Source organism: Drosophila mojavensis, unplaced genomic scaffold (assembly GCF_018153725.1).
Source record: "Drosophila mojavensis isolate 15081-1352.22 unplaced genomic scaffold, ASM1815372v1 contig_136, whole genome shotgun sequence".
NCBI lineage: Eukaryota > Metazoa > Arthropoda > Insecta > Diptera > Drosophilidae > Drosophila > Drosophila mojavensis.
This window is the reverse complement of record NW_025318667.1, coordinates 24,377,438-24,617,118: the sequence shown is the minus strand read 5'-3', so window position 1 is coordinate 24,617,118 and position 239,681 is coordinate 24,377,438. Positions and strand designations below refer to the sequence as shown.

Sequence of the window (239,681 nt, the reverse complement as noted above, 5' to 3'; positions counted from 1 at the left end):
TTGTCTGTTGGCTAATGTCTCTACTTTGACATTATCGACTGTTTCAGCCAATTCGTTTCTTATTTAGGTACTTTCGAAAATATCCATGACCGAAGAGCATTTGTGTCAAATCAAAAGACGTTTTACCATGATTTCCCTGCTTTCACAGCTCTAAATCGACAATTCATTTTTCTGTCCATCTTCCACACCCCTTCGCATGCCCATCTTATCATCTACTATGGGCTATGGTTTGCTGTCGTATGATCTTTATTGCCTGTTCCGAGAATACTTATGGCACATGCACATATTTGAAGGTAAGTATCACCTTCTGAAACTTTGATTATGAAAGTACATCCATAAATAAACTGTCCTTCACTATCCCCCAACATAACAACATAATGATATTATCATAAATAAAATAATTATCATATACAGTAACCCGGTAATGACTCCGCGTATAGCGTCTGTACGGTTATAGCGACGAAAATTCTGATCCCCAGACAAACTTTTATGAGCAAACTTATATGGATAAAGCATCCACCTGGCATACCGACGGTCCCTTGAGCGTCCTTATAACCGGATATGCATGTGTTGCTCCTTATGTATGTACAAAAGGAGTGTAGAATGATTGGAGCATCAGCTCCTTGCAGCGTCCAGGGCATTTTCTAGTTGAACAATCTCGGCTAGAGCTCTCCATGCTTCTTCAGCAGCATTTGCTCTCCCTTCGCATCATCATCATCGCATTATACTGAAATCGTGTATACCCAGAATATACCGTAGCATTTAGAATACAATTTTGACATTGCTTTGAAATCACTTTTTTTATTTTCTTTCTTGCATTTTTGTTTTCTTTACACATTTATTGAATATATATATATATATACTATATATATATATATATATTATTATTTTTTTTTTCATATATTTTCGTTACTTATTTGTGTTTGTTTGTTTACTTTTGTTGTTTGTTTTTTCTTTATGCTTTTAAAATTAAGTTTACCTGTTACAATTACAGCTAAAAGATGTTCGTTTTCTGTATTTAATTTATGTATTGTTTTATTTTATTTTATTTTACTTTTTTGTTTTTGTCTAATCAAACATTTATAATTTGCAATACTCCCGATTTGTTTTTATATTTATGTTTACTTTATAATTAAGTAAATAAAAAATATATAGCATTTCTAAAATGAAATCGTTAAGTAAAGTATAGAGGCTTAAAATAAAGTATTATGTTCATTACTTGGCTACTTATCCAGGTAGATTCATTAAATATACAAAAACAAAAAAAAAAAAAAAAAAGGTGAAACATACTAAATTAATTACTTAATAAACAAACATATAAATATGCAGATCTTCAAAACGAATGAACTAAATACATTTTAAATAGTCATGTCAATTTTTTTCTTTTAATTTTTTTTTTTAGATTTCATTGTTATACTTTTTACATATATTTTTATTTTGTTTTTAGCTTTTGTTTTGTTTTTTTTTTTTTCGTTTTTAATTTTTATTAGAACTTACAGCTACGCATTTTACATATACATTTCAACATTTACACAAACATTTATGTTACTAAAACTAAGTTCTTGTTTATATTCCCATTTTTTGTTTTTGTGTTTTTGTTTTATTTTTATTTTATTTTTTTTGCATTTTGAATTTTAGTTAAGCTTATGTTCTCTTTTGAAAATAGATTCCAACTGCGTTGAATTTTTTGCTTTTAAAAAATTTTCCTGGTGTCAAAATAAATTTTAATTTCTTTAGTTTTTCGTTTCTCTTTCTTTTCATTTAATTTTAATTTCTCTTTTCCTATCATAAATGTTATTTTTATTTTATTTATTTATTTTATTTTTTATTTTTTTTTTTTTGTTTTTCCTGAAACTGAAATATTGGAAACTTGCCTTAAAATGTTAGCACACATACATGCACACACATATACACATATTTATGCATATGTATGTGTTCTAAAAAAAGTTGTCTACTGTTTTGGAAAAAAAATATATACAAATAAAAAAATATCAAAATGAAATTTTATCTAATATATATCGTATGTTTAGTATAATGATTGTATTTTTTTTTTTTTTTTTTTTTTTTTTTTTTTTTTTTAATTGTTTTTTTTTTAGGCTTGTTTTTCTTATTGCCCATTTTCATCAGATTCTAAAATTTCTTCTCAAATAAAATTGTGTTTTTCTTTAAATTAATTTTTTTTTATAATTATTCATGATTTTACATCGATTTTGTGTTTTGTTTTTTTTTTTTTTAGATTTATAGCTACTTTTTGTCGTTTTTTTTTTTTTGTTTTTATTTTTTATTTTTATTTTTTGTTGTTTTCATTGTTTAATACTTTTTTCTTAACTCTCTCACACACACACTCATACACACATACAAATACACATTGAAAAAATGCTCGAAAATATAATATTTAGTTTTGTTTTTCTTTTTGTTTTGTCTTCTGCCTTAAATTTCAAAGTTGTGTATATATAAATATTTCATACAAGTTCTTCATATTCATTATTTGTTTTTGTTTTTGTTTTATATATATATATATATATATATGTATATATATTTATAACTGTGACTAAAAAATTACATTAGATTTTGGATCAGTGATTAAAGTAGAGCTCTTAAGGCGTTTGTTCAGATTTCTACTCATCTTTAAAAAATATATAAAAAATATAATAAAGAAAGGGTCGATTTGGCCGTTCAACAAACATTTTTGCAACATTTACCACTAAGGTCGATGGATTAAAAAAAAAAAAAAAAAAACATATAACCTTTAAGTAAGCAAAAAAAGAATTAGAATATACATATATTAAGAGATAAATAGAGATAGAGAGAGAAATTCCTATTGCTTGCTAATGTGTGAAGAGCTGAAGAACCAATTCTTAAAGAATATATGTATATCGCCTGTGTGTAGCTTGACCAATGGGCTAATTAATTAATTAATATATATGTATTACTCATTCATATATATATATATATATATATATATGTATATATATTGTCTATTTGGGGGGCTACGTGTTAAGCGAAATCAACTAAAAACATTCTCAGACTCTGCTTGCGCTTCTATTAGGGGCATTCACTGTAAGTAAATTGACCTACAATCGCTATGGAATTAAACAGGTGAACAGGTGAATAGCTCGAACTAAACCTGGATGCCTGAAGAGTGCTAACGGCCTTAGCCACGTGCCACAGGATCGATGTATATAGGCATTAAACATTATTCATGTGAAGCTTACTTAGTAATGTCTGATAAGTCTATTGTTGATATTGTATTTCATTGTTTTATGTATATTTTGTGTGTTGTGTTGTGTTGTGTTGTGTTGTCTGTTGCTTATTGCACTATATATTGTTTATTTGCTTATTTGTTGTTTGCTGAGACACGCGTATCTAGGACACATTGCTAATGTATGTACGAGTATATGCGAACAACTATATATCACTACAACAACTACATATGTCTATATGGGTCTAATCAACATACATACATCAAATACATCATCATATATGTATCATATATGTAATCATATACGTCTCTATACACACACACATATATATGCTATACAACTCAAAGAGAATACAAAGTAAAAACGAAAATAACAGCAAAAAGCAGCTTGTGATGTACGAACATAGAATGAAAAAAGAAAGGATGTAAAAGTTTATTTTGATTTCGGCCAGGGACATATGAAACATATATAAAGACTCTTTATATATATATATATAGAGAATTTTGTTGGTTTTTCTCAAAAGGAGTTTTCGTTTCTCTCGAGCCCATTTATATATTAATACGATCTAACGGGGGCAGGGATTTATTTTTACTTATTTTTTTGTTTTGTATTGTAATTGCTCTACTTGCTCATTAGTTTTTGTTTGGTGTTTTTCGTTTTTGCTTAGATGGTTTCGTTTGGTCATAGAGTACACAATTGTTACAATGCTAACACTCACACACCCATGCACACACACACACACACACACACATACACAGTTGTTAATTGATTTTTGCACATGGCGTATATAAATGTGTCTTTAATTCGACATTTTTCCCATCTGTCATACATAAAATGTTTGCCGAAAAAAAAAGCACACGCACACACACACACACACACGCACACACACTTAGAGTTTCTTCTTCCATAGACTTATACAGAGCTATAGCTACACACTCACATATATACATGTACATTTTTGAATGTGTGCATACATCATATACCTAGATATGCAATGTAGTTTTATAAAGCGTTACCCATTTGGTGGTTTCTGTTACAACAGCGCATATATAAATACGTTTTCATTTTGTTTTTTATGTTACTATTAATTTCAGTTTGTGTCTGTGTGTGTGTGTGTGTGTGTGTGTGTGTTTGGTATTTTGTTGGCTCGCTAAACATACAACATTTATGTGATTTTTAGTTGTTTTTTGTTTTTCTTCTTTTCTTTTTATATAGATTTTTTCTAGATTCTCGTTATACATAGAAATATAACTATATGTGTTTAGATACATGATAGGTGGCTAAATATTTGTAATATATACATATATATTATATATGCATATATATATATATATAATAGATCTTATATAATATGTTTTCTTTGTGTTTAAAATGTGCGATTCTCTCTCAGTGTGTGTGTGTGTGTGTGTGTGTGTGTGTGTACATATGTGTGTGTGTGTGTGTGTGTGTGCTGTTGTAGCCCACTAGTTGCATTTGTTGTCTGCGGTATTCTACATCATCTTCTTCTTCTTCATCTTGTTGTTGTGTTTTGTGTATAAAATTATTTATTAAAAATAATTTTCTCTTTTCTTTAAATATGTATTTTTCTTTGTTTCTTTACTTTTTATAGTTTGTTTTGTTTTGTTTTGTTTTTGATTCTCAATATCGATGCTTGAATGTTGGGCGGAACTGTTATGCTTGTTGCTGTTGTTGTTGTTGTTGTTGCTGCTGCTGCTGCTGTGTGCGATTGTTGTTGTTGCTGCTGTTGTTGTTGTTGTTGCATGACAGAAATCGAAAAAACATAGAGTTGAGTACAAGACGCTTGTCTAATTGTTTTGTTTACTTTTCATTTTCCTTTTTCCTTTTCATTTCTTAATTTGTTTATATATATATTTTTTTTAGTTTTTTATGTTAATTTCTTTTAATTTCTTACATTTTGTTTTTTTTTCTGTTTTTTTTTTTTTTTAAGGTGGGAGCTGTTGCACACAATTCAGTTGTTGTTGTTGTTTTAGTTGATTTACGTTTATTATTATTATTATTATTATTATTGTTGTTGTTGTTGCTGCTGATTCTGTTGCCTCCTACTGCGCCGCAGTGCCGCTGCGTATCAAGAAATTGTAGTTGCGATCCTTGTCCGTCTGATGAAAGCCCGCCCCGTGCCCTGAAAGCGATTACAAGAGGATTACAAATTGCTTCAGATAGATATACAGATATATGTATGTATGTGTATATGGGCTGATTCTGTGGATCGGTGGAGCGCTTACCATTTGCTGCGGCCGCATTGGGTGCCGTTGCCGTTACAATGGTGGCGCCACCGCTGGCCCCGCCATGGAACTTGATGCTGGCGCCGCGCGTGCCGCTCATCAGATGCGCCGTCGTCTGCTGCAGCTGCGCCGGCGGCGAGGAGCTGGCCGACGAGGCGGACGACACTGATGAGCTGGACGACGATGATGATGAGGACGACGACGAGGACGACGATGAGGAGCCATTGAACGAGGACGACGACGAGACGCCGCTCGACGAGGAGCTCGGCGACGGCGACGGCGTCGATGGCGTTGGTGAGCCACGGGTCGTTAGCGTTGTGCCGCCCACAGTGGGGCTGCCCGCTGGGCTGTGCTGCTGCGGCGGCGACGATGCTGTGGGCGAGCCATTGTTGTTGTTGCCGTTGTTGTTGTTGTTGTTGCCATTCTTGAGCAGGTTTATGGCAACGGCGGCGCTATGATGTAGCAATGTGCCCTGTGCAAAGCCGACAATATTATTGCAATGCTTGACGCTGTTCCCATTGTTGTTGTTGTTGTTGTTATGACTGTTATTGTTGTTGTTGTTGCTGTTCTTAAGCAAGTCAATGGCAGCTCCATAGGCTGTTGCGGCTGTATACCCATTCTGTGCAAAGCTGACGGCAGCAGAGGTCACATTGTTGTTGTTGCTATTGGTGTTGGTGTTGTTGTTGCTGTTGTTGTTGCTATGCTGTTTGCTGCTGTTCGCGTTGCTCTTGCTTATCACAGATGATATGGTCGTGGTTATAAGCTGCATAGATGGTGCGAGCGAGATACCAGCATATGGAAAGAGAGAAGGAGAACAAAGTTTAGCAAGCTTCCACATAGTGTTAATGCAAATTTTACAACAATTTGCGCAATCCGATAATTTAAATACTATTCTTAAGCGTAAGCTCTACCATATATAAGAGTTATGTATATACTATATATGTATGTTCTTTTATGAGCTATCAAAGTTACCAAAGTATCTCTGCTGAATTTTATATCATCTATACTACACTAAATGAGCTTTGGTATTACCCAGAATCTTTCTTTTATATGTATATAGAATATTGAATGCATAATTCTATATCATGGCATAGTACAATATAAAAGCTCCAGTAATCTTAAATGGATTTGAGCACTAATACAATATTTTTATAAACTATATATAATATATCCACATATGGCAAAAGGTATTGGATAAAACTGGAGAATAAGCCATTTCATAAAATATTTTGTGAAATAATATAAATCGTGTTTATTATACAGGGTTATTTATACAGGGTTATCCATATTCGACGAATCCATCTGGCAACCCTTATATCTTTTAACAGAGCCGTGCACAATACGCCGTATAGGCTCAAGGCGGAGTGATATAATATTAAAAAAATGATATAAGCAAATTTGCTTAACCCAAAGAAAATAATTATTATTGACAATATAAACAAAAATTGTATTCTCTTTGATCTTGCAGGGTTGCCAGATGGACCTGTCGAACATGGACAACCCTGTATATATGAGTTATTCGATTCGATAAGCTGTCTTAGCAGTCAAGTTATTTAACAACAATATGTTCATCTATTTTCTCTTTTAGAGTATTCTTATCATCACAAAAATTTTGCTTTAATATTTAATAACTAATATTTCCATGAATAGATTATATTTTTAGCTAACCCTGTTCCTGAAGATAGGAGCGTATGATATTTAAATAGTCAATTCATCAATTTATATTTTTATACCCTGAACCTATGGTTGAAATGTATGTAACAGGCAGAAGGAGGCGTGGCAGACCCCATAAAGTATATATATTCTTGATCAAAGCGACGAGCTGAGTCGATTCAGCTCTGTCCGTCTGTCTGTATGTTTGAGCGCGTCGATCTCAGAAGATGTTAGAGCTAGAGACTTGAATTTTTTTTCCTAGGTCCGTGTATAGCACGCGCATATCGAGTTTTGTTTCAAAAATCGATAATTTGCGCCATTATTTTGTTATCGATTAAAAGCATTATCGAAAACCAGTAATAAATGTATATCTCAGACATCTTTATAGCTAGAGTTATAAAATTTTTAATGTAGTTTTATATGTACTTTATGGAACTTCGATTTTTATCAAAATTTACCCCCCACCCTAAATTCACTCCCTCACCCACATATTTCTAAAATGAGTATTTCAAATACTAGAGACTTGTGCTTTAGCAAATACATGCATATCTATATTATATTCATAATCTGAAAGTTTCATGAAGATAGGCCATCCAAAAGAAAAAGTATTAAACAATTAAGTTCCCATAGTAAATCACCACTGCAGCCAATGCGTGTTTATGCGTGCGTGCGTATGGCTGTGTGTGTGTGCATATGCGAATAATTATTGAAATATCAGTTGCTCGAAGGGTTCTCGTAGTCGGGCAGTCTCGACTACAGCTTTCTTACTTGTTATATTTTTAGTTCATTATTCATACAAACTTTTATATTTAAATATATTCATATAGAAATAAATCAAATTCTCTTTGTATATTTAAATTAACTTTGACAAACAAAACGACTTAAGACTCAAGAAAAGTATATTACATTAATTCAAGTCATTATCCGAATTGAAATGCATTATTTACACGTTTCATAATTGCATCAATGCGAACTAGTTCCACTTCTAGTTCCAGTCATATCATTATTTAATGTAAAACAAGTTCTTAAGGTGATTTAAATTAGGTGCAAAATGAATTCTTTTAAGAAATATGTATTTCTTGCACAAAAAGGCATCCAAAAGCACTTGAATAAATTATAGTTTCTTTTTTTTAAAGCAATTTTTGTATCTATTATCCTCTAAAACCAGTCGGATATGAAGATTATATTAAGTGTAGAGTTTTATTCATATGGGGAGCTTCGTAAAGCCTCCCAAAGAACATTCAAGCTAGTTCATAAAAGTTATATAAAATATAAAGTTGCTCAATTGGCAAATTGAAATTCCTGCTGGAGCTGGAACTGGAATTGGAATTGGAGTTGGAATTGGAACTGTCCCTATAACTGATTCAGCTGACTAGTTCATTATATGACATGCATAGCTCGCTTTTCGAGTTATATGAATCGGTTGAATAGAGAACTGGTCTTGGTTTAACATAAATTTGCAATTTATTGTATATGCTAGACTCGACTTTTGTCTCAAAAAATTTTATTTTTTTTTATTTATATTTTATTTATTTTTATTTATTTTTTTCATTGTCAACTTACACCAGCGGCAGAGACGGGCGCCATGCCATCAAATAGAATGGGCGGGGCTGCGCCGGCCACTGACAATGAAGATATCGACGCTGGTGATGTTGATATTGATGATGATGCTGATGATGATGATAATGATGATGATGACGACGATGATGGTGATGCTGATGACGTGGTGTTGGTGCTGACGTTGGCATTGGTGTTGCTGCTGGTGGTTGCCAGGCAAACGGCTTCATTGGCATCTGCAAGAGAGAGAGAGAGAGAGGGATAGAGAGATTTAATGAGATTTTAGCCAAATTTTTGAAAGACGTTTAGAATATAAACAAATATTTCAAATACACAAACTGCAGCTGAAGATCAATCGATCGATCCATGCGAATCGCACGATCTGTATTGCATAAGCTGAAGGTCGAGCGGGACGGGCAGCAGCGGACCAACTGCAGAGGTGCTGCAAATGATATGCAAAACTTGAGCTACTTTTCGCAGAGCGCTAATGCAAATTGTCAACAAATTGTCCAGTCTCAAGTGTTTCGTTTCGCATACTCGCATTCGCAGTCGCTGTCGCTGTCACTGTCGCCGTCGCAGTCGCAGTCGCAGTTGCAGTTGCAGTTGCAGTCGCAGTCGTTGCACAAGCTGCGCTGTGTTGTCATACAAATGCAGATATATACAGATATATACATATATATCTGTATATATATGCATATTTGTATATAATACATATTATACAGTCTATCAACATTGTCTTCGTACATCAACAATCTTTCTCCATAACCTAGATTAACCCAATATTAAGACCTCTTTCAGTTTTCCCTTGCTTGATATTGCTTGATCCGTTTTAGATCAGAGTTCTGTCCAATACATTGTAATATAATGTGTAATTGTATAATTGTATTACATTTTAATGTGTAATTCTAATTATATTACATTGTAATATTAGTGGAAATAATTTTTACTTGGCCCAGAGCCAATGAAATATCAAAGATCATAAAATTGCTCATTTAGTCTATGCCAGATGCTATACCACTGACTGTAGAAGCTCATACGAAACTCATACGAGCATCCTAGGCGAGCATTATCTGGTTACCCAAGTCGTCTCGTCATTTATATTTGAAGAGCTTAGTCGATTTCTTTGATTGTTGATTTAGATATAGATCCTTAGAACTGTAGAGCTTAAATTGCTCAATTTCTGCCCAGAAATTCTATGGCTCAATTTCTGGCCAAAAATGGAGGAGTTTAAACTTTACAGTTCTAAGGAATTATTATTCAACTTTTTTCAAGTCCAGTTGGTTATCGAATGTGATCTATATAAATAAGTTTTAGCCTGCCTCTAGATAGCTTCCAAAATTCTTGAAAGACTTTATGGTAGTTGAGGATTTTCAAATCATGTCGCTGTACGAAGATATTATTGATACACTGTATATTCATATACATATGTATATATAAATCCAACTGCTTCCACACTGCCAATGAACCAACCTTTGTCGCTGAGTGGAATGCTCTGATCCGCGGGGCGTTTTAGGCTGCTCAGGCGCTTCTGCAGCTCAATCTTCTGCTTGGACAAATTCTCAATCTCCACCTCCTGCTCCCGATTGACCTTTGCCAGTTGCTGCACAGAAGGAGAAGAAAAGAACTCGATTAAAATGAGACAGAGTGGAGGGGAAGGGGTAGTGGGACTGGCACATACCACAACAGTTTGGTGCGCCTTATCGAGTATTGCCAAATTGGATGTCTTCTTGCGATCCTCATCCTTGAGCGGCAGCTCGTTCTTCAGCACCTCGTAGCAGCCCTTTAGGTGGGCGCGCCGATTCTTTTCCAGCTTGTTGTGCACCTCGCGCGTGCCCGCCCTAAGAGCAGAATTTGTTGTTCATTGAATTAGTTTCTATACAAATGAAATAAGGCCTAAGCACTAGGCTCTCTATAACTAGAAAGCCAGAGGAAATTTGTTATAAATTGATATCGCCAAACTTATTGATTGCTCGATTGAGGAACTACTTTACGGCTACGTTTGATATAGATATAGTATAGGTATATAATATAGATATATCTGGTTATAAAAAGACATATTAAGGAAACCCTAAAGAGCCAATCCATATCAAATATACTTTATATATACTAAAACATACTAGCACGAATGTGTTATGAATGGCTACACTAAAAGATATTAACTAAAAGGAATATTACGTATTTATATACTAATATCAATTACTGCATATACATATAAATGAAATATATTGTATATATACTAAATGAAATATCTATCTATACTAACTGAAGTATACTGCCTATGTACTATAGGGAATATCAAGTATACACATACATGTATATCAGGTATATCATATATACTAACACCAATATACTGTGTCTATACTAAAACCTGTGTATATACTAAAAGAAATATACTGCATCTACATACTGTCTATGTATATATGTACATACTAAAAGGAATATACTATTTATACATATACTGTACATAAATATGTCATGTATATATACTAACTTGAATATACTGTCTATATACTTCATGAAATATAAAGCAATATACTGTATATGTACATACGAACAAGAATATACTATCTATGTACATATGAATATACTAAAAGAAATAAACTTTTTATACATATACTGTGCATATATGGCGTATATTATATATACTAACACGAAAATACTGCGTTTATACTAAGAACTATGTATATACTAAAAGTAATATACATACTGCATCTAAATACCGTCTATATACATATACATTATACTGTATATCGAATAGAAAGGAATATACTGTATATATACATTCTAACAGAAATATACTGCCTATGTATATATGTATATACTAAATAGTATATACTGTCTATATAGTTTAGAAGTAAATATACCCTAACTATAGATACTAACAGAAATATACTGTATCTATATACTGTCTACTGTATACATATAAACTAACACAAATATACTGTCTATATAACTCACTTTATATGAAATAAAAATAAATATATGTACTCTGTCTATACATACTAACAGACATATACTGTTCATATACATATATACTAAAAGGAATATACTTCATCTACATACTAACAGGAATATACTGTATATATACTTTACTGTCTGTCTGTCTTTACTAACAAAAATATACTGTCCATATGCATATATACTAAAAAGAATATACTTAATTTTTATACTGTCTATATACATATACACTATACTGTATATATACTTTGCTGTATATCAAATAGAAATATATTCTGTATATACATACTAACAGAAATATACCGTCTCCATGAATATATACTAAAAGGTATATACTGTCTACATACTGTCTATATACATATACACTATACTGTATATATACTTTGCTGTATATAAAATAGAAATATATTCTGTATATACATACTAACAGAAATATACTGAAATATACTAAAAGGAATATACTGGGAGAGAGACTCACCCGTTGCTGTTGGAACTAATGGTGCGTCTTCGACCGCCGTGTCCGGCCAGCTGAGATCCCGCCACTGGCGCCGAGCTGGAGACGGATGTGGATGCGGCCTGATGCTGGCTGTGGTGGTGGTGGTGGTGGTGCGGCTGCTGCTGCGTGTTGAAGATGGTGCGGTACGAAGTGGCTGTGCCGGTCGAGGCCCTGCCGGCGAGCAGATAGCTCTGGGACGCATCCTCCAGCCCGTGGGGTTGCGCTGAAATTTTATGGGAGGGCATTGAGTAGGAGCGGATTCGGGCCTGCGGCTCAATCAATCGGCGTGTGGCCGTCGGGGGCGGGGTAAGCGTTATTTGCGATTTGGGCGTCGGGCATGTCAGCGGCTGGAAATTGGCCAAGGTTAAGCTGGCTGCAGAGCCAACTGTTCCAACTGCTGTTGCTCCTCCAGCTGCGGCTACGGCACCAGTTCCGGTTCCGGTTCCGGTTCCAGTTCCGTTTGCAGTTCCAGCGCCGGCTATTGGCGTTTGCGTTGAGCTGGCGCCCTTGGCGTCAGCCAACACCAAATACTTGCACGGTAACTGGGAGCCAGCGACCGCTGAGAGCTTGTGCTTCAGCGGGGGCGTGGTCCGAGGACTGCTAACCACAGCCGGCACCTGGACCTGCAGCGGCGATGAGCCCGATGCCAGCACCACAAACGTGGACCCATCGAACCGCCCAGAGTTGGTTGATTTTGTTGCAGTTGTTGTTGTAGTTGTTGTCGCTGCTGCTGCGGCGGCGGCTGCGGCTGCTGCTGCTGCTGCTGCTCTGCCTGTTGCTACTTGTTGTTGTTGGGGGTAGGAGTTGGTTTTGGAGGAGGAATTTTCATCCTCTATAACAAATAAATGAAAAGAAATCAAAAAACATAAATAAATGAATACAGGAAAAAGCAACAACAACAAAACAAGAACTCAAATTATAACTATTTATGCAAGCGCAGGTGAGAAAACAAATTTCTATGATATATGCATATGCATGTGTGCATGTGTGCATGTGCATGTGTGCGTGTGTGCCGACAGCATGACAAATGGAGTGCGCATTTAAGGGAAAATATCTCACATCAAATGAAAATAGAAATGACAATGGAAATGCAGTCCAAATAATTTAAGAGCTGTTCCAGAGTTAGTTGGCATGGAACGATGATAGCGGAATTTATGTACATCATATCTGTAGTATAGTAGATATTGAGTATATACATACATATATCATCTATCTGACTACATCTTTCACATTACTGAAACTGTTGAACCTAATCTGTGATTACATTAATCTTACATTCCTTTACTAGTTCATTTAGGATCACGAACTCAGTTCTAATGAACGACGTGCTGCAGACTGAATGAAAATTGAGCTACAGAACTTATTCATTGAAGAGAACTAGAAGCCTCATTGGCTATATAGCAGATATTGACAACTTTCTATATATTACTATATCTTTCTATCTGACTATATCTGTCACAATCAGCTCAATTGAACTTGATATTATTCAAATTACATGGACTTGGTCTGTGAAAATACATGTATTCATTTGTTCACTAGTTCACTTAGGTTTATGAACTCAGTAGAATGAATGAGAATTAAACTACAGAACTTATTCATTGAAAAGAACTTGAATCCTCATTGGTTATATAGTATATATGGAGTGTCTTTAACTTTCTATATATTATCTGACTACATAATTCATAACCAGCTCAATTGAACTTGATATCAATCAAATAACTAGAACTATTAAAGTTGCACTCATTGGTTCACTAGTTCACTTAGGTTCATGCACTCGGCTCGAATGAGCAATATTTGCTCTAATAATACAACTGTTGTTCATCAAGTGCTGAATTGCGGAATGAAAATTGAGCTACGGAACTTGTTCATTGAACTATAACTCAAATCCTTAACTGTCTTATACTTATACCGACGAAATCCTCAATATATCATGGAAGTTCTTTAACTGTATATATAATTAAAGAACTTCCGTGATATCTAGCAATTCATCTGGTCTTAAAATCGAACATATATCAATGAGTGAATGACATTTGAATTAACTTAAAAAAACAATACACACACAAAAATGAACGAGCAACAACAACAACAATAACAACAGCGACAATAACATTGACAATTGCCCCACAAAAAGTATATGTATATAAATTCTTATATGTATGTATATGTATGTTTGTACATCTGCATGTACGTATCCATAATGTACATATGTATCAGTGTATGTATACATATAGTATCTATATAAGATATAGATGTGTATGAATTTATGCATGTATCTACATATGCATACATACATTCATCTATTTATGCAGAATGAATTTAGATGATCTATTCGGACCTGCCCATAGATCGATCAATATAAGACTGTATCTAGTAAGTTCATATCAAGTTAAAAAAAAAAAAAAAATCACAAAATAAATCAAATCGAATCAAATTCAAATCAAGGCTCATTATTTCAATTATATATGATATGCGACACCCGTTATATTGTTGTTATAGTGTATGCAATTATGTAAATTATGCAATTATTTGAGCAATCAATTGTTTTCCCAGCTAATAAACAAATAATGGCCAATCAATATGCCATGCGATTCACGTGCTGCGACAGGTGCGTGTGCGTGTTTAATTATTGAAGCCAAATAACACATAGAAAACACATACCCAACACCCTATAGACATGTGTATGTTTCTTGTATCTATCAAATACATATATCACAGTAAATTGAAAAGCTCTAATGATTCTATGATTTATGAAGAATTTGCAAGGCAGAATTCGAATTTTAATATAAATATCAAATATCTATAGGTATCTATGTGTATACATATACATATACAAGTACAAGTGCATACATATATATGTACATAGAAAAGATTTTATAATATTACTTATTATTGTAATATGTAATTCATAATATTGTATTACACAATGAACAATGAATTATAGTGAAAAAATCGTTGAACAGAAATGTCTCATATCCTATGCATTTCGCATAGATACATATTAAAGTAGATACATATATACTAAATATAGATTTACATATATATGTATGTATATATAAACTGACGTAAATCTAACAAAGACTCTCTGTTTCCCCTTTTCTCTACAAATTAAATCGATTCTAGCCATTTTAATATGTATAAAAAAGAAATAACATTAGCATTTCACATACATTGATATTTACACATATTGATATTTAAATATACATGCATACATACATACATGCGCATATACACGTACGCATATGCACATGTATCTGTAAATGTATAATTTATGTAAATAAATGAACCAGCAAAACATAACTAAACAGGTCCACCCACATTATGATCTCTCTATACATAAAAGAAAACAGAAAGAATAAAACAACAACAAAAACTTTTGAAGCTGCACATTTTTGACACGCACACAAACGCAAGCTCTCTTCATCGCATTCCCTCTCTCTCTCTATCTATCTCTCTCTTTCTCACGCGCACTCTCATTCGATCGCCACGTGCGCTTTTATCACGTGGTATATTACACACATGTACACACATACACACACACACACTCACATACCAAGCCGATAATGACGATATATCCATTTCTTTTTGGGCGGCGCCGCTAGCGTCGCTGACGTTGACTGCGTTTTTTGTGTTTGCGTTTCCAACTGCGATTGCGTTTGCGACTGTGACTGCGATTGAGATTGCGACTGATGCGCCAACAATAAAGCTTGAAGTGCGCTGAGGCGGCTCAGCAACTCTATTAGTAATTCGCGCTGCTCTGTCGGGCACTCTGTGCTTGTTTGTTGTTGCGTTTCGTTCTGTGACTGCGACATGTTCGTCATGGAACGGGTCTTGGAATGCGTGGAGCCCAGCGTCCGGCAGCCTTAGCACGCGACTAAATGGCGAATGTATTTTGAAATACTCGCGCCGCTGGCAAAGCCAACAACGAAATACATAATAATGCAAATTGACAACAACAAACACATGGACCACACGCATACGTTAGCATATTACAGTTACAACAACAACAATAATAACGGCAGCAGCAACGCTGCATCTATCTCTAAGCAGTAGCGCAGAGCTGTACCGTTTCATTGCGTGCTTTTAGGCGAAGAGTGTAAAAAGGGGGCGAGAGTTTGACAGAGCGATTAGCGCATATGGAGAATGGATAGTAATAGCTCTTCGCACATATAAAGAGAGATAGAGAGTAAAAACTGCATTTAGCACAGTCGAGGCGCAAGCAAAAGCAACAATCCCGTTGATTGCACACTAATCCATGTGTATGTGTAAGTGGCAAAAGTAACTGTATAATTGTGTAGATTCTTACGCAAATGTTTACGCTCTTAGTATGTATGTATATATAAAATTAAATTAAATGTATAGAAACATGATAAGCGTTTACCTAAATTTATTTAATTCCGTTTATTATTGCATTTGATTAATTGAAGCGTAAGTCTAGAAACTAATGTCAGCTGGAGCAAAGGCAGATTCATAATTCACCTACTCAAAAACTCAATTGTACGCTCTTTCATTTGCTCACTCACATACACACACAGGGAGACTCGCATACACACAGAAAGACACACACACACACACACTTGTACATGTATGCAAGCTTTGTGTTGCATAACATTTGCAGATGCCTGCTGCCCATTTATTGTTTTTGTTTCTGCGGAGCTCAGCTGAGCGCAGGCTGACTGACAACCAACACAAACACATACATACATGCATGCGCGCACACAAGCTCAAAAACAACAGAAACGGCAACAGCGGTAGTAGCAGCAGCAGAGCTAAGACAGCTGTCCAAATATTACAAGCACCAAATAACGGGTATGCAACAAATGCAATAACAAATTGTAAGTGTAAAGAAAATAAATATAAAACATAGCATAACATAAAAAGAAAGGCAGACGCTAATAAAAATATGAACGAGCTCTGTCCAAAAAGCAACAAAAAATAAAAAAATGCGTACAAAGTTCATTGACTTTGCTGAACACAGCTGCGGCGTGCAAAAGAAAAAGAGAGTGTAAGAGATGCGAAGAGAGTGACGAGAGCCTCTCTCAGCTTGAATATTGTATTTGCAAAGAAAAAATACAAAAGTAAAGAGAAGCTAACTAAAGAATGCGCTCTCCCTCTCTCTTTCATCCGCTCTCGGTGTGACGCTCACGTGGGGCTGCGCTCACATAAGTATTGCTGTTTGTTTGTTTGTATGCGTGTGTTCATTCTCTCGCATCTCTCTATATACTATGAATGCTATGACTAATTTGCCTGTCTGTTTTTTATGGTTGCGCTTGGCTGGCGACAAAGAGAGCGCACAAACAAACGAGCGCGCGAGGGACTGAGTACCAACATGACGTGACCCCAAACAACAACAGCAACAAGTACGAGCGTACGTGCAAAAAGCCAAAGACAAAATGGTAATAACACAAACGTATGTATGTATTTGTATAAATACAAATGTTATGTATGTGTGTATATAAATTGTTTTGTATAAAGCAGCCAAATGAGTACAGCAACAGCTAAAGTGTAAGAATAAAAACAATATTGCTGCTTGGCTTCCCTCCCCACCTCAGCATTAGCTAAGGAAATGAGAGCAACAACAACAACACCAGCAGCAGCACTAAAGCTAAGTAGGCAGCAAATTTAGCACATGCATATTTGGCTGGCTTGAGCTGAGCAAACAGAAAGCAACAAAAGCGCTCAAAATATAACAGTACCTGCTACTGCTGCTGCCGCACATGCACTCTGACAACAAGAGTATGAGAGACGGAGAGAGAGAGAGAGAGAAATTGCGATCGTGCCCGCGAGCTCATATTTTTGTTGTTTGTTTTTGGCTGTACATTGCGCGCCCACACAAATGCACAAATGTTATTCGTTTGGTGGCAATGTTATTATTTTTATTATTTTTTCTTTTGTTGCTGCTGCGTTGCTAACAAGGTCAAAGTAAGTTTAAATGCAACAACACTGAGAGAGAGAGATAGAGAGAGAAGAGAGCGACCGAATCGAAGACAAAAAGGGAATGCACATAATATTGTAAAGTGAATAATGATGATGATGACGATGATGATGCATGATATTGAAGATAGCTTAATTCTAAATGTTGGACACTCACCCGAAATGATGTGACTTTCGCTGCTGCGTCCCGTTACCCTCGCTGGCGACGCCTCCAATTGCCCAGGGCTGCCAGCAACAACCACTGTGGTGGCGGCGCTACCAACGCTAACGTCGTACTCATACTCCACAGTCGCTGCAGCGATACCGTTAGTAAGGCCATTATGGCTGTTTACGATGGCGGGTGTTGTTATTCCTGTTAGCGCTGCTGCCGCTGCTGTTGGCGTGTTGTTTCTGTTGTGTTGGCTTGCACTGTTGTTGTTGTTATGGACCATGCTTTCGCTGCCGAAGACATTGCTGTCGATGAAATGCTGCTCACCAATACTATTGAGAAGACCGCCTCCGCCAACCTCCAGATTTTCCTTTTCCTGCTGCTCAATGAAATGAGCAGCATCCAGTAGCGTTTTTATGGAGCCCGATGACATAGCCGCGTCTCACACAGCCGCCCACTCTCTCACAAGCACACAACACACACACACACACACACACACACACACTCTCACGCACGCACGCACAGACACACTTGCAGATACACTCACTCACGCAAACACACACACACACACACGCGCGCACACACACGTACTCGCATTCACACAAACAACGCACACGAAGAGAGAGAACAGACGGCCAACCGAACGAGAGAGAGAGGGAGTCTTTTAGATTTGGGTCGACACGTTTACAGTTGAATTTTTGGTAGGTTTGTTGTTGCTTCTTTTGGACTTATGCTGCTTCTTTTTATTGTTATTGTTGCTTGCTTTTGGTGTGAGATGCACTTTAGTTATTATTGTTCTTGTTGCTGGTTGGTGGTTGATTATTGCACTGGCAATAGGCACCGTTGTTTTTGATTTATATTGTTTATGTTTTTATGTATGTAAATATGTGTGCTGCAATGAGAGTAAAACATATATTAGGATCACAGTTGGCATGACTGACAGAGAGCGAGAGAGTACATTTCAGTAATTTGTAAGCTCGCCAACCAACAAAACTAACATCATTGAAAACATACATATGTACATATACAGGGTCGGATTAACCCTTGTTGTACATTATATAAAGGCAGCTTTTCTATGACATAAGTAATAATATATAATAAACCGAAGAATAAATGTATATTATCTATATGAATGTATGTATACACAACAAACATGATTTATATTATATAGCAGCTTCACATTTCGTATGGGAAATTGAAAAGGAAATAATTTGTGTAGCGTTGAAAAAAAAAAAAAAAACTCGGTCAGAGTTCATTTATTATTTATGATTTAAGCGAGTTGCATTGAAGATTCACAATATTAAATTAACTTCTAACGAGCGCATCCAATCGAAATGTGCTCATTTTGTTTGTATAATTCACTGCATATATAAACGTATTTAAGAGATCGAAAAATTAAAAATTTATATGGAATCAACAAATGAACATAGTGATAACGACAATTTTGTCGCCTGCGTTTGCAAGCAACTTAAGAGAACGCCGCGTCGCAACGCTGCGATCAGGGACAGCTGTTGTGTTTACGCTAAATGCGCACAAATGCGTGGCGACCGTAACACACACACATACATATGTATATTCACATAACACAAATACAGGCGCAAACACAAACTACAAAGACAAAGAGCGAACGCCACAACAAGTTGCAGAGCCATGAAGCTGACGTCGGCGTCGACGTTGACGCTGACGCCGACACATCAATGAAAATTACATCGAGCGTGCGCGAATTCGATGTCGATGTCGACGTCAGCTGCTGCTGCTTTTATAATGTGCACGTACATTGATATTTGTATGAGTGTGTGTATGTATGAGACCATTGACAACTAATGCTGCATTGTGTTTTTGTCATAAGTAGCCCCCTGTTCATAATTCATAAAAAGGTCAAGGGTCGATCCATTCGACAGTCAACACCTGGCAGGCAACTGAAGGATATTGCAGCCGGCAGCCGACTACAAAGCTACCCGAAGAGAATGACAGAGAGAGCAAAAGAGAGAGAGAGAGCGGGAACTAGGGAGTTACAGACAGATGTTATTATTACAGGCGACGCAAGCTTTTTAGCTCACAGGAGCTTTATTTGCTGTACAGCGTGGGCGGCATTATTGTTGTTTCTAGTCGCCAGAGTTCTTGCGCTCTCTCTCTCTCTCCTTCCTCTTTCTTTTGCCTTGACATTAAACACAATTTGATGGTGGCCTGAGGGTTGGCAGGAGCAAAGCTTTGCCGCTATATCATGCATGCATATATGTGTGTGCATAGATATGCACAACGTCACATACATACACACACATGCACACAGTTGTGTTTTGGTTTTGACAGGGTGCGCGACAGTATGACATTTTCATCTTGCAAACTGCAAAGAGCGTAAGAGAGTGCTCGCAGTTGTAATGCCTTAAGTGTGTGTGTGTGAGAGAGAGAGGATGGACGTGCGTGCGTGCGTGATAAAGGTTGACAAACTTGCGCATGGAAAAGTTCTATTAAATATTCAAATGCAGAGCGCTTTAAATAGAATACAATTCGCAGTAATTGCCCAAGTTAACAAGAATAAGAAAGACCACGATTATGACCACCACCGCCCACACACACACTTAAACCCCTAGAAAACCTCATACAATGGAACCGTGCTGCGGTCACCGTTGGTAAACGTGACTTATACATATTGGCGAAATTCTGCTCGATGACGCGGCGGCGACTGCCTTATCAAGAAGTCTTTTTGTAACCAGTAATCGACCCCGTATGCGAAAAGAACCAACAACAACAACAACAACAACCCCATGGGCCAAGGGTCGTACCTTAGACGCCTCATCAGATTTCCAAATACTTTATGGCCCATTGTCGTCAGTCGACAGGCTTTCTTTCCATCTTTCATTCTTCCTTCTTCTGTGAGTGTGTTTTTTTTTTTTTTCGGGTGAGAGCATCGTGTGAAAGAAACCTTGCGAGCACAGCTCGTACCTCAGCAAGGGGAAGGTAGAAGCGGAAGGGGCTGGCTGTTGGCTTTACGAACCCAGTCAAACTTTACCTATCCGAAGCACTTAAACCGGAACCTTTTTCCACAACATCTGAGAACCAAAAGTCAAAAGGAAAAAAAAAAAAACAAATTTATTTTTAAATCGAAATCATTTCAATATGACGATCAACTATTAAGATAATAAGACATACTTTATTTAGCAGTGTCGTTAATTGATAATTAAAAATCCACGCTGATAACTAAATTAACAAAAACTAAGAAAGAGATAACTAAAGACACATGTCCCTATGTATGTACACATATGTATGTATATTATTTATCTACATATGTATGTGTATAAACAAAAAATACTGTAGATCGTCGCTATATGGTCACTCGATACGTTGAAACTTAATACGTTGAAGTACTCAAAGCACAACAATATAAAACAAGTAAGAAGGCTCCAGTCGAGACTGCTCGACTGGGAGATACCCTGAACCCTCCAAGCTGATATTCTAATCATTCTGCACTTCTTCTATGCACACATAGATACACATGCACTTATAAGCACGCGCTCTGCTAACTGCGCAGTAAGCAGCGGCTGCGCTTGGGCTGCGCTGCAATGTGGGCAATATTATGAGAATTTATTAGTTGAATAATTTCTCTTGTAGTAAGAGTATCTTTATGAAACTTTCAGAATGTATTCATATAGTTAAAATGTGTGTACATTCCAAAGCACAAGTCTCTAGTACTTGAAATGCGATTTTTACAAATTGGGGGCGAAGGGTACGTGGTATCCAAAATCTGTAAATTACAAAATCTTTGTATCCATTAACTCTATATACAACGCAAATTTGAAGTCTCCAGGTTTAAAAGCGTTCAAACTAGGCTGAAAAAACCAAGTCGATTTTTCGATTATTCTCGATAAAAAAGTTATCGAAAAAATAAAGCAAACTCGTACTGCCTATGGTATACACGAGTATGCATGCCAAATTTCAGCTCTCTAGCTCTTATATCTTCTGAGATCCTTTTGCTCATACGGACGGACGGACAGACGGACAGGGCTATATCGACTCAGCTCGACGTCCTGATCAAGAATATATATACTTTATGGGGTCTGCGATGATTCCTTCTGCCTGTTACATACTTTTCACAAAACCATTATACCCTGATTTCCCATTTTCAATGGGTTCAGGGTATAATTATGTACGTAGCGGCTTCTGTAAATACCCCAATTATGATACAAACTTACATACATACATACATACATATATGTATGTACATATATGTTTGCAATGTATATGCGCATTGCATAAAGGCCAGATAACACCCATATACGAGTGACGATGATTCACAGATAAACCGATTTATCTCAGATTCAAGTGTTTCGTAGGTGGGGCAGAAGGAAGAAACTGAAATTCACCTTTGATTATCGATAAACACAAAAGCTTTAGCTTTGCTTCTTTCTATTTACGGGAAAGTCCACGTTTATAAATATATCATTATCTATACATGTACATGTATATTTGTATGCGTATAGTAATACACAGGGTATATTTATTTGTTGTTTGTCTAGATTTCAGTGAGAACTAAATAACAAAAGGTTGTTTTTTCCTAATTAAAAAATACATAAATAGGGAGCAAGTCAAGTTTATGTTTTTACCAACATTCCCCAATCAAAATTTCAAACAACAGAAAAAGATGTGGAGTACTTTGAAGTCGATCAAACTCGTCTTCTGCTTGCCCCATCAATATTGATATTGATCGTGCGTGATCTCATGTGTATGCTGTCACGTGGCCATCTCTACTTTCAAGCTTGTTATCGCAACAGATGCAAAATATATGTATGCACGTACGTAATGTGTGTGTGTGTGTGTACGTGTATGTGCGCTATGCACGTACATACATACATAGGTATGAATACATGTATATCTGTATGTTTGCCAGTAGTTCTATGCTGAATGACGCATGCATACATACACAGATACACACATACACAGATAGATACATATGTGTGTACATGCAAGCCACGGCGCCAGTTGCTCTCGGTCTTTTGCTTTCAAAGTCATTCGTAAGCAACTCGTATGAATGTACAAATGTATATATTATATGTACTCATAGATCTCTATTTGCATTGGAGCTTTCTACGCACGTTTGTTATTGTTGTCATTTTTTTGAAGTTTTGAAAAGTGCAGTTAAATGCGCCTGAAGTTGGGTATGTAGAAAGTGAATTTGAAAACAACATCATCATCATTGAGCAACTGAAGAGCTTATAAAAACAAAAGAGAAGCTAAAGCTTAAAGCGCAAAAAACGCAAAACGAAGAAAGCAAACAACAACAAAAAAAAAAAAAAAAAACACACACACACACACAATTAAAAGTTCTACGAAGCGAGGGTTTTCTTTGCGTTTCAGATTCGCACACAGCAAGACACGCAGCCAATGTGGGGAGAGTCAAAGATGGAGCCAAAAACAAACGCACATATATGTATGTATGTATATACACATATATACATACATACACTGGGACCCACACAATCTTAGCCACGCACTTTCTTTGAATTTCGTTTTAGCGCCAGTTTATTATTGTTGCTAATTTCAAAAAAAAAATAAAAAAAATAAATAAATAAATAATAATAATAATAAATAAAATACAAAAAATAATTGTGTTGGCAGTGTGCAAGAGAGAGCATGAAGAGTTGCTTTTGCAGTTGATGTTTTTGCTTTCGGTGCCGCTGCTGCTGCTACTGCATATAAAAATAGCAAAGCGATTGTCTAGCGACCGAGAGAGTAAGGCGCGAGAGCGATGTTTGCGTATGCGTGTGTGGGTGTGGGAGTCGGATAAAGGACATTGCCAGAGAGAGAGAGAGGGAAGGAGAAAGAGCGCGCGATTGAAAGAGAACTGGTTGAAGTCAATGTCAGAATTGTGCCGACGTTGGCAGCGCTGCTTTGCTAATGTTGTTGCCGTTACATACATACGTATGTATGTTTAATTTACACCATTGAGTTTTGTCATGCTTATAAAATTTATTAAAAACAATATAGCACACACACACGCATATACTGCGACAAAGACGACAGCTGCATGAGCCAAGGCACGCGCTTTGTGGTATGGGCACGAGAAAAAAGCTTACACACACACACACACGAGAAAAGCGAAAAAAGCTAAACCACGAATTCGAAAATCTCTGTTTGGTTTTTTACTTTATTTTTATTTCTAATTTTTTATATACACTTAGTATACGTATTTTCAAATTGGGATTTTGTAATTTGTATTTTGTGCACCTACGGTATTATTATTATTATTTTTTTTTTTTAATCTTGTTGCCAAAATGGAATTCGAAAAAAATAGATTGTTATTACTGACGCAACGGACTGACGTCGTCTGCTGCTTGCTGCGACGACGACGCGCACGGCACGGCTAAACAACGTATAATGAAAACGACAGGCGGCAACGCAAACGTTGACAAACTGCCAACAGCGCCAACGGCGAGAGAGAAAGATTACTAGGCGAAGAGAGCAAGACGGAGAGCGAAAGAGGAAGAGAAAGAGAGCGTTTCATGGAGCTTGCGCGTGCTTGTACTGTTTTTTTTTTCTTCTATATGTATGCATGCGTGTGCATGATGTATGTGTGTGTGTTTTTAGTGTGTAGGTGAACAGGGTGAAGCGCAAATTTGTATGTATGAGAAAAGCACACGCGCGACGTACAAAATGGGTCTGTTGTGCATGCTGGTAGCGCCCCGCCCCACCCCGTCAAGTAAACTAGCTAAACACACACGCACACTAATATATATGCATGTACATATATAAGTACATATATATGTATGCTATGAGCACGTTTGAATGTATTGCGCTCTGAAAGGGCACATGCTAAAAACAAAGCCAAAAGCTGACGAACTGGTCCGCAGCAGCAGCCAAAATCGACATCGCTGCGCCCTGCACTTTGAACCGAAATTACTTTTACACTGACACACACACAAACACACACAGAAATGTACACAGTTATATTTATATGTATGTACATACATATGAATGTCGAAAATGCACGGATGTATGTATGTATTTACATATATATGTGCGTATATATGTATGTATGTATTTGTTGTTTTGTATTTACCATTGATATTGTTTGTTGTTATTGTTGCTTTCTTTTACACACACACATACACTTGCACAGTTGAAACTATCTTATAGATACACTTGAAAAAAATATGCGATAAATTTGCAAAAATTAACAAAGGTTCTTTTAGCTAGCTGCTGGTTTAGTGTGTTGTTTTGTATTTTGAATTATTTTTGATCGCTCGCTCTGTTACTCAGCTTCAGCTCCTACCCGCACACACTGCAATGACACAAGCAAAAGCAAACTAAAAATGCTGGCCAGCCGATGGCTTTTACTTTGGCACGGTTGCCGTCGCAGTCGCAGTCGCAAGCGTTGCGCCAACAGCCGCAGCAGCAGCCGAAGCATTCGCAAAAACAACAAAGGCAAACGCACAGTGCAGTCACTGAGTGCGCGAGAGCGAAGAGCGTAAGCGCGAGCGCACGTGACGTGGTGCCGTTAAAATACGTGTGCTTTGTGTTTGTGTGAGCGAGAAACAGGAAGAAGAAAGAACAACAACAACAGCGGCAGTGGCCGTGGCTGAGGCAGAAGCAGCGGCAGCGGCAGCGACGCCAGAACTATGTATTTGTAAATAGCGGCAGCGAGAACATTAGGGTGGCACCGCAGCGGGGTATTAGACCAAATGTGCTCGAAATATGAGCGAATAGTTTATTTTGTAATGAACTTTAAGGCGAACTGATAATACCAAGTCGGTAGGCACTAAGCAGCTGTTGTTGGGTTTGCTAATTGGGAATTGGGTTACAATTACGGCACTTGTATAACACTTGGAATTGTTTTAAAGCCCCTTATACTTGCATATACAAATAAAAATACTCTGAAAATATATTTTGTAAGAAAATTCAAATATTTTATTTGTATTTGTATTTTTTTTTTTTTACAATAAATAATTTTCAATTGTAATGAAAAATCTGTAAGTATTCAAAAATTTGAAAATAGTGTTTGAGCCACCCTAAGATGTTATGTTTATGTTGAGACGCTACGTCTGCAAAGCCAATATCAACTGCGACTGCGACTGCAACAGCGACTGCAGCAGCAATAGCAACAGCGGCAGCAGCAGCAGCAGCAGCAGCAGCTTCTTTATGCTGCGTTCTCAGCGTCAACAGTTGTAAGCTATTGTTTTTTGTTGTTATTGTTGCTGCTGCTGGCGCGCTGCAGCCGCTTTTTATGCACTGTTTCGTTTTCCAAAATGTTTTCTTGGCTGGGCTTTTGTTATTGTTATGATGCGTCGTTGTCGTTGTCGTCGTCGGCAATTTCGAAACGTGCTGGCATTTGTGTGGAACGGAACTTGTTTTGATATGCATGGGCTCGTCATAGCGGCAGCGCTGCCAGCGTCGCAACGCGTAGTATGTAATAGCTGCAGCGCAGCGGCAGCAAACTTGCAGCCGCAAACAACAGCGACAGCAGCAGCAGCAGCAGCAGCAACAGCAACAAAAACAGCAAATTGTTTGTTTTTACAATTCCTCTTGCATTTTACTTTGTTGTGCGTTTTTCTGTATATGTACAATTTTGACTATATGTATGCATGTATGTATGTATGTATGTATGTATATACTTTATGAGGGGGCAGCTTGTAGCATAGCCGCTGTGCGTTGCGCTCGCTGCCAGCGTCGCTCCCAAGACAGTGAAGTTTGAAGAAGGTTCATTGTACTTTTTTGGGTTTCATCTCTGCCCTCTTTTGTTGCGCTTCTTCTAAACATCTTACAGATTTTGTTGTTACATTCCGTGATGCGCATTTACCCATACAAATGTTTACGTGTACATACATACTACGTACATACATACATATGTATATTGCTATGTATGTAGGTGTGCGTATCTGTGTGTGTGTGTGTATGTACATATGTGGGTCAGAATGTGTTATTTGAAATGCGTAGTTATTAGTTTTAAGTTTCTTTGTTAGAGTGCGTACACAAAATATATGTAAATATGCATATGTATATGTACATACATAAGTATGTATGTACTTACTTTACATATGCATGCATGCACATCCAAGCCAAGATATGCATGTATGTATGTACTTGTACACATATGTATGTATGTATGCGTGTGTGTGTGTGTGTTTGTACATGTGCACATCCAACTGGCGAAACAAGTTGTTGACGTGCCAACCAAAACAGGAATATGAGGCCAGCCTCAATAGAATGCAACGAAAACTGGCTAAAATCTTAACTGATAACTACTCGCATTCTAGATATCCCAAAAAGAGACGTTATTTGATATACGTATGCATACCCTATAAGGGGAGTTGTATATGTATGTATATGTATGTATGTATATGTATATGTATATGTATATGTATATGTATATGTATATGTATATGTATATGTATATGTATATGTATATGTATATGTATATGTATATGTATATGTATATGTATATGTATATGTATATGTATATGTATATGTATATGTATATGTATATGTATATGTATATGTATATGTATATGTATATGTATATGTATATGTATATGTATATGTATATGTATATGTATATGTATATGTATATGTATATGTATATGTATATGTATATGTATATGTATATGTATATGTATATGTATATGTATATGTATATGTATATGTATATGTATATGTATATGTATATGTATATGTATATGTATATGTATATGTATATGTGTATAGACATAGATATTGATACTGATGCGAATACTTTCAAGAACTTCCTTAATCACTATATAATAAATCCTATCCTAAATCACTATATAATAAAGATGGAATAGATCTAACGCCATCATATAGGTATGTATGTACGTATGTATGAGGTGAAGATCTTAGTGATATATATGTAGATATCAATATTGATATTGACATACGGAATTGTTGAGCACGGACTATATTTATCCAATAGGTTAACTTGACTGCGTTCGATTTGCTTAAAAATTAAGTTACAATATATTTTTATTTATAATATTATTTATTTGCTCAGTTGTGGTTGTTTGCGCGCGTGCACAATCTTTTTAGTGCGACGGGCCCTATAAAACATGCAAGTTGGCCTCTGCGAAAAGCAGTTTTTGTCTTCACGCCCAGTGAAGGGGTAGAGGAAACTATGAAACTATTAGTGGGTTGTCTTATTGGTAATCTCATATACATATATACATATATTCATATATAGTAAAGTACCCAAGATCCGCTAATTGTTAAACATCCATTCTATCAGCGATCGCGGTGCTTCTGTGCATTGCTGATCTCTCGTCAGCCCAGTGCCAGTGCGAGGAAGCTACCAAGAAGCCGCCTCTGGCCAAGAAGCCACCTCCAGGGAAAGATGTGGGCCAGCCCATTCCGACTCCCCCTCGCCCACCAGTCGTTGCAACTTGTAGAAACAAGAAACCAGCGATAAAAACAAAGAAGACGACAAAAACATGTACAGTGAAGACAACAAAAAGAAAGCCAAAGAAGACAAAATGCAGGACGAAGAAGACAACCCGCAAGCCAAAGAAGACAACGTGCAGGACGAAGAAGACAACCCGCAAGCCAAAGAAGACAACATGCAGGACGAAGAAGACAACACGCAAGCCAAAGAAGACAACATGCAGGACGAAGAAGACAACCCGCAAGCCAAAGAAGACAACGTGCAGGTCGAAGAAGACAACCCGCAAGCCAAAGAAGACAACATGCAGGACGAAGAAGACAACCCGCAAGCCAAAGAAGACAACGTGCAGGACGAAGAAGACAACCCGCAAGCCAAAGAAGACAACGTGCAGGACGAAGAAGACAACCCGCAAGCCAAAGAAGACAACATGCAGGACGAAGAAGACAACCCGCAAGCCAAAGAAGACAACATGCAGGACGAAGAAGACGACAAGGAGACCGAAAAAAACAACATGTAAACCTAAAAGGACAACAACACGAAGGACGAAGAAAACGACAACATGTAAACCAAAGAGGACAACAACATGTAGACCAAAGACGACAACATGTAAACCAAAGAGGACAACAACATGTAGACCAAAGACGACAACATGTAAACCAAAGAGGACAACAACACGAAGGACGAAGAAGACGACAACATGTAAGCCAAAGAGGACAACAACATGTACACCAAAGACGACAACGACCACAACAATATGTCGAACAGCAACTACAACAACATGTCCAGCAACAACTACAACAACATGTCCAGCAACAACTACAACAACATGTCGAGCAACAACTCCACTACCAACAACAACAACCACAACGACAACAACAACAACCCCAACGACAACCCCAACGACAACCCCAACAACAACCCCAACAACAACCCCAACGACAACCCCAACGACAACCCCAACGACAACCCCAACGACAACCCCAACGACAACCCCAACGACAGCTCCAACGACAACAACAACGACGACGACTACTACTACAACAACAACAACAACAGCCCCAACGACGACGACTACTACCACAACAACAACGACAGCTCCAACGACAACAACAACGACGACGACTACTACCACAACAACAACCCCAACAACAACCCCAACGACAACTCCAACGACAACAACAACGACGACGACTACTACCACAACAGCAACAACAACAGCCCCAACGACGACGACTACTACCACAACAACAACAACAGCTTCAACGACAACAACAACGACGACGACTACTACCACAACAATAACAACAACAAGAACAACCCCAACAACAACCCCAGCGACAACCCCAACGACAGCCCCAACGACAACACCAACAACGACAACAACAACAACGAAAACAACCCCAACGACAACAACGACAACACCAACAACGACAACAACAGATCGTCCTACAAGACCACATAAGCCCTGGAATCCGTGCCGTCCCTGCGGGCCAGGTGGTCCACCCTGCCTCGACTGCCCGCCCCACCAATGGCTATGCTCCGAGCTTCTGGCCCAAATCCGCGAGCTTGAGTACGTGATACAGCGTTGCGTGTGCGGACACCGTCATGGCTAGATGACTTGGAGAAGAGCTCCTTATCGTAATGGCAAAGCAAGAACTTTCCCCTTTTAGCTATTGTCACTGACACTTGTTGATTATTTTTCCATTTTTTTTCATTTTGTTTGAATTTTTAATTTAATAAAATATATGTTTTGTTTAAAATATTTGACATTTTAATGCTTCATTTCTTGTGGTTTATAGATTGAAATATGATCGATATATCTTACTTGAACGGCGTTGTCCAAGTCTGTCAAGTCTCCTTTGAATCCCTATTCAACATTTAGACCCCATTCACTTTTGTTATATTGGTGGAATGATGACGACGTCTATAGGACTGCATTTCGGCTAAGTTCATTCCATAGAATTCACATAATACTCGGCCTAGACCTAAAATCAACTGAATTAGCCAACTAAGTTTCAGCTGCCTTATCAATGCAGGTGTAGCGGCCACGATTACTTCAGGTGATGCTTGGTTTAAGGTGTAACAAGATGAACGATAAGTCTTCCATTCCTTTGCTAAACATTGATGAAAATCCTTATAGAACTTCAGTTATTCATATATATACAAATACACAAAATATTTATATATAATACTACATATGTATATGTATATCTAGTGGATGAAGGCTCTGATACCAGCAAATTCCAGTTAAATCTAAAGCTAGTAGGTCTTATTATTGAAAACTATTGTAATCCGTTAGGGATCCATCTGATATTAGTTTTTAAAGATTTTAACCTTATGTTCCGAAATCAATTTTAATAAACGAAGAACATCTCTAAAAATATTCTATAAAATAATATGAGTGCGATATTCAGACATAAGAAAAATACTTATGACCTGAATTTATTGATTTAGTAATTACTCTTTAAGTTCCGATGAAAACCAGATTTTTTATACCCCTGATTTCCCATTTTCAATGGTTTTGTGAAAAGTATGTAACAGGCAGAAGGAATCATCGCAGACCCCATAAAGTATATATATTCTTGATCAGGACGACGAGTTGAGTCGATATAGCCCTGTCCGTCTGTCCGTATAAGCAAAAGGATCTCAGAAGATATAAGAGCTAGAGAGCTGAAATTTGGCATGCATACTCGTGTATACCATAGGCAGTACAAGTTTATAATATTTTTTCGATAACTCATCCGATATCTTTTTTATCGATAATAATCGAAAAATCAACTTGATTCTTTCAGCCTAATTTGAATACTTTTAGACCTGGAGACTTCAAATTTGCGTTGTATATAAAGTTAATGGATACAAAGACTTTGTAATTTACAGATTTTGGATACCACGCCCCCTTCGCCCCCAATTTGTAAGATTTTGATTTGTAAGTACTTGAAATGCAAATGCATTTTTACAAATTGGGGGCGAAGGGGGCGTGGTATCCAAAATCTGTAAATTACAAAATCTTTGTGTCCATTAACTCTATTTACAACGCAAATTTGAAGTCTCCAGGTTTAAAAGTGTTGAAACTAGGCTGAAAAAACTAAGTCGATTCTTCGATTATTCTCGATAAAAAAATTATCGGATGAGTTATCGAAAAAATAAAGCAAACTCGTACTGTCTATGGTATACACGAGTATGCATGCCAAATTTCAGCTCTCTAACTCTTATATCTTCTGAGATCCTTTTGCTCATACGGACGGACGGACAGACGGACAGGGCTATATCGACTCAGCTCGTCATCCTGATCAAGAATATATATACTTTATGGGGTCTGCGATGATTCCTTCAGCCTGTTACATACTTTTCACAAAACCATTATACCCTGATTTCCCATTTTCAATGGGTTCAGGGTATAAAAATATTTATAAGGTCATTTATAACTAGTAAAAAAATTCAAATTGAAAATTTTACAATACAATTTTGTTGCTGTCATGCCATGCAGCGAACGTATATGTAAAATAGTATTACCTGATCTTAAGCGGGGTCCTACAATGGCTACGTGCTTAATTTGGAATCTCTAGCTTTATGACAGTATAGATTTTTTTCGACATACCACGCACCCAAATGCGCAACTCAACTGAGCAATCAGAGCTATCCAATTTTCAAATTGATCTTTTTTGAGAAAAAATAATTATAGGAGATGTCTAATATGAATTTTGAAGGAGAAATCCAAGATAACAGCTTAGTTTAATTTCACACTGTAACTGTATCAGAGATATGCTATAAAGATATTCTATAAAGATATTCTATAAAGACTATCAGATAGAACTAATATTCATTTTCTACGATATTACGGATGCTGCTGAGAGAAACTTCATTATCACTTATAAGTGTGATATATTTGTCTATTGACTATCCACACAGAGAACGGCATAGGCTAGGACAATAGACAATAAGAATATATGTAAATATAGAATATATTAATATAGTAATGTATATTAACGCAGACCAAGTATCAACGGGGCACGGTATCCTGATGACGCGCATAAGTCTTAGTATGTATAAGTATACTTTAATGTGTGAATTCAATAAGGAAATCAAAGGTGAATCCGAACCCATTAAAAATGAGAAATGACGGTATAATAATTGTCCGTAGGTGTAAAGGGGTAGTTCTTGGATATTATAAAGGCTAGACTCTTGATAGTTTTTCTTAGGTATTTCCGTTTTAATATTAGCTATTGACATCCACTATCCAAATTTTGCATTTAGATTTTTGTGTAGTTTATACAATTTCGATTATTGGTATATTTTGGATTTCGTCAGATATGTACAGCTGTGTGATAAAGTTTTTTTTATTTCCATTTTTTCAGTAAGCGTTCACGTACGTATAGTATAATATATATATTCAAAATATAATAAAGAAATAAATAGTTTTTGTAAATATAGGTTTCTTTTTTTTTTTTTTTTTACTTTCAAATCTTTAAGGCATTCAATATATTGAACATATATTCATTATTCAATATATATTAAATATAATCGAATTTATTATTTGTAGTGCTTTGAATGGACGTGATAGATCTCTCTAGTATTTTTGCAAACGTAGGCTGCTAAATGTTCGATATTTTCGATTCTATTTGAAACCGTAGATTCATGCGGAAAATGTTGAAATAACTAAAATATGATATATGTAAGATAATATATGATATATGAAAGAATTGGAGTGAGCTTTTAATGGAAGTAAAAGAAGACATACTTCCTTGTTGCCTTAGAAATTGCGTATGCGAGGACCAACAGCCGTAAGGGTCTACGGACAGATGGGGTATGGGCTATAAAGCGCGATCGAGCATCGTTACCTTTTAAATGGGTTTAGGGTCTTATTAATAGGTCTGTTTTACATCAATAATATTGATAAACATACAATGACAATATAAAGTATTACAATAATAATACATTATATTACTATTTGTATCAGTTTTTTATTGCCATTAGTCTTATTCGGCATGAGTTATTCGAAAAATTGTAAATTCGGCTTTCTATATTTAACGTGCAGCTTGCCACAAACTGGCTTTGCAAATATTTGCGGATGAATTTAGTGGCATGTATTTACGCAATTGTTCTGTTCTAAATTTAAAATGCAACGGCAGCTGGACGAGCCCTATAAAATGGGAAGTTCGGCTCGGTAAAGGCATCAGTATCCGCTTTCACTTCTGTTCGGTGTGAGGGTTGTCTAGGAAATACATCGATATGAATTTCATTTTTACCTTCCTGATTGGTAAATTCATATCATTTAACCATTAAGGATTCGGATAAACAGTATTTTATCTTTTTTTTTTTTTTTTCCTTTCAGCTTGCACGGTGCTGGTCTGCTGTGCTAGTTTCAGCTCAGCTGACTGCGGCTGCCCCTTAACTACCAAGCGACCAACAACTACAACGTGTACGACAAGGAGAACAACAACATGTAGGCCAACAAAACCGCCACCACCGTGCACAACAACACCACCGTGTAGGACAACAACCACTGCGTGTCCAACAACGACAACTACCACAACAACAACAACAACAACAACCACAACAACAACAACACCTACCACAACACCAACAACAACAACAACAACTACCACAACAACTACCACAACAACAACAACGACAACAACAACAACAACAACAACAACAACTACCACAACAACAACAACGACTACTACCACAACAACAACAACGACTACTACCACAACAACAACAACGACAACTACCACAACAACAACAACGACTACTACCACAACAACAACAACGACTACTACGACAACAACAACAACGACTACTACGACTACGACAACAACAACAACAACAACACCGCCCACAACAACAACCACAACAACAAGGAGAACAACAACAAGGCGAACAACAACAAGGAGACCGCCATGCCGTCCTAAGCCATGGTGGCCAAACAGGCCATGCGGACCCGGCGGTCGGCCCTGCCTTGGATGCCCGCCCAGAGCACAGCTTTGCGTCCAGCTGCTGTCACAGCTGAAGAGCCTTGAGCGCAAGATCAGGAAGTGCGTCTGCGGCCAGTCACTTTACCTCTTGCCTTAAAGCAAAGATTGACCCATTATTGTGACCGATAACACCGACCGTTGGCTACTACCATTTGAATGCTGTGAATGGATTTACATTTGGATTCGTTGATTAATTTTTTAACGATTGTTAAATTTTTTTTTATCTACTTTAAATTATATACATATTTTGTTGCATTGACGTGAAGACTTTTTACTGTAGTTGGAATGAGGAATTCATTTCAGTTTTGACTGAGATAATCTTACGTATGTATGTAGATAGTACGACTCTAGATAGAAGATATGAAAAAGACTAACGACCATTTTCCTAATCAAAATTATATAATTGTATGAAATCCTTAAAACAAGGAACGTGTATCTAGTCAGGAATATTCTGTAGTCTTTACGGCTCTTTTTCTTCTTATCCTCAACGAGGATCTGGTCAATGAGACTATGGACCGAAGAAGCATTCGAAACTTGAGTCTAGCCAAAAGATGGAGCAGCTCAAAAGGCAAACTTAGATTAAATTTATTTATATATTTTTCTTATTGAGGTCTGTTTACTCAATTGCTCCATACCTATTGGTGAATATCGTATACCCGTTTCATTAGGTCATCATATTTTAAGTTGACTGATTCTGTGGGTTAGAAGAGCTAGAAGACCTAAGTAAGTACAGTGATCCATATCAAGAAACCCTGGGGATCGATTCCTTTAGTGAGAGACAATTTCGTGAGACAATTTCAGCAAAGCGGTTCGAGGCCAGTACGATTACGATTCTATTAGCAGGATCCACAGTAGCAAAGGGAATTACAATATTATAATGACGTCACTCTTAGCATAAACAATACCAACAACGATGACAAGAACAACGTGTTCAGCAAGAATGGAAACTATCCTAACTACAGCAACAAAGCGACGTCGACAACAGCAACAACAACAGCAACAACAGCCACAGCAACAAAAGCAACAACAGCAACAGCAGCAACAACAACAATAACAACAACAAGAACAGCAACAACAACAAGAACTGCAACAACAACAACAACAACAACAGCCACAACAGCAACAACAACAATAGCAACCACAGCAACAACAACAACAACAACAACAACAGCAATAGCAACAACAGCAACAACAGCAACAACAACAACAACAACAACAACGGTAACAACAACAATAGCAACCACAGCAACAGCAACAACAACAGTTACAACGACAAGAACAGCAACAACAACAACAACAACAACAGCAATAGCAACGACAGAAACAACAGCAACAACAGCAACAACAACAACAACAGTAACAACAACAACAACAACAGCCACAACAGCAACAACAACAATAGCAACCACAGCAACAACAACAACAACAGTTACAACGACAAGAACAGCAACAACAATAACAGTAACAACAACAACAACAACAGTAACAACAACAACAACCGCAACAACAATAACAGTAACAACAACAACAACAACAACAACAACAGTAACAACAACAACAACCGCAACAACAGCAACAACAGTAACAACAACAACAACAACCACCTGTAATGATGCCCATTGATTGGCATTTGATATTTGAAATTTGCATTGCTGCGTTAGAATAACATGCCAATCTACGTATGTATGTTGGTATGTATGTACATATATATTTTACGTTGATAACTGTTTTTACGTATTGCATACTACCTTATGTTAGTTTAATTAAAAGTACGACGAATAGGCTGTAATTAAAGTGAAATCTTATGGAATGTTCGATATACAGGTCCGGTTATAACGATGCTCAAGGGACCGTCGTTATACCCGGAAAACGCTTTAGCCGTATACGTTTGCTCATATACATAAGTTTGTCTGGGCAGCAAAATTTTCATTGCAATCACCGTACGGACGTCATAAGCGGAGTCGCTATAACCGGATTTTCAAATCAAGACCTGGATCTCGTTGTTCAAAGATGTTTCGAAGTAACCAATACACATTTTAGCCAGGTTTGTCCTATGGGACATGTCCACCAAGGAATTTGAAAATGATTAGTTAACATTATTCCGTTAAGAGTGAGCAATGGGCTGTTACGAAAACGATTGGTCAAGGTCCCATTTTGCACAATTTTCATTGATGCGATATAGATATGTAGGTATGTACATCTATAGGAAGCATCTACAGCACTATTATTCTCATGAGCAGAACTGTAGATTCATAAAAAAAGGCTGACAAATCAAAGCAGATCAAGTGAAATTGAATGTATCGATAAATATCGATACCTAACATTAATATATAAATCTCTGCTGTGTATTTCTTTTCACTCAATAAAGTCATTTGCGGCTATATAGAAAATGAAGCCATATGTGGATGCGAGACAAATTTTTGGCAAATTGGTAAAAGTTCAATGTGTCGATGAGAAACCCTGAAACACAAGCGGAAGCACAAGCGACGGTAACGGCAAACGCAAAAGCAAACCTAAAAGCAAAGGCAAAAGCAATGCGCAATTATCAGATATCAAGCGTCAAAGCTTGAGCGCTGCCTGCACAAGACAGGAAGGAGTAGCAGCAGCAGAAGGAGCAACAGAGGCAGCGCCAGCAGCAGCAGCAGCAGCAGCAGCGGCAGCGGCGACGGCAGCAGATGCAGCGTTGCAGAGAGCGCTTTATTTACACACATACATACATACAGACATACATATGTACATGTATGTAGAAGCCCAAGTGAAGTTTATTGTGAGGCAATCAACAACAAACCTAAACACAAACAGGCAGCAGAAGGCAAGAGAAAACGGTTTATTATTGACACTCAGAGAGCGTGAGTGGATGTTGGGTAGGGAGAGCCAGAGAGCCAAACGAAGAGCGAGAACGAGAGAGTGAGAGAGCGTGAGCCTGACGAAAAACCGGGTGAGTAAGGAGCATGGTACGAAAACAATAACAAACGTGCGTCTATCGAGAGCGAGCAAAGTGGATTGAGAGCGCTTTCGGCTGGCGAAAGACAGTGTGAAGCAGTAGTTAAGAAAATGCGTCGCAAAAACACGGCGCAGGTGCGCAGAGTGCAAGTCATGGCTGCCGGTCAGGACGAACGGAAAAACTGAAGCGAATGTCGCCATCGAAACTGTATTGACATTGATATGACATGCGGGGCGTGCGACAAGTGGGAGAGCAACAAAAAAAGAACTGTAAAACCGGAAAATAACTTCAAGAATACGACAAATAGCACACACACACACACACACACACACACACAGAGACAGCTGAATCGGCAACAATAACAACAATGTGCAACGTGCGTACGCAACAGAGGGCACAGAATGTGAACAACGGCAAAGATGTGGAGTAGGCTGAAAGAGAGAGAAAGATAAAGAGAGAGAGATAGACACAGGGGGGATAAAGAGAAAGAGAGAGCGAAAGCAAACGACAGAGAGGGAGTGAAGCCAGAGAGAGAGAACGCCACGTATTCGCCGCGATATGAAATGTGAATGAAAACAGCGAAACGCCAGCGTCAGCGTCACCGTCTGCGTTGGCGTCGTTGCTGACTGTGCAACAATTTGTTGCCGCAACATGCGCTCTCCAAGTGTACGAGTGAGTGAGCAAGCAAGCCATGAACAGAGAGAAATACAAGCAGTCAGAGAGGAAGGAAGAGAGGATGGGGGTGTGTAATAGCAATAACAGCAACAACAACAAAAACAACAACAACAACAACTGTTAAATTGTGCAATGAAAGCAGCAAATTGTCAACGGTGCGACGCCTCGGCAGACATGACGCAAGCAACGACGCCGACGGCGCTGCGCTCACCCACACACACACACACATAAATTAAGCCGCTTCGTTTGGCTGCATTGTCCTGGGGATTTCCTTTTGCTACTTTCGCTCTAAGTTCGCGCGCAGCTCGCGTGCGCTTAACTATTTATAAAAATGTCCAGGCACCTGGACTCGGACACGGACAGGCACCCGCACCCGGACCCGAGCTTGGACTCGGACATGTTGACGTTGTCGCTGACAGCCGGAACTGCAAGTCGCAGCCCCCACCCACCCATCCACTCCTAGAATTCTATACGCTGCACTGCGATTGCAGAGCCATTTGTGCAAGGCATCAACTTCAAAATTCTACACATAACTATTAAATGAGAGATAATGAGCTAAGTGCCCACCTGTTCGGGCACTTTGAGGACTCTGAGCACTTTTTGTTCATTTCTAACGCCAAATCAATAAATGTCAATATACATATATAGGTAAATATCTGACAAACCTCTTCTAGATTTTCTTTGCAGCTCGAGAGGTTAAAGAAAGGATCCAATTTAGCCTTGGATAAAAGGTAAAATTTGGTAAAACACTGTAATATGACAAGTGTGACCAGCTACAAAAATCGAAAAAACACATATTTCTGACTTACAAAAAAATTTGCCATACCACTTTCTTGATACCCATTGCGAAATAACTCAATTTAAACGGTATGTTGCAGATATGCAACAAGGCCGTATAAAAGGTTAATAGCTGGAGATATCTTTAGTAGACTAAATTTGTTTGGATAGATATTTAAGCTATTCTTCACTTAAGTACCTATAGACATAGACGAGCTTATGATAAATATACATATATCTACATACATGTATCTAGTTTTATCTAGCATACACAACCGTTCATTCTATTCATTCAGGAATTGAGAACGTACATATATTGCTTCTGTGTGCTTTTCTATCAGTTCGTGCACCAACTCATCTGTCTATCTATCCATCCCTTTTTCCTTCTCTCTGTCTATTCCATTCGATTATTCTTCCGTTCGCCTGTTTCCCTGTATAAAGCAATCTTCTTCTTATATATAGTAAGATTTGAAATGGAAAATATAGTCATGCGCGCTCTTATCTGTGGCGTGGCAAATCGGATCTGACTATCTAGAATTATGTACAAATTTCGAATTATTTTAATCAGAGTTGGTCTAAGAGACTTGAAATTTAGAATATATACTAGAACTCAAAACCCAAAATCAAAAATTCAAAAATTTATATAAAACCATCGAGGACGATGCATGCCTTAAAAAATCTATATCTTCTAAAGTTGTAGAGCTAGAAGCGTAGAAATTATGACACTGAGCTACATCTAACCTGATTAATTGATGCATTACAAGTTATATATACTTATGTATATATGCCTATATACCTCCTGAGAAGTGGCATATTGGAAAAAAATAATTGTTTTAACTCTTGTAGTATGCAGTTGGTTTACTTCAGATTCCTTCGTGTCGTCTTTAATTTTGTTGTAGATTTCAACATTTTAACCTGTTCTCAACTTTTGATTTCCAGCGAATTGATCGAAGTATTCATTATTAAAGATTCAGCCTTTTGGCTTGCTATTCATTCACATTCCATTTTATATTACAGACGTGGAATTTCTCGTAAATATCGAACAGTAAACACCGAAGTTATTCAATAACACATTTTCCCATTTCCCAAAAGGAGTCTCAAGGAGGTGGGGAAGAAGCAGGCGGCGGGAACAGAAGCAGCCGCAAAAATAAATTACGCAGTTTGCAATGTGCGTGCTTGTGTGGGTAGCTGTGCGTGTGAGTACGAATTCGAATGTGCGTATGTGTGTGTGTGTGTGTGTGCTTGTGTGACTTCTCGCTCGTGCGAGTGTGTGGATGTTGTAAAGGACAGCTCGAGCTATGCCTGAATAGGATGTGCGTCATGGCATTGCTGGTTACAAGGTATCTGGGAGCCTGTCAGACAACAGCACACCATTCCGTCTGCCTCTGAAATCATACGCGTCTAATATTTTATTGTATTACGGAGATCTGAACCAATTACAAAGTAATACGCAATCCCAAACGACAATTATCGAATGGCTTTTCTTGGATTCCATTTGCTCAGATTTCTTTTATACATCCACGTTATGTCTTAGCTCCCACCTGGTCTTTGAGCTCACCTGGCCTTTCAGGCTTCACCTCTCCTTCAGAAAACTTCAGTTTAGCTAACACAATTCCATAACGCAGGATGAACAAGATTGCAGAATAGCTTACGTATTATATATATATGATTATGCAAAAGCATTCTATTTTCAAGATCGAATTGTGTTTTTTTTTCTGAAATCTAAAGGATATTACGTACTTAATTTATAAGATACAGAACCATAGACTTTAAGAGTCCAAAAATTTATGGCTAGACAGTTAACGTCGTGGCAAATTAAAACAATAAGTCTTAATGTGAATATCTGAATATATATAATGTGAATATCTTGCAGAAGCCAATATAGAGATCTATTAACTCTCTTGAGAGTTAAGAGCTTTCCATAACCCACTACACAATGCTCGTTCATAATACTAAATATGTCAGATATCAAATATATTCTGATTATAATTTTAGAATCTATCAATCGATTCTGAGCTGATGCAGGAGTTAATAGGGGAATATAAAGGTTTTTATGTTAATGGTAAAAATGAGAGTTTTTCTTTTTCGTTTGTCACGCCTTCAATGATTATACACTCAAAAACATTCTATTGGACAACAATATCAAGCAGAGACTTTTCCCGATAGACCTTCAGCATGTTGAGTATTACTAAAAGCAAATATACCCTAAGCATTAGTTTTGTGAACGAGCATGAGAATAGATTTCAAAACATAAAAAATTATAGAATTTTAAATGAATTTTGCACATGATTTTTATAATACCAATATGCTCGTTTTGAACGGTATGAAAAAACAAAAATCTTTCTAGAGATCTACCAAAAAGTTAGATAGACCATAAATTTGTTCACAATTTCGAATAGAGGAATTCCTCTTGGATTCAATGTGCATGTATTATGCATCTATTAGTCAGTCAGTCAGCCAATCAATCAATCAATCAGCCAGTCAATCTGTCAATCAACTAAAATATGTTGACTTTCGAATAACAGTTTAGGCAAGAGTATTTAATCTCTGCTTGCTTGCACACAAATTTCACGCTTGTTATACCCTAAACTCATTAATAGAAGAATTTCATGGGGCATACTGGAAGCGTTGGGGAATACGTTGCAGAGAGAATGAATTTCATGCCTATTCTATGACTTTTGAATGTGTAAACATATTTTTAAGCAGCATCTCAGCAGTCACTGAAACTAGATATGCTATATATGAGAATATATAAACCACGTTTCCTTTCTTTTTGATGTCCATCTTATTGCTTGGAAACTTTGACTCGGTTCTTTGAGCATAAAGAGCATTCGAAATTAGGTTTCCAGGTTCTCTATCTCAAGTTTCTTGAAGAAAATACCAAAACTAATTTCAGGTAGTAGTAGAAAGTTATCATAGATATATAGGGTATCTGCTAGTCGTGGATTATTTGCGACTGCGGCAGTGCCTTACTTGCTTTTCGTTAGCTGTTTAAGTTTTTTAATTAAAATTCCATGGAATGGCAGCAGCTGAAGCACTTGACGTGACTTTGCACTTGTTTGTTGCTCTTGTGGTTGTTGTTGTTGTTGTTGTAGCTTCTGTTGCTGTTGTTGCGGTTGCTGCAATTTGCACTGCATTTGTGAGGTTTTATTTGGCAGGGCCTTGTTACTCATACGCCATGTGACCCTCGCAAGGGTTGGGCCCGAGCGAACGGGTTGAAGTAACTCCAGTAAATGCCAAGCACAGTGCTCGCTCGACTCTTGCCAAAGAGATGAGCTAGACGTAAGTACATACGTACATATATTGTACTTGTTTGGGATATTACGAATATCTATCACGTGTATCGTTTGTCTTACGCAAATGAGTGCCGTAGCGCTTAAAAGAAATAAATAATTAGTTATAGGTTGAAGAATGTGCGGATGGAGAAAGTAATATGAAAGAGGAGTTGAATGAAGATGAAGTTCTTTAACTATATTATATATCTGTTATATCCTTCGGGTAGATCCATTTACAATCTACATTCAATATCTAATTTCTTATGTGATTCCTCATTCGATAAATTAAATTATTAAATGATGAATCTTAAAATTTGACATGCAGTAGAATCCGGCTATAACGACTCCATTGTGACGGAAATTCGGGTCCCTAGACAAGCTAACATGAGTAAATCTATATGGATATTGGATCTTCCGGATGTAACGACGATCTCTTGAGCGTCGCTATAACCGGATTGTATTTTATGTCCATATAAACTTATCTATATTTCGCTTGGGCTGTAATATATAATCAACTAGGAAAAGTTTAAAGCTAAGGACAAACTCTGACTTAAGATTATAGAAAAAGAATATCTAAAGAAATTTTTTACATAAACGATATTCAAAACCTTTCTCATTAGATGCTTTCAGTCTGTTTTTGACTGATTGATTGACGTTAAGAAAGATTTTCTAAAGCAAACAAATTGAATCACCCATGCTCCCATAAATTCAGTTGTCGAAAAAACCTCTGAAAATTGCGATTTATTGAAAATATTCTATGGTTAAAATACGTTCCATTATACTTTTTCAGTGCATGCAAGTTGAACATTTGTACATTCATTTACAGAGTGAAAAGAGTATATAGTCTCAGATCCTATAAAAGTATTGTGAATACGTGTCTGTACAAGCTACTGAAGCTAGGGAGTACAATTACATATTGAATATATTTTTATATCTTAACTTTGAAGTCTGAAGCTTATCAGGAAAGTATACAAAGGAATTTATATACATATATACATTTTATACATACATATTCTCGTTGTACTTTGACTTCATAGCCTTAAGATTTGGATATGTTCACTGAGCGCCTAGCTTATCGAGAGTAGATTATTTGTTGTAACTGCTAAAGAGCTGCTCGTTTAATCACAATACCATATTAACTCAAATATTGCAAGTGGTACCAATACTAAATAAATCTCGAGATAGAAAATTTTTATATTCTGCAGCAGGAATTTCGTTTTTGTTGAGTTCCTCTATAGCTTTACAAAAACAAATTATCTTGGGTCACTTTTTTAACAAACCCTCGATCAAAGACATAACGAACAAACTATCAACAATATGTCAGTAGTAAGTAAGTAAATGTCCTTGAGTATGTATACCTGTCAAGACTCAAGAGAATTCATCCATTTGGTTCTCTTGATGTTAATATTGTACTTCGGCTAAAACCCTCGTCAAAACGAACACGAACAAGTCTAGTTTCCTCGTCTTATGAAAATTGAAATTCACTTCAGTTGCACGAGTATAGTTTATGAATCGCCCTTCTCCTCGAGGTACTCTATATATAGACCTATGTAGACTCAAAATATATTAGCCAATGTGCTCTACTTTCTTATCAGCAAACATATCAATTTCTTGAAGAGTTTTCTAGAGTCGTGGGAGCAGGCCCATAAGAGATCCATTATAAACAAAAATTATTCTTAGCTTCTCATATGATATATTTCTCGATTGCAATCAAATATTTTGTTGCTAAGACAAAATTCCCCTTATTTTAGCATTGTAAAACTTAATCGAAATTGATATTCCATGGGTATTCGCAGCCAGAGTCCCAGGCACTGTGTTTATGTCATCATCGTATATCATATTTATGCAATATCAAATTAGTGTCAACCAATTGAAAAGGTATGCGAATAGCTACATAGATGTCTCCGCATTGCATTGAACTTGAGCGGTCATCGCTCGCACTTGTTTGCCCATAATGCGATCAGCTTCAGTCTCAAAAGCTAGATGCGTGTTATATACACACATACATACATGCATACAAACATATATAGCATTCACACTTAATGGATGCATAATGTACATGTATATACATGCATATATGTGTGTGTGTATCATATATAGGCGTGCTAGATGATTTTATGCAAGCGAACAGAGTGAAATATCATATCAGATCTTTGCTTGATGGAAAGTTACCCTATATTCTTTTGAAAATATACTGAAATGTCTATTAGTTATTTTTAAAGCGAGTTACATGTGAATTTTAGATATTATGCCTTTGTTAGCTCAAGAGCCAAGTCTTTCTAAGTAGCTTTAAGATGGATCGATAGTTTAAATATTGTAAAAATTTCACTGTAAGTTTAGTTTTTTAACATTTTAAAATCTGGAATTCATATATATGAATAAATATACTAAAGTACCTAGAGATTAGTTATAGTAAGAATATTTATTTAGCATTTGCTTTCATCAGATCAAATTTCATATCTTTAATCTCTTAAAAGCTTTCAGAGCTTTCATATATGCCTTTAAAATTTTGTATTTACATAGGTATGAAATGATGATTGGAGATATATACATACATATGTATATATACAAAAATTTAAAACATAATATTTTGAAAGAGCTGCCAACAACTATTGGGAATAATATTTGTTTCCTAATTCTCATGAATATGTCACAAGCTTTCATTTAATTTAAATTTTTTTAACATAACTGAACATCAATAGATTAAATATATTGGGTCGTTCACTAAGTAATTTCGTTTATCAAGAACAGCGGATCGTATTGCATTTTGTCACAGCCAACTTCACACTTAACAGTTTTACCGTTACATATTTGGACAGCTTTTTTGTAAACATTTCAAATTGTTTGGAATAGTTTTCGTTTGGTGCCGTATCGAAGATGGAAGATGGAATACTTCTAAAATAAAACTCTTTAAACGGTTTTTTAGGTCTAATAGGCTTCCCTTTGTAATTTTTTGAAGGCACAGTAGAATCCAGTTATAACGACTCCGCTTATAGCGTCTGTACGGTTATTGCGACGAAAATTCTGATCCTCAAACAAACTTTTATGAGCAAACATAACCGGATTCTACGGTATTATAACCTTTTTTCAAAAATCTCTTTAAGACAAATTTATTTTTGAAATTTTTTCTGGATGCCAGATAATGATAATGCTATAATATACTACACATAAAATCCACAATTCAAAATGTTTACTCAAGCTCTCTAAAAGAACAGACAGACATGCGAATCTAGATCTTTATACACATTTTGGTATACTTCCAGTAAACCCCATTGGTATATGTGATGGTCACAGGGTATAGCAATTGACGGAGCGACTGACCAACTGATTGCAATGTGCCGAGTCCCTGACTCTGGTCTTTGATTATAGGTTGTTTTCGTTGTTCTTGTTGTTGTTGTTGGAAGTTATGCGGGCCCTGGTTAGTGATACGAATGCAGATAGAGGCGCGATACGTGTGGTAAACATTTCCATTGTTTCGTTTTCCATTTTCGACTGCATTTGCATTGCAATTGCAATTATACACACAGACACAGACACCGACACAGCCACACACACACACAAACACTTTAGTATACCAACCCTCGACATCTGCTGTTGTATGTGTAGCTACATACTATATCTGTATCTGCATTCATGCCAGTGTATGTGGACATGTGTGCATGTGTGCATGTGTGCATGTGTACATGTGTGCATGTATGCATGTGCCTCTTTTCATGCATAATTTCTGTTGCTTTGCGTTTCGCTTCACTTTTCTTTTCGCTTTTTATACCCTGAACCCATTTTCAATGGGAAATCAGGGTATAATGGTTTTGTTGAAATGTATGTAACAGGGAGAAGGAGGCGTGGCAGACCCCACAAAGTATATATATTCTTGATCAGGGTGACGAGCTGAGTTGATTTGGCCCTGTCCGTCTGTCTGTCCGTCTGTCCGTCTGTCCGTCTGTCCGTCTGTCCGTATGTATGAACGCGTCGATTTCAGAAGATATAAGAGCTAGAGACTTCAAATTTTTTTTAAAATGTCCGTAATTACAGCGCGCATATCAAGTTTATCATTAAAAATCGATAACTCATCTCGATCTTTTTTATCGATAAAAAACCTTATCGAAACCCAGTTATAAAATTATATCTTCTACACCTTTATTGCTAGAGTCTCCAAATTTTTAATGTATGCTTATATGCAATTTATACAATTTCGATTTTTGTTAAAATTTACCCCCCACCTCTAAATTCACCCCCTCACCCTCACTTTTGTAATAAGCGTATTTCAAATACTAGAGACTTGTGCTTTGGCAATTACATGCATATTCATGTTATAATTATAATCTGAAAGTTTCATGAAGATCGTTCGTCCATAAAAAAAGTTATTAAACAATTAAGTTCTCATAGTAAGCGCACACTGCAGCCCATGCGTGTTTATGCGTGGTTGCTTGTGTGTGTATGTGTTTGTGTATGTGTGTGTGTATGTGTGTGTGTGTGTGTGTGTGTGTGTGCGTTTGTGTATTTATGCGTGTGTGTGTGTATGTGTGTCTGTATGCGTGTGTATGCCTGTGTGTGCGTACGTGCGTGTGTGTGTGTGTGTGTGTGCGTGTTTCTTGTGTAAACTGAAAGTCGCGAAAAATTATTGAAATATCTATTGCTCCAAGGGTTCAGGGGATCTCGTAGTCGAGCAGTCTCGACTAGAGCTTTCTTACTTGTTTATACCCTGAACCCATTGAAAATGGGAAATCAGGGTATAATGGTTTTGTGAAAAGTATGTAACAGGCAGAAGGAATCATCGCAGACCCCATAAAGTATATATATTCTTGATCAGGATGACGAGCTGAGTCGATATAGCCCTGTCCGTCTGTCCGTCCGTCCGTCCGTCCGTCCGTCCGTATGAGCAAAAGGATCTCAGAAGATATAAGAGCTAGAGAGCTGAAATTTGGCATGCATACTCGTGTATACCATAGGCAGTACATGTTTGCTTTATTTTTTCGATAACTCGTCCGATAACTTTTTTATCGAGAATAATCGAAAAATCGACTTGGTTTTTTCAGCCTAGTTTGAACACTTTTAGATCTGAAGACTTCAAATTTGCGTTGTATATAAAGTTAATAGATACAAAGATTTTGTAATTTACAGATTTTGGATACCACGCCCCCTTCGCCCCCAATTTGTAAAAAACGCATTTCAAGTACTAGAGACTTGTGCTTTGGAATGTACACACATTTTAACTATATGAACACATTTTAAAAGTTTCATAAAGATACTCTTACTACAAGAAAAATTATTCAATTAATAAATTCTCATAATATTGTCCACACTGCAGCGCAGCCCAAGCGCAGTCGCTGCTTGCTGCGCAGTCAGCAGAGTGCATGATATACGTGCGTGTGGATGCGTGTGTATGCATGTGTGCATAACAGAAGTGCAGAATGAGTAGAATATCAGTTTAGAGGGTTCAGGGTATCTCCTAGTCGAGCAGGCTCGACTGGAGCCTTCTTACTTGTTTTTTTTTTTCGTTTTTAGGCTCACTCACGAAATCGAAATGAGTATATTGGCTTTGCGCAGTCTGTCTTGCTGTTCATTCAGTTGTCCGTCCGTTTGACCGTCTGTCCGTCCGTCTCTCTGTATGAATGTTAGAGACAGCAAGAAATTCAGAGCATATTATCCTGTATACCCCAAAATTATAAAAGTGTTCAGATTTTCCCGATCCACGCACTAAGGGTGTGGCAAATCGGAAAATGCATTTTCTGGCATATCAGACACTTTGGTAGTTGAAGTGCCAAAGAGTTGAGATATGAAATGTATACTTGCATGGATAATTCCTTAAAAATATAGCGGATAAATCTACGCCTATTGGGGGTACGGGAAATCGTAGTTTTAGAGTTTGACAGATATAGATATATGTATAATAATTGTGGGCGTGGTACATCAGAGAATGGATCTGGTATCGTTTGGCCTGAGTGAGTGAGTATTCCCCAGTCGGTAGAGCCCGACTATAAAGTTCTTACTTCCTTTTCATTTTTTTGCTTTCCTGCCTGACCGAGACCCCCGCCCCTCCCCTTCCGGTGACCCCATTGTCCACCCTTTGGCAGTAAGTGGAGCCAACATTTAACATTGAAAACGAGTACGAGTAAATGCCATCAGCACGCGTCATTGACAACACCGGCCTGGGGGCCGTCTGTCGTGGTAGCGCTGTAGGATGAGCAGTGACAAATGCCAAACGCAACAAAAACAACAACAACAATAACAACAGCAATATTAACAACGACGACAACAAAAAAAACTGTCTCGAATAGCTGTCAGTTTTAATTTAAGTAATTACGAAGCGATAAACCGTGCCCAGATGCCAATTGATTGCAAATTTTCTGTTGATTTGGTTTTAATATTTTGATTATTTTTGCTGACACTTTATAGTGGGAGCTAGACAGAAGTTAATAAAAATGCAAATTTCACAGGTAATTCCATTGTGTGAATACAAACATACAGATGCACATATACATATATATTTGTGTGAATATATGCATATAGACTGAGACTTTATATTACATTATTGAAGCAATTATAATTATATAATATGTTTTGTATATATACACAGCTTTGTTTAAAATGTATATAACAGGCTGAAAGAGGCGTGATAGACCACACAAAGTATACATATATATTACATAATGTGAAACTGAATCAAATTAATCCAGAACATCTATCTTTATCTAGGATAGAATCCATAAGAGAAACTATATTGGATATAGGAAAGGTAGACCTAAAGACAATCAAGAGAACTAAACAAATGGGTTGCTTTTGGAACAAGTTAGAGATAGGCAACATCATTTCTACATACATACAAATCAAAATTCCTCAACTTTCTCATCTAGAGCAGAGAGCCTCAATTTTTTCCCAGCGTAGGGCACATCAAAGTCTTTTTATAGGTAACTCGAATAGCAGTGTAATAAGCAAAAACTTACTCTGAATCATATATTATGCTTCCAATCAAAATTTGTTTACAAATTTCTCAATTTACGTATCACAAAATATAAACAGAAGATACTCCAGAGCAATTTCCAGCTCTTTGCAGGTTTAGACTTTATCTCTGATCTGTGAGAGTTGTGAACAGAAAATCAAATCAAATTATTATTATTTGTTGATCAAACGCATTTTAAGAACTGACTAGCTATTCATAACATGCTCAGTCTATATAACTTAAAAATCAAAATTTTGTAGTGCTAGTAGCCACACTATGGAAGATAAAGATTCTTCGATTCGCCACGCGCCCAGTGGATGTATCCAAATAACATAGCTCATTATAAACTAAGATTAAATAGAGACAACAACAGAGAGGATGGATGAGCGGACGGACGGATTTACTGACGGAGGCAATAAGCTCTCTTCACCTCAAGATAAAGATATCTATAGAGGCTCTACATATTTTGCAGTTATAGCTCTATATATGTATATATGTAGTTATAGAGCTTAAGATAATATCAATGCCAATAGATAACGTTGCTTTGAATACTTGGCTAGTCTACGGATTAAAATTAGATCTTTAGTCCAAACAAATTTGAACTAACATTAAATTTGCTTCCCTTTTTGAGTATAATGAATCCAAATTGTATTTCTATTAAGAGTCGAAAGAGTTTTGGACATACTGTTCAACTGAATTCCACTTAGATTGACGTATTGCTACGAATTCTTCACTTTACAAGTCAAAGCTTAACAAAGTTAAACTTTTAACTCATTTAGACTCTATATTAAATATAGAAGTCTTTTACGTATAGTCTTGTCGAGGGTATCATAAGTATATCCATAAAACTGTAACCGTGGGTACAAAGAATATATAGCTTAATAATCTACAACTTGTCTAACTTTTGAATTCTTTAAGATCCCTGAATCAAATTTAACCCACATAAAGTTCATTATGCTTGTAGCATTTAGGTTAAAGCTGTATCTTCCGCTTGTCATATACATATATCATATACGCTATTCCATATATCGTATATCATACATGATATATCAAGTGTCTTTCAGGGTATTTCGTCATTGGCAACCGTTCTTTCTAGTTGAGGCTAAAGTTTCATCACATGACACCGCATTCGAATGGAGTGCAATTCTTACTGAGAGACTCTATTGAAATATTATGTTAGCTGTTTATACCACACACACACACACACACACACATATACAAATACAAGTACAATGCAGATACTTGAGACACTTCTTAATTAAAGGCGACAAGTTTTCCAGCTTCTTTGCATGCAGAGCTGGAAAACTCGCTATTCAGCTCAGATGCCATCGAGACGTACATAAATTGAAATTAACGCAATGCACGGCCAGAGGCAACTGTAATGGGGCATTTGTGTTCCGGATCTCTGCCAAGGATTGCCATCCAGCGCCAGACGAAGCTGATGACGTTATCTGACTGCCAGCCAAAGAGCCAATTAGAGGCATGCAACCGAGCTCCAGCTCAAATAATTAAGCAAAGCATTTGCGACAGTCGTTGGAGCACAATAATGCAGAGCCTAATGATAATGATAATGACAATGGCAGCGAGTGCATTGGCATTGCCGACTTGATGCACTTTATTAAATTAAATAGGTAAAAGTTTTAAGTACTGCAATCAGTTCAAAGAACAATAATAGTTATAAGAAATATTGAAGTATTTATTCAATTTGTAAAATAATATTCTTACTGAAGTACTATAAAATTCCATATTACCAATAATAATAATAGGGCTAATGATGATGATAATGATGATGACGAGGAGCTTACTTACATGAATTCAAAGACACGGCTTGCGCAATGCAAAATGCAATAATGTCAACAATAATGCTAATAACAATAATAATACAAATATTAATATAAAATAATTATACGAAAGTTTCTTTTTTGAAAGGTAAATATTATTCCAACTGAGCTCAGAAAATATGTTAAGCCACATCTGCGTACGGAACCTAACTTGGATAACTCTCTTTTGGGCTTCTATGATACATATTTGTGAGAGTGACATCGTCTGCACATCCAATTGAAAACGTATCGTCATAGCTGATATTCTGATCCCAGGATTGACCTCTGTGCAGAACCTCCGGTCACTCTATAGTGTTTTGTATAAATCTGTGTAACGCACAGGAGTACTCGATTCGGCAAGTAAATTCTGGTCTGAGATGGAATAGGTACTCTGATATATGAAGAAAGCAAGCATATCGATCTACCTATTGACTGCCAGCTTTACTAGAAGAACCAGAACTGGGCGTGAGCATACGTTCCCTCTTTGCGTAACTTTGGCTGCCTGAACCACGTCGAGTTTGCCGTCTATTATTTTCGATACTGTATGAGATATACTCATGATCCCTGCCAGTAAAATCGTCAATCCGAAATATGATCTCCGGGCTATGCCTGGTATTGTATCCAATAGCCATAGCATATCATCTATTATTTATGGATAGATATAAAAAGAATGTTAACTCTGAATCATCTGCTAATCTGACAGATTATAATTTTCTGATACTCTTTCTATATACTTTTTTCTATATATTATTTCCATTTACTATAGCTACATATCCATTCTCTATACCATTTATATATACTCCTTCTATTTGGATTTTCTATATATTCCTTCCACTTATATAGAAATAGTATCTATATAAGTTTTCTATGTATTTTACCTATATTGTCTATATACCATTTCTATATATTCTTTCCCAATATGCTTTCTATATATTCTTTCAATAGCTATACATACACTTCGCGTCATCAGGTTAGCGCCCCCCCTTACACTCATTTTCTTTTACGTTTTTCTCTTTGTCTATTGCACGTAACTTCTTGGTTTTTTTTTTATTTCATTATCATCATATGAGATGTCTCTCATACCAAAAAAAAGCGCGAGTAAAAACCCGTTATGAATTATTTTCTATTCTGCTCTATTTTCGCAAAAAATGTGTGCACTTATTTTGCGTCATCAGATTAGCGCCCCCAAATGCAATTGTAATTATCTTGCTTATTTTGGCAATTACACTCACCAAATTTTTTGTGAAGCTCAAAGTATTCAATATATTTATAGTATGGGTAAAGAAACAGTTTTATCTTTGGTTGAAAATCAAAGATTGAGGCATACTTTGAATCTAGACTATGCAACCATAAAATTGCTAAAAAATTAGGAAAAAACACAAAACTAAGTGGCAATTTTCTTACAAATAGGGAAAACTATGGAAAAAACTATATAAGCGGCAATAATCAAGTGATTTCAGAAGGAAATAGAAGAGCATTAGTTCGAGAAGCTTCGAATTCCCACGAATCGACCACCAAGATTAGGGTTAAAATCAGTGTTAAGACGAGCTTATCAACGGTCTAAAGAGCAATTAAGAAAGTTAATTACTTAAAGAAACAGAATGTAAAAAAAAAGTCACCAGTCGATATGCTGAGAAAAGAAATACGCATTAATTTTGGCCGGGCGAACATGACGTGGCCTATCCAATGGCAGCATGTTGGCTTTTCTGATGATAAAAACTGAATTTGGAAGGAACTGATGGCTATAATTATTATATCCATGACCTACTCATAGAAGAACATTATTTGGAACGGTTTCCAAGCCGCTGCGGCGGGGGGGTGGTGTGGCATTTGTGTAGGTATCAATATCTTACTACAACACTTGCAAGCTTCAATTATTGACATCGCGCATGAACGCATAGGACCATAATATCGTGTTTAAAACTGCTGTTCCGCATTTCTATAACCTGTCTGAAAACCGGCATTAGATTTTCTAGCATGATAATGCCCCAATTTAGACCGCCCGATCCCTGAAGTCCTAGATTCAGGCCCAAAAAATTAATCTCATGTAGTGGCCACCATACTCACTCGACCTTAATATCATTGGAAACGTCTGGGGATGGTTGGTCAGGAAAGTATATGAGTCCGGAAAGCATTATAGTACAAAGACAGAGTTAATCGAAGGTACTGAACACGCTTAGTCAACCATATCCTTGAATAATATTGAACAACTTTATAATTCCATTTCTAATCGAATTTTGTAAGTAATTTCAAACAAAAAACGGCACTACGCACTACTAATATTACTTAAAAATAACAATAGCTTAAAATACAGGTGTTATTTTTGGTCATTAGCTTAAATAAATTGAATTTAATGCAGGGGGCGCTAATCTGATGACCAAATTTTTGTTACATATTTTTTGTACATTTTACAAAAAAAATTATTAAAAAATAATCCTTATTGTTACAGTAGCCATTCTTTTTGTATTTTAAAGAGAAATAAATGGAGTATAATATAAAAAAATTTCAAAGATGGAGCTCTGATGGTTTAGATTTTATTTAGCTTTGAGGTTGAGTGTAAAGGGGGGCGCTAACCTGATGACGCGCAGTGTATATCATTTCTCTATACCATTAATATATACCCATTCTATTTGAGGTTTTATATATATTCTTTCCATATACTTCTCCTATATAGTCTATATATCATTTCTATATACTATTTATCTATACCTTATTTTAACTATATACTATATCAATAAATCCTTTCTCTATATCATTTCTATATGCTCTTTCTACATACTCTTTCTCTAGACCATTCCTATATACTCTTTCCGTATGTAGACTTATCGGGGTAAAACATCAGAGAACAGCAGGCAAATCAGCTTAAGTTTATAAGCTATGTGAAAGACTATCCCATAGGAATGAGTAAAATGTTAGTTAAAACCGAAAGAGAGAGAGAGAGACAAACACACACACACACACACACACACATTCGCATTGCATCGGATGCTAAGATTATAAGCAAGCAATCTGCTGAAGCAACATTTTGATTTGGTTTTATTGCAGCAGCTGCTGTTTCTGTGGATGTTGCTGCTATTGTTGTTGTTGTTGTTGTTGTTGGCATCAAGGAGAGAAAAGAACTTTAGCAGTGGAGTGGAACGGAAGAGGGAGCTGGGGGAAGGACGAATATAGGTGTGTGCTGTGCTGTGCTGTGTTGTACTCTCAGCTCTTTGCATGCATAAATCAATCAAGCAGAGTGTTTGCTCATTCAACGACAAAAAAAAAAGGGAGCAAAAATATAACTAGGAGCAATATAGGGGTAGGCACAACAACAACACAACAACAACAACACGTCACGTACACAAAAGCACATGCATGCACATACATACATACATATATGCAGAGCATACATCTATATGCATAAATGTATGCACATACATATGTACATAGTATATATGTATGTATACAAGCACCGTACAAGTACATTCACGCAGGCGAGAAGAAATGCTCAACTACAAAATACCCGGTAGATATATGTATAAATACATCAAATATAAGATAGAATATATATATAATATATATTATATATAGATAAAATGTGAAATATAATAAATATATGTATAAATATATATGTATGTATGTGCATATGTATAAATGTATAAAATCTAAGATATGTACTGCTATTACGTATCGGAGTACATATCTGAATATATATATATATATGTATATATGTATACATATGTAAGTTAAGTCTTCAGTCAGACATTCAAGGGGGGAACCTAACTAGTCAAGCCTACTTATAACTCAGTTCTAGAATATGAACTTTACTAAATTATTCAGTTGTATATAAACTATAATACTTTATCTCACTCTGTTTACTCTATCTCCGCGAGAATACGACTCAGCGCCCATAATCATAAGTGCTCTAGGAAGGAAGAACATTTGTATATAGATATAATTTCAATGTATATAGTATATATATCAAATATATATTTATATATACAAAGCGAGATGAAATGCTCAAGTACAAATTATCCGGTAGGATACACATAGTATATAAGGTATCCTATTATATCAAATGTAGGTAAAGTCGCCTAGGTGGCAACACTAATACAAGAAGTAGAGCTTGAGAAAAACAGTGATAAAGACAAGACAAGACATATATACATATACTTTGGTGATTATTTATTAGAGATTAGAATGAATATAGATCTAAGACTAATTTAAACTTTAAAAGTTGTGTTATCTTCAAGTACAGCTAAATATTCATATTTAGCTAAAATTAAACAAATATTTGAAATACTTTCCATTTTCAACATGATTTTAAATGCAATAATTCCAGATATAGAGTCTTTTTCAAAAACATCTATCCTAGTCTTAGTCTAGTTAATCAAATTTAAAGTTAACTTACATTCAAATAAAGCAAATATGCCCTCTTCTGTAATCAGACAAAGGGCATCAAGGCGCCCAAGTGTTAAATGCATCGCCCACTTAGGATGGAGCCTACAGTGTGACAAAAGCTATGAAACGGAAGTCCAAAATGTAAAAATAAATCCAAATCTTTATATTCGATTAACAAGAAATAACTATGTATATGTTAAAATTTATGAATATGCAGTTACAGAAAAATTACAGCAAGTCCTTTAACTATTTCGATTACTTTGGTCTAGAATTCCAAAAAGTTTCAGTCCAAATTTAAAACAATACTCAACATGTTTTACTAAGTGGAACAATTTCGTAGATATATGAATGTACATATCTATACTTAATATTCCTGGTAATACTGGATGATAATTATTTATTTTTATTTGAAAGCTAAATGAAGCTCTCAAACTTGAATTAGTAGTAATTATAAAAAAAAAAAAATTCTTTCTAAGTTAAGCACTTAAACATGAATTATTAGTCACTGTGTTAAATAATTCTTCTTGCTTTAGTCCAGCTGCATGTGATTAACCTGTAACCTGTCTCTAATGAGAGTTTCACAGGCATTATTCTTCACTTTGCTCCACTGTCCAACCACAACAACAACAACAACAAGCACAACAACAATAGCAAACAGAATGTTGTCGAGTTTTGATGACGCTGTTAAACAAGAAGAACAACAAGGAAAGCAAAAATTTATTGCCAAACAGCAATCCATTTGCAATGAACGAGAGCTGTGATACCCTGTAAAATATAAATTAATAAATGCCTTTACACTGGCATATGGAGCAAACTTAAATTGATTATTTATTGGTAAAATTAATTATTAATTTGAAATATTATTATTATAATAATAATTTAATATATGTATATATATAGAACTATTTTTTTTTATTGGGTATTTTCTTATTTCCTTTTTTATTTTATTTAATAATTTATTTATATATTTTATTTATTTTTTTATTATTATTATTTTTTTTAATTATTTATATATTTTTTTAATTTTTATTTATTTATTTATTTTTTTACATATTTATAATTATTTTGATTTATTTATTTATTTTGTTTTATTATTATTATTATTATTATTATTATTTTTTTTTTTTTTTTTTTTTTTTAGTTCAACAGGCAGGCATATATATTCTTGATCAGAGCTACGAACTGAGTCATATATATAGCCATATAGCATATCTATCCGTCCATTTCTTAGAGCAGCGAGATCTCGTAATCCTTTACAGCTAGTTGTTATTAAATTAATTAATGATATGTATTTTAGAGAGCTTTAAAAGTAATTTCTCATTTTGACTCATGCATAAACCTATTTCCCCTACTTTCGTATTCCCTGTTAGCTTACACCTTACACTTTTTAAACAAGTGCTAATCTATTAATTTTTATAATTATATGAGAATTGTTGAAAAAGTAAAAAATTTATAAACTTGTTAAAATTGAAAAGTAATTATTTAAAAGAAGCAACAATATAATTAACAAATTATGGAACTTTATTATGTGTATTTATTTAAATAGCTTTTTAATTATATATTATTTGCTCAATCGAAATTGGTTTTAATTTTATTATCAAAAATATAATATTCCATTTGAAAGTATTTTACTTTTTAAACAACTCTTGGGTCTTCATTTGGAAGTATTATCGAGTAAAACCTAATGATAATTCGCCCAAGAGCATGGACTCAAGCGTAGATAAGTTCCTTGGCAATTTATGCGGCACTTGGAAAAGAGACCTAAACATAGCCAACATACATATAGACAGACAGACAGACAAGCAGAGATACACAATTATGTATGTCGCATGAGTCATGGCACAAAGCATATGCCTCAATTGTAGCAAAGTGTGCGCTAACAATATTATCAATGCGACGATGCGACGGCTGCCTGCCAAACTCTAATCGCACACACACACACACACACACACACACACACAGTATGACAGTCTAATTAGCAGGCACGATATGTCTATGAAAGAAGCAAGCTGAAGTACTGCTGACTGCAGGGGATTAGACTCGACGCGAGGGCGTATTTTGTTTTCCATGTTGTTCAAGCTTTTCACTTTCAAAATTCTGCGCCTTGGGTCTTGGTACCCTAGAACTGGATGACGTCACATTGCGGGTATATTGGCTTTCACAGTAAGTCTTATGCATGAAAGTATCAGTTATGTATTAACGTAATCCAAGAATTTGTTTTAGCAAACTCTATCAAGCTTTGTCATATTTAACGAATATCGTATATCGGCTATAATACGAGCGATTAGTTGTGGCTGTACAAAATATTTCATTTCAATTGTCTTGACGTTATTTATATACTACAATATTAAGTATTTACTAGGCTCATCATGTATAGTATTCATCACTTACGTTATTCATCTCTTACGATATTCATCTCTTACGATATTCATTTACGATAGATAGTAGTTCGCTTCAAAAGCTTTAACCATATTATACGTTATTCATTTTTACGATGTTCATCTTTTACGATATTCATATTTCACACTTTTCATCGCTTACGATATTCATCTCTTACCATATTCTTCCCCTACAATATTTATACATATCTTACAATATTCGCCTCTTACGATATGTAGTACATTTAATACCCAGATCAAATTATGCTTTTAGGTTTATGCTTACTAATACCGTAATAAAACACCAATTATCGTATTCGATTCGGTCATTAGAAAGTTCCGCTGTGCATAATATTATCCCTGACAGAGCCTCTATTATCTTTATAAATTCATCTCTTCAAATATTTTTATTTTACGACATTCATGTTTTACAATATTCTCTCTATTCGTACGATATTCAGCTCTTACAATATTTGATCTCTTCGGATCAGTTTGTTTTCTTGTGGTTCGTTTTCCCTAGAATCGTAGCAAATATCGTATTACAGTCGGCTCCGCCGCCTGAGATATTTGCATATACGATATTCATCTCGCATCATTATTATCATTTTACGATATTTTACGCCAAGAAAACTTAAAACGAAATATTGTTAAAATTTTTTTGCTGTTATTATTATTAATATTATTATTATTATTATTTATTTATTTTATTATTATTATTATTATTATTATTCTGTTATATCGTAATTTTTTATTGAATTTCCAAGTCGTGCTTATTTAATTGCGGCGTTTCATATTCGTCTCGCTTTTCGCTACTATGCAATATTTACCCACACACACATAGACACGCATACACGCACACAGTGAGACATTTTGTGTTTATCACATGGACAGTCTCTCTGCCTGCTTCTGCGGCCCTTCTCGATTCCACTGTGCACAACACATGCATACATACATACATGCATGCATACGTGGCTACACACACATGCATGCATGCACACTTGTGTAGGCATGTCTATGCATACGTACGAACGCAGCAATCTAGTGTGCGTGTGTGTGTGTGTGTGTGTGTGTTGCGTTAAAGATAAAGCAAAATGCAAACACTTATCAGCGTTGCTTGGGGCGTGAGGGGCGTGGCGTGGGCAGGCGCGTCAGCAGCAGCATAATCAGCAGCCGCGAAGTAGAGCTGAATGCCTGCATTAGTCTTGGCTGTTGTTGTTGTTGTTGTTGTTGTTGTTGTTGTTGTGGCTGATGATAAGACTGCAAATCTGGTTGCAAGTTGCCAGTGAACGGCCGAGTACTTCAGCTGCATGCTGCAAGAGGCAAGTGCAAGGCGAAGTGTGTGTGTGTGTGTGTGTGTGTGTGTGTGTGAGGGGGGAGGGGCGTAGCTGAAATTACAACTGGATTTTTTCAAGGAGTTCTTTGAAGCTCGTCAAAGCTTCACGTTTGACGGTCACTTAAAGCTGTTGTCATTTGTTGTTGTCGCTTTGCATATATGCAAAAGAAAATAGAGAAAATTATAGAAAAAGACAACGGTTCTTTGTCAACTCCATACATGCAACTACGCACACACACACATACATACATATGTAAATGAAAATGTGGCACGTTCCGGTTATTAGTTGGACTACAGGACGCACACAGGCACACAAAAGCTTAAACACACACACACACACACACTTATTCATCGCTGCGTAATCATATAAGAATCTAGTTTAGTGCTACATTGAAGAAATTGCAAATAAAAGACGACGATGACGAGTTTTCAAAATTTTATTGTATGTACATACATATGCACATATATATGTATGTATGTATGTATGTATGTATGTATGTTGCTTAACTTATGAGTTGGAATTAAAAGCAAGTAAGACTGCCTTAGTAGATACTACCCGATTATGAGATACCCGGAACTTGGGGCAGAGCTCGTATTCCAATTCCTTCAATGATCTCTAGTATATGAAATACAAATTTTACAAACTCGGAGGGAAGGTATACAAAATCCAAAAGACTATGCTAGATCTGTGTATTCATTACGGGAATCTACGGCAGACAGACAGAAATAGAAATGACTATATTGACTGTATAGAAATGCATCAACCCGTTATCATGCAGAGGCAGGTTTGGGTAATAATAGTTTGGCAAAAGCTTCCAAAGAATTCTAACGACTCTTAAGACATTCATATGTAAGTACATACATACATATATATACATATACATATGTATGTATTTAGCCTTCAAAAAAACGCTCAAATATTTCCCATACATTTCATATACAACATATTTAACTGCATTATACAATTTACACACAAATATGCCAAAGTCGCGTCACAGTCCAATCTGAACTCATCTAATCTGATTGGGCGATCGATTCAAATAGGAAAAAAATGAGTCCAAAAAAATAAGAAGAGCGCCAAAAGCTTTTAACACACTTGTAACGGTTGCATATCGCATTCAAAGAGAGAACCAGTTGCTGCACGAAGATTTTATTGATACACTGTACATTGCATAAACCATTCACAATACACTTACATATCTATGTACATATGTATGTATGCATGTGGGTGCATATTGATTCGATAATTGTATTTTTGGTACTTGCACTATAAAAATATACTATAAAGATACTAAGGCACTTGACTAATACCTGAATGAGTGAGTGCACATACATACATATGTATGTATTGGTAGACTGTGCACTATGTACTTATACTAGAGCAACATTTATTACGCTCATCCGTTATTTGTGTTTTATTCGCTTATTATCAGCTGAGTTGGCTAAGTGTTCAGGAAATTGATGCAGCTAGACTCGAATTGTTCTTTGTTTGAGCAAGGAAAGAAAACTCAAGATACGATCATGCAGGCACAAGCACACAGACATACATATGTATGTATGTACATGTATGTGTGTGTGTATGTATGTATATTTATGTGACATATCGTGTACTATATAGAGAACCAATTTCCGTCAAATTGAATGCAACGGTAGTTGGCTGGCAAATGACAATGTGGCAGACAGAGATGGCGATGACGATGGCGGCGACGGCGTTGTGGAAGGGGAAGTAGAAGGGAGAAGACAGTGGGGCTGACAGCAACGGTGGGAGAGGGCGACGTTTGAATCTAGAATGACAAAATAGGCAAAATGGACAATAATTGCAGCGAAGCAAAACTGTTAATCGTATCAGTCTGCGACAACTACAAACAGATACAAATACACACACACATACGTATGTACATATGTATACAACTATAGGCAATAATCTAGAGAACAAACTTGAACAAGAAACACATCAACAAAAATCTTTAACATGTATTTTATCTAAACGCAATAGAAAAAAAAGTAATAATAATAATAATAATAATAATAATAATAATAATAATAATAATAATAATAATAATAATAATAATAATAATAATAATAATAATAATAATAATAATAATAATAATAATAATAATAATAATGATAATAGGTATGTATGTATGTACATACATACATATTTACATACAGACAGTATATACATACTCATATGTATGTATGTAGTATGTACTACATATGGACATACATATGATAGGTCAAGAAAAATATGCTATCGCTAGGCAAATTTCACTGTACTCTCACTGAATAGCTTCAACCTTATCAACAGTGTTTACGGTACCAGCAGCTACAGTGAAGCACGCCACTTTTGTTCTATACTAAACGCATACGTCATGCGTTACATTGTGTAAATAAACATACATACATATGTATGTACATACATTTATAGATAAATATTTAACTGCATACATACATACATATATTTTCATTCATATATGTATGTATGTACATATGTATATGCACAAACATACATGCGAATGTAGCATTCATATTAACAAAAAATTAAGTTTTCAGCAAAATTAAAATTATATATATTTTTTGTTATTTTTTTTTTCTTTTTCAAAACTGATTTTCTTCTTCGCGTTGTTGCTTTGTTTTGTTTTGTTTTCTTCTTTGACAGATTGACCGATTGTTAGTTGTGCTGTTTGTTGTTATTGTTGCATAGCGAAAATTAAAATGAGAGAGAAAACAACGTTGCGCTCTCGCAAAGTTTACTTACTCTTCATCGTTAATACATGTGCCTGTGTTTGCTCACTCTCACGCTAAAGTGCTCTCTCTCTCTCTCTCTGTCTCTCTATCTGGCCTCTATATACTATGCGTATAAGTATCTGTGTGTTAATTGCAATGCGTCAGTTTTGATTATAGCCACGAGACAGCGGCTATTAAAAAAAACAACAATAACATTGGGCACCTACAGTCGGTTGTAACGACTGACTTGTACTCTCTCTCTCTCTCTCTTACTTGCTCTCTCTCTGATACTAGTGAGTCAACAAAACCACCTCTTGGTCCATTAAAAAAAATTGATTACAGTGAGCTTATTCTCCAGTTGCTCTAGACTAAGTAAAGTGATTTTAATGGTAAGCACTTCAGTCAACGGAAAAATACTACATTTTACATTAATTTATATTGTATGCAAGTTAAAGCAAGTGAATCTCTTAATGTCCGTCCAATAAATAGTACGCGCTCATATACCCTGGTGCGTAGCGTACATAATTGTACACGTATTACAAACATACTTACAGAGACGCATATACACACATGCCTAAGTTTACTCTCTCTTGCTCTCTTTGATTTGAGAGGTGCTCACCCACACGGGCAGGCGCGCTTTAATACAAAGAAATGCAGTCATATGAATGCATTTATGACCTACAATACTCAAGAAGCGTACGAGCAACGTGTGGAAGCGAGATGGCAACAGAGCAGGCGAGACACCCACACAGATAAAAAAAAGAACAAACTGAAACAGCAGAGAGCACAGTTTGGAGCGGTGATCGATGGAGATGTGTGTTGTGTTTTGCTTTTGAACGCATTCGCTCCGAGCAACGCCTTGTTTTTTGTTTGCTTTAAAAATCACGCGACAAAAATGTTCAAATTTGTGCTGAAAATTGAACTAATGCGTGCGAATGGGGGTGTCAGTATACAAATATGGGCATAAATATATAAAAATATATACAAGTGAACATACATAGGTTTGTATGTGTGTATCTGTGTATATGTATTTGTCTGTGTATATGTGTCAGGGTGTGTTGACACTGGCCGTACGAATGCAAGTGTTGGAGCGTGTGCTTTGCTCTCTGCTAAGCTGCCAAAACAAACCATGAAAAAGATGTCACTTTCATTGGTATTGGTATTGGTATGCAAAACTTGTTTTCGACTACGCACGCTCTCGACGCTCTTTCATTCTTTTACACACGACAAAGCTCACGTGTCACTTTTTTGGCATTTGGAAAACAGCCGGTTTTTATTTTTCTTTTCTGAGGCTGCTCTCTCTCTCTCTCTTTTCTCTCTTTCTCTTAGTTGCTGACCCGCTCTGCTGTAGCTCTCTCTGCATAGCATTTTTGGTATCTGTAGTGTGGGGGCTGACGTGTTTACCGGTTTTGTTTTTAGTTTTGCTTTTCGCTCTTCCTTTTGCTTTTGCTTTGTTTTTAAGCGACTCGCACGTTGCTTTGTTATTGTTGTCGCTGATGTCAGATACACATATACATATATACACGTATACAAATGCAAGCGAAAATAAAGACAGCACACACACATAGAGAGAGAGAGAGAGAGAGAGAGAGAGAGAGAGAGAGACAAACAACAATCAAAATGCTGCCGCCATGTGCGACGTACATGTTTGTGTGTGTGCATGTATGTACATACATATACATATATGCAGAACGTATGATGATGGAGCACCACTCGAAGGTAAATGTGCAACGCGTAAAATAAAGTAAATAAAATTGAAGTGATAATGAAAAAACAAAAACAAAGACCAAAATTGTATAATAAAAAACTATCATAAGCTACAATTAACGATTCGACTGTTTGTGTGGGAGTGTGTGGCAAACAAAATGCAATGTTAACCGTCCGCCACGCCCAGCCGCCCATTGCACAACTAATGACAATTCGCTTAACAAATTTTCATTTGATTTTACATTTCTTGTCTCTTGTTTTATTTTTTTCTGCAAACCTTTTCTTTTTCATTTGCTATTTTCTGTGCTTGGCATGACGCAAATGCAAAAACAATAACAACATAATAACATTTTGGTTAAACAGACTAAAATTGAAAAAAAAAAAAAAAAAAAACGAAAATATGAAATTAAATTGTCATTAAAGTGGAAATATGAATATATGTATGTATGTATGTACATACATATGTATGTAGGTCTGTATATGTATGTATGTATGTATGTATGTATGTATGTATGTATGTATGTACAATGAATGCTTACGACATTTTCCCAACGAACTTTTTATTAAAGCGTTGACATTGAAAATATACTTATGTATGTACATACATATGTACATATCTTCATACATACATGCATGTATGTACATATGTATGTCTGTGTGTCTGTCTTTTTGCGCTTGATGACCAAACAAACAAAATTTGAAAAATTTTCTGTTTTCACGCTCACTTTTATGCCAAATAAATTCGGACAGGTTATATTCCCAGAGCTAACTGTAAATGTTGCCAGGCGTATGCTTGATGGTGAAACTTAATTAAATTTGAAATTTGATGTATCGCAGGGTGGGAAAATGTTCATCAATACGGGCTGTATTATAGCACTATAAGTATGTACATATGTATGTATATGTATATACGTGACGTGAGAGCTACACACATACATACATATATGTATGTGAATGTATGTGTGTATGTATGTACATGCACGTATACGAGGATGTGCTGATGACGATATACATATGTATGTATATACATACATACATACGTACATATGTATGCAGATGCATAGTTAAATATAAATTAACATAGATACATTCACACACATCCACACATACATACATACCTACAATGAAGAAACAATATGAAAAACTATGTTTTTATTTGATTTTAAGGTTGTTTCATAACGTATTTATTTTAAACGTTTGAATACTTTCATTGAAACGTGAAAAGCGTGAGTTTTCGTGATTTTTCAATTTTTTTTCTCACTCAGCATATTTAAGATTTAAAATTTATATTCAATATTGTTTTCTGCTAGATAACTAGAGTGCATTGAAATGCTGGGTATTTTCTAGCTTAATACTTATGTATGTATGTATTTATGTATGTATGTATATGATTCATTACTATGTAGCTCTCTTAGAAAAAAATTGGCTGCTGTGCGAAGACTTTATTGGTACACTGTATATGTACATATGTATGTATGTATGTATGTATGTATGAGTGTGACTGAATAATAAATATTGCAAAGCAACATTTAGTGATAAACATAAAATTTGTTAATATTTGGTAAAAACTTTATATTGAAATGAATATTGTATGAATAATGATGAGCTGATGAGTCAGTTTTTATGCTAATTCCTATACATATACATATGTACATATATTATACATACATACTTACATACATGCATATGTATATCTTCTGCAGGGCTATTGAGCACGATGCACAAGCCTCTCATTGCCCAAAAACTTTTTATGCAAGGTATGCATACATACACATACATACATACTAATTTGTCGTCGTTCGTTTTCTTCCTCTTCTTCTTCAGCGTCTTTCTGTTCTTTAAGTAGTTCAACTTTGGGGTTAGTTTAAATCGGTGTGCGTCATTCGGTGCTGAGCACCCGCATCGCAATCCGCTGCCCGCTGCACGCTGCACGCTGTCCGCTGCCCATTTCAGCCTTTTTAACCGTTACACCTCTTCTATTGCTTATCGCCTTTTGACATAGTGGCGGCTTTCCTCTACTTGTTGTGAACGAACGTCGCGTCGCCGACCCTGACCGAGCTAGTCGCACATTTGTGCGTGTGTGTGTGTGTGTGTGAGTGAACGAATGAGGAATTGTGCTGGGTGGGGGATTGCGAGGAGGATTAGTCACACTGAAGCAACCAAATACAGGCACAGACTTAATGGCATTTTGGCATTTTGGTGTACTTCCCATGTGTTTGTTGTAGCTATCGTTGCTTGTTGTTGCTTGTTGGAAACAAGTAGCACACTGATAAGCCCAATCGCGACTGACTAATGCGATCCGAGTAGCTGCAGTGCACAGAGATTGGCATTGGGCTTAGGATTGGATACATATACATATATGTACATACATATAGGCAGTCACACATACATAAATCTTCGCCATTGTCAGATTGCATTGAGCCAACGGCATTTAAAGGTCGTGCAATGACTTTATGCAGCAACAACAACAACAACAACAATCGCATATGCCAAGCAACACCTGGCTGCACTCTCTTCAGCGACGCGCTTAAAAGCTCACACGCTTTGCTCGCTCTTCGTCACTCGCTCTGCCTCTCTTCGCTCTCTCGCCTGCCGAGCTTTACATATATGGCTATGTAAGAGAGCGCGCGCTGCTGCACATTTGTATGCTTGCTAACGGTAAGACTTTAGCTACCAGTTAAAGTGGATCCCAGCTAACAATCGGTTAAATGTGTGTTAAGCTCATCATTGCATTTAACCAGCTATATACATACATATGTATGTATGTACGGCAGATAGACATACATATGTATGTATGTATGTATGTATATTGAAAGGAGCTTGCATCAGCGTGCGCTCTCTTACACACACATATATATATATATATATATATGAACTGTGTATATGTATATTTGCTAAAGCGTTAGCATCTTGTATGAGAATTTATTAGAGAAGAAGTAAAAGGATTTTATGACGGATTTGCTATAATCATAAGCCAATTTCGTATATGTATGTACGTCTATGTATGTACATATATGTATGTATATGTACAGTGCTGCGTAACTGCGCTTAAAATGTTATATCTTGTTAACGAAAACTCTTTGAATGAAATACATTTGTTATCAGCACAAAACGCTCGATCTAGCTGGAAAGGCGAAAAAAAACAAACATGAATATCCTCTCTATTTACATCGTAAAGCGTGCATTTCGCATGAATTTTCAGGATTTTCATGGATTTTACACATTTTCCTATCAAAACAATCTCCAGTTAATCAAATTAAATATTTTCCATAGTTTTCCGTTATATCAAGCGTTTTGCATTTTGCCATAGCTTATGTGGCGCCATCTGTTGGCCGTTTTTTGTTTGTTTTGTCGAAATTTTTGCGCTTGTCTTCGGTCACGCCTCCCAGTCGCAAAATTGCCGCCCACACGCGCAAAACAACTTCAAGGAATAACAAAAACATTTATTTTATTTTATTTCATTTTCATTTATTTATGTTCGTTTTTATTTGTTCATTTATTTTTAGCTGTCTTTACTTTTTTTTTTTATTTTACTTTTTTTTTTCGGTAATTGTTTTACAAAAATTTATTGGGGTTAAGGCCTTCTTTCTGCTGCTGCTGCTGTTTTTGCATTTTTATTTATTATTAAAAATATATTTATGCATGTATAATACAATTTAATATATTGAAAACGTGCAAAATGCCAAACGATTTCTCTTTTCTTTCTTTTTTTTTTGCTCTCCAGTTTTTATTGTTGTTTGTTTTGCTTTTTGTTTGTCATAATTATTTATTTGTTTTAAATTTTGTTTTGTTTAGATTTTTTTTTTATGTTTTTACTCAGTTACCAAATGACATTTTCGCGTGGGCGTTGAACAATTTTCGATGAAATATGAAATATGTTAAAAGCAAACAATAATTAAGTGCTTACTATTAAAAAAGAAAGTATATATCTATATAGAGACTAGGAGAAAGTTTTTAAGAAATAAAAAGTAAATTTAACAGAAATAAAAAGCTGTATTAAAATTCATTTGAATCTACTGACTCCAGCTTTAAAGATAAACGAAATATAAACTTATTATTGATTTTTGATAAGGTTTGTATTCGATAACACTGAAACCAGAATTTTTTGAAACAAACTCCATATGCACGTGCTATACAGATGCCTACAAACAAAATTTCAATTCGATAGCTCTTATAGGTCCTGGGATCGAAGCGTTCGAATGCGACTAGACGGACGGGCGGGCATATAGGGCTACAGCGAGTCAGCTCTATTTATATGCATATGTATGTATTAAAGAAGCGTAGAGTGAATCGTATGCTATACAGTTTTCCTGGATAGACTGAATACTTGAAAAAAAGTGTAGGGTATCATGTAGTCAGTCACAAACGACTTCGAATTTTATGAAACTTTTCAATCGAAGCGAATTCAGTGGACAGTGAAATTTGTTCATACTTAAGTAATAAACACATACATAAATATGTACGTATGTATGCAAGTAAATACATAATATTCTATACAGATGTATGTATGTATGTATATATGTATGTATGTATGTGCGAGTGGAAATGTCATCAGCAATTTGCGATTTTTCTTATTTTCGGACAACAAACAAGTAGAAGGAACAAATTGTTGACTTGTCGGCGGTGGCGTCGACGTCGACGTCAGCGCTAGCAGCAGCAGCCGTTTTTAGACGCGTCGCGACGTAAAATTTTCAAGGTCATGCGCGCATGCGAAACTTTAACGGGGCAATACACGTACTTGCACACATTTGTCTATATCAATATTCATGTGTATGCGTGAGAGTATGCGTGTGTGTGAGTGTGTTGAGCAGCAACTAGAATAATGATAGCAGCATGCAACAGCAGCAGCTAGAAGAACTAAGCAGCGCAGTTGGGTTGAGCGACCCGCCTAGCAACACGTGGTCAGCCACGCCTCAGCCCATGCCCTCAGCTTTGCGTTGACCCCTAGCGCCTCTCTGCACTCCCCACTGGCCACTCTCCCCACTCACTCTCTCTCTCTCTCTCTCTCTCTCGCAGTCACCATTGCCATCCAGCTCGTTTCTATTTATAGCTGTCAGCCAGCCAAACTGCTGCGGTCTGTATATGTATATGTTTGTATGTATGTGCATAAATATGTAAGTATGCATATGTACATACACACATACATTCACATGATACGCAGGCATTTGTGACTGTGCATGTGTGTGTGTGTGTGTGTGTGTGTGTGTGTGAATTGCATTGTTTTGTTGTTGAGCTGCACGCCCACTTGCCTTTGTGTGCTTACACACTCTCAACAGTCCATCTAATCTCCTCTCTGGCGCTCAGTCGAGGCGAAAACGCAAAGTGCAAAGAATGCAAATCGAAGGCAATATTCGATAGCTGCCCCTTTTCGTATCTTTGTTTGTTGTCGCAGCCGCAAACGGCCTGACGGCAATAACAACAAACACAACAGTAAATTGGCAACCGCGCGACTTGGCGCAAGTATTTAACGGTTTTGTTGTTGCCCACGCCAACGCCAACGACAACGCCAACGCCAACGGCAAAACAAAATAAACCCAAAAACCTAAAGAAAACAGCAAATCAAAACAATTACAGCTGAGCTTAAAAGCTTTTGTAGCTCCATCTCACTCTAACATACGTCGTAAGCAAAGTGCATTGCATACAGGGTGATCCGAAGCTTAAACGCGATTAACTGTAAACGTGAAATTCTTATTGGAGATTACTCAATGCTCATTGGATGACTGAAACACCTACAAATTAAGTATTTTAAATATCATAAAATGCCATTAGAAAATATTCATATTCACATCAACATTATTTAATTTTTATTTAATTACTTTTGCTTCAAAATGGAAAAACTTCAAAATGATTCAATCATATTAACTAATTTAGTGCTTAGTGAATTAAGCTAATTAAGTAATTAACGGTGAATCTAACTCGGTTTACCCGGCTGAGCGTTACAGTTCATTTGAGCAATTTAGTAGTTCATCAGTTCAGAATGATGAGCTCTACTGGCTATGAGCTCTCTAGGCTCATAGTACTCTAGGCTCATAGTGTACTAAGTAGTCTATATACTAAATATATAATATATACACTTAAATCTAACGATTATATGAGCTAGTAAACAAAGCCTAGGAGCATTCTTATGCTATCTCAATTGATTGTTCATATATACTATATACTATTAGTATATATAGTAGTAGAGCAGTTCCCTTTTAAAAACGACATATCAGGGCAGATTCTGAAAGAAATTAAAGTAAGAGAAAATAAATAAATATAGAGTATTATTATTATTATTATTGAACTATGAGTTACGATTCCCCCAGGCGGATTCCAATATATAAAGCGAATATCGTATACGAACAATGCAATAAATGAATGTAGACTATTTTTACAGTTATACATATATAATTAAATTATGAGCTATGGTTTGTTGGATTCCCAAAGGAATTACGAATACGAGCATACCAAACTAGCTCGAGTAAGATGAATAAAAACAACAAATATAGAGTTCTGTAATCTAGCTTTGGTACTTCTGTATAATAGATCCCATAGGAATATATATGTATGTACATACGTTCAAATAAATACGCACTTTATCTAGAAAATATATATGTATGTACATACATATGTACATAAACATGTAGATATTGACTTATCATGTCAACAATTTCGCCATCATTACGTCAGTGTACATACATATGTACATATGTATATTTATATATGCATAAGTATATATGTATGTACATATGTACGTACACATGTTTATCCAATTTGCTTTTTATTATGCAAGAATATTGCAAGAATATGAGAAACCAGTTGAAGCTCGAAAAAGTGGATGCATTCGATCAGCGCTAAGCGCAGTCAAACAAACATTTTGGATCATGTGATTCCATGAAAGATAACAAGAGGGAGAGAGCGTGGCAGAGGGAGCTAGAGAGAGAGACAGAGAGAGTGTGTGTGTTTCAGACAGCAAGACTCATAATTTTTTCTTATGCACAAACAACAACAGCCGCGAATTTTCAGTTTGCTCGCGAAACGCTTTTGATGCTGCCTGCAGCTGAGTGCAGCGCGCTGGCGTCAGCGTCAGCGTCGACGTCGACGTCGACGTTAGCGTTATATCGGCTTTGGCTACGATTTGTAGTTCATACTGGGGGTGACCTTGAAAAGTTTAGTAACATTTCGCATTCTCTATCTATGCACGTGTGTGCGTGTGTGTTTGTGTGCGAGTGCTTTCCTTATGCTGGCGCTTTGTTGCTGTTGCTTTCACTGTTGTCGTTTGTTTTTGGCACCTGATTGGACGCCGCCGCGTTCGCTGCCGCTATGGTACCTGTTTGCTGCTGCGCAGCTGACGTAAATATACATACATATGTATATGTACATGTGCACACAAACACACTTACACAGATACAAGCAAACAGTCAATCTCTGGCGCTCTCACAATACGTACATTAATTTCTAGGTTATGGTCAAGGCGACTGCGATGTAGACTTGAAGGCTACACACACAGCAAAACATACAGACGCACACACTCACTCTCTTTCTCTCTTTCCCACACACACACACACACACACATACGCAAAAAGAGCAGACTAAACTAATTGTGATAATTTTGTTGCTGCTTTCTTTTGCTATCTTCATTTGTTTACGCATTCGACTACTTTGCGACGCGACGCGACGCGCGACTTTGCACGAAGGCAGAGCCAAAGAGTTCCTAATCAAAATACAGCTGAGCAATAGTAACTGCGCAGCTAACCCTATGCGGCTGATTAGGCGGCGATAAAGGTGTGTTGAACTCTGCGAAAGCACTTAAAATGCACACACACAGCCATTGCGAACACACTTCCATCGAATAACACACACACACACACAGCCTAGTAGATCTTTGTAGAATTGCATCTGTGTCATTCAAAATAATGTGATCAAATTAAAAGTCAGCATTTTAGCACTCAAGTCAAGATCTAAAATCGCTCATCTGGCTATTATTTGATTATTATACCAACGAATCAAAACAAATTGAATACTCTGTTTTGATTATTCATGTCAGCGGAAGTAGATTTTTGCTGCTAAGCAGGTCCTTCTGGGTCTGGTGTGAGTGAACGAACGAGCAAAACATAGAAAACAAACAATATGTTCGCTTAACTGCACGTGGCGAAAAGAGGGGCGTAGCATATTGACTCTCTCTCTCTCTCTCTCCTTCGCTTGCTCTTTTCGTCAATCTTTCTGTTTATACTTCGCAGCATCACGAAATTTGCATGATTTAATCAAATAAACAAATTTACAAATGTACTGACTGATGCTATAAATATGTATGTATGTACATATATGTATATATGTTATAATAATGTTTTCGCATAGGAGATAATTTTTTTGAAAACATCAGCAAAAACTATTTGCTGAAGAGTTATTGAATGTTAGGTGAGAAAAGTGTAAAAAAATGTATATAAGCCCCTGTTACTTATTTCTTTAAAAATTGATTTAAAGTTTTTATAGAAATACCAAAATGTTTGCTACTGTCATTTTTCTAAGCCGTTTTCTGTTCGCGCGCGTAAATTTGAAATTTCGTGAAGTTGCCTGTGCGCGGGTTTTCACTCACATAAAGAGCGCAGCAATCGATATATCGATAGCAAATAGTGTGGACATAATTCACAAATTGAAGCAATGTCGATACATAATAAAGATTCGCGGATGTAATTCAATTGAAAAGTTTTGTAAATGTCATTTTTATAATAACAGTCTCCTGTTTGCGCACGTAAATTTGAAATTGCGTGAAGTTGGCTGTGCGCGCTTTTGTACTCACATAAAGAGTGCAGCATATCGATATATCGATAGCAAATAAAATACACATAATTCACAAACTGAAGCAAATACAATATATTATTAAGATTCGCAGTTGCAATTTAAGTGACTTTTGAGCGGTTCGTCTTATTTTTTACGATACTATTATACACAGAGCAAAACGGCTGGGCCAATGCTAAGGTCTAGTGGCCGCTTATCAACACTACCAAAACAATTGGCAACGCTGTGGCGTTTTCAATTTGTTAAACATCTTGCGAACTTTAAGAACACGCGCGTTGATTATCCAATGGACGGCGAGAGTAATAACAGCATGAAAATAGATGCGCCCAGGCAGGACACAGTCGACGGCAGAGCATCGCCGGCATCATCAGACAACTCGGCGGCGGGTAAGTGCGGCGAATCGTCGAATCAGCGAATTGTTTGGAAAATTTTTGCATTTTGGCATTTTGCTGTTGTTTGTTTTTGCAATATATTTTCTGTTTGCATATTTAATGATTCATTATTATTTCTGTGGCAGGCAGTGATGGTGAATCGGACACGCCCTGGCACTGGCGCTGCCTGCCCATCGAGGCCGTGCACCGCGGGCTGTTGCCCTTCGAGCTGGACCACCTGGGCGCTGTGCTACCGGGCGCCCAGCACAAGGTGCTCTACCGACATCCGATTCGCGAGCCGGAGACCGAGCCGCCGCGTCCGTTTCGGGGCGCACATCGTTGGGACTCCGATCATGTGCGTCTGCCCTGTGCACCGGAGAGCAAATATCCCGTCGCGGCAGAGGATGGCACCTCGGACATCGAGTCGCGCTGGGGCATGATCAAGCGGGCGCTGCAGCGTCCCATTTCCACTAGCAAGCAGCTCGAGGCGGCCATTCTGACGTACAACAGCACGTACAAGGACCAATGGAGCTTCCGGGCGCTGCACAAGCTCTTCAACGACGAGCTGGATGAGAGCGAGTCGCGTGTCTTCTTCGAGGATCTGCTGCCGCGCATCATTCGTCTGGCGCTGCGCCTGCCGGAGCTGATTAGGGCGCCAATACCGCTGCTCAAGCAGAATCACACATCTGCCGTGTCACTGACACAGGAGCAGATCTCGTGCCTGCTGGCCAACGCGTTTCTATGCACATTTCCGCGCCGCAACACGCTCAAGCGCAAGTCCGAGTACGGCAATTTTCCGGACATTAACTTCAATAGGTAAACTGGCTCAGGTTTGGCGACAGGCGGTGCGAACTGTGTGGCATTGGCAGCCATTAAACGAATGTATCTCCTCTCTCTTGCAGACTCTATCAGGCCACCGGGTCAGCGGTGCTGGAGAAGCTGAAGTGCATCTTCCACTACTTTCGTCGCGTCTGTCCCACGGAACGGGATGCCAGCAATGTGCCCACCGGCTGCCTGACCTTCATGCGCGTCAGCGGGAAGCCCGAGGATGAGGTCAATTGGCACACGAGCTCTGCGGTCCTGGCCAGCGTGCCCATGCACATCAATGCCGGCGGCACCATCGAGGATCAGGGCGTTGGCCTGCTGCAGGTGGACTTTGCCAATAAGTTCCTGGGTGGCGGCGTGCTCGGCCACGGCTGCGTGCAGGAGGAGATCCGTTTCGTCATCTGCCCGGAGCTGCTCATCTCGAAGCTCTTCACCGAGTGCCTGCTCTCCACGGAGGCGCTGCTAATGGTGGGCAGCGAGCGCTTCAGCAACTACACCGGCTATGCGAGCAGCTTCGTGTGGGCGGGCAACCACGAGGATCGGACGCCGTACGACAAGTCGCGGCGCCGCCACACGGCGATTGTGGCCATCGATGCACTACGATTCGACCAGCAGATGCAGTCGCATCAGTATCGCGAGGATCTCATTTTGCGTGAGCTGAACAAGGCGTCCATTGGCTTCAGGCACTGGCTGTCGACGCCGGCGCCGGGCGTGGCCACTGGCAATTGGGGCTGCGGCGCCTTCGGCGGCGATCCGCACCTGAAGGCGCTCATCCAGATGATGGTCTGCGCCCACCATGGCCGTCCGCTGGCCTACTACACATTCGGCAATCGCCAGCTGAGGGATGACCTGCACGAGCTCTGGCAGATCTTCCGTGCCCATGGCACCACCGTGCACCAGCTGTACTCCGTGCTGTGTCCCTTCAAGAAGACGGGCGCCGGCCGAACTCTGTATGCCTTCGTGCTCGAGAGCCTGAAGGCGCTGCACAAGGTGCCCGATGCCCAGCCCAAGCCAGCGGATGCAGTGGCGCCGCCAGCTGCAGCAAAGCAACAGCAAAGTCCGGATCTGTTTGCCGACTCGGATTGCTCGCAGAACAATGGAATTGTGCTGTCGGATAACGATGATGACGATGCCGAGCAGGAGCAGGCCAACGCCATGATGTTGGCTGCGAGTCTGGACAGCGGCGGCGCCGGTGGCAGTGGCGGTGGCAGCTCCAGCAGCAACTCCAGCAGCAATAGCAATCACATAACCACACCAGTTACAGCAACTGCAGCAACTGCAGCAACAGGAGCAGGAGCAGGAGCAGGAGCAGGAGCTGGAGCAGCAGCAGCAGCTGCTGCCACAAGTTCCCCAGCTCATGCTGTGGGCAAGCGTCAGCAGACGCTCCTGGAGATGCTGGACAAGCACTACGAGCAGGGGCAGGCGAATGGCTCCAAGCGGCAGCACCAGTCGACGCCGACGGACAAGTGCGGCAAGGCGCGCAAGGATTGCAAGGACGACGACGCGAGCACCGGCAACTGCAATAGCCGAAATTGAAATTGAAATCGAAATTGAAATAGAAATCGATTGCCCGACTGTTCAGTTTCCATATAGACAGACATTCAGTCGGAAGTCTCACGGTTGCGATCTGTTGCCATCTCTTTCGCATTTGTACCACGGCAATTACTTAGCTGTGTTCTCCCTCATAACGGTATAGACTCGTAGCAGTCTACAGATTATCTATACACACACACATATATATATATATATATATAAATATAGAGCGATATACGATAGATATGTATGCTATATATATATATATACTATATAGACCGTTTTATAGTAGTTTGTCGCTTTTAAGCGTAGTTTAATATTTATATGCGTCGCAGTCGTAAGTGCTGCGAATAGAACACGAGTTGTATTTACCTATTGAATATATAGAGTTATATATTTATTTATTTTGATTGTATATCAAATCAGATCATAGCTGAATCAGATTGTTATACTCCCCTTTAGAGCGAGAAGCAAATTTCGATCGAAATAGAACCAAATTCAATTTGAATTTATATATTCGCATTTGTATTATTATCACTATAATTACAATTTTGTTTTATTTTATTTTTTTAACCCTATTTAATATTAGTTTTAATTCGACTAACTTTGACTTTGATATTGAATAATGCATCTGTGATACAAAAAAAGAATCGTATCTGAATAGATTTTTGTTGTGCGCGCGCTTGGTTCTCTTCAATAAAACAATCTTATGTTGTCCTCCAAAAAAACTAAAACAAAAGAGAGCAAAAAGGAAATATTTCCATGTTTTAATATCCACATATATATAAATATATAATCATGGGTTGCAGAGTTTTACTAGGAAATCTGTCCATTAGAATTAATTATTGTGCGAAATCTAATCTGATTTCACAGTCAAAATTTATAAATTAAAATATTTCTTCCCACAAACAAGCTGCTCTATTTGTATTACTCATTGATCTATCTAAGTGTAAATCTTCAAAATTTTGTTTCTTTTGAATCTTGGTTCTTATAAGAAATTTATGTCAACTTTTGATAAATGTAATATAATATCATATATTTAATGTGTGGTATATTGGTATCATATATGTATATAAAAGATATACATATACCATAGCACTTATATGTTATACATATGTCTTGAATTTTAATTCTGTATATCGGTATAGTGTATATATCGTATGTATATATACTATATATCATATATTGTATATATCGTATATTATACATATTATATATTTAATATATTTTGATATATATATGTATGTCGTTTATATCGTGTATATAATATGCCGTATATCGTATGTACTTATCATATATTAATATTTAACATTAAATATAGGGTATTTTATATTTATTGAAATTGTGATATATGGTATTCTGTATACATATTTATGTATCAATGTTTATAAAATTCATATATGTACATATATCTATATAATGCATATACATATAAAACGTTATATATATTTATGTATGTCGAATATCATATAATATCTAGTATGTTGAATATATGTATCTTATATGATATACATACAATATGCATATATTATACTTTATATATATTGTACATTATAGAGAGAATATAGTATCATATATATATTGTGTATACTTCATATATTATATTGTTGAGCTACATATTTCGTACTACGTTGCAATCGGTCTGTATAAAAAAAGTTGTACTGATTCATCAAACCCCTGGAGTCTCGGATTTCTCACCTCTCAATAGGTGAATCAGACAGTCTCAACTATCTAAATTATTTGATTTCAGCTATAAAACCGCTAAAGGTATGAATATTTTATTTACCTCTGTTATACGTGTATATCCAACCTATAGTTTCTATAAGTTATTGATAACAAAGAGAGCGAAAGAACTCTTAAAGAGGAAGAGATCAAGTAGGTCTGTAGCTTTAAGAATTATGCAACTACAGTATTGGGTGATGCTTGAGCTTTGCAACGGTAGTGGATAAATGTTTATTAAGTTCAGCATTCAGCAATATTCTTCTGACCCTAAGCTTTTATACCCAGATTCATGCCCAAATTCATAGTTGAAGTCTATTGCTGAGTCATTATTGATATTGACTATTCTTAGCCTATTGCAGAGTTGCAAGGCTTAGATTTTGTTTCTTACGTATTCCTATCGGTAAGCTCATTCATTCAATTATACTACCTGTCAGTCATTAAGTGCCTAGGAGGCAAGTATACGATCTTTGTATCAGGCCACTCTTAAGCTTTTGCTTATCAAGACGCCCACATGTTATTAAATAGTATAGGCGAGCATATACTAAGTATTACTGAAGAGTATTTTATATTGTTTGAGTTTTGGTTCTTTTAATTCTTTTCCTAAGTCGACGTGTTCTCGAAAACTCGTAAAAATCATATTTGATAGCAAATCTACAGATCTAAAATTTTTTCCTCACCATAATTGATTGATTTTTTTTTGCATGACAAAATTTATTTCAATCAAATCGGGCTCTTCGGGCAGAAGATATAACTATAGATATATATTCAGATGAGCGGCACTGTATATGTATATTTATAGTCCTATTCAGCCCATAGAAGCCCTTTGTACTAATCGATGATTTCATATCAGTTCTTCTTCTTCTTCTCCAGTTAAAAACACATATCTTTATATATTATTTTATTTATTATTTAGCTTCAAACGCGACGCGACAGACAATCGAACAACGAACAAACAACAACAACAAAAAATAGAGAGAAAAAAAAACCATTATAGTTATATCGTGTATATATATATATATATATGTATATATGCATGTATATATGTTATATGTATAGGGTATATAATATTAGGGAGCGCAACTCGGGGGCACTCAGTAGTGATTGCGGCGCTTGTTCGAGGGGCAGTACTCGGCGTACTCCTCCCAGGTGCAGCCGGCCTTGGTGCAGCACTCGTTGGTAATGGAGGGCGCATCGGAGCGTCTGCTGCGCAGCAACATGTTCGCATAGTTCACGTGCAGCCAGGTAGAGGCGGCACCGCCCACAGCAGCTGCAAAAGTCAACACAATTTCACAATGTAGCAGCACGCCCTCTATCTTTCTCTCTCTCTCTCTCTCTCTCTCTCTCTCTCTCTCTCTCACTGTTATGTAACTTACGATTGGAGCTGCTCTTCACCCACGCCTCGTCGCCGCCCCTCTTCCGGTTGCGCCGCGTCAGGCGGTAGATGTCCTTCTCGCAGGCCCAGTAGAGCTGCCGGATCAGCTTGTCCCGACATCGCGAATGCGTCTCCCGATGCCAAACGTTCTCCCAATCCGACTGTGAGCTGCGCACGTTTCCATACATCCAAAGAAATAATTGAATAATTATAATTCATATTTGTTATATTATTATTATAATTATTATAAATCATTAAAAAGTTCTTTATTAAAAGAAATAATTAAATTATTTTAATTAATATTTGTAATATTATTATTATAATTATTATAATTTAATAACAAGTTCTTTGCTTCTTCAATTCTAAATTCTTAAACTGTTTTCAGATTAATCCAAATATTAAATAAATATATTTTTAATTTATAAATTTTTTATCGATTAATATGAGTGTTTTCAGATTAATCCAAGTATTAAAAAAAATATATATATGTTGATTTAATAAATTTTTTATCGAAAAATAGATTCGATTTTTTTTTTTTTTTTCTAATTAGACTCAACAAATTAAAAACTTTTTTACTCATTTAGTTCTTTTTTTTTTCAACCATTAACCTATTCACAAATCATCATAAAATTCATATTAATCTATATACTTTAAAATTTGGAGTTTCAGAGTTCAAGAAGTACGCGATAAAAATTGTTCACTGATTTTTTTTAAGCAAACTAGTTATCAATCAATCAGTTCAAGTCCTCTTGGTTTTTATAGGTTATGAGCGTTTAAACATACGGAGAGATAAACTGGCGGAAAGGCAGAGAAACGGACAGGGCTAGGCACTTGGATGAAGATGTTGAACACTCTATGGGGCTTGCCACGCCTCCTGTTGCTTGATAAATACTTTGGAAGAAAACCATCTCATCATCCTGATTTCCCATTTTTAATGAGTAAAGGGTACAAAAAAAAAAAAAAAAAAAAAAAAAAAAAAAAACATACCATATCGAGAAACTGAGGATTATACCATCTTAATGTGTTTATCTACTCTGATTTTATTGCGATTGTGTCGTATCTTGCTAAAGCACTTTATACTCTCTTTAGCCTGTGCTAGCTTTGCATTTTGCAGAGAGCCAATAGATCTCCATCGACTTACCGCTCGCGAAAGAGCAACTCGAGACCCTCCTCGGTGTGCTGCAGGGCGCTTGGGGTCTGGAGCAGCTGCAGCGCCAGGAGGAGCACGGCGCCACGAAGTGTCCAATTGCGTGGCCGTGTGGCTGCTCCGCCGAACTGGCTCATGACTGCTTGGGTGCCTGGGTGCCTGGAGACTGTGTGTTGTATGCCTGGCTGGTGGAGCACTGTGAGCACTGGGAGCACTGGCTGCTGTTGTGGCTGGCGCGATGGACACGGGTTAACTGAGCCGCTTGCTGGCTGTGCAGAGCAGTTTTGAAATATAACCGACACGGCGAACGGGTCCCACGTTTGCATAATTAAACGAAACGTCCATTGGCCACACACACTCTATATATGTAGTATAAAGTATGTATATATATATATATATATATGTGTGTATATATATATATGTTTGAACTAATGAGGCAAGTGGAGCGCAATCCAAGCAGACGCCCACTCAACTGCAAGCTGTAGGCGCCCGCTAACGAGGAGCAACGGCAACAAGTGTCCTGCGTGACGCTTATTGCCTTGTTTATCTGGACACCGGCAGGCCAATTGGACGTTGCACGAGTCCTGCTGCTCCTGCTCCTGCTCCTGCTGCGACTGCGACTGCGACTGCGGCTGCGGCTGCGGCTGCTTACCTGCGGCGCACAGACCAAACAGCATAAAGTTCACACGTTACGATTATTCTTTGTTTGTGCATCGTAAAATTTCGCAGCATCCTGCGAGCCCCAAACGCTCCAGCAGCATCTGCACATATTGTCCTTTGGGCGTGTTGTCCTGGATATTCACTAGCAACATCCCATAAATTTCCCAGCTACAGTGGTACGAAACTAACTTAAAAGTAAATTCTTGCTAGCTCAGGCATCATCAAATTATCATTCATGATTATAATTTTAGATGAGATGGATCTAAAATATATTTTTAATATCAAATCAAATAAATAATAGTTGAATTAAATCCATTATAAAAAATATTACAAAGTTTCAATAAATAAAATAATATAACAAAAGACTCTTTTTATACCCTGAACCCATTGAAAATGGGAAATCAGGGTATAATGGTTTTGTGAAAAGTATGTAACAGGCAGAAGGAATCATCTCAGACCCCATAAAGTATATATATTCTTGATCAGGACGACGAGCTGAGTCGATATAGCCCTGTCCGTCTGTCCGTCCGTCCGTCCGTCCGTCCGTATGAGCAAAAGGATCTCAGAAGATATAAGAGCTAGAGAGCTGAAATTTGGCATGCATACTCGTGTATACCATAGGCAGTACAAGTTTGCTTTATTTTTTCGATAACTTGTCCGATAACTCTTTTATCGAGAATAATCGAAAAATCGACATTGTTTTTTCAGCTTAATTTGAACACTTTTAGACCTGGAGACTTCAAATTTGCTTTGTATATAAAGTTAATAGATACAAAGATTTTGTAATTTACAGATTTTGGATACCACGCCCCCTTCGCCCCCAATTTGTAAAAAACGCATTTCAAGTACTAGAGACTTGTGCTTTGGAATGTACACACATTTTAGCCATATGATTACGCTCCAAAAGTTTCATTAGGATCGTATGTCTACAAAAGAAATTATTCAACAAATAAATTCTCATAATATTGCCCACACTGCAGTGCAGCCCAAGCGCAGCCGCTGCTAGCTGCGCAGTTTGCAGAGCGCGTGCTTATACGTGCATGTGTATGTATGTGTGCATAAAAGAAGTCCAGAATGATTAGAATATCAGTTTGGAGGGTTCAGGGTATCTCCTAGTCGAGCAGTCTCGACTGGAGCCTTCTTACTTGTTTTTTTAAGTGACTCTGATATTAAAAATTCGTATATTAAAAAATAAAAAGATAAATGAGCTCTAAAAATTGAGCTAAGATCTAATAAATTTCTCAAATAAATTAAAAAATATTGAAAAAAAAAAATATATTTAAAAAAAATGTTAAATATTAAATTCTGCATGAACTACCAAGGTTTCTGAGATATGGGAAAGTGCCTTTCCCAAGTTTGGATACTCGATATTTACACTACATATATTAGTATATGTTCCTAATATTCTAAAATTTAAAGTCTCTAGATTCAATCAACCAACCGAATGGAAAATCAGGCTGACAATCGGACGGACACTAAGGCAAACATTGTACAAAACCAATATGCTCGTTTCACTTTCGCGAATAAGTATAAAATTGAGATACAATATAGCTCAGATTTGAAAAAAAGTATATTTTTAAACCTTATTCTTGAGGAAAAAATTGCAAAAATTCGTTAAGAGTTTCGTACGGTTAGATTTAAGATATACCAATGCCAATCAAATGAAGTAATATTTGACATTGTCATAATTTTTTTTATTTAATATCTAATATAAATTTTTAGACAAACAAAATTCAATTTACAATTTCACAAATTCGAACAATAAACTTGATTTGAAATTTACACATATACGGCGCTGTAAATTTATATAATTTCGAAATAGAATTGTGCCTCGAAATATCTAGCTGGCTTCCGTTATCGTGAGCAATGCCAAACAAGTCATTGATAACGATCCTAATGTTACTTGAGCTCAGATACTTTTGAACACGATGCTCTCAGAGGAAGAAAGTGAAAACAATGCCAATCACACAAATTAAAATGAAATAGGTTAAAACGATTTTCGCTAGACGGTCCGGAGTGTGTGGCCAGAAGAGCGGAATCCTGGCCATCCACGAAGTGGGGCGCCTGATGGTGTCGTCCTTGCCAGCTGGCGGCATTCGGTCACTAGCAGCACCGACAGCAATGTGATGATTCTCCTGATCGTATCCATTGAGCATGAATCGTGCTTGCGGATCGTTGTCCATGGCCTCCTTAAGGTAAATGCCGGCACGAATCAGACATTGGATCGACGGATTGTTCGTGAGGTCGACTTCAATGCGCCAAGCCATACGTGGCTCCGGCATTATGAACACATATTGAGGTCGCACATTTATGATCTCAATTTCCACCATATTCTTGGTCAGTTCCGCGATCAGTTGTGGCAGGCTGTACTGGCACAGCTTGTCGTCGATATAGCGATTGATTGGCAAGAGAAGCTTGAAGTCATCGTCGGTTAAGTTGAATTCCTTCTTTTCAGTCTGCGGAAAAGAGAAATCGCATTCAAATAGATATAAATATGTTTGTAAATATATGGATAGAGAGTGAGTTGAATACCTGATTGGAATTATCGATACAATCCTTTGATACCTTGTTAACCGCCGCTATTGTGGGCAGACGGTGCTTACTACCATGCTTTAGACGCTCTTGCCAAATGTTCCTGGTTGGCATTACCTTGATGTTAATTTTGTTGGCCTTGGCCGGCATTTGCGGCTCGGCTGTCACTTCTTTGTCTTCTGTGCCAGATCCTGACAGAATCTCCCCAACCCCGGCGTTCTCTTCGTTCTTCTTGCTCTCCCAAAAATAAGCGTACTCCACGATGCATGGCTTAATTGTCTGCAGCATTGTAACTATCGAGCTTCTGCGTCCCATGCCATAGTGGGGCACCTTAAGCCGTGGTCGCTGCCACAGCACATAAGATAGACATCAAGGCCGTTTACCATGGAAGCCCATTCAAAACTTACCTGCGGCATGGCTTAACCTCCCTTCGTTTTATGTTGTTATTTTATAAAAATATATAAATATTATAAATATTATTTCAACTAGGCAGTTTACAGTGAGAGCGACACTGCAATACTGAACGACTACAATGAGACTCAGCCTATTTGAGTTTCGAGAGTAGAGAGCTAACGCCTACTTGGTCAGCTCAAAACGTGAGTATATGTCATTCTACGCGTCTACTCTGGAGCCTGGGTATGAATGGAATCAGAAAGAAGTCGACTCGGCTGATCTAGTCCAGTACCTCTATACGTGTTTATCAATCCGTCCATCTGTCCGTCTGTCAATAGGTCCATCTATTTTATTGTCTGTGTGCTTAATTGCGTCAATCTCAGAATCTATCAGTGAAGGTGTCTAGCTTTCGGTATATAGCTAGATCTAGAAAGTGTTATCTGGCCTTCGTTAGCTACCTATAGAACTCACACAGTAAATTTATTTCAAATAATTGAAGTATTCCAAATAGAATCTTTATCGAAATTCACTTCACGTGCATTTTAAGAATTTTTGATATACAGTCGAGTCTCGATAGACCTTGAAAGAAATTCGTTCTCAATAATTCTCAATAATTTGAATTTCTGTGTAAATCGAATTATCGGGATTCTACTGTCTTTGGATATAAGCTTTAGATGAAGTTCACTTGCAATTATAGCGAATATCTGAATGGATTTCTAATTTTACGAAATTTTCTAATATTCAATAGAAGATGTATGTAGTTCGTATGCTGGAAATTTGATAGAAATCCGTTTTGTAATACAGAAGTTCTGATTTCTGGAGATATTAGTGTTCTTTTTTTTTTTTTGTTAATGGAAACTACACTGAAGTATTCCCAAGCCCAAGACACCTCGACTGAAGCTTTGCGACTGTTGTCACGAGCTGTTCTACCCAAGCTATGAAAACTATCAAACATATATCGAAAGTTTTCTTCAAGAAACTTTGTAGCTATAAATGAATTTATATTAATATTTTTTCTCATTATCATATGAAGACCACAGGTTATGTTTATCATAGTCATTACACGCGCATTTGCATAGTTTTTGTGCCACTGTGCAGCAGCGGAATGGTCAAGTGGGGCAGTGTCCAGAGCAACGCAATTGCTTAACTAAATAATGTCGCTGTTTACACGTGTTGCCAATTTACATAGCTAAGATCTGCGCAGGTCGCAAGTCGAGTGGAGTTCTGTTTGCCTTTTGGTCTGGTTTCGGTGCTGGCTGTGGCTCAGTGCTGCATTGGGACCTCTTCAAGATGGTACATCCAGATATTCTGGGGCACCATCTATCGGTCTTTGTTGTTAGAGCAAGTGCCAGTGAAATTGCAACAGCTGAACGTTAGTTCATTTCAGGGAGTTTCAAATAGACTCAGTGCTTATTTTTCTTTCTTTATTATCTCAATGCATTAGATGAGATTTTCAATTCATTATGTGGGTAAGAAGAAACGAGGTAATATTTAGTTATAACGCCAATGCTGAAACTAATTTGCAGTAGAACACAAGTTTTCGAAGTTAAATTGTCTGAAAGGTTCTAGGTTCTCGTTTGGAATTAAGCTTTTCAATCTGGCAAAGAATTGATCATCATACAGGTTGTGCCAGTCACTCAAGCAGTTTAATCTCATTTACATGTTCAATCGAACAGTTTGTTGATCAATCAGTCAGTCAGGAAGTTTTCTTAGTCAATTGAAGTGCTGTTCAGGCAGTTACTTGAGTCAATAAGCTAGCCAAGTCAGAAGAATCACGGCGTCAATTAGTTGAGCAATGAATCTGTGATCTGCCTATCAATCAATGACAGAATCACATACATTTAACCATTCAATCAACACGATTTTCAATCAATTGTTCAATAAACCAGCCAAGCAGTCATTTAAGTACTTCATCAATCCATCAATTGCTCAATATGAGCCTAGCAAAGCTTTTCATGCTGCCATGATTCGATGTATGAGCGTAATAACGAATATATTATAAGTTCCCCAAAGTTAATCAATCAATCAATTAATCAATTAGTTATTCAATCAGTTGGTCGAGTGAAATGGTTCCCATATTTATATACTTTTATACGCATAAGGTTTCAGTTCTTTTGTGTATAGGCACAAATTGAATTCTAATTAATTCAATTCTTCATTCAATCAATCAATCAGTCTTTCAATTCGAAAGACAATAAAACCGTTTTTACATTTCCAGTTTTAATTCATAGAAGTAGTTGTGTAAATGCCTATTAAATCAATCAATTAGCTAGCCAATTAAAGCCAATCCGTTTGTATACTCAATCCCATAAGTGAAATGGGTATATTGGTTTTGTGCAAAGTCCGCCTTGCTGTCCGTCCGTCTATCCGCATAAATATAGAGACCTGAAATTCGGAACGTGTTAAGATTTTCCCTATCCACCCAGTAAGGGCGTGGTAAATCGGAAAATACCTTTTATTTTTTTTTGATATCCCAAATGTGAAGTGCTAAAGAGTTGAAATTCGGAATGTAGATTGGCATTGACACCCAAAGTTCAATAAGATATGGCGGATATATTGTATACAGTATCTTCTACAGTTTTAGAGCTAGAAACTCCAACGACAACCGCTATTGATTTACAAAAAATAATCGAAATCGAAAAGTGGATCTGGCAGCGTTTGAGCTATGAATGAGTATTCTACAGTCGGTAACACCTGACTGCAACCCCCTTAATTGTTTTTATTTTTTTTTTTCGATGCATGTGAGAAGAGTGATGCAAATGTTAGTTAAATTCCAAAGAGTGAAACGATTTTATTTCCATTTATACGCAGCTGGTACATATTTGTTGTAGTATACGTTTAATTAACACAAGAGTAAAGTGTTGGTACAAACACTCATAGTTAAATACAATTATTCAATTTGCTTTGTTTTTCATTTTCATTTTAGTTTCGAAAATTGCCCTGTGTTTTGTTGTTGTTCTTGTTGTTCTTCTTCTTATATTGTATTTTAATTTTTTGCTGACGTTTTTATTATGCAAACTTTGGAATACCCTATAAATACGTTTACACATACATTTAAATATGGGTTGCAAATTTTTTATTTTTATATTTTACTTTAAAAAAAAAGTATTTTATTTAAAATTTTTACAATCAATCCAAAAATTGTTCATTTCTGTATTTGTTTATTTAGTGACTAGACATTTGTAGCCTTTGTAGTTTTCTTCAACTTCTTCTTTACTTTTTTTTAGATTTTTTTTTTATTTTTATTTTTTTTTGTTTCTGGTTAAGTTTTGCTTAGATCTACAATATTTCAATTTGTATTTGTTTATTGTTGGTTTGCAAATGTTTCAATTCAAATATTGTTCAATTCCACAACTGTGCTAGGAATGCAGTAGGTAACATTTACAAATATCGATATATGCAAATAACACACACACAAAATCCTCAAGTTGTCTTCGTCTTCGTCGTACGCTCTTCTTAATTTATCTATATAATTTACATAAGCTACATTTTTAGTTCGGCAATGCCGAAACACTAAAAAAAAACAAAACCGATCGAAACAAAAGTGGGTAAACAAAATTATTTTAACACTTATGCAATAGTCAAATGTAAATGTCGATTTATTGTATATACTTATATATATATGTTTGTTGCATTTTAAGACTAGCCAACAAAATGTGGTTTTAAGTTTAGTTAATGAAAAATGGGATGGAATTTTGGACATGGTGTAACTGCAACTGAAATCGGAAATAGCTTTGAAGATGAGTTTTCATTTGAGATATTCCAATCAAATATTGCAAAATAAAGAAGTTTTTCTAAAATCTACAGAAATTTGTATAAACTTCTACAAAAGAGAGAAAGAGGCATACTTTTATAGAAAAAATTTGTATAGCTCGCAAATGACTTTCTACCGGTTGTTTCATTACGCTTTGCTTTCGAGATCTACCGAAAGAATTATATTCAGGCCCACTCGCTCTGATCGAGAGACTTCGGTTCTTTTCGTTTTGGTCTTCGGCTGAGCGCCGTGAGTTGGGCTATTCGATTGGGGAAAACCCAGAGCCGATGAAGCCGAATAGCTCAATGACGAACCGTCGCTATCTCCGAGAGTTTTCTTAAAGGAAAACGGACAAAGTTATTTGCGAGCTTTATAAATTATATATAGATATACCATCATTTCTCGTTGTTTCATTACAATTCCAGTTCCCGCTTTCCCGAATCCTGTTGGCTAGTACAAATATGCTTTCAGATATTTTCCATAACATGCTTATATGATCTGCTTGTGTTTCACATCATGTATGCAAATATATTTTATTTGTTTCTTCATTTTTAAAAATAAAAAAAAGATATATATATATATATATATATATAAATATATTTTTGCTAAATAATTTTGACTTATAGTGCCGAATATATAACACCCTTGCAAACTTCAAATCCAAATTTATTTCAATCGTTATAAATATATCATTTTATCAACTTAATTCAATTATATATTCACTTAATTCCTAAACTTGTAATACAATTTTGTATTTCTTAGGCCCGAGCTTATTTCTATGTATTATTACATATTATAAATTATTTGCCTTAAATGAAGTGTTTTGAAAATAATTCACAATTAAAATGAAATAAATAATTATTTATTTATTTGGTTTTTGTTTAATTTAAAATTTGTAAATTAAGCACTTAATTTTTTTTTTGTTGGGCTTCATCTTTTTTTTTTTTTAACGTTAAACTCTGATTATAGGCTTCTCGAAATAGTAACGAAATTTTAACCAATTTAGAAATCTTGTTAATTTCAGAATTGGCAATCAAAATGATAACAGCGATTGAAATTTCAAGTTTATTGGAGACGTAATTCGGGTCGATAAAAATGTATGTAATAGGCAGAAGTAGGGCTGATAAACCTCATAAAGTATATATAACCATGCTCGTGCAAAATACTGAGATCTCGTAAAGCTAAACACTTGAAGAGAATCATGTATACCATCCGCAGAACAAGTTCATCATACTTTGTTTCGATAAATTATCCCATTTCCTTATAATCGATAATAATCGATAATTTTACTTTTAAGCGTAATTTCTAAATTCTAGATTTTGTAATATTTAGTATGGGGATGCCACGGACCCTTCGTCTCAAATTTGAAAAAAGAAAAAAAACAAATAAAAATATTTTCAAAGAATTTATGCAAGTTCAGCTCAAACAGTTGATTCGTTCGATTGGTTAAGATTTGCGTAAGTCGAACTGAGATGGCATATGGATTGAATTCTGATAAGGGCTCTCAAAAATGTGGAAATGTACAAAAATTAAAAATTGTGAAAAAAAAATTATAAACGAAATTATTATTATTTTAATTTTTTTTTTTTTTTTCAAACTTTACTTTTAAGGCTCTAAAAGAACTATTACTGAAATTATATTTGAAATATTGAGCATGTCGTTAGATTAAATACTCGTGCATGGAAATTTCAAATGGACTTTGAATTTGACGTCCCTTAATGCATTCTAAGCTAATCTCTTAATGCATATAACATAGCATTATGGAGCCTAGTAACTATTAATGGTTTATACACTTACGAAATATATATATTTATATGTGTATATATAAATAAATTGTTTATTTTGTTTTCTTCTCTTTCTATATTTTACTACTAACTGTTTAATGGACTATGTTTGAATTTGAATTTATTGCAGAGTTTAGCCTGCTTTTGGTTCGTTCTTTCATAGGAACACCAATTCCAATGGAACAATGTTTATTTAATTAAATATATCGATATATATGTTGTATATATATATATATGCCAATAATTATTGTTGCTATAGTTATTACAACTGAACCATAAATGTGATCGAGCTCTATTATATAGTTGTCTCTTTCCTTTCATAAATCACATTTCATTTGCAAACCTTCCGTTAAATACATACACACACACATATATATTATATGTAATTTTTGTATGCTTACTTACGACTACTTAAGAGTGAGTAGAAGCGTTTCAAACTAGTTGATAGACACACAGGAATTTCTGTTAATTAACATTTTTGGTTTAGTTTTCAGGCAATGCAATTTGCCAGTGATTTCATTTTATTCCCATTTATGTTGTCTGACTTTTAACTCTAAATTGCATTTGCATGTACTTATTCTACTCATTCACGAATGTGAAAAAAGTATATTGGTTATCTTCAATATCCGTCTTGTTGTCTGTCCATCCATGTCGCTGCTGTTGAAGCTGGAAACTGGAATTTTGTTTAAAATACTCGGAATTATATAGTGTCGAGACTTTTCCCGGGCGTTGAAAATCAGAAAATGCCCTTTCCGGTATTTCAGAATAGTGCCTTGATAGTGCTGTAGAATTGAAATTTAAAATATATATTTTTGGGCTGAGAATACAATTTCAGAAAGATCTCTCGGATATATCGAGAACCTTTGATGGAAAATCGGATAAAACAATATATTCTACAGTTCTATACCTAGATTTACCTATTGGGGAACAAATTGATCTGGCAACATTTGGGTCGTGAATGAGTATTCTGCAGTCGGTAACGCCCGTCTGCATCGATTATACTTGCTTTATTTGCCTACATTTATCTGCGTTTAGTTTAATGTGACAGCTTTTCATTTTACTGTAAATTAAATTTCATTTGCAATTTCCATTTTAATTTCTTTTTTAAATATGTATATATATTTTTTTTTCAATACATTTAGACACGCATTTAAGTAAATTCACACACATTTGTTTTTAAATGTACTACAATTAACTTAATTTCACGAGTTTTTAGTTGTATAAACTGAATTATTTCCGTATTATAAGTTTTTCTTTTCCTTTTTTTTTTGTCAAATGAAATGATATGGCAATGAATTATATACATAAATGAGATATTTTTTGTGAATATAGTTTAATTAGCTGTCTGAATCTGATGTCAACTGAGAGAGTGACAGAGCTTAATCATAGAGAAAATGCTTTTATAAAAATGTCTCTTATAATATTTGTTTGAAATTTCTAGAAAACCTTAAAGTCTATTGTCATGAAATAAATTCCTTTCATTTAGCCGTGAGGAAAAAAAAAACTTTAATAGTTTACATGAAGTTTTTTCTATATTTTAATTTATGTTCAGCCTGAAAACCTCGAAGTCTACTGTTGTAAACTAAATTACAAAAATTCCCAGAGAAAAAATATTGAGTATAAATTAAGTTTATTCCTGTTTATTTGAATGGAAATCAATAAAACAAAAATATTTCGTTTTTTTTCTTGAGAAGATCTTGACTTTCGCCATATAAGAGTTACAATCACCTATGGGTGCCTCTATATAGCCTCGAATATATATTAGTATATTTCTTATTTTTTTTGTTGTTTCCTCCTATAAATGAATTGAGACATGTTCAAATATCGTATTTATGTTAAGCTCTGAGTGATGTCATTATATATTTGCTACAGTTGACGATCAAAGAAAGAAGCAGAATGTGGTATATACATATATATACATATACTGCTCTTTTAATTCAGTTTAAGCATTCCATTTATATTTAACATTTTCATTCATTCCGACGGATCCAACAATAAAACATTCCGCATTTCACTCAACTCGTTTTCCGACTTCATTTAAATAAAGGCGAAAAAACTCCGAATAAACACAGGCAACGGGGTGAGCCGTATGTGTGCGAAATCATATAACGGTTCTGCAGCTATATGAAATATGCATATCGTGTAATATTTGCATTAACTGGACTGCATTAATTTTAGTTAAAAACTGTTTAATCGCATTTTGTGGTCGCACTGCGCACAAATGATCCATTTATATTCCAGAATAGTCAGCTGCAGAGATTTGGATAAAGAGGGAGGGAGAGTAAGAGTGCGCATTAGTTAAGCATTCTAAATAACTTTGTTTAGTTAGTGTCGCCTACCAGCTTAGAGCATTTCTATGTTGGACGTGCCATTGCCGGTCGCAGTTCGCGTGGTCTTTGTCATCTGTTGGTTGGTCACAATTGGCGGTGGGCTGCCACACCAGACGACCTGAAAGGGGATGTGTAGGTGTATATATAATTACTATATATATAATGGACATTATATTTAGTAATGATTTATGATATTGTGTTTAAATTACCCAACTGTAGTAAACTAAATGTGTAGTAGGATAAATAAGCTAATCCAAATTTATTGAATTCGTTTTGCTTATGCTGATAGGTTTTCAATGCATTAATACTACGTCCGTACACCTGCTGTCCGTCTGTTGTCCGTTTGTTGTCCGTCTGTTGAGCGTTTATTGTCCATCTGTTGTCCGTCTGTTTATTCGTATTTTCCTCTATTACCCCGATCGTTATACTTATTCCGATTATTAAATATAAATTCATCTTTATGATTCTCCGTCGCTTTGTCCGTACGACAGACCATCCGATTATTTGACGGATTTGGTAGTGGTAGTGGTTTCACTGCTATGCCCAACTGCTTATTCATCTGTCTCACTGGCCCATAATTTATCCGTCCAGCGGTTGAGTTAAGCATCTGACCTACAGTCCGACGGATCATCTGCTTAGCCGTTGCTTCATTAATTCCGGCTATCTTGTAGGCTTTCTTAACTTCCATATGTCTCTTCCCCAGTCTGCTGTTCGTATGTCAATTTGATCAAATTTGACCAACCCACGGTGGGGCCTCTGCAGGCGTCGCGTGGCAAAAGTCAGAAAAGTGACTTGAAGCGATTAAAAAAAAATTAATTCCATATGAAAATGAATTAGTATACGGGATAGTAGACGAATTTTTTTCACGATTTTTTTTGTTTTTGTTTTTGTTTTTTTTTTTTCAAATAGTCATATTTATTGCAAATAATTAAAAAAAATCAATTTCAACAAAAAATGTTTTAGTTTTTCATACAAAAACATGCCTTTTAGGACAAAAAACTAATTTTTCATGTTTGAGGTTAAACTGTGAAGCAACCTGTTAATAAAATTCTTTGTCATTTTTTAAATATCTAGCTTGGTTCAAAAGTTATGATTTTTGCCACGCAAAATGAGCAAAGGCCCCACTGTGCGACCGTCAGATCGTTTCTACAGTTGTTCATCTTTTCAATAGTTCGTTTGTCGTCTGCTTCTTTGTAGTCTGTTTGTCTGATCACCGTTTCCTCAAAAGCTCTTCTCCGTCACATAGTTAAAAAAAAAAACCTTATGAATTCAACTAAATTGTTTAGAATGTTTTTATTTCATTTAATTTTTTATTGCTTTATAATCAACTGAAAATTAGTTTTAATAATTGAAATTCGCTTACCTTGCGGAAAGCCTTGCGGAAGTTGTCAGAGAGAAAGGCGTAGAGTATGGGATTGATGCAGGAGTTGGTGTAGGCCAGCACGTGGGATATGATTTGAATGATGACTGTCAAATGGGTGCCGCCGTACATGTTGAGCGCCTTCAGTACCAGTATGACCTGCAACAGGCAATAATGCATTGAGATACGACGTTTCGCAATTTCTGCACATCATTAGTTCCCGTTCTCCATATCAATCACAGACGCAGCTATTTCCGTTTCCGTCTGCCACCATATCAGTATGTGTGTGTGTGTGTGTGTGTGTGTGTGTGTGTGGGTTCTTCTGATTTGCAATTTGTATATTGCATTTGCAATTTGTAAGCGCATTGATTTTGTGCAAACACTTCCACAAACGAGGCAAATGTCAGCTGCGTTTTTGCTTATTCAACACTCGAGCAAATAATTGCGACCATTTACTAAGAGAAAATGTCAATTTGTCGCCTAATGACGCTCACAATTGCGCCGAGTATGTTCGAGTTTCTGCCAGTGTATTCACCATTCACTATTTACCCAGTTCTTGTCTTTGGTTTCTCTGTGTTCTATTTCTGTTTGCCCAGCAGCCGGGGCATAGCCCACAGCCACAGCTCCAGCTGCTGTCGCTTTAATTTGAAGTAGGCGAGTTTTAAATGCCACAAGAGCTTGCAGAATATTTTGCAAACAAACTGATTCAAATAAGACGAGCTCTTACAAAGTGTAATTCAATACAGTTGCTCCCACTCCTGCAGATCCTGTGAAGCTTCATTAAAGCATTGCCTGAAACTGTCTGTTCGTAAGCCTTGAAGAGGACGACTCAAAACAAGTAATGACAGTAAATGTTATTTATAGTCAAGCTATCAGCCTACCCATAGATGGGCTAATAAATACATCAATATATCAATAATACATTAATACATTAATACATCAATACATTAATACATTAATACATCAATACATTATAACATCAATACATCAATGTATCAATGTATTAATTCATCAATACATCAATACATCAATGTATCAATACATTAATACATTAATACATCAATACATCAATGTATCAACATATTAATACATTAATACATTAATACATTAATACATTAATACATTAATACATTAATACATTAATACATTAATACATTAATACATTAATACATTAATACATTAATACATTAATACATTAATACATTAATACATTAATACATTAATACATCAATACATCAATTCATCAATACATCAATTGATCAATACATCAATACTTAAATACACCAATTCATCAATACACCAATACATCACTACATCAATTCATCAATAGGCCGCTTAGACTCATTTCATTCTTCTAGCTAAGATAGTCTAGGAAGGCCTTATAGATACTAGACTTTTAGTATACCCTTGTTGATCTTATGGCTTAGTTCTACTCACGTGTATGGGCAGCCAGCAGATGGCAAAAGCGAGGACCACAACAACAACCATACGTGTAACGCGTCGCTTGCCCTTGCTGGAAGAGAGAAGATGAGATAAGAGGTTATCTATAAATATATGTACATATATCCGATAGGCCTGCATGATTATGCATGTAGATGTCTAAAGTCTATAAAAAAGAATATTTAAATAGTGGCATACACCATCTGATTTATGAACCCGGCCAATGCATTGTTGCATCGGGCCGTTTGCTAGCGTCACGAATGCACGAATGCGTCACGCGGCGTATGAGCAATTTGCATATGGATTCGATGCCCTTTTCTATATGTATGTGTGTGCGTGTGTATGTGCTGTGTGTAACTGTCTGTATGTGTGCATTGTAGGTAAATAGAAATACTCATTTATAAACATACGCCCACGGCCACGCCCACGCACACACACACACACACACACACACCGTCTACAATCGAATGTTGTGCGGCCGTAATGCAGGCATAATGCGGAATTGGAATTCTGATTTGGGTGCGACAAAGCAGCACATCACGCATACGCAGCGTGTGGCGCGCTTTAAGGTTGAACGGCAAAATAGCAAATAAGATTGCAGCGGCCAGTGTTGCTGAACTAAAGGATACCCTATAATATATTGTAATTTAAATTGATTTTATTATAAGCAGATTGATTAAATAGATTAAATTTAAATTAAATGAAATTGATTAAATAGCCCATTATGCGATAATTAATTCAGCTTTAAATATAATTATATGCTCTATATATCTCTCTAAGTTGTCTAAGTGCATTCACAAGTTGATATACCCCTGCTGGGCGTACTCAATGGGTTCATGGCTTAAAAGCGCAATTGAAAATGTGTTTTGCGATTCACAAAGTCACGAATGCCATTATTTTATTTGTTCACTTTGTATGGCATCCTTTGCATTTCTTTTTTGTTTTCATTTCTGTTGTTGTTGTTCTGCCGTTGCCAGGTACTTTATAGCTTCCTGACCCTGAATTTCTTTTGTATACATGCAGATATTTTTTGATTAAATAACATTTTGATTGAACATGAATGCCGTTTGTGCACGTCTATGGTAAATGCATTGCGAACAATGCATAGCTCTGTTGATTGCTTACATTCCAGGAATTATATAATTGCCGACTGATTTACTTACAGATAGACCTTATAAGGGACCGATAAAAATTGTTTTACTTTCCAGTTGTTCTATTTTCTACAGAGCAACATAAGAAATTAGAATATTTTCATACAGTGACGAGCAAAACTGTAACACGAATTCAATGTTGCAACTTCAAGAGTCTATATTTTTGCTTCTACTCTATGGATGTTTAAGATCTTAATTTTATTTTGTTAGTATGATATTTATCTGTCTTACCTGAAAATTTGAAATCATTCGGTTGTCTAGAATAATTATAAGAAATAAAAATGTAAAGAAAGTCAAATGTTACAGTTTTGCACCCTGATCATTTTTCAACAAATATATTTATTAATAATTTTTTAATAACTAATGCATAGCTCTTTTGACTTTTTTTGGTCATTAATGTCATTTGCCATCATTTTTGTGTACCGTCCCACCATTTAGCAAGACTCGCGCACCAAATGTCATTGTTCCTCTCCCATAGCTCTATCATTTCACTTGGAGCCACCTATAATTCGCAGGCTGCAATTTCAAATGACTCCGTATATTTTCAATGATATTCATGTCTGCAGAATATTCAGGACACTCAAAGGACTTGAATCCTTGCCATATTGTCCACTTTTTGACCAAATTAGACGTGTTCTTTGAGTCATTGCTCTGCATTTTTCAGTAGTAAAACCCATATGTTCACTTAATTCTCCCAAATTCATTTGTAAAGTGATCAGGTACTATCCCGAAACATTATTCCATCGATTAAAACCAAGAGTTCCAGCACAATCTTGGTTTATTCTCCCCTAAACCAAAAGAGAGCAGCCACCGCGCTTGACAGTTTGCCTTACTCTACTGTTACAGTCAACAGACTGAACTGTGGAATCTCTATGCTAATGTCAAGATTATCCATATGACTCAAAATGGTTGTTTATTGTTTTATCTGACCATATTAACAGTTTCAAGTCATATAGACAATTCTGGCATTAGCTGAAAGCTCCCACAGTTCAGTCTGTTGACTGTAACAGTAGAGTAAGGCAAACTGTCAAGCGCGGTGGCTGCTCTCTTTTGGTTTAGGGGAGAATAAACCAAGATTGTGCTGGAACTCTTGGTTTTAATCGATGGAATAATGTTTCGGGATAGTACCTGATCACTTTACAAATGAATTTGGGAGAATTAAGTGAACATATGGGTTTTACTACTGAAAAATGCAGAGCAATGACTCAAAGAACACGTCTAATTTGGTCAAAAAGTGGACAATATGGCAAGGATTCAAGTCCTTTGAGTGTCCTGAATATTCTGCAGACATGAATATCATTGAAAATATACGGAGTCATTTGAAATTGCAGCCTGCGAATTATAGGTGGCTCCAAGTGAAATGATAGAGCTATGGGAGAGGAACAATGACATTTGGTGCGCGAGTCTTGCTAAATGGTGGGACGGTACACAAAAATGATGGCAAATGACATTAATGACCAAAAAAAGTCAAAAGAGCTATGCATTAGTTATTAAAAAATTATTAATAAATATATTTGTTGAAAAATGATCAGGGTGCAAAACTGTAACATTTGACTTTCTTTACATTTTTATTTCTTATAATTATTCTAGCCAACCGAATGATTTCAAATTTTCAGGTAAGACAGATAAATATCATACTAACAAAATAAAATTAAGATCTTAAACATCCATAGAGTAGAAGCAAAAATATAGACTCTTGAAGTTGCAACATTGAATTCGTGTTACAGTTTTGCTCGTCACTGTAGCTCCAATTTTACTCTAATCTTACGTCTATTATTTATTGTTTGACATTAGGCATTTTCTTATGTCAATGCACACATTTAGAGGCTGGAAGCTGTCTGCCATTGCATGTCATACTGTCCCAAAATATCTGTACACATTTTTTGACAAAAATCGAAATTCCACAAAGTACATATAAATCTACATTAAAAATTTGGTGACTCTAGCTATAAAGATGTCGGAGATATAAATTTATTACTCGTTTTCGATCATTTTTGTAATCGATAACAAAGTGACGGAGCAAGTTATCGATATTTAAACTCGATATGCACGTGGTATACACGGACCTAGGAAAAATATTTCAAGTCTCTGGCTCTTATATCTTCTGAGATCGACGCGTTCAAACATACAGACAGACGGACAGAGCTAAATCGGTTCAGCTCGTCGCCCTGATCAAGAATATATATACTTTGTAGGGTCTGCCACGCCTCCTTCTGCCTATTACATACTTTTAACAAAAACAATTATAAAAAAACAAAAAAAAAAATACTCAAAGAGATTTGATGGTACATTTGTCCATATCCAAATTTGAGATGTCGGCGTTTATAGTATTCATATGAAACAATTCTGTATCTATTAAGCTGAAAGCTTAATAGATTAATATTTATTAAGCTAAATTCTCAAGCAAATAGACTTGAATCCAAGAGAAACTCCCGGCTGTCTCGAGTTGTTTATTGAAATGTATTTTGAGCACGATGAGAGTGCGTTAAGATTCATGCTCTTATCACTTGAGTTTTCACTTTCATTTCTTCAAATGCTCAAAGGCCCTAACAGACATTGACCGTAGGTGTACGAGTTGATATTCCTTATCAATACCATGAAAAGAACTCAAATTTGTATATTTCTCTAAAATCGAAATGCCAGCCAAAGAATAAATGAGACTTCACTTCAGCTCGTGCGATTCCAGCTGTGGGGCAATAAAACCGTCTACTCTCGATTGTTATGCCGGAGTTAATTATTTACGATTATGGCAAGTTCAGATTGTAAAACAAATGTGAAAGAAAATCAAGTATTTTTGGGCGTGCAACAAATGAAAATTGGAAAATCAAGTCGAAAAGCGAAATGAAAGCGCTCGTTCGGCGAGTTAGTGGGCTGAAAAACAAACAAACAAGAGCAAAAGTAAGAGGGAGAGGGGGAAGGGAGAGAGTGGGGGGAAAGTCAAGGAAAAAGTGCTTAAAAATTTATGAGCCGCGGCCACGAACGGCTCCACTCGGTGGCGTAGTAAAAGGACATTCATCATTGCGTATGGGGCAGGTGCAGTCGCCTCCATTTGTGTGTGCACACGTGTATCTGTGTGTGTGTGTGTGCGTGTGTGTGTGTGTTTGTGTGAAAAGTCAACAACCAGGCAACAAGGCGCCCTTAGGCGCGTTATTCCAATACCAATAGCAAATCCAAGCTCGAGCATCGCTCACTTCGCGTATACGTAATATTTTTGTTTTTTTGTGAACTTGCGCCTCAACTCACCGCGATTCAGCCGATGGCTTGCAGCCGGGCGCACTCTTCCACAATCGAGCCAGCATGCCCATATAGAGAAAGCAAATCAGTGTCAACGGGGCCACATACGACGACAAGAAGAACGAGACCTGCGTGAGAGAAAGAGAGAGAGAGAGAGAGAGAGAGAGAGAATTATTGGCAATGATTGCATCGAAGGTGTTCTTAAAGTGCTGCAATAAAACTCAAAAAACAATTCATGCTAGTCTTAACAGCTAACTGGGGCCGGGTCTGGCGTGTTACAAATTTGCCAAGTATTTGCCTCGTTAACGGAATTTCATGTGGCTGTTAAATAGTTAATAAAAGTACCTGCAGGTTGAAAACAAGCTCAGTTGGAAATATGTTCATCAAGTATTTGATTGTAGGCACACACACACACACACACAGACGCATGCACATACACATAGGGGGCTATGTTTCCATCAATTTGTTGGCTGCGATTCAAAAAATGCCTGGCCTTTGGGTTAAAGGACCCTAAATATCTTCCTTATAAACTTATCTTCCGACTCCAACCGAAACATTTAAAGGTCAGTCGACAGTAAAAAGTAAAAGCTAGCAAAAAAAAAAAAAAACATCTAAGTATTTTTTATTATACTCATTTACGAGGGAAAGGAGCATACGGGTTTTATGTAGTGTCCGCCTTTTTGATTTCGTACGACTGTCAGTCCGCCCGGGAAATCGTAAATCTTTTTGCCGCTATTTAAGCACCTGACTTGCAATTTTGATCCTACTCGTAGACACCCACATCCCAAAACGTAGTCAGATTTGAGAAATATGTGGGAAATTGCTAAATCTGAAAAATATCAATTATAGTGAAAAATTCCTGAACTGTGGAATATATACTTGGGTTGAAGAATCAATATAAAAGTGATATAGCGGTTATATCTCTGCTCATTGGAGGTTGGGCAAATCTGTAAAGTCTGAGGTAGAAACATAGAAATGATCGAGTTATGGCCGGCATTCTCTATTGAAGCCCCAAACAGAATCTGTATGTCATTTTCAGGGCTTGGCTTATCGAAAATACCCAGTAATTTGTACAGTTTTTGAGCGCAGGCCTCGAAATTTCACAATGACATTACCTCTAGAGAAGTAAAAATAAATCTATATCCATGCTCATTGGAGGCACATATCTGTTGTCTTGCAGCTAGATTTGCTTCAAATAATAGGGGCTAAAAAGCTATATCTTTCAATAGTTCTGAGCTAGAATACTGCTTGGCAGAAAGTAGAGAGAAATTTCATTTTACTAGCCATTTTACTTCGCAAAGAATTTTTACAGTTACTTACTCGAACTTCTTGTATAACTTCTCTTTCAAAACGGAACTAAGTGAATCGGTTATATATTGAAATGTAACCTAAGCAGGAGGAGAATCATAAACGTTTGGGTACTGAGTACCTTCGAGTCGGGCAGACCCGAGCGCCGTCGGCACAGCACACTTTCAGCTTGTTTTCGTTTGTCGCTGCTGTTGGTTTCTGTTTGTTTTTTCTTTTCATTTCTTTTCTTTTCTTTTTTTCTTTTTTGCGTGTGCGTCCTGTCAAAAACAAAATAAACACTATTTCGAATGTTAATTTGCAACGTGGAATCACTTGCAAATGGCTTAATAAAATCAAATTTAAAAGGACAATGCCGTAAGTAAGCAACTGGCGACAGTTGGCCATTTCCCAATCTTAAGTTCCATTCGAACTTTCGCCCGCTGATTCCTCGGCGCCCCGTCGCTTCTGCTCTGTTCCTTGGACTTGAAGTGCTGCGGCATCTGGTGCCATGTCAGCGGCTTTTGTTTTTGCATTCGGGATTGCGAAAAGCAGTGAACCGTAACGCTGGCCAGATACCAGATAACAGCTACCAGATACAGGATAACAGATACCATGCTGCGTGTCCGCAGTCCGCTGTCCTCTGTCCGCTGGCCGGCATCCTTTTCCCTCTAATTCTGACCGACACTAATATTGTTGAAAATATTCCGTGCCTACTTCAGCTGTTGTCATACAAATTCACACTTCATCTTGAGGCCAGGCCGGCACCGCCTTTAAGCCCGCACCTTAAAGCATTGCCAATAAGTGGAGGATAAATCCTGAAAAGGTTTCGGCTTTCTTATGGAAATTAAGTGCGGATCTAAATGAACTGAACTGGTATCAGGCCTAAACTGCGGCCTGTTCATTGCATTAAATAATAATCTGTTTACGAATTAAGATTCGTTAGGATAAGCTATGAATTGATAATGGTCTTTCATAGAAGACATGGAACAGGATATACGGTAAAGGAAAGTGGGAGATAACGGGGACTCTCTGTATAATGAAAACAAACAGACTATTGAATATTATGCAGTGTTGGATAGTGCTGTTCCTGAGGGCTATAAAGTAGACAAATAAAAAATTAAAAGATATGCAGTGTTGTGTAACACTCACGAGCTTGACTTAGTGTTGAGAAAAAATATAAAAAAATATATAAAAATATTTAAAAACTAAAATTATAATTAAAGTAATGTGGAGTGTTGCATAACACACATGTATTGCATTCTGTGTTAAAAAAGTCTGCAAAATATATAAAATAATAATACATGTTATTATGGCCTCAATTGAGTGTTGATAAAAACTTTTAAATAATGATACAACTTGAAATCCGTGTTGATAATTTCCATTATTACTTGGATTCAGTGCTCAAAAGAATTCTAAAAAAAATATATCAAATAATAATAATTCTGATAAATATATTTGTTGGCTTGATTTCAGTGTTGTGTAAGTCTACATACGAAATCAATTCAATAATGATAAATTATGTTCAGTGTGTGAAATGAAGCAGCTAGAATAATTTGCAATGGAATAAGAGCTGAAATCTGATCTCATGAAATCTGAGAATGATTACATTGACAATGGACAGTGCTGAAAGGAATTCGCTGCCTGGCTGCAGTGTTGAATAATGAATTGATATGCTTTAAACTGCTCGCCAATATTACGGGAAAAGTCAGCTCGAATGCCAATTGCCGCTTATCGAAACTTATTGTTGGATTGAGCTTGTGGCAATCGATAAACAAAATGCAGCAGCAGCAGCAGCAGCAGCAGCAGCAGCTGAACAGGCCTGAATTGAGCTTTTAATTCATTCGTGGCGCGATAAGTTTCAAGTGGCTTTGAGCTGGCAAAAAGCCGCTAGCCAAGTGTAAATGATTAAAAGGGCCGAGAGGCTGCACTGCCGGCTGGCGGGAAAACAATAAAACACACTCAGCGGTTGAGCATGCAATAAGTAGATGGTTGCAAAAAAATAAAAAATAAAAATAAAAAAAAAATAAATAAAAAAAAATATACGCAGCAGCAATGGGCCCGGATTGGTGTCGGGGTCTGGGTCTGGGTCTCTGTTCGTGTCCGGGTCGTAGTCTGGTGCTTGATGCGCACTGTCGACGGCGAATTGTAAATTTCAATGAAATGCTTAACCAATACAAAAATGCGAAAGGTGGGCAAATGTAATGAAATGGAAAACGGCAAAGCCAGATGAAACGAGGCTAAAGGAAATCGCGCATGGCCCAATTGTTAATAATCGCTGGCACGACCCAAACAGTGGGTGGCATTCTCTCTCTATGTACGTATGTATGTGTGCGTGTGTGTGTGTGTTTGTGTGTTTGTTTGTTATATTTCATTCATTCATATGGCAAAATGGCCGACAGCACCGGAATTGGAATCACTTTGGCCGTACGTATCACACGCCATGGCCAATGAACATGTCCCGTGCTATCGGCGACAGTCGACGACGACGACGACGACGACGACGGCGGCATAATCTTCACTGACATTTGCGCCTGAAAGGAGCTCCCAGGATATTCAAATGCCACATCACTCCACTGCCCACACCCACACACAAACACACTCACACTTACGCACACACACAATTATTGTGATTGCCATGAAATGAGTGGAATGCGGCAAATGTTGCGATTGTTTTGCAATCCTGACGTATTAATTAAAGTGTAAATTGCAAAGGAAGTTGTTCGGCAACGACAGTCGGCATCATGTTGATGACGTTGACGATAATGATGACGATAATGATGGTGGAAAAATATATTAAGTTAGCCAATCTCACATACAAAATGCTTCCTCTGTCACATCAAATACGAAAATAAAGATTTATGAAATTCTGTAAGCCTCGGAGCCAAAAACTTGGTAAATGTCTAAACATAGAAGCAGAATATGGCATTTTTAGCATTTTATTAATGGAGAGCCGTAACAAGGTAACAAACGAGGTTTTAGCTCGCGACTTCAATATGATGTGAACGGCAGATGAAAATTATGTTGCTTTACTTGAACGAACATGTCAAAAACGAAAGGACGTTGAAGTTTGGGCAGGAGAAATGAGAGTGAGTGAGGATGAGACAGAAAATGAGAGAGAGAGTGTGGTTAAATCCGAATTGAAAACTATGTTAGCATCTCAATCTTAAAGTTTTAATACAGGAACTAGCAGATCTTTGGAGTGTAATACTTAGACGCTTATCCAGATTGTTTGAGCGACCACCTGATTCCATAGATCTGAGAGAGGGGGGTGTAATTCCTAGAAGCTTCCCTAGGCAGTTCGAGTGACCACCTAAGTAATTCCACAGACGCTGAATTGAAAACTCTTATGGCATCTGAGTTCACTAAGTCTAGGACGGGGACTAGTAGATCTCTGGGGTGTAATAGTTAGACGCTTATCCAGAGTGTTTGAGTGACCATTTTAGTTCAACAGACGCTGAATTGAAAACTCTTATGGCATAAGAGTGTCCCAGTTCTAGAACGGGGACTATCAGATCCTGGGTATGTAATTCCTAGAAGTTTCCCCAGACTTTTTGAGTGACCACCTATTTAATTCTACAAACGCTGAATTGAAAACTCTTATGGCATAAGAGTGTCCCAGTTCTAGAACGGGGACCAGTAGATCGAGTAGATCTTAATACTTACGACGCCTACCCAGATTGTTTGAGTGACCAGAGTGTTTGAGTGAATACTCTCCCTCTCTCTATCTCTTCTCTTCTAATTTCTCTATCATATATTTTGAGTAGGTTCATTACTGGTTAAGGGAGAGAACGCTTTCAAGCTTACGTCTTCTTAGGCTTAAATATTTATGGTGCGTGTAAGTGGTCCTTAGTGGAAAAGGCCGGCCAGCAAGGTTCATTTTTGGAAATAGTAAACAAATATCAAAGCAGTTGAAATCGTCCCCTTTGGTATCAATATAAACGCAATTTATGGCACGATTTCAACTCTTGATACTTTTTCCTATACCAAAAAAAAAAAAACTCAGGCAAAGTGTATAATATATGTATGTACAATATTCTACTAAATTCCTTTGGCTTGTTAACGTCTGAACAAGTATTAATTATATGATATATTATAAATTACATTATTATAAAATTTCAGACTAAATTATTAAAGTCCTTAAGGAAGTCAGAACTGCAAATAAATTCAGTTTCGCTAATATTTCTTTGCTAAGTGCGGCAAAACTATTGTAACTTGTATTTCAAGATTTAATGTGGCCATGTGGATCCGCAAAAATGGCTAATAAGGCGCGTGAAGCCATCGCGAACTCAAGTTGATTAATTTGGTTGAGTGACAGCAGGCGCGACAGTTGCTACGACCAAATCCCAGGCGCAATTTGAGCTCGCCAAATATTAACGAGCCGCTCCGGTCCCCGGTGCCAAAGAAGCCCCTCTCCCTTACCTACTCTACCCCGCTCCACTCCTCCAGCCCTCATCCACTGTAACGCCCTCGTCTATCATATGGCACACACTTCAGTTTATGGCTTTTTATTGGTAGGGCGGCTCATAAAGTTTAAAAGCGCGCAGAAAAACTTTTGTGCCTATAAGTTGGGAGAGGGAGAGAGAGAGAGGGAGGGAGGGAGAGAGAGCTCACGGAACAGCCCCCCTACATAGGATCCCAAGCTTGGGTCGCTGTAGGCAATTCTGACTATGGCCCGAAATTCTGAAGCGGGGAAGTTTAATGCCGTTTCAAACTTATATAGTTATGACTGTGCATCTTAACATGAGCCACACACACACGCACACACACACACACACCCACACATATTGGACCATTGTTTAAAGTGTTTGGCCACATAAATTCCGGAAAAGCGATATGTATATGTATATTCTGCAACATTATCTTGAAATGAGTGCCCATCATTTGGAATGCAAATTAATTTTATTTTTATTGTGTTAAGTTTTTCATTTGTTTCTCCAACTCTCAGCAAACTATGCGCAAGATGATTCAATTTGGCAAAACTGTTTACGATTTGCAATGAAAGCATTTGAGTTTTTATTATTTCAACAGAAAATTACTTGAGGTTGAGTTTGCGAACAAAGTTTGTTTGTAGTAAATTTGTAGAATAGTAAATTGTACATGTAAATTTGATTAGCAAAAGCAACTCAATCTGAAATATCATACAGTAGAATCGCAAAAATGTATATCCCTTCAATTAGAGAATCTCAATATTTCATAAAAGCCGTTACACCGTTGATAAAATTCATTAATTCGTAAAAATTGTATACATTTTGATCCCTATGTTAATTTATTATATTTTTCATATCCATGTAAATAATATTGCAATTCTCATTGATGGAAATTTTGTTACAATTCATAGTGCAAAGCGAAGTTCGTTAGTTAAAAAATCGTTAGACTTTTGCAAACAGCTAAACCGCTTTTACGTTGCTGTACATTCAGTTTTTTAATGATTTTTTTTAAGTATTCCTACACCCTATCAATCACACAGGGATTAATTTTTACTATTGGTACTGTAGCAAGAAACAATTTAAAATAGCAAATATTATCCATAAATAATTAAGTCTACAGAGTAAAGAGTTAAATTTGCAAACTTCATTTAAAATATAAAATACCCGTTAATTCCACTTTTTACCACTGTTAAATGAGAAATTTAATACTCATGTAATTTGTAAAAATCTCTGTTCCCCTGCAAGTTCGAATCGTTAATTTCGATCGCTAATAAAATATGACACGAGACTATCGAATCAATTGCCGAGTCTCATTTCTATGCTTCCGAATTCGTGATTGGCTCTTAGCGATTGCATTAGTATTAGTGCAAGGCTAAGCTTGCATAGAGTTGCAGTAAAAATGTGATCAGAGTGAGTTTGCGACCTAGCTGCATGCACTCTGTGTGTGTGTGAGAGAGAAAGATACATTGATAGCTGTGGCTGAACGCAGTGCCGACTATTGCTGAGTGCGAGCGAGATGGCTATTGAAGACATTCGAACATGCTCGTTATGATTGTCAGAGGACGAATAGAAAGCGACTTAGAATCGGCATTCTAGAAAAGCTCAGTGAGAAAGAAAGAAAGAGAGAAAGTACTCTGGGGCAATTGGATATTGAGAGCAGTTTAATAAAATGAGAGTGGAAAGTGAGCAAATTGAGGCAGCTCGTACATACATACATACATGTATCTTTATACATACGTAGTTACGTTATTTCGTACATCTACTTGAATATTTATTTGCTAGACAGGTTGAGAAATTTAACAAAGTTTCGTTGAATCATTATCAATATCTCTTTATTGCATTGCATTGGTGTTTCAATGATGCTCAAATATATGTATATGTACACATATGCAAGCCTCGCTGTGTTTAACTTCTCTCGACAAGTTAAGAAAGTTTTGTAATTCCTTTTGATCCTCTCTGTAAGCACTTAATGTTAAAACATTTTCAAAAAGAAATTTTATGCCAGATGCAGTTATTTCATGTTCAAACGTAATTTGAAATTAATAAATAAAGCCGTAGCTTTTTAAGAGATTCAAACATTTTACTCGAGGCTGTGCAAAAAGCCTGTGCCATGCGGAAAAGGTGTTGGTCTTAATTGAAACTGAAAAGCTCGTAAGCCTTGAACTGGCCTCAACCGCAACAGCAACAGCAAGAAACAAAGAACTTTAAGAACTGAACTGAACTAAACTAAACTAAAGTTCGTATAAAGTAAAGTTGTCCAGTGCCCTGGTCACGCCTGTCACATGGGGCAGATTCAAGGCGTGTTTTTGTGTCTGTTTCTGTTGCTGTTTCTGTTCTACCCTCTTTGTTTTATTTTATTATTTATTTACGATGACAACAGCATGCCCTGTACCCAGGCAAGCGCCACAGTGGGTCGCCCATCAACACCTATACGCATTTCTCAATTTCGAATGCAAATTCGGAACAGTTTTTCATAATATTGAAAATCTAGTCATATATATTGTCAGATTCATATAGATTGTCAGAGCTGCATTGTAATATTATCATATAGATATAGGGTATCGGCTAGTCAGGCGCCCTCGCATATTTCTTAATGCCTCTGTATTTGTGTTCTCTGCTAGTTCTCTTCTAGGCGAATGTAACTCGTATATTTTCGCTTTTGTTTTATTTTCTGTGTTGCGTTTAGGCGTCAAAAGTTTGATCCATTTTTATGTGCGGGCGAGCAATAAATTGAAACGCCAAATTTGCTAGCGAAATGCTCAACTGTTTGTCAACAGACAACAACAATAACAACAACAACAATAACAGCAACTAAAACAACAAAGCATTGAAACATGACATTTGGGGATCCAAACCAAAGTAAACACCAAAACCAAATAAAACTCCTCGCCATAGAAAAAGTTGTTTAGTTTTGTTTTGTTTTTTGGCTGCTAGCGAAACATTAATGTCGCACCCACAATACCCTCTATATATTGTCTGCCACTCTTTAGCATATCATAAATTGCATTTGCGGCACAATTATAACTGATAAATAGTATTATTACCTAGGCACTAATTCAACTTGAAGTCTTTTACAAGTGTTTGAAGTGTTTTACAAGTTTAATACTCCGAGTATTCGCACTCTCATACCCTGTAGCTATAACAATATTTATATAGATTATGCGATCAAAAAGGAATCTAAAGAATCTATGTATATGCATTTCGAATATCTCGTACCTGAAACATTGTCCCCATATACATATATAGCAACAGCCTCATATGATTTTCATTTCATTTGATTTCACTTTTACTTTTCACTGCGGGGTATTTGATGCGCCATCATGCCGTCGCGTCATGAAAGTAATTGTGATTTATATGCTCTGCCAGGCCAACGACATAACATATCGACCCATTTTCCATATCCCTGCTACTATTCCTGTTTCTGTCCTTGCCAATGTCAGCGAATGGAGCCGTGTAAATTGCTCCATGAGTAGCATTAGACGCGAGCTCCACAAGTGCATATTAGCGCGGGGTGCTCGTATATAGGCACACACACACACACACACACACACACACACACACACACACACACACACACACCCCACACACACACTCATAAACGGACGAACAACTGCAGTTAGTGTGTTATCCTTGTTGTTGTCGCTGATGTTGTTTGTGTTCATTCATTGGCCGCAAGTGCGGACTCGCTGTGTAACATCCTTCCGGCATAAAATTGCTCTGACACGCCACATTGTTGTTCTAGTCGATGTTGGATGGCGCACAGCTCGAGCCCGTCGCCAGCCCAGTCGTCCCGTCCCGCCCCGGCCCGGCCAAGGTGCTAAGAGCCATTCGTGTCCGTCCCAATGCACTCGCTTGAGCATGGACGGCGCGTTGCCAATTTGACGTTGCAGATGCTTCAACTGCTGCAGCTACTGCGCTGCTCTAGACTGTGCAAATGTTTTACCCTTTTGCGACTTAAAGTAGAAAATTCCCAGGAATACAGCTATAGGCATACATCTATAATAACCAAGAGATATTTCTAGATATGTTTGCATTGTCATCTAGAGCTGAGCGCTTGCATCTATCATAGCGAACTGGGATTTCGCTGAAGTCAGCCATTTTAGAAACTTCTCTAAATGGAAACAAAATACTAAAAATATTCTTTCAGTGACTCGTTGGTACGAGTGACAGAGTCAACTTAATTGCACCATATACACTACAATTTGGCTCTCCCTCGTATGGAATTGCGACATTATTAAGTTGTACATTGGCTTCTGGCCCGGCTTTGTTGGATGCCTTAGCTAGCTGAAGAGCACACAGGCAGTCCCCCTTCCCCCTCCACACACACACGCATACCTAAATGGGACTGCTGTCTGAATGTCTGTTGCTAAACAACAACCGATTGTTGACTGTGTGTGTGACTGTGTTTGCACAGTGGTTCAAGTTTCAATCAGAGCATTTTGCGGAATTGTTGCAAATGCTGAAACTTAATATGTGCTTAGACATTGCAGTTAGCTTAAAACACATGCGTTTGAGAGAGGGAGAAAGACTGAGAGAGAGAGAGAGAAAGGGAGAGAGAGAGAGACAGGAGAGCGAGAATGAGAGAAAGATAATCAATGTTTCAGTTGAAGATGAAATAGATGAAAAGGTAATGCGGAATGAAAGATAAAGCTATTAGCGAGCTTTTGTATATTAACAGTGGAGATAGAGGAAAAGCAAAAAACAAGAGGGAGGGAGGAGTCGAGAGAGTGTGATGAAGAGAGAGAGACAGAGAGAGAGAGAGAGACATAGTCAGTAATAGACCGACATAGAGGTAATAGTGGATATAGCAAGGGAGATAATGAGGGAGATCGAGACATAATGGCAGCTAGATGCGAGAGAGAGAAGAAGAAAGAGTCTCGCAGAGAGAAAGAGAGATAGAGTGAGAGAAAGGAAGAGGAAGAGAAAGAGAGAGAGTGGAAGAGGTAGAGCAAGAAAAAGAGACAGTAATAGAGAGGAAAATAGAAAGGCAGGTAGAAGAAGAACGAGACAGGGAGAGAGAGAGAGCTAAAGGAGAGAGAGATAGCTAGATAGATAGATGGATAGGGAGAGAGAGAGAGAACGAACGGCAGAGAGAAGGTGGAAAGCAGCCATTGAGGGAGATACAGTGAGAGATATCACGAGAGAGAAAGAGAGCGAGTTGCGGCTAGAGAGGAGAGAAAGAGAGATGTAGCAAGAAATATATAGAGAAAGTGATACCGGAAAAAAATACATATAGATATAGAGACGGAGAATCATAGAAAGATGGGGAAAGATTTTAGATTATTGTTGTCAGATCTCAGCACATTCCAATGGCGATTTCATTTCCCTTCAACATATTTGATTGAAATATGTAAACACACCGAACTCGTAAGCTAGTTAATCAAGTACACTACCATAAATAGTTCGATTGCCAGTTGACCATTGATGTATTTACTGTCAACTTCTATATGGTTGTGGTTAAATTATCAGACCCTATGCTGGGTACACAAGCTGTTAATCTGTATATAAAGCAGCTTCTGAGCTAACAGTACAATTGTTGCACAGCATTTCCGTTAGCACTAATCCCAGTTGCACAGTGCAGTTGTAGCTTGGGTAAAACGCTGTCAGCGCGATGTCGTTCCTGTTTCTGTTTCAGCTCGTCACTCCACTTGGAGCGTGCTGTGTGTGTGTGTGTGTGTGTGTGTGTCTGAGTGTGTGTAAGTAGCAAATATATTGCAAGTTACTTTCAAGCTCTGGAAAATATGAGTTTACGGCAACAATAAGCGATATATATACACGCACACACACACACCCACACATCTATACATAGATATTTGCGATAAATTGTGTGGAAATGGTGTCTGCTTTTGGAGCAGACGTCACTTAAGTCGCTATTCTGTAATTTCACGCAATTTCCATGTGTAGAGCCGCGAGCTAGTGACAAATTTGGCGGCGAGGCATGAATAATGTGGCAACATTAATCAGAGAGTCGACTCGAACGGTGTGGGTAGGGGCGGAGAGTCGAGTCGGAACGGTACGAACGACAGCCAGATTAGAGGCCACAAAGCGTGCAATCAATCGCTTGACTTACCTGAAAGCCAACCAGACTCCAGACCTCCTCCTCGGTGGAGAATACACAGGCGGTGCCAGCGCGTCCATGATACTGGTAGATCCTCACCGAATGGGCCAAAGCAACGGGTATAGCAGTTGTCACAATCGTTATCCAGGCACACATAATGGCGCTGTGTGTGTGTGTGTGAGTGTGTGTGTGATGGCAAGACAAATAAAGGCAAATGTCTTAGGTAATTGATGCCCAATTAGTTGGTTTTGTTAGACCCTAATGCAGCATCTGTATTCATAATTAAATTGATTTACTCTCGTCTAGCCAATCAGAGGCTATGGCTATGGCTGCAGCTCTTTATGAATAGTTTATGAAAATTGCATTTGCATAAATTCGTTACAAAATATTTTCATTGGCCTTGCAATCTTTTGTTACAGAAAATTTCTGCACTGTAGCGAAATTTATGCTTAATCGAATAGCTTCCATGAGAATTTCGGAAGAACTGAAACCATGAATACATGTAGGATAAGCCTAGTCAGTTGGCTAGATATGAATCTGATTGGAATTGTGCCTACACACACTCGCCCTTAGGCGCCTAAGAAGTGGGCTAAGAGCAAACCAATTGGGTCCGAGCTCGGTCAGGCTAGGTCAGGCCCGGACTAATTGACACAATGACACAGGTGCTACAGGGCGGGTCGAGCGATGTTACTTACAGCGTGGCATTGCGTTCGGTGCGTAGGGACATGCTGGTGACGGGATGCACGACGGCCAGGAAACGATCGAAGGACATCAGGACGAGTGTGTAGACGCTGCAGGGCAGAGAAAATACAACAATAAACCATACTCATGCATACACATGCACGCCTGCTGAACAATTCCGGGTCGATGGGCCCGGGCCTAGCTCACCTGCAATGGCATGTGACCACAATCATGTACTGCACAAATTTGCACCACAAATTGCCAAACGGCCATTCCGGCAGCACATAGTCCGTGGCCGTGAACGGCACGCAGAAGATGACGAAGAGTATGTCCGAGACGGCCAGGTTTATAATCAATAGGTTTGTGGTCGAGCGCATTTGTTGGTTAACGACCACCACTAAACGATGCATGCAAAAGAGAGAGAGAGGGGGAGAGAGAGAGAGAGAGAGAGAGATAGATATTAATAGTGGTATTTTCTGCAAATGCAAGTATCTGATTTTAACATTTGATTTACAGCATACTAAATAAGGCTTTATGGTTAATTATTATTACTCGAATTCGAAGTAGACAATCGAACGAACTTGTGCATGCACTTTTAATTAAGCCAATTAGACGACTTGCTCCTCGTTGACAGAGCAATGGAATGAATACTTGAGTTAGCCTCTGTTTTGTTCTTAGGCTGGACCACATTAGTAGATTTTATGCTTAAAGCAGTAAAATTTAAGAGAGCAAATACGGAGTATGCAAGTTATCGAAAGAAATATTCGACTCAGCCATCTGGCAACCCTCAAAGCTGTCATTTGAGATCTGTCATATTAATAAAGTAAGAAAGCTCTAGTCGAGACTGCTCGACTAGGAGATACCCTGAACCCTCTAAGCTGATATTCTAATCATTCTGCAATTCTTCCATGCACACATACATACACATGCATCCAGACGCGCGTATAAAAACGCGCTCTGCTAACTGCGCAGTAAGCTGCGACTGCGCTTGGGCTGCGCTGCAGTGTGAGCAATATTATGAGAATTTATTTGTTGAATAATTTCTTTTGTAGACATGTTCAAATTAGGCTGAAAAAACAAAATCAATTTTTCGATTATTCTCGATAAAAAAGTTATCGGATGATTTATCGGAAAAATAAAGCAAACTCGTACTGCGTATGGTACACGAGTATGCATGCCAAATTTCAGCTCTCTAGCTCTTATAACTTCTAAGATCGACGCACTCATACGGACGGACGGACGGACAGACGGACAGGGCTATATCGACTCAGCTCGTCGTGCTGATCAAGAATATATATACTTTATGGGGTCTGCCACGCCTCCTTCTGCCCGTTACATACTTTTTCACAAAACCATTATACCCTGATTTCTCATTTTCAATGGGTTCAGGGTATAAAAAGTATTGTCAGTCACCAAATAAAACGATTTTTATCGTCAATAAAAAATTTTTACTTCTCTTTGATTAAACAAAATATGGGCAACTTTGCAGAGTTGCCAGATGGATCCGTCGAATATGGACAGCGCTATAGATCAACAGCGAATCATCGGAAAATCTGTCTATTTAAAGTTTCAAACTAAGAAAGATGTAAAGGATATTTATAGGAACAATAGAAAAAGGATGTTAGCTAACAGAGGACGTGGTCAACTTAGTTGCCACATTGTCAGTTTGTAGCTGTAAATCTGAAGAGGTTAAAGTCTAAAGTTGTTTCTGGTTTTCCGACCTACAAGTCCGTTGTTTCAATAGCGCCTGAGCTTTAGAGCTTATGTAACATAAATTGTAGTAATTTCCATTTAGTTCAGTTTTCTGTTTATCAGCGAAAAAGTCTTAGTTTAGTTGAGCTTCAGTAGCAGAGAAATGTGTTCATGGAGACAGATGGACTGCAAGATGGATAACAGGACGGATAATAGGATGGATAGGAGAGTAAGACGCACGACAAGATGGACGGAAAGATGGAGAGCAAGCCGCACAAAAAGCAGCAAGGCGGATAGTTAGACGGACAGCAAAACGGATAGAGGGACAAGCAGTAGACGGACGGAGACAGACAAAAAGTCGGAGGCCACGAAGGGTAGACACTTTGTAAACGGCTATTAAAATGAGCTTGATAAATTTGGACAGTCTCATTTGTTCTCTTAATTGAATTTAATATTTATACCTCTTGAATAGAGCTAGCTAGAACTATCTTGAGTGTATGTATGTATTGTATTTTCGCTATTTTAGTTAGTTGAATATTTATGGAGAAGTAAACAGCTTGAAGTCTATCATAACACATCATGTTTGCCAGTGTATGCAACGCTCTGCACCTGTGCTTTACGGATAATTCCGGTGTGCTCTGTTTGCCTAGCCGTAAGCCTTTAATTAGAGAGCCAGTGTTATCGGGCTGCAGCCTTCATTGTCAATTTGTTATATATTTGTTTAGATAATGGCATTCGTTGTTATTCATCAATATGTGTGCTTTGGCAATTAGCACCAGCCTTGTTTCCGTTCGCCCGCCGCTCCCGCCCCCCGTCCGGGCGCATATTTGCACTCAACTTCAATTTCGTAAAAGCCAAAGCCGAAGCCGAAGCCAAAGCCTGGCGAATCACATACATGCACGCACTTTGCGGAATGCCTAAGCCGTAAGCAAATTTGGCCAGGGATTTGCAACGTGATATGCGGTAATTGCTTTAATAGAAATTCATTCAATGTCCGCAGACAAACGACATATTAATTTGAGCCAGCTCAGCTGCGGAATGTTCACACTTTGATGCGGCCAAGCGCCATGAATCTTGAATCGAATGCCAGCTGCGCACGGCCAGCACGTCTATCGCTCTAGGCCGACACGGCTCCAATTAATATGCATGGAATTATTTCATTGTTTTCAAATGATATTTTCGTCAATTGAACAAAAATCATTTCAAATGTTTTTGCGTGTGAAGTCGAGTGATAAATGAATTACTGAACAAGTTGAATGAACGACAGCATTTGCTTCGATTGAATGTGTATTTAAATTTGAGAGCTTAATTGCTTTTATATAGTTTTTAACATGTTTTCCCCAAATTCAAACTTATTTTGATAGAAAACAATAGTATCTTAGGATAATAAGATTATTTATGTTACGGAGATCTGGAATGCGCTAAAAAGGCATTTCTATAAATGAATTCATGTAGAAATAAATTAAAGAATAATAATTCTGATTGCTCTATAGAATAGAAAGCAAATAAAAAAACCCAGTAAAATAAAAATATAAGAATAATTTAATCAAATTGTAAAATTGTAAAAGAACTAATATATCACTTATAACTTGCAGAAGTGAATCAAATCAAAAACTCTGGCAATAAGACACAAATCGAAGTTGAATTTTTAAAACTAAATATTTTTTTTTTTTAACCAATTAGGACAAGAATGGACAACACTAGTCTACAAAATATCGTCTATCTGTTACACAAATTACACTGTTTGACTATAGAAAGTTATACTAGGTCATCCCAGAGATCCAAGAGCCACTGCAGTAGACGCTAGCACCCTCAAGTCGTATAGAGCCGGGGCACGACTTGAAATCCATCAAATATTCCCTCTCACTCTATATAGTTACGTTCTATATATCATTCTTACTGCCTACATTAGCTCTATACACTTAATAAAAGGTAAAACTTATCTATAATGATTTTATAAAACTCAAAAATAATAAACATGCTTATGGATTATCTTCACTTCAAATAGGAAATTTATGATTATATACCAAAAATATGTTCAATCGAAAAACAAAGTTATAAATTTGGCGAGCAGATTTCTTATTTTGATAAACAATTTAAACAGACAGCAAAAATTTGTCTAATTTATGTGTGAATGATTTACCATAAAATTTTAAACTAAACTCAAGAAAACCCCGTTCTAGCTGTTAAATAGAAAACCTATATATATATATACACATATATGTATATTCACATAGCTATAATCCTAAAGTCGAATGCATTTTGCTATGCATAAAGTTTCTCTTACAACTTATATTCAGTCAACTTATAAATATTTATTTATGCTTATATTCATAATAATTATTTATATATTGTAATTATAAAGTTCTTTCTCTCTCTTTCTAACGAAGTGTACAAAGATATTATATTTTCGATCTATCTGAATGGCATTTCAGTATTCTGCAATATAAAATAATAACGGCAACTCATAAAACGTTTTCGTAAGCAGCAAGTGTGAGCTGAACTGTGAGCTCTGACAATGCTCTTGGCTGCCAAAAAGCAGCTGTAGCTCCATTGCCCAATCACTGCCAGCTCTGTCCATGTTCCGTCCATGTTCTGTCCATGTTCTCGCCCAGTGCCCAGCACCCAATGCCCAAGTTTTTTTTTTTTTTTTTTCCTGCCAATTACGCGCAGAGAAAGACGAGCTCTGTAAACTTAAAGTGACTGTAGCTAAATGTGAAGCTGAAGACGAAGCTAGTGCTGGAGCTGGAGAAGATGGTCCTTTGTTCGCGAGTCGGTGCTACTTGGGCTCTTTGTTGCTGCTCTCTGCTTGCTCTGCTCCCCGGCTTTGCTCCTGCAGCAGCGCCAACAGACGAAAGCCACTTGCAATTAGCCAAACAATTTATGTTTCTCTGTTGAAAAGTAGCGCAGCGGATAAATTCTATAGACTGTACGGCGTGCGGCCGATGGGGCGTTGGCATCCATCCGAGCTGCCAGAGGGGGAGGGGCGCGCCTCTGTATTGTCGCTGTCACAAAAGTTGCCTCGTCTCGGTCTCACATGCAAGTGGGGGACGGCGCGGAGCGGGGCGGGGCTAGGCGCATGCATGATGTGGATGTGGAACGTTTCAATGGATTGATGGGGCATACTGTCAAGAAAATTGCAAACAACGCTGTGAGTCTATGTGTGTGTGTGCTTGTGTGTGTGTGTGTGTGTGTGTGTTTGTGTTTATGTGTGTCTGCCTGGGTGGCTTGCTGGTGGTTCTGTGGTCTGTGGGTCAGCCAAAGTGCAGCGTGACGAGCAATTTTTGGCCAAAGAGGAAATTTCACCGGGCGAAAGCCATATAAAATAAAGCTGTTTATGCCCCGTACTTGATGCTGACAATGGAAGAGGGCGTGTCTATAGATAACACTCAAAGACGATGCTAGTGGAATGGTATAAGCTTTAGGTAGTCCTAAGTGCTATACCAATCTAATCCCAGTCTAAATCAATGCTATTATCTTATGTTAGACTCATTATCATTATCATTGTCATCATTTGTCATCATTAGTTCGATTCGATATCCGAATCAACATATAGAAACCCATTCAGCAGCCTTGCCCTATCTTCCCATTAAGCTCGTCTCAGAGTCATCAATTTCACCAAGCTTCTGCCCAGTTGCATTGGACAGGGTAGTTGTTAGTCGGGCAGTCTCATCCAGTTTATCCATCCTATATACTTGTTGTTGATGTTTTGACTTCTTGTTTGTTGTTTTTGTTCATTGCTGCTGCTGCTGCTGCTGCTTTTGTTGCTGTTGCCGCAAATCAATTTCCTTTGAAACATATTTAGCACAGGATGTTGAGCGGCAGGAGGCGGAGCCGGAGGCGTTGGGCGCCGTGCGGGGCTAAAATAAATAAAAAGTGATAGCAACAGCAACAGCAACAGCAACGGCAAAAGTGGCAATAACATCAACAGAAAAGTCACAAAATTTGAACAATAAATACAAGTTGCCGTACCCTGCCCTGCCTTACCCTAGCCTGCCCAGCCCTGGCTGCCTGGCTGGCTGGCTGACTGGCTTGGGGGCCCAGTTGCCACGTGTGGCAGCAGTTTGATTTCGTTTTTATTTTTCTGCTATATGCCGAGCCCATTGCCAATGCTAGCATTCCAGGGCACAATTCCTGGCCGAAGAGAGCCGGTACGCTAAAGAATTTCCATTCCAACACATGATTACGTTGGCTAGGAGCATATACTAGCCTTACGCACAGTCAGGGTATCTCCCGGTCTGTCACTGCCAACGCCAGGCAACTCTAACTTATTTTTCTGTTACTATTTAGTTATCTTATTGAGGTAAGTCACATTTAGAGCACTCGTAGTGAGTGCGGACACAAATTGAATAGCCCCCACTCGTCGTGGTATATTGAAATATGGAACATGTAATTTAAGCACTTGAATTTGGTCTCTTAGACTTTGTTGAAAAGTGTTTTAATAATAATGCGGATAGTTACTGTTCCTCTCCCTATAAGCTGATGCAACTTGCAGCATACGATCTACATATTGTATCGAGTATTTGTCATTTTATAAAAAACGCCAACCCATTCACAATTAGTTGTACTTGTAACGGACCTTCAATGGGTAGTTTGGTTTGCATTGGAGCCGGTATTCAAAATATTACAAAATCAATATTTTTTAAAATTCAGATAAATATATGTATATGTAAAAGTCAAGAGAGAGAGAGAGACAAGTTTATAAGTGATTTTCGATAGGGATTTAATCGATAATAGGCAATCGATAATTTAATCGATAAATGGCAATAGTTATCGATTTTTGCTTAGCTTCTGAAATCGATGTCTTCAAATATTCAGACAGACGGACGGATGGACGGACAGTGATATATATCTTAGTTTTAGAAATAGTATTATATATTATTATGTATCGATATATGTATATAATAATATGTAATATTGTCTCTATATTTCGATGCATAATATTAATATAATATTGTTTCTATATATTGGTATATATAAAAAAATACAATCACATTTCTTATCTTATCACATTCTTTATCTCTGTGAGTTTTAGATTTTGGATACTACGCCTCGTCTCAAAAAATTAGCAAATAAATACTAGATACTTGTGCTTGGGCAAGTATTATTACATTTACATGATATTATACCATAATAAAAGTGGCTAGTTGAGTTCATAGATAGTCCCCAAAGTAGTACTAGAGCACTTGCCTATACGCGTGCTTAATGTATGCATAAAAGGAGCATAGCATGATTGGAATATCAGGTTCTCGCAGGGTTCAGGTTATCGCCTAGTCAAACAATCATGACTGGAGCACTGCTACTTCTCGACGTATGTATTTACTAATGTATCAAAGCCGAGTTAGTAGGGGTGTTTTACCGGTTACTAAATAGGCTGAAGCTAATTTAAAATGAGGAACCAATTATTTGGAGGTTCATAGATTCGTTATAAATATATATATTATTTATTACTATATAGATATATGTAGCTTAGCTAATGTATGAGTCTGTAATTAATTTGTTCCCCATTTTAAATTAGCTTCAGCTTCAGCTTAATGGGAAAATAGCGTAACAAGTGCAGTTCAATAAAATCACATAAGCCTAGTATACATAGGGAATGTCTCCAAGTACAACTAAAATGGGCTGGAGGTGGATTATTTTTATTTTGCTTCATGGAATACTCGTCGCACAAACCCGTAAATTGAGAAAACTACGAAATTTTGTGTGTGAGCAATTGAAATTGGTGCGAACTGAATATATAATCTCAATTTGCAGCGCACTTTAAAAGATGAGAAATATGCCCTACCTAAACTGGATGCGCTTGTTAAGGTGCAGTTCGGGCACTACAAAGACAACCCTGAGTATGCGGATCACTTCATTGAATTGGGGCTATTTAGGCATTCGGAAAAACCGCTTCCAGTGAAAGTATTAATTGCTGACAAATTTCAAGCATACAATAACCTACGATTAGATCTGGAGCAACTGATGGAAGCCCGCGTGAGTGAGGTAAACTTTGAAATGAAAAGACTCCCCAGCAACCACAAATGCATGAGGTTTTACTTGAAACAAAAGCTGGAGCTCGAACGAGCATATACAAGGACAAACGAAGTCAAGCTAAATGTTGTACGTAAAAATACCATACCTTGCCCCTTTGAGCCTAGTGTCCAGCGTGCGATGCAAATAATACACAAAAGCAACAGCAGCCGCAGCCATGTTCAAATCCATAATAACGGCTCGAAGAACTACCGCGTTCGCAAGGTCATCATAGCGAAAATTGATGCACAAATAAACTCGAAGCTCGGGCACTACGAGGGTAATAAAGAATACTCTGAGAAGTTGAGTGAATTAATTATAGCAAAGAAATCGGGTAAATCAAATATAGAGCTGTTATATCTCCATGCGAAATTTCAAGAGTATAACAGCCAACGATTAGATCTTGAGGAAAAGATTGACGACCGTTTGAGTGACATCAATTTTGAAGTCGAAGCACTTGCAAAGCCTCATAAATGCTTGAAGTTCTATTCGCATCAAAGTTGGGCACTTAAAAATGTATACCAAAGGGAAAATTCAGTCAAGAAAAAGATCTTACGTGCAAATAGCGTAAAATGCCCATATGAATGTGATCCTCATAATCAGAATGGCACAACGATTACACCACAATAACAGAGAAGAAAAATTAAAACAAAAAACCTCTAGTCGAGATTCCTGGAGTCCTCTTTGAAGAATGCCTTGCCTCTCTACTGCATACACAAGAAGCAACATCTAACACATCTAATACGCTTTTTGCAAATGTGCAGGGAAAGGGATGGATTTGGGGCCGGTATCAAAAATATAATATATGTATATAATATCAAAATCGAAGTTCAGTAAAATAAATGAAGGAATTGGAGACCCTAGCTCTAAATATGTAGAAAATATAATTTTATAGCTGATTTTCGATAAGCCTTTTAATCGAAAACATTAAAATAAGAGATAATAAAAGATCGTAGTGTATACTCGGACTTGTAAAAAAACATTTAAGGTCACTAGCTCTTCGGCCATACGGATAGACGGACTTGACTCAATACATCATTCTGACCAATAAAATATTTAAAGGTCTGCCACGCCTTCTTCTGCTTGTTACATACACTTGATTCTGATTTCATATTTTTAATGTGTTTATATAATAAGCCTACAGTAAGCATTGACAAAGACCAACGATCAGAAGTAATACTGCCTAGGCTAAAATAGAACAGCCTGCTCATTAGCTTCATCTCTATATATCTATATATCTCTATAATAATAATTTTGATTTATGTCAAATTTTGGATTTCGTCTCCAAATTTGTAAATATGAATGAGTTGGCATTTTTATACCCTGAACCCATTGAAAATGGATCAGGGTATAATGGTTTTGTGAAAAGTATGTAACAGGCAGAAGGAATCATCGCAGTCCCCATAAAGCTGAGTCAATATAGCCCTGTCCGTCTGTCCGTTTGTCCGTCCGTCCTTTCGTATGAGCAAAAGGATCTCAAAAGATATAAGAGCTAGAGAGCTGAAATTTGGCATGCATACTCGTGTATACCATAGGCAGTACAAGTTTATCATATTTTTTCGATAACTCCTCCGATAACTTTTTTGTCGAGAATAATCGAAAAATCGACTTTGTTTTTTCAGCCTAATTTGAACACTTTTAGACCTGGAGACTTCAAATTTGCGTTGTATATAAAGTTAATGGATACAAACATTTTGTATTTTACAGGTTTTGGATACCACGCTCCCTTCGCCCCCAAATTGTAAAAAATGGAATGTACACACATTTTAAACATATAATTACGCTCTGAAAGTTTTTTTTTAAGATTGTGTATCTACAAAAGAAATTATTCAGCAAATAAATTCTCATAATATTACCCACATTGAAGTGCAGCCCAAGCGCAGCCGCTGCTTACTGCGCAGTTAGCAGAGCGCATGATTATGCGTACGTGTGGATGCATGTGTATGTATGTGTGCATAAAATAAGTGCACAATGATTAGAATACCAGCTTGGAGGGTTCAGGGTATCTACTAGTCGAGCAGTCTCGACTGGAGCCTTCTTACTTGTTTTTAATAACATGAATTTCACTTTCGTGTGACTTCGAAGGACTCGAAAACACTTTTTAGTTGACATTAAAATAATAAACTTACAGATCATTGGGGATCTCCCAGTCGGGTACCCCAACTAGAGTCTACTTAATAAACAGAAATGAACTTAAAATATATTTGTATATCCTCAAGAGGAGAGAGATTCAGGTAACGTATTAGAAATGTACAATGTTATATTCTGAAAAGAGTACGCTATAACTGTATGCGTACTATGTTCCAGTTATAAGATATATTTAGCTCTTATTACGTCTCTGCAATATTCTAACGTAAATGAGCTCAAACTGAGTAAAAATAGATGAAAGACCAGTCTAACAAGACATCAATGAACTTGATGTGGTGCTCGCTATAAATACGCAAACCCCTTCCCAGCCATTGTCGATTGTTGCTACTCGGTAAATGTCAGTCATTTCCCGGAAATACCAATTAATATGTATATTCACAGGCAGGCGAGCAAGCGACATATACATATGCACAGCCTCACACAGACACACACACACACATACATACATACTGACTGCTTCTGTTGCTGATAACAAGTAAACCATTTTAACTGACATTTTGTGGACAAACGGTGTAACGTAACAAACAAAAAAAAAAAAAAAAAATAAATAAATAAGAAAAAAAAAAAACAAGAAAAGGGTCGGGTCCAAAGCATCTATGAGCATGCTGGACCATGAACTGGCGCTGAGCTAAAGGTAAAGGTAAAGTTTTATGTTGCTTGTTTTACAATATAATAAAGTGTAGCATAATTTATGGCGCAGGAGGCTGAACAAAAAATGTATCTATATGAACGGAAGGGGACTGGAGGCAAAGGGGCTGAAAGCTGAAAAAGTTCTTCAAGCGCAAAGAACGCTGTTATTTAATGCCACGCTACACACACACACACACACGCACACGCACGTTGAAGCAAGCTGAAATCAAATAAACAAATAACCAGACGTTGCTCAAGCATATGTGTGTGTGTGTGTGTGTATGCGGATGTCGACTGGGCCATTTTTACAGCTTGCCATATAAATTTTGTTCTCGTTGTTTTTTTTTTTTTTTTTTTTTTTTGTAGCTTTAATGTCACTTTAATGTCATACATTAGGCAAAGTATCGATGCATTGCAAGTGCGCCTACCGTTCGGGCGGCGTGAATCTGTGCTCTAGCTAGAGCTGAGCGTGATTCGTGTAATCCTGCAATTTATCTTGAAAACAACTTAACAAATAACTGCTGGAGGCCCATAAAAGTCAGCCCTGAGACAGGCCCGAGACAGGCAAAAGTTTATGTAATTGACTGCAATTGGCTGACTTGCCAAAAATGATGTTTCATAATTAAGATGTGAAAAACTTTGATAAATAAATTAGAAACAAGTTAGCAAACACTTATGGAGGGGGGGCATGGATGGGGCCCTATGTATACACATTGACTTGGGCCTATTCGAAGCTAACCCTTTTTAGGGTCAGTCTGCCTTAATATTTAACAGCATTATATTGTAGATACACATTAATGTAAATTGGGCTCCTCTTTAAGGCACACAAAACATCCAACTTGGACCATTCGCAGCTTTAAGCTAAACAGATTTGTATCATAAAACTCAAAATGCGAACTAACGTGTCCATAAACGAGTGAGCTTAACAAGCTCTGTGAGGCTAAGCAAATGGCATAAAAGTGAACTTTAATTGGTAATTAAAATATGCCATAAGAGCTGAGAGCTGCTTCAGCAGCAGCTAGCAGGAGTTCATTACGGCCAGCTTTTTCGAAACAATTATGGGAATAATTGCTGCATTGTGTGCTTAGACTCCGTCATTGCATTCGAATGATTCGCGTAATTAAATCATGCTCTAAAATTGGAAAGAGGGAGAGAGAGAGAGAGAGAGAGAGAGAGAGAGAGAGCTAGAGTGAGAGCCAGAGAGTGCGAGCGTGAAAATGAGCATAAAATATATTTTATTGTGTAGCACAAAAGGATCCATGGCGAATACGTTTGACAAATGTAATATCCAAATGAGAGATAAATTAAATGCAATTAAAATTCAACTACGGCATTGAGGCGGGCCTTGCCTACGTCTAATTGTCTTTAACAGGAGCTGCCTCCGGCAGGGCTTTGTGAGCTAATTGAAGTGTGTTGGGCATAACAAGGCTTTCGAATGCATAAATAATTACGCTCGCCGGCTCAAGGCTCACAAGCACGCACACAAGCACGGCCAACGGCCAACGGCAATAGATAGGAGATAAGCGCCTATTGTCCGATAGTCAAACAATTCCGGTTATATGTATTTATATGATTGTCATTGCATGCGCACATATGGCGCAGCTGATTCAGGACGATTCATTTACATTTTCGTCAACTCTGTGAGTGTGTCCGTTTGTGTGTGCACTAGGATATCCGGTTGCAAATAATGAGACCCAAAGATAAAACACAAGTTCTGCCAATAGCCAATTGCCAATTGGTCGACTTCAAGCACATACTATGTACGTACATAATATGTGTGTATACTATAAGGCCAAAGTGCTCTTCTCACTCAGTTCTATTGAGTATCGGGTCAATGCTGCCAGTGCTCGAGCGTCACATTATTTGTTCTACAAGACACAACCTAAGCAAATAAACATACCAAGTGATGGCCTGATATGGGCAGGCGAAGACTTAAACAACCTGCCCACCCATTCATCAATTATTTCCTGTTCTCATCAAATCTCAATCGGGTTGCTTGGCTATGCCCAAAGAGATAAGTTGGGATACCTTTTCATTTTGGTCATGGGAAGGAGAAAATTTAATTCTGATATAATTAATTCATAAATATTATTTATATATTTATATATTTTATTTATTTATTAGACATTAGAGCTCACATCAAATTAAGCACTTGTATTAGGCTAGATCTTTATATATATATATGCTTATTATGCATATGAGATTAATGGCAGTCTGTTTCCCTATTTGTGATTGGTTCTTATTAAAGTTGCAGTTGTATTAGTGTAAAGCTTCGAGCTTGCGTAGAGCAATAGTAAAATGTTATCCAATTGAGTTTGCGCCTTAGCTGCATACACTATACGTCCCAAATTGAGAGAAAGAGAGAGGAAGAGAGAGCTAGACAAATATAGCGATTGCTTATGAAGTCCCAGCAGTTGCTGAGTGAGAGCGAGATAGCTAGCGAAGCCATTGAACGTGCTCACTACGATTGTCTGAGGACGAATAGAAAGCGATTAGGAATTGGCATTCCGTAAAAGCTCAATGTGACGACAACGCAACGGGAATTTGTTATTGGAAGAAGAGTTTATATATATACAAAAGTATATACATACATATATATGTATATAGTATATATTTAATTCATTTTCAAAAAGTCCCTTTTCTATTTCTTCACATCACAGACAAAACATATATGTATATCATAGTGAGACTTAGTTCTAGTATATTTATTTATAAAAAACCACTCAATTCTTAAATCTTGTAAGTTTCATTCACGATTTACTTCTTTGTATTGAAATTTACTTAACCAAATTGAAATGTGGCATAAAAGAAAAGAGATAACAAACAGTTGCTTCAAATACCTCTATTCTTTGCTAACCATTTTTATCTCTCTTTTTTTGGCTATAAGCATTCTTCAGACTTTGATTATTTGTATTAGATTGGGATACCCTAGATGGCTGGCTCGAAAATACGCCTTTAGTCTATCTTTGTTGGCGACAACCGTAACCAAGTCAATGCCATCATCATCACCATCATCATGATCATCATCATCATCATAATCTTGATTGTTATTATGCCCTTTCACATTCATAGACCATTTCAATCAATCACTAAGACTTTAGAATTTACCACATTTCCTGAAGTTCAGGGCAACGAGCGAGCGAAAATAAGAAATGACTTTAAATAAATAAAATAAAAGGCAAATAACTGTTCTCAGCACTGTGTTCTGTTCTGTTTTGTTACTGTTTCAGTCAAACAACAAATATTACGATAAGATGCTGCTGGATGAGCATTGAATTTGGCCACATAGCTGTGGGCTGTAAACTGTGGGCATGGCCTTGGGCTTGTCCTGTGTCCCTCAGAGGTACGCTCAACACCTAGGGATAGTCCAAATGAGGGAAAATCTTTGACAATATGGCCAGCAGAGCGTATATATACATACGTTGACAGAAGGTCAGCCAAAGGGAGCAAAGGCGTGGCTAAAACTATGGCAACAAGATGCATACATGTATGTGTGTGTGCGTGTGTGTGATGCCAAATGCTAACCAACGGTTGTACAAAGGGTAAGTATATGGAATGAACCACAATTATAAAGTGTCTGGAATATACATTCCCTTGAAATTTAACCTAATTACGATCCTAACTAACCACAACTGCAACTTAGCAATTGCAATTTGTGCATACATTTGCATCTTGTGGCAATTGCTATAAAACAAAATTACAGTTACATTCAAATAAAGCAACTCTCGTTTGACCACGTTTAAAGTAAAATTCTTTAATTAAATATGTTTTACTTTCTGGCATAAGCTTCGAACACTCGTAAGGAATTACCTAGCAAATATTACTATACTTAAGACACTAATATTTCAGTTGTTAATTTTATATTAATTCAGATCTCTTATAAAAAAAAATAAATATTTGAATTATTGTTTAAGAAATTGATACCATCTGGTCACATTAAATAAAATTTGTCATCAATTTAAATCTGTCGAAGGGTTACAAATACTTAAGAATATTTATCGATTGATTTATTGATGTGAGAAAATGCTGCTAATGGTTTATTATTTAATTTTGTTCTCTTAATTTCTTAATAACAAAAATAAAAAATAAAAAGTAAATATATTTTTTTAGGTCCGCCATTAGGTTTTAAATATTTAACCAATATTCAATTTACGAGGTCTGCACCTAAAGGTATTACATACACCATCAATAAAACTCTTTTATAGATATTTAATATAATAATATATATACTTAATTAGTATCAAATAACGGCTCATGTCATATTCACGCCAATATCTGACATCAGTTCTCTAGCATTTGCATTCCCTAAAAACAACTAGCAAAACATTGCTCAAAACTCTCTTTACTCTCTTTTCACTCCATTCACGCATGTAGAAACAGTTGAAATTCTAAATATTTCAATTTAAACTGTACTTCATGCAGTATTTCATTAAGATTGAGTTTGAATGCGATACGAGAGTTGATGAAAAAGGCGTAAAACCTTTTTGTCTTCAGAGCGCAGAGATGCTGGCAAAGGAAAATTACCTTATCAGAATTTGTGCGCAATGTGGGGCTGCTGTTAAGCTCTCAGCCCAGTTGGATGAGCCAACGGTTTTCAGTGCTGCTCTGCATCGGGCATTCATACATCAGGCGTACATTGCATTGAAAAGTAAAACAATAAAATTGTACATGGCCCATAAAATGGCATAAATATGACGAAACTGTGGACCATGATGCAAGGTGGACGGCGGGGGGAGACAACCACGGAGGACTTGCCCACGCACGATTGCCAGGCCATTGTGTGTGCATAACGTTGCCGGTGTGTGTGTGTGTGTGTGTGTGTGTGTGTGTGTGTGTGGGTGTGGGTGTGTGGGTGTGCTGTCCACATGGGCATTGTTTGGTACACGTGTGCGCTTATTGTTTTTGTTGCCTGCTTTTAGGCGCTGCGCTCATTGCTGGTTATAAATTTTATCACTGCCAACGCAGTATAATAAATTTGTGCACCGCCTTGTGGATTTGTGTAAATTTGCACAGCGACAACCGATACAATATAAATACAAATACAAATACAAATACATATGCATATGTGTATATATAGATGTCCCATCAACATATGCCATATGCTGCCTCCAAATTTGTTCATCGCATACTTTCGTGCGCCTTTGTTTATTTATTCCTTTCAGCACAATTGCATTTGTGTGCGTGTGCGTGTGTGTGCAATTGACAAGTGTAGCAGCTGTATCTGAAGTGTTGGTTTAATCGATGATCTAGCTTAACGTCACATTTTAAGCTACTATTGTGATTTTTCACCTGACTGAGGATTTGATCACGAAAGGAGAGCTTAAAGAAGGTAGCTTAAAGAGCTTAAAGGTTACTGCGAGTGCGTAAGTGTGTGTATGTGTGTATGCGACTGTTTATTCATATTTGTTTTGAATGTTTTCCTATAATATAAATGATATTGAAGCTCATTTCGCCCTTCTTTGCGATTCTCAAAGATTCAGCTACTAAATATACTATATATATAATATATAGTAAACAAGATTTCATTTTTTTCGTATTCCATTTGGACCTCATTCTCTTTCTCTCTTTTTGCTTTCCTTTCATACTTCATTCAATTGAGGGCAATAAAATGTTAGTGGTAGTGTATGAGTATACTCGAATTTTTATGACTATTATTCCCTGATAAAGCTGTTCTGAGCTGATATTCCTGGGAATTAGGGTATCTTCAAGTCGAGACTAAAGCAAAAAAAAAAAATATTGAGTCTGAAGAGAAACAACTTAGCTTTGCTTTCTGTGTACTCATGTAATTTATACGTGAATGTATATTTATATATATATATTTATTCAACTTCAAATGTTGCTACTGAAAGCATCGAAGCTGAAAATATTATATTTTGTATTTTAAAAAACACGTAAGTTATTATTTTGCGAATGCATAACTGCATAGATATACAATCAAGCGAAGTGCTTTAACCGTGTAACCAATCAGCTCATTTATTAGAATAAAGCCTGAAGATAACTTGAAGAATCCAACAATGAGTAACAGAAGATATAGATGTATCGACGCAGACTGCCCGAGCCAGATACAGTTTCGACGTCAAATGCGCGATGTTCATCGCTATCGCATGCGCACGATTTATGAGAATGATAACAGCGATCAAAGTGAGTCGCACAGCAACAATAAGAGCTCTGAGGTTCCTTCGAGCTCAATGGAGAATAGTGATGGGAGCTCATCGCATATGAATTCGGCCGTCGATGCTAGTGGGAATGATTACCCAGCGGAAAGGAAACGTTCGGACGATGAGGAAAGAACGCCTCGCCGCCGCCGGCATTATGATGAGTATGATGAGTCCGATGGCTACTATTACGAGGACGAGATCCCTTGTGCTCACTATAATAATGCTAGCTATGATGTCAGGGAATACTATGAGTATGAAGACTGTGACTATAGCGATTATCCTTATTACTACGATGATAATGTAGATTCTACTTATTATGACGAGCCTAATCTATGCTTGGCATTAGAGAGAGTTGGGGGGCACGAGGACAATCGAGTCGCATTGTATGACGCGTTTGAGCCCAAGCCACCTCTGATAATAGAAGAAATCTTTGGGTGTGACACAACATTTTCCGAAGAGAATATCGCAGAGAAGAAAAAAAAGAAGAAGATGATGAAGAGGAAGTGTAGCCATAAAAAAGGATGTAACCCTAAAGTAAAAGCGGAATCGAAGGATAATGCAGAAGAAGCTAGCTCTGAGAAAATATTGAATCAGGGAATGGAAGATGAGGATTTTGCTGAAGAAAATGAGCTAGAAGAAGAAGATGAAGAAGCAGAGGATGAAGCAACTGATGAAACATCTGATGAATCAGATAATGAATCATCCAATGACTCAGCTAATGAAGCTTCTGATGAAGCATCTGATGATTTAGCTGATGAAACGTCTGATTATTCACCTAATGATGCATCTGATGAAGCATCTGATGACTCAGCTAATGAAGCATCTGATGAAGCATCTGATTCAGCTGCTGAAATAGTTGATGAATCACCTTTCGAAATATCTGATGAATCAGCTGATGAAACATCTTATGATGCATCTGATGACATATCTGTTAAATCAACTGATGAAATATCTGAACTATCCGATGTATTTTCTTATGAAACTGTCGCTGGAATCTCTGATGAAACATCTAATGAAACCGCCTATACTATGTCTCTATCAAATACTACCTATTTGTTAGAAGACATACGGGGCATGCAAAACATAAATGAAACGGAAACAGATATGGAAGTTGACTTTGGGTATTTGGAGAAGTTTGTCGAGAATCGTTGTGAGACATCTCCTACACTGCAACTGCAATGGCACCAGGCAGTTCAGGTTCCCGTATATGCCCCGACAGCCTCGCTTACTTATACGACCAGACCCCTATCCGGCCAGTCTTTCCTCTTCGATTTGAGAACTCGCCCATCTGTGGAGGACATAGTACATTTCTATACCCATCTGAGCTACAGTGGCGATATCCATGCTGATAGCATCCTACGCGTCTTGGCGGAGAAACATTTAAAATCGATAAAGGGAAAGCTATCTCGATTTTTCATTTTCAATAGGGAGTTTCTATCTCGATTGGGTTCTATATTTTGTTTTGGATTGCTGATTTATTACTATATGTTTCGCGCGGAATGGAAAGCCCAACAAGAGTTGGCGAATCGAAAGCGATTTTACTTTTTTTAAGCATCACAGCTCTTTGAAATTGTTCATAGAATATGCAATTCACTTTGTTTCACAGCGCATATGTATTTAATAAATTAGAAATTTTACTGTTACGTCTTGAAAGCATGCAAATAATTGTCACGCCTAAATCTAACTGAAGTCCCAACTAAATCAAACTACAAAAGTGTAACAAAAATTTATAAATAATTGCATTAAACTAACTGCATTAGTCCATTGTACATTGAATGATTAATGAGTGATGAATGGGAATGAGTGAGCAGAAACTGGGATTCTATTCCTATATTAGCTGCTTTGCTGGACTGCCTACCAAGTGTAGCTTTTGTAACGTATTAGAATGTAAATAACTAATGAAAAAAATTTTTATATATGTATATAATGAAAATTGTTTCTGTACTCGTATTTCAATCAAGAGTTTATTCTGTTGCAGCCACACACAACTTTCAGCGAAATTTAATTTAAATTATATATCTCTATAAGGTTAAGAGCAGCTCGAACATTGCCCCAAAAAGTAGGCAATGCATTTTTGTTGTTCGCTCATTCAAGTTGAATGCGGCGAGGAATAAACCAACAACTGTCGACAGTACTCAACGATGCTTAGTTAAATGTGCGGTGTCTGCTGAAAACACACACAAGCACATACACAAGCACAAGCACAAACACACACGCATACACGTACACGTATACGTGCAAAAACAATAACAACAGTTTCTATAAATGGCTGTTTTTAGCTTGGCCCAAAACCAAAAGATGCTTTGCAACGGGGCCAGCAGGTGGCTGATGCAAGACGACACTTGAACGCCTTGGCTTTTTGCAGCAGGTGTGCGCGTATCTGTGTGTGTGTCTGTGTGTGTGCTCTATCGTGGAGAAGCAAAGAAAATCTCAACAGAAAAGTCATTTTGCATGCAATTTTTGCAACCTTGACTCAAGTCGCCGCCTTTGCAGCCGCACCCTCAGCTGCGCATGCATGTGTGTGTGCATTTGTGTCAGCATGCATGTGTGTGTGTGTGTGTGTGTGTGTGTTTTGTACAGGTGGGGGCGAAAGCGTCAAGGTGTCATATACTATGCCACTGCTGCATTGTTGTTTTCAATGAACCAGCAGCAAAAGTAACAGAAGCTAAAAATAAATGCCACCGAAGCCGAAGACAGCAGCTGATAAAGCAGCAGCTGCCAGGCGGAAGTGACCGACTAGTAGATACCCTAACACGAGACATACTTTGCTCAACTATCAGTTACACTAAAGTCAAATAGCTTGAGCGATATGGATTTTAGCCTGATGGTGGTAAAAAAGTATAATCTATAAGATGTTACACCTGTCACTCTACTCTTTAAAAGTGGGTATAATATTTCCATTCATCAGGCAGAACACATAGCCCCGATTTAACCGGAAGTCTGTTGAGTCTAATCAATTTGTGCATCACATTTATAGCTGTGAGCTAAAACTCTTACGAGCTCTAGTAGCTGTCGCCCGTTGTTTTGCTGTCTGAGCTGAGAGATGTGAACGCTCAGAGCCTGATTTCCTATCGTGAGTTCGTGTATTTTTTTGTTGCTCTTTAAGGTAATGTAAACGCTTTGCACTGGACTATCCTGTGCGGAACTGAGAGGTTCCTCAAGCTGATGTGAATTCTTAACACGCGACTCTCAGGTATGGGACTGAAACAGAGGCACTCCTCTCCGCTTTTTGGAGTCGATTTTTATTTTCAGATGAAGAACTTCCATTGAGACGTATTTTTAATGTTTTTAATTTTTTTTTTTTTAAATACTGCATTCGTCAGGGATTATGTCGGATTTTTATGGTAAATAATTTTTTAATTTTTTGAGACCTACTCAATATGATAAACATATCTTTCTTACGGTAAAAAAATGATAGTATTAGTATTGCTGTTTGACACAAAAAACCTATTAAATTGCTCAATATTTTGAAAACAAGTTGAGCTGAATATTTAGATTTATATATATTAAGATTTACATATATATTTATTTACATATTTACATACAGTGGTTCACAGCTCTTTTCAACCAGCGTGCTGCTATATATTAAATTATTAAATTATTATTATTATTAAATATTAAGTTTTTGTTATTTAAAAATCACTTTGCTTTAATAAAGTTATTTAAATAATAATAATTGTTTTGCAATAAGCTGTGGAACTGTTTTGGTCTCATTTTTTTTTTTAGTGTTTAAGGATTATTAAATAAAATATTAAAAAAATAAATGAATTAATTTTGTATTAGTTTAAACATTACACTATCAACCTGCGTTTAAATTTTTTTGATATCCCCAATAGTTTAGATTTTATAGACCAAGAAACTTTTTTCGAGGTGCTGGTTCATTATGTAGCCCATTGAATACACCTATTAAACTATATCGACAAAGCAGATTCTCAAGAGCTGACCTTATGCTAACTATGAATGACTTGCCTCACAGCTCGGCTCTGGTTTCCTTGGTTTCCTTAGCTTTGATTATGTCAGTTTGATCGAGCATTTCGAAATAAAATTACCTGTTCAATGCTGACAATCTTTCAAATTTACACGTACATTCATTCATTTGCTGGCCAGGCTCTGCCGTCTCCCCTCTCCCGTCCGCTGCTATCTTTGGCCTGCGTGCTGAAAGGCACTTTGTCAGCTGTTGGGCGTTATTTTGATAAATGATTTGTAAATGAACGTGTGAGTTTCATTGCAAATTATGAGAAAAATTAGAGTCGCTTGCTCAGACCTCGTCCTCCTTTCCTGTGTGTGTGCGTGTGTGTGTGTGAACAGTGATTTTGCTGACTGGGATGCGGGAGTGCATAAGTGTGTTTATGGCTTATGGATAGATAATTTGTCAAAGTGCCAGCCAGGCAAACGACTGCATCAGTAGCCACTTCGGTGCCTGCACTTGACTCGCCGCGCTTTAAGCATTAATTTAATGCCTCTGCTCTGCATTTTATGGCAATTTCACAGACTCTAATGCGATGTACAGCCATAGAAGCTCTCGTATTATAGCATTATCAAGCTCTTACAAGCATCAGGCCAATGTTATGCAAATTGAAGCTCTCTTTATGTTTTGCTAGACAAATTTGATCAGTCCATTCGCTGGGTTAGTTCCAAGTGAAACAAGTGAGATTTTCCAATTGGCGTTCAAGAGTCGTGAATAAGTTTTAGTAAATACTACATATAAACTGTTATAGTCCATTTAAATTCAATTTCATAAATTCTATAATATTCAAAAACTGATGCAACTGATGTCAGAATTGTTGAATGGATTGGCAATTATCATATAATTCATGCGATATTGCGACATTCCGCCCATTCAATGCCCACAATTGCAATGCATATATATTATGTGGTAATAAGTAAACAAGTATTGCTGCCAGATAGTGTAATACCCTTTAGACTTGATTGAGTAGCATATGAAGTGACTAGTAGTTCCTCGGATTAGCATGCTGTGAGACATATGTAAGTGCCCAAACGGACTGACAGCAGCGCAATTGGGATAACGTTTGACTAACGGCAAAACCCACAAATTCTGACATCTGTCAGGACCAATTTCGGGACACAAGCGAGGCAGAGTCCAAGGAGGAGAAATGAATGGAAGCAATGAATATATATTGTTGCTTCGGCATTATTTATGAAAATATCAGCGAAAGGAGGCGAAGTCTGAGGTCTGCATTGACTCATTGTCACTTCAATTTGCGTTACAGCGCCTTCACTCTCTCTCTCTCGCTCTCCCTCTTCTTGGCCAAAAGCCATCTGATGTTGGCCAGACGCAGCTGGCAACAGTGAGCGGGCCATGCGAAATTTGTAGCTGCCACATGGAAAATCGTGTTAGAAATTCGCAATTGGCCACTCAAGCGTGAATTTGTATGCGGCCAGTGTTGGTCAATATGAAAATAATCCTTTCCACGGCTTCGGACTGAACGGCCCAACAGCTGGCCATGCAAATTCGATTTGCCCCGCCTATTCAACACAGCTAATACCCAGTAAATTATAGCAAAAGGTGATATAGCAAAGCATTGCAATGCATTGATATGAACTCTGGTTCAATGTGAAGAGCAAGTCGAGTCGGAAAATGATATTAAAGACTTCATTAAGGATGCTAAATGAATTGCAAAACTGCTGAGCAATTTGTTCTACCTGGTTGAATAGGTAAGATAGGAGTGTACGCAATTGGAGTGTATTCCTGAATGAGCTCACTCGTTCATTTTAGTAAAATCTTTGAGTACATGACTGTAGCGTTCGCAATTCCCCGAACAAGTTCACTAGTTCATTGCAATGAACTGTTTAATTGAACTCGTGACTTAGTTTATTTCCAATTTGACTGTAGCTCTCAAAGATCCCTGAACAAGTTCACTAGTAATTTTTAATGAACTAGTTTTCTAGGTAATTTTAATGAAGTAATTCAGCTCATGACTGATGAACTGAAGAGCGCTCTGCATATCGAGTTTATTTCATTCAAATAGAAATATATATGTATATATAGTATATATTGTAATAAATAGAATATATGATAATTCTCTGATTTTCCGAATAAAATTAATTTATTTTTATTTATTGTAATAATCTCTCTTAAGCTTAATGAGCCCTTTAAAAAGGGGGAGGTATATGTATAAGGTGTAAGTAATATATGGTGTATATTTGATTAGGATTTCCAGCTAAATGGACTTAGCCTATTTCGTTCATCAGTCCGTTCGTCGGTCTGTCCGTTTCTGTCGGCATAGCCATTTCTATCTGGAATTCCTCATATTGCATGCTCAAATCAAATTAGTTTCAATTATAGTTTGGTCCATGAAATCGATTAGAAACGTTGTCGAATTTGAATTTCCATTATTCAATTATGTATATCTCGCTCACAGCTGCATGCACAGATCCATGTGAGTTTCACACAGTTTGCATTTTTCTTCTATTCAGACACTCATATAAATTGAAGTTCATTTGCGAATATACAGTAAATATGGATAAAAATGGACTACGTGCATCGATTGCTGCAAAATGCAAAATTTAATTGAAGTTCGCTCAGCTACGCAAAAGTTATCAAAGAAAACGTGTGGTTAAATGGGCGAAACCACGTGACAATCAGAGTCAAGCGAGTGCATTTCCCCATGCATGGTCACACATGCATTCAAATGAGTGCATTTTTCTTGGAAATAATTATCAATTTTATTCGACTATTTAAGTAAATGGAAATTGCATTTGAATTCTGCTTTAATTTTCAGCTGTTGACTTCATTTTATTATTTCTCACTCTGCCAGAAGTGCTTGCTGTGCTTTCGTCTAATTTGAAACTTATATGGCTCAGTAAATATATAAGAATATATGTATATATGTAAGTGCAAGTGTCCGTATGTATGTAGAGCATGTATTAGGATCTCTCTTCGATTAAGGTCTCTCTTTAAAAGCACAGATCGGTGGTATTCCCGGTATTCCATAGTCAGGCTTTCTCCTCTAGAAATTTTTACTTTTTCCTTTCATATTTCATAATTTCATAATGTATTTGACTTTCACATATATTCTATTATATATATATTGCATATCTGAATAGGTAGAGTGGCTATAGTCTGATGGATCTATCAGCTGAGTTAGCTGATGGAGTTGCTTAGAGCTATACAACATTTATTAATCGATTATTGAACCATATGATTAACTTAAGCTATGCGATCATTAATGTGCATTAACCGACGTAAAATAATCGGTTCATCAATTGATTGATTTTTTTATAGTTTTTTTAAGATATTGTACGGTAAACAAATCTATTAACGGCTGAACAACTATATGAAAATATTTATTTATTAAGTCCAGAATTCAGAAACAATAGCTCGAAAGATGTGTGGTCGACAATCTGTTCCTATTTTCCGAAGCATCTGTCTGTTGCTTTTCCGCGAAAACAATCCAGAGACCGAAACGATTTTTTTTTTAATAATCGATTATGCCTTCAATTATTATCGATACAATTCAATTGCCAATGGAAGCAAAATAATCGATTATTTTGTATTTTTTCGTACACCACTACACATATTTCTAGCTCAATTCTGTATCGATTGAACAACACAGTTGACTACTTCTGAGGCCTTTATATTAATAGGATAGTTTTCCTTATTTCTAATGACTAAGACTTACACTTTGTTCTGTTCTGTTCTGTTCTGTTCTGTTCTGTTCTCTCTGTGGTTAAATCGATTTTGGTCAGTTATTAGCATGCTCTATATATGTAACAATGTTGCTAGCTTATCGAACGGCCCTCGTACGGTGTGCTATAAAAATTTGTTGGCCATGGCTGCTACTGTGGGTAAGTAAATCTAGTCCTGAAATTTGGTTCTTCATTTGGAGTGGGGATTGCTCGTGCATACAAATAAAACTGCTCCAATACAATGCAAATACTGATTGGGAACTAATGTTTGAATAGGATGGTCGATTCAAGTAAGTAGTTACATGATTCATAAAAAGCAAACATTGTTGAGCAAGTTAGAAAAAGGTGTTAAATTTGTTCGCCTAATTTTAGAATATGTTGATTCATGTGCTGAACGTATTTTTAGCTTGAAACGTTCATTAATAATCAATTTTTTACTTTACTTAAATAAGTTTACTTAAATAAACAGTTCAGAGTGCTCCAGTTTAATATGTTCAATCAGCATATAGCCTCAACTCAAGATAGACTTTGAATTTAATGGGTGTAATAATGAACTGAATCTGAACTAGCTTGAATGATGATACGGTCTAATTCACTCTAAATTCATTCTGATCTCAGCTCAAACAGCTGCCCCAACTAATATATTCCTTCTCAAAAAAGAAAGAAAGGAAAATCTCTCCCTGAATACATTCTCCGATTGCCATCCATTAGCTATTACTGTTTTTGCTACAGGAAGACGGATTTCTTTGTATTTTATGCCCGGAGTCGATCCTTGAAGGGCACTAAAACTGCGAACGTAAAGCGGCGAATGCAACAAATTTTTGTTGTTGCAACATGCCAAGTGTGTTGGACGTAAAGTTGCAGCGAGCTGGCGCTGGCGCTGGCTAGGGCTACGGCCATTCCATAGACATCTGGGGCATATAAAAAATCAATTAGCTGCCTTTCTGGCGTTATGGCATATTAAAAGCGAAGATTGCCCAGAATATTTGCAATTATTACGCATAATTTGGCTCGAGTCGACGGGCCATTTCGGCCATCGCCATCGCCATCGCCATCGAGCTGGGCTCGCTGATGTAACGACTTCGGGGGTCGCCGCACTTTTATTGGCACTTGGCCATCAAAAGGAGGAGGATAATACATGGGCGTGGCGGCAGTGGGAGGCAATGGCTGCGGCAATTGCCTCTGTTTGACTTACCCAATATGACGAGCGCATTGCCCAGGAGTCCGGCGAAGCCAATGATGCCAAAAAACACCGGCACAATGATGGACACAACACGCTCCAGTGGCCAAATCTCGCCGTCTCGCTCCAAATCCATTTCCAGCAGATTGTCCGGATGCATTGAGCTGTTTAAGTGGTCCAGTGCCGAGCTGCCAAGCATATAGTTGCTGCTGTTGTTTCCCATCTGATTGTTGTTGTTGTTGTTGTTGTTCTTGTTGAGGGCAGTGGCATTGTTGCACTCGCTGGCGCTGAGCCACTCGGCGCACTCAATGGCGGCTGCCCCATGGCTGCCGGCCGGCCAGAAGCTAATTAGCATGGTCAGAGTCAGCGCGGCGGCCAGGCGGCGCCTGATCGGGCCCATTGCCACGCCCACTTGTAATAGAGCCCGCAAATGTGTATTAATTACCCCAAGCCCTTATCGCTTCTGTTGTGCCTGCTCTGATTATCGGCCTTGCGCCTCGGCTTTGTTTTCCATGCAATTCCGATCAGGCTTTCAATGTATCTGTGTGGGCTTTACACATGCAGCGCAGCCCCATAGCCACGCCCTCGGTGCATATCCCGTCCCGGCGAGGAGGATGGGCCAAGTATCTGCTCTGCGTGCCGGCCGTGAATAATATGCCTGCAAAGGACAATCAAGCGCAATTTGTTTCAGTGTATTTTGATAAAAGTTATGGCAGGTGTAAATGCAGATACAGCTATGTGTAGATACAGACAAAAGTTGAAAATACAAATACAGATACAGTTAAGTATATTTAATTTAATTTTTTCAATTGTGATTCGGCTTCTTGATAAGCTTAATAAAAAGTTCGATTCAATAGGTGCTCAAATTTAATAAATTGCCTTCGCAATGCTACGCAATAATAACTGGCTCATAACATCCACTGATGGCCATTGAGATAATATGCAAAATTTAATTAATTCGTTTCATTCATTCTGTGAAATTGCGGTCAAGCATACTTGGCAAAGTTTTATTACATTTGATCGACACGGCCCGTAGTGCGGCATGCGGCATGTGGCATGTGGCAAGCGGCATGTGGCGCGTATTAATGAGCAACGCCCAAATTAAAATATTATTATAAGGTGCCATGTGAAGATGCTACGTTGAGACAAAAAGTATTAGACCTTTGGCCAGGGCCAGGGATGCACTAATTGAAATCCGTGATGAGAATCGAGTCAAGTATTCTATTTGACCATGGATAAAGTGTGCAATCCATGCGCCGCTAGTCGTAAAGCCAGTTTATAACTAGCAAATAGTTCGGCTTCGGCTTGCAGAGTAACGAAGTAAACACAGATAATCCCAGTGGTTTATAATTTACACAGGAGTACTTGAATACTTTAATAGCTATTTAATAGAATTTCCTATAAGTAAATATAAAGAATTTTATATTTCTAATTATTATATTTGTGGAGTAGGAATTATTTTAGACATTTAAATATGTCTTTTTAAACGTTTTTTAATGAAACAAAAAATTAAATAAATAGAATAGGAGATTTATTAAATTGATGTTTTTTTTTTTCCTTTAAATTTTTTTTTTTTATGTACTTTGAAGCTTTTCTCAATATACATATATACATATATTTTTTTATAATATAAAACATACATATTCTATTTAGATAATTTTTTGTTTTGTTAAGAAAACCTTTAAAGAGACTTATAAAATTGCTATAAAGTTTAAAAAGCTGACTGGTTCAATAATTTAGTTCGTCACGGTATGTACATATGTATGTATGCATGTATGTATGTAGATACCGAATACAATTACTAACTTTCGACATGGCATTCTTAGCATATGGCACAGTGCTTACATACGTATGTACGTACTTATGTATCTATGTCGTAGCTTACGCATAGTTCTACATTTGTAGATCTATATACCCAGCCTCCAATGAGTCCCCCGTTGTACTTCTGCAATTCACTTGCTCTCACATCTCATACCGTCTCGCAATTCTTAGCAGCTTTTTCTACATTGTGCTCCAGCAAAAACACACTGCTTTATGACAGTAGGCACACATGCCATCTCGTTCACTCCCAGCATTAGCTATGTTTGTCTCACTCTCTCCGAGTGCCAATTTGAGTACTTTATATATCGTGCTGCCAACTTGAGTGAAGCCCACAACACGACTCTAACAATAAGACGCTATGTTGCTCTACAGATCTTTATTACGTCACATTATCTTCGGGATATAATAATTAGATAGGTAATGAAATAATTTATGTATATACTGTAAGCTGTAAGCAGTTCTATAAATACTAGCTCTATTCATCTATGTAGAATCTTACTCGAGTTTCATTTATGGATAATAGATGACTTTCCATGAAGTAGATCCGAGCATTTGTCAACTTCTTCAGCTAAATTCTTTGAGTTTCTAGCTATTTATGGCACAAGCATTTCGCTTGAATTCCCGAAACGAACGAAGTTATTTACAGTTCACATTCTGTTGCTATGAATCTTGTATAATTTTGGCACCGAGTATAATTAGCTGCGAGTATCGGGTAGGCGCGACGGCACCCGAAATTCCCTTAACGTTTTGCACAAATCTTGCAATTTACATAAAATTTAGATTTCGCTGTGTATATTTTATTTTTTATGCTCGCCATTTAATTGAGTCCTGGCAGAAGAAGTAGGCTCTGCTATTTTATCTCGTGGGACGCAGGACAGGTGCCAGAAAGCGTTTTAAATTTACCTTAAATGTGCGTAGCATTGCAAAATACCGCTTTTTTCTCTTTTCTCTCTCTCTCTCTCTCTCTCTCTCTCTCTATCTGCTGGAGCTATTAGAGTCCGAGGCGTCCTCGAGCAACTTTTTAGCTCTTATCGACAACTTTTGCCGTTGCCAACAAAGCCATAAGCCCATAAACGGCAGATATTCAATAACTCATTTCCAATGGATGTAAGTGGGTTTTATCCAAAAAGTTAACTTTCCTGCAACTCTTTATGTCTCACAAAAGATTACATTTGAATAGGTAACTTCAGTTGATGTAGTCTTTTCTGTTTTGCTTAAAAACAAAGTTTGGATTCCTATTAATAGATTTGGGTAGGCAAATCCCAAGGCAGAAAAGATTAGCTAGCGGTAGAACAAAATGTGAAATGCATACACAGGTATGTGAATACCCTAACTAGTTAGCATACTGAGTCATTAGACAATAAATAATATACATAATGAATAAAAGTCTGGATTATAATGAACCACTAATCTGGTTCGTGAATGAACTAAATGAATATTTCTTATTGATATGGGAGGTTGATTGGGAATTGAATCAGCATATAGTAATGTCAGTATGGAAAGCAATGTTCACATTACATTCATTTATATTTCATTCTATGCAGATCATCCGCATTTAATCAGAACTTTCATCTTATTTCAACTAGCGTTTATCATTGGAGTAAAGAAATAACATCGATTAAGTTCAGTTATCGAACGAATAAGGTTAGCTAATGGAAGAAGTGGATAAAATATTTGATCGATTTTCAGCTGTTGCTTAGGCGTTGAATCGATTGATGAAAGCGGCCGTTGGCCCGGTTCCACTCCAACAGCCAAGAGGCAAGAGCCAAAAGCTTTAAGGAAATTCAATTTCATGGCCGCTTGCCCCACAATGACTGCGCTGAGGTCTTGAGTGGGTTCGTTGTCTTTGGGATAACAGCTCTTTTATTTGGCCGGCCGAGCCATAAACCGTTTTGCCACAAAGCAATTGGCCAAGAAGCTATAAATCAAAACAGCTTAAAATGCTCAACATAAATCAGCTTTTCAGCATTCAGCATTCAGCACTCATTCATTCACTCTTTTTGCCCTAATAGAGCTCAAATCGATAGACATACACACATACATAGATATAACAGTCTTGGGAATGCGTTGCTAGTCAACAATTACGAAGACGAGGCTGTAAATTGGCTCTATATAATTCATTCATCGCACATAAATGAATTTCGGAATTGAATACACTCACACATTGAATAGCTATGCCAATGTGAATTCCAATCGCGATGATTGACTTCAATGTGGAATCAAATACATATGTACACATATCTACATACATATGTACAAATTTAGATGTAATAAGTATTTTCATTTATAAATTAAAATATACTCAAAATTATTATGTATGAGGCTGGAGGCATGAAGAGAAAACGTTTTTAGTTCTTAACAACATCAAAGACATGATTTATAAATATAGAATTTGGAATAGATTATAAATCTAATGTAACTTAACCCCAATCCCACTTTCAATGGATTCTGTGGGTGAATATAATGCCAGATTACATTAACAGAAATAGCTTATTTTGCTAACATTGTCTTTTGCTATGCTATTAACAGCGGATATCCGCTGTTGGGGCGAGGAGCAATTCTTGTTAATGTCGTCTGGTATTCACAATAAATATTTACATAATTATTATTATTTTTTTTTTATTTTATTATTATTATTACTATTAGCATTATTATCGTTACAAATTGTATTAATTAATTTAAAGACGGGCAAAAATTATATTAAAAATGTAAACGTATTTTTATACTCATTCACGAAAGTGAATCAGTATATTGGTTTTGTGCAATGTCCGTCTTGCTGTCCGTCCGTCTGTCCGTCTGTCCGTCCGTCCGTCTGTCCGTCTGTCCGTATGAACGCAATCTATTTCGGCGCTATTGAAGCTAGAGACTTGAAATTTGGAACACATACTCGTGTATATCTCCGATTTATAAAGTGTTAAAATTTTCCCGATCCGCCCTCTAGGGGCGTGGCAAATCGGAAAATGCATTTTCCGATATACCAGAAATCATGTTAGTTAAAGAGCTAGAAAGCTGAAATTTGGTATGTAGGTCCGCGTTGACCACCCAAGATCACGAGCTATGGCGGATATATCTACGCCCATTGGGGGCGTGGCAAATCGGATAAAACTGTATCTCCTAAAGTTGTAAACCTACAATGCTGAAATTTTGCACGTCAGCTAATGGTATGACTCTATAAAATCTATAGATAAAATTATAAGTCTATGCCCATTGGGGGCGTGGCAAATCGGACCTGAAGATATAGTGATTTTTTAAATTCTCCTATATTTTGGACACTACTGATGGCAGAGACCTCAAATTTTGTATATATACTCGGACTGATCACCCAAGACCAAAAAGTTTTGTCGGATTTATGTCCGCCCACAGGGGGCGTGGCAAACCACAAAAGTTTATATCTCCTAAAGTATAATAGCTAGAAGCTTTAAATTTGGATAGTTGAGTTACTGGTAGCCGCCTCTATCGATTCCCCAAAAATAATTTTTACGCCTCTTTAGGGGCGTGGCATATCGAAAAATACCCTGTAATTTTCACATTTTTTTAGGTTAAGCATTCAAACTTTGCAGTTAGGGTACCGTTATCTCTTTCTAAAAACTGACCAAAAATGAGGTGTCTACGCCCAGTTGGGGCGTGGCAAATCGGGAAAACCTGTATAATCTACAGTATTAGAGCGAAACTTAACTACTAAATTGTTGATGGGATGTGAATGAGTATTCCGCAGTCGGTAACGGCCGACTGCAACGTTCTTACTTGTTATTTATATATTATGCTTCTGATTGGTATCTATTAGTCAGGTACGCCCGACTAGAGCACTCTTCTTCATTCATTCAATCGATTAGAAGTTTCCAGGGTTTTAAAGCAGCCTTAAATAAGATGTTATCTTTATACTGAGTAGCAAGAAAAGCTGGAAAATTGTTGTTGTTAATGTTGCAACAGTTACGAATTTGGCTCATGTATCAGCCAAGTTCCAACTCTCATCAAAGGGGCTGCTATGGCAACTCCCCAAGAAATTTGCATTCTTTGAACTCTTTTTTCGCACAGCTTCAAGTGAATGGAGTTTAACTCGAAAATCTATGAATGAGACTCTGAAGATATTCGCGGAAATGAGTCGATGTGACTAATGCAAGCAGACGACTTAGTGCAATCCATTGCCCTGCCCGATAGCAACGTGCCCAGACCACAGATTACGCATTGTGGGCGGCAAGTGGGCGGCGCATTTCTGAGCTAAGTGGGTTGAGCGGCTCTTTAATTGCTTCCACTAATGAGCGAGGGGCGAAAGGACGGCGGAGGTAGTGCAGCAGCCGTGGCGTGGCATCGCGTGATTGCTGTGGGCGTGGACCGACATAAGCCGCAACAATTGATGCGGCTACCTATGGCTGGGAGTCAATCACGTGTGCCACGCCCACAATCGAGTTGTGCTAATGTTTCAATTATTTCAATTAGTGCCATACCAGCCAGCGAGAGAGGGGGGAGAGGTAGTTGAGTTAACTGATTAGAGCTGCTGCTGCTGCTGCTACTGCTGCTGCGGTTTTTATGGGGCTTTCGTTCAATCTAATTGAGGTTTTTATAGCCGCGCTATAAAATCAGTCAAGTGCCACCAGAGTAGCTGGCCATAAACAGCAGCAAAGGCCAATAACAACGATAACAACTGCTGTTCATTAATTATCAATAATTAATTTGCTAGAAAGTACTTGCATTAACTGGCTCTAAAGCACTTGCTGCAAATAGTCGTAGAAGTGCAATTCAAATAAGTTTTAGCTAGACGGTTATAGATATATATATATATATATATATATATATATATATATATATATATATATATATATATATATGTATATCTGAATATATGTACAATCACTGACCAAAGAACAGTGGTACAATATATTGTATAATGTAAATATAGCCTTTCATGGCTCATGCTTTGACCTTGCTTAGTTCTCGGAATTTCCAGCTAAGTTTGTGCAGCTATTTGCGTGGATGTTATACTGATATTATCCCCTAGGAAAAGCTAGAATTCTGATTGCCAACGATTATTGAAGCCCACTGGGGCTGAGCCATTCACAGTTGGCCAAACGAACTGCAACTAAATGAGCCAAAAATATCAGCAGGAAACTATCTGCAGATATCATCTGAATCAGCTGCAGGGACAAGTAGCTCTTCCCTCTGTGCAGGCAAACGAATTGAAATTGAGGGATTTGAATAGCTGGAAAGCAGAGCCACAGAGCATTAGCTGAGCTGGGCAAAGGAATTGAGACTCAAACTGAAGAAATATCTGAAAATATGCGAATTTTTGGCTGTGACTCTGGCTGGATCACATATGGTTAGGAATTTGGGAGGAGAAGCGATGGTTGAGGTCTTACATAAATCGATATTATTGTTAGAATTCTATATAAATTGGTAGCAGATGGAATAAAAGCTATAAAACAATCGACCAGTGTTGCATAATGCCCAAGCTGAGCGCCATTGATAGCGTTGCCAGCTTTTCAGCGCTCGTGCGAGCCAGATTAACCAGAGCTAGGAAAGCTAAGCAAAAAATCCAGAATTTGTGGAGAAAAAGAGCTATGATCTTAAAGCATTTATTTTTATTCTTATTAATTATTATTATTATTATTATTCAAAATGAAACTATTAAATATAAAAAAAAGCTAAAATAGTTCATGGAACTGCTTTTAAGTAGTTAAGCTTTATCAGCGTAAATTTTATATTTAAGTTTTTTTTTAATAGCTCCAGTCCCAATACAGTAAGTCCGAATACATTTAAATTTAATAGATTTGATATCTTTAAAGTTAAATGCGAAAATATTAATAATGTTAATGCTTTTAAGCAGAATGTTAATTCCAGCAAATGTTAATTCGGGGCGAATGCTTATTAGAGGTGCTGGAAAATGATCGAATCTAGAAGGCATTGCACAGCACTTAAGGAGTGAGATATATAGATTTTTCAGTCATCCAGTGGATGTGTAAGAGAGAGTGTGAAAACTTTTCAATCTGAAATAAAGCACATTGTGAAGAAATCATAATTATTAAAATAATTTTGCTGCATTCAATTGGACATAATAATGGGTAAGAGATCATTCCTTCCTCGATTATTTCGTGCAATATGAAATTGATGTCGGCAAGCTGTCGATTTTAACTGATTTTGGGTATTTTTTCTTCGACTGCGCAGACACGTGTTCGGCTCGCTTTTTTTTCTTCTTCCTCTTCCTCTTTTTTTTTTTTTTTTTTTTTTTTTTTTTACCTTGCCTTGCCGTGCCGTCAAATGTGAGCAGCTTATAATGGGATTTCAGTTTGCTAAGTAGACCTTAAGTAAATCGTTGTCAAGCGGTTGGCAGGCTGCGAGTGAAAACCACCGAAACCACCATGCCCTCTGTACACAGCCCGCCCAGCTGCCAAAGCAGATTAAGTTTTTTAATTAATTCCTCTTGAAGCGACGCTGTAACCGAACTGAGGCCGGGCTACTTATTATACAGTTCCGTAGGAGATACAATGCCGTGGCGGGGTGAGGCGGGGCAGCCACTAGCGTTAAAGTCAATTAGTTTCATAAGTCCGCGCTGACACATATTTGATTAAAATGTTGACAAAGCCCGAAACCCGACACCCGACACCGGGCACTCGGCATTCGGCACTCGGCATTCGGCATTCGGCATTCGGCTTTCTGCTTTCGGTAGAGTGCACGTGTTGAGGCAACGGCAAGCGCCTGGCAGACATTAATACAAATTTACTTTTAATTACAGTTCGGCGAAATAACTTCGCACTGGATTTAAAGTGAATTAATCAGGCGCGACCCAGCATCGAAATGCCGTGTAATCTAGCTTAATGAAAATTTTTCATTCATGAAATATTTGTGCAAATCAGTGCACATTAGCCAAATGCTTTTGTTATGTGACTTTTGGCTGACGAAATGCCGCCAGAGGCGTAGGCAGCATTATTTCTGATGGGGTTTTCACACATGTATTCGCTTTAAGCAAATAGCTGAGTCATGAATATTCGCAGCTTAATGCGCTGCTCTTTCCTTCTTTATGACCATTTTCATATTATTAAAAATCTGCTCTTGTCTTAAAAGAACTTATTTTAGTATATATACTTATGCATATAAGTATATGCATATGTATGTATCACATTTTGCCTCACTTTATGCTGCTGTCTTCAAGTCTCTTTCGTTTTAGTGCATCTTTAAGGTATACTTTTGAATATATATTTGCCATAGAACATAAATATCTGAGCTATTTGGCAAACTATCGTAAAATCTCGCTTAAAAAGTTTATCTTCGTTCGTCGCTTTATCCATCATTCGCTCAAGCCGCTCAATGCCCGTTAAATTTATGATTTCGTTTCTTGTTTGACAAAGTTGTTGAAAAACTTCAAAAGTTTGCACTTGCCTTGCCGGCCAGCTTCTGTCTTGTGTATTTAGGAGCTAGCCATGTGGCTGCCTGCCCGCAAGAGTTTGATAAATGGCCGTTGCCCACTGTTGTTTAAACTCCTAAAGGCTGGACATGGGCAAAACTTGTTATGTTTGTATTGTGCGTGCGTGCGCGTGTGTGTGTGTGAGGCTATTTACTCTAGTAATTTCCTAATTGGTACAAGTAATTCTCAAATAAAAACACACGCACGCACTCTCAATGGCCGCCGCTGAGTGCTTAATAATGAGTTCCCCTCGCGCACAGTGGGCCATGCTCGACTAAAAGCGAGCTGAATTTGCTAAGCACTTTCACTAATTGCGACTCTACGCGTGAAGCGTCAATAAAACTCTCCGCTTGCAGCAGCAGCAGCAGCAGTGACGTCACAGCCCGAACTATGTTGGCTAGTGTTGGGGTCAATTTGATTATGGCTTCTGAATATGGGGCACATTTTATTAGTTTTCTATTATCCCATTGTTCATATGAGTGGGTTTTCACAACGTGGCATTTAATTTTGCTCGGAGATGAGCAAAGTAGAGCTGCAGAACTATCGCACGTTTCGATTATTCTTCAACCGATATTTTCAATCATATGCACACTTCTATCGATTACTTTGTGGTTATGATTTTCTTAAGAGAATTCTTATTCAAAGTTGTCGATTCTATCAAAAGTTTTAACTGCTCTGGAGTAAAGCTTTATCTTGATAGTTTTTGTTTGTTTTTAAAGCTTTAATCTATAGATTCTCATTCTGTATCACATAAACCGTGAGTAATAACTTTTCTTTACAATTTAATTAAAATTTATAATACTTTTGTTTTCAAGGCACTCGTCGCAAACTGTAAAATTCACAGTTTCTACGCTCCATTCAAAGGCCACTAGCTATTGTGACTTTAAAGTTCGTCCCTTTGTAAACACCGGCAAGAGTACGAAGATATATATATATGTATATATACATCTATATATAGCATCGTATATTGGCGTATTGCGTTCCATTTTCGAACTTGCCTTGCAAACTATTCGAGCCAGCTTTGTGCTGCCATGGGGAAACCTCATTCACTGTGGCCGGGCTCTGTGGCAACGTACCCACGAAAAGTCACTTTTGCCGGCAAACAGTCAAAAGTTTTTAGCGCAACTTTAACTTCAATCTCGGGGCCGCACAAAGGCAACCGACGACACAGACAGGGCCATCCGGGCCAGAAATTAAAATTCGATTCGCTGACTACGTGAGCGCCGGGCAAAGCCTGGCTGAGCAGGAATGCCTTGCTTGGCTGTCTGCTCTCCTTCTGCTGCTGCTGCTGCTGCTGCGTGTGTGCTAAGTCGTGCCTCAAAGTCGACCCGAGCTGATAGAGGCCCGCCTTATCGCACAGGCTGCCCAGCTAGCTGGAAGGTAGCAGTGCCTAGTGCCTGTGTGTGTGTGTGTGTGTGTGTGTGTATGTGTGTGACCTTGTGATTTGTGTGCTCAGACTGATTGATCCCTCCTTCTCCTGCTCAGCCCTTCTCAGTTGAAGGCCCTTTACTTATTATGCCCTATCATCTCATATACTAGTAGCAGTCAAGAAATCTATCTCTTATATATCATTGGAATGGAATGGAATGCTCAGATTGATCTCCCTTTCTCCTGCTCAGCCCTTCTCAGTTGAAGGCCCTGTACACTTAATATTGGCGAAATGCCTTTACCTTTTATGCCCTATCATCTCATATGCTAGTTGCAGTCAAGGACTCTACCTTGTATATATGATGAATGGCATGGAATGAATAGATCAACACAGTCTATGCTAGCCTAAGCCATCCTTGTCGCTGGCCAACTCTTGTGTCTCACTCTCTTTGTGAACATTTAGTTGAGTGCAACTGGAAAATATACATATAATATAATAGTAGGCTTCGGTCGAGGTGGCAACTGGGTGTAGCCTAGCTCAGTCATTTTAGTTGCAGGAAGCAGTAGTATTTTATTTTGTATACATTTTATATTTTTTATTTATTAATATTTTTGTTTTGTTTTGTTTTTTTTTTTTAATATCTGAACCCAAACAAAATATACATTAGCTATGGAATTGGATATACCCGTTACGGCATCGGTATCGGTGGCACTATGCGTGACCCTGTACGTGGGTGGAATGAACCTGATCACCTCCGAATACCCCCTGGAGTTTTCTGCCGCCATGTTCTTGGCCTGGGTGGTATTCATGACTGATCGACTTCGAGCCAGCTTTCAGATCTTCAATCGACTATGGATATTTTTGATCGCAATGGGTGTTTACTACTTGGTTGGCCAAGGCATGATATTTTACGTGTGGCATCCATTCTGGGAATTATTTGAGGACTATTTGAACGCATTTTTCGAAACCCAGTTCATGTATTCCTTTTACAACAACTACCCGTCGATCGTCGTGTTCTTGCGTCACCAATCACTGTGCATCATCAAAATGCTTTTGATGATCTTCGTTTTCTACAAGACTCTCGTTCGCTATGTTTTCTCCGAAGACTGCCCAGAGGATGAGTACGACGAACCGGAAGAGAACGAGGGAATCCATGAGGAGGCATTCCAACAACTCATTCACGCAAATGGACCTTACCGTCTAAATATTCGCCACACTCACGCCCACGTCTTTCACTAAATATCTAAAGCCTAAAGCCTGACACACGACTACAGACACTACCGCAAAAATTACACTGCCACGGTAAGTTTCAACTGATCTGAAGTGGGTTTATGCATCTCAGTCTCAACTTGTACATCACAGGCCGAGGTATGCACACTTCGATCGTTGCACATGTAGTTTCACCAATCATCCAACAAACACAAGTAAGTTCAATCGAAGTTGCATATTTAAGAATGGCGGAAGGAGGGGGAAGTAGTTCTGCTAGTGGTAGCTTGAATCTATGTCATTCAAGCAGAGATAGTAGTAGTAGTAGTAGATATAGTAGAGAAGGTAGTATCATAAGCGGGGGGTAGTAGCTGAAATCAGGCATAGCCATAAGCCAAATGGCTTGGTTTTGTCCGTTCATTCGAATTCTTTCGATACCTATGTGATGACCGTTTCAAATAGGCGAAGATCCTATCAGAATATATACATGTATATAGACGTACATACATATATTTATGATAAAAGTATGCACAATGTCTCTGAGCCGGTATTCCGGTAGTGAAAATGTAGAATACTCATCAATTTCTGTGTAAGGTAATCTATGAAACATATTTATTTCTGATCAGCTAGCTAAAGATTCATATTCATGTATAAACCATCAGCTAGTTGAGCCCAAGTGGTATGCTTAAGGGCATTAAATCTTATTGGTGAATAGACTCTACCCATAAGTGGGAGGAATAATTCACTTCTTGAATATCCCACTCGACTCATATGCGCATAGCATATTCCTTGCAGGCAGAGCGCATCTGTATGCATATACATATACATATGCATATACATATATATATGTATAGCTGTCCTGTAAGTATACGACATTTAGGTATATACGTATTATATGTAATGAAAAATTCATAAAATATCATCTATCTACTTATACAGCGTATTATCTAGTTGGGCATGCCCGGCTGTAACACACCCAATCATTGCACTTTTAATAATGCTTTTTTATTTGTCCCCTCAGGCTAATTTCCCCACAATTTAGGTATACGAATTTCCCCATCCCCAATTTCCTTGCCAATTCATAGATTGGATAAGGCTGCCAAATCAAATCCAAAATCCCATTCCATTTCTCTTTAAAATAGGTATATCAGGTAAGTGATTGGACAGCTAATTATAGATAATTCGTATTAATCCATTGTCGTGCTTCCTTTCAGGCTTTACATCAAACACAACACTTACCATAATAGGAGTTTTCCTATATATATTTCATAAAAAGCAAAAATATTAGATTTAGATCAAACACACGTAAGTGAATGGAGAGAATCGAGATTGAAGAGAAGATCTAACAACTGCTTCTATCCCTCAGCATGCATCTGGCGCTGTCATTTTTGTTTTGCTCATCCACTCTCAGGGATTTCGCACCTGCCTAGGACTCTACAGGTATTTCTCTCCACTTCTGTTTCTCTTCGACTTTTTAATTTCATTGATTCCTTTTCGGCAGGCAAACAATGAAACCCACGTGACCCCGCGCAAAACGTGCATTGAATTCTGCTTAAAAATTTCTGTTTAATTGAGTATCTGCCGCCCGTACACCTGGGCCCACCTGAACAGAAGTGAATTCAAATCTGAAGCCACACAACGAAACGGAATGCAAAGCAAATCATTCATCAGCCAATTAATCTCTCCATCTTCGATACGTGGAGCAGGACAACAGCCAACCAGAGCATGGGAACATCGCTCACCGAAATTAATTTCTAAGTAGATAACATCAAAACGCAGGGCCTCAACTGTAGGAAATCGAAAAAACCACCTCAGCTGTAGGAAATCGAGAAATAAGTTAGTCTTATGTCTTTTGATCGAAACCTGAAAACAACATTTTGTTATCCATTTGGATTTAAGTTTTGAGCGGACAAATTTAATAAACATTATAAACATATAAAATGCAATATTGTGTATGATTAATTAAATAGGTCTATATTTCTGCTTTTTTCAAAAATCACAAATTTAAGTAAGCATAAACTGATTTCGACTTTAAAGGCAGAAGGGGGCGTGCCAGACCACATGAGGGGATCGGGTTGATTAGCTGTCGATCTCAGAACCTAAAAGAGTTAAGACTTGAATATTTTCTGTAGGTCCTTATATATGTTCATACCAAGATTACTCGAAATTGTTGATAGGTATTCCCGCTTACAGTTGTTGAACTATATGTAGAGCTAGAGTCTCAAAGTTTTCATTGAAGTGCCACAACTTTGCAGAGTTTGAAAAGAAGTATTTCGGGAGTATATTTATAAGATATGATATGCAATGCCAAAAGTGATTCAGGTATAATTAAGAGGCGCTTGCTTTGAGCAACTTTTTTGCATGCTCTGAAAGTGAGACAAAAGTTATACTTCCGGGTTGAAGCTGTGGCATTCTCTATGCGCTCCCCCGTGTGGGGCTGTCAAATTTTCAAGTTTGGGCAAAACTTTTGCTGGGATCCTGAGTGTGTTTGCTTACCAAAATTACAAGCTATTAGAAATCATCGTTTCAGAACTATGAACTAGTGGGTGAGTCACCAAACTCGAACATCGCCCAGCCCCCTCAGCCCCTTCAGCCACCGTCAACGATTCACAAAAAGTTTTTGCATAAAAACTACTGGAAACGTATCTGCTTTACCATGGCGACAGAGCCAATAGCTCGAAACTATTTTTATGATGTTTGACTGTGGCTGTGGATGTGTCTGTCTGTCTGTGGGCCTGAAAAAGTTTCGGTCCATGCAACATCCATCCTCGTCCATCAGCTGTCATCGAGAGTCTCGGTCCGAGGCTCGCATTCAACGATTCAATTGCAATCCCATTCGCATGGTTAATTGCCCCACAATGTTCCGATGTCGATTTCAATGCGCTGCACTTCCTCCCCATTGTCCAGTCCGAACGACATAAATTGATGCGACGACTGAGAATCCTTCGTACTATGACAGCTAATGGCGACAGCTCCTGTTCATGCTAATTGCAAATGAAGTTAGCGTCTCTGAGGCAGCCTGAATGCTGTCAGAGAGTCTGATAATTCGTTTATAGAGCGCCATTTGTGCGCCTTCAGTTCTTAGCATGCAACATGCGCATGCACTTGGATATGCAGGCACTTTTAATCGAATTCTCAGTGTTTATATTTTCCACTCGATTACAAATGAGCAAGTCGATAAGTCCTTTTGAGTGAGACGTTAGCTTCTGAGGGTGACAACATTTGATATGTTATTAAAGTTAATAATGTTTATGTACTTTAAAGCAAGAATTACAGAAATGTGACAGGAGAATTCTTGCTTTGTGTGTGGAAGAGTGACGCGAGAAGAAGCAAAGGTCGAAAACATTTGCAGGCAGATGATGGGTTAGCTCCAGTACGAATGGACCCGAGACCCTCGACTGGTTCGACTCATAATAAAAGTTAGCTGGGGGTTCCATTTGGTGTCGTAAGGGTCATATTGTACTGCTCGATTCGCTGTGCATTATTAATGGTAGTTGACATTAGATGGCTATCGACTCCAACCATTTGGGGTTAACAGGGCTGAAAACCTTTTCCATAATTTATGTGGAGAGTCAATCGCAGTTCATTCAAGCGCTGCTGGGTCTGTTTACACCTGAGCATTTTCGCTAACTGTTGAGTGCTGAGAGGTGCTCGAAAAGCCAATTCATTGTGGCTGGCGGGTGAAATGTGGGTTGAGGGATGCAAGGCAAATTAACGGTAATTACGCGTAGAGCAGGGCAACAACCGCACGCATATGCTAAGCCATTTACCGTTAACTGCATTCACCTTCGGTAGAGCGGCTTAGGGTATTTATTCGGGCCCGCCCACGCAGTGGGCGTGGTATATACATATATTGTATGTATGTACATATATTGGAAAAGTTTGTGGCACTCTAGGGCGTTTAGTTGCAAGTCAAACGGCAAAACTAAACGAGCGCCGCCATGTGGAACTGTCCACGAGGAGCAGCGGCAGGACGAGCAGGAGACGCCAGGACAAGCCAGGACGCCAATAGAAACTAAGTAGAATGCTTGCCATCAGTTGCAGACAGTTAACCCTCTGGTCGCACCGCGCATCCCGTTGCCGGGCCTGCAACTGTAATAATATCCATGTAAGTGGCTAGCGGAAATAACAAGCGTGCAGCTCAGCTGAAGTCACGCCCCTCCCGCCTCACTGAACTCGGTCGCCTCTGGCCTGTGGCGCCACACAATGCGGTCCCGGTGATGTCATATAACTGACAAAGTTCTGCGTCGAGATGCAGCCGTTGTGTTGGTTGTGTTTGTTGTTGTTGTTGTTGTTGCTATTGCTGTTGTGTCATGGATGAGTAGCAGACCCAAGCTCCATTGAGATGTCAGTGTGCCGCAAACGCATAAGCATTACGTATACGACACCGACTGCTGCCGGCACGGCTGACCTGTTGAGCCTCGGCTCAACCAGCCATTGCGTATAAGAGAGTATGCAAACTAAACGCTTGCACAGAGCTAATTCCATAATAATTAGCTTAGCTTCCATGGACTGCCAATAAGCTGTGTGAAATGGCTCAGCTCAAGAGCAGACTACAGAGAATGGCTATGGATGCTTTTAGCCAAGCAGCAGGAGTAGGTTTTTTTTTTTTTTTTAGTGTGGAGCGTTTGCAAAATGTCGAATGCAGTGGAAATGCCTGCAGGCCCTGAAAACCGAAGATATTCCTTTTTGCAATATGCATGCTGCACCTGACATATGACAACTTGTCATATACCTGCACACAGCAGGTCTTATAATGACAAGTAAGAACGGGCACAACCGACTGCATAATACTCATTCGTATTTCTAAAGCAACCCATAAATATGCAAATTTCTTCAATATGTCTTGAATCTTCCGGTAAATCTTTCCCATTGCGAACGATCCCAAATATGTCATCCAGTCATTGAAGGCCTTCTTATAGATCTCAGTTATAAGCACACGTTTCGAATCCTGTTTTATATGCTCCACCGATTCAAAATGTGCGCCATTTTGGTTTTGGAAGCTGGAAAAGGTCTGAGGAATCCAAATCAGGTGAATACAGAAGCTGGTCAATACAAATTAACGCATTTTTGGTAATCTTTCACCGTCTATGCGTCTAATGCCCAATTGATCCACAAAAATCAAGCAAACTTGCTCCCGGTCAATGTCCAGTCTCATGACGATTTTCGAGCACGATTTGTATACGTTTTTATGTAGTCGACATTTATGAATTCGTCAGATCGGAGGTTGCCCGAAAAGAGGCAAGTCTTCGACGATTTTCCGACGCTATTTAAGGCCCTTGTATCAATCGTCATTGGTTTTCGATGGAGCAGAGTTGCCATAGGCATTCTGAAATTATTCGCAATGATTATTGGCACACTTAAAAAAAAAAAAAGAAAGAATTTCCAGTTATTTTGCGGTTGCAATGTGTGTATGTATATAGTACGCCAATACGAATTCGAGGGAGCTTTATGACCTACTATCGATATATATGACTTTATTGCTATCGATAGTTGAGCTTGGTATCGGTAAAGAAAAAGCGAAAATGCCATCAATAGAAGAAGAAGAAGCTGAGACGAGAGAGAAATGCAGATTACTTTAGATGATTTAAGTAAGATCATGATCTGTTTCTCAATTTGTCATGCCCCTAGTGGTGGCATGGTACCCACGAGTATATATTCCAAATCCCCAGTTTCAATAGCAACGAAACGGTTTGAGTTAGTTAAGTATATAAAAACATTCATACATACATATGTGTATTTAGTTAATAATATTTTCTCTCTTTAGCACTACCTTGGCAACCTCTACCAGATGAGAATACAAACCGATGTGAATGCATTCGCATAAAGTAAGCCTATCTGGGCAGGAATCCAATATGCCGGGTATCTACTAGTCGGATACTTCTGATTGTACCACTCTCACATGGAGCAGCAGATTCGTTGAGATTAGCAGCGCTGTGAGATCGGCTATAGAGTTTCTCCACGCACCTACTGGGTACGTTCAGGACTTATATACTTACATACATACATATGTATGTATCCATTTTCTCTTTAGCTCTACTACCTTGGCCTCTCCCATCCGTCAGTGCGTGGCCAAACAGTGGGCCCGTCTAGGCAGGAATTCCGCTGAAATCGGGTAGCCGGGTATCTACTAGTCGGGCACTTCCGATTGCGCCACTCTCACAGGGTTTTCCTTCAAATATGTATGTATGGGGAAATTATTTGTCAGAAAACTTCCGTTTCAATTTGCTGCTGTCCTTGCGGCTGCCATTTTCCGTTGCAGTTGTTGTTGCCGTTGTTGCCGTTGTTGCCGTTGCTGTGGCTGGTGTTGTTGGGGCGTGTCCTTTTGTTGCCATGATTAGGCGCGGCACATTGAAAAATCAGCCGGCAGTCAAGCAGAAAGCAGCCAGCTACCAGGCGGGGCAGCTCCCACACCTTAAAGGTGGCGCACGTCCAGGACTCTTGCCACAGCAATGTTAACTCCGTGCGTGCGTGTGTGTGTGTGTGTGTGTGTGTGCGCTCAACTTGTCAACGCACATAAATTTTCCAGTACATGCACACACAGGTTGATGCCGAAGGGCAGCACTCAGTAGCACACACTTACATGGCCATTCACACACACGCACAGGCAGGCACACACACACACACACGCGCGTACACACCCTCATATAGATCAGCTGGAAAAACATAAGTCAAAAGATGACCGAGAACATCAATTTCCTCAGTTGTTCTCTCTCTTCTACTTTACGCTGTCCAGCAAGGACCTTATCAACTGGCAGTTGGCTAATCAGTGTATCGCTGTGTGTGCTGCACAGTTGGCTGGCAGCACACTTCCTTATCAGCTAAAACCTAACATAACTAGAACTTGGTCAAAAGTCAGATTATAAGTTGAAATTGCATATCAATACGAATTTATTGTTGCCTTCTTAGGGCTTTGCTGTTGGAGTGTTTTTCGACCACTGTGCCTGACCACGTGGCATGCCCACATACATACATATATGTATGTCCCTCTCTCTGTGTGTGTCTCTTTTTATATTTTCAATTCGACAATTGCGTCGCGATGGCGACGACTTTCAGCTTCATGTGGCTAAGACTAGAGCCAAGGCATAATCCAACTGCCGCCAGAGCAGACTTCAGTCAGTGATGGCACATAGTATATATATTATATATGCTTATATAGATGTGTGTGTGTGTGTGTACTGTATAAATACAATTTAGTAATGAAAAATTGCCCCATTTCACACTTGTCGTCCTTAAAGTCCTTTGTTTTCGGCCATTTCGAGAGGCGTCCGAATTGTGGGCGGCAACATGGCTGCCGTTTATAAATCAATTGGATTTGTGTCTTTAAGGATTCTCGCATTCTATTCGCTTTACACACACCCACACACACAGACATACTCACACATATTTATTTTGTATATTACACATTGAGTTTTTATTTGGGACTGGACACATGGCCGGGCTGTGGCTGTGACTGTGGCTGTGGCGATTTCGTTGCGTTATCAATATTTGCGCTATCGTGGGTCGTGTCACGGGCTTATATGGGGCACGAGGGGCGCATGAATACAACGACCCATTTGTGCCATCAATAAAAATAACAAACTGAGCATTCGCCGGCCGCTCGAAGAGCTCTCATAGCCAAAGCGATTTTATTTGTATTTTTATCTTTTCTATATGCTTTTTCCTTTCGTTTCCGTTTTTGTTGCTATTTATATTTATATTTTGAAAAAGTCATAACGAACAGTTACATGAATTTTGATCGGCTCTGACATACACTGCAACTTGAATGCATTCCTATCTAGCTTTCAGTTCACTCCAGTTTGGGAAACAGCGACTTTGCGCGCTGGGATGGAAGAAGCAGATACTGCGTGTAAAATATAATATATAAATTAAGTGATGGAATGAATTTGATTAAATGTAGCTTCAACCGATGTCCACAGCACGGTTCAAGCATCAACTAAAACTGAAATCTGAGCTAGTCGTGCCTCCTGCCTGTCATGGAATGCCTAAAGGCACTGCTTGCATTGATCTTGCAGCATGATGCTATGCCTGATCGGTTTGACAACATCTTCTAGTTGGCCAATCGTAGTATATACCATTCATCTCATAGTATTTACTTTTAGTGAGCATGTTGACGGATCTGCATCAGGAAAGAAAGCATCAGATGGAGCTCTGGAGTGGTCTGACGTACAACACTAAAGATAATATGGTTTATTGAAGGCAGATTCCTGTAGTGATGTTTTGCGACCCTTGGCACTGTGTTTAGCCAGGACGATGCTATTGATGGTCATCTCCTGCAGCGCTTAGGAATTCACGATGATCGAGTCGAGGGATATACGGACGGACGGCTGCAGTTATCGATTGCCGCAAATTGATACAAATTATTAGGTAAGAATTCTGAGTGAAATGAGTCGATCTTCGAAACGATGATCAGTGCAACACAAGATATTGTAGATCAATGACTTAGTAAGCTATCAATATGGTCCATGTGCACAATTCATTATTTCAACTATACGAAACTGGGCTATAGAAGACAAGGCTCACAGCAGGATTAACATACAGTACGATCCGGTTATAACGACGCTCAAGGGACCATCGTTATACCCGGAAGACGCATTAGCCATATAAGTTTGCTTGGGGACCAGAATTCTCATCGAAATATACGTACGAACGCTATAAGCAGAGTCGTTATAGCCGGTTTCTACTGTATATTGAAGAAGTCTGTTGTAATCGTGATCTCAACTGCAAGAGCTGCTTTTGCGATCGGCTTAATACAGTTTTCCTCTAGAAGTGCTTCATTTAGTTGTACGATATGGGGTTTGCTTAACAATTTCCCGACCACGAAGATTATACTGGGGACATTCAAGTCAAAGACCAGCTCCAATGCAATTGAACTATAGCAATTATAGTATATAAGCCGATTAGTATAATAGAAAGTCTCTATATATGTTTGTGAATCTAAATGCCAAATGTTCTCTTTCGCTTTTTCAGCCCTATTTACCTTACGAAGCTCCATGTTGACTCATGGGCTGCGCTACGAACTTCATTTCAGAATTTTGCTTACCTTTTCGACATTGCGTGAAATTTCTATGAATTGCATTTCTTGGGTTTCAGGGGTTTCTTTGACAACTGGACAATTTATTAAAAAAATAAATCAATATCTATACAATTTTTTTGCAATTATCTCGACAGCTGCAGGAATACGATTATTATAAATAATAAATGAGGAGAAAAAAAAAAAGATAAAAGAAATGAGCAAATAGAGCTGAAAGCCAATTGAAAAGAAGGCCAGACCTGCAGCAAAAGAAATTGAATGTCAAATGCGCGACCTTTGGCCGGCGAATAAGAACGCAAATAATTTCCGCTTTGAAAGCGACACAGCGTGGAGTCCAAGTCCACGTCGAAGTCGGAGTGCGAATGTGAATGCGAGTGCGAGTGGGAGTCGGGGTCGAAGTCCTTTGCCGAGACCTATCCAGGACACTGGACTCTCGCATTTACAGGCAGTTTCCGTTTTCCGCTTCCTGTGCAAATATGCGACATGAAAGGACCAAAGAGTTGCAATGCTCTCGAAATGCCAAAGCCTGGGCTAGCCTGTGCCCCAGTTGACATGACTTGAGCCGGGTCATGACCTAGTCCCATGCCACTCCCCATTCGCTCCCGCCCGCGCCTGGCACCCACTGTGTCTTTCCTCGTTTCGCTATTTGTGTCCGGGTCCCCGGTGTGCGCCTAGGCGGCTTATTGGTCAGGCATTTGTTCGCTGATAAATAGAGTTGAGCCCGCTGTGTGCATATGCCTCTATTAAGAGACCTCCCCCCGTTGCCCCACCATTGCTGACTAAGTCCCCGCACGTGCCACTCTCTCTGTTCGCCAACAACGTTTTGCTTTTTCCCACCGAAAGCGTCAAAATCTCCTCCGAGTCGTGTGTCTCCGGCATCCGCTGACAGCTTACACAGTGCTGCGACACGCTCTGGAGTCTACGAAGCTGTTCGATCATTCCGAGAAGTGTGTCAGTTCTGTTTATCTAATAAACATATATGTCATGTATGTATATGTGGACCCATTTAAGGCCAGTTGCTGTGTTTGTAGTCATCGATAAAGCAGTAGAATCACATTGAGATTTTTGTTACTAAATTCATATATCATCTTTTTATATATTCATATTAAAATATTTCAATATTTTCAATTTAATTTAAATATATTATTATATTCATTTGAAAAATGGTTTAACTTTAATATTTAAATATTTTAGCTTTTTAGCTTTTTAATTTAATGAAATTTTTAAATAATTTTGTATAAATATTTGTAATTCATTAATATTTTCATATATTGTTATTTTTATTTAAAAAATGGTTTAACTTTAATATTTAATATTTAAATATTTTAGTTTTTCAGCCTTTTACTTTAATTAAATTTTTTAATAATTTTGTATATATTTCTTTTTAAATTCATGAATAATTTCATATATTAATTTTTTTGACCTTTGACGTTTTATTATTTTTAATTTAATTAAAATTTAATATAAATATTTTTTTTATTTTAATATTTGATGTAAAATTTTCGTATACCAATATTTTAATATTTTACTATTTTTGTGAGATGAAACGTGTAGAGTAAATACAATGCAAAAAGAAAGAAAAGAATAGAATACATTTTGATAAACAATAAAATTATATGATAGAGTATTTACTCTTCCAAGTCTTTACTTAAACTAAGTCATTTATATACAAATATTTTTTTATGAATAGATTGTCATGTTTCTGTTTGTTTTGATTTTGTATAACAGCCAGTTGAGATACCCTGTAGCACGAAAGTGGACAACGACAAGCTACACTTGACAGTGGGGCAAAGTGAGCTCTGAAGCGAGTATAGGCAGGGTATAGAGCGCTCGTTAGACTAGCATTATAATTGTATGTGAATATAGCTCTTTACTTTTGCTTTCCATTGCTTTCCATTTAGTTTCTCTATTCGCCACTCTGTCCATAAAATATTACAGAATATCTATTGGCTGAGCTGTCTGTGAATCGTGTCTCGTTTTATGCCTTTGTTGTTTGTTTCTTGTTGAAGCTTTCCTTTTTTTTATGGCATCGTAAACAGCAAATAATACTAAAGAGCCTTGTTTTCGGGGCGGGAGGTGGTTATGAGCAGAGCGGCGCGGCGCGGGGCGGGGCAGTGCGGGGCCTAAGGCTGAGCGCAGCTGGCTAAAAATTTGTTGCTTACTTGCAGGAACCTCAAATTTGTGCACACAACAAGGACTCGAGGCCCTGGACCCTAGCCGAACACATTAAGGCCATGTCTGTTTGTGTGCGTATGTGTATCTGTGTTGCTTTTTGCCCGTGTGAATAATAAAATAGTTTCGAGTATCCATTTGCATATTTAAAATGCGAATGGGTAAGGGGCGTGACAAGATGGCACTAAATATTTGCTCAAGCACTAAGCGCTGTCGCCTTCACGATCCGGTGTCCTGCCCTCTGCCTTGTGTGTGTGTGTGTGTGTGTGTGTGTGTGTGTGTGTGTGAGTGCTTACAACTCTTTTTGCATGTGTTCCCATGTCCGCAGCTGCTAATGGCTTTTCATTTTGCATCTCCGCCCGCAATACAGAGCCACCCACCCACTCCAGTTTCACGCCCCCCTCGCCCTGCGCCCCCATCACGTGCGGAGCATTTTGATTTAATTTTTTATGCACTCTCATTAAATAATGGCACGTCAGACAAGCACGTCGGACTGGACTCAGGACCCACTACTATGAGAATAATACACACACACACATACAGAGATTATGTTGCAACAGCTGCTCCGACGGTTCCATCATTCTCTCTCTCTTTCGCTCACCCTCGTACTTGTCTCTGTGTATGTTCACTTGGACCATCTCCCAGCGGAACTTAGATGACCATGTTGATTTAGGTTAGCAGCCACTGAACTAAAATTCGTTCATCAGAAGTCTAGGGATAGTGAGCTATACGCCCACGCTCTGGGCCACGCCCACCTCCACCCATCCCCAGCCACTGGCAGTCTCCTCACATACACACACACACACACAGAGACATACAAATTGTGTGTTTTAATTAACCTCAGTTGAAATTCAAAAGAATGCGCACAAATTTCGCTATCAGTTCACTGAGCAAATATCAAGAGTATAAATTCCTTTCGAAGGGAGAATGAGATTTTCGTATATTTTTGCATGATTTTGTATAATTTCTATTCATTAAATTCGCTACGAATGTGTTAGAGAATTGTGTTATGGAAATACTGAAAAATAATAGTGTTATTCAAGGTCAAATAGATCTGGCTTATCTAGTAACTTTCTCTTAAACAGTTGCCCTTGGCTAGGACAATAAAAACTGATAAATTTATAAAAAAAAAAAATTTACAAAGTAATATTTAAAACTTCTCGAATTGAATTTGAATAAATATTTTGTAATTTAAAAATTAATAGTAAATTTTTTATTACTGATTACATATTATTTATAAAATAACATCATATTTATTATGACTACAATATGAATGTTTTTACTATGCTTTTTATAGCTACGCTGTGTATGTGTGTGTGTTGGAGACTTTTCAAAGAATTTGATTATTGGATTATTAACGGAAATTTTGATAAAGCGCTCTATTATTTGACATATGACAGTTATATGCATATGTATATGACATAAGGCAAAATTTATTTACTTCACCCTTAAAAATAGATATTTAAGACTCTTCAAGTATATTCTAATGGACTATATAAGTATATTTATATGACACATCTCCACTAAGAAACTAATACCTGAGCCTGTTGTCTTGCTGTGCCAATGCTTGATTGGCTCCTATTGTTGCAGTGGTATTGGTGCAAGACTCTCAGAGCTTAAATCGATTTGATGTAGCATATTATGCGAGTGAGTTTGCGTCTTGCCTACACGCTCCAATGAGAAAGAGAGACAAAGATAGCTGTTGCTGAACGTTGTCCCGAGGATTAGTGAGTGAGAGCGAGATGGCTATTGAAACCATTCGATGAGCTTCGCTGTGAATTTCACTGGACAAAGAGAGAGCGACAAGAAACTGGCATACTGGAATGGCACAGTTTGAGAGGCACTGGGTATTCTTTGTTGGATTTACAGTTGCTCAAAGATGTTACTCATTCTGAGCATTTGAATATATAATATATATTATTTAATAATTATTTAGGAAATATTTACCTTATATATTTTAGAAATCATTTAATAACTTCTGTCAAATATGTCAGGTTTAAAGAAGTGAATTCAACTAGCCGAATAAATATATCACTGAGTCAGATGGAAGGAACTCTGAATTGAATGTTTGAATATATGTGAATGTCGTTTGGGGCTAATTAGTAATTTGTAATTGGAGCTCAGTTTGCAAATTAGTTGGGTAATTCTTAAGCTCGCTCGTGGGCATATTGAGAATGTTGCACGAAACTCATACCGAACTATTTAGAGCCAAGAGAGAAACTTTCAATTATTAATTTGTGAATGTAAGTGCTTTGTTTTATTTGTTTTGTTTGCGATGGCTGTTGCTGGCTGTGCCGACGGCCTGAAGGCACTGGCACTGGTAGAAAGTTAGACATTCTCTGCAACGAGTATAATTAAAAATCGCCAGCTTAGAGTGTGACACAGCGAGAGAGAGAGAGGGAGAGAGAGAGAGAGGGGAGAGAGAGGGAGAGAGAGAGAGAGTGAGAGAGAGACACACACAAGTGTAAAATGAGGATTGTTTACTATAATAAAAGGCAAGAAATACAAATTTCAAGAGTATTAAAAATAAATTACAAACTTCTTGGCACACACACACACACACACACACCCACATTGAAAGGACGCACACATATACACAATGAAAAAGCTCAGCCTTTAAGTTGACAAGAACAAACAGTTTAAAAGTAAGCAGTGAGAACTTTCACCTTGCAAACATTGCCATTAGCTCGCCGAGAGCTGAGCTGAGTCGGATCCAGTCCACAGGCCACAGAACGACGACAATGCGGGATTATGGCACAAAAATAAACGACCGAATCATTGGACAACACACAAGTAACAACTATGCGCGCATGTTCATGCGGATGACACATAATAGCATAAAGGGTTTACAGAGCTTAAGGGGTGTTTCCTGTGACGAGGCGGTCAAAGAACAACTCACTCTTCCGCTACTTTTCTGAGCGGTATGAGCGCTACAGTTGCTTAGAGAAATCTCTTTTAAAGTAGCATTTGTAATGCAGACATTTTAAGGCAATGAAAACAAATATTAAAGCAAGCTTGATAAGGTACAGTGAAGGGAGCAGTGAATTTTAATACCCGATTGGGAAACTGAACTATGTATGACTTATTATGAATTTTCTGTATTTAACAATAATTTTTTATGAATCTTGTAGCTCTTCTGAATCAAGGATCTATATGAAGCAGGACTTTTATGTTCAGCACTCAATAATGAAAACATCGATGAACTACAGTGATCTATGCTGCACTACGACGAGTGAGTTACTGCGATCTATACTGCATTCAGATGCTTGACTTATAATACCTTAAGTTGAACGGCTCCCATTCTCTGAGAAACTTCCCAATGTTGGGATCAGATGAATAAGAACAGCGATCTATGCTGCACTTAGAAGCGTGAGCTACTGAGATCTACTCGATTTCCGATCACTCCAGAATGTGAGCAGCAGTGCTCTAATATGATCTATGCTGTCTCTACGAAGAGCGATGCCTTTTACTTAAATTATATATCCGATTTGTTAAGTCAAATTAATTTTATATCGTGATACGAAATCATTTAGTTGGTGTTTTGAGAATGAAGACGAAATTGAAACTCAACTCAAACTCAGAGAAGACGCTGATGAGAATAGTGAATCTTCTAGTGAAGTTTTGGTTTCCTGCTCACATGAATAGAATACTATTCCACATTACTGTGCTCCAATAGACATGAGTGTACAGCATCTAATGCCGTCTGTCTATTCAAAAGGTGACAATTATAGCTCGTAGCTGTAAGCGTTCCATGTAAGTATATGCTTAAAAATATCAGATATTGCAATAAAAAAATATTGGATTTCAGCTCATCAAAGGCGCACCCTCGCATGAAGCAGACACTCGGTTAACTATGGAGGGGAAATAACAAATTTGTATCATTATCATCTGCAATGTTAAGATCTTAAAGCATAAAAACAGCTGGAAAGTCTATTCAAATGAAGTGCTTGGGGGACAAGGCAGCTGAAGGCAGCTCACCTTGACCCCAGGCATGAGTTTGAGTTTGATTTTAAAGTTGGTGCGGCATGGGTGGGCATAGGCGTAGGCGTGGGCGTAGGCGTGGGCGTGGGTGTGGAAAGGTTCGATGCCAGGGATGCATAATTAAATAAAAGTATCCGCTTACGAGAGCGTCCGATGTCATTTATTATGATTACGTGCACATGATGCCGACAGTTGATGCCGTTTCATGCCTACAGCCTTATGCCCATATCGTGTGCCTCCTGCCCTTCGGTCGCTTGGCCTTTCGGTCGCAGGTGTCGATGGACCCAACTGATTTGGCGTTACTTATGAGCAGGGGGCTCACAAACGATTCGATCTTAAAGTTTTTACGATGCCACTGCTGCTAACGGCAGCAACAGAAACTTCTTAATCGCACCCACTCCCTCCATCGTCCGGTCCCCCTCCCCCACATGCCACCCGTCGAGGCTTTAGGTACTGCATTAATTTAATCGGCATGTCATTTCATGTCGAAAGTTTTGTTTTACTCCTTTTAGGGGGCTATATAAAATGCCTTTGGCTTTGTGTGTGTAGCCAAACCCACAGGCTTCCCACATCCTACATTTCCACCTCCAGCTGCTCCTCATCCTCGTCCCTGTCGCGGTCGCCCAAGTCACCTGTCACTGGGCTGCTTTGTACTCTACGTCCTGCCAATCAGAGGAGCCAGCGTCGCCTTTGTTGGCGTTAAATGAGCTGAAGTGGCAGCGAAAATTGCTATATGCCGAGGCAGAGGGCCGCAGGCGAATGAGCCGGCAGCTTCGACTGACAGTCGACTCACACCCATACTCATGGTTAGTACCAGCATACGGTGTGTGTGTGTGTGTGTTCAAGTGCATGTGTGATGCATGTGGTGCAGCGCTGTTTGATTGACATTTTGCGTTAAAGCTGTCGCATTGACTCTGACCCGACAATCGCTCAATTCGCTTGAGCACACTGAGCGTCTGCAGTCAACACACAGCAGTGCTTTAATTAATGACTTTACGTGCTCCACTACCAATGCAGTTCTTTTAACACAATATGCAGATAACACCCAAGCATTTTTATCTTTAACTTGAAATTGCAGACGTTTGGCTTAATAATTATGTCCACATTTGTTGTAATCTTAGTTGCTTCAGCCCCAACTTTTCTTTTTTACTTATTTTCTGTCATTTCTAAATTTCCTTTATTAAATTTCCAGCACGTGAAATTAATAGCATAATCTGCTTTCTTACTATTGCAATTCGCGATTGCGATTGGCTTCTACTTTTGTAGTAGTTTGGTGCCTGAGAGCTTGAATTGAGTTACTGTAAAATTTTATCCGAGCGAGCTTGCGTATTAGCTGCACTCTTCCCATTAACAGCTTGTGGTAAATGTCTAACTCACATTATTTGGGGGAGAGTGAAAGAGACAACGATAGCTATTGCTGAACTTAGTAGCGGGAGACCCTGAGTGAAAGCGAGATGGCTATTGAAGCCATTTGAGCAGGCTCGCTATAAGTGTTAGTAGACGAATCGAAGGCGACTAGAAAATGGAATGGAATGGCAATTGGAAGAGCACATTGTCAAGGACAGCACGCCGGGAATTACTTACTGGGCGCAATTGTAAAGGTGTTAAATGGAAAAAAGTTAAAGTAAGGTTATTTTGAAGCCATCCAAAACAAATTGATGCCAATTAACTGGCTGCTTAGCCTAGAAGAAATTCGCATTGATGATGATTAAGTTTAAGCCTGATAGTGATTCTTTATACCTGCTTTTAGCAACTATTTAATAAATGAGAGTGGATAACATTGCTCCAATTGAAATTTGTTCTTTGAAATTTTTAATTTAATTCAGCTTGAGCAGCAAATGCATTGCAATCAAAAACACCTTTTAATTAGTTAAAAGAGTAATTGGGTAACAAAAACATTTGCTGAACTTACCTTCAATCCCAATTGCACACAGCTTTCAACGAGAACTGCAAAAGCAATAAAAATGCAAAGGTTACCGATTACAAGTTTATTTCAAAATGTTTGTAAACTATTTGGGGCAATAATTAAGAGCCGACTGACCTAATTTCACTATTTCCCATAAACTCACATCCGATTTATTTTAAAACTGTTTTTGGCTGCACAATTGAACTGCATTTGATTGGCTAGCCAGTTGGACCAGCTATTCAGTATTTAATAGATTTCTAACGCGTATTGCTGATAAAGCCGAAATAGAGCAAACCTAATGATTAATGAGACGATAGCTGAATAAATACAATAACTGTAAATCACTGTCCATTGTATATGTGTGCATATATGTATGTATGCTTGCATGTATGTGGCATGCATCATGCAAGCCCGATATCAGTGCGTTCCCTGGGGCACGGTTTAATGTCACTGACAAGTTAAAAACGCGTGTAAAGGGCACACAACAAATATTGCGTATACGCCACGTGGAGCGCCTCGCATTATTGCTTTTCGCTATATGAAATGGGACATGGCTGCCATAATTAAGCAATAATATTTTGCTTCTCTCTTGCAGCGACTATGAAAACATTTAACCTACTTTAAAATTTATTTCCGACTCGCTTGGCTGAAAAGTTGATTCTGATCAATTTCATTATCTATATTAAGTTGTTATTTTTAATATTGATTTTTATTTTATTCCTATGAAGGCCAATCAAAAGAAGATTATTGAGCTTTCGTTGCGCATATATATTCCATGGAATCGCTCGGATTGTTCACACTTTTAGCTATGGCAGCTGAACTTCTCAAGAAATATAGAAATATATATTCAAGCGAGACTTCGAATTCCTGTTAATAATAATAAATGGTTTCACTCAGAGAATTTCCTTTGAATTAAATTTGTTTAATTATCAACTCGCAACTAACTGTTAACCGAAAAATAATCATACTCTGAGGAAGAGACTTCGAATCTTTTATTTTTAGTTTTCGGTTGAGCGCCTTGAGTTAAATTTGGAATGTGCACTCGAATTATGGAACTACTTAACTAAGTAACTGGAGACTCTTTAATAGTTGTTTACCCAAAACAGATTCAATTGATTTTGCACCGTTAAGGAGTATACTGCAGTCAGTAGCAGCCGTCTGATACGCTGTCACTTATTTTCACTTAAGATAATCAAATTCTAACCGAAATCAATCAAAGAATATTTGACTTTGTCAAGATTTTTGCCCAAGTTCAATAAGTTACCTAAGTCAATTGCCAAAGTCTCAGCAAAAGTCACTCACACCGACTGCTCTAGGTGTGGAATCCTCTTCAAATATGTGTGCGTGTGTAATTGAGCGTGAGCGTGCCTGTATCTGTGTGTGTGCGTGTGTGTGTGCGCGTGTGTGTGATTGCATAGCAATGTTTGCGCACATCATTAAGAAGTTGTAAGTGCAACCGCAATATGCTATTTGCCAGATGCAAATGAGTTCGCACTTATGGCCTTCATCGCAATGGGGGCGTGGCGGCTGCCAACTGACCAGCTGCGCCAGTTGGGCAAGGCATGTTGTTGCGGTAAGCCAAACTATTTATGTGCCGCATTAAATGGCGGAAACTTGTGTGTGGCCAAATTGCGGGTACGGCCTAATAGAAAATTGTGTGCCGTGTCGCTGGACGTAAGGCAGCTGTGGGCGCTGTGGGCGTGGTCGCAGTGGTCGCAGTGGGCGCTGTGGCCGCTGTGGCCGCTGTGGACGGCACTTGGAGTCACGTTATGATGCCTCTTTTGGTGTCTTGTTATGAGAACGAAATGGCGAATCTGTGGCAGCTGTGAAATATGAGCGCACGTATGGCGCAGGACAATAAAAAACGCTGGGTCCGGCAGCAGCACAAGCTGTATAAGAGCAATACCAAATATGGGCACAATGTGGGCATGCACACACAAAGCGAGAGGGACACACACACACACACTCATACAGACACACACAGACACACTCATATATGCATATTCACAGTTAGCCAGACGACAACCAAATTTCGCTCGTTGCATGGCGCGCCATGACTTTATTAGAATTGCAGCTTTGTTTGCTCGAATGAAAGTTTTTGCCATTTCTCATGGTTGTCGCGCTATTTACATACATCGTCCACGCCAGCAGAGGGAGAGAGAGTGCGAGAGCGAGCATATTTTCCTAGCTGCATTCAATTTATTTAGCAAAATATTTGAGTTTGTCTGCGAGCCAGGGGCATTGCAACACCACGAAGTTGGCGAGCTGCAACTTGGCGACAGACACGCAAAGTGAGTGGGCGAGTGCGAAAGTGAGTGATGGGACTGCAGCCAAGTCGAATATAGCTTTCGAATAGTCATAGCCACGCAGCACTTGTGACTGCTACAATAGAGTAAATGAAAGCAATTGTTAAAGCTATTTTATGGCTATTTTAGAATGCGAGTGAACATTAAATAGCTGAGTTTATATCTGAAACAAATGTATTCTAGCTGAATGAATATATCCATATATACGAGAGAAGTATAAGAGAAGGATCTATGATTGAAGAATAGAGCCATATAACGGAGAAATATTAAAGTGAGGTAGCAGTTCAATGATATGATACGTATCAGAGATATATACGAACGAATCATACCATAATGAATATCTCTCTAGACATATAAAAACACTATCGTTTATGAGTGAATATCCCTATACAACTGAGAATTATAAGAGAAAAATCACACGTATCAGGGAAGGATCATAGTTGTATGCATATCTCTGCATATCAGAGAATATCAACGATAGGCAGTAAAAGAATGAATATGCCTATATATCAGACAATATAGGACAACGATAGTAGTGGCTTGAATATCGCTATGTAACAAGTAAATATCTGAGAAAGATCTTTATAGAGACAATACACCTGAGTGTAGTTATATGAGTAATATCAGAGAAAGATCGTAATTGAATGAATATCTCTATGTATCAGGGAAAGATCATAGTTGTATGTATATCTCTGCATATCAGAGAATATCAGTGATAAAGAGTAATTGACTGAAGATCTTTGTATGTGTGTATTAAATATTTCAAGCTTGTATGGCTTACGAGATATCTGCGCTTAAGCAGACGGAGCCGTGCAGGGACAGATCGACTCAGCTCCTCCTCCTCCTACACGGATCTCGCATATTCAACGGCTTCAGGGCGTGAAATACCAGATTGTATACAATATAAATTTCCGATATTTTGCTTAGGCCAGTGAGGAACGCTGTACATGAGTCTATAGTAATCCAGGGCAGCTGTGGTCTAGCTTCAGTAAATATACCTGAATATATCTACATACATATGCTCTTTTCACGCAATAGGCGAGTATAAGGAGCCCAGGAGTGCAGAGTTGATGTGCAATGCAAAGCCAACTCGATTAAAATGTAGCTTTTCGATTAAATCGGGTTCGCTACAGAGTGAAATCGAACCGAGTGAAAAGTATCGCTTACGGCAATGCCTATGTGTACAGCGTTGCCAGATTCGATGTTTTCCCGTAAAATTGTAAACTGAATCACATTTTCAGCAAAAATATTTTGAGTCGCAGCAGGCCTTGAAAAGCGAGGCTATATAAGGCTTGCTTCCGGATTTTGGAGCTCATTTAAAATTACGCATCGAGCGCTTTCGGACTATTTCAAATTTCTCAAAAATTGTAATTTTTTTATATTTTTTTTATATTTTTTTTTACTACAATTCGTCCCCGTGAAAGAACACCAAAATATGATGCAATTTAAAAAACTTTTGGAACTGTGGACCAACGAGGTCGTAGTGGATGCCCAAGATAACATCATGCATACATCCACTTGCCGCCAGTGGCCCAAATCGTGCTGGATATTTGTGAAGAGCATGTCCGTGATGCAGGCCCTGGGCATGGATCAACATCAGTTTCTGTGGTTCTCGATGACATTAATGGTGATTTCCGGATTTGTATTGACCTATATGTACAAGCGTAATATTTTCGTAAGTGCTTCGAATGGCCGCTGGCCCCGAGCCCAATAGGTAACCAAATATTCTTTGCAGAAATTAAGGCAGCAGCTAATGCTCGAGCAGCAGTACAACCAGTGGCGCTACGAGGTGAGCATGGACAATTTGCTAACCAACATGGGCATGCGGCGAGACGGCGAGCTTCCCGACGCTACCTGTAGCGACACTCAGCTTTCGATCGGTGCCTTGTCGCAGAACGACACCAGAAAGTCGCATTCCTTTACCGCCTCTCCGCGGAATGCCTTGGACATGGACGATACCAGTTCAGAGGAGATTAACTTATCGCGCAGCCAATCGACTCAGACTGTAGGCAATCGCGCACGCTTGGCGGGCAACCCGGCCAACAGAGCCAGGCAGTTCGCCCAGCTTCCGGCCAATGAGAGGGGCAAATATTCGCAGCAGCTAACTGCTATGATCGCGCGCAGTAAGAAGACTCCAATCTGGCGCCATTAATTGACCAATAACAAGGCTAGTTAAGTTGTTTAGATTTTGATAGTTTTTCCTCTTTTTTTTTTTTTTTGATAGACAAATGACATATTCCAGATGACAGTTACTCCAATGTATAGTCATAGTCACATTAATTTCCATGTTCGATTTTAAATGATAAAAATTAGTTGCGCAGCTACGAGCCGAATGTCGTTTTTCTTCTAATTTGTGCGGGAATTAAAACAAATTTAGATTGTATGAATTGGGCTTGAGCTAGTTGCACGATAGATATATCAGCTCTGCATTCCTCTACTGGGCCAAGGGGCGAGCACACCGGAGAGCTGCCTGCCCGGATGTCTCACTAGGCTCCTCACTTTTGATAGAAGGCTGGCTGGGAAGGCGCATTTAAGCCAGGCGACCACAGTGTGCGCAGTCAAAGACAGGCATGAACATTGCAGTCGGGAGCTACCGACTGCAGAATACTCAGTCATTGTCATATAGACATTTCCATTTCGCTACGCCCTCAAAGGATTAAGATATATTTATGTATGTATCCGACATAGCTTTTATATACAGGGCTGTCTATATTCCTATCTGGCATATTCCTATCTGGCAACCCTACATCTTTTGACAGAGACGCGCACAATATGCCGTAGAGGCTCAAGGCGGCCATTCGAGAGATATCATATTCTAATTTTAGCAAATCTACTTGAACCAAATTAAATGATTATTATCGTCCACATAAAAAAAAAAAAAAAAAAAAAATGTAGTTTTCTTCGATAATGGGCAACCTTGTAGGGCTGCCAGATGCATTCGTCAAATATAGGCAACCCTGAATTTGAATTCTTCAATAATTAAACCGGATATGCATCTTTCGATTTACCATCAGGTCCTTCTATACGAACGAAGTACGCACCGGACATTGGACAACAGCTATACGCTCAGTTCAATTTGATGAATGTGCATAAAGATGGGATTGAGAGCCGAGAGCCTCCAGCAACAGCAAAGCCATCAACAGCAAGGCTGCGGCGCCTCTATGGAGCTCTGCACTGCGGTCTGCAGCTGTTGAGTCTTAAATATTGCCAAATAGAGCGGCTGTGAGATCTAACGATTGCTGCAGTCGCGGAACTCTTGGGACACAGTTCTATATAGGCAACGCAAGCAGCTCGCATCTAATCTGGTTCCCAGCCACGAAGAGCGAAGGCTTGGATCCTTGAACTTGAAATACTGTGGAATAGAATAGCGAACTGGCTTGAGATGAATATGCCGCGCTTGCTGGCCCACTCACTAGTTGAGGCAGAGTCTGAGACAATGAGCTGCAGCAAATTGAGCGGAATAAATATAAGAAACGTAATTGGATTATGGCTTAAACACTTTCCATGTGAAGTAGCTGGATGGTGGGTGGGTATACGCTCTGATTAGAATTCCAGTTGCAAGTATGAGCCATTTCATGTATTAGAGTGCTCACACACACACACATCGATGACTACCTGTTCAGGCAACAAAATTTCATTGCATACTTGCAGGCGCGCGCATTGATCCACCAGAGTTCCCATGGGGCAGGCCAACACTTTCATTATCTTTTATGTGCGCACATTCTCATCAGACACAAGAGTGCGTGTGTGTGTGTGGGTGTGCGTGTGTGTGTGTGTGTGTGTGTGTGTGTGTGTGTCTGTGGCTGTGGGTGACTATATTGAGTGGGTAGATACAAATGGCGCAGCAGCAAATTTATTTGAATAACCAAATAATATGAACAACTCGAACATATCCATTGATGAAGCAGTCAGCAGAATAGCCAAACATTATAAGAGCACCCGCTGAAAGGCGAATACATGTGTCCCAATCACACACCGAGAGAGTGAGAGAGAGTGAGAGAGAGGGAGCGAGAGGAAGAGAGAGAGAGAGAGAGAGAGAGGGAGTTGGCCAAAAGGCTGAAGGGCCCACTTGAGCAACCCCACCCAGCCGGAGTCTGGGCGAGCATAAACGAGAGCTGCCCATCTGATGCGATGCGAATGTGTTGACTGCTGTGACACTGCCGATGATGATAGTGCGAAAATCCGTTTGATGTTGCCACAGCAGTAAATGAGTAATCCCAGACCCAGGCCCAGACCCAATCACTAAGCCAATCGATGTGTGCCAAAGCCAATGGCTTCTTCAATTGAATATAATTTGACTGCCGGATTAACAGCTGTCCCCCATCTGGCTGCCATCCATGGCCGTCATCGAGGCGCTTTAATACGAATGCAAACGGCCACGGCTGAAGCTAATCTCCCTGCGGCACTTCATACATTAGCTCAAAGACCATCAAATACCAGTTCAGAATGAAGCAGATCGCATAATACAATATTTGACATTTTTATGCTGAAAATAGAAGGAAATATGCTGAAATGGGAAACTTATGCTCAGGCCTTATTAAAACTGCTCCATAAAGTATTACAAATTCAACATGTCTAAAACATAAAATACAGCCATAGTATAGACGTTCTTCAACATATTCGAATATAGTTTAGGAATTACAAGATTCTTATGTCGGCCATTGAATTGGTGACTTTTCATTTATTCATAACTTTTAATCCAAACTAGATATTTTCAAAATCTAAATGGCATATTGAAGAGAATTCTTCCTGCCAATAATATATATTTTTGTATATATTAAAATATATAAAAACAAAGAAGGAAAGGAAAGATAAGAAGCTTTTCTTTATATCAAAATGGTTTGTGAACATATAGCTATATACCTTAAATATTATCAATAGATCACAGAATAATACAAAGATTAACCTGCGAGCGAATATATTCCATAAATGTTCTCAATAGATCTCTGAATGATATAATAAAATCCTTGCGAGCTAGACTTTACTATAGCAGAAAAAAAGCTCAATTAATTTAAGATATATTATTATTATTATTATTTTTATTTTCATTCCCTTTAATTTGTGTTTTGCTGTTGTTCCACGTATATGTGGTAGCAACTTCTCAGGACGCAGGATAGCTCCTAGTCAGACGGTCCCGTTTGTAGCAATTTCTTACTTCACTTTTCCAATTGTTAATTAGGTTCATCAACTTTCAAAAACCAATTGATTTATAACTATCAAATCCATTTGAACAATTGCTTCAATCATCTAGATTCAATCTTGATTTTTGCCACTCTTGCGGGCAGAGGCTATTGTCCAGGATCGACCGGGGAGTAAATGTCACCGAGTCTTATAATTCAATCGCAATATTATTTTGTTGATTCAACAAAGGTCTCGGCTGCTTTCAAAAATATTCCTGTTAACAGCGACTCCAAAGACTATTTGCCCCTAAAGATCTTAAAGTTATCCATTCCTCCATGTGTGCGACTACAAATATTATAAACTGACAGCAGAGAGAACACACAAAGCTCAATGAGATGAAGTTTGGCCAAGCAACAATCGAATGTGCCCCAAATAATTACCAAAGCTGCAGCTGGCAGCACACACAATGCTCCGGAGTCCGGACACTGATGCTTATCCGAGATAAGTCCTGCACCCAGGACTTAGCGGCGCTGGCTCTAAGCTATGCCAAATTGCCAGCACCAACACCAAAAATAGGAAACAAACAGCAAACAGAAAACAAATAAATGGACGAAGCTGGTGGCACTGCTGAAACTGTTAGCTGATGCCATTCAGCGACAAATTTAATGGCCAGCTTTGCCGAGGATTGTCTCTGACGTGTGACACGTGGCGTGTGGGATGAGGACAGCGGCTAAAGCTGCTGAAAAATCGAGGCGAGATAAACGATCAAAAACTAATAGAGAATCAAACTTTAATTGTCTCGCATTATGGATGGTAAGTATTTAAGAATTTATGTATATTTCATATATTATAGGAGTTTAGTACAAGGAAGTGACAATTCTTGGAGATGGTCATGCGAAAAATAGGGAAGAGAGACTGCAAAAATCATGTTCCCGCTCTAGACTGCGAAAGGTCACAAGAGAGAAGGCAGAGTGAGAGGGAGAGAGCGATACTATGGCATAGCAAATGTGGAGTATCATAGATGCTTCTGCGGCGAAGGAACTATGACCTGAACGCAGAAGCAAAGATGGCATTGCTCAGTTAGAGCATTTTCGATTGTTCCAAGTTGGATCTTTGAATTCATCACACGTATCTACACAGTAAATCGAGGAGCTCAAGGCCAAACAGTCCTCGAATTACGCTTAAATCAAATGATCGATTAATGTCGATAAAAAGAAATGGGAGGAGTTATCAAAATTTATATATATTAATATTAAAACATTAATATTGTTTTTTCTTCTTTTTTCTTTTTCAAATTCAAATATAAATAAAGCATGTAATATTCATTGAAATTGGTAATTATTACCTTCTCGATTATCAATATAGTATATTGAACATAACTAACAAAACTTATGCATAAACTTAATATGCAAATATGAAATATGTATATATAAGCTCGTACTGCATATGCATGTATAATTTCAAGTCACTAGCTTTATGTGTTCAGAGATGTCTAGAGCTCATACGGACAGAGGAACGGACGGACATGGCTGCATCGACTCAGCTCCTTGCCTTGATCAGGAATATATATTTATATATATATTTTATAGCAACAACAGATTTCCCATTTTCAATGTGTTCAGGGTATAGAAATGTACCCTCCATTAAATATTTCAGACTCAGTTGGCAGTGTAAAACTATCAAATGAAAATTGAGAATTGAACTTGAAGTAAATGCATAAAAATGTTCAACTGATCCTTGGTGCAATTACTTAGCTTAGCAGTAAATAGAGGCTGTTACTCAGAAGACGTTGGGAAGAATGGTGGCTCAATCTGATATCCTTTGGAGGCGGCAGCGGCTTCAGCTTCAGTTGCATTGATAAATTGTGTCACAGGTGTTTGATTGAATGGTTGAATGTCATTCGAACTGAAGGCTCGAGCGATTGACGAGATTGTGGCATTGAAGGCGTTCGACTGAAGGCTGAGGAAACAAGCGAGTGCCATTCAGTGGCTACATATGTCTAACAGAGAGAGGCAGAGAGAATGGGAGAGGGAGAGAGCGAGAGTTGAAATAATTGCTTGTGCGCGGCACGTGTTTGGCGGCAAGGTGTCATCAATCAAATGCGAGTGAGAAGCTAATCAATTGGCGTTGCTAAAAGCTAAAAACAAAGCCAACAGGCGAGCCCAAGCGACTGGCTGGCTGAGCTGATCCTGTGAGGTATGTGCGGAGCGTGGCAACTGCGGCACGTAGCCAATTTGCTGGGTCTGGAGCCATGGAGCTATTCAATCACTTGTGAGGCGCTGTTGCCACTGCCACTGCCACTTGCAACTAGCAACTGGCAACTGGCAACTGGCAACTGGCAAGCGGCCTGTCAAGAGCACAAATAACTGACTCGAAATTGAGTCCACATCCATTACAATAACTAAATGATTTAGCCAGAGCGTAAACAATATAAGCAGCGCCAAGTGTTCCAGTTGACCCCTGGCCCCGGCTAATGGGCCCCGCCCTCCTTCCAGCCATCATAATATTTGTGGCCAAAACATTCAATGATAAAGCAAACAATAACAATGCCAGGCCTGACCAGCAGTTGGCCCAAATCGAACTGAATCTAATTCCTTTTCCTTTTGCTTTCTTTTTATTTTATTTTTCTCTTGGTGGAGGCGACAACTTTCCAAGTCTCTGGCGTAGCAGCGATTAAATTAAATATGCTGACGCTTATATGTGTGACCTCGCACTCCCTCAGCCCAGTCGGGCTGACTCACCCGCTGCCCCACCACATCTGGATACAAATTGAGACGGACCGTGCGCTGGTCCATTGTATCTATTGGTTGCCTGCTGCACAGACTCGTAAATCTTCTGCCGAAGCCAAGAACCGAAAAGGAAACCATATCGAAATACCATGTGTGCCTCGGCCGATAGCCGGCAGTGGGATGGGGAGGGGGGCATGCACTGAAGTACATGGAAATTCAAAGAAATCCATTAAATCAAATGCATAAATAACAAAATCAATGCCCATTCAGTGCGCCACACATAGGTGAATTGAAAGCGAGGCAAGTCCATGTGAATGGGCGGACAGACACGACGATGCTGTGAATTTCATCGAATCTGCTTGTCTTTGCACTCTGATACGGCACAAGTGTTGCTGGTGCTTGACCTGATATTTCCGCTTTACATTTCCCATCGAAGATGCCAAAAACAAAAATTTGAAAAAATATATGTATGATGCAACCAAATAATATATTCGGAATTTTTATATAAAATTATTTAATTGAGAGTTTTACTAAATTTATGGAAAATTCAGTTTTTAGTTATTTATTTTATTTATATAAAGGGCATATTTACTCTAAGAGCTATTAGCTGATAATTATTGCATGGCAACCCCTCTCACATCAAGGGATTACTATGTTCACTCTCGCTAATTGAACAACAATAAATTCCAATTTGTAATCGAATTTAAGTAAAGCAAATATGTTTAGTAAATCAATTTGACAGAGAATGTTATTTAATATACCTTTTATATGACATAGGCTAATCTACAGGAAAGGTATTGCCATTTCCAGCTGGAACTGGCTATATCTGCTCAGCTGGACCTGCACATTAAGACCATATAAAAGTCAAGTAGTCAAGCCTGCTTCACTTTCTCCTCTACATTCAACCTTTGAATGGTCTATCAGGCTATCATAACTGATTAACAACAATAGAACTAAGTAATCCAGTAGCCAAAAAAACAAAAAAATTATATCTGAGCCAAGCTGAGTTATGTAAACGGCAAATGGCTCTGGCAACCGCCTCGAAGGGACAACAAGCTGCGTTATAAATGAAAAGAAATTAAAATTTGTAGGGTTGTAAAAATCTCAAGAGCTGATGAAACGGTTGCGAGCGGAGGGAGAAGGAAGGCGGCGGGAGGGGCTACTGTGCTACTGTGAATGGCACTGGGATGCCACTTGAAGGTCTTCGCTGCTTAGCCAGCCGATGGCTAACTAAGATTAACGACAGCAACGAAGTCGACAAACTCGGGTTAATGCCAATAAATGCTCGCCTGCCACCCTTCTCATCTTAATCCAATGATTTATAAACTTTATTTCGTCTATATACATTATTGCTTGTTGCCAGCGAGAAGAGCTCAGCAGACAGGCCAGAAGAGGCAAAATGCAGTGAAACAATGTAACTCGAAAGAGTATGCCAGTGACGAGATACTACATACTGGAAGGGTGGAGGGCAGAGAAGGATCTATGTATATACTAGATTTGGTATATGTTACTATATTTAATATATCCTATGATCCTAAGATCTGTTCCGTTTTCAATACATGCAGTTCACTATGTATACATACAATATAATAAGTAAAGAAGTCTCTAGTCGAGGGTGTCCGACTAGGGAATACCACGAAACACGAGCCATTGGTGTTTGGATAAACTTCATAACTTTTGTTTTAATTAACGGATTTCAATGAAATTCGCAGCATATGCTCTGTATATTATATAGAATATTTTGGTAAAAATGAAAACTCATTCACGTATTGATTATGTTTGCAACTGAATTTAAATTATAAGAATGGTATCCAAAGCAACAACAAATTGTATGAAATATATATCAAATTATATTTTGACACTCTAGCTTTAAAGACGATTTAAATCGATTACATTAAAACTGTAAATGCTATCGATTATTTTAAGCAAACTTGACATGCTATATAAGGAACCACAACGAACTATTAAAATTGTAACTCTCATAGGCTTACGTCCATACAAACAGACCTATGGGCAGACAGAAGGCCATAAGTATGGGACATACGACGGCTTTATCTACCTGATATATACTATATGTTCAAAAAGCTTCTATCCAGATTTATATTTTCAATAGTATCAGGGTATAAAAACATTGATACTCTGCTAGCCATCGTCGAAACTAATAGAACAATCATGACGTATTTTTCTTTCGCAGATTGCCCAATTTTATACATACAATGTAAAGCAATTTGTTAAGCCTTAAATTGTTGAAACGAATTTCTGTTTCTTTTCATATTGGAATTTCGGTACTCTGATGGTGAGTGTGGGCAATTCGATATCATGCAACAGGACACGCAATATCAACATTGTCAGTGCCATTGCACAAAGTAACAGCAGCAGCAGGATGCGGACGGGCAGGAGATGGAGGAGGAGGAGCAGATGTCATTTGCATGGCACGCCTAGCGCCGCACTCACTCAGGTCATTTGGGCTTTATTATTGTTTAAGCTCTTTGTTGCCACATATCGTGTTTATCTTTGCTCTTCTGTTTTAATACCCTGTAGCCATGGGACGGGACAGTGAAGCAGCAACGAACATTGTCCGTGCATTCTCTTTATCGATTTCAGGAATAGAGGGAATTCCGGGTTAATCGACTGAGCTGTAAAGCTCTGCTGTCATTGGAGACAGACGGTTAGCTTTACAGCTTGTCAGCTGGTCAGCAAGGTTGCCTCCAGCTAGGCTATGTAACTGCACTCGAATGATAGAGACCATAAAAGCACTGGAGATGACAAAGATGACATCGATAAATATCGATTTGAAGTACGAACTTTGCCCATTTTTCAATTATGCTGTTAGGTCTAGTTTGTCCCGCTCAGTGCTATATATAGGGTATATTCTGTTCGCGTACTAAAAAATACATAAAAAGTTTCCTTTTTTTTTGTTGTTGTTGCATTTTCGTGTCTGTTAAATGGTTACATTGATTGCAGTTATTCCTGATGTCCGCTGCCTTTTGTAAGTTTTACTCAGTGTTGACTGCTCTCGTCTCATGCATTCTTCAATTTTTTTTTTTTTTTTTTTTTTTTTTTTTGTTTTTTGTTTTTCCTTTTGCTGGCTGAGTTAGCAGGCAGATTTCCATTTCGGATCTCGCAGTAATTCTCGCATCAACATTTTGCGCTCTTATATAAGCATTCATGCACAGACACACACACATACACATGTGTGTGGAGTGGAGTGACTCGCACATGGAATCCACATGCAGTTCCGGCAGGAAGCTGCTGCTTCAGCAGCTGCATGAATTCCATTTAACCGTAATGGCGGCCATCAGCAGTGCATTGCTGTGCGTGTGTCCCTGTGTATGTGTGTGTGTGTGCGGGCGTTTCATACTCGTCATCGTAGCCTTACGTATCCTTATCCGAAACCGTGTTTGTGCATATCCTCTACTCTTGGCAGATGCAGTGCATATTGTATTGCATATTACGACTGCTCTAAATATTTGAGTACGAAATATGTATAGCTCAAATATTTAAGTATAAAATATGTATAATTCAAATATTTCAGTTATGATAAGTCAAGTTGCTATCTATATAGAGTTGTATAGTATATATATGTAGAGGAATAGATGGGGAGAGGGGCAAAAAGGACATGCTCAGCTCTAAAAAAAATATCGCAGTTCACATAGAAAAGCTTTCTCAATGGCGTAAAATTCCAGTTCTTAAAATATATTGGCATGAACCATCTTTTGCGCTCTTATGCAGAATTCCTTTTATGTTACTTAAGAGTTAACAAATGCTCTGACAGACATTCAGATATCTTCATCAATAATATCTAGCAGAATGAACTCTCTTATTGTAAGACTCAACAGGAATATTTATTCTGCACTACTCAGTAATCGCTCGAAAAATTGTTAGCTATACAAAATGATATATATGCATATATATGTATATATATTATGCATAATAATCTATATATATATTTTTTGTAAATGAGTCAAAGAATTAACCATAGCGAGCTATGGATTACTGGCTAATTGGTCAGTTATCAAATAAACAAATTTGCTCATCCACATTTAATTAGCAAAAAAAAAAAAATAAAAATTTAAAAATAAAATAAAATAAATTAATTAATTCTTTTTATTTTAACTTAATTGTTTCTTGTTATTTTAATATTAATATATATTTTTTTTTATTTATATAATATCTATTGCTCACATTTACATAAATCGATGAGCATTCAGAGGATATCTTCTAGCCGTTCAATTGACACTTTGCAAGAACTTTCACTCGGCTGCCTTTTGGCAGTGTCGAAAGCTTCAGCCGAGATTGTTTTCAAAGTGGTCGACAACTATATAAGAAGAAAAGTATTTTTTTTTTAATTTTTTTTTATTTTATTTATTTATTTTTTGTTTCGAGCATTTGCGAGAAAATCAAACAGAAAAATTGGAAAAGTCCATGGCTGAGTGCTTGGCCCATTCGACAGGAGATGCAACATTTGTATGCATGCACTCGTGCGTGCACTCATATCTGATTCGTTTAAATATTCGTTTTAGTTTTGAGCACTCACAGCTCTCGATTCGAGGCAACTCGATTGCGATTTATATCAGCTATGCATAATGCCATAAATTGCCAACAGAACCTAGGATAGGCCGATGAGAGACCATGGCTCCGAGTCCAGGTGAGACGCAACAGCAAATAGAGGCGAAGGTCACGCACAAAGCGACACAGCTACTCAGTAGGGTAATCATCAGGCTTCTTCTTTCACATAGAAATTACGTATAATTCAAAGATTATAGAGTTGGAGAGAAACATCTCTATAAATATGAATACTTTTTCTCTTCCGAAGCACTCAATTTAAATTTGAGCATAACGGAAACCTATTAATCTCTCCATTCTACTTCCCAGCAGGTGTAACTAGAGAGATAACAGAGATATTTTTTTCTCAGTGTAATTGTTTTATCGATTGTCTCGTATATTAAAGCTAAAGTGTCGTCTGAGTCTCATCACATTTGCTGCACTGTCAGAGAAGATAAAATTGCTGAAAGTTAATATTGCTCAAACTCTTTCTTTTGCAAATATTTGCACTACTTTACTACGACTTTAGCCCCATTTCAAACGAGTAAAACTAAGTCAGACAACGAGAAAGAAAAGACAAACTTTAGCACGCGCTCTTTTTTACAATTTACTGGCATAGTTGCCCTCTTCTTGCAGCAGTAGAAACAGCAGGAAAAAAAAAAACTGAAAGAAAAAAAAAACAACAAAATAGAATGAAAAATAAACATAAATTTTAATTTCAGCTCCAACTATTTTTGTGCTTTGCCCCTGCAATTTCGTTAGACAGCTGCTGCGCTCAGAGAGGACTGAGAGAGGACTCATATCTCTCAATATCTATTCCAATTAAATCTGTGCACGACTAAGCCAATATTTTCGGCATGCATGCCCATTTACTGACCCACAAAGTATTCATATGTGCTAGTCGATCAAACAAATTAGCAAAACATTTCTGTTTTTGAAACTTTCATCGCAGTCAATGAAATGTAAAATCAAACATTGCATACGCATAAATAAATGTCGGGAGTGCATGACTCTGGCATACCCGGAGCTCTGCTCGGCTCACTCTCATCACGCATCAGTTAATAATTTCGCTATTCGCTGAGCCATTGCATACGTATTTATATGAGGTAAATCTATCTTTTCAAATGAGTTTTGCTGGTATGAGCTTGAAAGAAAAACATCTAAAAACTGCACTAATAGAGTAGAGCTGAAAACTCATTTATATTCCAGTCGATGGTTTGTCATATATGAAGATGATTCCACAAAATAAATTTAAATTTATCAAAAAGTCGTTATCTTTTAAATTATTTATAAATAAAATATAAAAAATATTTTTTAAAATCGATAATCGATATTTTTTAGTTCTATCGATTAAAATTCTCATCAAAATGCCGTTATAAAATTATATCTCGCACATCTTTACTGGTAGAATCTTTGCATATATTTTCATATCTATTTTACACAATTCTGATTTTTGTTATATTTTGGATACCGGATTAATTCCACCCTCTGCCCTCTAAGTTCATAAAAAATCAGAGTCTTGTGATTTGGCAAAAAGCTAAGAATTATTAGAATATCGGTTCTTCGTAGGGTTCAAGGCATCGCGTAGTCGAGCTATATCGACTAGAGCTTTCTTATTTGCTTGCAGCTTATTCATCTATTTGGGCTAAAAGAATATTTTACGCTTCTCTTTTATAGAACCTACTTTGCTAACATTCATTCCGATAAATGGATCTTGCTGGAATGCACAAATGTGAGCGCAAAAATTTAATTGATTGTTAATAATATATACACAAATCAACAATAAGGCATAGATCACGAAAATTAACATCTAAAATTACCTTTTAGTAGAATATCTGGAGAGAGTTTCTTCAGACGATTTATCAACATTAAACAAAAAGCTTCCTTCTGCAGACTATCGATAGTGTCATCTGTGCTCTTAGTCAACTTTAACTTAAGATTGTTGAAATAAACGAAATTTTCAATGGGAATGGGAATATTCATTCTATATATACTGTCATGTCAAGGTCTGCATATGCTTTATGTTGACTCCATTGAAGCCAATAATTGTAATAAAATTGTAGTTAAACGTTTTGCTCCATTTTGGGCCTGGATACTTTTACATGGCATTCACAAATCTATGTGGAAAAAAAACAAACAACTTGCTGGGCAATTGTTTTTCTGCATAAAATTTATTTTTCTCTGGTTTTCCACGCCAACTTTGCTGGTAATTGAACAAAAAGTGCTTTAAAACTATTTTAAAACAAAAAAAGCCAACAACAACAATAATAATTTTTGCATGCAATTTTTCAGTTGAAATGATTGTGAAACTGAAATGCGAATCAGCTCAACTTGGTTGGCTTCAAGAGAGAAGGCTATTATAGTTATTTGGCCATTTAACCGCCTGAAGCCCGGTCTGTTAATTGAGCATATAAATCACAGAACGACACGGCGTATACGCAATCTGAATGGTGGATGAAGTATGAACTGCTCATTGCATGTGTGTGTGTGAGAGAGAGAGAGAGAGAGAGATGGTGTGAGGGTGTGCTGGTGTGCTAGTAAGTGTGTTTGTGTGCGTGTGTGGGGGAAAAGTTATTTAAAGCTAATCCATAACAAATTGACGGCAAAGGCGAAAGCGAAATGTGCACAAATATTAATAATATGCCGCATTTGGCTTTTGTTTTTAGCTGATGCCAGCTAATGAGTCCAAGTGCGTGGACTGCGTGTGGGGCCCGCTGTGAGCCCTCTGTTGCCTGTTGCCTGTTGCCTGCTGTTCCGGCTGCTCGGGCTGTTCCGGCTGTCAAAAGGTTCAGCTTCGTGCCCAGCTTCCATTTGGGTCGCAGCGTGCGGGCCATAATTTATTTCCACATAATTTGACTTGCACACGCGCCATGGCCAAGCACGACAAGAACGTGCACCTGGCGCAGTCGGCGCACCTGACGCACATAAGGTGTTTGCCAGTGACTCCGGCTGGGCTGGATGAAGCCAGAGACACCTGACTAGTTGCCTGGCCAGGACCCGAGCACTTGCCACAGCTGGGACAGTTGCCGCAGACAGATGTCACTCCAACTCCCACGGCGCACTATTGTCGAGTGGCCCGAGCCAGAGGCAGAGGCAGAGGCAGAGGCAGAGGTAGAGGCCACTGACAGGCGCTAAGTGGGAGCGTGGGTGACGTTTTAAAAGCCTTTTTCGCATTCAATGAATGTCAATTGGCGATGTTGATAAAAAGCATAGGTCCTTTTATTATTATTTATTGAACGCATCAAATTTAACGCAAACTCAATTTTAAAGCGCAGACAGCAAAGATAATGCTACACACACATGCACACGCCCTCACACTCATGCAGGTTTATATATATATTCAATCAGAGCTAATAAACTTTGGCTCCAGCAACTATTCGATTTTCAAAATTGTCGCTGACACGCGAATCTGAAAGGAAAAGTTCAATTTCAAAGAAGCAATCATTGCAGAGGCCACAGTATAGACTGTCAAATACCCTGTATATCGAATAATTGATGAAAGGAATATGAGTATGAGTATGAATATGAATATGAATATAAATATAAATATAAATATGAATATGAATATGAATATGAATATGAATATGAATATGAATATGAATATGAATATGAATATGAATATGAATATGAATATGAATATGAATATGAATATGAATATGAATATGAATATGAATATGAATATGAATATGAATATGAATATGAATATGAATATGAATATGAATATGAATATGAATATGAATATGAATATGAATATGAATATGAATATGAATATGAATATGAATATGAATATGAATATGAATATGAATATGAATATGAATATGAATATGAATATGAATATGAATATGAATATGAATGCTGAGATCGACGCGTTCATACATAAATACGGACAGTCGGATAAACTCACGGACAAGGCTATATCGATTCAGCCCGACGCACTGATTAAGAATATATACATTAAAGGGTGTGTCACACCTCCTTCTGTCTGGTATATACATTTTAATAAAATAATTAAACTCAAATTTTCCATTTCTATGGGTTCAGGGTTTCTTCACTTTATTGACCTACCTAATGACCTTTAGAATGGGTTACAATTCGAGTGCCCCGAAACAAAAAAATATCCAATTCAATATTCTGAACAAATTCGTAGCGTTGCTATGTAATTTCGATTAAAGCATATACCCCTTTGGGCTAAGAAATTCAGTGCAGGGTATCAAAGGATTGGAATTGCATATCATTTGTGATTGCCTTGCCGCCAAAGCAACCACAGAGAAATCAAAAGGAAAACAGTCGCTTCCTGTGTTCACAGCAACAAAACTATGTGGGCAGAGGATGGGGCGACCACAGTGGCACAGAGAGAGGGAGAAAGAAATGTAACGTTGTAAAAAAAAGCAGAGTATTTATAAATCGTGTGCGTACCACCCCGAACACCCACAGACCTGTCCCAGCACAGGATGTTGTGCTTCATGTTGTGGACTCATGAGTGATGTTTGTGGTTGTTACAATCAACAAGGTGTCTCACACATATGTGTGTGTGTGTGTATGTATATGTGACAGTTTCAGGCTCTATCTTGTTTGTGCTGAATGTAGGTCTCGCATTAAGTATGCGATTGGTTCTGTGTTATACGAGAAGTAACTTTCGCCTGGTATCGATGTGTTGGCTTTGCTTTTCGCTTTTCTGCTTATCGTCATCAAAAGTTCCTTGAGCGCACGTCTCTCTGTGTGTATCTGTGTGTGTGTGTGTGTGTACATCTCGTTTCATGGCGGACGGAGCATGAAAATCTCATGCAATAATTCAGACCATAGCCACAAAAAATGCAGCCCAAGTAGAACCGAAAAATTATTTAGTTGTCAACAGTTTCAAGGCAGATTTTTCAACACTGGTGTGTGACGGTTCTCTCTCTCTGTGTGTGTGTGTGTGTGTGTGTATGCCTGTGGTAAATTAAAGTGTGTTGCCAAGATGTGTTTCGAAATATTGCGCATTTTATCATTGATGCACAACTTTCACTGCCATCGAGCGGCTGCCAAACACCTTGCCTGCTCGCCAACTGTCAGCCCATCAACACGTAGCTCAATCAAAGCTTCTGACGCCCAGCAATGTACCTGCTGGCCCCGCCAACTTTCATTTACACCCAGATCCTATATCGCCGCTTACAGTCCCAAAATTCACCTATCCGAAACTTTCGCGCTTCAGCACGCCTCGCACTTTGCTGATTTTTATTGGATTAAAAATAAATTGAACTGAAAGTTTAAAGTTCGATTTTATTTTTCTTTACCTCTGGCTTTTGAGAAATGGAAGAGTCCCGAATAATAAAATGTTCTTTCAACATGTATGAAAGACAAAATGTTGTTTTGGCTCAGACCGGCTGCAGATTTATTGCTTCTAGTAGAAATCAGCATGTTTTTCTAGTTAAAGTTGGCTTTTCCTGATCGAATACTTTTTCTTTCATTCCATTATTATTTTTAGATACCTGAATATTGTAAACTAATTTTTTCTGTTTTATAATTTGCCGATTTGTTAGGAGAAACAAATGCTTGTTAGAATTAGAGTTTCGTTTCTGATAAGAAAGCTGCCCAATAAAAAAATGTATCAACAATAAACCTGATCATTTGACTTAATCAAAGCCAATCATATATACCATATGTATATCGCATCTGCTTTGACCACCTTGCAATCGAATTGCATACTTTACAGTCTCGCACAATAACAAATTCCTGGTGAGCTGTATTTCATATGCTTGCTCAGAATGGCAATATGAAGGCGAATGACAAAGAGAAGACGACTATTCTCTTTGTCCACTAAACATCCAACGATCCTGCGTGAATGGCTTGAATAGCCATCTCGCTCCCACCCAACAACATCCGGGACTAAGTTCAGTAATAGCTACCGTTGTCTCACTCTTTCACACACAGAGTGCAGCTAAGACGCAAGCTCTCTGGGATGAATTTCAGCTTTTAGCCTCGCACTAATACTAATGCAAGACAATAGGCACCAATCATGAATGAGCAAAGTCAAAGTAAAATTCTCATATCTGTTCAGCTGCTGTTCGAAGAACTGAGAGAAAATTACTAGGAATACTTGTCCAAATGATACCACATGCAAAGGTGGATACGACGTGGAGTTCTCTTGGTTTCAGATTTTGCCTCCACTTGTTCAACTTGGCTCATTTCATTCCTATAAATTCAATTTTTTTTGATGTGAAAAAGCGTACGACAGCTGGCTAGGCGGTGTGGCACTGGGATTGTTAAAATTTCGTAAGCCACTGGTTTGGCTGCCTGAACCAGTTGACTGGGTCAAAGGCAGCTGTGGTGGCGGTGGTGGTGGCGAAGTTCGGCCAGTGGGCAGCACGGGTGGTCAGCGGATACGCAATGATATGGCAGCTTAAGAGCCAGCAGCAATTTTTATATAACAAGCAGAGCAATTCCCACGGCTGGTGTGCGAGTGTGTGCTAAAAGCTTTATGTGGATTATGTTTTTATGGCCCCTGCCGCAGCAATAGAGTCGTTTGGCCTCTGCAAATAGCGAGCACTGGATATGTAGTCACATATAAGTAGTTTCCCGGCATTTGCTGACCAGAGATTTAATTCCCTTCTCCTGCCGCCTGCCGCCTGCCGCCTGCCGCCATGGTTCCCCACCTTGCTGGAGCACCAGTACATTGTGTTATTCATTTCCAGCACTTGTTTTTAAAGCGAATCCGACGTGTTGCAGCGACGTGAAGCAGCTAAAGCAGCTTAAACAAATGTCATTGCAATTATCATAATCAGATTATAGAAGTGGAAATATGCATAAATGCAGAGCATCATACTGAGCTACCTGAAGCATCATTCTTAAGCTCTATAACTACTATAAGATATGCAACGTGATAGAAAGAGTTCATATTTTCATTTCATTTCAATTTTTCATCCCTTTTTATGATGAGAAGTTTTATATCCAGCTAGAATCACCATCTTCTGCTTGACTGACTGTAATTAAATTTTCTGGATTAGAACTTCACTCAGTTCCTGGAACAGGTGCATTCCAGCTAGTCGCTCTTATGGCTGTAAGTCAAGTTAATAGGAATGGCTGAGCTGTACTTTACCATTCTGTATTAAATAGTTTTATATATGAGTTGAGTATTTGAATTAGCTGAAAACTGCATTCTCTCTCTTTCTCCATCTTTCAATAAATTTGCATACATATAAATATATATTGAAATCAATTTCGCGATTCTCGTTAGCTATATTAAAATTATATATGCTTCCTAATATCTATACCTATTATTTGATGGGGGGTATGGAGCAAGCGAGCATCGTCATCTGGCTAACTGGCTTGAAATTCATATTGCCGCTTCTCGGCTATATTTCATATTTGACTAGCCGCACATGGCTGGCTGTCTTTTTCTAGTTTTCGCTGCTGTTGTTTTATTTTTGGCTTAGCATCTTGTATTTGAGCATCCGTCCGTCTTGTCCGCGTGTCCCTTCGCCAACCTCACCAGCCAGGTCGCTGCAAATGGCCGTGAGCGCCTTTGTTGTGCCACTTTAGCTATTTGGGTTCTTGGGGGCAATAACTTTTACTGGAAACCGGCAAAACCTCAATTATCAACTTACAGCAGACAAAAAGGCGCTTAATTAAGTGAAGCGTCGAACGTGAGCCGCCATTTTGTTTTTTGCTCTACACCCTCGCACTAAAACCTAACCAGGCGCGACCCCTGCTCGAGCCCAAGATTGAAAGGATGTTGGCATTCTGATCGAAACAGCAGCAGCAGCGGCAGCAGCAGCTCCTAGATGGTTGTTGGAGTGCGTGTATGTGTGAGTGTGTGTGTGTTTGTGCGAGGGTGTGCGTGTAATCTTAGACGTGTGTCTCCTGTAAGAAGTTTTTTGCTGAGTCAGCATCTGGCTGGATAGCTGACTGGCTCCTTGCCTGCCTAATCTACGCAAAGTATGATGGGGCAGGGCATTTTGGGGGTATTATGGGGGCCCATAGCTGTAATGTAGGAGATGCTAGCTCATTGTTGTTATTATTGTTGTTATAGTTTACGCACACACGCATTTACGAGCACAATATACCAATGTATATATGTATATATATGTATATATGTATGTATTCAAAAGATATTCCCTGCGCCATGTAGTCCGGCCGAGCCGCAATGAAGGCGTGAATGGTTCCCATCAAGTGCAAACATTAACAAAGTTTCGGAAGTTCGTCGATGATGGGTTAACGCGCTCTCACGCTTTATAACTTCACGTAACTCAATCTAATGAACAAAAGTTAACGTAATTGTAAAATATGTCAAAAGCCTTGCATAAACCAAAACGTAATAATGAATTTCCGCTTGCCACGAGACTACGATGAGAGCAAAAGTTTCTCCTGTTTTTTGGCTACAAAATATATGCACTATTTTATATATGTATATATGTATGTACATATATATGTATATATTAAGCCTGCCCCTTGCATTTTATCAGAAAGAGTCATACACCTGAACGGTCATTATTCTCTTTCATCTATTTCATCAATAATTTAAAATCAGGCTCTTTGAAATGCCATTATGTATGCAAATATACAAAAGAGCAATTTAGAACTCTCTCGTAAATATATTGTAGCTGCTGTGTATTGAACATGCGTACATATTTATGCCCAATTTATGTCAAACTACCATTTTATACTTTGACATCCGAGCTCAATAACGATTTGCCGATTAGATCCCATTCACAATTTGCTTTTTCAGAATGCCAATTTCTACTCACTTTCCATTCGTCCACTGACAATTTGAATGACTCTGATCTAATGGCTTGAGTAGTCATCTCGCTCTAATTCAGCAGCAACTGGAGCTACGTTAAAGGACAAATAACTGTATCTCTGTCTCTCTTCCTCATAGAGTGTCAATTGCATATGCATGCAGCTAAGACGCAAACTCACTCGAATAATAGTTTGCAAGCGCTCAGGCTTACACTAATACTATTGCAACAGTGGGAACCAATCAGGAATGGGGAAATTTAGAGAACAGGCTGAACTAATATCATTACAATACGAAAATGACAAATGCATGTTTCTATATTAATGATAAAATACTCACAGCGCAGCTCATTTAAATAGGTTTGGACTTTTTGAAAATGAAAAAAGTTACATTTTATCAACTTACATTTTATCAACTCCAATTTGAATGAAAATTTCGTTTTATAAGCAAATTAATTAGTTACGACGAGGGAAAGGTCTGCAACTTTTAATTTAATTTCATTTTTATTTTATTTTTTTTTTTTTGGCAAAACATGTCAAAAAATATGTCCCCTTGATAAGATATAACGTATTTAATTTTCAAAAAAGTTGAACCTGCCCCACTGAGATGCACTGTATCAGAATGCGCATATTTAGAGTAATAAATCATAATTAATTTTCGTATACACACATACGTATATGAGTTTTTGAGTTGTATGAAGCTCATACAAAGCATCCAAGCGCTACAAATATTTATAATCTGGCACATATGTATATATGATTATAACATAAATTAATAAAATTTAATAATAAATTGATTTCTTCAGTTCTAATTTCAGATCTCTTCAGTAAGTACCTTCTATTTAAGAGCCTTAGCACTTACATATAGGCACTAAGAGCTTCAAACAAGTTGAATGCACTGGCCACACCAGCACACGCTAAGCTCACAAGAAAGCTAGCATAAGTGTCTTGAAATGGATTGAAAACATGGCAACTGCACACCCACACACGCATACCTATGCGCCAACACACACACGCATTCGGTTACCTCTTAGTCTGTGCAAGTGGAAATATATGTATGTATGTATATAATTTTAATCATTTGCTAGATTCTGTTGCGGTCACACACTCTAAACATTGAGGATTTTGAATAAGAATTCAGGTAGGCAAAACATGGCATGTTTAATATATAAAAACAAAAAATTAACTTATTAAAACAGACTTAAATGCAATGTTTACCTAGCTCACTTTAATAGTTTAACCTGACATATACCCTGCAATCCGAAGGAGAAAAAAACATATGAGAGTAGCTTAAATCGATATATTTTCCATTTCTAGTGCTGAGTGCACATTATAAGCAGTGTAATCAATCATATTGATATATCTTTATGCACATTCGAGTTAGATGAATGTAAATAAATTTATCTATTCGACATTCGCTTCGATATGCTGTGGAAATAAACTCGATATTAAATGGCAAAACTTGATGCGAATGCGCTCTAAACTATTTTGACATCTGCTCCCACATCAACAGACAACAACAACAACAACAATAATAACAACGACAAATGAGTGCTAGTTAGCGCCTGAGCTCCTCTCAACGGAGCCAACACGTATTTTTCCAGGCACATTTCACGGCCTACATCCCGGATACGTAATAGCTAAGGTGGCCCGAATCACGTGGCCATGCCCAAAAATGTGTCAGTCAGTCACTCAGTCAGAGAGTCAGTCAAGACAGTTGTCTTCAACTTTCAAGGCTGGAAAGCCTTTTGTGTAATGGCTGGTAATTATCCCTAATTAGTTGTAAAATATTGTGGGCAAAGTGCTTTGCTTTGCCGAGCCCGGCTGCAAAAGCCAAACGCACGAATAAGTTTACACCGAAGCCATTAGCCAAAAGTTTTTGCCAGCCAAAACAAGCATGGCCATGCTTAATTATCATAATCTAGATCTTAATCTTAATCGTCATAATCATAGTCATAATCATAATCATTGTAATAGTAGTAATGACAATTAGTTGCCAAAGTAGATTACGATGTTAGCTGCGTGCCGTGATGAATTGCGTTTTCTGCCTAGACACTTGAACCTACCGCACCCCCTACCCCCGTCTCACTCCATCTCTCACACACACACGCGCCCTATGTGCCACAATTTAATTACCCTTAAACGCATTACACATACGCCACCGACAACACTGAACAGAAAGAACTGCGAGCCACTAAACAAATATCAAATGCCAGTCATTGCCATAAGCCGCTTTTACTGCACTCTGACGTGCGAGCGAGCACCTCAGCTTCATTTTTATGAAACAACGAGGCAAACATATTTTCATAGAGTGCATGTATATTTCCGGGTATTTACAGAAACTAGAAAAACTGACTGCCACTTGAAGTTGTCTTTACATTTGCTGTTACTTCCATGATTATCTGGCAACATGAAATGCGACAAAGATGCTTCACTTAGCGTGAATCGCCCAGCTGACCTAATGAAGCTGTTCCTTGAATGAATGAATACACTTGACTGTGTTTGAGTTCAGTTTAGTATAGATTATTTTTGTGTCTAGGTAGTCATACCCAGACACTCTGGGTCTGACTCATTTACAGGGCTGTCCATATTCGTTGGACCCAACTGAAAACCCCCTATCTTTTGGCAGAGACGGGTCAGTGCAGCTATCTGAGATACTTTATCCATGTTCGATGGACCCATCTATGCTATAGGGGTATAGAGCTACTATTTCTTTTGACAGAGACGTCGCAAAGCGATATATAATATTCTACAGGCGATGTCAACAAATCTACTTGAACCAAATAAAAACAACTATTACCGTGGTTTTCTCTGATTAAAAATACAATGTGTGGGTCCGTCTAATATAGATAGCCCTGTAGGTGTCATCATTCATCTTTTTATACCCTGAACCCATTGAAAATGGGAAATCAGGGTATAATGGTTTTGTGAAAAGTATGTAACAGGCAGAAGGAATCATCGCAGACCCCATAAAGTATATATATTCTTGATCAGGACGACGAGCTGAGTCGATATAGCCCTGTCCGTCTGTCCGTCCGTCCGTCCGTCCGTATGAGCAAAAGGATCTCAGAAGATATAAGAGCTAGAGAGCTGAAATTTGGCATGCATACTCGTGTATACCATAGGCAGTACAAGTTTGCTTTATTTTTTCGATAACTCATCCGATAACCTTTTTATCGAGAATAATCGAAAAATCGACATTGTTTTTTCAGTTTATTTTGAACACTTTTAGACCTGGAGACTTCAAATTTGCGTTGTATATAAAGTTGATGGATACAAAGATTTTGTAATTTACAGATTTTGGATACCACGCCCCCTTCGCCCCCAATTTACTAAAAAACGCATTTCAAGTACTTGTGCTTTGGAATGTACACATATTTTAGCCATATGATTACGCTATAAAAGTTTCATTAAGATCGTATGTCTACAAAAGAAATTATTCAACAAATAAATTCTCATTATATTGCCGACACTACAGTGCAGCCCAAGCGCAGCCGCTGCTAGCTGCGCAGTTTGCAGAGCGCGTGCTTATACGTGCATGTGTATGTATGTGTGCATAAAAGAAGTCCAGACTGATTAGAATATCAATTTGGAGGGTTCAGGGTATTTCCTAGTCGAGCAGTCTCGACTGGAGCCTTCTTACTTGTTTTTTTTTTTTTTTTTTTATTTATTCTTGAAGAATAGTTTTTTATATGTCTGTCTGCTGTTATATTATTTTTTGATGATCGAAGTATGCGTGAATCTTTCACTTTTTCTTTAGATTAAATATCATATATTTCTAAAATAATTTTCTTAAAGCATATGAATTTGTTATCTAAAAAAGTTTTGCCCATATCGAATAAATTGTCAAAAGATCAGGTGATAAATATTTATCTAATAATTTGTAGAGTTTATTTAGCATTGAAACAGGTAGCTTAATGGCTTAGATGAAGGATAGACAAATATTTGTAATCTCTGATATGATCATAACAATATCTTGAAGCCAAAATCTCTTATCGAAGCTACTATCTTTAAGTCTCGATATGTATGGAAATGGCTTTAAGTTGATCTCGCATCTAAATCAATAAACCTTGATCAACATTTATGGCCTGATTTTCCGTTATTGTGGAGCTGCCTCAAATCACAGCACGTCTTCTCATCTCTGTCCAGTGTTGGACAACGCGCTTTGTTGCCAACTTCTCCAACACAAGTGGCTCAAAGAAAGAGTTTGGCGACAAAGGCAAATTTGAGCCGTTTAGTCGTGTTGGCTTGCTGCTGCCAATTGGTGTGATGGCTCTCGGCATGTGTCAATGGCCTCCGTCACGGGTCCCGGAGTGCGAGGGAGGGAGGGCAAGAACAAGAGTGAGAGAGTCAAGTTAGCCAGCGAGGAGCAGCAACTGGCCACCCGCTGATTGGGTTTCAGCCAAATCATTTGCAATTTGACTAGACGTCGCGACGTTTTTTGTTTTTTGCTTTTTGCTTTTGTGCTCTGCTGGCATTTGGTTCTCTCTGTTTATATTTTGTATTTTGTTTTAAACTTTCAGCTCAGCAGTGGGCGCTGTGGGCGTGACACCTTGACCGCTGCCCGGGCAGCTGACAGTTTTCTTATTTATTTCATTTACATTTGGCATTTTGTTGCCGCTTTGTGAAAAATTACAATTGTACAAAGTATTGTTGATTGCTCCTGCTGCTGCTCCTCCTGCTGCTGCTGCTCCTCCTGCTGCTGCGTCTCAAGTTGCTCGCAGCAGTCCAGATCCAGATCGCCTATCTCAACTCTCGACTTGGCCGCGGCGAACTTTATCAACTTAATTTATACTTTTCGCATGCACACCAACTCATATTTTCAAGCGTTTTTTCATGACTTTTCTTCCACAGCTACAGCTACAGCTACAGCCACATCTACATTTTCATTTGGCTTTTCTGCTCGTTGTTGTTGCACATTTTTCATTCGCTTTTTGCGCGGCATCTTCCCAACTCCAGGGCTCCATCTGCTGGCCCCGCTGCTGGCTTGGCTTGGGCTCGGCTTACTTTTAGCATTTGGCCCGCAGGAAAGTTTCGCTCGCTGTCTGTTGTTCTTCTAGTTAAAATTGTATTTGAAACTTTTGCTAAGTGGCAAATGGTTTTCCAACTCCAGCTCCCACTGCTACCACGCCCACGCCCACCTCACCTATTGTGCAGGTAGGGGCAGTTGGGCGCACTGCAGAGCGGCATAGGCACGTGCCATAAGCCATTTGTCAACAGCCACCTGATTGGATTTTCCATGACAAAGTGGTGGCGATGTTAGGGCCGCAAGCAGCAGCAGCAGCAGCAGCGGCAACAGCGGCAGGGGCAGCTGCAGCCACAACATTTGCTGCTAAAACGTTTAAAAGCAAAATCTAATCAGACTCGGCTAACGCTGCCGTGTGGCCAATTTGCCTTGTGGCCAGTCATGGCCCACAAATTGTTTGTGATATTTGGCCACGCCCACTCACTGATAGCCCACCATCTCGACCACCGAATGGCCATGCGGGCCAACAGGGCAGCGGCCGGTAATTGTCTAGCCTTAAGAGTTGTTCAGAGATCTTGCCAAAAACTTTGCCAATTATTCGGGCCAAGCTGAGCTCCTCAGTCAAGGCTCGAGCTCTGACGAGGTGCGCTCCGTTGGCTCTTTGGGCTAATGTCATTTCAATCTGTTTTGCATTTATCTAATGCTGAGATCAGAGTGAGGACACTGTAGTTCCTTAGAAGCTCTCGAGACTCCAGGTTAGTTCTCATTTAGCAGGAATGATTCAGAGTCTATAGCACATACATTGATCAGATGAAAACTTACCTATAGCTCTTAAAAAAATCACCCTTTAGCTAAAGCTATATATCTAGCTATATCTAGATTCCTATGGAGAGTTTTCTGCTTTTCATTGCCTTACCTATATATGGCTACTTTCCCATATCTAAAGCTAAATCCAAATCTAAATCATATATCATGCCTAATAGAGCTACAACTGGCAGGACTCCTGCTACAGGCGGAAGCAGCTACTCGGAGAAATCAGAGAAGAGAGATTAAAGTAGAGCAACCCTTTTTATAGAATTTAAACAAAACAATACATATAAAATACTACTACCTTTTAACAGGAGTGCTAAATGTTATTGCAGGACTCTTTAGGGAGATCCAGTGAGTGGTACTTCTGTGAGTATTCTCTAACCCGGCTTTGCATTTGGATAACCAGACTTTGCCGTAAAGGTTTTGTGCTGTTCAGTTAAAGTATATAAAAGTGCTCCGCCTGGAAAGCTAATGCGGCATGAGTCCTGGCTCTAAGCTGGGAGGCAGTCCAAGGAGGAGGAGGTGATTATAGCCGGCAGTCCAACATTTTTAAGTTCCAAGAAGGAGCTATAGTCGATAGACCGAAACCTCGTTGAAGGAGAAGGATTTTCTAGTCAGCAGTCGGACACATCAATCAGTCAAACAAGCACCTTTAGCTATTCCAGGCACAATATTTGAATAATCGAGCCTTTGATCAGCATCTAGAGTGGGACTCGAAGTGATTTACCTGCGAGCAGCGAGCAGGGAGCAGTGAAAGGCGAGTGATTCGGTTCGTTTCCTTCCTTTAACACCAATTTCTTATGGGCTGGCGAGCAGCTCGGCTATGTCATAAATTAAATTAATACCCGGATTCAGGCAGCTCCCGCTGCACGCGCTGAGCCCCAGCGTGCCGCTTCATCAGGCCATGGGGCGGCACAGGTGAGGGCGTGTGTGCCGTGTGGCCGTGTCGGTGTGTGCCGTGTGGGCGTGAGCGCGAGTGGTGGGTGTGGTTAGTGCTGCTTAAGTGACATGCAAAAACGCCTGGCCAAATGAGGCGCCAGGTAACGGCAAGAGCACAAACAAAAAGTAATAAATGAAAGCTGCACTGGAGTGCTAACCCGACTGTGAGATGCCCTGGCAGCGAGTCACTAGAGCAGACTTGTTTCGCGAATTCTTCCAACTGTCAAACATATGTGGTAGCTAATATACCCTACCATTTGCCCAGTCTCTAGGGTATAGAGTGAGCAGAAAAAAAAAATAAACAAACTGTTTCCTGTTAAGCGCTCATTTCGCGAGTCATGCGCTGAGTGCTTGCGTGTGAATGTTCGCGTGTATGTGTGTGTGTGCGTGTGTGTGTGCAGGTGTGTGAGTGGCTAGCGAGCTGAGTGTGAGATATCCTTGTCCAGGGCGAGCTTTTATGCAGCGCTGCAGCTGCTGTTGCTCTCAGCTAACGAGAGGGCAAACGCCCTCGGGCCAGGCCAGACAGGCAGACGACACTTTTTGCCAGCTGCTGTTGCTGCAGTTGTTGTTATTGTTGTTGTTGCTGTTGTTATTGCAGTTATTATAATTGATGTTGTGTTGTTGCTGCTGCTGCCGCTGCCGCTGCCGCTGCCGCTGCCGCTGCCGCCGCTGCTGTTGGCGTTTGCTTTGAGCGACAGTTGCTAATTAAAATAATATGCAAGCAACATCCCGTAAAGTGCAGTTGGCCAAATGAAACTGTTTGCGTTTTGGCCAGCGACTGTTGACAGCGGCATTTGCATTGCGGAACGTTTTAACTAGATGTTAACTAACAGTTTGGTCGAATGTCAACATTGGAGGCAATACGTCAACTGGCGACAATGGCGACCAGCATTGGGATAATTGGGAAATCAGGGCATATTGGTTGATTGAATGTGCGTTTAGGAGGAGGCGGCGAGAAGGAGGAGGCGTGGTGAGGCAGACGTAAACGAGAATGTGGCTTGGTTGAGAAGGCGTGGAGCAGAAGGAGTTGAGGAAGAGGAGGAGGAGCAGGAGGCGTGGAGATGTATTCTTGATCCAGACACTCTTCTGCCTATCTATCGTTCTCTCTGTCTTTCTTCTGTCTATCTTTTTGTCTATCACTCTGTCTGTTTTTCTGTTTACTCTTCTGTCTATTTATCTGTGTATCCATCCGTCTATCCCTTCTTATTATCGCAGCGATATTGTAAAGGCGAAATTTTAAGTCTAAACCTATGATATGCATATAGTACGCAGTATATATTTACGATTGATCATCTTACTTGCATATTATCGATAAAAATCCATAGTTTTTAAGCGTAGCATTAATAATAGAAGAGCAAGAGCTCTAGAGGTTTACTTTGTAGCTTCGTGTAATGAATACAGAGATTTTACATATTTTGAATTTCGGATACCTCCTCCATCATCATACTATTGGTAGTCGACAAAAGCAAACATATACATATGACTACGCTTAACGCACTACAGTGATTATTATTTCAAATAAATATTTTAAAACAGAATGATTCAAAAATCACCTTATCAGATTTCAGGGTTCAGGGTATCTTCTAGTCGGGCACTCCCGACACACTTACTTGTTGTTGATCGATGGCAAGCGAGAAAAAGAAATTATATTCGCTTGTGAAATTTTCAGTTTACTCATCCTTCTTTCTGGAATCGAGCCACCCTTCTTTGCGATTCTCAAGACTTCAACATTCACTGAGAGATAGCTCAAATGAAGTTTTAAAAAAACTTTTTTCCGACTCCCGTGAGATAAAAAGTCACCATTTTGGTTTAGTAAGAAAATGTTTATGGGAAATTAACTTCTTCTTTGAAAACTTAACCAAAAATACATGCGAATAGCTGTTTCAACTCGGCAAATGCAAAGCTTTGGGGTAGCCCGGGCACTCTGCCACGTAATGAGCTGAGCTGAGCTGCTGGTCGACAATTGGCAGTACGTAGCTGGGGCATAAATTTGTATAAATTTCTTTTAGTGTGCGCAGGCTTTGGGGCTGGAGGGGTGAGGTAGCTAGCCCTACAAGTGGCAAGTCCTGGCAGGAATCGCAGTCGGAGTCGCAGACGCACTCGAGCCAAAGTTTTGCGTGCGTTAGCAGGCGGCGCGTGGCAGAAGGCTATAGAGGGAGAGGAGTGAGTGAGCTGTGAGTGTTGGTGCACCACGAAATGCATATGAAATAAATGCAAATGGCAGCCACTAACTTGCAACGTGCAACGCATTAAAATAAATTTACATTTTTGTGTATTTCGCTTGTTTTTTTATATTTTCAAGTTTTTTTTTTTTTTCATTTTTGTTATATGTATTTTGATTGTGGGTTGCGTTCCCATTAGCCGCAAAATCTTCAACTTTCTGTCGTTACTGCGGTTTGCGGTTGAAAAATTATGCAGCAGCTCGAGCTTAATTAGCTGCCCGTTGTTGTTCGTTTTTCCATTTATTCATTTACACACATATTTTTTAATTTTTCTTCTCTTTGTGTGTGTTGTGTGTGTTGTTTTCACCATGTTTCTTAACTCCGCATTTACAATTTCATATGGCTTCTGTGCCCCGCCCCTGCAGTGGCTAGCCAGGCTGCCGCCCTCAGACTGCGCTCCGACACTTTGCGTGTAAATTGAGAAATTAACTCGACATTAAATTGCGCAATAGTGGAGAAGCAAGCCATATGAGAGCATAATGAAATATATTTGCAAGCTACTCAAGCTTTGCATGCATTAAACTATTGTGAACAAAGTGTTAGGGTCAGCTGAAGCCTTTCTTGAGTAGAGGAGCTCAACGATTGATTGAGTTGAGGAACATGAATAATTCCCATGTGCCCTCTAGAGAGGGAGAGCTGTAAAGTAAACTATTAGAGAAAAGGAATGTTTACTTGTAAAGAGAATGTGTCGTCTTGAGGGGAAATTTAAATACAGAGGCGTGGCTCTTGAGAGTGACGATCTGTTCAGCATGCATCCTGGCAGCTCAAGCAACTGTGAATGAGCCACAGAGTTCCATAATTATCACAGTTATCTCAGCTGTTTGCTAAGCTACTCTCTCACCAAGAAGATTCTCAGAGAGAGCCAGACGAATGCTGCACTTGGATAGGTGAATTAGATGAGACTAGTTGATTAATGAAATCTCATTCAGTCGATCTCTCTTGATCTCCTGTTCACACCCTTTGCTTCTTTTCATATTGACGTTCGGCTGAGCACTTCGAGTTGAACTATTCGTGTGGCGCTCTTTTAACAAACATCGTTCAGGGAGCTAATCAAATAACATTCGCACAATGAGGCTCCGTAGGTCAGCGAATAACTGGAGTTAATGCAAACGGTCCTCACCATTGGCACACAATAAGTCCAAAAATAAATTTTAAAATTTCACTTATTTTAAATGTGGAATCGATATAAAACATTTCTACTATATTTAAATCGATTCTTATATATTTATATATCGATATTCACGAAATTATGAGCACACAAAGTCGATATATTTTTTTTTAAACATCTCTTACACTACTATTCGCGCCTTTTTTGGATACTCTTATTAAAATTATAAATGATTTTAAAAATTATAATTTTATTAATACATAAAAGAATATAGAAGAATGAAATTATTATTTTTTTTTTAAATATAAAATTAAAAAAAAAAAAACAATTTGTGAAAATATTGCATGAAAAAGTTAGTAAAAATGAATACTTAATTTTAAAGATAAAATAATAATTTTTTTTCAAATGTTACATAAAGTTATTATATATTGTGTGCCAAATGAATAAAATCGCCCACAGTGCAGTGAAGTGCGAGCTGAAACTGAAGCTGTGTTAAGTCTCTTTAGTAATATACATAGGCTTAGAATCCCTTTACTCAGTGCCCTTTACTTGCCAAGACTAAAATCAAAAGATCTTTTTAACTACCTAGACCAACTGATCTGAGCTTGGGCCAGCCCTAGTGAGTTGGCAACACTGCTTGACAGCTAAAACACATTTGGTCTACATAGATTACTCTGGAAAGGCGTGTAAGTGTCTATTTGTTTATTGGACACTAGAGCTAAAACTAACTTCAAATGAAGCACTGGCTACTGGGTCCATCGGTCTGGCATCCTGGCTACACCATCTTAACAAGATGCAAACGCCATTATGAGAATAGGAGTTGAGAAGAGTATTGGGATATGATGAGTATGGAGTATATTACGCTGATGATTAGATGTCATTGCAGTAAGTATTTGAAGTGGTCTAAAGTCTAAGCTGAATGCAATCGCTATATTCTCTATATATTTATTAATACTCTGCCAATAGGAGTTAGATACATACCAGTGTCCTTTAGATGCTGCAAGGATCGAACATGCTTCTCTGTAAGAAAAGAGAAAAAAGATAAATATAGACTAAAGAGATCTCGGAAGCTGAAGAAGCCGGATTACTTATGGCTACGGGTTATATAAAACAAAATACAGTAGAATCCGGTTATAACGACTACGCTTATAGCGTCTGTACTGTTATTATGACGAAGATTCTGGTCCCCCTTAAAACTTATACGGTTATAGCGTCTTCCTAGTGTGACAACGGTTCCTTGAGCGTCGCTATAATCGCATATGACCATATAGTATACGTATATAACAATAAATATATATACCACGATATGGATCTTATTACTTAATCATTCTCAGTTAGTTGAAGAGCAACATTTTTGCATATTTTGTATGCGGAAAGCCCCGGGCACAGGTTTTTTAGTTGGACAAGCTGAAACATCGCCCAAACAATTAATCAAAGCGCACAGTGAGGGGGGGTGGGGGAAAAACTGTTAAGAAATTTCTTATATGGCCTATGAGAGCTGATTCTTGAGACAACGAGTAAAGCTAAGGCTAAGGTTCAGTAGCCCCTGGCGAAATGATGAATTGCCAGAAAGCACGCGATGTTCTCTTGTCAAATAAGCATTAAAAACGAATGGAAACTTTTTTATTGCCCCCAGTCATAAACCCAAACCACAAAACAAAACAAAAAAAACAAAAAGAAATCATTGAGACAATTTCAAAATGCAAACACAAAATTCGGCAAAGATGCGAGATAGCTAGCCAGTCAGACAGTCAGCCAGTCAGCCAATCCGTCCAAAGATGTCCGATAAGTTGGCCATAAAGCAAAACCTCAAGCCGCTTAGGTGTTGGCCGGGTCTGCTCCTGGACACGATACCTTTTTCTTCGACATTTACGATGCGTTGAGCTTTCGCATTTATAACAAATCTTGTTTATGGCTGAGTAGACAGTTTCAGCTTCAGCAGAGTGAGAGGGAGAGGGAGAGGGAGAGGGAGAGCGCGAGAGTGAGAGTGCGAGAGGCAAGTTATCAATAAATGAATATTAAGCTCTTGCTTTTAAGTTCTTCCATTTCGCTGCGAGCCTTAAAGTGGCACACTTTCCTCAAATCTACTCATCAGAATTTCATAAAAATGAATACAATTTCATTTGGGCATACGTGACGTATGCGCAATGCCCCTATATACATTTGGGCATACACAAAAGGTATAGGTGGGTATTCCTGCAGAGCAGAAAGCTCTGCTCAGCGAATCGTGTTACCAGGCCAACGCTTGGCAGGCAAATTCAATTAAGACTTTACCTGCCGCACGCGAGAAATTGCTACGCCACAGCCCATCCGGCGTATGAGCGATGCGTCCATAAACATCAACACAAAGACCTTAGAGCGCCGCCTTAGACACAGACGCACCTCTACATTAAGAAAAAAAAAAAAAAAAGAAACCCGAAAATAACAAAAATAAAATGAAACAAGCAAGAGTGCTCTTGCGGAGACTGCTCGACTACGAGATACCCTGATTCCTACAAGGAACTGATATTCCAATCATTGTGCGCCTCTCTTCTGCATGCACACTGGACACAGCGACTGCTCTTGGGCCGGAAGACGGGCCGTACTATGTGAGCCTATTTAATCCGTTTGAAGATGGACTATCAATATCAAACTTTCGGAATGAGATAATGACATTCGGAAATGGCAGAATTTGAGGCCGGTATCTACCGGTCAATAAAAAGCGAATTCAAATTCTACAGGATACACATGAATCTTTGTATATGCAAAATAAAAACGCTAAAGATGTGATATATCTTTTCTAAATGAATTGCCATCACTGGCTATGGATATCACTAATCGGTTATCGACTAGTCACCAATTTGGGGCCGGTATCTATCGGTCGGTATATAGCGAAAATCCAAATTGTTTAATCTATATGCAAAGTGGATGTACGAGATATACCTTTTCTAAATTATTTTCTATAAAAGGTTATCGATAACACTAAGATGGCAATTGATGATCAATTAGTTATCGATCTGCAAGGTTCTAAAACCAACGAGTTTATCATACATACGGACGGACGGTTGGAGGTGGACGGATAGACAGACAAACAGACGGACAGCGATAATTCCACTAAGCTTATTGCCCAGATCAAGATAGTCTCTGCCACGCCTCCTTCTGCCTGTTACATACGTTTTGACAAAACCATTTTACCCGGATTTCTCATTTTCAATGGGTTTAGGGTATGAACACTCAATTCATAAGTGTGTGTATGTTAGTCTGTGTGTGTGGGTGTGTTTGTAAGCATAGAAAATTAAAAATCACATTAGCTTCACGAGGCGTAAAGCGAACTTCTTGTACATGAAAATGTTGCCAAAATGCGAAATCGATATGAGAATGAATAAATTTACAGACATTCATAAATAAATATTGGATTGATAGATTGATCAATATTCAATAGTTAATATACACATTGATTGACTGATTGATGATCCGATCACGACCTACTCAATAACAAATTCATAAGAAAATCTCTGCTTTGATATGTATCGCATATGTTGATGCTATCTATGTGTATATGTATGTATATATGGTAGTAGTAGTATAATTGTATATGTGTAGTAGTGGTGCTTTCTATTGCGACTCATATCCCTCGTTTTGGCCGAGAAGCTTTGCCATATTCCGTTTAATTTCTATAGCTGTTTGCTTCCATGTATTTTTCTTGTCTTTAACTTTTGCCTTTTCCTGAAAATTAGGCAAAATATCTGTTGCAATCGAGTCAATGAATGCACACGCGCTCTGCTGACTGCGCAGCTAGCAGCGACAGCGCTTGGGCTGCGCTGCAGTGTGGGCAATAGTATGAGAATTCATTAGTTGAATAATTTCTTTTGTAGACGCACAATCTTAATTAAACTTTCAGAGCATGATCATATGATTAGAATGTGTGTACGTGCCAAAGCACAAGTTTCTAGTACTTGAAATACAAATTAAGGGCGAAGGGGGCGTGGTATCCAAAATCTTTAAATTACAATATTTTTATCCATTAACTTTATATACAACGCACATTTGAAGTTTCCAGGTCTAAAAGTGTTCAAATTAGGCTAAAAAAGCAAAGTCGATTTTTCGATTATTCTCGATAAAAAGTTATCGGACGAGTTATCGAAAAAATAAAACTTGTAAACTTGTACTGCCTATAGTATACACGAGTATGCATGCCAAATTTCAGCTCTCTTGCTCTTATATACACTTTATGGGGTCTGCGATGACTCATTCTGCCTGTTACATACTTTTCACAAAACCATTATACCTTGATTTCCCATTTTCAATGGGTTCAGGGTATAACAAGTAAGAGTACTCTAGGCAAAACTGCTCGAGATACCCTGAGCCCTGCATGAGTCGGACGGGGCTATATCGACTCAGTCCTGATAAAGCATATATGTAGATATACATATGTCGTATCGGTGCGATATTACGCTGCTGTTGAATTTACTATGGGATTTCTTGATCCAACAGTGTTGAGAATAACATCGATTAAGTTCGTGTTAATCGATTGAATTAGTATTGTAGTGACAATTAAAGGATGTTTAGTCACTAGGAGAGAGACAACTATAGCTGTTGCGGGCTTCGCTGAGTGAGAGCGAGACGGCTAGTTATGCTATGCCTTCGATGAACAAGAATATGCGACCAGAACTAGAGGTTTTGAGAGGAGAGGAGAAATGACACTTGGTCAAAGACAGTTGAGCAAGAAAGAGCGCTGTAAAGAGAATTAAGCGACACCGGGAACTCGTTGGAACTCGTTATAATGGAGGGCAAAAACCAGAAACGTAACGCCCCGACATATATACTTTATGTCTGCCACGCCTCCTTCTGCCTGTTACACACATTTTGACAGAGCAGTTATACTCGGATTTCCATGGGTTCAGTTTAAAAAAACAGTATTTTTGATGTGCTTCTAGTATTAAAGTAACACTAGGTACAAGTGTAGATACTAAGCTCTTAATGGGGATTACTTCGTTGGGAACTTTGGTACCTTTCAAAGTAATCCCTATCAGATATTGGAAGGGGACTACATTAAAGCAAATACTATGAATTGAAAGATTCTTGAGGAACCTTCAACGTTTTTCCTACGCACACCCAGAATATATATAAAATTCTCAAAAAGCAACTTGATTAAGCCAAATAAATATTTGTATCAAATGCACTCGGGATCTTAGCATCTGCAACTCTTGTGATCTGCCACATAATAATATAAATTCAATTGTTTCAATGACTCGCGGCTTAATCTGCTGCTAATAAGCGAATTGCGAATATAACTGTTATATGAAGTATAACTGTATTCGATGGCAAACAAGTTCATTTGAATGCCCAAACTGTTGATATTTAAAATATATGATTATGCTAATGCTGTGGGCAGGAGGCAGGAGGCAGGAGGCAGGAGGCAGGAGGCAGGAGGCTGGAAGCTGGAGGCTCGAGTGTTGTTGATATTGTTAATACTGTGATTTGAGTTTGATAGACGCCAGCGTTGACTGCGGTCTGGAGGCGAGACACGCCCTCCCTTGTCCTGTCGGCGAGCCATGCTCGTGGCGAGTGTCATTTGCCGATTTGGCTTTTGTTCGTCATGCCGTGGTCGTCGTCGTCGTCGTCGTCGTCGGAGTCGGCTTCATTCCCGTGGTCGCTCTCTCTGCACTTAATTTAATGACCAAAGTTCGCCGCGCTGGGCGTTGACATAGCAGCCGGGAGACATGCCATCGCTGGCGTCGTCTTCACCTTCAGCTCCCGTGCTCCTGCAGTCGCAGCTGTCCCCCGGTTCCCTCCCCCCCCTTGCACCACTCACTACACTGTGGCAATCGCTCACTGCGCTGTGGCGCCCTCGCTTTGCATAAGCAGCGTCGTGTTTATTTACATTTGTGCAAATTGTTATTTAATTAAATTTTAATACGCTTCATTAAAACTTCTGTTTGGGGGCGGTTGCCCGGGCATTCGCCCAGTGCTGACTGCCCCCCGCTCAGCCGCTGGCCCACGGCGAGCGGATTCAGACATTTTATTATGCAATGATAATCAGAAATCAATTTATTGTGTATACAGGAGCCAAGCGAAGATGCTCGCTTCGAGCCTTAGAGGCCACTCAAATGGTCAGAAATGTCAGGCAAATAAATAAATAACAGCAGCAGCAGCAGCAGGAGTAGCAGGAGGAGGAACAACAATGGCAGAGGCAAAGCGAAATGAAATGCGGCTGGCGGGGCGCGAATCAACTCAATAAAATTCAATTTGCTGCTCATCAGTGGTTGAGCAAAAGTAAAGTGGGCGCTAATGTGGTGCAAGGAGCCAGGTCAGAAGCGGCGCCAGGGCCACGGCCAGGGTCAGAGCCAGAGCCAGTGCCAGAGCCAGGACACAGGCGAGGGCGTGTGACCCACGGCCAGGACAATGCCGTCCGTTGGCTACCAAGCGGCGTTTTGTGCGTTTAAGTAAATACAAGCACATTAGGCGCACAACAATAACAACAACAGCAGATACAACAACAAAAACAACAACAACAACAACTTACTGTAGCTAAAGCTTTGGCATGCCAAACGAAGTTCGAGCCCCCAAGTCAAAGCAGCTTGGGGCAAACACGAAAAATTCAAAGAGCATCCTTAAATGAACTAAACATACAGCACACACAGAGGCAGACAGGCACTCACCCACACACACATACACACACAGGCACACAGCAAACACGAGAAGAGATAGTGAGACGAACCGAAAGTCGATTCGCTCGAGACGCTTAGACGAAGTCGTTTGGCTTAATTCATCGAATGCCTTCACAAATTCTCAACACTTTTTGAAATCTGCTTTCTTCACTTTGTCGCCATCTCTCTCACTCCCAAGCTCACTCCCACACTCTCCATCTCGCTCGATTGCTTTGCGACGCTACATTTTTGCCGCTGATTGACCTAAGCAGCTTAAAGCTGCCTTGGTCCCGTTAACATCGGCAAATTAGTTAAACGTGCTCGCAAATTGAGCTTTAATTTGGAATTGTTCAGCGTTAATAAGCTGCAAATCCAGAAATTAGTCGAGCAGAGTCTATAGAGCTACTGGAAATGAAATTGGAAATGCCTCAATGTGTATTCAAGTTGCCAGCCGAGCAGCAAAAGCAACGATAGGGGCGCCACGCGATGATTTTAGGCATCGATACTATCGCTTATGAATAACTGCATTATTTATAGAAAAAACTCGTTGATTTTTCATAATATTTACGCAACGGAAATTTTATATTCAATATTTATTGAGATAAAATTTATGAAAACAACTTTTCGTGGAATTTATACATAAATGATTTAAGTTAGTCTTTCATGTATTTTTTTTTTTTTAATAGTAATATTTTCATTATTTCATTTTTATTTTGCACAATGAGCGAGATAATTGAATTAATTTTTATTACCTGCAAACAATTTCATCAATAATACATGAATGCCATTAGTTAGAGTATTAAAAAAGACCTTCCAGTGCCCTAACGGAACATTTAATGTAATTTTCGCTGTTCGCCAAGCCGATATATTGAAATTGCACAAAATGGATCGATACTATCGTTGCTGTTAGCGATGGCCTTAGCTGTTGGGCCGCTCTATGAGCCGATATATGCCTATCAAACTAAAGCAATAGAGCTGTCGCTTAAACTATCGCTTAAACTATCGCTTAGTTTGGCAACTTCAGCTCCAGCCTAGACGCTGCCGGCGCCGTTTGCCAAAGGCAAGGATCGCTTAGCCGCTGCAACATGAGACAAATTGCGCCAAATGCTAAACAAATATTGGCTCAGCCTGAAGCCGAGGCTCAGACAAATGGCAGAGCCTCAGAGGCGATGCTGCTGCAATACTTGAGTGAAGGCCTCGAATGGCTGTCAGCTGAAGGGCAGCTCGTTGGCATTGGGTTTCATTGGGTGGTGCCGCTTGAATTGAAATCAAATTTTGGCTATGCATGATTTAATATAAATTTACTATATTTTCGTGTGTTTGCCAAGCTGGTAATAAAACATAATCCAATTAGTTAGTCGGGAAAAAGGCAATTAAATCATGTTTATTTACGTTTTGTTGCCCAAAGCACTATCTGCCCCAATATACCCTATCGATGGCAGGGCATCGGCGCCCATGCCGCTCGTCTGGCAGGGCAATTAGGATTCAGGCACTGACCTGATATCAAATAATTCCGATTATTGTAAGCAGCAGCAAAAATAAATCAAGCAAATATATCACATAACGGCAAAGCAGCGCAACGCAGAGCAGAGCAGAGCAGAGCAAAGCCCATCACACATACGCCGCGTTGTCCAATGAAATGTGTAATAAAATATGCTTAGAGCGACCCGGCCGCTGTCTGTCTGGCTGTGCGAGTTCGCTGATTAAAGGTTAATAAATATTTCATTGAATTTGCCATTTCACAATTCGCTTTTACTGCTTTCATAAACATATAAATATATACATACATACATACTACAGATATACATATATATATATGTATGTATGTATGTGTATAAATATATATATTTTTGTGTTTGGCAATAAGATCGAACGGATGCGTTCGGCATTCTGATATGCTTTAATGCCCTTTTAATGCCCAAGCTTCGTCCATGCATGTGTGGGTGTGTGTGTGTGTGTGTATGATTTTCGGTCCAAGTTTCCGTTAAACAGTTGATGATGTGCTTTGGGCCATCATTAAAGCCATTACTCAAACGCTCAACGCTCGCTGCAGTATTTGATCCTGTGCGCATTTGCCGGAATCCCTTTGAGTTGGCTCCACCCCGGACAGAGCAGTCAGCAGAGCTAGTTCCTCTCTCGCCTCTCGCCTCTCGCCTTTCGCCTCTCGCCTTTCGCCTCTCGCCTCTGGCACTCTGGCCAGTCCATTTGCCAAATGGCTTTTTAACTTGAGCTTTGTCGACAGCTCTCCGACCTGATCGAACAAAGTGCGTCCGTCCTCCTAAATCATAGGCATTTGGGGTTCGCCCTCTGCTTGGGATTAGCAGATAGTGCTACCCTATGATAGATGCGTACCGGATATGGCAGAGGCTGCAATGCTCCGACAATTGCTGTGAGTGCATAGCTGTGTCTGGGATATAGTAGGGGTGTGCCCCATGTGCTCCTCCATGATGGATGCATCTGGCCAGGTCTATTGATTCTGCCCCTTACAGTGCCGGCCCCAGTTCTAATATAAATATTCTGAAATTTCCAAATTGTTTTTCTTTTCTACACATTTTACTTGATCTGGCATTGGAATTCTTAAATGAAATTGCTGTTTGAAGTGGAGAAAACAGAGTCGCAGCTCAGCTCAACACAAACCATTGCAATTAGCATGAGGCAGACATGAGATGTGAGAAAACGTGGGCAATTAATTGAAATATGGTTAATTTACTCGGACTCGGATGCATGCGAATCTCGTCTAAACGTTTTTTGTTCGCCCATCTGTGCCAAGGCAACGAATCCTAATGATGTCCAGCAAGCAATTCAGTTGTTGTTTTTATACCCTGCATACATTGAAATTGGCATTATGGGGTATATAGGTCATACCCAAATGTATGTAACAGTCACGGTCACAGTCTTAAGCAGCAAGACCAACCGAGTCTATATATATGTGTATCTATATCTGTCTGTCCGTCCAGCAGACGATCTCGTTAATACCCAGAGCTACAAGCTTTTCATTTTAAATATCTATTGCTGTATACCATACGATATGCAAGCACATCAGTTTCTTTCGATAACTCAGCTCATATTGCTATCGATAGAAAAAGAAAACGTTATCAGCTCATGGCCCGATTCAGGGTATCTGCAAGTCGTTCCATTCCATCCAGAGCACTTTTAGTTGTTTCGCTTAGACTTTTGTTGTTACTCTTTCTGCAATCTGCTTCTGAGAGCAATTAAAACGCAAACGTTTCGTGTTGAAATGTTGGCATGGAGTCTGACATCCCATCAAGCGCCAGCTGTCACCTCATCTCCAGCTGGCCAACCAGGTAGAAGACGAATCCGTTACTCACACGAATTGAGGGAATTGAAGGGCTGCTAGGACCCAAGCCCATGGCCAAGCCCACGGCCATGCCCATGCCCTGGCCAACATATTCCATTTAAACATAATCCAGATATCATGTCGCTCTCAAAGGCATCTGGATGATATGAATGGTAATTATGATAATGGAGAGTGGAGCTCCCGCTCACATCAACTCTGGCTGAGCAAAGTTTAGCAACGCGCTCGTATTTTTTAGACTTTAGACTTTGTGCATATTTAATTCATTCAAAGATTTGAAACTTTTCCAACGCTCGCTGCCTGCCGTCGCGTCGTCGCGTCGTCCCGCCGCTCATTTCGTGGTCCAATGCAAATAACAAAAGGTGCCACCCGCCCTCGCAACGGCTCCCCGCTCTAAGTAAATGTCTGTAAATGAGTAATAACTGCGGCTGGCAAACTCACAGCCCCAGCCCCAGGATGGGGAGGGGCGTGGCACAGCTGCCCAGTTCCTTGGAAAGGCATGCCATGAATTTTGTTTCGATTCATTCGCCGTTTTCTTTCTTGCTGCTGCTCCCCTTCAAGCAAATCAAAGCAAGGCAGCAGCAAATGTGAATTCAGTCTCTATCATGGAAGAATTGTAGAGATATTTTTGGACTGGAGACGGAAATGCTGCTCTATTCCACAAAATCCGCGTAGCTAGGCGACGCCAAGACAATGCCATCGATATTGATTCAATTATGAACAGTAAACCAGCACAGAGAAGCTATTTGGCCAAGTCCTAGACAATGCCGATGATATGGCTGGCATTCAGCTGTTGCCATTCCCAGCTCTGCTCCGGCACTGCCTCGGAATATCTGTGAGGCATTCCATACCAAATGAGCTGGCCTCAAGCTGCATAGCTTGCAGTGACACCTTTAAGGTATGATGAGAGATTATGGACATTCTGAGGTGGTCTAGCCTTGTCCGCCCATGTCTATATCAATTGGCCTGTCTGTCTGTCCATTCAGTTCAGTGAGTCGGTCCTTCTGTCTACAATAGAGAGATTCAGTTCGATCGAAACGAAGATGCTACACGAGCATCGATGGGAGAGAGCGAGGGGTATCACTAGTCTGCCTATGAAAAACATTATTATTGACAGCAATTCATAATTATTTAAGCTTGATTCTAGTTAAAGAGAATATAGAATGAATACTGAGTTTATGTATAATGTATAAATAGAATAATATATAGAATGGAATGAATATCGTTTAAAGCAATTCATAATTTATGTTTACTTCTAGCTGAAGAGAATATGGAATAAAGCTTGAGATGACAAGTCAGTATCTATCCATCAAAATCATTTCACTCCCCAATTTATATACAAATAACAGACAGAAAGAAGAAGATAAGATATCTAAACAGAAAGAAGTCCCTAGATGTATACTTAGAATTTAATTCAATAGCAATTCGTAATATGGGAGTTATCTTTGATCGAAGAGCACATCGAATGGAGTCGGAGATGCCTGCTCAGTAGATATCTCTACAAAAATCAATTTTAATATATACATATAAGAAAAAGAAGGAGAAGAAGGTGTATATGACTGGAGCAAAGTCGAATGAATATCATTTATCAGCAATTCATAATTTATGTTTGCTTTTGATTGAAAAGCATTTGGAATGGAGTTTGAGATGTCGATTGAGAATGCATAAAAATCAATTAATAACATCCAGTAGAAACGGTTTAAGCGACTCCGCTTATATCGTCTGTACGGTTATTGCGACAAAACGACGTATTCTACTGTATATAATGGTATATGGGTATATTAATGATTGTATTGGATACATATATTAAAGAGAAAATGTACGAATATCATTCAGTATTTCATAATTGATGTTTGCTTTTAATTTAAGAGCATATTGCATAGACTCTGAGATGTATTAGTATCAATCCATTGTCCGAGGAGCCTATTCGGGATCAATCAAAATCAACATGTTATAATGAATATATGTCTCTCGCGGAATGAATATCATTTGTCAGTAATTCATAATTTGTCTGAGATGTCAACCGAGAATGCATCAAAATCTATTCCATCGATATGATATATTATACATATATGTATGTATGTATGTAATGTGTAGAGAGAAGATGAATAGATGTCTCTCATCGAATGAATGATATGATATATTACATATATATGATAACTTACATATGCATAAAGGCAAGATAAAAAGCGGATGTCGCTCATCGAATGAATATCATTTATCAGTGATTCATAATTTGTTTGTTGCTCCTAATTGAAAAGCAACCTTAATGGCTAACACAATTTGTGAAATGCAAACGATATCAGTGTTTACCTGTACAGTGTTTACCTGTTAATCGACACACGCACACTTGTGAGTGACTACTTACATGTGTCGACAGACATATACATACATACTACATCTGAGACAATACGCTGATTTATGCACAACGGCAAACATCGATATTTGAGCAATTGCCAAAGGGCACCTGTTCAGGCCTCGCTGCTGCTGCTCGCTGCTCGGTGCGAGGCTTTTGATGTTGATGTCAGGCTTTGTCGGTGTTTGCTTTGCTTTTCTTTCGCTTCAGTTTTGTTTTTGCGCTGTTTGTTTGTTATTTTATTTTTTTCTTTTTCTTGGTTTTGGTTTTGTTCTTTCGTTTGCGACTGCTTTACGCTTCGGTTGTCTTCACGCCGCGTCGCCTCGCAACCTCGCAGCTTGGGCCGCGCGTCCTTGCGCCGTGCGCCGAGCGCCGTGCGTCGAGCACATGCAAACTTTCTCAGCGCCAGGCACCCGCCACCCGCCAGCCGCCGAATGAAAAAAAGCAAAGAAGAAAACACTTTGAAAGCAATAAAATGAGCAATTTTTACGATTAATGGTAAAATAAAGTATCGCCTTTTCTTCAATTTTGGGCCCGTTTGACGCTTTGACGCACAAGTTTTGCGAGGATTCGACATTTGGGTTCATTGTATCGGTTTCTGGTTCTAGTTCTGTGGCAGTTGCCGTTGCCGTTGCCGTTGCCGTTGCTGATTCTGTTGCTGCTTCTGGTTTTTGATTCGGTTCAGTTGTCGCTCTCGTTATGGAGCCATGTGAGCGCCTTGGCCTTGGGAATGGTTATTTGATAGCCACGTGTCACAGTTATTTTTGGGCGAGTTCGGGCGCAGCTCGATGTCAAAGCAAACAAAATCGCAACGAAATTTACCGCCAGAGTCGAGCGAGAGCACAACTACGCGGTCTCACGGTTCCTGGATCACGGCGCACGATTCACGGCTGCAGAGCTCATAAAAACGCCAAATAAAATCGGTGAATTAATCAACTGTGCGACGCCTGCTGCCTGCTGCCTGAAGCTTGAAGCTGGCAGCTTGAAGACGGCAAGCCTGAAGGATTTACGTGCCAGCCATGGCTCCTGCTGCCACCGACCCCCGCTCCCTGACCCCTGACTCCAGACCCCAGGCCGTGACCCCCATTGTCATCGGGCTTGCGACCTCGTCGCCTACTTCTAATTTTATGGCATCTGCGGCTTCGATTGAATTGCCTTTTCCAGACTCCAGCAAGCGTAGCCCCAACTTCTCCCCAATCACATGTCGTAAGCTTGATAATCCTTCAGTAACCGATATCTACATATGCCTATACATATATATGTTACATATACATATGCATATACATATATGTATGTATATATGTGTATATTTGAATCACTTTGGCAACTAAAACAATTTAAATGAATCAAATTTTATTGCCCATGAATTCGGCTCATTAAGCGGGGCTATTCAAATACAATAACTATATACATATATAACTATATACATATAGATATATCTATATATACATTTTTGAATATATATTCTTTTTATTTCCATCTTTCTCTCATGATGGAGCAAATTAGTTTTCTATAAATTTTATGATATGAGTTTCTAAACATAAATCTCAGTACCTTGTATCTTGTATCTTGTATCTTGTATCTTGTATCTTGTATCTTGTATCTTGTATCTTGTATCTTGTATCTTGTATCTTGTATCTGGTATCTTGTATCTTGTATCTTGTATCTTGTATCTTGTATCTTGTATCTTGTATCTTGTATCTTGTATCTTGTATCTTGTATCTTGTATCTTGTATCTTGTATTTTGTATCTTGTATCTTGTATCTTGTATCTTGTATCTTGATTATTGTATGTTTTATCTACAATAGATATATATCTGTATCTGTATATATTGGGCTGACAAACTTAGTGACTCAGATACAAGTTGCCCTGTTGACATGCCACGCCCACTCAATGACACACAAGCTGTGAAGTGAAAGTATATTGAAATGCCTCCATTCGGACGGGGGAATATGTAAAGCAACAGAGTGTAAGGCCAAGGGAAAATGCCTTCCGGTGGCCAGCACGGGATATCTACGCATGGACGTGCTGGCAGGAGAAGAGGTGGGGCTGGTGAAGCGGGATGCGGAATGCGGGGAGCGGGGCGCCAGCTCGTGGGCTGCCATTTGAAATTCCGCATACAATATAATGTAAACAAATCTCAATAAATAACAAATATTGTCGACTGCCGACCGCCCCATTGTTTGGAGGGCCTGTGCTTGGCAGCTCTGTGGGCGTGGCTAGAGAAATTCTATTTTATTGACAGCGGTAAAACATTTTTTGCATACATTTCAAATCTCAACTAAGTTTACCAGGCGAGTGTGTGTGAGTGTGAGTGCCAGTATGAGTGTGTGGGTGTCTGAGTGAGTGGGCGTGGCATGAGTCACATTTGTAGGCATGCCAGTGCCTGCAACGCCTAATTCAATACGCATAAACAATAATTTATGAATTTTTATTACAGCTTTCGCGCCGACCCTGCCACGTGGACAGACACACACACACAGACACAGACATACGTACAAATGTGTGTATATGTGCGCGTGCGTGGCAATATGAGGTACTCACACAGGCTGTCATCATAAATTACAAAGCACGAGTGCAGCACCCCAGTGCAGCCGACGCAGAGTCTGAGCTGAGAGCGAAGTCACTCCGGCGTGGGCATCCCGGCTGCTCTGGACTTTAATATTAATCTTTTGCATGCGTCGGCGTCGACATCGGCGATGGTCTTGCCGCAGCCTTGTCCATTGCGACACCTTAGACTGGCTGCGCTGCCCGTGGGCTATTCATAGAGCGCTCCTCTTGACCTTTGCACCCTGCAATGCAATATTTTCAATTGCGAAAATATCCCAGCATGGAACCTAAGCTGCACGAGCAGCTTCCCAAGGACTCTGCTAGCATTAAATGAGCTGAAGGCATTTTAGCCTGGAATACAAGGTAGGAAACACATTTGTTTCTCTCCTTCTATTTGCAACTCTTTCTAAAACCAATCTGGACCTGCTCTCAGCAACGTTCACAGAATCGAGTCGATGATCTTGAGAGCCATCGGAGATATTTTAATACTCTGCCAGTTTGGAAGGCAACAAAATGAAGCAAGTAAGAAGGCTCTAGTCGAAACTGCTCGACTAGGAAATGCCCTGAACCCTCTAAGCTGATATTCTACTCGTTCTGCACTTCTTTTATGCACACACGCATACACACGCACGTATAATCACGCGCTCTGCTGACTGCGCAGTTAGCAGCGACTGCGCTTGGGCTGCAACAGAATGAGAATTTATTTGTTAAATAATTTCTTTTGTTAACATAGAATCTTAATCTCATACGGACTAACGGGCGGACAGACGGACAGGGCTATATCGATTCAGCTCGTCGTCCTGATCAAGAATATATATGCTTTATGGGGTCTGCGCTGATTCCTTCTGCCTGTTACATACTTTTCACAAAACCATTATACCCTGATTTCCCATTTTCAATGGGTTCAGGGTATTAAAAGGTAAAACAGTTTAGCAAGCGCATGCGTCGCACCTTCATCATCTCACGCGAGTTCTTACAGCCGATCCCGTCTTCTTCATCAGCAATTGCCAACCCAGATGACAGTTCAGAATAGAGTCAACCATTGACCAGTTAGTTAAGGTATATTATGAGTAAGACTTGTATTTTAATAATAAAAATAGAATAGAATAAAAAATAAAACAGTTTGTTTTTTTATTTGGATTGGATTTATCGGGATTGTACTGTAAATCCCGATAAATCCAAATGGCAAGGGGATTAGTTTTGTTTCGATTTACACAGAAGTTCAATTTATCGAGAATTATTGAGAACGAATTTTTTTTCAAGAGATACAACTTTTTTCGATTCATCACGATTTTCGATTTAGCGGGGTGCAAATTATCGAGACTCGACTGTATTAAAACAAATATACGTATATAGTATATACACTGCTGCTATATACAAGATGATAATAGCTTTTAGTTCTCTACATCGTTTCACTTGATTTAGCGGTGTCATTGCCAACCTCATAGTTATATAATAGTATTTTAGTATATTTAATAGTATTTCGTGTTTAAGCAGTATTATTAGTTTTTCGGCTTGCCTTTAGCTTTCAATAAGTCGAATGAATAACTGTTTAAAATCAGCTCTGAAATGATTTGTTATTCCACATTAGCATGCTTGATTTCGATTAGATGCTAGACAACTCACAACTCACAACGGGGCGTATGAGTTATGTGGCATATGTTTCGTGGTTGTTTGTTTGTTGTTGCTGTTATGCAGGCATGGCAAACACAACACATATCAGCAACAAGCAACACACTGCATAGATGGGTATATACTTGTATATGTATATACATATATATATATATATGGACATTACGCGTCATCAGGAGAGCGCACCCTTCATGTTCTCCGTTAATGTTGAATATTTTCTGTATTATACGAGCTAAAGTCCTGCAGCTTTTTCGTGCAAGCCACAAAATGAAATTCTTTAAGAATAAATTACTATATATGGGAAGATATGTAGCACTATCTGTGAAGGAAACATCTAAGATTAAAGCTGGCTTTGTTTCCTGACAGCCTGAACCAATATTCGCTTTAGAAGCTGACATGGGTAGACTTTATTTGTTTTCTTATTTGATTGGAAATTATCAGTTGCTGCTGCTGGACATACTTTTATTGACAAGAATAGATAGGAATAGGTAAGAGTAGGCAAGTTAGCTAGACGATTCACGCAGGGAAAATCATTTATAAATCACTAATTCTCACTGTGTTTTCAGATATCTAGAAAAGAGCTGCTTTTATATCTTGAAATCACAACTATTTTTATGAACATAGGTGTGAGTAAATGGAGTTGTTTCGCTGCCTAGTTGTGTTCATCGAAATAGTAGTAACACTACTGTTTCCATTAGTAGTACTATGTTAGTTCACTTTTTAGTAGTACTACCATTTTAGTGATCTTATTAGTAGTACCACTATTTTCAATAACACTTTAGGACTGCTACTATTTTTGTAAACACAGTTGTAATATTACTATTTTCATGATCAGTTATTTTAGTACTATTACTATTTTCTAGTAGCACTACTGTTTTAGTGAACTTATTAGTAGTACCATTACTTTTATAAACAGGACGATTAGTACTACTAGTTTTGAAACACAGTTGTACTACTACTATTTTCATGATCAGTGACTTTAGTACTACTACTATTTTCCTAAATACTTTAGTAGCTCTACGACTCTAGTGTGCTTATTGACTATTTTCATAACACTTACTATTTTTTTTTTTTTTTACTACTACTATTTTCAATAACACATAGTACTACTACTATTTTTATAAACACGCTTGCACTACTACTATTTCGTTTATCAGTTATATTAGTACTACTACTATTTTCTAATAGTACTATTATTTTAGTACACTTATTAGTAGTACCACTACTTTTATACACATCACTGGTATTACTACTACTTTTATAAACAGAGTTGTAGTACTATTGTTTATTTCAAAATCAGTTACTTTAGTACTGCTACTATTTCCTGAATACTTTAGTACTACTATTTAGTACTACTACTATTTTCATAAACACAGTTGTAGTACTGCTATTTTCCTGAACATATATATATATATATATATATATATATATATATGTGTGTGTGTGTGTGTGCATGTGTGTGTATATCTCTACCTTTATATTGTTTGCTCACTGTAGGCGGTGCTGATGGCAACACCCTCAACTCGGTGTTGTCGGTAGAGTTGGCTTGAAAATATTTAAAGTTCATAAGCCGCAAAAATCCTTGGCGAAATTAATTAAAAATGCGACAAAACAAAAACCTGCCAAAGCAACATTTCAAATTATGCGACAGGCATCGTCGTTGTTGTCGTCGTCGTTGTTGTTGTTGTTGTGATTGACTTGATGAAGGACAACAAGGACGAGAATGTCAGCTAATGCCGAAGCGGCTGCTTATGCGTCGCATTAATTAACTTAATTCACAGCAAAAAAAAGGAAGAGAACACCAAAAAAATTGACATAAATTTCGAGTCAGAAACAGACTTCTCGAACTCAGTGTGCCAAAAATGTATATAAATATTTAAATAAAAAAATTTATGCGAATTAAATACAGCTTACGGTGGGCGTGCGCGGCTGCATGTGGCACGATGACAGATAGGAGAGCCTGCCGAAATATATGAAATACAAATGCAAAAACAAATACAAATACAACGTTTATAAACTTTTTCGCCTGTCAAATCCGCCTCTCGGCCTCCCCCGGCTAGCCCCTGGGGACGCTTTTATGTTGTTTCAATATGGCCCCGCCCAATGGCACAGCCCTTTTAGGTATATACTAAATGAACGTACGCATATATTAACATTAATAAATATACACATTTGAGAATTGCTCTGCCTGTGTATGTGTGTGTTTATGTGTGTGTGTGCTTGTGTGTGTTCATGTGTTCGTTCAAGGTTCTTTTGGAAATATGCCGACAGATTTCAGCATGGCATTTCACAGCCGTTTTTTTTTATCGTTGGCCCAGTTAATCTCAGCCCGATTGGATACGTTTCCTGCAATTGAGTCCAACTGACGAGAAGTGCCCGCAGCGGCTTACGTTGTTTTATCAGAAAACTTAAAGCGGCACTTAAAATTGAATGAAAGCAATTCTGATTAGAGTTAAGCATACTTTGCAGACTGCAAACTTTATGATCAAATTGATCGTGTTGGCAAGCTCATTTGATCTCTCTATAGGTATTTTATTGCACTTAAGCCCACTTCTATATTGCTGGAATTGAATATACAGCCCCGATTTTGTTTCGATTTACACAGAAATATAATTTATCGAGAATTATCGAGAACGACTTTTTTCAAGGGGATCTAATTTGACCGATTTATCGCGATACATTGATATACTTATTGATGTATACATACTTATGTACATATATGTATATGGATATATTCAACTTTATACACATATATATATCCTCGCACCTTGCTTCTTCGAATCCAATGAAAAATACATTATTGAATAACTTTGGCATTTATTGAGCGATTTAGCTCGAAACGAGCTAAATGCAAATATTTCAAAAATATTTGCTTACACACGCCCAAGCAAAACTTTCTATATTTAAATGGGTCTCTCTTGTTTTTCGGCGATGGAAATCTTAGGCACCCGATATTTATATTCATCCAGACATTGCAAACAAAAATCGATATTGTATACATTTTCTTAATCTATGTCAAGGGAAGAACAATAAGATTTCTATTAATGGAAAGAGCAAACGGCTCAAACAGACAGACAGACATATCAAGAATCTACGTACTTGATGAAGTCGACCACGCCTACTCTCAACAGCAGTTTCAGAGAGGCGCCATCTCTCAGCCTGCACTAAAACTTTCGAGGTTAATCCTTGGAAACGAAAATCAATAAAACTGAAGATGCAACAGGTTGCCTGGCTTGCCTCAATAATTTGTTGTGACTCAGTGAATTGGCAAGAAATCTTTGTAAATCAAAATAAAGTAATCATGAATTTAAGATGGCATTTTGGCCTTGTCCCTGTTCCATCCCTGTCCCTGTCCCTGTTCCTGTTGCTGTCCCTGTCATGTGCTGAACAGACCCAAAAGATCCAACGACCGGAACACGAAGCTGTTTTTGGGTGAAATTTCCGGCTCATAATAGTCGCTAAACTGCTGCCAACACACACTGAGAGCGAGAGAGAGACAGAGAGACAGAGAGAGAGAGAGAGAGGGTAGGAAAACCCAAAGATTAGGCAAATCTGCATACATAATGGGATATTTAAACACACCCACACACTCACACACACATATACACACGCAGAGAATTTTTCTCGTGTATATACGAATATTTGGCCTTCACTCTGCTGCTGGCTGACTGGCGCCCATTGGCAGACGCATAATTTATTGCTTCGTTTAATTTTTGTCGAGCCCGGGCCAGCGACCGACTGAAGGGTTAGTCGTCGCCGCCATCGACGCCGCCGTCGCCGCAGCAGCAGTCAACACCCATCATCAGAGCCATGCAACAGTGCGTATGCTTGATATGCCAAGCACTGCCAAGCGTTCAACTTCCGCCAGTAGACTGTAGTCTGTAGCCTGTAGCTGGGAGACGACTCCTGGCCCAACCGTCGACCAATGTGTACTTCAATTTGTGAATGGCAACGCGACGGGCGCTGCGTAGCGTATCAATGGCAACCCAGACGCCGCTTGGGGCAGCTGTAAGCCATAAACTGTTTAAACTTTTGCATTTTATCCCAGCTCAGGCAGTCGCATAAAAGAAATGAGCAGACAAGTTAAATTATTGTCGCACGACTTTGGCCCAACCAACATCGTAAAAGTTGTGCAGCAACAGCAACAGCAACAGCAACGAAAACGAAGTCGAACAAAAATGTCACATAAGTTGGCTAAACGCCGCGAATCCACAAGGGGCTCTTGCATTACCTCGAAGTGTCGTGCGTCCGCAAGCCTTTTCGAGCCGCGCCGGAACTTGATTCAATTTAAATGTTCGCAGTTTACTCGAATGTCTTGCTTGGAAAGGAGGAACTAGGAGCAACATGTTTCTACTTAACTTGTATGTATAGACTCGACCATATATACATACATATACATATATGTATGTATTCGCCCTGGTAGGCGGTAAATGTTGCCAGCTCACGTAGCCCCAAATGTATCTGATACACTATCTTTAGCTCACTCTCTCTCTCTCTACCTCTCTCTCGCTCTCTGTGGACGCAAGTGTTTAGCTCTTATTTCAACTCGATGATAATTCATCCCATGCATAAAACACATCAAAACTCGCACGCCCACAGCCCACACAACATAGAAGCGACAAAAGTTAAACACGACGACTGGATACTCTATAGGAATTCCCAATATGCCTTTCAATCTACTCAGACTGTAAACAAGTTGACTTGAATAGAAAAAGGATTACCGACTCTACCTCTTAAGACATCAACAGATCTCTGGCAATACAGATTACGCAATCGATACTTATCGATATTCATTCTCAGAGGAAAAGTTACTAGTTGGCAATGATATGCATATAAACTGTAGCTCTTAATACATCAAATGATATTTGCTACAGCTCCAGATTGATTAATCGATATTTATCGAATTTCATTCCCAGAGAAAAATTAATTAGTTGGCTATATACAAATATTTGGATATCCAAAAGACTTCAATAATTAAAATATTTCTACCAATATCAATGAACTAAATTGACTTTTAGCTCTCGAGCTATCGATTATTTGCTTTTCAGGCTTAAGGCTTTCAGTACTTATTGCATGAGAAATCAATTATAAGATTATGAAAGAAAATTGTTTAATCTGAAGGCAGGTATCTGGTACACCTCTATGCCACCAAATCGATTTTATTTCGGATTTCATTTTCAGCAGAAAATTAATAGATGTCATAAATATTCCAAAGCTCAAATCGATTTTCTTTCAGCTTTCATCCCAAAAACTATCGATAATTCGTAATGCAAGTGACAGTGTTAGTGCAACTACTTCGATATATATCGATATTTATCATCAGCGCAGTTTATTTGTCCATTCGCTTGACCGCATATCATCCCATAATTGCTGGACTGCCAATTAACCTTTACACCTGTCTATCGTCGGATGATCGATAACCCTTTTATGTTGCACCAACTATCGGATGACAGCGCAAATTCTACTGCTGTCGACTTCTGTCTCCTTGTGTGTTGGGTATTTGTCACAAATTGACAGAGACATTTTTATCAGGGGACCTCGGCTGCCCATTGACTAGGCTAGAGGTGCAGCTGCTCTGGCTAAACAAGTGGGCGTGGGCGTGGGCGTGGGCATGGCTTGGGCAGGCAATGTATGTATTATGACGACGCCTACGCCACACACCCACCCACGCACACACACACACGCTCAGTGATGTGGGTACACATATCAGTCAAACGGGATTCAAAATTGACACGTATAATACATTAGCATCGGTTATTGTCTTACCGGAGGGAGGCGTGGCCGGGCGCGGAGCAGACATGATAAGAGGACGAGTCGACGTTTATCGCAGCCGCTGCCGCTGCCACTGTCGCTGCGACAGAGTTTCCCGGCTGCGTCGGAGTCTTTATCTAGCCAAGTCAAACATTTAGTCAGCACGTTTAGCACCTCAGTGCGCACGCAACGCATCCTTGCCGCACATCCTTGCCACATTTGATTTGTTTAGTGTGCTTAGCTGCGCTCCAATGGGGCACGTCTACATCGCTGTGTGTGCTTACCTAGGGCGCGTGTCTATATACGCATATATACACATACATACATCTCCCTTGCTCTCTCTCTGCATGAGGGTGTGTACACATATCAACCATTCTGCTGAGCCAGAGTCTGAGCCGGAGACGGAGACGGAGACGGAGACGGCGCAGGAGCAGGAGCCGAGGCCAAAGCCAGAGCCAGCGCCAGAAGCTAACGTCACAGGCGAGCCTATTTACATTAACATGCTCTATAATCCATTTTTCGTAAAGCATATTCAACAATAGCGCGATGGGCAATGCCAGACTGAGAGATACCTATCCTCCTAGGTCTGCCCAGCCAAGGGCGGGCAGTTGCTTGAGCATTGACAGACACCCCAGCCCCAGTGAAGCGGTTAGGCTTTGTCCACGACTAGCACTAGAAATAGAATAGCAAATCGACGTACATATACCAGGCGCTAGTGTGCGAGCTGTCCACACAATGACAATTGTTGGGCCCAGAGACACGCGCATGGATACATTAGCATCTCAATGGCCAGCACGTTGATTGTTGCCGTGTGTCTGCGGGTGGGGCTGATTATTAAAGCTGTCCAAAACTGACAATGGGCGAGCTTCCCGGCTGAATATAAAAATGGCAGCGCTGAACCGTTCCCTGATCTCTGGCGGCACTTCACGGGAAACGGATCCATTTGAATGGATCCAGGTGGCATGCAGGCGGCATATTAATGGGCCTTCCATGCCAAGCCAAACAAAGTTCTCCAAACAGGCTCAAGGCATCACAACAATAGCCGTGAGCCAACATCGACACATTTTATTAAATACAATTTGGGGAACTGCGACGATAAGCTCCAAACATAATTGGCCTAAAGCCTTTCAAAACACACATACATGTACATTATTTGTATTTCGAAATTTACTGTTTGTCTCATCTCAACTGTATTTTGAGCTTTATTTATAATAAGCATCAAAAGGCTTAAGGATATATTGAATGTGATTCAAATATATCTACAAAGAGCTATGTTCATTCCGGAATGTCCCTTGTCATGTCCGGTTATCCATCCGTAAAGACTAACATTTTAAATATATACTCATGGCTATCCTTATCTCAGATTTTACCGATACGCCCACTAGAGGTGTGGCAAGTCAGAAAATACTATTTTTTAATATTTCTAAAATTAAAAGAGCTATTTGAAATATACAGTTACGTGGATAGTCATAAGTATTGCTGGTTGAAAAATAAATTTTACATCCTTTAATGGGCGTGGCATATAACAAAAATTCCTAGAAATTTTCATATTTTTGTAACGTCATGTTGAGAACATTTGATACTCCTTAACTCTATGAACTCTCTCTTACATACGCAAAGGGCTCGGCCACGCCCTCTATATTCCCTTCAGGTTCAGCAATTGCCTGAATCATTAAAGTTTTATTTATAAACAGAGTTCATCGTGGAAGTAAAAGAGTCACAAAGGCAAGCTTTAACAGAATATAGTATATATATATACATGTATAGATATATAACATAATAGATACAGGTACATAAATAAATCTAGGTGACAAATAGTTTTGCCAAGCGCTTCAATCAATTGACAAGCTTCAAGTGCTCTCGAAATGGCGATAAATCCAGTCTCTGGCATTTTTAAAGCTGTTTGTTTCACAGCGAAGCCTTTCAGCGATTAACAGCGAAGAGAACAAAATGAAATTAGAGCAATGAGCTCAAATGAAATGCGCAAATTGGTATTTTGTGTTTACAGCTGTTTTGGTCGGTTGTCGTTTCCAGGCTTTTTGCCTGCCACGAAAATTCGCCTCAATTCATTTAACATGGGGCTGGCAAATGCATAAAATTTCCCGCATCGGAGCATGACCATTCATTCGCTTACAATAGCAAAAAGCAAATATTTAATTTGTGTGAATGAGCACATCCGTAACCGTTATATCGTACAACATGTTTACCGTACAGCTTGCACCAGAGCAGGGGCCAGGAACCAGGAGCCAGGAGCCAGGGGCCAGGGATGAGGCCAGAACTTGTCCACAAGCCGAACGCATGAAATGAGCCACTGACATGACAAAGAGTCCAACCCATGTGTCCCCGGTACGTCCAGCTCAGTACCCAGTATCCAGTACCCACTACCTGCGAGACCCCCACGACAATCGACACGCAAAACGCAACAAGCAGAAGGCAACAGAAGTGAGAGAGAAGTGAAAGTTATGTGCGGAGTTTCGAAGTTCACATACCCCACCCCTGGGTGGGGTTTGTTTGGCTCCTAATGAAATTCGTTGCAATAGCGAGTATGAGATATGTTCTCAAAAGACATATAACAGATATCCTAAGCAGCACAGCTCTACGGCTATAGTTCTAGAATCCCTTTAGGCTGCTCTTAAATAATTTCAGTATATAAGTATGTGCATTATATAGCATTGTGGCAGATTTAATGTTTAGAGATTTAATGAAAAAATAGTATATGTATATGTTAAATATATCATTAATACCTTATGACAATGTGAAGTTAACAGTAGAGTCCCTCTGCTAAGTTTCCTGATTCGTGATTGGCTACCACTGTTGCAGTAGTATTAGTGAGAGACCGAGAGCTTGTAAAATTATTATCCGAGTGAGTTTGCGCCTTAACTCCAATTGACACACTATGAGAGCGAGAGAGAAAGAGCGATAGTGTTGGCTGTTGCTGAACATAGGCTCGGCAGTTGCTGAGTGAGAGCGAGAGAGCTATTGAGCCTCACAGAGCAGCCATGTTTATCAACGGATGCAGAAAAGACAATAAGAAGAAATTTGCATTCTCAATAGGCAATTTTTTAAAGTGGAAGGTGGAAAAATTAACACAAGCTTACACAAATATTAATTTATTCATATTGTTTTCTATCTAATGTACATTTATTTGATTATATTTACTAGACTGGACCAAAGCTAACTTAAAGTTAAACCCTCTCTACTAGGACTCTCTGCTTGATATAAATATTTAAATATTATTTTTAATAATTATTAAATATATTTATAAGAGATTTATAATGCAAATAAATACTAGCTTAGATATTTTAGCAAACCAAATAAATATGTTTAATCATAGTTTCAAGTTATCCAAGCTGACTTTATCCTTAAAACATAAATTCCTATAACAAAAAAATGTCACAAATCTGTCCCCACGTCTTCTACTCCCCAGCAAGTTGATTTCATGTGCACAGGGTATAAAAAGGAAAAGCTGTAACGACCACTCACATGCTACATTAAATTCATTCATTCCGTCTGGCCGTCTGCTGAGCAGTTTCCATGCCTGAGTCCTGCCTTACCTGTCCCTACCTGCCTGGCTACGTTTTGTCATTTCTACTAATGATTTCATTAATAAAATCAAATTAGCTTTTGGCCGCTTCCCCTACGGCTGACTGTGTGCATGTCTATTTGTATGTGTGGAAGGTTGCGTGTGTGTGTGTGTGTGTGTGTGTGTGTTGAACTACTTAACATTTAAGCACAAGTTATGTTTCGACTAGCCGACATGCAACAGCACACGAGTATTAGCAAACCAAAAAACACAAAGCAAAAAGACTAAAAACTCGAAATTTACTAAAGAATTTTTCCAACTTGTGAGCCTTACGATTGGTTCGTTGTGTGTGGAATATATGGAACTAGCACTTTGTGCTGGAGCACAATTTACGAGCATGCTCAAGGCTCCGGTGTTCCAAGCATTTGCAACGATATCAGGTTTACTGAAAGCGTATGCCAAGTGGAGTTTAACTAGAATTTTCCATATTCAAAGTGACTCAATTTTGTGGCGAAAACCGGGCGAAATTCTGTAGGAGAATTGGAGAATATTTGTCTGGTCGCGCTGTGCTCTCTGTGTGCTGTGTGTCACTGCTCTGGCCACGCCCCTAACACGCAGTGACCTACGCGTATCCTAGGAAACGCAATTTGCAATCTTGAGTTCATAATTTAATGCCACGCCCACGTACCACAACGTATGCCACATCTGCATGCCGCATGCCGCATGCTTTCCATCGACTTCACAGAGTGCGAACGGGTATATTGGTTGTGCAAGTCTAAGGGGAGTAACTATATAATGGGAGTATTTATATTTATATATGGGTGGGAATATTAAAGTTCAATATATACAAGATTCTCATATTCCTGAAGGTGTACTACGAGGTCTACTATGACATCAAAGTTCATGAAATAAAAATAAAATAAATCACAAATTTCCATCTAATAATATATATGGAAGATACAGACTTTCGCAAGAAGTGAATTTTCCGATCTTTACAGAATAAAACCCAACAAATATTTGATGTTCTATGAAAGCTTCAGTTGTGTTCATCTCTGAGCGCGTATTACGCAGCCGGTCATGCTCGACTGTTTCAACACTCTCAATTGGATTCAGCTGCTGCTGCTGCTGCTTAACCCGCTGACATATTTTCACATTTCTTTTGTTGAATTTTTTATGCTGTTCCCGTTGCTTGAGCAGCACACGCTCCTTTGTGACATTCGACTTGAAGCGCGCACACACACACACACACACCTACACGCTCACACACACATGCAGATCATGAATACAATTGACTACTGTAGCATGAACATTGCATACTCTTTGGAGGCGTAAAAGTTTTAGTACTCGAGGAGCGTACTTTACAATTTGGTAAAAGTTATAAAACTTATCCACCACATCATACGAAGCTCGACCAAAAAACAAAAACGGGGCTAAACACACACACGCTCATAGTAAAAATCATAAATTTTAATAAGCAAACGGGTCGCATGTTAATGTTTAGCATGAATTAAGCTTAATCATGTGAGATGAGATTGGGTCTCCGGCACGAATCCAAATAAGATCTGCGGTACTACTAAGGCAGCGCAGCTACAGCTCTCCTAATTGAAGTTGGCTGGGAGAGTTGGTCTACAGAATTACAGCGATTTTTGGAGTACAATTGCACTATTCATTTATATGCTTACGTGGATAGCTTTAAATATTTCAAAGAAGTAAATTAGAGGTCGTTGACCTTATAAAAGAGAAAAGCGCATAATATAGAAGGTTGCATAGGTGCATAAGAAACCCCAATAAAATAACTATGTAATTAGCTTAAGATAATGGCCAAAACTAATAACTGGCATACTTAAATATTTAGTAAGTGTGATTAGCTTGAATATTCAAGGCTATTCATAAAGTTAGCATGAAACTTGGCCATTGTCGTAGAGGCTCATTCAACGTTGGCTTTAGTGTATAATAGATCAAATATTAGCTACACTGTACTACTTGTATGGCTCATAATACGAAATTAGTAGAATAATATTTTGATAAGACTAAAATGATGCAGCAGATCACTTTAAAGAGATTCAATGCATCAGCTAAGGACTGAAACTTCATTGACAAGGAACGTGCAAGCCCCTGTTGAGTCTGGAACGACAAACTACTTGTACTACATATTATAAATAGAATATATTATATATTAGTAATATAGCTCAACTTCATGAGAGTCTAGCCCTAAGCATCTGCAGTATTTGAGTACCGATTGGATTGAAGCATTGATACTGGCTTGATCTCTCATTTTTGATAGTTTTTCGTTTCAGCTCGATTCTAAATGAGTTCATTTAGATGCCTAAAGACAATGATAAATTATTTGTGTAGTTTATTTACATAGTCAATGTAAAGCTAATTAAGTTTCACATAGAGAATTCAGTCCGAATGCTTCTCTAAGAAGTGCAAGTGCTTAAGATAATTTTGGATATATACTAGAAATTATCTCTCACAGCTCCTTAATTATATTCACTTCCTATACACACAGCATAGCTACATTTACAGTTACAGTAAGAGTCGGATAGTAGAGAGAGAGAGAGAGAGAGCGAGAGACTTTGTTTATGATAAGCAGAGGACTTAAAGCGTGTCCCAAAAATGCCAACAGTTGATAAATTCACAATTATCCAACTCCCTTAAGACTAGGCGAGCTACTTTCGCTGTCTCTGCGGGTGGCGCTGGCACTGGTCGTGGCTGGGGCGAAGGGTAAGGGGGGTGGGGGAGGTGGGGCTGTCATTGCGGTAGGCGTTGCTCATTTGACTGTCACCAAGTTCCTGGAACGGAAATGAATGTGCGCAATTTGGTGAGCCGAAAACGCAGAGGGCAAACTATTTTGGCGGACAGAGTGTTTTGGCCTTGACGGGCTACAGTCAAAATCAACAAGCTGACGCCACGCCCACACGCCCACAGCTCTCACCCACTCGCTGATCTCAGGAGCGAAGACAAATACCGAAAATGCCTGCGTTTGAGAACTTCGCACTGTCCGCCAAGACGCTGGCAATACAATGAAGCGACTCTGATGCTCATAACTCTGCGTTTGTCTGTCTGTCCTGCTGTGTATGTGCGTGCGGGCGGGTGGGCGTGTGGGCGTGTCGGCTTGGCCAGAAACAGTTTTCATTTTAGCATTTAACAAATGGCCAAGAGGCCAGGCGCGTTGGCCTCCAGCCAGCAGACGCAAAAGTTTCCAACGTTTGCACTTCAATTAGTTACACTCAACCAAAAAGAATTCTCTGTGTGCGTGTGTGTGTATGTGTGTGGGGGATTAGAAGGAAAAACAGTTTAATTTCTTCATAAATTATTTACGAATTTCGCGACAAAAAGAACAAGCTCACATCTGGTAATGCAGACGAAAATAGCTCCTGGGGCGCAATTTGACTCGATTAGCATGCAACAGTAACATCAGCAGCAGCAGCAGAAGCAGCAGCAGCAGCTATTGACACAGTAAAGCCTCCCTACGCAAGCCCCTATCTTACCCTAAAACCCCACCTGGCAACGTTTTGTGGTTGGCGGTGCGGGTGCGGAGAACTTCAAAGTGACTTTGCACCACATTTATGTTTGAATCTCTTGCTCTCTGCATGTCTCCCTCACTCCCTCACCTTTGCTCTCGCCTGTCTCTCCCTCTCTCTCTCTCTCTCTCTCTCTCTGTCTTTGGCTTGTTTATCTGTATATGTTGCTTCTGAGAAATGAGACTTTACTTTCATCTCGACAAGCAACAGCGGGAGCAGCAACAGGAGCAGCAGCAGGAGTAGCAGTAGCAGCAGCAGCAGCAGCAGCAGCAGCAGCAGGAGCAGCAGGAGCAGGAGCAATAGCAGTAACAGCAGCAGCAACAACAACACAATTAACAATTTTAAGTCAATTAACTAATTGTGAGTGAAGCGAGCGAAGAGGCAAACTGTAAGCTGTCAAAGGACATCTCATATTTAATTTACACACTCAACAGCAGAAAAGAGAAGAAAAATAATAACAATCGGGAGGGCAATAAGTGTTCAAACAATTGCCAATGAGCATTAACTGAAACAGAAGCATTAATAGAAGGAGAAACATAATCATAAACATGCATGCCACATGCCTGCCCGAGGAAATATTTTATCTCAAACTATAAAAAATATGCAATGCATGCAAACTGAGTGAAGCGTAATGAACTAGTTCTTTAAAAGCTCAACTTTAATGTTTAGCTTAAATTTAATTTTTTGAAAACTTATGCATATTTTGATGAGTACTGTTAAAAGTTATGTAAACTCTTTGGAAATTATTTAGAAAGAGAAAGAGAACTAGTTGATAGAGCAATAAAGTTTAGAACATATTCGTGTATTCTGTTAATTTATCTATTATTTGATAAGTATTTTAGAAAGCATTTTTCAAACTCAGCTCATGGAAACCACTGAACTAGTTCACTAGGTATTGATATTGATTCTCCAAATGAACTAAATATATAGTAAGTAAAGCTAAATATTATGCCAACTGCATGCTAGCTGCTTGACGGTGTTATCGATTGATTGATTTATTCTGAATATCGGCTAGGTATACCTGACTGACAGGCGCTGAGAAACTAGACTGGTTGATTGACTAACTGTATGAGGACTGAGTGAATGACTGATTCAATGATTGGCTGACTGATGATCAATGCCAAACAGAACTGCATACGGATTGAGTTAAGATTGATTGATGAGAAATACACGAAACATGTGACTGATTGACTAACTGCATAAGGATTGACCGATTGAGTGGTTAACTGACTGACCCACTGATAGTCACTACACAGCACAAGCCGTATAAGCCTGGTCGAAGCTGTCAAAAATAATTTGTAGACAAAGATATATATGTATTGATATTTCCCAAATTCCACTCTTGGCTAACAAATCTTACTAAGCAAAATTTGGCCTTTCGTAAAATATAAATTGCGTTAATAAAAGTTGAAGACGAATCCAATTCGATTCGAACGATTGCCGAGCTACAATTCAACAGAAAATTGTGCGAAGGAAAAGTGATTGAAAATATTTTCATGTGCGGCTGGAAAATGAATGTCCAAGCGAATCGACGTCGCAACGTGATAAAATTGTTTTAATTGTCAATTATTATAATCGCATTTGAGGTCGAGTCTCGCGCCAAGGCAACAAAACCAATTGGGAGTCATTCTTTTGGGAAACACACGCTGTGTGTGTGGGAAAACAATTTAAATGTCATTTGTTTACTTGCAAATTTTGTTGTCTTCACGCTTAAATAATGTCAATCAATTATATTAACACACACGCACGCACACACACACACACCCGGACTCACAGCATCAGCACAGCAGGAGGCATGGAAACCGCCCGCTGGCAGAATTTTATAAATTTTTCATGATATGCATAAGCTCAGGTCCAGGTGTGAGTGCTGGCGCCTGCGAGAGCGAAAGAGATAGAGAGTAACGCATACAAATTTTTTAACGCACTTACGTTTTATTATTGTTTTTTTGTTTTTTTGTTTTTCTTTTTTTTCGCTTTCTGAAACCCTGTAGGCACAACTGCAACAAATGGGCATATCCACTGGCTAAAGGAAAAGGTTCAACAGCAAAGGGAGTTACATTCGTGATGAGAGTATCCAGCAGTTGGGAATGCCTCTTCCAGCACAGCTTAAAATATGCTGCAGCTGATTTTTTAGCCGAGCAGCCAGCGAAGCGAAGTAAATGAAAATTTTCGGTGCAAGTAAAAAAGAAACAGTAAAATCGCATTTTATACGACATTGTCCGCAGCGTTTATAGACTGGCGTATTGCCAGACTCTATATATATATGTATATATCACTTTATAATCACTGGACTGATTGATTGATGATAAACAAACAAACAACGCAGCGCGTAAAAGCTAAAAAGCTCAAGTTTTCAGTGTTAAAATTGCAGACAAAGATCATTTCCGAATATACACTGCGCGTCATCAGGTTAGCGCCCCCCTTTACACTCAACCTCAAAGCTAAATAAAATCTAAACCAGCAGAGCTCCATCTTTGAAATTTTTTTACAATATACTCCATTTATTTCTCTTTAAAATACAAAAAGAATGGCTACTGTAACAATAAGGATTATTTTTAAATAATTTTTTTTTGTAAAATGTACAAAAAACATGTAACAAAAATTTGGTCATCAGATTAGCGCCCCCTGCGCTAAATTCAATTTATTTAAGTTAATTACCAAAAATAACACCTGTATTTTAAGCTATTGTTATTTTTAAGTAATATTAGTAGTGCGTAGTGCCGTTTTTGTTTGAAATTACTTTAAAAATTCGATTAGGAATGGAATTATAAAGTTGTTCAATATTATTCAAGGATATGGTTGATTAAGCGTGTTCAGTACCTTCGATTAACTCTGTCTTTGTACTATAATGCTTTCCGGACTCATATACTTTCCTGACCAACCATCCCCAGACGTTTCCAATGATATTAAGGTCGAGTGAGTATGGTGGCCACTCCATGAGATCAATTTTTTGGCCCTGAATCCAGGACTTCAGAGATCGGGCGGTCTGAATTGAGGCATTATCATGCTGGAAAATCTAATGCCGGTTTTCAGACAGGTTATAGAAATGCGGAACAGCAGTTTTAAACACGATATTATGGTCTTATGCGTTCATGCGCGATGTCAAAAATTGAAGCTTGCAAGTGCTGTAGTAAGATATTGATACCTACACAAATGCCACACCACCCCCCCGCCGCAGCGGCTTGGAAACCGTTCCAAATAATGTTCTTCTATGAGTAGGTCATGGATATAATAATTATATCCATCAGTTACTTCCAAATTCAAATTTTCTCATCAGAAAAGACAACATGCTGCCATTGGGTAGACCACGTCATATTCGCCCGGCCAAAATTAATGCGTATTTCTTTTCTCAGCATATCGACTGGTGTCTTTTTTTTACATTCTGTTTCTTTAAGTAATTAACTTTCTTAATTGCTCTTTAGACCGTTGATAAGCTCGTCCTAACACTGATTTTAACCCTAATCTTGGTGGTCGATTCGTGGGAATTCAAAGCTTCTCGAACTAATGCTCTTCTATTTCCTTCTGAAATCACTTGATTATTGCCGCTTATATAGTTTTTTCCATAGTTTTCCCTATTTGTAAGAAAATTGCCACTTAGTTTTGTGTTTTTTCCTGATTTTTCAGCAATTTTATGGTTGCATAGTCTAGATTCAAAGTATGCCTCAATCTTTGATTTTCAACCAAAGATAAAACTGTTTCTTTACCCATACTATAAATATATTGAATACTTTGAGCTTCACAAAAAATTTGGTGAGTGTAATTGCCAAAATAAGCAAGATAATTACAATTGCATTTGGGGGCGCTAATCTGATGACGCAAAATAAGTGCACACATTTTTTGCGAAAATTGAGCAGAATAGAAAATAAAACATAACGGGTTTTCACTCGCGCTTTTTTTTGGTATGAGAGACATCTCATATGATGATAATGAAATAAAAAAAAAACCAAGAAGCTGTGTGCAATAGGCAAAGAGAAAAACGTAAAAGAAAATGAGTGTAAGGGGGGGCGCTAACCTGATGACGCGAAGTGTATGTATATATTTTCCAGAATGTGTACGATGCATATATAAGTATATGCATGTCTATACATATGTCGGGTTTGTGTCAGCTTCCACAATAATTCGCATGAATTCCAACTAGAATTCCAACTAGAATGCCAACTTCTTCTAATCATCTCTTCGTGCACTCACAAACATGGTGGCTATGTGCGACTCAATAGCCTTCTCGCTCTCACTCAGCGACTGACGGGCTCAGCAACAGCCAACAATATAGCTCCTTCTCTCTTGCTCTCACAGACTGTCAATTGGAGCGTGCAGCAAAGGCGCAAACTCACTCGGATAATAATTTTACAAGCTCTCGGTCTCTCACTAATACAACTGCAACACCGGGAGCCAATCACGAATCAGGAAACTTAAAAGAGAAACTCTGCTGTTAACTTCATACTATGTCATATTATTTGAATGATATACATGCATATGTATATATAAATGTACAAGTATTGTATATATGTATATGAATTAGTGTATGTGTATATAAAGGCAAATCTACAAATTACATCGGAGCCAGTTAAAATCGTTACTCAAAGTGAAACTAATTGCCTATTAAATGGCTACAGAACTTAATATAAAATTGCAAGTATACGACGGATATTGTTAAATGAATTCAAGCCCAAGCTTAACAAGTTCACAAAGGTAAACGGGAGTTGCTTACCTTTCGTATGTCTTATTTTCCGAAGTGAAATGTTTATTAATTGAACAAAATTGTTAATTCCCAAAACGTGAGGGTTTACTTGACCAAATGTTCTAACGAGAACGAACGAGGCTGCCAAACAACATTCCAAGCAGTCGTTAGCCATCGAGTTTAAAGACGTGAAATTCTGGGTACTCTGGGTAGTGGACAGAAAGGAGGACCTAGGTATTAAATACGCCTGCCTCGAAATGCTGAAGGGAACCATGATATTAGCAGTTGGCGATTCCATTTTTGACCGTCTCAGAGCCAAAGTCTAGTTAAAAGCTCGTCACATCGAGCCAAAGCGAATTGCTTCTGAATTTTCTATTATATTATAGCAATCTTTACTTTGATATGGATAAACCGAATTTATGGCCTTTTGAATAGGTTACACAGGAGATAATTCACTGTGGCTAACCCATATTACTGCAGATGATCTCAAAGGACTTTGGATTTTCTAAAAGTGGGTCAAACACCGAAGGCGTTTTTGGAAATGCATGACTAAGGCCGAGCTAATTTGGCCAAATAAAACAGTTAATTTATTATGCGTAATGCGAAAATATTTTGAAATGAAAAGGGGAAATAGAAAAGGGGGTAGGGCAAGGGAGAGAGATGCTTGACCGAGGCACATGTCAGTGCAAACGCTTGGGTACTTCAGAGCTCGCACATTTGAGATACATAACGTAGATATAAATTTGCCTTAAATGGCGCCACAAAGTATGCAGCAACAGTGGCAGTGGCAGCAGCAGCAGCTTCTTAGTTGCTTGGCTGAGAGCAGAAATCCCCACAAAGGGCCAAAGCCAAAGGGGTCGCAGTGCGTGGCAGAGAGTGGGCGTGGGCGTGGGCGTGGGAGGACATGCTTATCTAACTGCAATTGCTGGGGCACCACTTGCCATCAGCCGGCAGAAGGACAATAAGCAAAACATTGTGAATGCCTGGGCGCACGGCCGGAGGAAGGCCCCGACGGAAGAGCTAGACAAAGAGCTGGAACGGGTTGCCGGGCAGATGAGGTAAGTGTTTTCTTGTTGTTGCTGCTGCTTTTGGTCAGGCGCATGCCACGCCCACCTGTGCCCATGCCCCAGCTGTAGCCGTAGCCGTAGCCGTAGCTGTAGCTGTAACTGTGCGTTGTGGTATTCTTACGGTTCCGTTCCCATTTCAAAAGTGATGCAAGACTCAAGAGAAGTCAACGTCATGTGGCATACCCTGTAGTGGGGCAGGTGTATTAGCTGGGGGCCTGCCAGTGTCGGATTGGACGAGGCCAGCTTATCAATTGCAGAGCATTAGCAAGTCGTGACGTGTCGCCCGCACAGCCTCTATCTATCGTGTTCATTTTTAATGCCTTATCTCTGGTCTGTTTGCCTTGGTCTAGTAGGTTGGGTATTCATATTCTTTTCTTCTTTTTTTTTTTTTTTTTTTTTTTTCTTTGCCTTGCCTGAGGCGTTAAATTCTTGTGAAAACATTATGGAAAAGTTTGTAAGAATTTCACTTCGTTTTCATTCATCTGCATCTGGGTGAACCTTAAGCTCTTGGCGGCCAGCTCAATAATGTAGCCACTGTAGACTGTGAAACAGCCCACACAGTCTGTGGTGGGGGCGAGATATAGCGGATGGGGAATGGGGGCGGTGGGCGGGTGGCTGGCAGCTTCCTTTGTTGTCGCGTTTGTAAGACATTATTTAACCCATTCAAATTTGACATTTGGCTCATTAATTCTATGCACAATTCTCATATCTCGCATTTGTTTCGCTTCACTTCACGTCATTTCACTGCCGGAGTCTTTGCGCTTAATCACTTAATGCGCGAAATGTTCACATTACATTTACGGCCATGTCGCACCTAATTAGACCAATTAAATTTAGACGAAAAGTACGCGCATTAAATGCAAATTAAGTGGAACTTCACATTAAATGCATGTCGCATATTTCACACCCACCTGCCCGGCGCCAGGTTGCGTGTGCCGCGAAAGGAAGAAGAAAACTCTGTAAAATATGCTCAAAGTAGTCAAGGTCGATTCATTTGCACCCATTTGCCCCCATTTGCCCCAGAGGCAGGCCTTAGCCAATAACAAATTTAATTGTTTAAATGCAGCAAAACGTTCGCTAAACTCAAAGCGTAAAAAATCGAAAGTTATACAGTGCAGAGCCATAAGACTACAAAATACCCTTACTTTTCCAAACCATAGTTTATATTTGTTTCAGTTAAGAGAGAGTGTCAGGTAATATGTATTTGTTAAAGGTGTCTAGGGCAGAACATTTAATAATTCGTGAATTTCAATATTTGATATAGTTTTATAAAATAATCTATATAATTATAATAAAAATCTCTTGCTGGTGTTTTTACTCTTTTATATTCATTTGCCAAAAGCATCATATTTTTCATTTAATTTACTTTTACAAGATATTTAACATTTTTATTAATAGTACAGTGTAATATTATTCAGAATTAAGTAATTACATTTGCGATTTTATTTACAATAAAAAGTAAGTATTATATGAAACGCAAAATATTATTAATAATTAATTAATAATAATTAATAATACAATATATAAAATATTAATAAAAACATGAAATTATATTTAAATATAAAATAATATAGTAACAATATATGTAGATATAATTAAATAAGTAAAAAATAGATTTAATATTATATAAAATGTTTAAGGAACATAAAGCACAACAAAGAGAAGTAAAGTTAATGAAAAAAATTAAATAAAATATTTATTATATTAATATAAACATATTATTTCCATTTTTTTTTTAAGCATATACAGTTTTCAACATAAATTTATTTTAAACCAAAATCAACCAACACTTTAAATATTTTTGCTAATTAAATATAATATGAAACAAGAAATATTATTCTAGTTTAGTTTTAAGGCTTTATTCCGACAAATCGGAAACCGATTGATATGACATCTGGCTTTATCCACCCACACTTTACTCATGTGAATAAAACACTTTTACTATCTAAATTAAGACTTGCATTTCATTAAATTAATAAATAGATAAAGACAACAAATTACACTTCTGATATTTAAAAATATATTTTAAATGGTATTTAAATGCGAGTCTTTTGTCTAGCGTGGCGCCTAATTACCTGACATTATCCCTTATAGGGTCGGTGCCCAACCTGATTTTATCTGTGGATACGTGCATATTCTTATGTTTTCGGGTGAAGTATATTGATTTGCTCCATTCTGTGAGAATCCAAATTTTCCATTATGGGACATACATATGAGGAAATAAATAAATACAATATGAAATAAAAATATATAATAATATAATTATAATAAAATACTTGAATAGCCAAATACAATATTATATTGTAGAAATGGAATTATAATTATAAAACAAAATAATAAATAAGATAAATAAAACTTAATTAAATAAATATTAACTATTGTATAATCAAATAATTATAAATTATAAAACAATAAATTTAATGTGAAAATCTAGGTATAATATCCATACTTAAATTATAAATATGATATGAGTAATGCATATAATTAAAAGAAAACATTTTAATTAAATTTAAAAATTAATAAGCTCATAATTAATTAATCACGCAATTATCATAAAAGATAACATTGCGATTTTAAAATGGCATAAGGGATAATTCAGGACTGGATGTAACGGCGCCTTTTAAGGCTTACACCGAACTTCATATTTTAGTGTAACAGTTATACAATTCAGAAGATAATTTAGAGTTATTAATTGAGTAAATAAAAGATTTTTGTATTTAATTAAGCTCCCATTTAATCACAAAATTGAATAATACTCTAAGGACTAAAGAATTTTAAGTACAATTGATGAAATATATAAACAATCTAGAAATTCGTATGGACTCGAGCCCATTTTGAATACAAATCTAAAAGTCTAGCTCCAAAATTGTTTATGATAAATATAGATGGAATCATTTAAGCGGGGGGAGGGGGAGGAGGTAATGGGTGAACTCATCTATTTGATAAATGCATTTCATTTCGGCTGGCGGGTAAAATTTTTAGATGCGTTGCCGAGTTTATTTTTTGTTCTCGACTCTAAGTGTAACTGTAACTGTAACGGTAGATGAGTAACTGTAACTGTAACTGTAACTGGACTCATCAATCAAGTGGAAAAATTAGAGCTGGGAAATGGGAACAGGGAACTGAGGACAGGGACCAGCTGTCCCGTCAACCTGATGACCGTTCTGGCGACAATATGCTAATGAGCTTTATGCCGTCTGTGTATTTAAATAGCGCGTTCCCTCTGCCTTCGATACTGTTTTTGATAGACGCAAATACACACACAGACACACACACACACACATACACAGCTTTTAAGGCAACCCTATTTCGCCTAATTGAATTAGGTTTCACGAAATATAAAAAATAAAAGGGAGCTCGCTTCAACCTTTTGAGTTGGCTACAAATCGCCATTGATTGGGGTAACCGCATAATTTCATTTGAATCGAACTAAAGACCGATGAATACAATGCGACCAGAGAATACTCCGTGCTCTCACTCTCTCTCTCTCTCTCTCTCTCTCTCTCTTTGTCTCTCTCACTCTCACTTTCCCTCTGTTGATCAAAGTGAGGCACACAGAACTGCAAAGCTCCCGAAGTTCTATAAAGCACAATTAGTTCAATTGAGAATTGCGAATTGCAAATTCGAATTCAAATTCGAGCTCATTAATGAAAATTTTGGAAATTTTTGCATTCAATTTGCAATTTTTTCAACTTGTTTGTGTTGCTCGATGTTTGAGGTGAAAGCGCGTAACGAAATAATGTAATTACCGTTAGTGAAAGTCGTCGCCGCACCTTATAATTGAATTTCCGGTAATTAAGCGGTGGTGCACTCACCTGTTTAGATGCGAGAACTGGGGCTAGCGCAGGCGGCACAAAGCACGTGCAAATACAGTGGCTGAATATCAAGTATTTTCTATTTTATTTATCACTTGAGAATCGTTTTGTTTTGTTTTGTTTTTTAATTGAATTTGAATTTGAATTTTTCAAATTTCCTTTAGTTTTCAGCACATAAAAAAAAATAGTCAAGAAAAATATGCACGGATTTGGAAACGAGTAATACGAGTATTACCAATTAGAGTTAGCTCTGCTAAAGTACTAGTGGCACATTGTATTCACACTTTCAAAAACCATTTTCGAAGTGTTTTGGTAAATTGTCGCTCGGTTGCTCGGATGCTGCGCCGGCCACACAACCGTCGGTCAGGACATTCGCAAGCGAACTGCAAACGCTTTCAACAATTCAAATCAGAAATCCAAGTGAACGTGGCCGTTGCCGTCGCCGTCGCCGTCGCCGTTGCCGTTGCCAAAGAATCAACGAAGCGACCCGAACCTGAGCACGCACCAAGCGACAGCCGACATGGCGTATGAGCTATTTTTTTTTTTATTTTTATTTTTTTTTTTTACTTCTACTCGGAGCGCTTTGCCAGCGCACGCCCACTCAATGCCCTGAGTGAGTTTGTCTTGGGTTCAAAACAGGATGCGAATAGAAATATGTGCATGCATTAAGACGCCGACCCATTCTGCGAAACGAAAATTAAACACGAATTATTTTCTGAATTGAAAAATTAGAAAATACATTTCCAGGAAATAAAACAGACGAGGATTAACTAACTAGCTGAGACTTTGCAAATTTACTTGCTCCTATAAATCAAATGAAACATTATGCTCTACTAAAATCACACATTTATTAGGGTATATACATAGTCGTATGGCATAAGATTATTATATAAATAATAATATATTATATATAATAAATATTTTGTAAGCAATTTCATTTATAGGGCATTATAGGTCATTATAGGGCATGGCCCAGTCGAGCAACAATCATATGTATATAAATCATATATCAAGCTTATATCACATAATGTGGAAGACCATACGGCTATTTGAATGTTGGGCGATTGTTCTTAATTAATCTGATTTGCTGGCCCAGATTGCTTAGTTAATTGTTTTGCTGTGATTTTTATTGGGGTTTTTCTTGATAAATCTTTGTTATATTATTTTGTAATGGGCCGTCGCCGCGGCATGGGAAGGCCAGGAAGGGACTGGAAGGGACTGGCAACTGTGCAGTTGATTAAGACGAAATTAAATGGCAATGGCATAGCTGATAATCAGCTCGGGAAGACCGCTTAATTTGATTATCACAAATAGAAACAGCAGCCGGGCCGGGCCGGGCCGGGCCAGCCAAATGGCCAAGGCAATCGAGGCCGAGGCAGAATCCATTAAGCCAACACATCTAACGGTCGCACGCAACAGGCGCGCATGGAACTCTCTAAGGACTACGGTACGAGCGGATGGCACAACGGAATATTTGTAAACAAAAACGAGCCAGACTGCGCACCAGAGTCTCTGCTCCAGGAGGGGGGGACACACGGCATTGAGCAGCGGCCCCTCCCTTTCGGGCGCCACTGGCTGCGCAGAAGTTCAGTTGCGCTCAAGTTGAGCGAAAACTAAAGTCACTCGCCCCCATGAATGAGACACACGAGTTTCGCTCAATGAACATGTGGTGCCGCTGGTGCCAACTGGGCGATTGTAAATTAGGAATAATAGACGGCAGCTTGACTTTAAGTCATAAAGAGCATAATTAGCTCTAATGTATGTGTCGCCATTGTTCGGCCAGTTACGGTCTGCTTAGCTTGCCCGATGGGGGCAGAGCACATGCACTGGGGCCACAATTACTAATTGGGCTGCCATAAAAAATGTCCAATATATCCATCAATACTAGGATATACTAAGAGAGTTTTAAACATTTCAGCAATTTTAGAATAATACTTAAATCAATTTTAATTTGAAAATTGATTTCGCGCCATTATTTAACGATACCTTGTGTGTCGATGGTTGTACACGATATATGTATCGATATATGGCATCCGATGTTTCTTTCGTCATCAGCTGTGCGCAGACTGAACTGTCGAAGCAGCTGATGAGCAACTGTTTTTCAGCACCAAATTGAGTGAAATATCGATTAGATTTAAATATGCTTATCGAAAGCGATAGTTGTGTCGTATACGCTGGAATAATAAATTCAAAAGCCGCAGGCACACAGGAGAAAAGTATGTTTAACAATAGGTAAGAATAAATTCCAGTTTTTATTTTTATATAGTGGCAAAATTTTTCAAATATTTCTCATATCCGACGAAAGCGTAATCCGACCAAAGCTGAAAAACTATCAAGTGAAATTTGAACCTTGAGAGTCCTATGAGCCTTGACTATTGATTGTATATACATACACTAATGTAGTTATAAATATGAAATGAACACCTTGTGTCAACAATGAAAACCAAATAATGTGTGTATTTACCATATGTATTCATATCAAGGCCAATGTCAAGGGCTTTCCTAAGCGTTGTTTCTGCAATATTCAGTACATGTAAATAAATGGTTTACTGGAACCCCTAAGCATAAAATGCCGCATTGTACTTTTATAGAAAAACTGGTTGACTTTGTTTATTCCTACAACTGCAGAGTTAAATTATACATGCTCAGTAAGATTTTAATATGTTTATTACAATCGA

At 38.3% G+C, this 239,681-nt stretch overlaps 11 protein-coding genes and 1 long non-coding RNA gene across 21 annotated transcripts; 8 read left to right on the top strand and 4 right to left on the bottom strand.

Annotated features, from left to right (window-relative positions):
• Positions 1-4,816: 4,816 nt before the first annotated feature.
• On the bottom strand, positions 4,817-25,491 carry LOC6584625 (uncharacterized protein DDB_G0271670). 5 transcript variants are annotated; one of them, XM_032732040.2, is made up of 8 exons: positions 25,244-25,491; positions 18,199-19,081; positions 12,093-12,942; positions 10,335-10,494; positions 10,127-10,256; positions 8,663-8,892; positions 5,447-6,209; positions 4,817-5,343 (listed from the first exon to the last, which is right to left on the bottom strand). In XM_032732040.2, exons 2-8 carry the CDS (start codon positions 18,620-18,622, stop codon positions 5,264-5,266), a joined length of 2,637 nt encoding a protein of 878 aa, XP_032587931.1. In that variant the 5' UTR covers positions 18,623-19,081; positions 25,244-25,491; the 3' UTR covers positions 4,817-5,263. The 5 variants fall into 5 exon arrangements, with proteins under 5 accessions (XP_032587931.1, XP_002010269.1, XP_015017064.1 ...); XM_002010233.4 differs by lacking the exon at positions 25,244-25,491 and adding an exon at positions 24,416-24,564; XM_015161578.3 differs by lacking the exon at positions 25,244-25,491 and adding an exon at positions 24,416-24,562 and having other exon boundaries at positions 12,093-12,333.
• Positions 25,492-28,251: 2,760 nt separating this feature from the next.
• On the top strand, positions 28,252-29,090 carry LOC122757188 (glutamic acid-rich protein-like). Its single transcript, XM_044008656.1, has 3 exons — positions 28,252-28,337; positions 28,421-28,629; positions 28,713-29,090. Exons 1-3 carry the CDS (start codon positions 28,310-28,312, stop codon positions 29,088-29,090), a joined length of 615 nt encoding a protein of 204 aa, XP_043864591.1. The 5' UTR covers positions 28,252-28,309.
• A 201-nt stretch (positions 29,091-29,291) lies between these two features.
• Positions 29,292-39,391, top strand: LOC116804480 (GATA zinc finger domain-containing protein 14-like). The gene is made up of 7 exons (XM_044008655.1): positions 29,292-29,507; positions 29,820-30,013; positions 33,978-33,990; positions 34,066-34,322; positions 35,537-36,157; positions 37,036-37,089; positions 38,231-39,391. The coding sequence occupies exons 1-7, from the start codon at positions 29,295-29,297 to the stop codon at positions 38,292-38,294; spliced, it is 1,416 nt and encodes a 471-aa protein (XP_043864590.1). The 5' UTR covers positions 29,292-29,294; the 3' UTR covers positions 38,295-39,391.
• LOC6584624 (salivary glue protein Sgs-3) lies at positions 34,342-34,810 on the top strand (the record flags this gene model as incomplete). Its single annotated transcript, XM_044011578.1, has 2 exons — position 34,342; positions 34,392-34,810. Coding segments are annotated over 2 exons (258 nt in total), but the record flags the coding sequence as incomplete, so codon positions are not given.
• Positions 39,392-72,372: 32,981 nt separating the features above from the next.
• Positions 72,373-75,769, top strand: LOC6584623 (poly(ADP-ribose) glycohydrolase). Its single transcript, XM_032732314.2, has 3 exons — positions 72,373-72,671; positions 72,803-73,472; positions 73,559-75,769. Exons 1-3 carry the CDS (start codon positions 72,458-72,460, stop codon positions 75,015-75,017), a joined length of 2,343 nt encoding a protein of 780 aa, XP_032588205.1. The 5' UTR covers positions 72,373-72,457; the 3' UTR covers positions 75,018-75,769.
• Positions 75,770-77,705: 1,936 nt separating this feature from the next.
• Positions 77,706-79,546, bottom strand: LOC6584622 (probable insulin-like peptide 7). Its single transcript, XM_002010230.4, has 3 exons — positions 79,250-79,546; positions 78,110-78,276; positions 77,706-78,003 (listed from the first exon to the last, which is right to left on the bottom strand). The coding sequence occupies exons 1-3, from the start codon at positions 79,390-79,392 to the stop codon at positions 77,828-77,830; spliced, it is 486 nt and encodes a 161-aa protein (XP_002010266.1). The 5' UTR covers positions 79,393-79,546; the 3' UTR covers positions 77,706-77,827.
• A 2,041-nt stretch (positions 79,547-81,587) lies between these two features.
• LOC6584621 lies at positions 81,588-82,985 on the bottom strand. The gene is made up of 3 exons (XM_002010229.4): positions 82,855-82,985; positions 82,448-82,792; positions 81,588-82,371 (listed from the first exon to the last, which is right to left on the bottom strand). The coding sequence occupies exons 1-3, from the start codon at positions 82,861-82,863 to the stop codon at positions 81,850-81,852; spliced, it is 876 nt and encodes a 291-aa protein (XP_002010265.1). The 5' UTR covers positions 82,864-82,985; the 3' UTR covers positions 81,588-81,849.
• A 4,567-nt stretch (positions 82,986-87,552) lies between these two features.
• Positions 87,553-237,391, bottom strand: LOC6584619 (allatostatin-A receptor). Of its 2 annotated transcripts, XM_044008604.1 has the most exons (12): positions 237,004-237,391; positions 199,141-199,179; positions 164,708-164,742; positions 135,832-136,474; positions 110,554-110,743; positions 110,361-110,456; positions 109,678-109,828; positions 97,903-98,021; positions 93,506-93,581; positions 92,072-92,227; positions 90,718-90,826; positions 87,553-90,628 (listed from the first exon to the last, which is right to left on the bottom strand). In XM_044008604.1, exons 4-11 carry the CDS (start codon positions 136,214-136,216, stop codon positions 90,722-90,724), a joined length of 1,278 nt encoding a protein of 425 aa, XP_043864539.1. In that variant the 5' UTR covers positions 136,217-136,474; positions 164,708-164,742; positions 199,141-199,179; positions 237,004-237,391; the 3' UTR covers positions 87,553-90,628; positions 90,718-90,721. The 2 variants fall into 2 exon arrangements, with proteins under 2 accessions (XP_043864539.1, XP_043864540.1); XM_044008605.1 differs by lacking the exons at positions 164,708-164,742; positions 199,141-199,179; positions 237,004-237,391 and adding an exon at positions 137,732-137,855.
• LOC122757174 lies at positions 117,619-118,949 on the top strand. 2 transcript variants are annotated; one of them, XM_044008609.1, is made up of 2 exons: positions 117,619-117,713; positions 117,793-118,949. In XM_044008609.1, exons 1-2 carry the CDS (start codon positions 117,690-117,692, stop codon positions 118,678-118,680), a joined length of 912 nt encoding a protein of 303 aa, XP_043864544.1. In that variant the 5' UTR covers positions 117,619-117,689; the 3' UTR covers positions 118,681-118,949. The 2 variants fall into 2 exon arrangements, with proteins under 2 accessions (XP_043864544.1, XP_043864542.1); XM_044008607.1 differs by having other exon boundaries at positions 117,636-117,739.
• On the top strand, positions 126,633-128,630 carry LOC122757171. 2 transcript variants are annotated; one of them, XM_044008601.1, is made up of 2 exons: positions 126,633-126,719; positions 126,809-128,630. In XM_044008601.1, the coding sequence occupies exon 2, from the start codon at positions 126,843-126,845 to the stop codon at positions 128,535-128,537; it is 1,695 nt and encodes a 564-aa protein (XP_043864536.1). In that variant the 5' UTR covers positions 126,633-126,719; positions 126,809-126,842; the 3' UTR covers positions 128,538-128,630. The 2 variants fall into 2 exon arrangements, with proteins under 2 accessions (XP_043864536.1, XP_043864534.1); XM_044008599.1 differs by having other exon boundaries at positions 126,635-126,719; positions 126,797-128,630.
• Positions 143,559-149,554, top strand: LOC6584618. 3 transcript variants are annotated; one of them, XR_004364454.2, is made up of 7 exons: positions 143,560-143,693; positions 147,070-147,704; positions 147,765-147,826; positions 148,630-148,759; positions 148,823-148,913; positions 148,975-149,048; positions 149,110-149,554. It is a non-coding gene; the product is annotated as an uncharacterized LOC6584618 (long non-coding RNA). The 3 variants fall into 3 exon arrangements; XR_006357103.1 differs by lacking the exon at positions 143,560-143,693 and adding an exon at positions 145,775-145,790; XR_004364455.2 differs by lacking the exon at positions 147,765-147,826 and having other exon boundaries at positions 143,559-143,693.
• LOC6584617 lies at positions 168,312-169,334 on the top strand. Its single transcript, XM_002010225.4, has 2 exons — positions 168,312-168,682; positions 168,743-169,334. Exons 1-2 carry the CDS (start codon positions 168,443-168,445, stop codon positions 169,157-169,159), a joined length of 657 nt encoding a protein of 218 aa, XP_002010261.2. The 5' UTR covers positions 168,312-168,442; the 3' UTR covers positions 169,160-169,334.
• Positions 237,392-239,681: the final 2,290 nt, after the last annotated feature.

What these genes read in the sequence shown, in the direction of transcription:
- LOC122757188 (XM_044008656.1), top strand. Translation starts at nt 28,310, where the DNA reads ATGAAACTATTAGTGGGTTGTCTTATTG. An exon ending in ATTAGTGGGTTGTCTTATTG is followed by an intron (nt 28,338 to 28,420) that starts GTAATCTCATAT and finishes CCATTCTATCAG; the next exon opens with CGATCGCGGTGCTTCTGTGC. An exon ending in AGACGACAAAAACATGTACA is followed by an intron (nt 28,630 to 28,712) that starts GTGAAGACAACA and finishes GACAACGTGCAG; the next exon opens with GACGAAGAAGACAACCCGCA.
- LOC116804480 (XM_044008655.1), top strand. Translation starts at nt 29,295, where the DNA reads ATGTACACCAAAGACGACAACGACCACAACAATATGTCGAACAGCAAC. An exon ending in AACTACCACAACAACAACAA is followed by an intron (nt 34,323 to 35,536) that starts CGACTACTACCA and finishes CGTCGACAACAG; the next exon opens with CAACAACAACAGCAACAACA. An exon ending in AACAACAACAACAACCACCT is followed by an intron (nt 36,158 to 37,035) that starts GTAATGATGCCC and finishes CGGAAGCACAAG; the next exon opens with CGACGGTAACGGCAAACGCA.
- LOC122757171 (XM_044008601.1), top strand. Translation starts at nt 126,843, where the DNA reads ATGAGTAACAGAAGATATAGATGTATCGACGCAGACTGCCCGAGCCAG.
- LOC6584622 (XM_002010230.4), bottom strand. Translation starts at nt 79,392, where the DNA reads ATGAGCCAGTTCGGCGGAGCAGCCACACGGCCACGCAATTGGACACTT. An exon ending in GAGTTGCTCTTTCGCGAGCG is followed by an intron (nt 78,277 to 79,249) that starts GTAAGTCGATGG and finishes AAACGTGCGCAG; the next exon opens with CTCACAGTCGGATTGGGAGA. An exon ending in GGTGAAGAGCAGCTCCAATC is followed by an intron (nt 78,004 to 78,109) that starts GTAAGTTACATA and finishes TGACTTTTGCAG; the next exon opens with CTGCTGTGGGCGGTGCCGCC.
- LOC122757174 (XM_044008607.1), top strand. Translation starts at nt 117,656, where the DNA reads ATGGGCTGGAGGTGGATTATTTTTATTTTGCTTCATGGAATACTCGTC. An exon ending in TGAGAAAACTACGAAATTTT is followed by an intron (nt 117,740 to 117,792) that starts GTGTGTGAGCAA and finishes CTCAATTTGCAG; the next exon opens with CGCACTTTAAAAGATGAGAA.
- LOC6584621 (XM_002010229.4), bottom strand. An exon ending in GTATCGATAATTCCAATCAG is followed by an intron (nt 82,372 to 82,447) that starts GTATTCAACTCA and finishes TCTTTTCCGCAG; the next exon opens with ACTGAAAAGAAGGAATTCAA.
- LOC6584619 (XM_044008604.1), bottom strand. Translation starts at nt 136,216, where the DNA reads ATGGGCCCGATCAGGCGCCGCCTGGCCGCCGCGCTGACTCTGACCATG. An exon ending in GGAGTCTGGTTGGCTTTCAG is followed by an intron (nt 98,022 to 109,677) that starts GTAAGTCAAGCG and finishes TCTCTCACGCAG; the next exon opens with GTCTCGTTCTTCTTGTCGTC. An exon ending in AAGCCATCGGCTGAATCGCG is followed by an intron (nt 93,582 to 97,902) that starts GTGAGTTGAGGC and finishes TCTCTCTTCCAG; the next exon opens with CAAGGGCAAGCGACGCGTTA.
- LOC6584625 (XM_032732040.2), bottom strand. Translation starts at nt 18,622, where the DNA reads ATGTCATCGGGCTCCATAAAAACGCTACTGGATGCTGCTCATTTCATT. An exon ending in CGAAAGTCACATCATTTCGG is followed by an intron (nt 12,943 to 18,198) that starts GTGAGTGTCCAA and finishes TATTTGTTATAG; the next exon opens with AGGATGAAAATTCCTCCTCC. An exon ending in ATTAGTTCCAACAGCAACGG is followed by an intron (nt 10,495 to 12,092) that starts GTGAGTCTCTCT and finishes TTCTGCTCTTAG; the next exon opens with GGCGGGCACGCGCGAGGTGC.
- LOC6584623 (XM_032732314.2), top strand. Translation starts at nt 72,458, where the DNA reads ATGCTAAGGTCTAGTGGCCGCTTATCAACACTACCAAAACAATTGGCA. An exon ending in ATCAGACAACTCGGCGGCGG is followed by an intron (nt 72,672 to 72,802) that starts GTAAGTGCGGCG and finishes TTTCTGTGGCAG; the next exon opens with GCAGTGATGGTGAATCGGAC. An exon ending in CCGGACATTAACTTCAATAG is followed by an intron (nt 73,473 to 73,558) that starts GTAAACTGGCTC and finishes TCTCTCTTGCAG; the next exon opens with ACTCTATCAGGCCACCGGGT.
- LOC6584617 (XM_002010225.4), top strand. Translation starts at nt 168,443, where the DNA reads ATGATGCAATTTAAAAAACTTTTGGAACTGTGGACCAACGAGGTCGTA. An exon ending in TGTACAAGCGTAATATTTTC is followed by an intron (nt 168,683 to 168,742) that starts GTAAGTGCTTCG and finishes TATTCTTTGCAG; the next exon opens with AAATTAAGGCAGCAGCTAAT.